Below are 288358 nucleotides of genomic sequence, written 5' to 3'. Positions count from 1 at the left end.
ATATAACAAACTCTATATTTTGAGTGGAAATGTTGGGGGTCGCCTTATACGCCCAGTCGTCTTATACGCCGGCAAATACGGTAATTTCATAGAGAAAATTCCACACGAATCTCAGTTGAGAAACTGGTTCATCTTTAGTTCAGAAATATATAAAGTCTTCCTATAAAGTTCTTCCTATATCTTAATACATGGTGATTTAAGCAGACACTCGCTCTGTGTGAATCCAAAATATTTACATTGTTTCTCCTTCTTGCATGTCTCCCACTTTCTAAGAATCTCCAGAAACCCTAAGGTTAGATAATAATGTAGAACATTAAATATAAAAGGCCTTTGGTTTGATTTATGTTAATGACATTTTATACCATTTTGAATATAGATCCTTACTACTATAAATCAGTGTAACTGTCAACTTTTTGAGTATGAAACATTATAACCACTGGACCATTGCTATAATAATGTAGTAACTATATTAAAAATCAGGGAACCAAACCTGGAAAAAAAATACAAGAAAGATACTTTTAAAAACTAGTTGCTAAATGTACATAAGTTCATATTTTGGTACTTAAACTTTGTCAATAGTTTTTTTCTTTAAAAAAAAAGTAAATAATAAGGAAAAGAGATGATCTACTTTGATTTTAATGCTGGTTGGAAATCCCCACTTGATTTTTTTGTGTGTGAAAAAGAAAATAATAAAAAATACCATATATCAGTTTTATGATTAGATTAAATAGTAAATAATAGAAAAAATGAAAATTACGAGGACAAGATCAATTTAAATTTATATTTAGTCAAAGTCATTTCTTTGCATTTTTATTTCTTTTTTTCTGCACGTTTGGCTTTGCTTTCTCTTTATATTTTCTCTGTTCTAGCTTATTATTTTTGTTAGTTATTATCTTTCTAATTTAAAAAAAATCTACTAAAGTTATCTTTAAAAATGAAAAGAAAAGATCCAGTTTCACAAAGCGTAAGAGCAGTGAGTCCATTCCACCCATAATAAGTTACTGTAAATAGGCTAGTTCTAGACCTCGAGGGTTTTGTGAGCTATTCTCCAAGGTTCAGTAATTCAGTATAATAAATACCTAAGTGGGGCATTCAATTCAGCAGACCAAGATGAAATGTCTGTGAAAAGCCTAAAGGAAAAGCACATGAGTCAAAGAATGGACACGTTAAAATATAATGAAGTACAACAGACAACCCAACTGTTATCTCTTTCTTACTTCAGAAAATGGGAAACATTTTAAAGTGATGCAAGAAAATCTGGGTGTGTCATGAAGTCTTCTGAATCAGAGGCTGAAGCATCAGCAGACAATCAAATTCTTGCTACTACCCCAGATGGCCATATGTCTGAGAAGATGAGACTTGTTCTGAATATGAGAGGCCAGATTCTGACAGAGTGCCTAGCCTAAAAATATAAGTGCACTTATGAAGTAAAGGCAATCATGTTTCCTTGATAGCAGAGGATAGAAAACTCCTAATCAAACCATACTATAAGAGGAAGTTTGGGCCCTTTGTCCCTTTATTGAAAACAACTCTTCAACTCTAAATCTGTGTTCTTGTCAGCATTGCTACTTGCCTGCCTTCAGTCACTCAGCTTGACATTCAGACTCATGTAGTTCCCTGTTACCTAGAGCCTGGACTGTCAAGCACAATGCTTTTATCTCCATCTCTAACTTTCTTCTGCTAGCAAAACATGACAATTTATATTTCAGGATGAATTCAGATTTCAAAGCAAATCCTAGCATTCTAATTACCCTTGGCTACTTCATGAAGCTTGTGACATGGTAATACACAGGGGTGGGATTTTAACAACCAGTTCTGTGGGCATGGCTTAGGTGGTGGGCATGGCTTGGTGGTCATGTGACTGGGTGGACATGGCTTGGTGGTCATGTTATTGGCTGGGTGTGGGCAACTCAATATCACTCACATTGAGGCACACATCTCCTCGCCTGGCCTCTCTTGACTGTGGGGATGCTGCAACAGTTGTAAGTGTGAAAAATGATCATAAGTCACATTTTTCAGTGCCATTTAACTTTAAATGGTCACTCCACACAAGCAAAGTACCAGCAAAGGAGGAGGGAAAAACTCCAGAGACGTTCCTGATACAGGAAGTCTAGTCCTACTAAGAATGTAATAAGGGTTAATGGAGAGGCAGTTTCTGTAAGCAACACCAGAATGTTTCCTTCATGCCTTCCTTACAGGATTAGGCCAGTAATTTCTTCTAACAACTGGTTCTCCGAACTGCTTAGAATGTTAACACCCAGTTCTAGCGAATAGGTGCGAACTGGTAGAATCCCACCCCTGGTAATACAACTTTTCAAACTTGTATTTACCATTTGATTTGCATTGTTTTGATAATAATGTGGCATGCTGTGAATAGAATGTGGAAAATAAATAGGTTTTCAAATAGTGCACTCATGGTCACTATAACTGAGTCTTCCTGCTGATCATCCTCTTCTTTTCTTAGACTTTTCCAGCATTAGAACCTTTTCCAGAAGACCAAAACTCACAGTCTCTGGGTTTCTTGTTCACTACACAAAATTGGTTCAGAGGTACTGATGATGAATTATTCTTCTCAAACTTCTTGATTTGCACTGAAGGATAACGTTATTAAAACTCTTCAGTACATTTGTCTATCCCTCAATTTTAATCTGAAGAAACCCAATTTTAGTTGGGCTTGAATTATAGTTTGTCAAACACTTCAACTGTTTTCTGAAAAAACATCCAAACACTTTTCTCTCCATTTCAATCTATTGATTTATTATTACTGCCATATCATCCATACAGAACACTAAAAACACTGTTATATCTCCTGGACAGAAGAGTGATGAAAAAGCAATTCAATTGTGTTAGTCAATAACACTAAAGCAACCCTACCAGCTTAGGTGTACAGCAATAAACTGTTTTACTGTTCACAATGAATGAAGGCTTAAAAACAACTTTTCTCTTGTTTATAAAGGTAGAGTTTGCCACAAATACTTCACTCAGTCCACATAACAATCTATTGTATCATTGAAGAGGAAATTCTGTCACTGTGGGTTATTTTGTCCGTAATATGTATTCACTGGTGGTATTGCAATCTTTTGATTTACATCCACTGGTCCTAAAATAAATAAGTGAAATATTCCCCAAGGCATCTAATCAATTGCATCTGTTGCAATTCTGGTATTTCCTTTGCCCTGTTTATTCCATAACTTCTCTGTTGGAGCAGGATTTTTATAAATGTTTCCAGGAATATATACTGGAATAAGCTCACAGCATAGGAGCACACACATCAACAGTTGAAATATCTAGGAGGAAAAATGATATTATTATTTCATTCCAATAATATTTTATTGTTTATGACTAATAGCATGACCAAATGGAAAATTCATTTCTTATTCAATGTGTTATTTCTTTATTCTATCATCTTTTATATAGAACATAAAAACAAGAAATGTATACTACTAATGTAACTTTCTGTTCTATTACCCAATCATTTCTCTGTAAATTTATGAAATGTTTTCTAAATGTATGTTCTGAAGTTTTTGTGATGCTGCAGATTGAAATACACCTTTCTCAACTTAAAAGTTATTATTTCAATCTATATCCTGCCTTTTTGACCACAGCCAATTGTTGTGGCCTGACACTGGCCAGCGGAGCTGGCAGCAGATTTGGACAGTGAGGAGGTTGGGGAGGAGCATGGGCCAATCCTAGTGTTCTGAGTTGGAGGTAGAGATGGGGCCAGGGCTATCTGACAGTTATCAGCTGCCTTTGGAGTCAAACATCAGTTAAGCAGAAGAACAGCTAGACCCTGTTCCCAGAGTGCACGTGCGCAGAGTTGCTAGATGAAGGGAATAGCTGAGGAAAAGGGCCGACCCACCACAGGTGGGTGGTGAATGGCCCCTTCCCTAGAGTGTAAAAGAGGAGCAAAAGGGGAGTGGGACTTTGCAGGAAACAATTAGTTCTATTCTGGCATGCTTGCCAAGTATTGCAGAGTCTGAAAGATGTCTGGCTCCTCTCCAAGCCTGATAAAGGTTTGTAATTGGGAACTATCATGAAAGACTGTTGGCCAGGACTTTGTTGCAGAGGAAATTCATTGTAAATCAAATAAAAGGGGTTTATTGGAATAAGGACTCAGCTTCATGCTGTTGGGGGAAGTCTAGGTCAGAACACCAATACAGGCAACACTATCAGACAGCAAAATCAATATAGAAGATATATGTGAATAATAATATATATGTCATGCCCCTGTCAGAATCTGATTCCGAGGGGGAGGCCAAGCAGCTGGCAGGGAGTGGGAGTGTGGCTCCGTTGGCTGTGGAAGAAACTGGGTAAGGGCAAAGTCCAGCTGGGCAGAGCAGGGGAGAGGTAGAGCAAGAGAGAGGGAATTCAGAGGAAGATCCAGGCCTACCCCCTCTTCATCCTAGGGCAAGTAGGGAGGAATGGAGCAACATGAGTTGCATGGTTTATGGAGGAGGAAAAGGCCCTGATTCCCTTCATTAGCTGCAGCTGGGAACACAGTGTTTAAAAAGGGAGATTTCACACAGCAACTTATGGGAAGCAAATTGTGAATTATCTCTTATTGTCAAGGCTTATCTGGGTTCCTGGCATTTTCCCAATTGTGTGTGTTTTGTTGGCCTTTCAAGTCTAGAATTCCTTAGGCTGCCCTGTCAAATTAATTACTGCAGCATGGTTTGTGTGAATTTTTATTTACAGTTTGTATGTACTTTGTTTTTGGACTGAATTTCCTCCACTTAAAGACTGTTCATGGGAGAATTTCTTTCTCCAGCCGAAGTTAACCTGGACATTGTGGGCAAAGTTGGAGGTATTAAAGGGACTCTTCTTACTTATGTGACTGTGTTGTCTTTGTGCTGTGCCATGGGTCATCACAATATATTTTTACTTCTAATAAGCAATTTACCAACTTTATTTATTTATTTAACTAATTAATTAATTAATTGTTTGTTTATTTATTTGTTCATTTATTTAATATAGCTGCCCATTTCAAACCAGTGACTTTGGGCAGTGAATAATCATAAAAACAATTTCATACTATATAAAACAAAAAATGAAATACAAAGACTAGTCAAGAGATATTACAATCCATTGGTGTCAACATAAGCAGGAAATTGACCCCTTCACACACTAGGACCCCAAATTCAGGCACATAGCCAGGTCTGAGGGGTTTTCTGAAAAGCTGGTAGTATTGTAACTTTCTTAACCTCAGGAGAAGCATGTTCCAGAGGGCAGGCACTATGACAAAAAAGGTACATTCCTTGGTTGATGGCACTCAAAGCATGCCCATCCTGCTGGACTGGATAGATAGAAACAACTGTTATATATAAGATGATAGACATCTATGTATACAATGTCTATAAGAGTTGGAGCTACTCTTGCAATTGATTTGTTTTTTTCTGTCTTCTCTTCAGTTTTCTGTACATTTTCTCTACCAAATTCTCTATTCTGAACTAAACCTTCTCTGCAGGGCCTCTCAGAAAATCAAGGTTGGTTCAAATAGAGCTACAATAAAAGCAAGTGTTAGGAGCATAAGTTAGGAGTCTTTACACTCAAACTATTTGGGTGCTGGAAAATTGTATGAACTGCATCTAACTTGTTCAAGTATTGGGAACAATTTAATAACTACCTATTTCTGTGCAGTACTGAAGAAATAAGAAAATATACTACAATCTGGACATATCTCAGCAAATTCATACATCACCATAAGCCATTGGTTTAATATTGTTTATTGATCTAACCATGGCAGCCTAATTCTCTTGCTAAGGCATAAACTATGGCTGACATATCACACTGAGTTATGCTTCATGCCTATCAAGATGAAACAATCTGTTACGGCTTGGTGCAAGTGTAAACTCACTACAGGGTAATGAGTTTACTGATTTTTACTACTGAAGAAAACTTTTGAAAAATAACATCCTTAAAAATATAATTTTGCTTTTTTTTTAAAGTGATAAATTTAAGTCATCCAACTTCAAATATTTGGATAGAAGACTGGATAGCAAACCATCAGAACTCTTTAGATATCATTGAATGCTCCTCTTCAACTAGAAAATTTGACTAGGTTTCATTAACTTTTGTATTTGGGAACACTGTTCTGAAGAAGATTATGATCAGACTAAACACAATTTTCCTGAGCACTCCTTCGACACCAGGAATGGAGTACAGGTAAAAATAGTAACTTTGCTATAAAAGCAGCCCTGTTACTTTTCCCATTCCTTCAAATATTACCAGTTATATGTAAATGCAACATTGATTTAATTGCTGAGCCTATTGATACTTGCTTATTGAGTAGATTTAATATTGAGGAAGGAGGGACTAATTTCTGCCATATAAGTAACTAAGACAGTTAAAGAAGACATAAATAGATGCATAGCAAAACATAAATATGCTATCATCTGTGGAGTTCAATAGCTCCTTGTGATAACATGTTACTTCTTAATTTCAGTTGTATAAAGAAAGTGACTGATCTGAATGATATTTAAGGAAAATGACTGAAACCTGTGAATATGTAGTAAATGAAACAAAAAGGCCAGGATATGAAAAATAAGAATATTATAATGATTTTCACTGCTTAAGATAAATCTTAAGAGTTAATATTCATTGTGAGTAAATCTAAATTAATTCGATGTTCTTACCCTCTGAAAATGGCTGACCACAAGCTAAAATTAATCAAAAATATTTTTAATATATCTTTCCAATTTGTCTATATGGTCTTGATTCCCAAGATCATGTTATAAAATAAATATCCTTTTCTCTGGATTTTTTTAACAACTTTTTTTTTTTTGAAGGGATGTGGTGTGGTTCTAATTATTCCTCATTAGTGAATGTATATATACAATTACTATTAATATTCATTAATACCATATTGCTTTGCACGGAAGCATAAATAAATTTAATTTAATTTTAAATCCTGTCTTTTGACTATTTTCTGATTTTAGTTCTGCTTTGGAATATTTTATGTTTTGTTAATTCTTTAATTAGTTAATGTTCTTTCATTTTACTTAGACCTCAAAATGTTTGTATTAGTAATAGCCTGGTACATAAAGCCCAAACATTCTGTGGTTTATTTGTAATACATACAAGCATATACCTTCCTTGAATATCTGTGTGCAAATATCAGTATATTAAATATCTTTCTTTACCATTACTGATATGAACATCTTTGGCTATTGAAAACAGGAAACCAAACTAGATTGCAGTAATAAGAATTCAGTTTTGATTTTCACAGTTGTGGAAGATGGCAACCACTGAGATTTCAGAAGGTTTTCACATTTTAAAGCAAGGTAGAAATCATGCATTATTGAACTATCACAGAATACTGTTCCAGCAGCTGGGGTTAAGCAGCTCCTTAAATATTAGAAGATCCCAACCTCTATTTACCAGCTCTTATTCTCAAATCTGATTTCATCAACAAATCTCAAATCTAATAATCAACAAAGATGATTAGAGGAGTGCAGGCCAAAACATGTGAATAATGGTTGCAGGAATTGGATATTTCTAGTTTAAAGAAAAGAAGGACTAGGGATGACAAGATAGCAGTATTCCAATATCTAAGGAGCTGCCACAAAGAAGAGAGATCAACCTATTCATCAAGCTCCTGAAGGCAGGACTAGGAATTACACACTGTTGTTTGGTGTTCATTTCTACACGTAAACTTGTGAGCCTGCCCCTTCATATAATTCCTTTAACCTTTCATTGTGCAGTTTGAGGTAGTCATAGATAACCAGAAGGCAAGACAAGAAGCAATGGGTGGAAACTAATCAAGGAGAGAACCAAACTACAACTAAGGAGAAATTTCCTGACAATTAGAACAATTAATCAGGGGAAAAATTTCCCTTTAGGCATGGGTGCTCCGATACTTGAAGTTTTTAAGAAGAGCATGGACAACCATTTGTCAGAAATGTTATAGCATTTTCTACTTGAGTGGGGGATTGGACGAGAAGTTCTCCAAGGTTCCTTCCCATTCTTTTATTCTGAATTATTCTCAAGTGAACTGCCAGGACCAAATCCTTTTCAATGTACCAGCATTGTTCATTATCTATATCAGTGTTTCTCAACCTTGGTAACTTGAAGATGTATGGACTTCAATTCTCAGAGTTCCCCAGCCAGCCTGGAGTTGAAGTCTACATGTCTTCCAGTTGCCAAGATTGAGAAACACTGCTCTGTATCAACGTTCCCATGAAGTTCTCTTGGGAAGAGGGAGAGGGAGAAGGACAGGTGGCTGCCACCACAGCATTTTGCACCACTGGGCACTTTCCTCTCCTCCCCACTGGGCCACTTTCATCAGCTGCCCTATAGGAAGGCTGTTAGTCTCTTGTAACTTTGAGATTTGCCTTTAAATTATATTTATTGTACTTTTATTTATATTTATTCTTCTTCTACATTATTTATCAAGTGTTTCTATTTCTTGCAACATCCTTAGGCAGGCTTTTCCCCCCTTCAAGAGTAGAGATATAAAAAAAAACTGTAATAAATAAATAATTTGTTTGTACAACGCTTCCGTTCAGAAGGGGAAAATGTGCTTCAGAGTATGGGAGTGAACACACACTACAGCTGTGGAAAGCAGCTAGGTACAAATGCCGCTTCAAGGGATTGAAGGCAAGTGGTATGTAAGGGCCTCACAATACCTTTTCCCCTTAGAATCTGAAGTGCCACTTAGGCCTATAAATACTTGCACGATATGTTTAAGCTTCTGCCATAACTTTCTTCTATTAATCATTATTTCATCATGTTCCACATTTTAAAGTTACTATATTAGCAACAAACCTTTAAGCATCCCACATAGAACACTAAAGCATGAAAGCCTTAATAGGAACAACACTCTGTAATTCTTTCATTGTAGACAGGTAAATGTTGTTGTTGCTTAGAAAGTATGGGAAATAAATCACTACTATAAGATGCATGGTCTAATGCATTATTTGCATATTAGATAATCTACTCTTCCCAAAACACATTTATCCTCAAAGATTATCTGAACGAAGATATGCATTTATGACAATTTAAAAATCATATATTTTAATTAGAGAATGAAGAAAAAAATACCAAGACTATATATTTGTCAAACCTGGATAGAAAAATAAAACCTTTTTTTTTTTTTGGGGGGTTGAGTATTATAACTGACTGTGTTGATATCTGAGTGTATGTTATTATCACGATATAACTAATTATCAAAAATAGATATCTAGCAATGCTTTAAACCCTTAGGGATAGCAGACCTTTGGCTGACCTACTCTGTTAGCTAATACTCCCATCATTAAAAAAAAAAATTCTGTAGCATCCATCAACATAGGTAGCTTTATCCCCTCTTTTCCTTTGCCTTGCTGAAGTAGTTTTCACGTCATTTAACATTGCAGTGTTAGATAAATGTCATTTTCCAGTTATACTTTTGGTTATAAATTGAACAGAGGTACAATAAAATACAAGTGTCAGAATAGAAAGATGGTGATTCATACAGCACAATATTATGCGTGTTGACTTGGACTTACGTGTGATGGTATCTAGCAAGGCTTAGCTATTGTAAGGGACAACTTTAGGTGATCATTACCCATGCTAAATTGCAGTGAACAATGATGTATTCTACAGCAAACCAGCACGTGAGAGGATCTTAAATGTTTAAATGTTTTTCACAATATTTAAGTGTTTAAGATCCCCTCAAGTGCCGGATATTACATCATCATCTCCAGTCATGATGGGTGGGTCTTTTGGACATGATGAGGATTGTAGTACAACACATCTGGAACTTCCAAGCAAGGAGAGATTATTTTATAACATAAATCATTTTTATAGAATTCCTCAAAAAGCACAGATATGAATAAAGTCTTTTTAATGGCCTAAACTTTAAAGAATCTTGCACATCAGCTCTCCACATCAGTTACAATTTTTAGCTTTTTATTAACAACATCATCAATAAAATAGGTATAGTTAAGGCTCCCATATATTAAATCTAATATATGCATTTAAACCACTTAATTCCAATCCTGGAAAAATGTTGGACCATGATTTTTAAAAGTTGATTTGTGTGTAATCAAACATGAAATAAACATGAATCATTTGTCATTTTTGTTTTCTACAAAGCTCAGTCCCTGTATATATTTGTTTGTTTTATAAATTTGGAAAATGCATCCAAATAATGCATATATTAATCATACTGATTACAGTTTTTTAGATATTTTCTGGAAGCTGCATTACATATGCAATGTTCTGTCAACTGCTCCTCTTTTCATTTTTATTTTATTATAAAAGAGAAGAAGCTCTTGAAATAGAACAGTATATTTCAGTATGTTATAATTATTGATCAGGGTATAATAGAAATTATTAATTGGAAGTCTGGTAGAACCGATTTTCTTATGAAGCCTATCATTCTTAAATCTTTCTTGATTTCATTCTATCTTGAAGATAACAAAAGAGAGAGTTGAATTTAATTTGAATTAACAGATCTTAGATTTAGCTAAAGTTAGCAAGCCTGGACAGCACACTTGCATACAAAGAGAAAGAAGACTGGGAGAGAGAAGAACATTAGAAGTTGTAGGTGGACACCCACTGTCTGAAATGGTTTAGGGTTTCCTGCTTTGAGGAGGGTGGTTAGACTACAAGACCTCCAAGGTCCCTTCCAACTCTTTTATTTTATTTATTTAAAAAGCAGTGTCATTATGCAGATTTTTTTTCATATATACAAATCAAACCTTTTAAATAAAATCTATTACTTAAAACAAAATAAACAATTCTGAGAAACAGATACACATGTATTGATCAGTTGGCTGATTGCCTTTCTTACATTCAATTTGTCTAAAATTGTTTTCTGGAAGTTATACCATTTGCTTTATTCTTGAAATCACTTATCTGTCTTAACTACACTTTTTCATGAGGACTATTACCTGCAGGCTCAGTGAAAAGGAGAAAATGTTGATGGAAGATCATTAAGATCCTTTTCTTTATTGAAGCTGACTAATTAACTGCATTCCAGTAAATTATACATGCTTGCCAGTTTTCCTATATACATCAGACTTTTATCTGCTGCTGACCAACTGCAATTTGAAGCTCTGCTGAACATATTGACAAAGAATTTAATGGATTTCTGGAAGTTAAGAAAAGACAGAGTGAAGTATTGAGTCCTTTTTATTTGTTACCACCCAATGGGGAGTCTGGCAAGAAATGTCTTAAATATTTATTTTTATAGTTCCAATTTTCTCAACTTTGCCATAGATGCACTGCCACGACAGAAACCATTCAGCTAAAATTTTACTTCAAGGAGAAACTGCAAACTTCTGCTGAGTCATTGTGGATCGCAGAGTTCTTAGTGAATTCACACATAGCTCTTAGCTGCTGCAGTCTGTTGCGCATCAAATGTACCATTTGACATTAATTCATAAAACACATTGCTATAAAACCAACTCACAAATTCTCCACATTGTAATTCCTTCCCTCTGTGTTAATGATATTAGGGGAGAGATGTCTCCATGAGTACAGGGAGCTCTAGAAATGCAAACCAATGAAATCTCCAATAGCAGCTAGAGATCCAAATTCACAAACATGAGTTGAACAGTGAAGGAACTGCACACTGTTGTTTGGTGTTAAGTTATATACATAAACTTGTGGTTCTGCCCCTTCATATAATTCCTTTAACCAATCATTGTGCAGTTTGATATAGCCATAGATAACCAGAAGGCAAAACAAGAAACAATGGATGGAAACCAATCAGGGAAAGAACCAACCTAGAGTTAAGGAGAAATTTCCTAACTGTGAGAACAATTAATAATTGAAATGCCTTGCCTTCAGAAGTTGTGGGTGCCCCATTGCAAGACGTTTTTAAGAAGAGACTGGACAGCTACTTGTCTGAAATGATATAAGATCTCTTTCCCAAGGAGGGAGTTGCAGTAGAACAGGGGTCGCCAACCTTTTGGACCTCAGAGACCACCAAACTCATAATTTTAAGTCCCATGGACCACTAATATGAATTCAGCATGCCACTCGCTGAAGCACCTAGATTCCCACTGATGGGATGGGAATATCTTGGCTGCCTGTTTTTGCAACCTTAAATACTCAAAGAGTCATTTGGATCCGTTTCCCTCAGAAAACAAAATACCGGGATCTCTCATCTCTCTTTCTCTCTCTCATCTCTCTCTCTCTCTTTCCCTCCCTCTCCCTCTCTCTTTCTCCCTTTCTCCCTCTTTCTCTCTCTCTCCCTCTCTCTCTTTCTCCCTTTCTCCCTCTCCCTCTCTCTTTCTGCCTTTCTCCCTCTTTCTCTTTCTGTCTCTCTTTCCCTCCCTCCCTCTCTCTCTTTCTTCCTTTCTCCCTCTTTCTCTTTCTTTCTCTCTTTCCCTCCCACTCTCTTTCTTTCTCCTTTCTCCCTCTCTCTCTCTCTCTCTTTCTCCCCCTCGCTCTGTCCCTGGGGTTGGGGGTGGGGGGAAGGAACCCCTGAACTGGTGCTGGGTGGTGAGAATCTGATGTCCGGAAGCTGATGAGCCACGTGCTGAAGACCAGATGGCTGGCGGGGAGGTGGGGCAACAAGAGTGATACCGGTGGCAGATGGACTGATATGCACAGGAGATCGTGGCATCAGAGTCCTTCCTGGGTGTTCCCAGGCCTGTGAGGGGGTGAGGGTGGAGGGAAAGGAACCTCAGAACTGGTGTTACCTCCTGCCTCCTGCTTCTGTGCATTGGGGAGGTCGAGTGGCTGCCAGTGATGCCCTCAGGTGGAGATGTTGCCAGGGGGAGGCTTGACCCTTCCCCTCAGGAGCTTCTCTTCCTCCTCGCCAGAAGCACTCACATGCAAAGCACTGACCACCCCTCTGGCACCTGCCAAGCTTCCTCCTTCCTGCTGGGCATGTGAGCACTTCTGGTGAAGAGGAAGAGGGGGGTCAAGCCTCCCCTTTGGAACATCTTCACCTGAGGGCATTGCTGGCAGCTGCTTCCTGCACTCAGGAGGTCCACACTCTTCCTGCTGCTGCTTGGCCTCCTCGATGCACAGAGGCAGGAGGCAGCAGCCATGACACGGGTTTGCTAAGGAGACTGCAGGATTACCCCACCTCCCCGCCAGCCATCTGGTCTTCAGAACATGGCTCATTAGACTCTGGACATCAGATTCCCACCACCCAGCACCAGTTCAGAGGTTCCTTTCATCCCACCCCCTCGCAGATCAGGGAACACCCAGAAAGGATGCCTCAATCTTCCATGTGCTACCCTCCCTCCCCACACGCATCAGTCAATCCGTAGTATCACCCTTGTTCCAGACACTAGTGTGCTACAGCCCACCAAACTTTATCATGGACCACCAGTGGGCTGCAGCCCACCGATTGGCGACCTCTGGACTAGAAGACCTCCAAGGCCTCTTCCAACTCTGTTATTCTATGTTCTATTGATGAATTGTTCTCCTTTACTTCTTGATATTATATGAAGACAGGTAGAAAACAATAAAAGAAAATTATTTATGGTGAGGGTAATACTCAAGTTGATGTTAAAAAGAGCTAAGCAAGAAAGGACCTAGTTACTACATATTTGGATGAGAACCCAACAGGAAGTATCGGGGAAAGAACCTTGATGGAAATATGCTAAAAGGATGCAATAGTAAATTATTTCCATATCATTCTCAAGAAGATTGGAAAGAAGCATGTATGCAAGACACAGGGTTGACCTGAAGGAGTACTTTTTTTTACATAGCTGACATAATTTTTTTTGCAAATGTTGGACTGAAATAATCCAAAATCTTAACAATCACACTGGGCCCTAATTGCCCACTATTTTTTAAAAAAACTTTTCCAGTTGCTAGAATAATAGAAGTGGGCAGATAAGTTAGGGACATTTCTGCAAGCTTTGAGAAGAAAAGATCCAAAGATCTTTGTAATAAAAAAGGAAAGTTGATAAATTCTGCAGGCATAGAATTAAAGCCTAAAATAAGAACAGAATATTGCACTGGGATTTTTTTCAAAGGATATATCATAATTAACTCTTTAGATCAATATTCAATAAATCCTTGTCATTTTATTTCTTTACATCATGAGAACCAATCTATACCATCAACAGGAAAGTGTCTGTTGTTTGAACATTAGGAAGTACTTTAATTTTACATGAAAAGTAATCTACAGAGTTAGATAATAGCAAGAGGCGGAATACTGCATCACTCTAATAAATTTTATTTCCTTTATCTAGTATATGTGTTATGTAGAATTATCAAAAAGATTTTTTTTTTCTTTTTACGTTTCCACCTCTTGGAAATACAAAGAAAAGAAGCATTTTAGTTTACCATTTAAAATAAGAACTAAAATATTACATTTGATTACATATTTATTCAGGAACTGTATTGGATACTTATTATGACTGTTTTAAAAAGTGAACAAATATATCTATTTAATGTGTTTAAATCTACATAAAGGATATAAAACTTAAGGCTTTTCAAAAAATGTAATCGCTCATAGAATATCTTAGTCAAAGCATCCTAATATTTATAAAAGTTCTTAGTAAATATTTTAATAAACTTCTATGAATGGGCTTTTTAAAATATTGGCTCAGATTAGTCAACACACTAAACCATAATGTTAGTTTGATTCAGTCTGGTTTAGCAGATTGTATGAATTTAGTAATTATAATTAAAGTAATTTATATGGGAGATGATAAGGATGTATCTGACAATTTTCAGTGCCCTTGATCTAGATTAGGTCATAGTTAGCAGTAGCAATAGTAATAGCAATAGCACTTAGACTTATATACTACTTCACAGTGCTTTACAGCCCTCTCTAAGCGGTTTGCATATTGCCCTCAACAGTCTGAGTCCTCATTTTACCTACCATGGAAGGATGGAATGCTGAGTCAACCTTGAGCCTGATGAGATTTGAACTGCCAAATTGCAGTCAGCCGGCAGTCAGCAGAAGTAGCTTGCAATACTGCACTCTAACCATTGAGCCACCGTGATTCATACAGTTAACAGCAATACAGTTAAACTGGGCACAAGTCCTTCTGGCCATACCCTGTACTTGCTACTCAAGCAGGAGCCATGGGAATTATCAGATTGCAGGCCTGCAAACAATTAACAATGGTAATATACCAGGGGCTTCTGAATGTATAGTCACTCTATCTTCTTTGGGTTGAGTTTGAATTTTTTCTTCCTGACCTGACACTGAATGCCACCAAACACTGGGTCTACCCCATACTTCATTTGATATGAAAAGAGATTAAAACTACATTTCAACTGCATGTTAATAGTATCTCACCCCAATTGCTGGTTGACCTTTCCAAGTAGTTTCATGTAGATCAGGGGTGTCAAACTCGCAGCCCACGGGCCAGATGCATCACACACTGGCCACAGCAAAGGAGAACAAAGTCTCAATACATCACGTGATGATGCCGTGACGACATGAGTTTGACACCCCTGATGTAGATATTAAAAAGGACAGGGCAAACAAAAGGACTATTGACCCTTCTTGATCTCCTGAATTATGCATGGGAATGTACTACATGAAGAAAAAGCCAGAATAGCTTATTATTTTAATATAAAAACATATTTTATCTATTTTGGGTCCTTAGATCAGGATCTCAAAAATTTCCACAGAATATCTCTCAACTTAGTTATTTGAATATTTTATCACAGTGGCATTGATCTGCTTCACTTAGCAGCATTATTAGTCAATCAATTTTGTATCTTTTCCAAGAGTCAGCTGTTTTGTTTGTTTGTGTTCCCCAGAGCAGAGCTGGAATTGCACTCAATGCAGTCATGCCACTGATTTCATCAACAGCATTCTGCTATGTGCCTTATTTTTGATACATTTCTTAACAATTCCTGAATGTTAGCAGAAAACTAAGGTGCAATCAACTATCTAGGGATAGCCAGCAGAGACGGAAGTTTATTTTATTTTATTTGATTATTTTATCTATTTTATTTTTTTTATCAATTGAATTTATATAGCTGGTCATCTTACATAGCACTCTCTCCTTGATGCAAATAAGAATGGAAGAGTATCAGTCATGAACTATTAAAGCAGGGCGATTTACTTTTCTCAGCCATGAACCCTATTCATTACACAACATTTTTTGGACCTCCTAATCACAAGGAACAATTCTAATGAGAAATATTTATTTATTTATTGAAGTTATATTGCTGCCTATTCACCCATGGCGACTCAAGGAGGCTTACAGAATGTAAAACCATATTTAAAACCAAAATACCAATAAAAACTAACAAAAAGAATCAAATAAATTAATAAAGTACAATTGAACAAAATCTGGAGGGGGAAAAAAAAATCACCCCCCAACTCCTTACGCCCTTACAACAGCAGATCACAGGAGCAATTTGATGGGTTCCATCCCACTCTGGGTTCCCCAGTCCCACTGCCAGAACCAGGTCTTCAGTGCCTTCTGGAAGAGTATTAGATAGGGGGCCACTCCAGGGGAATGATGTTTCAGAGAGAGGGAGCCACCACAGAGAAGGCCCTTCTTCTGGGTCCCACCAGGTATATCTCCCTCAGGGATGGGATCTGCAGCATCCCCTGCCTCCCAACTCTGATGGCTCAGGTGGATATGACCAGAAAGAGACAGTCCCTCAGATAACCTGGTCCCAAGCCATGAAGGGCTTTAAAGATGACAACCAGCACCTTGAATTGCACCCGGAAGCAAATCAGCAACCAATGCAGCTCCTGCAGGAGAGGTAAAACATGTGCACACCGGGGTCTGCACAAAACCATACAGGCCACTGCATTTTGCATTAACTGGAGCTACCAGGTGTTCTTCAAAGGCAGCCCCATGTAGAGTGTGATGCAATAATCAAGACAGGAAGTGACTAGGGCATGAGTGACTGTGAGTAGGGACCGTTGGTCCAGGAAAGGGCATAACTGGTACACAACCTGCAGTTGTGAGTCCAGGAAAAGCCCTAGATTACACACAGGGTCAATTTGGGGTAGTGCCACTCCATCTAAGACCAAAAGTGGCAATTCTCCCTGAGCCAACAAATCCCAAACCCAGAGCCACTTGGTCTTGCAAGAGTTTAGTTTCAACCCATTGCTCCTCACCCAGCCCTTAACAGCATCCAGGCATTGCAAGAGGGAGGACACAGCAACTCACAATTGGCCAGACATACAGAGTATGATCAATACATTGGTGATACCTCAGTTCATTGTGATGGATGATCTCACCTAGTGGCTTCATATAAATGTTGAACAGGAGCGAAGAGAGTACCTACTGAGCCCTGCAGAACCCCGTAAAGCAGTGGGTGAGGGCTGGATCTCTCCCCTCCTATTAACACTGACTGAGGGCAAGTGCAGAGAAAGGAAGTGAACCAGGACAGCACAAGGTCTTCCACTCCGATCCCCCGAAGCTGTCCCAGGAGAATCCCATGGTCAATATAGGTTATGTTTCAGTGATTTCCTTCCTTCCTTCTTCCTTCTTTCCTTCCTTCCTCCTTCCTCCCTTCCTCCCTCCCTCCATCCTTCCTTCCTTTTTTGTCCTTAGTTTCTCCATCAAGTTATACAAAATACATTTTGAAAACTCTGTATTATAACAGGGAAATAGACTGCCTGAAGATAGACTAAGTATGGAATCCTGAACACATGCAGATTTTTTTATATTTAATACCAAGTAATTTAGAGCACAGCCAAGAAATTTAGTCCAACTTTGGAATGTGAACTTGAGCTAACAATCTCTGCATTTAAATTTAATTTTATTAGTATGCACTTTTCAACCTGAGAGATGCATGGTATTTCCAAGGAGTCTTAAGCCATAACTTTATTTATATAACTCGTATTTCAATATCTAAAGCTGAATTTGTCCTGAAGTTTGCAACTTTTACTATGATTAATATTGATCCTATTTGCCACACCATTACTCATTGACTACATTTCTAAAACCACAGAAACTATGCAGAACTTTCTGCAATCTACTTTAAATATTATGGAAAGATCTAGCTCTATGGAGAAGTCTACAATGTTGGGCAACCTGGAAGGAAAACGAAACAGAGAATGATCAGCAATAAGGTAGATGGACTCAATGTCCAGATTGGGGACATTGCCTCTGGTCACTGAGAATCAACATTGACTTAATGGCACATAATCATTCACTCAATCACAGATCACAGATCACAGAAAACAGTTGACTATTGTTTTAATCTACAGTATGCTATATGTTCATGAAATACTTGAAGTACCATCTTTTCCTAGTACTTCAACAATGAAATTAAAAGAGTAGCTAGCTACTGTCCTTTCCTACTGGTGGTTCTCTGGAAACTTCATTCTATGTTGCTTAATTTCTGCTTTTGTTTTGAGTCATAATGATTTAATACTTTTGTTGTTGCCTGATATCCAGAGTTACAAGATGGCAACAATAACAAACTATGGCCCCAGTGGGCATTTTGAAATTGCCTAATTGGGTTTGACTCTGTTTCAATACTTTGCTTTCAACTTCAGATGCCACAAATGTTCAGCTTTAAATTCAATTCACTGACAAAACACAGAATCCCTCAAATATGATTTAAAAAATCTGACACCATAAATGCCACAGTATAATTTTCTGTTATTTAAGAATTTGAGGACATCCAATATTATTAATTTTTCTGCATTCTGATATTATTGCTGCCTAATATTAAACTTTCATCTTCCTATATATGCCCATGCTAATTTCATTATCTTTGGACTGCAGATTTGCCTTCTATTAACAATGACTTACTGTGAAGTGAATAAGAAAGGAATTGACACATTATGTATAATAATTCAACATTATGCTAGATAATGTATGCAGAATGCTTCTTCACCCTGAAAACTTCAGTATGTTTTTCATTGCAGCTTAGCGTCAATTCCCATGGTGAGATTAATAAAAGAATATCTTCAGCTATAATAATATAATGTGATTATGTGAAAAATTTGTCACATTCTGTTTATTATGGAAAACCCATCAATGGAAATATTTTTACTGTTCCTGTTTTAGTTGATCTTATAGATTGACTTCCAACTTTGATACAACAGAATGTACAAAAATATGAAATGAAAATTATTTCAAAGATTACCCAGTAATGTATATATACATTTGGCATATATGTAATCAGGAAAACTTTATGTGAATGGCAGTCATGGTTTATAATGCAAACAAATGTAACCCGATCAGTGTAGAACTTCCTTGATGCTCTCTCTTTTTTAAAAGCTCAATTATATTCCAAGATGTAAACAATTCTAAAGCACCAAGGAATGAGAAATACATGGACACCCATGAGGCTGTCACCATATGATAAAATAATAAGAAAAATATTACATCTTTTCTTAATTTGAGGGCCTTCACGTACACACAATGTTTAACACATCTGAACATATCTGAAAAGAAGTAAAGTTGAGAATTAACTAAATCTGAAAAAACAAGGGTAAAATATAAAAAAAATATTTTATTTTTATTTATTTTATTTATTTTGTCAAGCATTTATAAGATAACAAGTATAAGTATGAACATAGTTATGGATACATGAAATGGATACATATAAGAAAAATAAAAAAGAAACAATAGGACAGGGATGGTAGGCACGTTGGTGCGCTTATGCACACCCCCAACAGACCTCTTAGGAAAGGGGTGAGGTCAATAGTAGACAGTCTAAGGTTAAAATTTTTGGGGTTTGGGGAAGAAACCACAGAGTCAGGTAGAGCATTCCAGACATTTACCACCCTGTTGCTGAAGTCGTATTTCCTCCAATCAAGTTTGGTGCGGTTTACCTTGAGTTTGTATCTATTGTGTGCTCTTGTATTGTTATCATTGACAGGTAGGACATTGCAATCCATAATTTTATATACTATTCTTAGATCGGACCAAAGGCGGCATAGTTCTAGATTGTCTAGGTCTAGAATTTCAAGTCTGGTGGCATAAGGTATTCTGCAATGAGTAGAGGAGTGGAGAACTCTTCTTGTGAAATATTTCTGGACTTTCTCAACTCTGTTAATATCAGATACATAATGCGGGTTCCAGACTGATGAGTTGTATTCAAGTATTAGTCTAGCAAATGTTTTGTATGCTCTAGTTAGCAGTGTGATATTACCAGAGAAAAAGCTACATAGGATTAGGTTAACAACTCTTAATGCCTTTTGAGCTATATAGTTACAGTGGGCTCTAGCACTTAGATCATTAGAGATGAGAACTCCAAGGTCCTTGACAGAGTTAACATGTAAAGGAACAAGAAGGATGGTATTGCTTCTTCTTGTTGATTTCAAATTGACTTTGTAATCTGCTGCTTAGTTTGGATGACAGAATGGGTTCCGCTGAGAAATGAGAGTATCTTAGAATTAAAAGGCATGATCTAAGGTTTGAATGACATAGTTTTTAAAGGCACAATAAAGTTAAAATCAATGTAGGTTTTAAGAATCATTATATTATGTGTTGTATTGAGAATATGGAATACAAATAAATCTTTATAAGTCTCTGCTCAAGAAGTATTTTATAGGATCATGTTGGCAATCCTATTTTTATCAACAGCTGCATGAAAAAGTGCTGTTGAGTTTTGTTCAAACCAATCCAGAGGTTCAGCAGGTTCTAACCAGTTCTGGAGAACTGTTAGCGTAAATTTTGAGTAGTTCAGAGAACCAGCAAATACCACCTCTGACTGGAGATTTTACAGTATCCTTTCCCTGCCATGCCCACCAAGCCACACCCACAGAACCGGTAGTAAAAAAAAATGAATCCCACCACTGAACCAGTCTCTTAGATTTTGAAGCCATGATGTTCTTCTTCTGCCTGGACTTCATTTGTCTTCAATCTTTCCTTGGAGGATTAAGTGAATGCCATATTTTTCTGGGTGTCACATCACATGTCCAAAATATTCTAACTTTTGCTTTTTTATGGTTTTGATTATTTCCCTTGGCTTTCACAGGTGGCTTATCACCTCCTCATTTCTGATTTTGTCAACCCAACTTATACATAACAGCCGCCTGTAAATCCACTTTTCAAATGCTTCTAGTCTCTTCAAGTGGCTTTCTGTCAGAGATCAACTCTCCACTCTGTACAGCAGGATAGAGCAGGATAGAAACTGCAGGTAAAGAGAAATGGCTAATTCATCAAGAATTGTTAGAACACAGAGAAAAAAAGATGAAATCAAGAGAGCAGTTGGCAGAAGAATTTAGTTTACAATAGTTTCATAGACACAGTTAAAAGAAAATGTAAGTACAATATAATACAATACTTTATTGATTCGATTTTGTCTATTGAGAGAGATTTAAGATAGATAATAGGACATTTGGAATTGAACAGCAGAAAACCCAACTTGAACCATATGCACAAATGATGAACATGTATTTGTCAAAATGTGTAAACTTCTGAGAGCTCCTTGCTGCTCTCTGGACTTGTTTTCTTGCAGACGTTTCATTGCTCTAACTAGGTAAATATCATCAGATCCACTCATTTCAACTTTGAGCTACAAATATTCTCCATTATGTGTAAACCTCTATTGAAATTTGAAACAGAAGAACAAGTGAAAAAACTTTGGACACAAAATGTTGATGGAACAGTGAAAACATGTGTTTAAAAGGACTGAAATTTATATTATTATATGTTATAACCTGAAAGATTTTTTATAAAATGATGTGCCATCAATATATGAATCAAGAAAAACTGTCTACAATGTATAAAGTTTATATTAAAATTGCAGACAACATGAAAAGTCATTTTATTGTGTTTTGTGGACTTGTATATTAATTTGTGTTATTGTTTACTTTTTTATTTAAAAAGTAAATTAATACTTTAGTAAAAGTTGTATATAAATAATTAAAATTAAAAAGCCAGAATTTTCTTAATTCAAATACATATAACGATACAAATAATTCTTAGATCAACATTCAATTGAAATTAGAGTTTTTCTTGCTGGGATTAATGAACAGTCAATTAGAAAAGATCCATAGATTATTTTTATGTATGATTATTGTTCCAATGGAGGACTGGTTAGTGGTTGTATGGGAGACAGGTTAGTGAAGATGAAAGAACTAGCAAAGATGGCAAAATTAACTAGTTTAATTAGAGAAAGATCAACAATTACATTTATTAATAACTGAAAACCCCTTATGGACCTTTTTGCTCTTTTTTGCTCAAACAAAAAAATAATAATAATGTGATTTGTGAGTCCAAAGATTAGAAAGGGTGGCTTAGGGAAAGAAGGAATTATGATGAACCTTAGAAAGAAAGGGTAAAATATAAATGCATTTATAACCACTTTTAAAAAGTTAGAAATGTTTTCTTTATAATATTTTTCTTTCTGATTTCTTTTTCTATTTTTTTCTTACTTGTTCATCATTCTTCCTTATTTTGTTTGTTTTCTAATATTTGTATTGTTTTATGATTAAAATTTTCTTCAATAAAATTATATTTAAAAAGATTGAAAATTAAGTAATTCTGCCTTTTTTCTCTCTCAGGATTTGAGGAATTGGTCAACTGGACAGGGAGCTGCCTGCCCTCACAGACCAGGGAGAGGATTGGCTGTAGATGGGCAATGGTGTTGAGATGTAGCAGATCCCTTCTGATGAAGAACAGCTACCTCCCATACTTGATCCGAAGGCATGGAGAGTAGAACAGAGGCAAACTCAAAGGAGGTCTGCAAGGCTGTTCAGGAGAAGATCATCCTACCCCTTCTCACAAGGAACACCTGGCTTAGGTTGACTTAAGCAGAATCTGGGGAGGTGTCTTTGTTAGGAACAATTGTTTGCTTTAACATTCATTCTGCCAGCCTTGGGGAAAATTCAGTCTTGATTCATGTTTCTGCCTGTGCCTTGCCTTGTGCCTTTGCCTCATGGACATGTCTTGCCCTGTGGACCTTAATTCTAGACCTTACTCTGTGAGCTTATACCTTGTCTTTGAACTTCCTTTCTGCCTTTGCAAATTGGTTTGTTGCTTACTAGCTTTTGTTTGTGGGTCTGTGAGTGACTGCCTTCAGGAAAGTTTGGGGTGGGGCCTTACCAGCTGTGGTAGAGCCAGTTGTTGTGGAATTTAACAGAACAATAAAGGACTTTACAGAAGCCTGCCTCCACTTAGGCAACCTGAATTCTTGGAGAAGTGAAACATCTAGCAAAAAAAAAAAAAAAAAAACACCCCAAAACCTCCAGTTGTCATTTGAAAAAGCAGTGAAATGTCTTCTAGCAAAAACAAAACCCAGTTACCTTTTGAAAAAGCACCTTTGGGAAAACTGTGACCTGGATGACTAAGAATCTCCATAGACACCCTATACATCTCCTTCCACAATGTGATTTTTAATAAGGTTATACAGCATGCAGTGCTCTAAAAGCTACTGCTGAACAGTTAGGAGAAGGAAGAGGAGGACACCAGTCTCAATTACAATAATAAGGTGGGTTGAAATTTGTGCAGGGGAAAATAATTGGATGAAAGGAAAAGACCATAACTGTCATCAAGAAGATTATCTTTCTTCAGAAAAATGAAGCATTCTGCAGCTTCCGAAAGAGTTGCTAGCCCTCCATTCTTTGTGGTTAACATCATTATTAGTCGAGCAAGGCAGAAAACCAAATAGTGGTACCAGTTCAATGTGGCGGTGTGTATGGAAGAAAAGAAGAACATCATGGGGTACCTAGAAATACTGTATCAATTTATTTGGCAGCAAACAATATCTGTGTTCTTATTCTATCACCTGCATTTTAAAAGCATCCATCTTACTAGAATTTCTTGCAATGAAGTGAACCAACTCCATAATAGAACTTCTCTTCTGGTGATTTGTTTGAACAATATTTGCTATTTTACAGAAAATGTAAATAATAAATTGTATTAAAAATGTTCATATACTGTATCTATGTAATCTTCTGAAATTGATTGTGACTGTTAATGTTTTCTGCACTTATTGAGTGGTAGATTGAATAAATGATGTGACTGAATGTACAAAGGATGCTAATATCATCATAATGCATGTACTAAATGGATTCTGAAACCTCTTGACCTAGTGGAAACAACAACAATGCCTAATGTAGTCATCAGTACTAGCAATCTTATTAGGGAACTGGTGATATTAATGTTGATCAGAAATTAAGTGAAAACCTCAAAATATTTTGCATTCATCGATTAGACTTGGCTCAGGTACATTACAGTAATTCCAGTATAATTAAAATATATCAATTGACATCTAAGGTATTGACTGTCTTCTTTGCTTTGCATTGCTTTATTTATTTGCTTTGCCACTCAGAATATTTTGCAAAAGAAAATGACAGAAAGCCAATAATTACTTCCAGTACATAATTCTAATTTATCAACTGAAAGGCAAATAAAGGCTAAAAGCATTATTGTAAGCAAAAGTGTGTTGATAAACAAGATCTTTTTCTGTGCTATTTGTGGAAAGGTCAGTCATGCACTCATAATGTTCCCCTTTATAGTAACCAATAGGATATTAGGAAGGTGCCAACTCTACTGTATTTCTGTTTCATCTTGAAAAAGGGCTATTTTGTGATTGAAATCAACGATGATGTGTGAAATCAAGCAAGTTGATACAACATGAGATAATCAGTTTGGGAAATGGCTACTATTAGGTTTTTTTTGTGTGTGTGCGTGAATTCACACTGTCTGCTTACTATTTTTTAGTGAATATGTAAGGAACATGATGTATTTTTATATTCTGATTGAACTGTCCTCTTTCAAATCTGCAACTCTACAATAGTATTATATGATTGTGGCTTGATGTTACCATAATTTGCTACTCCCTTTTATTTCCTTGCATTGATTAATGATAGCATTTCTCCAGGACCAAATGTAAGGCAACTGAAGCCCTAAGCAATGATTGCTCTTGGCCCTTCCATTGCTTAACTGGCATGATATTAAGATCCAAAAAGTGCTGAAAACTAGAGCTTAGTGTGGAAATAAATAAGTTATGATCATGATATCTAGGGGGACAAATTACCCTTGGTTCCTCAAGCATGTGTTTATTGTGTTCACTGTTTAATTCAAGACTGCACCTCTCTACTGGAGCATTTTAGCATTAAGAGAGGAAGTTAACAACATCAGCCAAAAGAATAAAATCTGTTGCATACTTTGAAATCATTGGTAAGATTTCAATAATGGTGGCCCATGGGGACAATAATAGATTTAGAAACCCATTACAGAATTTCTTGAGACATTTGAAAATGGTGGTTGATTGGAATCAATTATTTTACTGAAAAATCAATCAAGTAGAGGATGTCTTGTGGAAAAAACATCATTGACCATAGTTTTTTCTCACTACTTTTCTTTACCCCTTTCTTTTGGTTTCTATCTTCTCAGCATTTTGGTTCTTGCAGCCCTTGAAACTGAAATTAATTCTAACTAGCATAATAGAATTTATTAAGATCTCAAGAGAAATACATTTTAAAACCAGATTAACTTTTGAAGCAATTTATCATTCCTTTATGGTATGAGAAACCAAATATAACATAATAGCATAATGCCATCTTCAGCTTTCTCCAACTGCAGCTTTCAAGAAGGAAACAATACCTGATACATAAATTGAAACTGATTTAACAAGGTAAGCCTAGGAAAAATATATAATGATATTGGGATGTCATGTATGGTTCCAGTGTCTGACTACAAATATACTTTGAATGCTGGGATCCTATCAGAATGTGATTAATTATTATTTTTTTGTTATCCATCAGATCCCATTAGTTCTCCATGCCATGTAGGCCTACCCTCATAATTCAGAACCCATATCTTGCTTATTTCATCCTGCTTGCAAGTCTGCATCTGACAAGTTGGCATATGGCCATTCCTAGTTTTAATCCTTTTCCAGAATTCTACTATACATCTGGAATAAAATTTAAGGCATTTTAGAAACCAAATGAGAACATGATTAAGTTGGATGTAAATTGAGTGCACTTACTTGATTGTCTTGTAAAAACATAATGTTAACCATATAGAAGTAAAAACAGATCGCTTTACTTTCTGTGTGCTTTCTATTCTTTTATTTGTGATCTTTCCAGAAACGTTGATATATCAAATAAAACAGAGAAATAAGAATAAGTTATAGTGATGGGCAGAGGCATCAGACATTTTTATGAGAGCACCATTTTGATGTGTTTCTGAAAAGTAGAAAAAAGATTGTGTGAATGTCATCTTTCTTTTTGTCCATAACAAAAACTAATAACTTTAACATCTGCAAATTTATTTTCAGCTATTTTTTTAATAATTGGAGAGTTTGAACTCCATTGTTTAATCAAAAATCTTTCTCTCAATTTCCAACATTCTTTATTCTGATTTCTATAGCTAGCTCAGCTGTTAATTATTCAGTCATATTCAAGCTCTATGCAGAAGCAACACTATTCAGAACAAAAATGATTACTCTTGTGGTTTTGAAAAATGCTAAATACTACCTATTGTAACCTGGTATAAGACTTTCTTACATTTTCTGCCCCCACTTAAAACTCCAGTGAGCATCTGCTCAGGTATTCATCCATTGACTTTCTCAGAAAATATCTGAGAATTCATCACTGCTCCCAACATATTATTCCAATTGGCTGGAAGGAAAAAGATTATAGGGGTAAGGCTAGTGCCCAGCACTCTTTTTTCCTCATGTGCTCAATGATATCCTACACAGAATATTTAGAATGTCTAAAGGCACTTCAGATATATATTGGAAATATGAATACTATGAAGTGAAACATCTCACAGTTGTACATGTAAAAAGACTAACAAAAGTTTGGATCCAAATACACATTTTAATACAGAGGGTTTTAAAAACCAATATTCAATTGACGCCAGTACTTTTCCCTTTAAGAGTAATGTTTTTTTTTAATCTTTTAATGACCCCGTAAAGGGATGTGGTGGCTCAGTGGCTAAGACACTGAGCTTGTCAATCAGAAAGGTCACAAGTTCGGTGGTTTGAATCCCTAGCACTGCATAACGGAATGAGCTCCATTACTTGTCCCAGCTTCTGCCAACCTAGAAAAATGTAAGTAGAAAAATAGGGACCACTTTAGTGGGAAGGTAACAGCGTTCTGTGCACCTTCAGCATTTAGTCATGCCGGCCATGAAGACGTCTTCGAACAGTGCTGGCTCTTCGGCTTTGTAACAGAGATAAGCACCACCCCCTAGAGCTGGAAATGACACGTATATGCAGGGGAACCTTTACCTTTAATGACCCTGTAATCCCTTGCAGAGGGTTGGAGTCAGAGCAACTGAATGGAACTGAGTGTTTACTGGCCGAATGCCCTTCCTGTCACCAATGCAGAGTTCACAACTGATATTTACTCATTGTGCCCAGAGAGAAAAATACCTGCCTCTACCAAGGATCGAATTCACAGTCTCCTGATTGCGTGGCGAGAGCTCTACCTCCACTCTGTAACATTAAGGAAAAACCAGTTAAAAATGCCATGGAAGATTATTTTATTATATGATTACAAAGGGATTACTATATGCACAGATGTAGAAAGATTTAACACTATTGATGTTGGATGAATGGTTGCTGGAGTTGGTTTACAGATTTTGCTGAAAGGGATAGACTTTTTTGACTAGAGAAAAGACTTTATCTACATTTATTGCTGACTGTAAGCCTCTTATGGAGTTTCTACACAAACATGAAAATATGAATTTGGTTTTGATTATTAAACAGGATAGATTATAGTAAGAAAAGTAATACGATATAACTTGATAGACAGACATCAAATACATTTGTACATAATTGCTGTGAAGAGTATCAGAAATTACCTCTTTATACCTTTTTCCTTTCTATCTTTAACTTTTTTCCTTCTCTTGCACTTTTTGCTTTTTCTTAGTTTTTTTTCTTTTTTCTTTCTCACTTTCTGTTAGCTTTTATCTTCTTGTATAAAAGTTTTAATTAAAATCATATATAACAAAATGATATCCTGTACAGAGTGGGAAGTTCAGACTATCACTTCAATTTCATTGTACTTGTAATATGCTATGGGGATATTAGATCTAAGATATCCCCTAATGTAACTTGATTATTCATAGACTTCCCAGAATCGGGTGAGGTGGGCAGTATAGAAATTTGATAATCAAATAAACTGCATTCTAAAAATTAAAGTAAATCTGTTACCTGATTTAATTTTACAGTATAACTGGTAATAATAACATGGGATTTTTAACTACTTTTTTAATGCTTTAAGTCTTCCTTGTTGCTACTTATTATTATGAGTAAAGATGGCAAACCCAATAGTTGATGAAAATTAGAGACTAGCTGAATAATTTCAGTTTGAATTTGTTTATCCTCTTCCCTAACCTTTAATTTAAATTTTAACTTTTATGTTTGGCTATGAAAAGGTGATTGTGTGTAGAGAAATCTAGTCAAATCAAATCATAGACCAATATAAGAGAAACCTAAATTTCAGTGATTAATGAATAGTTACCTAATTTATAGGTAAGTACAAGTAATTTACTGATGTCTTCCAGATTCATCTGCGATTTGTTGCAAGGAGGGTTCAGGGAAAGGACAGAGATGAAAAAGATTGTCACCTATTTACAAAATAAATTACCCTTAAAAGAATACTTTGGGTTTTGTTAGCTAATAGTTTGATAGTTATCCTATGTTAGTTTACTGAAATTTTTTATTATTACAATTCCAAAGCTATTTGAATATTTAAAGTTTTTGTCCCAGTTCCATCATTTTGCATAAACTGTACTACAGGTAATCCTCGAGGTATGACAAATCATTTAGTGACCATTCAAAGTTACAACAGACCTCCCAAAAGCCATGTATGACCATGATTCAAAGATAAGAATTTTACAAAAGTTATCCCGTCATTCACACTTATGAATGACCAGACAGCTTCATAACTTTGCAGAGACGCTGAAGCACACTCACTTATCTCTTCCCCCCCATCCTTGCCCTGCGCGGTGCCCAAGGGCACTGCACCTGCTTTGTCCCCCTGTTTCACCCATCACAATCTTTGCTTACCTTCTGGAGATCTGCAGAACTCAGTATTGTGGGCCATTCTTACTGGGCCACATGGAGCAGCCATTTCAGAGGTGGTATTCAGCAGGTTCTGACCAATTCTGGAGAACCAGTAGTGGAAATTTTGAGTAGTTCGGAGAACCAGCAAATACGACTTCTGACTGGTCCCACCTCCATCTATTCTCTGCCTCCTGAGTTCCATCTGATCAGCTGAGTCTACTTTGGTTGCCTGCACAGGAGAAGGGAAGGGAGATTTTACAGTATCCTTCCCTTGCCAGGCCCACCAAGCCAAGCCACACCCACCAAGCCACCCCCACAGAACCGGTAGTAAAATGTTTTGAATCCCACCACTGAGCCATTTGCAAATTGACCTTGGCAAAGCAGCATTTCCTCTGTCTTCTGCCTTTCTGCGTGGCCACTTTAATTCAAAACAGAATAATGAGCCACAGTTTCTGCTTTGCAGTTTCCATATTTCTTTGTAAAAAAAAGTTTTAAAAGGAAGGGGGAGAAACAGGAGTGCAGTGCAATGAGATGGAAAACAGACAATCATGGGTTAAGGGTTAAAAGGGTGATGCAGAGGGAACTTCTTTGCCTTGTTTGAAACTTGACCTGGAAGGCAAAGCTGCTCTTCTCCTCCCTCTGCAGCCTCTATTGCAGAATATTCAGGTCTTTTTCTTTTATAATGCTAGTTATTATCATTGAAAGAACTAATTATGTCTGCACCTTGAATAAGTCCTGTTTCTGTATTTTTAAGTGTCTAACTGACTAACTTCATTCTTGGTGTAGTCTGTTGGTATGTCAACAGCTGTTAAGTATGATCTAAATAGAAATGGAAATGTAATGTAGGAAATATTTGTATCATTTTTTTTTGTCTGAAAAACATGCTCCATCTGGAGGAACTTTTTCAGATCACTTCGAACAACCGTTACATTGTGGAAAGAATGACTGTGTGTTGATTCTTGAAGGACTCTTAAAAAGTGAGGTGAATATCATATTTGCATTTTGACACATTTTGCCAAGCCAGCTAAAAATAAATGTTTTTTCTTCTTGCATCGTTTCAACATAGGGCACACAGGATCCCAAAGCAATGACCCCTCAATACAACAGAGAAGGTCCTCTCTCCCTCTACTTAGCTGCTCATTCTACAAACAATGGACTGAGCGGAATTTATTCTGATTTCTTTTTTATTTTCACATGGCAACATTGTCTATGACAATTCATTGTACCATTAATCTGCCAAATAAAAAGCTTTAGTAGTTCATAAATCTTAAAGCAGAGCAGTCCAAAAGTAGCAAATTCCTTCTTTGGGTGTGTGTGGCTCTATCTATTCCCAGTAGAATCTTTTCTACTATCTTATCAGGGCAAATAGTGTGTTATTCCATCTGTATAAAATCCATTAGAATTGAAGGTGATTCAAAGTATTGTAATATCCATGGTATTCATAGAAAATGCATGCAGCATTCTGCTTTCTGACTGCTCATTGTCCAAACATTTTACTGACATGCTAAGTGTTTCTACAAGAAGGAAAGGTTTCGTCTATATTAGGGAAGAGAGACGATGGCAAGGAAGTAACAGGCAACAGAGAGAAAGCAGAACTGCTTAACTCATTCTTTGCACTGGTCTTCACGCAAAAAGAAACTATAGCTCAACCCACCAAAAACGTAACTGTAAAAGACAGACCAGAAATAAAAGTTAAAATAAGCAAAAAAATTAGTAAGAGAACACCTGTCTGATCTTGATGAAAACAAATCACCAGGGCCTGATGGATTACATCCCAGAGTTTTAAAGGAGCTGGCAGAGGTCATCTCAGAACCACTGCACCATATCTTTCAAAAATCTTGGAGCACCGGAGAACTACCAGAGGACTGGAAAAGAGCTGATGTGGTTCCCATCTTCAAAAAAGGAAAAAAAACAGACACAGAAAACTATAGACCAATCAGCCTAACATCAATACCCGGGAAGATACTGGAAAAGATAATAAAAAAACAGATCTACCAACATCTAGAAACAAGTAAAGTAATAACTAGCAGTCAGCACGGGTTTGTTAAGAACAGATCATGCCAAACCAATCTTATTTCATTCTTCAACACAGTGACTAAATTAGTAGACCAGCAAAATACTGTGGACATAATATATTTAGATTTCAGCAATGTCCTTCAGATTCTAGCTTTGGTGATATTAAGTAATTGCTAAATTTAAAAATCTTCTCCTTTCCCACAGACAAAAGCCAAGCTCAGTCTTAATGCAGCTTTCCTGATGCATTTTACTTAGAAGCTAGATTCCTCAGATAGGAATCAATTCAATACTTATCAATTTTTTAGAATTTCACTTGTTTTCTAGTGTATTTATTTAGCATGATATGCAAACCCATCAAAGAAAAATCATGCTTTATGTGATAGCATAATGTATGAACCCACTTTTTCATTTCATTCAATAAACAGTGGACTAATATGATATATTTATCCAAAACATGTAATTCTAAGATAATTATGATGGTTTTTATTGGATCGAGTAAAAAAAATAGAAAACTAAAATCTTGTGGGAAGCTCACAACAGGACATGAAAACTGAACTAAGCCCCCAGTCTTGATTATCCCTTAGGCAAAATGTTTAGCAAAGATGTTTCCTGAATATCTTTGGTTGTAGAACAAATAGAAAGAGTTAGGCATGATCATTCACACAACATGAATAAAAAGCACAGCAGGCAATAGTGCCTTGATAGTTAACTGTGACCAGACTAAATAAGGATATATGACCAGTCTTATTTATGAATAAGACAACTATGTTTTAAACTACATAATTTGCCATACCCTCTAAGTGGTTCTTGCAATTTAAAGTGTCATTTATAGTAATATTTGCACGGTGTCAGTTCCAAAAGACATTTTCAGGTTGGAGACCAAAGAGTTTCCTCATCCATAATAATGCACCAGATTGCATGAAGAGAATCATTACTGAGAACTATAGGGGTCAGCTGAGTTAAATGAAGATTATAATGAAAATAGAATGCTGTATGATTACCTAAGCCAATAAAAGGGAAATCATTTTCTATCTTCTTTATTGTTATAAATGAACACAGCTATAATCCTTAACATAAAAATCAAGGTGGTTTTTTTTTTTGGGGGGGACATGAATAGAAAATGGTAATAAAATTAAAATTTAAAGCTTTGCAGAGTATTTCAGCTGAACATTTAAAGATAACAATGCATTATTAGCCAAAATTGGTGTGAAAAATATTCTGTCTATTTTTAATTTTGCCAAGTTTGAATTTCTTACAGTGAGTGATTGCCTCCCTTCCATGCAAATGCACAATATTTTGAAAGTAATGAATTTATTTCCTTGCTAATTTTTTAGAAGCATAAGAGATCTGTTCCATAGCCAGTGAAAAGTATAACTACTTTTTTGTCCTGGAACAAAACTGCTAATGATAATTCAGGTTAAATCCTGTGCCAAAATATACAGAAGTTCAATGAAAGTATCCAGGAAAAATGGCCATTCCTAGCTATTTGTTAGCTGTAAAATCTTCTATGCTTTAAAAAAACCACAATTATTATATATTAGTATGATAGCATCTAAATTAAAATTTCTACCTCCACATTCAATTTCTGGTTAAGTTAGGACACAAGTTAAAACACATTTTAGCAAAATTATATAAACACTACAACCATGGTATTGCAGTGAAAGTAATACAGATCTATAGTAGATGTACAAACTCCTCCTACATTTTCCACAGGCTAGAGAGTGATAAACAGCCAAGTTCCAGGAGCATGTTCTCCATGTCCTCATGGTACCCAGTCATCTACTCTTCCTAGTCTTCATTTCACCAGAAGAAACAAGACCTGGAATTTGCAATTGCAAATCCAGCTCAGTTTCAACCTTCCAGTATTTCCCATTGTGGGAAAGAAGCAGAATAATCAAATCAGAGCTTGAGCCTATGGGTGCATTAAGCTGGATAGTGATGAAATCTTACTTGAAGAAGATCAGTGAGCCAGATGGGCTAGTCTGTAGTATTAGGTCAGTAGAACAGAAATTCCCCATCTGTATATAAAAGCCTATTCTTGGCCAAAGAGATACAGGTCACAACTATATGTGCAGTTTTTTTGAATTATTGGGAAAAACAATGCTACAGATGGGCAACCCAAAAAACTATGTGTCAAATTACATTCTATGTATTGGTTGTCAGATATTACATAGATGTAATGCAGTGGTGAGATTCAATTTTTTTTACTACTGGTTCTGTGGGCGTAGCTTGGTGGGTGTGGCAGGGGAAGGATACTATAAAATCTCCAGTCAGAGCTGGTATTTGCCAATTTTCCGAACTACTCCAGAACTGGTAAGAACCTGCTGAATAACACCTCTGATGTAATGATGGTAATTTTCTAAAGAAGCTAGTAAATAAAAATAACTTCTTAAATGTACATTAAATTAGCCACAAGTATCCATACATAATGAAGTGACTAGTTCTGTACCTATTCAAAAATACTAATCACAGAAAATATGATGTGATAAGAAAGTAGTTAATTTCCCCCCACCCACCTGTGACAATTTCAATTACATCCCTGTTGCTATCATGTTTACTATCTGAATCCAGTGGGAAGCTTTCACTGCAAATAAACAATTCCAAAGTAACAGTCGGTATCACAAATTATAAAGGACATTCCAGTCTTATTTAACTAGATGGGTGGGATAGATAAATACATAGTGTCTATATAATCCTTTATCACCATTCTTGTATCAAATTTATAAAGCAAATTTCTTTTAGAATGCTTCATTTTGATTCATGTGGCCTGTGCTCTCCTCATCCCCCATGGGATGAAAATCCATTCATTGCTTCTTTTCATGTGGCTTGGAGTTTTATTTCCATTACAAATCAAGAGATTCAGCGCAAGAGAATTATTTTCTATCTCCTTTGTCTGCAATTTTCTTCTGTTTAGAAGTAGATTTCCATTATGAGGAAAGCATAGACCCTCTAAGCCCATTTTAGCCCTTTGAGGAACTAGCACTATAGATTATTGTTTTTCCTAGTGGAATCATCCATCACTATATAAAAAAGCAGATACTCCTTCAGAAGCCAATAGGAACTATGTTTAGAGATTTCTTTACATGTTCATCATATTTTATAGACAATTTTTTTTTAAAAAAATAAGCTTTTGAAAAGGATACAAAGCCCAACCACCCCCCACTGCTTATTCAACATGCAGTTAATGTACTAAAGAACAGAAGAGTAGTCTTTGAGTCTTTGCATAAATAATTTAATTCCAGCAACTAGGGAAGCAACCACACTGCATGTAAATGGCTAGTTCCAGATTCTTATGCTCCCTGATTTCAATATTTAGAATATAGAACAAAACTGCAAACAACATTCTTTTCCAACAATAATAAAAACCAACTCAAAGTTTACATTTAGAAAAATATTCTCAATCATTCTTGACTGAGAAACTTTCATATCTTTTATTTTTTTTCCCCAAAATAAAAAAAACATTAATTTTAAGTAGACATTCTGTAGCTTAAAATTCCTTTTGTAGAATTTTGCTAATATACTTTTGAGGTTGTTATACTCAACAGACTGACAATTTTAAATTCCCATGATAAAAAGATGAAATAAGTCACAGTCCTCTTGTCTTCAGACTTTCCTTTCGTACTCTGAAAATAAACAGAAATGTGGTTCAGAACATGACATCCAAACTAGTTGCAGCTGAATCTCTTACATGTTTCAAAAGGCTACCAAATCTGCCCACTCCTTGAAAACATTATTCTTATTGGTTCCTAAGTTGGGGTCTGCACGTGGTTAGGCAAATGCCAAAATTTAATCAGTATGCTTGACATTACCACATATTCTATTTTTTATTTATATTTATTTTTAGTCCTCTATTAAAATATGTGGGATTGGGAGATGTTGTTTTCTGGAAATTGCAATTTGTGCAAAATGTACCAACCGAGTAATTAATTGATACTGAATAATTGTACTGAACAATCTACTTACAAGGCAGAGTTTAAGGTATTGGGATTAATCTTTAAAGTCCAAAATAGCTTAAGCCTATCTGAAGGGCTGATTTCTCATTATGAGCAATTAAGGTCTGAAGATAGGGTCCTTTTGAAGATATTTCTGCTGTCTGAACACCAGTTCTCAAACTTGTATGAAGAAGACATCTCTCATTATAATCCAATGGAAAGAATTAGCTTGGGATGTCTCTGAGACTCTCAGTATTTAGAAATATGTAAATATTAGCTAACATTAAACATCCACTTTATTTTCCTTTTCCTTTTTTATTTTCATTAGCCATTTTGAATGTTCATTTGAGTAGTAAGGTGGACACACTGTTTTTAAAAGGTTGGTGTGTTGTCCTGATCCGAAAGGGACAGTACATTGCTATAGTTATATCTTTTTTCTGCAAAAATATCCTAGCAGTTTCATTTTCCAATGCTATTAGGATTTCTCAGATTAGCTTTCTTCTTATTCATTGATTGTGTACCATCAAGTCAATTTTTACATAGGTTCCTCCATGATTTATTCTTAATAATGAAATAATCAAATCTGTTATTCCTAGCTGCATAATGCAGAAATCCAGTTATCTATTTACCCAGTCAGTTGTCTCATGGTCATGCACTAGCAAGACACAAATCAGGATGGTTGTTATGGATTAATTAATTAATTGTTAATTGGAAGGGAATTGTTTTAAGATCTTTTTCAAAAAATGTTCACTGCCATCCACAATTTGTGCCTTTATTTACTAGAGGAAAAATCACAGTGGCATAACAACAGAGTACAAGATGTCTCTGTATCTATTTGTTTGCCCTTGTTCATCCACCTGTCCCAGGTGAAAACGCCTGGGGAAAACATTAAAGACCACAGATATACCTAACAGCTAGGGCACTTAGTTAGCTAGAAGAATTAAAATTAGTTTAGCTCAAAGCAAAATGAGATATTTTAACCCTCTTTGTGTTGATTATTTAGGTCAGCTTATTTCACCCCCCTGATGACCCAGTTATAAACCTGTAGATGGTATTTATGTTGCTGTAAATAGTTAGGAAGCTTATTTAAAAATCTTCTCAAGTTTCACAAGGTAAAAACCATTGACTTGCAAATATAATACAGTCTATGGGTATATAAATATGACTACTCTTTGTAGAGATTTTCTATTCTCTTATTCTGCATCATTTAAAGCCAGTAGAATGGTCTTATTAAATCAATTGCTTTGAAACATCCTAATGGGAATATTCTTATGTATCATATAAATTAATAAAAAGAATGGTGCAGTGGTTAGAATGCAGTATTGCAAGCTAATTCTGCTGACTGCCAGCTGCCAGGAGTTTGGCAGTTTGTTCCTAACTGGCTCAAGGTTGACTCAGCCTTCCATCCTTCCAAGGTCGGTAAAATGAGAACCCAGATTGCTGGGGGCAATATGCTGACTCAGTAAATCACTTAGAGAGGACTGTAAAGCACTGTGAAGTAGTGTATAAGTCTAAGTGCTATTGCTAATAGTTTTACATATCATGGCAGATTATTATGGAAAAACAGCACAATAGCACTGTGCTCTTTATTTTTCAGAAGAATAACTTAAATCAGGTTTATTATTTCCATTATCTCAGACAAATACAGATTTTTTTCATTGGACAGTTGACTCTTTCCACAAACCATTTTACATCATCGTCCTTAGCTCAGGTGCTTTTTAAGGACCTGCCAAGTCAATGGATTTTTGCTGCTTCTTTTCTGCTTTGCCTCAACCAAGGACTCTGGGTGAGGAACAAAAGAGAACCATCTGGATGAAAATGAAAACATCTGTCTGAGGAGTCTTTATTTCCAGGGGATATATTTCTACCAAGGCCAATACAGACACAGCATAACAACTGAGACAGCTGGGGCTATGAAGAAGCCACTACACTCATTTAAAATACACCTGAATCATGTCCTAAATGCTGTTACACAAAAATCAGTAAAAGGAGATGATAGTACTTGTTCCCTGCAAGAGAATCCATTTCCAGTGACTGACAAAATTTGGATGAAGGTTCATGCATGGAGTATTCCTGCAGTTTCTACTACAGCAGGCCACCAATAATAAATATTCATGTAAGTTTGGGAGCTCTGTGTAATATAGGGGAAAAAATGAGAGACATTTCTGGCACAATAGAAGGATCAATTTATGTACAGTGAAATATACCAACCTGTTCCAAAGGCTTTAGTGATGCTATTAACAATCGGAAGTAAAAATTAACAAGTGCATTCCTAATCATATTTATAATTAAGTCTTAATACAGTTAAGGTTTGAAAGGCATAAAGTGATTAACGTTCAATGAACAGAGCAGAAAATTTTGTCACATGGAGACAGTTTCAATTTTCAAACAGGAAACCACAGAAAAACACACAGGCGTATCAAATCAACCTATCAGATCTAAGTTGCTCCAGCACATGGATAGTTAATATCAGATGGAATCCTTTATATTAGAAGTTCTCTTCCTCTGTGTGATTGTAGTCATGCAAGCTCCTAATTAGGCTATCCAAGTAACAAAAAATCCATTACATTTCTGCATGCAACTTAGCATTTTTCTTCCCTTTTCTCCCTTTGGTTTTTAACCTGGTCACTACAATGTAATGTTGATGTGCTGCATTAGGACCTGAGACTTTGAAACCTAAGGCTGCCCCAGTAATTTCACTGAGGGGCTCTGAGCCAGACCGATCACTCAATCTAACTCAGGAAAATAGAAAAGGGGGGATGCCCTGGGCATGGCTTTGAGGTCTTGATGGTAAAGTGAGATAAAAGGGCACAGATGATCCCACCCTGAACCAAACAAGAAAAACCATCTATTTATTCTATGTTGACTCTGAAACTATGGTTTAGTTCTCAAGAATTAAATTTGTCTAGGATCTTGCTGTTATCCTTTGTCCTTCAGTGAATGCCTATACACTGGTGATATGAAAGAAGGTGTGGTATGCTTGACTGTTTGGTCTATATTCATGACTCTCCCTCCAAGTTTAGTCTTTCAGATTTTTCAGATCCTGATTTGCTTCATACAGTTCTCCACAGCCCAGTTCTAAATAGCTGTATGAAAAGAAAAGTCTGGGTCTCCCCAGTCTAACATCCTACCACTGGCTCTTGTAACAAAAGTTGGCACCTTAATGCAGTTCAAATATTTTGTATCCCAACTACAATAAGTTATCCTTTATCATTGGTCACATTTGTGGGGTTCATGGGACTTGCAGTCTTGATATCTGAAGACCAAATCTCTGTCATCTTTATTATAGTCAATAAATATCTAAAAAACAACAAATATTAAGGAAAAGGAAAAGTGGGCTGTGAAACTCAGACATGGTCAAGTTAGGGTCTAAAAATGGAGGGTGAAACATAAGATATGAATTCAGCAATAACTGCTATAAGCCCACTTTTCATTTATCAGTTTACATGCATCAAGTCCACATTCTGGATGAAGAGGATCACTGGTTTGAAAGAGGGGTCAAAGAGACCATCTACATTAACATTAAGCAGCCCTTCTCAACAGAGGGGAAGGAAGACGACGCCACCAATCTCCTGTCTACAACTTCTGTCCTTTCAGCAGTTCCAAGAAGGTTCCACACCCATTTGCACTATTCAGGTGACCCTGAGGGCACAGATAAACCTCCAAGTGGCCTCAACAATTCTCGGAGTGCTAATGACCAGATGACTGCAAGGAATATAAATCCTTCATCCTCCACCATTCAGTCAGAACTGAAGAAGTTTCTTGGATGAAAAGTGAGATGTCTTCAAGAAAAAAACAAAGTCCAGCTGCCTTTTTAAAAAGCACCTGTGGCTCATCACTTTCCAAAGCTGATCTTTTTTTCATTTAACTGTTGGTTCATATATTTCTTTTTCATTACATTAAAAAATGCTTATACTTTCAAATTATACACCTGCCATTTTCTTTTCTGGGTGCTCACTGCACACTTACATATTTATGTGGATCTCTTTCCAGTTTTTTCCTTCCATATCAAACCCATTCTTTTTCTTCAAGCTGACTGAAATATCAAATCATCTAAGCTGAAAAGATGAAATGGTTCATTGCATGAATATTTAATAAAACAACAAAAAATAATGTATCAGTTCTAAATAACTAAATGCTGCACAAATACATTCTGTAGTCATGTATCCACTGATTTGTTGGTTAACCCAAAAATTCAGTCTGGAATAGAAAAAAATAATAGAAACAAAATAGAGGGATTGCTATCATCTGTTCTTGATAGATTTTTTAGCATGTTTTAACAATTGGAGTTTATATTTCTTCTTGGGTTGCTTTAGGTAATAAAAAACTCAGGAAGATTATCACTACCAAGAATCTTTATACTATAGTGTTTCCTACTGCTTCACCTGCAAGAACTCTATTAAATCTACAGGTGGTTTGGCTCTCATGAAAAACTCTGAGTGGCTTTAAGAATAAATCCATTTCAATTATAATCTTAAAGATCTTAGATAATTTGTTTCAGTTAATCAGCTCTAAATCATGATTTCTTCTATTTCCTCTTAAAATGAGAACAATAGTGGAAAGATATGAAAATAACTGAAAAATGTGAATTAGTTCATAGTTCATGATATCCAGCCATGCATGGTTAAGATCTGCGTCAGACAGTTTAGATTATGTTGTTGAATGGAAAGCAGGATTATTTTGTTAAATTTCACCAGGTTTTCCCCAACTGTGGTGTATATCTCTCTTGATGACATAGTTGGGTCCAGCTGGAGTCAGAGAAGGGGACCCATAATGTGCCACCAACTCCAGAGCCATCTGCAGCCAACAGATGATGAGCAGCTCTAGCAACACCAGACTTCTATCTGAACAGGCAGAGAAGGGGGTCAGGCCATCAACCAACACACAGCTGCCGTTGTTTTTGGAAGATGAGGGCACAAAATTACCTCTCCCTCCCAATGCAGTGGGTTCAACAGACTGCAAAAAGGATAAAGCAAATGAGTTCCTCAAGGCTGCGTGCAGCAGGAATCTAACCCTGCTTAATGAGGTACACTAAATGAACTATACCAGGGTTGCATCTATTAAAATGGAGCAGCAAGTACAAGCTGTCTGTTGATAACAACTACCCTTTAACTCCCATTTTGTGTGCCTTGAATTTGTGAACAGTGCAACTCTGGCTTTGAACCTGGATCAGCTGATGGATCTTCTACAAGCTTTGACCTTCGGAATCTGTCTAATTACTTGCCAGTGTGCCATTTTAATTTGGAATTTTTGTAGGTCAGGGTTGTCAAACTGGTAGCCCACGAGCCAAATATGTTGTGCACAGGCCACATGCACCTCAGGTCTGCAAAGGCTCAATACCTCACAATATGTCATGATACATCACGTGATGCAGTTGAATTTGACACCCGTGTTGTAGGTCAAACTTGGTGAATTTTCTACGCTGTAAGAGCATGTGTTTACAAGCCTTGTTTAGTAAAGACAACTATTGGCAAGTTATAATGCACTGTAAATCAAGAGTGGGTTAAATAGATTTATTAGCAAATAAATTATGTGCTGTATATCTGAAAAGATAAGGAGTCTTTATGCCTGATTCATTGGGGTTGGGATTTTTTTAAAGAATAAAAGGTTGAGCCTCTGCAATGTTTAAGGCATGGGTGTCAAATTCAATTGTGTCACGTGAGATATTGTGATGTATCGTGACATTTTTACCTTTGTGGACCTGGGGTGGGCATGGCCTGCATCTGACGCATCCGGCTCATGGGCCACCAGTTTGACATCCCTGGTATTCATTTGTCTTTTGACATACCACACCAAACTGGTGGTCTCATCCACTCTGGCATGTTCTAGAGTTTGCCCTCAAGTTGTTCATCCCTGCTTGAAAACCATATTCTCACTGGAGTTACACCTATAGGTAGCCCTCAACATGACTGTAATGGAGCCTGCCCTTTACTACTGTACGTTGTGATGGTTGTAAAGCAAGTCACCCACACGACTGACCTGTTTTTACAACCTTTTCTATAGCAGTCATTAAGCAACCTCTGTGGTTATTAAGAAAACCCATTGTCCACTATGGGCCATTTCTGTAAGCACTGGTTTTTGTCAGAACATTGTAAATCAGGGTCATGTAACCATAGGATGCTGCAAACACCTGTAAATGCAGGGTAGTTGCTGACTGCCCAAAATTCAGTCACAAAATTGTGGGAAGGGGGATGGCTGTCAGAACTTTGGAACTGGGTCATAAGTACTTTTTGGGTAATTGTCATAATTTCAAATGGTCACTAAGCTACCAGTCATAAATCAAGGATTATCCCTACACCACATACAGTCTACAGCAGTGGTGGTATGCTACCGGTAGTACCAGACTAGTTCAGCAGAACCGGTAGTAAAAACTGACAATCAGCTGAGAGGAAAAAGAAGAGAAAAGTCCAGGATCAGCCCTCCCACCTGCCCCTGCATTTTTCTCTTCTTTATCCACTCAGCTGATTGGTGCTGCAGGTCTCAGCTGGTATAGGGAAAGCTGCACATCAGTGTTAGGCAAAGCACGCCAACCAAGCCACGCCCACCAAATCAGCGGTAAAACAATTTGAATCTCACCACTGGTCTACAGCACACGTGTACATACACAATTGCCAGTATGAAAAATGATGTCTCATACTGCTATGACTTGTGTTTAATTTGTTTTAAACTAGAAGGGGATAGCTCAGAATTGCTTTAATCAGTGTCTACCGATTATACAGTGTTTCATTTCATAGATTTTTCTCTCTGATATCTTTTTAATGCTGCACTTTTGAACATCAGTGGAGAACAGAAGGTTTCAAATAACAGATTCAGTAAATAAAAGACACACAATCCAGTCTGTCTATGTTGCTAGAAAGCTGCAAGTTGTTTTATTTGTCATTCTCTCCTCTCCACTAAATTGTTCTGACTGAAAGATGATACCTTTCCATCAAGCTAGAATAGAAATAGAAATAGAAATAGAATACTTGGCCAAGTGTGTTTAGACACACAACGAATTTGTTTCCAGTACATAAGCATTTGCTGCTATTTTGTAAAAATCAGAAATCAAAGCTATCTTACTAGTTTAATATTTTCCAAGTGTAACTAGGGAAAAAAATCTTCACATTGTATTTAGGTAAAACATGATAACAAGGGAGCATTTTTTTTATTAAAAATGTTTTCTTATTTTTCTTCCTTTTCCAGAAACTAACTCCTTCTGCAATAAGCTATATTGGGAAGAATGAATACAATTAATATTCCAGACATGAAGAAGGAACAAGGCCAACTCACTGGCCATCGTCTACAGTACAGCATTTTCAATAGAAACAGTGTCCATATAACTGCAAAATGTAACCTCAAAGAGATGTGTGCCTTTTAAAAAATGAATATATTTATGATTGGATAGGTTTTTATGGACAGCAAAACCTCTCCATTAACAGAAATTGTGTAAATGTGTTTGAAGTTACAATGGCACTAAAAAAAGTAATTTATGACCATTTTTCACACTTACAACCATTGCAGCATCCTGTTGAGCAACACAGCTTCCAAAATATCCACTATTATTAATGTTTTTATAGCTCAGCTTATCATTAAAATGTAGGAAGATACAGTATTTTTAGAAGAATGCACCATAAAAGGCCTTATTAGCTTCAGACAAATAATATCAACCTCCTTCCTGTTAACTCCTTCCAGAGAGCTTGATTTGTCTCCTTGGGCATACTTCTCAGATTGCAAATTATTGTTTCTGCAGATCTTTCTATATCACTTGCTTTCCACTAAATCAAAACTGTGTTCCTAATTGGTAAGCCTTATAGACCATGATCTGTTTCCATTGAGTCACTTTTAGTGCTTGTTCATTTATCACAGCGAACATAGAAGCTGAGCATTTCCTGTTGAGCTCTTCCAATTTCTAGCTTTTTGTGGATCTAGTTCACTTTGACAGAAAACTAATGATCTGGCCAGAAAGGAAAAAGAGAGGGACTTTAGAAAGTCAATTTCATTAGGGAGGAAGAAAAGATAGTTATGGGAGCTATGTTATTGAAGCTCCTGATTCTGCCAATCATTTCTGCCTTTTTACCACTCTTGCTGAATTTTGTAAGCTTTCTTTTTTTTACATTTTCTTTAAAGGAGAAATATAATGTTGCTGAGATTAATATTCCCAAGTATATAGTGCATAAACCTGCACAACTATATCTAAGGTGTTTGAAGGGTGTTGGAGTATCTTACTTTTTATTGTAAAATAGTCTAACCGGTGTTTGCTAGCTTTATTGGTTTCCTATGCCATAGACCTTTCTCAGATCAGTGAGACAAGGCGATCACAGCCATCTTGCAAAAATAAAGTTTGCAAACAAATGAACTGAAGAAGAATTCAAAACTATTAAAAATAGGCATAATAGAAGCAAAAAATAAGAAATTCTAAGGAAACTGTCAAAACACTAATTTAATATGATGTCCATTTTCTAAGATAACGTATATGGAATGGTAGGTTCATAAAGTTTGATGTTCTGTTTCTGTAGCAGGTGAGCTATTTTTTGTGGCAAGAGGCTAACCTGTTCCAAAAATTGCAGTCTGCCTGAGGAATTAGAAGTCAAGTACAGATTTCCTTAAAAAGAAGACTGCTTTGAATTAACAAGCTTTACTTAATTGTCCTATTATAGTTTTAGGGAATACTTATTTTTGAAAGTAAATTATATCGACAAAAATAATATTTTATGGTAAATATAGCACGTAATACATTAGATAAGCAAAATTCAGCTATTCCAGTTTCTCTCTTACTTTGTTGGCACAACATCCTGATTAATCATCATCACTGTCAAGATTGAGTCTACCACGTGCAGACTAAGGAGGGTTAACTTATCTCTCCAAGCTACTTTTTCTCCTTCTTCCATGTTATCAGCAGAGATTCTACTTTCTCTTTTCAATTCCATGATGTTTATTTCTTACTCAAACAGCGTGTGGCTAAACTAAACTATAGCTTCTGAAATGAGACTGGAAAAATATAGTTATTTTTGTATATAAAAAGCTTGTTTTTATATAATCCATCTTTCTACTTACATACCACTCAAGTTTGTTAAGACAATCAAAATGAAAATATAGAAGACAAGCTTATTGGTGACTGTTAGTTATAATGGCTATTGATTTCTTCCAGTATGATGTCCCAGAATAAAAATGGGCACAGCTTATTGAGAAACACAACCAGAAGCTGTTATGCCTTCATATACTGCTTAGGACATTCCCAGTAATATCTAGTCTCCTGTGAGAGCAGAAAAAATGTTTTCCTTTCTTGTTCTATTTGCTTGACATGTTCCCCAAACATTTATAAAATCATAGTCACTGAATACCCCCAACTACAGACTATGCTACCTGAAATTCCTGAGATAGCAGCAGAAGACAAGAGGACCACAAGAAGGAATGATGTGAATTAAAGAAGTCTCATAGCATTACATTGAATAACTTTAATGTTTTCTCTCTCTCACTAAAGTAAAAATTCACACTACTGAAATAATATAGGATTGGCCATGCTAGTGCTGCATGTACCTTTCTTTTATAAAGGAATACATGAAATGATTAATCACTTGCCATTTTTCATAAAACTATTCATTCGAGGGTTTGGAAAATTAGCAGTGTTGGATTTGCTAGTAATTGGATGGAAATCATTAGGTATACCATAAATGAAGAACAGAATAGGAATGTGAAAAGCAGAAAGAAGAATAACCACTTCCATACTGTTACCAAGAACGCTGCACCATTGTGTCCATGAAGTCATCAAGAGTTGTGCTCAATTCATGGGTGACTTTAGCTCTCCTAACTGACAGCTGATACAGACATTGGCTGCTCTGTAATATTAACCTGGATTGGGTTTGGTTAATACTTATATAGGATCTACAGGAAATCCAAGAATATAGATTATAATTGGATATTAAACAACAAGCACACAACATATATACACAACAGAGAGAGAAAGAGAGAGAGAAGATATGTGTCCTCTCTTTCTCTAATATGTTCTTCAGTACTCTTCAGTTTCTGCTGATGGTGTTCTACTGTTCATGTGTTATTACACTGCAGTTGAGAATATACCTTGGATGGTTCTTTGGAGAACATGGCATCTTCTTGGATTCTGTATCTCTTGTGTATCTTCTTCACATGGTAGCCAGTGCTGTGAGCCTTTGTTTAGCAATCTGGAGAGCTTCAGATGAAATCAGGACCTTGTATTTTTTTTCAGCAGCCTAGTATTATCCCTAATTGTCACAACTTTCTGCTATTCCACCAGTTGACTAACCAGAAACCATAATTTTATGGTGCCAAACTTCTGCTGAGTCATCACAAATAAGTAGAGTTCTTACCATTTGAATAGATTGTCACATAGGCTGTATACTGTTTGTTTGGTTCCTGAGACATTATGATGACTTAGACATGTTGCCTGATGAAAACATAATGAGACAAATATTAAAATATTTAACTGGGTAGGTATTACCTGTGGATGCTACATCATTTAGAGGGAAATGTGTATTTGTGTGTTTCTTCAAAGAGAATACACTAATATTGTATCCTTCTTAGATACCTATCATTGGCATAATAACATGATTTTTTTAAATGAAAGAGCAGCTGCATTTCATGTAGCTGTGTAAATGTGACAACTAAATATTTTTCATTTACATGGTCTTGTCACATTGAATTAAACCTGCAAATTAGTGAGTACCGATCAAATACAATATTCAGAATTATTAGGTACCAATATCACTTTCAAGTAAACACAAATTCAGTTGTAAGTCAGCACATTTCACAATACAATGTGTACAAAGGAAGCAACCATTACCTTTGAATAAAATGAATTCAGGACTGAAAGTCGTTTAGTTTAGGGTTGTAGCATCCATCAGCCCCACACTTCTGTGATTTCAGTGTAACATTTTCACAGCAGCCTCTTTGCAATTTATGTTTCAATATAAGAGATGGAGAATTACAGCTCTGCTTTTCCAATTGTTTTTTTTTTAACAGAAAATAGGAATCTTTTGCTTTAGAGGACAAAATGTTCTTGGACAGACTTATCTGGACTGATAGCTGAGGGCCAAAGTCTAAATCTTATGGGGAAAAAAAGAAACAAATCCTCTTAAAATGTAGAAGATTGGACCAGAATGTGGTTCAATGCAACCCATGAATTCTTGTGTTGTGAAAGTAGCTACTTTTCTTCAACAGTTGCTGAAATTCAGCAACATTTTTTTTTCTTTCCCCACTGAAAACCAGAAGAAAAAAAGTTTAAAAAGCACATAAATAAATATTGTTGTGAATGGCATGGCCTCATCTATATTGAATGTTGATCCTACACATTATTTCTAAAAAAAATATTATTATTTGGGGTCCTTGTTATTAAATGTTCCTTTAAAGTAAAAATGGACTATGTTTCTAAAATCTATATCCTTCAATGGAGAAATCTAAGTGTAATAATTATTTATTTATTAAATAAATTTATATGGTTGCCCAACTTAAACACTGCATGCTGGGTAGCTTACAATAATAAACAAATCCCATACTATGTATTACTCAACTTTCAACTATTTTTTTAAAGGCCACCAAAAAATCAATTGAAAAAGCAAATGTGTGTCATTTAAGTCTAATTCACTTTCTGGGAACAAAAAATTAAGCAAAACAGGAAGACGGTGCTATAACTGAGTCAGTGAAATAAATAATAATCTGTTGGATTACAGCAAAACATTTGGAGATTAATACTAACAGCATTGCATCTGAAGAGTCTAAGTGTCTGGATTGAGAGAAAGATTATTCAAAATTTCAAAAACGAAAAAAATAATCTTATATTTCCTGCTGATGTAATCTTGCAAATATTACTCCATTGCCACTGGATTCCCAGTGTACAAAATGGAATAGTAATTGGTTTATTGAAACAGATCGAAATTATGTGCAAAAGACTTTTATTTTTCTTTCATGCTTACCTAAAAAGTATTTGCAGCCAATTATTCTTGAAAATATTGGATTAACTTAATTAAATCATTGACTTTTTAAATACTCTTTGTGAATATTTCTAAATGAATTTTAGATAATCTTAAAATGCTAGACTTAATCCTTCTTCTTGATTGCATTATAGTAGCCTAATTAGATACAGCTGTTGATACCTTTCCTACAGCTGGCAAAGCTCTTTATTTGGGTCACCTGTATCTCCTGGGTTTTAAGCTGAATTCCAATGTAAAGAATTCTTGATGCAAAAAATGGGTTTTTAAAAAAATCTTTAAATGAAGCTATGCAGAAAAATTAATCAAATGATTGTCACTTGAAAAAGTCATTTTTATAAAAAGACAAATACAATGAAAAATCAAATGAATATTTACACTGAAATATCTATCTTTTGGAATAACTTTTTTAAAATTGTGTAAAACCTACATAGTTATTTATTAAAAAGTAGAGCAACCTTCATTAAAAATGGGGAGAGTTCTCTTCAGTATCATTGAAGGGTAATATGTTTGAGTCTCTATAAGGTATTTTATTAGCTCTGTAGCTATGGATTGCAATGTGAGAAATGCAAACATCCCTCTGCTGTTCCATTTACAAAGCTAACTGTATGTAAGCAGGCAACAGAAGAGAAGTCTGGAAAGAATTTCTACTAGTGATATTCAGCAAGTCTGCCAGACAGAAAAAAAACAAAAAAAAAAAAAACCTCATGTTTTTAAAGTACTCTGTAGCAGCCAATAATACAGAATGAATTAGGAAGAATTGAACATTTTGGAATTAGGGCAAATAAATGGGGCAGACAACAGTGAACTCAAAGGAAGCATCCCAGATAAGACAATTAGAGAAGGAGGGCATTAAACCTGGTCTCTTCTGAATACAAAACACGAACTCTACAGGCAGGTAGTTTCTACTTTTATTAGACTGGCTCCAAATCAGGGCATGCAACTGAATGCAGATTTCAAAATTTTCTCTTACCCAGTTCCCTATTTTTATTTTTTTTATTTTTTGCTTTCTGAAAAGCTTCCCCCTAAGATTAAAACTCCTGATGAATGTTATGATGTATAACATCAAGAAGAGAAACAGGAGAAACATTTGAAAATATAAGAACTATGAGGGGGAGGTTTTGCTTGCAAAAGGATCTTTTTTCAAGTCATTCATGGTATTAAGAAGAATAACCCAACTCCAGAAAAGTGGTTGGGGAAATCTACAATTTCAAGCCATATTAAGAGTATGTTGATCAGGATCCAAGTTGTTAGCTTTCACACACATGGACCAAATCTAAACCATTGCAGTAAAAACTTATACAAGTTCTTCAAATAGAAGCTTGACTGATTTCCTTCCAAGACATAATTTCAGAATATTATTCCTATGAGTATAAATATTAAATTCACCATTTATTTTTTATTCCACTTTATCTGTAGTAGAAATTTAAAAATATGGTATATTCACTATATTAACAAATGTGTGCACTGTTGCTTAACTACTGATATATTTAAATTAAATTATCAATTTTCAAGAAACTATTAAACTGTTGAGAAAGTTGCCTCTCAGGTGGAGTGGGATGAGTTATGTGACTGGTTTTAATGCAGAGTCCCTCCTTAACAACTTTGCAACTGAGAAAAGAATGAGCTCTTCCTCCTTTTCCTTTATAATCCAGAACATTTTACAGGAGCAGGCATGAACAGGGTTGCTAGGCAAAGGTCCCTTTGAAATATTTGTTAAAAACAGTTCCATTAGTGTGATGCTAGAAGCAAAAACATTTGAAGAATGTGCTGATCTATCTCAAATATAGCCTGAAAAACTAGCCCATAGAGGACACAAAGAGCCTTCCTTTCTGAACTTTGCCAAGAAATCTGTCAGAATGACTTGGGACTTAATGATAATCCTTTCTTGGTTCACCATTCACATGCTGAGAGCTTGTACCTTTCTGCCAACAATAATATGAAAGTTTGTATTTGAGAGGCTCTGGAGAATATCTGTACCAGTTTTTCCATGTCAGAAAAAATCTACAAGGACTATTCAAGCTATGAGCAGCTGATTTCTATCATTCCTTGTCTCTTTAAGGACATCTCCATCAACTGGTTTACTAGAAACACAACTGCTATCAAAAGGTCATTGTGAGGGTTTCTGTTTTATTCTTTTAAAGGAACTTTCTCTTCTCCTAGTAAACTTGTTTGCCACACCTCCTTGATTTAATATATTCACATGTCATTCCCATCTTTGGAATTATTTACAATGAATACTATCTGGAAGCCTAACTTCAAAGTTTAGCCATGCCACATTATTTCATCTGATTATAACCAATTCATCTACTGTAAATAAATCTTGTTATTTAGGCAATCGGGTCATGAATTTATGCTAACATCAACCAAAGTGAATAAACTTGACAACTGACCTATAAATTAAAGATTATACTTTGTAGGCTAAATAGATTCTACTCCAGGTCAGGCAGTCTTTTGGGTCTGGCAAACACAATTGGAAATATGAAATTATATAGTACAGTACACTCAAAATATACAGCAAGTCACAAAACATTTTCAGAAGGAAATGTAGTTGTGCCACTCTTTCTAAGTTCTCCATCTATGTAATTTTATAGGACAGTTTGAACATGAATGAAACAAAGCAACAATGTTGTAACTTTCATAATTTTAATTGCTAATGACCCCCTTCTGGTAGAAATTGTATTAAAGACTGGTGGTTGCTCTTTAGCATGATGATTATTCAAGCTATAATGGAATTAATTTAAGCAGCATTCCTGGACACTAGTTTATTCATTCTTTATTCTGGGTATCTAACACCTATTGTATATTTTAGAAAGCACTTCAGAGAATATTTCACAAAACTAGTTATTTAAGAGAAGTCAGTCCCTTTTTTCAACTAAAGTCCTTCAATAGTGAAGTATCCCAAATTTGAAAAATGCAAGTAGCAAAGACAAATCATAATGGATATAGCATGTGAACATAGTTTATTAGTTCTGTTCTGTAATTATTTCTGTTCTACTCTTGTATAGTTAGTTGATTCAAAAATTGTAAATCAGGTTCTTTCTTGTCATCTGTGGTATATCAGCTTGAAAAGAGACTTGTCTGATTCTGTTAAGAAATGGCATTGGTTAAAACAGACAATCTGGGGCCAATGATCAGTTTAAGACAGTGACAACCAGTCAGATCCATAGGAGTAGATACAAGCCAGGATCTCTAGCACTGGATGCATAATCAACAGAAACTGCTGAATTATTTTATATGTATTTGTTTTGCATGGCATACCTGTATCATTGGGGGGAGGGAATCAAAGAATTTTGCACACTTGGTAAGTAGTAAAAGAGTTATTATAAGAAACATGTTGTATGTATGAGTGCACACAAGAGAAAACTGGGAATTATGAATAGGGATGCTATATAATAAGTTTAAGAAAAACCAAATGCCTAGTTTTTAGAAATGAATTCTTTATTGTGGACTTCTCTGCAGCAGACTCTCCCTATTACTCATTTCACTGATTTTTTTATAGCTGTATTTGAGGGGGGGAAAGGTTTTACCTGAATAATAATTACTCTGTATTTCATTTAATCCCCCTACTTATATAGGCTTTCATTCTTGTTTTCAGTTGTCTACCATTACAAATGCAGCTGCTTACTTCTATCTGAGAGGAACAGTTGGACTTTATTACAATTATCACACATCAATTTATTGTAGTGAAATTTGAATTGTAGCTACTATAGAAGCAATTATATTTAAAACCAGCTACAAAGAAAATTTGAATGAAAGATAGGCTGCTGTTTTCAAGGGAGGACAGCGATGTAATTGGGATATATGGTTTGTGATATTTGAGGTATTGCATACCAGCAAAAGCTAGACAGTTCTCAAACATAATTGACAATGATTCTTCCCTGGAGCATCTGGAAGGAGAGATAGGATAGGGATCTTTTATTTGCGTGGTTTTAAAGCATTCTCACATGACATTCACTGTCCTTGATATATTTCATCCCTTCCATTAGTGATGAATTGCACTATGCATAGCTGTCTCTCCTTGACTGGTTTCAGTAAATATTTTATTCAAAAGACATTTTCTCACTACCAAAACCCTCCCCCTCCTATCAATATGCTTTCATTAAACCTAGGATGGGGAGCCTAAATTCAGATAGGTCATCTTTCTCTTTTGAATTTTGAAATCTAAAGTAAGTATCCTTTTGATGAATTTTCAGAAAAGGAATTTATTTAGTTCATTTTTTTTTTTAACAAGGAGACTTGAGCCAGAAAAAAAATTGGCAACAATGTGTGTATGTGTGTGTGCTTTCCCTGCCTTTCATGTAAGTTGGAATTGCTCTCTTTATATTCTTGAAATTCCAGATCCTAAACTTTTTTTCCATTTGATTTGGCTTGGAAAGAGAAATAAGACTTAGAAAAGCCTTAATTATTAAGTCTTTCCTTAGGAAAGCCTTAATTATGCAACCACTCATCATGAAGTAGATCTGGCATATGAAGAGATGATGTTTGCATCATTGGAGAGGTAATTGTACTCAGAAAAGGACCTCTTTTGTGAGTGCAGTTCTTTGTGAGGGTGGATAAACAACCAGTATTTCAAGGTAGTTTTTTTTTAATCACTATACCTAAATCATTTAAATAAATGTAGCCAGAAAAGAGAAGCCATTTAGATTCTTGTTTCTCTTTCACAATTGCAATGACTTATTTACAACTAAGGGTTTTGAAAATTTAGCCAAGAGCTTAATGTTCCAAATCAGCATTTTAGTGAACTTTAACAGAATAAATGCTGGAAACTGAATTTATAAAAAATAATAATATAATAATCTAATAAATAATTTTTTAATCTAATAAAAAATATTTGCTGTAAAATGATTGTCAGTACTGAGTGATATTATATAAAATACAACCTGTAGAAATTGATAAGAGCAATGAAATATATATTTCCTCCTGACTTGATAATCAATTATTGTAAAAGACAAGTTTTACATAATAGATGGGATTCTCTTTAAAGGTTCCTGGGTGGAAATTTGGAAATGTTACAATAAAATTATATTTAAAATAACACAAAAATACAAGAGTTAAACTTGATCTACTTAGGGGGTCCATGCTAAAAATCATATTAGGGTTATTAAGAATATTTAATGCATATAACAAAATCAAATACTAGCAACATTCAGGCCATTAACACTTGTTGATAGAAGGTTTTTAGCAAGCATTATCAACAATGCTTTAAAATTCAAACCCCCAAATTTAATCCTTGACACTTTTTTCCAAAACCAATCATAATGATCTTAAGCAGCAAGATTTAAAAATAAAATGCATCTCCAGCAAATTCCACTAGAGAAAATAATCATGTGAGCCATGATTATTCTTAGTTGTGTTTGCAGGATGTATTTGCCAAAATTACACAAGACACTAAAAATACTTTAGAAGGATAAGTAAAAATGCAGATGTTGGAGTGCTTAATGAATACTTATTGTTCATGTAAAAACATATATTTGCATTGTTTAGCAAAAAGTCATGTATTGCAATGGTAATTGGAGAAAATATTCAACAAATACTATGGAAAAGTATATACAAAACCCAAAGATAAGAACTATATTTTTTTTTCCTGAATATTTGTTTTTTTTTTTTTGACATTTTGCTGGAAAATTAGAACACAATATCAAATACAGACAGGACTGATACAGGTTAATATTAAACTAATATGAACATTCCTATGAAAGCTTGGACTGAATTCAGAGAAGTTTGAAAACAAGGTAAGGCATAATGTAGAGTAACAACCAGAAGAATTTTACAGCATCTCTACAGACCCGTACACTCATTTTATGATAAAGATATTAATCAAATTTGATGGCTGATATCTCCATGGAAGCTTTCTTGCCCCCAATAATCAAGTTTTTTTGCTTTTGGTTTGATTTTTTAAAAAGCTCTAGTCCATCCTATCAACCTGGAATTCTCAAGTCATCTTCCCTTCAAATACTAATCAGCACTGATTATGCTTATCTTCTGAGCCCAGACCAGTTTGACAAGGTATTGCTCTTAGCAATGAAGTACCCATGCAGTGCCAAATAAATGATCGCACTGTCACTTTTAGTTTGCACACCAGTATTGCTGACCCATACTTGGATGGCCAGATGCAAACTGCCAGACTGATTGATGTCTCATCTTTGTACTCCAATGTAAAAGCAAACTTTCTTAATTTCTAAACAACCATGTTATTTTTTTTTTATATTTACATCAGCTGACTACAGCATTGTTAATGTTGTTTGTAGTGCATTGGAAAAAATACTCTTTTTTTTACTTTATGGAAAATGATTTTCACAAAATAAAAACAAACCAAATTTTGGCTCAGGTTATAGTATAAAAAAGCCTGGATGACAATTGCGATGATAAGCTATGAAGGCAATGGTAAAGAATGGAATATGTGTTGACATCCTTACACTGCATATATAATAATAAGTAAGTATTCCCTTCTCATCCCGTCTTGGTCAATCTCATGTGCTATACCAGAGACTTGGGCGATTGAGGGTTCTACACAGTACCTTAACTGTTCCTAACACAGCCTTTTTCTGGACAGAGAGCTCTGGTGTTGCTCCTGGGATCTTTGCAGCCATTCTCCCAATTTAGGAGTCCCAGCCCCAAATGCTCCCACCACTTTGGCCTTTGACTTACTCACCACCTCCTTCAGGCCCTGGTGCTTCTCTAGTTTCTCTTGCTCCTTCCTGATGCAATTTCATTTGGTACTGCTCCAGCTGTCACCACAACTGTCTTCTGTTCCTTGTCTACTACCACAGTGTCTTGTTGATTGGCCAGTATTTGCCTGTCTGTTTGGATCCCAATGTCCTCAGTCTAGATCCATCTCAGGTGGATCAGTAAGTCAATGTCTTGGTCATTCTTAACATACACATTGATATAATCCATGTAGAGGAGGTGGCTGGTGGTACTTCCACTCTTGAACTTATCCAGAAGGTATCTGTATCAAGTCTTTGTGGCTGAGGGGTTCAAGCCCATGTAGAACAGCAGTAGCGACATGCGACACTTGTATGTGACACTTGGCAGCCTCTTGCCCAAAAGGTACTTTTTCAAGAGGCAACTGGACTTTCAGTGTTTTCTTTGAAGATGTTTTGCTTCTCATCCAAGAAGCTTCTTTAGCTCCACTGCTTCTTCAGCTCAGAGCTGAAAAATCTTCTTGGGTGAGAAGCAGGGGTGGGATTCTACTGGTCAGATCAGTTCTGTAGGACCAGTTGTTGCAATTCTGCCCAGTTTGGAGAACTGGCAAATCGTGCCTCTGGCTGGCCCTGCCCCTCTCCACCCAACCCTCCCCTCTCCACCCAATCAGTCCTTATCACATATGTGCGACATCACATACATTGCTGACTACATTCTCTCCCGCCTACCCTCTCCTGCGCAGTCATTCCTTACAGTATTTCTTTTTTTTCCTCCTAACGATCAGCTGTTCCAACAATCAGCTGTTCCAGGATCCCCCTTGCTGTCTTACTGCTTCACCGAGGAGGCTTTCCTGAGGCCAAAGAGGCAAAAAGAAATGGACATGGAGAGGGGGTGCTGCACAGACCCCTGCACTCTGTTTTTGGCCTCTTGGGCTCAGGGAAGCCTTCTTTAGAGCAAAAATGGCCTCCCAGGAGGCTTCCCTGAGGCCCAGGAGGGAAAAAAACAGAGCATGGGGGGGTACTGCATGGCCCCCCATGCTCCATTTTTTGCCTTCCTGGGCCTCAGGGAAGCCTTCTGGGAGCAAAAATACCCCCCCCCAGGAGGCAAAAAAAATGGAGTGCAGGAGGTGCTGCGCAAAGGGTGTGATCACCGAACTGGTTGTTATACTGGTAGCATCCCACCCCTGCAAAGGAGACATACTTCTACAACACAGAAAAAGCTAAAGTTCACAATTTTAGAGTAAAAATGACGCATGGCTTTCCTATGGATCAGGAATAGCAATTTAATTACTCTTACCTAGTAAGGGAGGATGTGAGGAATATACAGTAAAAGAACCATTTCCACCTGCCTGTTTTTCCAGCTCTTTGTTGCATACTGTCATCTTATCTTCAGAGAAAATGTTAATTCAAGATAGAAAACAGGACTGTTTTCTCCTCTAAATTCAAATAATTTACTATCAAGAAATCTCAGACAAGATACTATTCAGAGGCAACAAAAATCAACTTGAAAGAAAATTATAAATTAGAAAATTATTGTGAGAAAGAATGAGGTGAAAAATCATAAAGCCATTTCACTTGAAAGTTTTTAAAGGCAATGCATGATGCAGACATTTTCAACTCTGCATTTAATACAAATTCTCTTTATGATATAAAGGTAGGATATAAAGGTTACATTCTGTTTAGATGAAAAGACATGAGAGATTCATGGTGCTTTTGAAATATTTGTTCACATACAGTACATATTCAAAATGGATTCATCTCAGGCAAAGCAGATTTTGAAAACAAACTGCAAAGCACTCATCCTGTACTAGCTTGCTAGCGAAGTATCAGTGTGCCCCTTAAAGCTAAAATGCTTCACTGCCTGCTGAATCCCTGAATCAGTTGTACAATTTTGTGTCCTACAGATAGCTAGTAGGTTTCTCTTACAATCCCTATTGAACAAACTCTTCCAAAGCTCAAGGACAAAGTAAAGTAATCATGGACCATCAACATTCATTTCCTTAAATGTTCAATATTCTGTGATGAAATAAAATCAAACTTAGACTTTGGTTTTGCCAATAAATCCAATTTTATTTATTTATTTATTTATTTATTTATTTATTTTTATTTGATTTGCCAATTGTTTACAAGATAATAAGTATAAGTGTATACATAGTTGTGAATACATGAAATGGGTACATATAAGAAAAATAAAAGAAGAATAAGAGAAACAATAGGACAGGGATGGTAGGCACGTTGGTGCGCTTATGCACGCCCCCTACAGACCTCTTAGGAAAGGGGTGAGGTCAATAGTAGACAGTCTAAGGTTAAAGTTTTTGGGGTTTGGGGAAAAAACCACAGAGTCGGGTAGAGTATTCCAGACATTGACTACTCTATTGCTGAAGTTGTATTTCCTGCAATCAAGTTTGGTGCGGTTAACCTTGAGTTTGTATCTATTGTGTGCTCTTGTGTTGTTATGGTTGAAGCTGAAGTATTCATTGACAGGTAGGACATTGCAATGTATGATTTTATATAACATGCTTAAATCAGACTGAAGACGGCGTAATTCAAGGTTTTCTAGTTCTAGAATTTCAAGTCTGGTGGCATAAGGTATTCTACAACGAGTAGAGGAGTGGAGAACTCTTCTTGTGAAATATTTCTGGACTTTCTCAATTGTGCTAATATCAGATACGTCATGTGGGTTCCAGACTGATGAACTGTATTCGAGTATTGGTCTAGCAAATGTTTTGTATGCTCTGGTTAGTAGTGTGATATTACCAGAGAAAAAGCTACGTAGGATTAGGTTAACAACTCTTAATGCCTTTTTGGCTATGTAGTTGCAGTGGGCTCTAGCACTTAGATCATTAGAGGTGAGTATTCCAAGGTCCTTTACAGAGCTTGGGTCATCAACAAGATCTTGACTATTCAGCTTGTATTTTATTTTCTGATATTTTTTTTCAGAGAAAAGGTTAATTTGTTGTTATAGAAATGGCTGGTATGTACTAATATGTAAAAGTAAAATGTTGAGGCTGTAACGTTGTTATCTTCTACTGTGCTAAAAAGAGTCAGAAGTCAACACTTTTTTTCTTTTTTCCCTTGTACCCCATATTTTCTTTCCTCCTCTCTTTTTCCTTTTTCCTTTCCTTCCTTCTAATTTTCTTTCTATTTCTATTTTCCTTTATATTTTATGCTTGGATAAATCAACAAAGTCATAAATATGAGAGAGAAAGAGAGAGGGGGCGGGGGAGAGAGAGAGATGGTTGGCTGTTTAGGAAGGTATCATGATGTAAACAAGTTACTTGTTGGACTTTTTAAATTGTTTGATCCTGGTTATGGCACTAAATAGTTGTTAATAAATAGGTAAAACAGTAATATTTTTTCTTTCCTAGTGTTTTTCCCACAAGTGCAGGTTCCACTTTGTCCAGACTGAGTTGATCTATTAGTTGCAAGAGAAATTGACCAATCAATTTGTTGCTCCAGCCTGATATTGTGGGCTGAGAGAGAATGACTGTCCCCAAATCACTCAAATGACTTGGATGCATAAAGCAGGGCTAAAATTCACAGTTTTCTGCTTTCTGTCTACTGCCTTAATTAGTAGACCAAACTTGCTCTTATTCATAATAAACATGTCTCCACAATATAATAACAAAACATTTCAAAGGATTACTTCAAGCTGCACCAATCATTCAAAACACTTTATTTTTTTGCTGAATCTCTTATATTACCCCCCCCCAACCTTTCAAAAAATTAAACTTACATGCAAAAAGATCCCAAAATATAGATGTTTCATGACACTAGCTACTTGGGGTCAAGAGGACCTTTCTACCTAGAAAAAATATCAGTCATTGCTTTTATGCTGACCAGATGTTTATGCTGATCAGAGAGGGTCATTTCACATACAGCAGAGGACTGGGGTTTACTCAAAGCCATCAAATTTCAGCCTTCATGCAAGGGGAGAATATTGAGTAGTTCTCATTGAAACATTTTCTTTTGTATATTCTTGCAGTGAATAAGTCTAGTAAATCAAAATAAATTAGATCTCAGATTCCTTTCATAAAGCTGAGGTTCACATGCAGGACAGAAAGAATATTGCCTGAATAAATACTGTTGCCTGAATAAACCCATTTCCATTCTCTTCAAATTTAGATGTATTGGAAATAGGAGTTATTTCTTCATTTTCATTGTAGAATGGTTCACAAACAGTGACTTAGAAATCTTTATCCAATTTTGAGAAAGACTGGTTGTAAAGTTTACTTTATTGAGTTTCTTGGAGGCAAAGAAAAGTACTTCAAGTTTCTTAAGAAGAGTGATAATTTCTTAATAGATATCAGCAATTTCCTTTTCATATGTTTTAATATGAAGCTGTAGCAGCAACAACTTCTGAAACATCTCAGTCATCATTTTGCATCCAAAAAGTGCCTTGGATCAGTAAAGATGGTGCTACAACCAGGTATTTGAAGCTGAGCATTTTTACTTATTTAAAGTGCTTATTAAAAGGAGGGAGGTTCAACCTTGGTAACTTTAAAACACGTGGATTTCAAGTCCCAGAATTCCTCAGCCAGCCATGCTGCCCCTAAGACATCCCTGTCTTAAGCTTTTTTAACCTTGGACTCCCTGGCTTGATCAAATCGTGTTTTGGGACAGGGACAATCATATCCCTAAAAAGAAGCTGGCTATCCAAGTTTTCCAAACTGGTGCATTTGTGAAATGCAAATTTTTCACTCAAGTTTATTCAAACAACACTTGCATCTTTATTCTCCCTCTTTTCATTTAACAGATGATACAAATATCTGAAAGCCAAAGAGAAGATCTTTTAAACAAAAAATAATCTGTTTTTTTGTTTTAGAAAAATAAAGCAAAAGAGAAAAGATGCTGGTGGAAACCAAGCATATGAAATACTTCCATAAGCTTTACAACTAGTAGGAGTTAATGAGGTGACAATGGACAGGTGAGAGATGTGCTCTTCTGTAGGAGTAGGAACATTGTGGAAATGAGGCTAGCTTCCTCTTCGTTGGTTTTATGGAAATGTTTAAACACCAAGCAATTTCATAGTTCCTTCCCCAGATCTGATGCCATCTATATATTTTATGGTTTGTATTATTGTATGGTTATTTATTGCTCCTCATATTTTTCTCTTTTACTAAGGTGAATTTTAAATTGTATTTTTCAATGTAATATGCCAAGAGTCTTTTCGATGACAGCAGCATGGAAATGATTCAAATAAATGAATAATATTTAAAATACTGACCCATGGTATCTTCCTTAAAAATAAACAATGTTTAAAAAGTCTGAAGCACCAAAACACTTCATATTTATTATATCATACAGCTAAACATAATTCAATATTCACTGTCAACATATTGTCTTATAATTGGACTGATAACTTGACAAGTCTCACAACTGTGATTTATGTCCCTGAAGGCATTACAGGAGAAGTGTGATTATTTTCACTTCTAAGAGGTTGAAATTATATTTTATTCCCAGCTGCAATTTCTCTTCTTGTAATAATTTTATTTTAACTTTTAATAACAATAGTAAGATGATGCAAACTAAACTCAAAAAGAAAAAGAATAAAGAGAGAGTAAAAAGGTACAAAGGAAGAAAAGAAGAAAAAGGAAGAAAAAAGAAAGAGAAAAAAGAAATACTTAAAGAAGTGGCTTCTGATCTTCATCACAACAAGTACAAACTTGGTAATTTTTCACCTACTATAATGTTGCATGCAAGTATCTCTTCTTCCCATATCCATCCTTTTATTCATGTATAAATCCATAAATCATTAAATTTTTAGTCCTGGTATCAGCAAAAAAAAAATTAAATCATTAAAGGTTCACAGAACTTGTTTTGGCTTTGGTCAAACTAACCAACTTTGTATTCCTATAATTCATTGTAAAAGAAGGAAAGAGGAAAGGTATATAGCATGTACCCTCCTCAGAAGCCAGTAAGCAGAGCAACCAGTAGAATAAAATTGGATTGAGAAAGCCTTCTTTCCTTCATTAACAATGATGAAAGGATTCATCATTTGTTTTTGTTTTTTAAAGCTTAAAAGTGAATAGGACAAAGTTGTTCAACATATTTTGGATCATGAACTGATTCCCAATCTATTTTTACAATGCACACATCCAATAAAGTTTTACAAATTACATTTGATTTTAGAAACCCTTTCCCTAGATTATGGGATAGTTTTGGGAACAAATGTTTTCCTTGATCTTTGTCCAATTTTAATAATTATGATTTTTAATCAGTTTTTAAAATCATTATTTATTTCACTGTCAAAATTAGTTTGAGTATGAGGTTATGCTGACAATGACTCAACAACATGCTTTTTGCAGATGTGTTTGCTGAAATAAGTACAATGTCCTTATCAGATTGAATACCTTTTTATTGGAATTTATAATATTTTCAGAGAATAACACTAAAATAATTATGACTGTTACTCAAGAAACAAATTAATTTTTACTGGAGAATTTTAATATAACTGTTTTTTCACTTTCGGAAGAGAAATATCTCCCATTAAATGGGATCTCCATCTCAATCATAGGAGGTCATATTTTTAGGTTATATGATGTTACATTGTAAAAACAATACATTAGCCACAAATCAATGTGAAACACTAAAGTGACTTAGACACAGATTCATTGAAATCATATTTTGTCTTGATTCTTTCCTTGAGTGCATTTAGCAAATTTGGAAGCCTACCCAAGAATCTTTCCATGTGTGTTTTACCACATCACAAAATGCTTAACTTGCTCAAAATGTATTGGTTTGACAATTGCTGCCCTTATTATTAGATCTCAGTAGCTGGTGGAATAGACTGTCTAATAAACACACAATAAAAGAAAGATTTCCAGAAGTTAGAATATTTTTTTTAATTTTGATTTGTTTCTACTCCCCAATTCCATTTTTTTGAGTTTTCTTTAGAGAAGCATTCTATTTAAGTTTTTTTAAAAAAATTTTTTTTACTGAACAGCAGTACTATCATGATGTCAGGTCAAATTATATGATTCTTTCAGACTCTGAAAGAAGTTCTTTCCTGATTCTCAAACTTTTTTCATTGTTCTGCAAATTGGCAGCATTGTTTGCTATCCTTCATAGATTTAATTCTCCCTCTTCCCTGTTTTTTTTTTTTCCATATTGGTTATTTGGATTCTAAATATGGGCTTTCTCAGAAAGAGGACAAGAAAATCAAGTGACCAAATGTATGGTCAAATAAATAAACCTGTATTATCTTACCCTTTGTGGTCTTGTGTCCTGATTTGAAAGCAAGATCTGCTGCAACAACATTATGGCACAAGCTATGCAGAGGTGGGATTCAAATTTCCTAAAAACCTGTTATGTGGGTGTGGCCTAATTTGTGGGTGTGGATTGGTGTTTATGTGACTGGCTGGGCATGGCTTGTATGTAAATATTGATGTAAATATTGATTTTTTTTTATTAAAAAGGAGTAACTTTTACCCAAAATCAGGCAAAGCAAGCAGGCAGACTGAGTTGCATGCAGAATCACAGTTTCACTTACAGATCTACCTTTCTGCAATCTGCTGCCGGAATCTGCATTGAAAAATAGAAGCTTCAGTCCTAAGGAAGGTTCAGCTCTGCTCTCAGACCACTTCTCTCCCCCCCCACAACACCCTTAATACCCTTAATATGACTGGGCCTCAGGGAAGCCTCCTGGGCAAAGGCAAAGCAGTACAACAGCCATTTAGATTAGCTAGAAATCAAGAAATCCAACGATCTCCTGACACACCTGATAGTTGGAACCGCTGATCGTCAGGGAAAAGAAAAGGAAAAATAGCAACTTACCAAAAATTAGGCGAAGGCACAATGCAAGCAAGTTGGATGGCATGCATGTGAGATAAGGAATGATGGGGTGGGGTGGGGAGGGGAGGGGTGGGGCCATCCAGTGGCATGATTTTCCGGTTCTCTGAACTGCGCAAAATCTATAGAACCGGTCCGACCAGGTAGAATCCCACCTCTGAAGCTATGCTTTTTGGTAGTTGCATTACATGTATGGTTGTCAGTTACATATGTCTATATTGCTGTGTGGAAAACAGAAGAAGAGAGTATTGACTTGGACAAATAAAAGTGGGACATCGATCTAAATTAATCTAATGTCTAATCTATATCATTTTTTCCTTCTTTTTAAACCAACCAACTTGTTCTGATGGGTGCTAGTCACAGGTTGTTGTTGTTTGCATTTATAGCAGGTAAATATATTGATCATGAATGTTCAAGTCCTAAGTGTTCAGAGGAAATGGAGGAAGGAATTAGTCAGCAGAGAAATAGACAACAGAGAAAATCATTAATTAGTCAGGTCAGAGAGCAGCAAGGGCAGGAATTTACAGGATAGTATAATCAATAAACATATCCGCATTTTGTGCTGACAGAAGCTAAATAAGTTTAGTACTATGGTACAGTTTCATCTAAATTTAGTCCTGGCATAAGCATTGCAAACTGAATTCAAATGTGTTTTGTACTATGAGATCTAGTTGTACATGATGGCAGGTGCTGTCTCTTTGGAAAGATACAACATAGAAATATGGAAACACTGAATTAGACTTCCTGCAAGTGTTGTGGATGGAAAACATTAGCTCTTCTCATTCTTCTGTAACTTGAAGTTGCCAGAAGAGAAATCTGTCAAATAGTATCATAAACTGCTGATGATATCCAGCAACATATCCCTAATTCAGCCCTATATGTAGGCACTATGGATGTAAAGATGAGATGAGATTTAAAAAAAAAAGATAAAAGCATGACAGACTGGATCATACCAATAAGAAGTTGTTGTTGTTTGGAAATTATTTGGCTTATTGCCCGCTCAGATTTCATTCTGATTGCTCCCCCCAAAATGCATTGTGTTCCTGTTTCTCAGAAGGTTAGAAGAATTGCTGGGAAGAACAGAGTTTATACAAGATCTGTAGTTCTTGCCTTTAGAAAGGCAGTAAGCATACTAGTTCAACAAGTCTTGGCACCCTAACTATTGAAATTGATTTTTTTATTCTTTTCTCTTGTGTATAATGTATTCACTAATTTAATGATATTGTATTGTAAACTGCCTTGAGTCATTTTTTTCAAGGGACCAAAAATAAATAAATATTTTTGTTGTATTATTGTATTGATATACAGTTTTGTACAATATACTGCCAATACACATAACAAAACAAGTACCTCTGTTTCCCCAAAATAAGACCTAGCATATTTTATGCATGTGCCTAATATAAGCCCTACCCTCCAAATAAGCCCTACTTAAGCACCTGTGCAGCTGGCAGACTGCCCATTCTGTCTGGTTGTTTGCAGTGTTGCCATCTTGAAGCAGGGGGTGGTGGAGCTGCTCTACGCACCTTACACCAGCTTACCTCAGGGCCCCCGCAGTCAGGACTTCCATTCCCTTATGCCTGCCTCACGGCAGCAGCACCAGCAATCATGTGCAGCAGGAGCCTATGTGGTGAATGGCTCACTTCTGCTTGTTTGCAGCCACAATGGAACAGGAGACCGAGCGGTGTGCTGGTGCTGCAGCCATGAGTCAGGTGTTGGGATATGGATGGCCTGGCTGTACGGGTCCTGAGATAAGCCAGTGCAGGGTGTGTGGAGCAGCTCCACCACCCATTGTCTCACGGTGGCAGCGCTGGTGCACTGCACATCGTCCTGCCCTACCCAGCAGAAGAAGTGGGCCTGAAAAAAAAATAGACACCCCCCCCCCAAATAAGTCCTAGTCCTTATTTTGGGCCCCAAAAGAAAATAAGACCCGGTTTTATTTTCAGAGAAACATGGGTATGTCTTTAATTTTTTATTAGGTAAAATAGATGGCAAAGTAATAAACTGCAGAAACATGAACCCAAAATGGGCATAACAGTCCCAATGTATTTTCATTGATGAACTGGAGGATGGCACCAATTCAGAAGAAATTATGACCCATTTGCATTTCCTCAATGTAATGGAAACAGGATTGAAAGGGGAAAATCCAACTGGCAGATGATTGCAGTGGATGCAATCAAGCCAGTTGCATTAGCCTGCAGGGGTGGGATTCTACCGGTTCTATTCACTTCTGTAGAACCGGTTGTTCTGAAAAGCAGCAAATAGAGAGCATACACAGAACTGGTTCTATGTCTGCTGCTGTTTTGGCCCACCCACCCGCCCGGGTTCTTACCTGGCCTTTATTTCCTGTGTTTTCAACCCAGCTGCTTTGTGCGATACATCTGCGGTTGAAAAAACAGAAAAAAAGTGCTTTTTCAACCGCTGTCACCCGTGCGCAGCGCTGCTCAGCTGTCCAGGCAGCTAGATGACGATGATATACACATGCGCAGCGCAAAATGTAAAATCACCGAACCGGTAGTTTTACTGGTCGGATCCCACCCGTTAGTCTGTTTCCATTGTGAAAATAAAGCATTTTCTAATCTATACAGTATTTCATTTAATCTTGGGCACTACAGCCTTTTCATATATCTTTTGAAAAGGTAATCATCATGGTAAGCCATTTTTCTGGCTACAAAAACTGCAAAATTAGAATTGTGTGTAATACAATGCCATGATTCTAGCAGATGGGCAGAGCATATGCTGCTACTGAATGTGTGCATAGTGCAACAGTTGGTTGAACATCTTTAATGAAAGTGATTGAAATATAAATCAAATATTCAGATCTCTAATCTATAGTCTACTGTTTAATAAGAGGGTTTTGGAATATTGTAAAGTTGAAGTTGATTTTTCTGTAATCATTTGTTTATTTTAAATCTGCCTAATGAGTTTAACACAATATGTTGGATCTTCTGATTGTTGCAGTTTAATTAATCTTTTTATGATGAAGCAACTTTGTTCTGTTTCTGCTTGTATTTCTGGTAGAAATGTACTTGTATTTTTCTCATTGTTATAAATAAAAAAAATATTTTTGATAAAATATCTGCTTCAAATGGAACTCATCTCTTGGTGTACATCACCTACATTTCCAGAGCTTTCTGGGTTACCCTGCAGAAGTATGCCAGTCTTTCTTCTGAAATAATTTGCAATTTCACTATTTAACCTATAAACCTGGAATTTCCTGGTTATCTCCCATATACTAACTACAACCAACCCCACTAAGATTCTTGACTCTCAATTATTTCTTGTTTCATTGAGAACACCAAGCAAACTAAATATCCAGGCTATTTAAAATATATATCAAATTCGAGTAATGATTTCAGACAAGTCAATCAGCAGAATAATTTGATGACAGCACCAAAAAAATGCGAGCTTCCAAACAGATTAATAATATTTGATATTCAAATATTATTAAATAATGAATTAAATAATGAGAAAATTGAAATGTTGCATTTATTTCCTACCCACCTCAGATATTTGCAAGCTTTGTTGCGAATCTCAGACCCTAGACTGTAGTCTTTCTGGCATCATAAGTTCCTTTTCACTTAATACAGAATATACAGTAACAGCACTAAAAGGAAACTTGAATTCCTTCATTTGTTAACGTTGGGCGGGGGGGAAGCATTGCTATTTGCTGGAGTGATGTCTTCACAAAGAGGACAAAAACCAGAAAAATGAAAGAATGGTTTTCCATTAAAGAAAGAGACAATAGATTGCCTTTTATTAATTTCCTTGTATACTTCTGGAAATTTCATACTTCAACTAGAACCATACCAAAGTAATAAAATGCACTACATTTTAAAATTGTCATCATCATCAAAGTTTGGAAAAAGAACTTATTTAGTCCGAAGATTATTATACACAATGCTACAAATCCACATTTAATTGAATTGCCCTTGAAACAAAATGTTTCTTTCCTGAGAAACTATGCAAAATCATTTTGAATACATTTGAGTGTCTGCATATGAAACAATAGCTATTCCCATAAAATTATATAGAGACAAGAATAACCCACTGAGTTTTGGAGAGGTAGAACCATATTACAAATGGGTAGGACAATCTGTGGAGTTGGAACACAAACTAAACCTTGCTAGGCTGATAGGATAGGAGGAGCACATTTTTCCCTTTTCTACTTATTTTTCATTAGATTTCTTCCCTCTTTGAATAGTTGCAAGCATGTTATAATTTTCCAAGAAACTGAAGCTTTGACTCAGCAGTTTCAAAACAATTTGTTTTGTCCTTGCTTGTCCTATTTTTCACATTAATGTGGTCGGAGTAGCAAAAATGAAACTTCATTGTTACTATACTAACAGTTGGGATGCTTCTGAGATAGACTCTCCTCTTTCATCTTCAGAGGTTGTCCATGAGCAGAAAAAAAATCTACCCTATGTACCTTATAATTTCAAATTGTCTTTTAATATAGAATAAGACTGTGTATTCTAAATTCTTAAAGAGGAAGATTCAGCAAAGACAAAATACATAATATAAAATATTTGTATTAACTGATGATCACACACACACACACACACACACACACAGAGAGAGAGAGAGAGAGAGAGAGAGAGACGGAGGATGGAGGGGAGGTATTACTTTTTTCCTAGTTGGTTCTTGATTATTGCTTTCTTTTTGATTGTCTGTTTGACGGTATGTCTCTTTGGTAGTTCCTTGATAAAGGAATTGCTTTCAGCTTGACTGTTTGTCTGGTATTGATCCCAAGTTGTTTATGTTGGCTGTTGGAGAAGATGTGTTCTGGTTTTCATTTTCTTGTTGCTTTTTTAAGGAGGAAACCCCACATTCACAAGCATTGTAATGAAACAACCAAGTTCAGGGAATTCTAAGGACTCTGTAGTCACCTTTCATTTGAAGTTCTTCAAATGCACTGGATTGCAATCTCCAAAAATTTCTCTCAGTAAGCAACTTGGTATTATGGAAGTTGTAACTGAACACATCCGGAAGATGAAAGAGGTTTTGGACTTTATGAATCCTAAACTACTAAAGGAACCCTAGAAGCTATCACATAGAACTTGCTAATTTGTTTTTCCTAGTCTCCTTTTTCTCCTCCCACTCCCCTTCCTTCTTCCTTTTCTTCTTCTTCCAGCAAGTGCAACGTAATATAATTATGCCCAGCATAACCATAATTATTAGGGAATTGGTCAATAATATCTGAACCATCATTATCCTAAGGCAAGAATCACTTCTGATAGAAAGGAGTAGTAATTACTCAGTCAATGGATTTGTTATGACAAACTACAGTATATTTTATACTCTTAAATAATTTTCTTCTGCTGCTACAAATATGAGAATATTTTTTATTTATATACAAGTGGCCCTTAATGATTTTGGGGTGTGTAGGTATACATTTTAAGCATGGTTCACAATTTGGGACTTTTTTGTGGAGGTCTATAAGCTGAACAGGAAATTTATTATCTGCATAAAATTTATTATGAATTTGGTTTATCTTTATTTAAAAAAAGATGTTTGCATTCTCTGGGGACTTTCTTGGATGTTCCCATTATGGCAAAATATAGTATTACATTTTTTAAATGTCCTGATAGAATATCTGACCTAGTATTGTATTGTTTCCTGCAAAGTTGCATATAGTTTCTTTTTAGACAACCATCACAATATCCTGGCTGGCTGGCTAATGATGAGATGCTTGATTGATTATGACAGTTGCCTGGGAAAAGAAAAGATACCCATTTACAACATCACAAAAAAAATCTGATTGCTATGCCTGCCATGTAGTACCCAGTCATGAGATGAATATTTTGAAGGGCAGACTTGATTGATTAGCATCTCAAGAATGCTGATGAGCACTTTCCATTTTTTTCCTTCAAAATAATTGGCTTTATTGGCCTGGCATGAATGATTCTGATTCATTACCGGCTCAGTTCTACTAGCAATTTAACATGATCAAATATTATTAGGGTCAGGCATAATCTTCCCAAAGAAAGCTCCCCCCAAAACATGCTAGAATTAGCACTTGTATTAAGAATAGCCTTCCTTTGCATGATGGAGCTTTACCAGGACTTATTGCTTCAAAATGTTTATGATTTTTGGCTTTGTATTAGAACAAAATACAGCCCCAAGATAGTACAATGGGGGTGGGGAGGTAGTCAACTCATTTTGTACATGAAACTAAAATGAGAAATCTTACTATCAGATGGGTGACTAACACTGGATAATATGCTGCAACAGCAAAACTGACAGTATATATATCCACAATAGACGTTTAACAATTCAAGCAGAAATGGCTCCCTTGTATACAATATGTCACAAAGTAAGGCAGGTTTAGACATTTGAAATTTGATTTTTAAGACTCATAAGGAAGCTAACAATTACTGATGTCTGATGTAATGTTTAACTATCTAAACTGTGGCTCAGTGTCAGAAATGTAAACGGAAGGAAAGGGGGACATATTACTTAAAAAGGTGTTTTTCTTTTTTGTGTTTTGTAATTCAAATGTAAAAGGCTCCCTTTTTTGTATCACCTTGCTTTTTTCTCTACTTTCTTTGTATTTTAGTATTTTAACAGTAAACATAAGGGATAGTGTGAAGCAAATTTTTTAAAAAATCTATTTTTGATTACAAAAAACAAAACTATTTTTGTTATCAGATTTAGCTATCCTGGCATGTAATTATACTAAGTGACTCATTCTCTGATCACTTTGAATGAGTATCGGAGTTGCTCCGCCTCCCCGGCCTCAGCTACTCCAAGTTGCGCGGGCGCTTCCGCCGGGGTGAGGCCCGGCGGCCCTGCTGGGGGGCGCCTGCGCTCGGTCTCGCGGCCCGGGCCGCCCGCGGGGGCGGCGGGGCTCGGTGCGGCGGCTTTTAATCCGCCCGCGGTGCGCCCGCCGCCGGAAGCAAAGGCAGGCGGCCCCACCCCTAGCGGTGGCCAAAGCCGCGCACCCCCGCCCGGGGCCCCGCTCTGGCGGGCCCCAGCCTCCTTGAGTGCAAGCCCTGAGGGACGGATGGGGATAGGGATACCACCGGGCCTTTGCGTCTTTTCTTTCACCCGAGCCCCGCACTTTGCCTTTGGGGCCCCCGGCAGCCGGGGGCGGGACCCCGGCGGATGCCGGGCGTGGTCGATCTATTTAGTAACACTTTTATTTTTATTTTTGTTTGTGTTGTATATTTATTTCAGATATATTGCCATAATGACATTCTAACAGGTATGTTGCAAATCTCTTTAAATACTATTGCACTCATTTTTATCAATTATATTCCGAAAGATCATGAACAAAAAACACACTAATCCAGAGACAAGTTTGTCATTTCACACCTACATGGAAAAACAAAACAAAACAAACAAAAATCTTTGTTTGGAAATCTCATAGAGCAAAAGTAAACACTGAAACTGATCATCATGTACTTTAGCTCCAGGTATTATGTTAAATAATAGTCTTCATTTTTCCTTTTAAAATTCTAAATAAAAGATATGGGCTATATCTGGGGGAGGGTCTCCCAAACTAAATAAGGATCTCCATGTCACAATTAGAGTGATACCAAGACGTCTTTGCCTCATTAGTGATAACCAGGATCTTCTCAATTAAAAAAATAATTAAATCCACTGGATTTTCTTATCCTAATTAATGGAAAAATATTTCTTTTACAATTTTGACATTGAATTAAATCATAATTAAAGCTGTCTATTTTCTGAAACACTGAATTAAGAAGCCTGCCCAGAATCTTGTGAACGAGTACATCCCTAATATTCAGGGTTTCCTCCCCCGAAGTATAATAAGGGGCAAATCTTTGATCTGTTTCAGGAAATAGTGAAGAATATGTAAAAGACAGCACTAAAGACTATCTTGAGATTCTGGAATATGCAGAGAAATAACATTGTCTAGCACAATTGCTAGCGTCTAACAGAGTTTATAAATAGTGTTTTGTTTGAACCATGACTTATCATATGCCTTAGTTCACTCATAATTCCAAATTACAGAAAATAGTTTATGAGGGTTATAAATTAAAATCAAAGAAACTATGTTATGATGTAATAAAATACAGCCATTTTCAATAAAAATAAACATGCTATTACTTTCTTATTATGATAGTTAATATACAGTATATTCAATAAAAATTAATCAAGTGTTGATAATAACAGATGAGAGTGATTTCGGTATATTTGTTATCAATCATTTATTACTGAAAACAAAGTGGGTTTTCTTATCTGGCACATAAACAATTATTTCTACAAAAAGGAAACCCTACAAATCTTGATAATTTATACAAATATGCTTTCTCCAAAAATAAAAATTTAATTTAGTAAATTTGTGCTCTTATTTTTAAGCACTGTCTGCAATATCCACCACAAATCCCTGAGCAGAGACAACAATTTTAAACTTATTTGAAAAGTGAGAGATATAAAGCCTAACCCTATACTAAAAATGCATGGAAAAACAAGATTTTATTTTAACAATTTGTCATTGTTTGATTTGAGACAAGTAAAACTCCTGTATGACTTCATGGAAATCTAGTGTATAAGAAATGTAGTTAAGAATAAAAAATATAACAAGGGAGATGGTATAATGAAAAGTGAAATGTCACAACTAGGAAGTTGACCTTGCATCTGATGCTGAAATTTAACACTTCAGAATGTCATACTAATACAGTTAAATTGCTACCCTATACATAATTCCATGGGGTTCGACCCACTGAATTTAATTGGATTTACTCTTGAGTATACATGCATAGGATGATACTAAAAAAATCAATCTTCATCATTAATACAGCATTTGGTTTTACAGTTTTGAGAAAATGATGCAACAGTACATTGTTCAGTTAAATAGACAGTAGCCAACATTGCATTTTATCCATATCTGAATGCATAACAGTGAAAATGTTGAATTTCACTGGTTAATATTTTAGTTTTTTCTATCCCATTAAAACAGTTTCTGGAACTGCACATGGAAGGAAAAATTTGAAAGGTCACTCATCTACACAAAGCTCTAAAATAAAATAGGCTAATGTAAGAAAACAGAAATTAGGAGGTGGTGCCTAATAATAAAATGTTTTTAACAATGGTACTCCTAATGGAAAATCAAACAAGCTCAGAGTATCACAAAGGATGACATAAATTGTGGTTATGCTGAGAAAATAGCCTATTATTTCTTAATACGTCTACATAGAAAACTGGGGTGACTAAAATGCACAGAATAAATGTGTTCCTGTTTCCTTCTAAACATCAATACATTCTTTAAACATTTAAAAACACACCATGAAAAGCAACCAGAAGACTAGCAACAGTTGTGGAATCCTATCTAATGACTACTTGCTACAGTTGGCAAATAAAAACCTTCAACAATGCATCACTTCCAAAGTAATATCAATGGAATGATATTCAATACACTTTTTTTAACATAGGGAGGATTCTTAGGGACACCTTACCTTCAATCTATGGATGTTGCAGGATATAGTGCTAGGAGGCAAAGGATCACATAACTAGCTCTTTATTTCTAAAACAACCACCCATTTTAATTCAAAGTGGCTTTAAGTGTGAATTTAAAATTGGCTATGTATTTCACAGATGAAAAATTAAGCCAGCCATAGCAAGCCCTTGGATATGTCTACAGGAGCTCTTTGGTGCCAGTCAAACTGATATAAAAATGACTGATGGGTATATATGCCATTCTGAAATTATAGTGTAATTTGTCTAGTTAATAATAAAGGGAATTGGTAAATGATCTTGTTTTTAAATGATGCTTTTATGCAAATCATAAACATTAGGCTAAATAAGTTGAAATATTAAACCAAAGAAAAGAATGCAGAATTGGGTTAGAATATGCACACAATTTCTCTTCATCTATAGTTAAATAAATGCAAAAATAATTGGCAGCTATTGTCAATCACATAATTCCTTTTAGTCTAACACCTTATGGATTCATTAAATATTTATTTAAAATATTAAACTCTTTTAGTTTCTTGCAGATAGCATAATAGTTTATTTTTCACGAACAGCTGGTAAATCCTGCTGCTAACATTTCAAAAATGCATTCACCAAATGCATGCCTACAAATTTGTTGTTAATCCAAAGACAACATACTTTGGAAGTATATTTAAACAAACTGGCAACCTGGGTATCAGTTTAATGGAGATAGTAGTTTGCTTTGTGTGTGCTTGATGCACAATGCACCACATAGTCAAGCCATAGACACAATCATGCTACCAGTGTTGCATATTTTCAAAAACAATGTTAGTAACATGTTCACCGACACTGTTCTATCCTTTGCTTTCAATGTACTAAAAGGCAGAAAATTCATATTTTTCTTTATATGTCTAAACAGTTCATATTTAAAATGTCTGTATACAAATGGATTTCTTTTTTCAATAAAATAGCTACTGTTGATAAGAACAAACCTAAATCCATACTTTTCATTTAATTATTATGGACATGGCTCTCCAGCTTAACTCTGATCTGATCTTGGAAGTAAGGCAAGCTGGTTAAAGCAACAAAGCGTAACAACGTTGAAGTCGTGAGCAAGGTTCAGTTTTCCTATCCAATGGATAGCTGCTGTCTTAAAGCATGGATCATTCCCATTTTTGACCAGGGCAAAGCAAAGATAGAAGCATTTACTGTACAGTATAGGTTCAGCAACCTGCTGTACTTTTAAAAGTAATTGACTATTGAGGCTCTGAAGCATAGTAGATTACAAGAAGATGACAGAGAGTTTGCCTTAATTCTTCATTTACTTAATTCAGTACTATTGTATATGGTTAATTCTACATTCCAAGTTGTCTTTATTGTTGCTTGTTTCTACACTTTCAGAGGATAATTCACAGCCAGCCAGTCAACCAAACAGGTTAACAATATGCATTTGCCAGTGAAGATTAGACATGAAACCACATCTTTCAAAAAAAAAAAAAAATTCAAATAGTTGAGCTAGTATGTGAATTAACTCAATAGGCAGGTCTGTGGAGTTATACAATATCAAGACAAAGAGCAAACACATTTAGTTTCAGTATACATTTAATGAATTACAGCCTAAGAAAATAAATTTAAGCCAGTTTTTATCCTCTTCTAAATTCTTAATTTGACTGGAAGGATGCTCAGTAGGCCAACATGACTTTTCTACCAGAAACCACATAAAAATGACCAAAGTGAGAATGACTAATATGCCCTGGTGAATATGCTAAGGTGGGTCCCTTTCAGATACTCCAGTTTTAGATTGTTTTTAATTTTCTGGATTTTGGCAACAATTATTAAATCCTTCATGAAACTTATCAAAAAGATTCTACCCCTTTCTCATTTTCAATTTGAAACATCAAAATGCAGCCCTGTAGGGTTCTTCTAGCAGCAATTACAACCTTTGACTATTACAGCTTAGTTAGCAAGAGCACTCAACAAAAACAGTGCTCCAAAAGTTATTTTGGATTTTAATTTTTTTTCTAAACTCTTTGCAAAAACAACAACACTTTTTTAAAACCCTGCATTATGTTTTGGTTGTTCTTAAGCCTTGCTTTTCCATAATATTCCAGAGTTTGCGAAGATTTGATTGTGTGATGACATCATCAGGTTTAAACTGAAGGGCATGAAGATAGTTTGATTCAGCCTCCAAAAGTTTGCCGTTGAGATGAAGAATAGCTCCCAAATTCATTAAGGCAGCTGGGTACTGGACAAAAAGAAAAAGAATGGAGAAAACATGAGTTTATCTTTCTTCGTCCAAGAGCTTTCATCTAAGTAGCAAAATTATTCCCGTATGTTTTTGTAGGCTACTTTTATGGAAACAGTTAAGAAACTAGAAGAAGCATGAGTGTTAAATAAGGAATGGGTTCATCAGATGCACAGCACATTTTGCAGTGAAGTGTTCAGATGGAGAACATTAATTCCTTTAATGTGCAAACCACAGGTAATAGGACTTATCAGCAAAAGCTGTGTTCCCCACCCACAGTCTTTTTTATTTTCTTCTTATTAGATAAGGAAAATTGGAAAATAAGACTAGATGAAGCAAATCAATTTCATTAGATGCTCATTTAAAATTTCCTATTTTAGGTTTTGGTTCTATAGCAAGTTCAATCATGAGAAGGAATTAGAATTTAATATGATGAAATAAACAACTGTGTAACTTCTTTTATTCTGATGCCATATACAATATCTTGATTATCATTGCTCTAAATATTATTATCAAGAAAGCATACTATGTTCGATTCAAGAAAACAGGTTAAATGTAAATAAAAGGTTGCCTGATTGTACCACTGTAGCTACTTTGGCAATGTGTCAAGTGATTATGTTGAAGTTTAAATGCTTTCAAAATGGCTGCATGGTTTTTCCCCAGCAGTCTATAATAACTTTGAGAGTTTGTAAAAATAATTCTTCAGTTTCAATTATGGCACTAATTAGTAATGCTGAATATTGCTGCTATTGCAACATCAAAACTTTTAGAAATACTTAGTAAAGGATCCTAGGAAGTCTCCAGTACCTTCCTCTCACAACTGGAAATAAGCTTTCTGCTTCTCATCATTTCAGTATCTGGTAACTTTATATTGCTTCAGCCTCCTAAGTGAATGATACTAGAGCATACTATGTGCTGGAGCTGTTCTGGAAGCAATATTATCTATTATTCAAAGATGGATTTAACCTGAGACAATGAAAGATAGACAATTTCAAATGAATATGAGATGACGTAATGTTCTAGGACAGGGGTGTCAAACTCAAGGCCCACAGGCCAGATACATCACGCGCTGGTCAAGACCACACCTGGTTTAGCGAAGGGGGGAAAATCATGATATATCATGTAACAACGCCATGACAATGGGAGTTTGACACCCCTGTTCCAGGAAAACAGTAGAAATTAGTCAGGAAGTTATACATTACAATGAGAGAAGCAGTCAGTGACAAATTCATTTATTGGCATATAACATTTCAATACTTCCTAACAAAAGGGCATGGAGTTAATTATGGGAATGATAATCACTACATCATTTAGCCTAGGTCATTATTATTGTAAATTAAAAATAACTAGTATTTCCTGGTAATTTTAAATATTTTTTCTCATCCTTCTTGTGGGCTTCACTCACAATTACATCATAGGTCTGCTTAATACCACCACTGGCTATTAAATACATTAAATGAGCACCAAGCAGCTGCCTGCTTCTGCTGTAAAGTAATTACTGCCTATCATCTTTCAGATTTTCTTTTTTATGTTTTACAGAATGTTGTAAGACTTACACTTGTTTGGTTTTATAAAATCAACCCAAGTGCCTCCTGAACAGATTATTCTGCAGTGCACAAAATGATTTTTGCTGTTCTATACTAACAGCAATTCTTGATATTCAGCATCACTAAGGAAAGCCTTTATTGAATGAGAAGAACCCTCAGATCTACTAAAGAATACTGGAGATGTGGTATCAGATGAAAGGAGATATTATGATATCCTTCAAAAAATACACTGATGCTTACTGCTAATCTTTCTGCTCAATGCTTAAATGCTCCCATTAGTAATGCAATTGTCTAGATCTACCTTTATTACAAACAAAGGGGTATGAGAAAAAGAGATATCTTTCAACTTGTCCAACCCAACAGAATGCACACTATCTGCCTGTTTATTCCAAATACTATTTATAAAGATTTAACTTTGCTTTTCCTGCATCACACCTGCAATGAAAATGCTGCCCTTCCTCACTTATGCTATGCCCATCTGAAACTGGCACCTTGTCCAGAGGGTGCTCCTCAGCCAATTGTGCTAGATGTCATTCATGGCAAGCCAATCATTGTTTGAGGCCTACAAAGGATAAAGGACTGTTTTAAAAAAAAAACCTGCCTCTTATCTTAGTAGCAATTACGTGCTGCCGCCTGAAAATGAATTCAGCTATTTTCTTTATACATATCGTATTTTATAAAAGACAGATAAAGATGAATTTCTGTACATTAGCTTATGGCCCGGTAATGTGGGATTTCTCCAGGCACAGAACAAATTACACCCTGGCCACATGAAACAAAAAAAAACATCCTCTTCATTCATTTCCTTTTGGAGACAGAGACTTTTACATCAAAAAGAGCCAGCTGGCAGTTTTATTAAGCTTTTAATATAATTCTTTTATGGTTTTAGGGGAAATTATAGTTATTAGGAAGGTTCCTGGGTACTCATTTGCCCAGCCTGTTTTTTATGATCTTTCTCCAAAGATTGCAATGCTAGCAAAGAAGAGTGTAGTGATAGCAGGTTCATCATGATGACCTAGTAACTACACTTGCAATTAAATTAGACTTGGGTCAAAAGTTAGTTCTGTACGTCACTATGGAAACCTACTTACATGATTGGATGCCTAATTTATATATCAGTATTATCAAGTAAGAATAGTACAGAGAGAATAAAAAACGTAAAAGATAACGATAGAAAAGGAAGGTAATTAGAAGATTAGAAATACTTTTTTCCCCCTAAATTCAGCTTGACAAGGAATAAAAGGGACAATTTTTCAGGAATGTTTGAAGTCAGAGTTTTTATTTCTCTTCTTGCTCTTTTCTGTGTGCCTCATATTTTTGTCATTTCCCCTTTTCCTTTTTTATTGATATTTTTATATAGTTATAGTTGCATTAATAACATATACACTAACAGAATGCATTCTCTATCTAATAAAATGATGCATGACCACAAGACCCATTTCATGGTAGGCAACCTATGGACTGTGGCTGGAGATACATTTTAATTTTCCCCAAGTTTCTTGCTCAATCTGATTTAGTTTCAGATGAGAATGATTTTAAATGAGAACTGGGCATGCTGGTGGCAACTTACACTTTAACACTTTTATTTCTCCAAGTTCCTCAATGCTCTAATGACATCCTTAAAAATAAAATGATGCATGACCACAAGACCCATTTTGTTTAACAGCATGTCCATCTGCCCTTGAATTGTGCCATTGGGTACTGGCACAATTTAAGGATTAATCTCATCTGTTAAATCAATTTTGTGAAGACATAGTCCTACTCATGGGAATCATTTTATGTAAACTCTTACCAGAAAAGTGCCCTATTCTCCTCTCCTGGAACTTGCTATTTCTTATTTCTGTCTTGATTATGCTTTCCCTCTCTTCCATTGCTGAAAAATACTCCTTAACTATGGCTACCTCTACTAATTTTCATATGATATTATTTTTTCTTTAAACAAAATTTATCAATAAGCACTAAAATCACCCTAAAGAAATCCTAACAAGATCAGATAAATACCTGCCTTCTCCATGTGCCATTATTAAAACAGAACTTGGAAGTGTATAGAATATACTTCTAGTCTGAAGGATCAACATGAAATTTTAAATAGCTATATTTAGTGCATTTCCTCTTGTCAAATTTTGTGTACATCTATTTGCATGGATATTGATATGCACTCTTTGACAAATAGATTATAAATGAATGGCCGTATATCTTACTGAAAGTTAGGTCTTGAATGCTTATATTTAGTAAATGAATACACCTATTTTGTTAAAAATAGAATACGCAGAGAATCATTTTATTATTATACTTCAGAAACTGGGACTATATTTAATAATAATAATAATAATAATAATAATAATAATAATAATAATAATAATAATAATAAATAATTATTGAAGGATTTTTCAAGATTAATTATTGTTTCCTTAATTTTTCAGATTATCACAGTTTTAATAACATTGATTCTAAAAATAGTATCCACTGTTCTGCTATATTAAATCTATGCACCTCATAAAGATGAAACATTGCTGAGCAATTTTTCCAATTCCTCCAAAAACATTTTGACCAAAATGATTAACATTGCCAATATTGATGGTAATATGTAACAATCTCTCTAATTTCAGTTAATCTAATGCAATTTAAAGTCAATGTAGCATCTATGTGACTTATTTTTATCTTGACTTGGTAGCAATATCCAAACACAAATGTAAAGGGCTTTTATGTTATAAATGTTATATTTCATCTGCCTGCCATTTCTATATGCCAGTTCATACTACCTTTGGGGTTTTAGAAATGGCAAATAATTATAACAGCCATTCCACAAAAGAAAAAAAAACATTAGCATATTATTGTTCTAAGGTTTTCTGGTGAACAAGTTTAAAACTGTTCTTTAGTAACTTCTTTGCATTGGGACAGGAGCTAACAAGGAATTTCAACAGGTTATCATGAAGCCAAATGACAACTGTCCCTTTGTTGTTTTCTCATAGTGAAACCAGAGTGCAAGACTAAGGACTGAAAATGAATTGGCTGATGTTGCTATGTCAAGTTAACTTTGGTGATTACAATATAAGTAAAAAGAGTATCTTCATAACATCTACAAATGGTCTTTCTAGTGCAATGGCCAGAAAGATATCTTTCAGGGTATTCTGCATTCATTGCTGGTGAAGGCAGACAGAAGAATCAGAATTGAAGCCAACATACAGTATATTTGATGAAAATATATCATGGAAACAATCTAAATATAGCAACCATGGATACAACATATTATTTTATTAGGTAATCATTTTCGAATCTCCTTAAAAGAAATTTAAGAATTAATTTGGAGTAAATTGTCCTACCACAAAAAATGTTAAGCTACAATAGCCATTCTATATTTGAAAAAGAATGATGACTTCATGAAAATCTGTAGGTTTTGAATACCAATGAAATTATCAAATTATGTGCATCTGTATATTCATACAATCATTTAAGCTACTTCAGATAGATTGGAAGGACAATGAATGTATAACCTTATAGCTCTTGGTTAGCAATAATAATTAAAATATATGACTTTATGTATGACTTTCCTTATCTCATTTATTTACTATGGTAGCAGTTTTTTTCTCCAATATACAAAAACCTATCCAACTATTGGTTTTTAAACAGCTGCATTAATTTGTTAGGTGATACAACATGGCAATGTGCATATAAATACACATTTACAGAGGTAATTTCAATGAGGTTAAATTCCTGTTTCCTCAAGCCAGTTCAAAGTGTTGTTTTTTGCATTCAGTGTGCCTATTTTTTTTTTAAAAGAACAGCCATGAGGCTTTTGTTGCTGAAAAAGATTTAATGCTCTGAAAAATATGGCATCCAGATATTTAATATTATGGTAGCTCTCTCTCCTTAAACCAGCTTTCTGTCTCCTGAAGCCAGCTGTATTCTGAAGGCTTGATTTTGCTAATTGAAAACACATACAGTAGCTTGATAAAGAAGAATGAAATAATAAAAAAGAAAATGAAAAAGATTTATCTCTGGGGTGCATCACCAGACTCAGGGTGGTTCTGCTTCATCTTGCCAATGACCATGCTATAATATGCTGTCAGGCCTTTTCATCCTCATGTGGTGATAGTAAGCATTTCACTTGAACTTTTATTTCTGCTGTTACTGCCAGGCTGCAATGTGTGATTCTCGAAAGCAGTCAAAATGTCAACAGTATTTTTTTATTGTTAAAAAGAACCATGTACTACTGAATCACTTTGGAGTTGTCATTTTCTTTTTGACAGACCTCAATGTGCTATTTCACAACAGATATCGAACTGTTCTTCAGGTTCTTGGTGATGCTGCTTAAGAAACTTGAATATATTAATTTTACATTCTAGTAAAGAGAAGTTCCCTGAGGATGGGCTCCAGCACGAGTCTGAAAGCTCAGAAGATTAAACTTCTGATTCCGGTGACCGACTCAGATTGGATCCTGCAACATTATCTTGGGATACGTATATTCATATGAACTTTTTCTGCAGGAGAAAGCTCCAACTTTAAATAATAGAAAGTCATGCAAAAGAAATGCCCTCTTCATGGTAGTTTCTCTTCTTTCAAATAATTATTTTAAATATTTACTTGGCATGATTTAAAAAATGTGTAATGTTAACACATTTTGAACACTACTATGTCTTGTATCCCTGATTCAGTTCCAACAATGTTAGAAATTGTTGCAAGGGGCTTCTGGACAATGGGCATCTGAAGATGGCTCTATGAAAGGGGAGCCAATATTTGCAGCAAAGACCAAGGAACAAGTAAGTAGACCAGTTCTTTAAAACCTCTCTGCATAAGGAGTGAACAGGGGTATAGTCCACATGTGCTATGGATGCCTCTCCTGGCAAGATGATGACAGGATGGTAATTTTCTGTGGGTTTGAATACTTGGAGATGATGGGATCAGCCATCTGGCTCACAAACACAGCAGAGACTTTTAAAGGACATGAAGCTCATAAACCTCACTTTCTAATTACTTTTGCCTATTAGATTTACTTTGGTTATCCAGAAGTTGCAAGTCATAACAAAAGATAAATTATAATATTAGAAACTGGACACTAGAGAAAATTAAAGATTTTAAGCAGAAAAAAATATATTTGATGTCAATTCATATTGAACTTACAAAATGACACAAAACATTATAACATCTGAAATATTAAGATTTTTTAAAAATGGAATCAGAATTAGGTAATTATAATATCAGCACTTTCAGGAATCATATGATAGACTTTATTTATGACGTAAAGACAGAGGTGGAACAAATTTTATCTGACAAGACAGAGAACATACAGAATGTGGACCTATAAATGACAGGCCAAGAGAATGATTTTGAAAAGGACCCTTTACTTGATATACAAAAGAAACTGACTGAAGTTTTAAAAATCAAAAAGAAAATACAAATGATAAACCAACAGAATGCCTTGGAAAACGTTTTCCAATTAATCTACAAAAGAGAAGAAAGCCTTGAAGAAATCTGTCGGATGGGATATAGAAGAATTGAAGAAAAATCAAGTTCTATGACAATATTTGATTGGATTAAAGACTAGGACACTCAGAAGTAAAAGGAATATAAAAGTGGTTCATTTGTTCTAGGTGAGACTTTTTATTTTTGTTTTGCAGTGCAAAATATTTGTGGAGTTTTAGCTGAATTTAAATATTCATGTTTTATTTATTTATAGATAACATCTGGGATATGGGATGAAGAGATGTATTTAATCTTACAGGGGCTGAGGAGTCATTAAATTTGTTTACATTTAAAAATTTTTATATGAAGGTTGGAAGTCACTTCTTTATATATTTCTTTTTCTTTATTATATATTTTTTCTTTTTTCCCACCACATTTTTTTTCTTTCCATCCATTCTTTTTCTCTAAGTTTAGTTTGTATTAGTGCTTAGTATAATTAAAATTCTTAATAACATTATATTAAAAAATTATTTATGCCAACCACAATTATTAAATGAGTTTTACCTGAAGCAAAAGGAACAATCAATGGCTGTTTGAAAACAACATTCTACATTCTTTGTGCAGCCTGCAAAGAACAGTGCCAAAAAATTTCCATTGGTGCTGTCGAGGCTGCTAAGTGGTGCACAGAATTGCAATCATATCATTCTAACACTGAAAGATCTACAGTGATTGTCAGTTTGGCTTAATTTAAAGTGTTAGTTTTATCCTCTAATGATTTAAACAGCTTAGCTATACAGGTAGTTAGCTGAAGGATTATCTACCTCGTTATGTACCTGTCTACTGAATGTCTAATTAACAATTGCAGGATAAGTTGCTATAGAATGCTACAGCGTGCAGATAGGGAAGATGGTTAGAAAAGCCAGTTCTTCTTTATTCATATTTTTAAAAGTCATTTTTTCTTCTTTTGCAAAATGTGACAAAGGGAAAAAAGTCCACACACAAACATATAGATAGCCCTTGTCTTACCACCATTTGTTTAATGACTGTTTAAAGTTGTGAGGGTGCTGAAAAAAGTGAATCATGATTGGTCCTCAGTTATGACTGCTGCAGTGATGTGATCCAAATTTGGGCACTTGGCAACTAGCATATATGTATGATGGTTCCAATGTACTAGGGTCATATGATCATTACCTTGCAGCTGGTTTCCAAAAAGCAAAGTGAATGGGATGCTGGATTTGCTTAATAAAACAGCAAAATCTAGCACAACCCAGTTAATGACTATATTACTTAGCTATTCCAATCCCAATTGTAGTCATATGTTGAGGACAATATATATCAGAGTTGTTTCAAGAATTAATCATCCAACAATATTAAGTATAAGAAAGAGAGCAACTGGCTCAACCTAAAAACAAATTGGGATCTGTACAGTATAAACTTCTTTTCAAATATCACTTTCTGAACTTGCTTTAAAGCAGGCTGTCAAACTCACGGCCCACGGGCCAGATGCATCATGTACCGGCCACATAGCAAAGGAGAAAAAAGTTGTGATACATCATGTGACAACATGTCATCGTGAGTTTGACACCCTTGCTTTAAAGTATGTGAATGGTATCTCACATTATTTACTTTTCAATATAATTGTATTTTGTTGTTTAAAATGCAGCTGAAATATAAATTCCCAGCTTTGGACAATCAAATATCATGTGGTAACATGGAGTCTCCCAAAGAACTAAGGATGAGTTTTACATTTTTTTTCAATAGCTATATATCAAGAACTTGATACTCAATGGGAAAAAACCCTAAAGAATTATTATTTCATTCCATAGGGTAACAAAATGAACATTTAAAATATTATTTAATTAACATCTCACTTCCTAAAGAATTATAATCCTTTAAATGTTGTAGTTATATAGTTTTGGAAAAAATAAAGCACATATGTGTTCCAGACATCACAAATTGCTTACAATTAAACTTCCCTGGTTCTTTAGTCCAAATATTTTCAGAATTATTCTGCATATAATTATATACCATATGGAAAATATAAGCATGCTCAAATCATTGAATTTTTATTTATAGGAGTCAAGCTGTGTCTTTTTATGCTCAAGACACAGTTTAATCATTGCAACATATAGACCTTTGTTGCATGTATTAGATAGTAAATCTCTCTTTACATATGGTTATACTTTGTATTGTATCAGAATTATAATCAAAGTCATAGGCTGTGTTGTATCTTTTTGTACATTTTATATTTGATGCCAGGAGGCATTGGTAAAGTATATATGTGACAGATGATTACATATAATTACAGCCAATGTATACTGATCTTTCTAAGAACTGTGATGGCACAGTGGTTAAAAGGCAGTACTGCAGGCTACTTCTGCTAACTGCCGGCTGCCAGCAATTCTGAGCAGCTCAAGGTTGACTCAGCCTTCAATCCTTCCGAGGTCGGTAAAATGAGGACCCAGATTGTTGGGGGGCAATATGCTGACTCTGTAAAATCATTTAGAAAGGGCTGTGAAGCACTGTGAAGATCTAAGTTGAAGTGCTATTGCTACTACACAACCAATTTTGCAATATCTGCATTATGAGCTATTTTAAAAAAAATAGATTAAAATGTTTCTGATATTTCAATCTTTGCATTGTATCAGAAGTTTGATTCATCCAATAAAATATAACCTCTCAGTAATAGGCTCAGTTATACTACACAAGTGAGTTCAAGTTAGTCTGGTCAATAATACCAGGTATTAATTACCTGGCAATTTATCTCTTATCAGTTGTTCTGTGAGCTAGTTCCATCATTAGCTTCTCCTGTTCATTTATTGTTAAGTTCATGAGGAAACTGCATTGCCTATAGTGAAAACTGTCTGAGAAATAGTCTAGACAGGGGACTGTCATTCTTACGCTCCAGATTCATACCTTTCTCTAAATTCCACCGATAAATATCTGGAGTAATTCTCTCCTCATTCATTTTTTTCAATCTGCAGCATGAGCTTTTCTAAATCTGACACTGACTCTATCCCTTTGACAAAGATTGGGTTTGCCCGAAGACTTTTTACACTATCTAGGCAATACAGCATGATAACAAAGCTGCTTATACAAAAGCTTACTAGACTAAGGTTACTTCATCATTAATTACTATACAATATCTTATACCTAAAAGAAAGTGATGGGTTTAGACAACAAGTGACCAAGGAAAATGGCTAGGGGGAGATGTTTCTAAATTCCTGGCCTCAGAGACCTAATGATCCACTGTAATGAATATGTCTACAGATATTTTTTTGTCTGAATTTGGGGCTCTTTTTTATAAATAATGCATTCTTCAGATAATTTTGATATATCTTTTTATTTGACTTGATATGCTTTGGTATGATATTCCATACAGTATGTCAGGCACCAGAGAAATCGGGAGATCCTGGCACAAATGGATATAAAAAATTATTGCATACTTAAGTTTTCTTCAAGAATCTGAACTACTAAAGATCAAAGGAACTTGGCAATAGATAAGGAATTCAAGATGGACTTAGATCTCTCTTGAAGGGTCTCATGTGTGATTATGACCTCTCCCTCAGGCTCAGCCTGGTCATCTCCTACACCATACATGCATATACCAAAAAAAGAATGTCAAAGAATGCAAGGGAGGGAGGGAGGGAGGGAGGGAGGGGGAGGGAGGAGAGAGAGGAGAGAGAGAGAGAGAGAGAGAGAGAGAGAGGGAGAGGAGGGAGGGAGGGAGGGAGGGAGGGAGGGAGAGACTTTTATTTTTCCTGGGGTGTCTTAGTTCCTCCTTTATCCAAAGCCATCTCTTTTTTCCCCTTAGAGAAGATGAAGGTATCTGCTGGAGTAACAGTTAAGTTGTTGGTTAAGCGTGGTTTATATATTTTTTAAATTTACTTTATATCCTGTCATTATTTTTACAAATAACTCAAGGCAGCAAGCATATCCAACACAACTTCTTCTTCCTATTCCCCCACCCCACCCCGCAACAACCCTGTGATGTGAATTGGGATGAGAGACAGTGACTGGTCCAAGGCCACCCAGCTGGCTTTCCTGGCTAAGCAGGCAGTGGAACTCATGGTCTCTTGCTTTCTAGCCTGGTGTCTTAGACTACCAGTAGACTAAACTGGCTCTACTGAATCCTTTGGGGCCATCTCCCTTCAACCTGCCTGAAAAGGCTGTTTTATGAGTAAACATTGGCAAAGGGCATACTATGATTGTCATCTTGAACTCCTATAGGAGAGGCAAAATATAAATATAAAAAAAATTGAACTATCAAATAATAATCTTTGTGGTTTGGCTAATGTCCACTTCTGTACCTTGTGGGCTATTTTAATTTAGATTTATAAATCTATGAAATTTGTTTTACCTCTTGTGGTTTGCAGTCCACATAGCAGAAAATTAAAGTACACAGGTCTGGTGATCAATGTCTACATGTTCTTGTGGTGAAGGTTCAAAGGTTGGAAGTCAACCTTTACATACATTTATTCCAATGTCATTCCAATACTTAACTAGCAGTTAAGTATGGCCATTTAGCTCTATTTGGATTTTATCAAATATGTCTGCTAGATTCTATTTTATTCTACTACAGGTAATTTTTATTCCAGTGACTTGGAGTCAGCATATTGTGTTCATCAAAAAGAGAAATCCTTACCCTAAATTGATCATGAACATTATCACATCATATTCTGAATGGTGAGGCTACAAATTAGATATGTCTGATCAGCATATGTTCCGTGGCACTGCTGAGGAAAGTATTTTGGAAAGATTATTGTTTAAAAGTCAGTCACGATATATCCCTTAATCAGTTAGAGAATGAGACTCTGTAAGGATTAATCATATTGGGTTTGGCAGTCCTAATTGGAAGAATCAACCCACTACACAGTATTGTATACCTTTCATCTACAACTATCTGTCATAAGAGAATATAAACATTCTCTTGGGTATAGAACGAAAGACCTTGTTTTCATGTACATACTGTTAGTATGGTCTTAGCAGACTGAACTGTACTGTTTGCATTTGTGTATGATGCTAATATCTGTCTGTCTGACTGTCTGTCTGTCTGTCATCTACCTACCTAGCTGCTGCCTGCCTGCCTATTTACCCATCTATTATCAATATTCCGCAAGCATATATAACATTACACCTATCTCCTAGAGTTTTTGGCCCTAACTACAGTTGATGGGCAGCTAGTAGGCTAAACGCTTCAATTAATTCTTGCAGAGAACTCCAGAGGAATGTTGGGCGTCAACTGCTGCTCCTGCTGCCTAAGGCAACAACCTCATTCTACCCAATGGTAGGGTCAGTCCTTGGCAAAAATTGTTAATGAAAGCTGACAAGATGTCAGATATACCAGTTATCTACTGGGAAAATATATGCCAAAAAGTATAGCATGGTGGTAAAGGAAGAAGTTCAGAAGGAGGAGTCAATAAATACCATGTTTTGTCTTGTACTTTGTTGCATTAAATCCAATAGTGTCCATTTCCTTAGCTGTACCAAATATCTATATGGATGATATAGATTATACATATAGGTATTCGGTACAGTTAAAGAAATATTAGATTTAATGCAACAAAGGACAAGACAAAACATGGTATCTATTTAAAGAATATGACTCAATGTGAGCCCTACATTTACAGCAATCAAAAGCTTGAGTTCCTCAAAGTTCTATTAATTCACTTTCTTGCTTTCTCTGACAAACGGTCTTAAAATGTTGCAGCCTCAAGCTGACCTGATCTAGCTCTTGGCTGGGGTTAGGTGGGAGACTTGAGGGAACATGTGAGGTGGGTAGAGTTGATTGGGAATCAAAATGCTTCCTGGAAGAATGTCTTTTTAAACTTCCGTAGGTTTGCATTCTGCAAGAAAGATGTACAAATCCATTCTAAATCATGGAAATAAAAAAAGAAAGGGAATATGAATTTTAAAATGTAAATAAACACAAGTCAGAGAGTGATATGCCAATTATAAAGGATATGAATTTTATGTACTGTGTGAAAACAGGAGTTTTTACTCTTGTGATTTAACAAAAAATGGTTTAAAGCAACAGCTGCTTTTCTTTCCTTGCCTAAAAAGAGGAAAGATGTTCAATTGTGCTGCCAAAACCCATTCTTTGAACCAAAATGAACCTATCTCTGTTTTTCTTTCCCTTCACTAATTTCTAAGCCATAACTTACATGAGATGCAGTAATTTGCCATGTTTAGTTACTAAATTAGAAATGGCAGAACTAATCCTAAGGACATAGGGGAGAAGGATGAAGGTGTGCTCATAATTTGTCAGTGCCAAAACATGCTTGATATTGTGAAAAAAACTTCCCCAATGAGGGAGAGAGAACTCTCAGCTGTGCCCCAAGATTTGAGATCTTAGAATACCAATATAATATTGCTGCGCATATACTTTAAATTCTCTGGTTTGCATTCCTTTGTCAAGGTTTCACTAGACATTGTGACATCAAATTATGTGCATATGTCAAAAGTTTAGCAATATTGCTTTCAAAATTTAAATAGAGCAGTAAAATGTTATATTATCAGTTAGCAAAGACACATATACACGCACACGTAAACTTAAAGCTAGATTGGGTTTCTTGGCACAGGCACCATTTAATTAACTATCGTAAGGAGAATACTGTGCCAATTGTAAATAGCCCTTAAGAGATATGCTACATGTGCTTGCCAAGAACCAAGCTTGCAAACAGAAAGGCGAGAAAGATTGGAAAGCTACTGAATAGGACAATCTCCAAACATAACATTGGAACATTTCAATGCTATTTAAGGGATGTATATTTTGTATGCAATTACAGTATATATAGGTACAGTTGAGCTCCTGGTCATCACTTTTTGAACTACCAAGTAATCTTTTCCATGTATATAGACTTGTAATATACCTGCACGTGGCTTTCCAGTTATATTTTCGATAAGGGCCAGTTTTTCATGTGCTCTTCTTCTGTTTAATATGGATTTCATTTCAAATTTGGCCTGTTGCCTAATGCCAAAGCATAGGGACCCATTTTGAAAAATTGCAACATGCAGCCAAACATACAAACAAACAAAAATTTAACTGTTTCAGATGTGAAGTTGAATTGGGGGAAAGATGCTTTTTTATTACTATAAAGTAATAATATTCTAAAGAAAAAATAATATTGGGGATAATCCAACACGGACATTAAATCACATGATAGGAATGCACTTACATTTCTTGGGATCAAATTGCAATGAAAAGGCACACGAAAAATAGGGATGAGTAAAAATAAGAACTCCTCAAATTATTCAATGAAAAATGACTTTTTAAAAATAAAAAATCAAGTGTAAGAAAATAAATTATGCATAGCTAATCCTCCCTGTTCTAAAACAGCAGCCTAGAAAATGCTTACTTCTAAAACATGCAAAATAGGATTTAAAAATAAGTAGATTAAATTAGAACATTAGTTGCTTTTACTCTGCATCAGATAGCAACAATAGCTTAATATTTATATAATGCTTTCAAATGATCAATGCACTTAATTAATCCAAAACAAATTAATTAATCTAAAACTAATTGCATCAATAATTTTACTAAGGCAGGGATGGTAAACATGCAGGCATATTGCTGAACTCTGATAATAGGATTCTATGCTAGCTAGGGCTGTCAGTAATTGTATAACCACAAGTTCTTTACTCTGCTGTTAGGTACAGAAAGTAGTATTACTTCCATATTGTAGATAATATGCGACTATTGTAGATAAGTGAGAAAGTGACATATATAAGCAGGGGTGGGATTCAATTTTTTTAACAACCAGTTCCGTGGGTGTGGCTTAATTGGTGGGAGTGGGTTGGTGGTCATGTGACCAGGTGGACGTGGCTTGGTGGTCAATATCACTCACATCGAGGCACACATCTCTTCGCCTGGCCTCTCATGACTGTGGGGATGCTGCAACAATCGTAAGTGTGAAAAATGGCCATAAGTCACTTTTTTCAGTGCCACTGTAACTTTGAGTGGTCACTCCACACAAGCAAAGTACCAGCAAAGGAGGGGAAAAAAACTCCAGAGAAGTTTCTGAGACAGGAAATCTAGTCCTGCCAAGAATGTAATAAGGGTTAACGGAGAGGCAGTTTCTGTAAGCAATACCAGAATGTTTCCTTCCTGCCTTCCTTACAGGATTAGGCCAATAATTTCTTCTAACAACCAGTTCTCCGAACTGCTTAGAATGTTAACAACCGGTTCTAGCGAATAGGTGCGAACTGGTAGAAACCCACCCCTGTATATAAGGTAAGGGAACAACACCTGATACTTACTCTGTGTGTGTGTGTGTGTGTGTGTGTGTGTGTGTGTGGTGTGCATTTTCATTAGTGCCTTCTGAATTAAAATTAATTTATAATTAAAAATAAATTAATTAATATAAATTAATTAATTTAGAATAAAATTAATTTCAGTAGAATTGTAGCCAGTAATAATAAAATAAGGTCAATCCAGAAATACAGGAGTTACAATAATTTTAACAAAAATGTGGTCACCAATAATAAAAATACCTGAATGAAATGCTTAATACAGCACTGAATTTTCTTGTGGTGAGTTGTCCTATGGCAACTTGGCCACAGCGAGTTGGCTGTGGTGAGTTGTCCTGGACCCGCCCCCCCGTTAACATACTGTTATTGTAATTAACTTGTAGAAAATTTACTGCAGCATCTTAACCCAAATTGTCCCAAAATATAATTGATTCATCCTGGATTAAATATCAAATATAAATCTGCATTTCTGATCAGGAGTAGCTGAAACAGTTCGACACTATCCATACAAAATTACAGCAATTATCATGAAACTCATGAGAGTTTTTGTTTAGATATATATATATATATTATCAAATATATATATCATATATATTTCCAGACTGATACAATTTGAACATGATTTTTCAGGTCCTTAGAGACTATGAATTTTCAAGTTAATCTAAACTTTAACATGCTAATTCTTAAAGGTGGTTCCCAAAGTTTAAATATACTCCATATGCAGAAAAGATCTATTTATAGTTATTCTCAAAATATACTATAAATAAGCAGAAAGGTTACACACTGCATAAAAAAATTACGGATGGTATCTTAAGAGCCACTTGCTGAAAATCAAGTGAGAATGGTGTTTTTAATTTTTTTCAATATACATTGTGCTTATAATTCTATTTTAATCCCTCTGAGCTGCCCAGAGTCACATTGATTAGATGGGAGGCCATATGTCAATATAAATTAATAAAATTTATCCTCTTTTCTAACTAACTAATACACTATAGGAATAAGATTATTTGCTGAATAAGGGCCAGATACAATATTTTACAAGAATAAAAATCTTGTAAATTTTTTTTTAACTGAGTTCAAGCACAAAGTTTAAATCTCAGATGCTACTACACTGCTATATATCTAACATTTCATGGACTTATATCAAAGAAGTACAGTTAAAAGTCACAGATAAAATGACACAGACAGCTTAGGACCCACTATGTTGTTTCTAAGGTACTAAGACTCAACATTATGAAATAGGAAGCTGAATTCCAATTAAGGATGTGACACTTATTCAACCGTTCTTGCAGAGTTATACTGTGTTTAAAAACTACTGTCTTTCCTAATCCCCTTATAGGCCCTTACAGAAGTTTAGAAGAGCAGGAGCCGATATCACCTCAGTGGGGTAAGGTGTTCCAAAGAGCAACAGCCACAATAGAGAACAACCTTATTATGGTCCCTGCCAATTCAGGAATGTCTGGAAAGCCCAAGAGCTGAAATCAATGCAATCCAGGCCTGTCCAGCATTGGGAGAAACAATAATCACCGGAGAGCTGCCCTAACAAAAGCAGGGGAGAATCAGCTGATGATGATCAGTAGTGGTGAAGGACAACAGATACCTGTCACAGTATACTGATGAACTTGAATAGAGCTTAGTAACAAGGTCAGCCAATGAGAGCTGAATTGAGGGATGAAACTTAAAGAGAGAATTTGGGTGTGGTTTATCTCTGTTCTGTGCTCAGCTCAAAAGTGAAAGTGAAACTAACTTGCTTGCCTGCCTGCTGAACTAAAGTGAAACTGAAGTCTGTTTCTAAGCTCTTGAGTTGCTCTTCTGCTCTGAACCTGTAACATGTCTGCTTCTGTTTGAGTTTGCTCCATGTTGAAGAAATCTACAACTGGTATTGTAAAATTTACTTCATGTATTTATAAAGAAGTTAAATGAAGCCTCAGCCATCTGTGTTTACTTTTCTGGCGCTGAATTTACTCTGAACAATCCCCTGCATCAAGAAACAGCTGCCTCTCCTGCCTGATCTATGGACATAGAGAGCAAAGCAGAGCAAAATATAGAGGAGGTTTGCAATGCTGTTTGTGAGAAAGCACTCCTGCTCCTCTTCACAAGGAACAGGGGATGATTTAGTCAGATTCACGAGGAAGGTACGTTTGTCGGGAGAAACTGCTTGGCTTGGCGTGCAGTTCCATAGCTCTCATAAACTTGCTTCATGGACTTCAGATTGAGTTTCAGCCTTTGTAGATTTTGGACCTTGCTTTGTGGACTCTCAACCTTGTTTGTGGACTATGGATCTTGCTTTGTGAACACTGATCTTGTTTGTGGACTTCACACTTCCTCTTTACCTTGTGGGTTGGTTCTGCACCTATTTTGTGGGACTGGGTTGCATGGAATGTAGGTGGCTGTCTTCGGAGAAAATTGGGTGGAGCTTTACTGGCAGCATTGGAGGGTTGTCTGCTGTGGTATAGCTGTGCAATAAACACTTGGCATATGGAAGAGTAAATTTGGAATTTAAGTGAAATAAATGGTAGGCCTTGAGTTAATAAACAAAAGTATTAGAACCAAAATAAATACGTTGATTGTATATAAAAATAAGGGGTGGGAAAAATGTAATTGACTGGAATGAAAATAGTCTGACTTTCTGGAGTTAAATACATGCAGAAAAGTGAAAGAGTAAGTTTGACAATGAATGAAAAGGCATATTTATATGACTTTCTATCATCTAGATTTTTGTTTGTTAATGTAGAAAACTATATATGTAGGTGACATAGGCAGCTGTTGTGCTCCCTTGAACATGACTATGAAAGATCCAGAGACCTTGGGGAAATCATGAAACATACTGTATGATTATAATCAGTTAACAAGAGGCAAAGAGATACTGTTGTATGTCATGAACGGTGGGAAGGAAAGAGAAAAATCACTGGGTGTCAGCTTTCCCAGGTAAACTGGAGAAAAACAGAACTAAATGATCTAATTCTATGTTATTTTACTGCTATATTAAGAGAATCTTGAAAATCTGAAAGCACCAACTTCCCACCACCCCTTTTAACTATTAGACCAGCTCTTTCCTTAATTTCTTTCTCTGACCATTAAGCCATTGGGGGTTCCTGGGTCTCTTGTCTGATTGTTTCCTAGGCAGTAACTCTTCTCCTCATTCTCCAAGGTCATCCACACATTCCATTCCACACATTCCATTCCATCAAGCCATTCTCAGAGTAAAGAATTAATGAGAATAATACATTGCTAAGTAAGGTGACTGTTTCAAATAGAAATCTTCTCATATGTATACATGGCAAGTGAATGAACCTATAAGCATGACTTATTTAATTATGAAAGACTCAGATAATTAGTGAAAGATACAAGGTAATGAAATATTTGAATCTTTGTGAGGGTGCAAAAATGGATGAGAAGAAAAGTGGATATAAAAAAATAAAGAGTAGAAAACTAGGGAGCAAATAGAATTAATTCATAAAGAGAAGGTTCAGTTCTCAAAACAAGGATTACTCTCACAGCAGACTGAGTGGAAAGAGAACATATAGAACAGAATGAATGTAAAGAGAACATACAGAACCACAATGAAAGGAATGATGAAAGGAAATATTACATGCTATGCAGTGGTGGGATTCAATTTTTTTTACTACTGGTTCTGTGGGTGTGGCTTGGTGGGCATGGCAGGGGAAGGATACTGTAAAATCTCCAGTCAGAGGTGGTATTTTAGTTTCTCTGAACTACTCAAAATTTCCACTACCGGTTCTCCAGAACTGGTCAGAACCTGCTGAATACCACTTCTGATGCTATGAGAATGTTGCAAAACACTGAGAGCCAATCTGAATGTTGCAAAATATTGAGATCCATTTTAGTGTAATGGTTGAGGTGCTGGTCTAGAAACCAGAAAACTGTGAGTTCTAGTTGCACTTTAGGAATCAAAGCTGGCTGGGTTGTTGTTGTGGGACAATAGAGGAGTTAGGAATATTATACATGTTCACCATCTTTTAAAAAAATTAAGAGGCAGGATAAAAAAATCCTATCTAAATAACCCAGGGCTGCAAGTGTAGATGGGGCATATGGATAAATATTAAAATATAGGTATAGTTTGTAGTTTTATGGGATGTGATACAACTTAATGTGTGTATGAAGTTGTACCTATGTTTGATATTTGGAAGTATACTATTAATACTCTCTTATAAAAAGAAAACATGACATAATGCAAAAATTAAAGAAGGATTAGTTTTTCAATGTGCCTGGAAAAATCTTTGGATGAATTTTTATTGGAATAGTACAGGAATAGATAATGATCAAAATAAAATAAAGAATATACCAATAAGGCCATGTTGTTGATTGGGGATCTGAATGATTTGCAATAAAGCATAAAGTCTATGAGACAACAAGGAATATGGACCTATAAATTAATATATCAAAGACCAAGTATATGTGGGAAAATGGAGTGAAAATTGCAAGTATACTTAAGCAGCAAAAAAATTAAAACAAGTAGATTAATTTGTGCATCTTAGCAGACTGTGTCTTAAATATGGGAAATGTTGGTTAGGTATTATTTAAGTGTGTGTGGTTCAACAAGAATGAATGGTGTTTAATGCAAAAATTAATAACTAATATCTCAGTCATTAATACAAGAATGATTGTGGTGTGAATAACAAAATGGGAAAAGACAGACCATAGTAATGTGGTTGGATAGAACTGATGAAAGCCTCAAAACAAGGGAAGTTGTACAAAGAATCTTAAATTTAAATTCTTCCTTTTCTTTAGGAAGAAATAGGTTGGGCAGAAAGAGACTGATTGCCTTGAAGTTACTAATAAACTTTCACAGTTGCCAGTGCATTGGAACCTGAGTTTCTCCAAGTATCAACCAACAGTTAATGCAGACAAAAGAAGCAGCTTATTTATTAACAATCACATATCCACCGAGATTCGGGATAAATAGCTTGGTGTGTTTTTTCCCCGAGCATAATGACTGAATCGTGGCTATACATGATCTTAATGATGGGGTTGATTTGAACCTTGATTCTCCTGATCTTAATCTGGTATTTTAACCTGGGTGCAAATGGAATCCAAATTGTTTAAGCCAGTTCTGCATGGTTACATTATTTCATTGCACCATCATATACCATAGCAAAAACTAAAGTATTTTTAGTTAGAAAGAAGCACAACAGGCTTTTAATTACTTAGGTTGGTAACAAACTACATTATGCTATAATCCATTAAAACAACACATGATTGCTATTAGAAGGACCAGAATGTGTTTCTAATTAAATAGTTATTAAAATAATATAGTTTCTTGGTAATATGCTCCAGAAAGTTGGGGCATAAGGAAAGATTCCTTGTTGAGCTAAATACCATGTATGGCAGAGAAGTTTTGCTTTTACCAGCAGTATGCTTTATTTGGTGGACTTCTGAACAAAATATTTTGCATAAAAGATAGGGAAACCATTTACATACTCAGAAACCACAATCTATAAATACTTGCCATCCCTCGTAAAATTATCCCATGGAACTGTGCTTGTTTTGCCTAAAGGCATATCCAGACCTTTTATTATGGGTGTTTGCACGCATGTGTTATTATGCTAATATACATGTAATAGTTAATCAAAACTTTTTGAATAAGTAGAGCAGAAACAGCTGCATTTGACAAGCTGATGAAGATATAGGGCTTAAAACTGTCACAGGTTTGACAGTCCTGATATGAGACTAGTCAGATTGTGTGATGTAGGTCATGACACTCACAGTGGTTGGGACTGAAAATGTATGATCTGCTCAGCTTTTATTTAACACTTCAGAGTTATACTTCAAAGTGTTTATACTTTTTAAGAACATGTGTGTGATTAATTTCACCAGCTTTCTTTCAAGATAATAGCTTTTTAAAAAGTTCAGACATCAAACACAATTCCTGAATGTTCTATCTTTATAGAAATATTGTTCCTTCCAACACAGGATTTCATATGAAAGCATAGTCTCTGGTTTTGCAAAATGAAACTCTGAATACTTACAGTAAAAAGTTATTCTAATTAGCATGTTTAAAGCACCTAATATTTTGATCGATCATACAACACCATGTACCAATATATTCAAATATACTATCCACTGTGAAGACTATAATAAGGAATGAAGTATAATCTCTAAGGAGAGTGGTTTTGTTCATATGTAGGAATTTTAAAAAAATCTGGGTATCTTTAGGCCTAAAGAAGCAAAGGCTTAGGAGAAACATGGCAGCAGTTTTTAAATACTTAAAGAGCTGCCAAAGGAAGAAGTTGTGTAGTCATTCCTAGTAACACTTAAGGTAAGGCAAATTTCAGTGGGTGGGCTGAAAGGAAAGTGATCAAGATTGAAATAATACTATGAAAGCCATTAAGCAATGGAACTTCCTGCCTCTTGAAGTCATGGCTGCTTGATCAGCCCTTTGTCTGGGCTAGTCTGAGAATTCTGCACAGGCATGGAATTACATTAGAAGACTTCCAAAGTCCTTTCTAGATCCATGATAATTTTACAATCCTTGTCTATTATCATTTTGATTGCTTTTAATATGTACCGTATTTTTCGGAGTATAGGACACTTCGAAGTATAAGACGCACCTAGCTTTTGGGGAGGAAAAAAAAATCTGCCTCTGCCTCCCAGCAATTTGCCTCCTTGCAGCAAACAGCCTGGTCAGCTTCAGCACAGCCTGATTAGCACAAGCAGTTGATTGTCAGTTGGATCGGCCTCCTGACGATCAGCTGTTTCAGGCTGCAGGGATTGTCATCACCTATTGGCCCCTCTGCACACCCCATTTTTGGCCTCTGCATCCTGTTTTTGACCATGCGCCCCATTTTTTGCCTCTGTGCACCCCATTTTCCACCCGTTTTGATCCCTACCGCCTGGATCAGGCTGAAAACAGGGTGTGCAGAGGCTGAAAATGGGATTTGGAGGCCAAAAATGAGGTGCGTGGAGGCTGCAATAGGCACTGGCGATTCCTGCAGCCTGAAACAGCTGAGCATCGTGAGGCTGATCCAACCGATAATCAGCTGCTTGTGCTAATCAGTCTGTGCTGAAGCTGACCAGGCTGTTTGCTGTTTGTAGCAAGGAGGCAAATTGCTGGGAGGCAGAGGCTGAAAGGTGTGTGCCAGTGGGTGGGTGGGGCTTCAGCAACATTTGCTGTATAAGATGCACAGACATTCCCACCCACTTTTGTCTTATGCAACAAAAATGTGGTAAATAAAATGAAAATAGTTTTAAAATTTAAGACAGCAATTTTTGTTTTCTTACCCTTCTATGAATCTACAATAATTAGTTGACAAATGTTAAGGTTTATTAGAGTGCTGCTGTGGGTTGCTTTTAAAAGATGCTTACAGACCAAACCATTATTATAATAATTCTTCAAAATGTATTGGTTTTCTTTCTGTTATAATTCAAGGTCTCTGTAATGTATTTTTTAAAGAAAGTACTTACATTAGGTCTTAGCTCAGCGGCCATTTTGTAATATTTTTCAGCTGCTTCATTGAGACTAGCTTGTCTATTGAGAGAAGAAAAAAGGGCAAGTTCAGTGAAAGTCAATCTGGTAATGGAAAGTGAAAAATTAATTGAATCATTGACATTAATAGTTAAAATACATTTTCAGCTACTGATTATGATATGAATGTTTCTATCTATATCTATATCTATATCTATATATGTATGTATGTATGTATCTATGTATGTATCTATGTATGTAGGTCTAGGTGTGTTCGGGTCTTTTCCTGTGTAAGATTAAGAGTTTCTTGGCGACGTTTCGGCGAGGTCCCACTCGCCATCCTCAGGCTGGTGCTTTTGGCTTCGTGCCACTGCACCAGCCTGAGGATGGCGAGTGGACCTGCCGAAACGTCGCCAAGAAACTCTTAATCTACATGGAAAAGACCCGAACACACCTAGACCTACATACCTGTTCCCGTGCAAATCTACGAAAACAAATATATATATATATGTGTGTGTGTGTGTGTGTGTGTGTGTGTCTGTGTCTGTGTGTGTGTCTGTGTCTGTGTGTGTGTATTTATATATTTTTTCTTAAGTTTTTGCGGGTATTTATATGTATGGTATTCAGCTTTGTTCGGGTATTTTCCCACGTCACTATAGTTGTGCTTTTAAAGTTGTAGCAACTTTTGGCAGAATCTCATCTGCCATCATCAGGCTTCTGTATTGTGTTCGTCTGTGAGTCAGACTTTCAGAGCCATTTCTGTTAGCACCAAATTATTATTATTATTAATTATTATTATTATTATTATTATTATTATTATTATTATTATTATTATTATTATTATATTAAAAATCAACTTGTAAACAATTTTAATTCATGTCTTAGCTTTTAAAATTGGAACTTAAACCCCAATATAATGCTAATCATTAAAGTTACATGAAAACATAGTTCCCAATTTCAGATATAGCAAACTACAGTAGTTTAATATATCTAAACCACTAGAATGAAGCAAAAAGATAGAAATGGTCCCAGAAGTTGTGTTCCTTTAGGAACATTATCATTTATTTGTAAAGAGCCATTCAATTGGATGACACCATAATTCTATATAGCTGAATAGATTAGCCTATGTGTCTATGGCAACTGTGGGAAAGCAAGTCAATGCAGAAAGCACTGCATTCGCTTTAAAAAGAAAAAAACCACTCACAAAAAATGAGCCTGAGGAAGGAATGATTGTTGATACTCTTGAATAGATACATAAACTATCTATTTTGGGTTACCTTTTAACTTTCAAACATTAAGAAAGCAAGCTCAAAAGATTGAGTTGAATAAATAATTCAGAGATGATATGATCACCCACAAAAAAATGGCTGCCTATTCTTACTGATGGCTAACATTCATTCTGCTTGGTTGGATCATCTACTTCAGGGCTGTCAACTTGTGGCCGGATGTGTCACATGCTAGCCATGCCCACACCTGGTTTAGCGAAGGGGGAAAAAGTCACGATATCACATGACAACGCAAGTTTGACACTCCTGATCTACTTGTTTTGCACTGCATTCACTTAATTCAACCCAGTGAAACAATCAATGCATGATGCGATTAGAGGCTGGTTGCAGAGCCTGATGCTGATATAACATAAAGGGTGCAACTGGTACAAAATCTCCAACTGGCTTCTGTGCATAAGGGAGGACTAAAACTTAGTTCAGCACCTGAACCACTGTACCACCCAATGTTATGGATAGCAATTGTTTGTTCTAAAATTGAGAGTTGTCATCAAATCTCTCCTGTACTTGTTATCTTCATGTGCTATATTCATTTATCAGGAAAAAAACTCTGATTTTAAATATAAAGTGAATGGAATGTAGTAGTAAATGTGCTATGTAAGCATTAGTCTCTGTTACAGCCTCAATAAAAATGACAAACGAAATAATAGCAAAATTGGCACAGGATTCCAGTGTGAGTTGTCTTCATTAAAGTAATCAGATCTAGCCATGATTTTAAAAAGCAGGATGTATACAATGTATACAAGCATGAAGCTAAGAAATGCCATGTAATCTTCTGTTTTCATTCTGGAAAAAGTGTATGCATATTAAACTTGTTAATTTTATGTAGTAAAATATTGATGGTGATACTGAAGACAATGAAATAAAAAGACCTAAGCATATGAGCCGCATTGAACACAACATCAAACTCTGTATTATCCAACTCAGCTGCTTTCTTGGCCATCTCTGCTGCTTCCATCAACCGAGATTCTTCTAACAGAAACTGGCCTGAAAAACAGATATTAACAATTACAGCATACATTACACTTTAATACTGACAGGGCTATATCACTCTATGAACGATAGTTTCCATAAATAGAAAAAAGATCATTTTTTGTTGGTTCTTCCTTCCCCCTTTCCAATTGTCAAATATGCTCCAAAAAGGAACAGCATGGGATACTGCAAAATCAAGAGTAAATCTGGGTAAAAAAATACATCCTTATTCTGAATTCTATTTGGGGAAGCCTCTGCTGAAGCAAAGAACCTTCTATGAACAGAAGGAAAAAATGCAGTACAATTATTTAATTTTCAAGTGGCTGTAACTTAAATATAAGTTTTAGAACAACTGAACAAAACATTATGCTTGTTGACAAGTTGAAGGACAGCAATTAATTACTGATTAATTTTAATTTGGTCTAGTTTCTTTTCAAAGCATTACAAAACATGCCAAAATACTCTCAGCATTCTAAGATCATTCTGATCCAGTTAAACTTACAATAAGAGAACAATTTGCATTGTGAATTATTAACTGCATGCTATGTTAACCAAAATGAACTAAGAAGAAAATTAAAAACATTAACAAAGAAAAACTCTGCAGGTTCAGCTAGAGAACACGCTACATGATCAGTTGTAAATTATATCAAGTGAGTGCATAATTACAGTCATTTATTGCAAATAATAAATTTTATTATAACACAGAAATATTACATGCTTTGCAATTATTAGGAAAATGTATTATTCAAAGGAAATTAACTCGAAATCTCAGCGGTTATTATTATAAAGAGTGTTATTTGGCAGAACTTTTCTGTCATTGTTTTGTGTCTGTTGCAGTATACTAAAAAGAATAAAATCTACCGGTAGTTCTCAATTTATGACCATAATTGGGAACAGAATTTCCACTGCTATGCAAGGCAATTGTTTAGTGGGTTGCACTTGATTTTTTGCCAACTGAAGTTATTAAGTGAATCTGGTTCCCCAATGACTATGCTTATAGGAAGCCAGCTGGAAGGTCATAAATGGTGATCACATGAGCCCAGGATGCTGCAACCATTGTAAACATGCGGGTTGCCTAGCAGCTGAATGTTGATCGCATGATTGCGGGAATGCTATGACAGTCATGAGTGCAAGGACCAGTCATGTCAGTTTTCTCAGTAGTAGTGTAACTTTAAACAGTCATGAAACAAATGGCTGTAAGTCAAGGACTATCTTATAAAGTTCTATGAACATACTGAATCATACTAAACAATCTGGGCATATACTGTTAACAGTAGCAGTGCTAAATGTTTCAAAACTGTTATCAAGCTATGGAATCAGATAAAATCAGCAGCAGAAACATGGAATTAGTGCTCCTTTATCAAAGTAACAACCTGTCATAAGAAGATCTCTGTAAGAATGTGATTCAGATAAGCACAAATACACTGCAGTAACTTGGAACACTAGAAAAAGGAAACAGGCTACCTGTACAATATCTTCCAACAAAATGAAAAGACACACAACTTTAGCAAAAAGTGCCTGAGCACACAACCTAATGTAGCACAACCAACAGAAGTTATGAAAAGGATAATACTGCCATATGTCAAAAACCTATCAGAAATAACCAACAGACTATTACACTCACACATTCACACTCACACAGAGTAACATATACATGCTGATTAGAATTTAGTGGCCTAAATTCTAATTGTCTACTTCTGTGCATCCTTCCATAATAGTTATGCCAGGGCAAGACCCCAAATGTACATCTATTTGTCTTTGCAAGGTAATTGATTTTAAAGAGCTTTCAATCATAAATGAAGCCTGATAGTTCTTTACAAAATATTTTATTTGAAATGTTTTGAACTTGAAATTCCTTATTTCAAGCTTGAAATAAACTGAAGATTTTATTTTAACTTAACTGAAGAGTTAAGTTAATACTATTATGATACTGATACTATTATGTCCTTACTGTAAATATTTTTAGTTTAAAGTGGTTCCACTTTGAGATTAAGACTTCCAGCATTCACAGAATAGTATAAAGAGTATGTGGAGTAAAGCTGAAACTACCAATAAATTATATATTTTAGCTTGAAAATACGTTTAAAGCTCAAAACATATATCAAAATGTTCTACCCAGCTTTACAGCTATTCACTAAACTTTCAAAAAGATTTCTGGAGGATTTCATCCTGCAGCATAATGGAAAAGTATAAGAGTCCTACAAAACACTTTTCTATACATAATAAAAATTAATTAGTAAAAGTAACCCACTTAAATATCGTGCACTTCACAAAGAACATTCTAATTTACAATTAATATTGATCACGAATAATTTTTTTTAGATGTCAACAGTCCCATTTACCAGTGTTCATCATTTATGTGGTTATATAGATTACTGATGAAAAATGGCAACTGGCCATATAAGCCTCAGTGGATTATTCAGATAATACTCTGCCAGTACTTTAAAATAAAATTTAAAAAAACACATTCATTCATAAAGAATTTTGTACAATAAAATAGAATCCAAAGGAACGAATTTATTGGCAAACTTACTTACCATAATGCATATAACAGTTTCCTTTCAAAGGATCCAACTGAATTGCCTTTAAGAAATATCTTTCTGCCTCTCTCTTGCGACCCTTAAGAAAGAAAAAGCAAAAACAGATTTTTGATACCAGTTTACAACTACTTATAAGCAAAGACCTACAACTGAGAAACTGAAACATTAATTTTACAGAATTAATGAATTAGCATAGTCCTACTAGAACATAAATCTCACTCTATTTTCTTCTGTTTAAATAATATATTTTCTATTACTACAAATAATGCTGATTATTTTTAGGTGAGTGTGATATGGAAAGACAAAAATGGACTTAGTTTGTTTAAGGACCGAGAACATTTCCTATACTTGAAATACAATTTGTAACTAGAGCAAGACCAAACAGAACTAGATGAAGAACTATATTTCACACCATATCAATGTATAACAGAAATAGGATTGATGTGGTTTTCCCCCCATGAGCATTACATATCCTGAGATTAAAGAAAGATGAGAAATCGGTGTGTTCTTTCTCATCAGGAACTGTTTGACTCTTACACAATTAGTGTGTGAGCATTTCCTGGCAATGTGTAGAGCAAAGTAACATTTCCATATAGCTTAGCCTTAGCTCAAATCATTTTTATTTACTGTTGGATCAGAAGACTATGGTTCTAGTAGAATGTTCCCCTCACTGTGCTCCCAATTGTGTACATGGAGCAAACAGAATTTCTAATATGAAGTACATAATCACTTCTATAGAATTTTCTATTGATAGGATTTCTCAGCAACAAATGCACAAAGTGAAAACTAGAAGCTAACTATGGATATTGTATAAGTGTGCTTGGAGATAGTAGTAATCATCTATCAATACACAAGCTTAAAACAAGATCCTATTCACATTGACAGAAGATAAATCTTGAATTGAGTAATGATTTCAATCAAACAGAGAGGATCAGTCTCCCCCAAAGCAGTCTATAAGCAAACTTCTGCATGGCATAGTTTTCTGCCAATTGATGCCTTTTCACAGATGATATGTCTAGTTTTAATATTTTATTGAGTACAACCAATATTTATATATTTTAATTGGAAGTGAAATATAACAAACATTCATACGACACTTAAAGGAATGAAAACAGCAATCAACAAGCTGGAAAAAAACTAGGTCTCTTGGCAAAACTACAATACTAATTTGGATTAGAGGATAAACAGGGCACATTAAAAATCAGAGTAGAGCATTCAAGTTATCATCCTCTTCTGGCAAGTTTCATGTCACAAAAAACATTCATCTGCAGGTCATCAAAACTGCAGTCTGAGACTGGAACACATTGCTAATCCTGACTGAATTACCATTTACATCTATTATGTCATGGTCTGAAACAGAGGAACACTATTAGTTTTAGACAGTTAATTATCATGCCTCATTGCACATTCAGTTTTTCTTCCTATTTCAAGAGAGGAGAGAATTCACTGGACTTCTTCTTTGCCCATTATGCTTCAGCCTTCAGAATTATCTCCATGAAATGAATAGCAATCCCAAACATTTTTCCATTCAGCTAGAACAGTGATAGTCTACCTGGTCCCTACCGCCCACTAGTGGGCGTTCCAGCTTTCATGGTGGGCGGTAGGGGTTTTGTCCCCTATATAAATCACCATTACTGTGGAACCAGTGGGCTGTTAGAGAAAATTTTACTACTAACAGAGATACAAAAGTGGGCGGTAGGTATAAAAAGGTTGACTACCCCTGAGCTAGAATGTTATAATTGGTTTCTCAAAATACTCTGCTTAAAACTGTTTTCAATCTCTTGTTAAGGTTTTATTCCCAGTGAAAGCAAGCTTTCCTTTTTCTGCTTCTTGTCATAGTGTTTAAGATTATATTTCTAATTTCATTTTGGGTTATTATTGTGATAGAACTGAAGATGCAATGAGTGCTTTTTCCCCTGACATGCATCATTTTATGCTTTGAAAAGGTAAGGGAAAATATATGTTACTTACTTGAACATTTTTGATCTGTATCATTAGCCCAAATAGCTCTGCGTAACCTTTATAGCCCAAGTAAAATGACAGTCCCTGATCTTAAGATGGCATTTTAAGGAACACAGTATTCAAAGAAAAAAAGGAATGAAGAGAAGACAGAAAAAAGGCTTGGATACTAATTGTTATATTTAAGAGTTTTAATTTTACATTTTGACAAGAAAGTCAAAAGTAGGCTCTTCTACTCTCTATCTGTAAAGGAATAAGGAATGGTTTTGAAGAACAGCAGGAAGGACTGCCAGTAGTACAATGATCAGATAAGCGAGGCTCCAGCCAAGAGCAAGAAACTAATTTGAAAGAACATCTCAGACAAGCGCTTCTCTAGCTTTCATGAAAGTGCAGCAAAGAGAAAGCACATTCAGACTTACAAGATTCTATTTTTAATTTGATTTATTTATTTGTATCCCACCTTTATTATTTTTACAAATAACTCAAGACAGCAAACATCTTCCCACAACAGCAACCCTTGTTGTTGTGGGAATATGTTCACTGTCTTCAGTTATTTGTAACTTAAATAATGTGGTGAGGTGATTTGGGCTGAGGGAGAGTAACCCAGCTGGCTTTCATGGCTCAGGTGGGAATTCACTATAGCTATAATGGAAGTGGCCCTGACCTATATGGCATTGGTTTCTTAACCTGGACCACCTTGTAAGGTTGATGCTACTTGTAATGTTATATGGAACTGAGGAGACCAAGCAAAGAGCTGCTGCCTAGGAAATGGTCAGATAAGAGGGAAAGTGGGTAGAGCAAAAGGCTCAGGAGGGACCCTTCCTAAGTTATTGGGCTCTAGAGGTGAAAGTGGGAGAACTGTACTTTCCAAACTTGCAAGATTCTACGTATGTAGTTTTACAATAAAATAGAAAGATTATCTGGATGTATTTCCTTCTGACCTACCTGGTAAGGAAGACCCTATCTCACTTTCAAGGTAGTTGAAAATAATTTGGCAGTGTTTCTAAACTTGTTTTAATGCTGCTGCTGAAGACTGTTTCGTAGCTACAGTTGATCTAGAATACAGTGCCTTATGAAGTGCCTGGTATGTTGAGATATGCTAATACGATATTGTAGCTGTATGAGCTGTACTGCCTGCTAATGAGCTTCTGGATACAATTCAGGTTGCTGGTTATCACTTATAAAGCCGGTCATAGCACAGGACCTTGTCATTTGAGAGAGTGCCAATTTTTTTAAATGTTTTTGCCTGTCTGGTAAGATTGAAAAGAATAGGTGTGGCCTAAATTCCCTTGATTAAACAATGTCATCTATAGAGACTTAGGAAGCATAAATTCTCTGTCATAGTACCTGCCTTCTGCAAATAGTAATCCATAAGGCTTACATTTATTGAAATTCTGAAAATCCCTGAAGATTTGTCTATTCTTGCAAGCCTTAGTGTAAGGGGGAACCCAAGTGCCTTTAGATTTTTCTTTTATTTTTGGGTTATTGTACATTATCCCACACATTATCTTAGCACATTATCTTCTGAATGTGCACGATCAGTTTCTTTGGGTTTTTTTATTTGTTTTGTTTTTATTTTAAATATGTTTTGCCCAGGTAGTTTGAACCTATAAGTTGTATACATACATGCATACAAGCAATAGGTATCCACCATTCTGAAATCTCCTTAGCTATACTTGGTTTTTTTGCCTAAATAATTCCCTTGAAATGTAATACTGATGGAGGTGTTCAAGAAGACTGCAGATTGCTAGAGAAATTACACCAAAACACAAAAAACACAAATATGCAGATATATTTTTTTAATATTTTTATAATTAACATAAACAAAGGAATTTAATATTCCAAATTTGAGAATTTCACTAAATACCCTTTTCTTCTGAGAAAAAAGTGTGTATGTGTGTATGTATGTGTGCGTGCATATGAATGTATACACAGCATAAATACATGTGTATGTGTATATGTATATGTGTGTATATATGTGTGTGTGTGTGTGTGTGTGTGTATGTATATGTATGTATGTATATGTGTGTGTATATGTATGTTTATACACACACACACACACCAGATTTATTTAGAATGTTTGAAATGTTTTAAACTTTTAATAAGGAAGCTGGAATAGCTGTTCCTTTACTCGACTCCATAACCTTATAAAACAGTCATTTCATCAGCTTGAATGCTGTTTGATATTTAAAAATATCATATTTTAAATATTTTAAAGGTAATTTATTATATGATTACTATTACATGATTTAAAAATAATAAAACAACAATGTAAGTATGTTACAGGCATGTTTTTTAATATCATTTTTGTACTACAGGAAATATAGATTTCATGGATTCAGAGTTAAATTTTGTTCCCTTTTAAACAAGTTTCAAACAGACTTAAATATAGTTATATTGTTAATTACCACTGCACATTTTTGATGATTGCTTGACCACTGTTATTTTTATGCTTTTCAAGTTCTAATGTTATTTCTGAATACGAAGAGATAGAAAATATTTTCACTAGTTATTACACATTAACAGAAATAGATTTTAACACTTACAGGATAGTCAGAAGTAGTTTCTGCATAGAGTTACACAGTGTGGGATTTTATGGCTTCATAAATATGCATAATTCATTACCATGTATTTATTCAACATTAGTACAAGAGTCCCCTTTTGATTTTAAATTAATATATCTAGTTTAGGTATCTGCCTTATTAATTATCTTTCATTTATGAGAAAGCTAACAATAGCAACATCTATTCACAAAATGCATTTAATGTAACATGAGAAGGTTCCTGTGATTAAATACAAATTAGTTCACACATTTATTTTCCTCTTGAATACATCCTGCAATTCTATCTTAATAATGATAATGAAGGTACCATCCATCCTTTTATCTATCTTCTTATCTTTACTACCCACTTTTTTACTCCACTCAAGCTCAGATTCAGTTATCTGAGCACAAGTAAGGAAATAGATTGGGGTGTCCAACTCACGGCAACACGGTGGAGTCACGTGACATATAGGATTTCCATTTGCTAAACCAGGCGGAGGCGGGGCCAGCACATGACACGCGCCACAAGTGTGACACCCCTGAAATAGATACTTCTTTTTGTTTACTTCCAAGCAAGCATTGGGAAGTGTTAATATGATTCTAGTATAAAAAGATGATAGATTCCAATAGAAGAGGAATATAAAGTTTAACTCTACATCCCCTGTTGTGGTCTTGATTAAAACCATATGTTCTTTATCTGAATGTTGCATTAATGGGTGGGAGAAATTGATATTTCAAATACAAGCAATTGGGAATTCAGGAGGAAGGGCCAGGATATATTTGTACTATTTCCTGATTGGATCCCTACAAGTGTGTATGTGTGTGCATTTTGATCATAATTGGCATGGTTAATATAGTAAAATTAGTTTTGAATAATCTTATAAAAATCCACATATGCTTTCAGGTAATTACTTGTACCTTTTTAAAAAATCTAACTCAGTTTACAACGTTTTTCACTTTAAAAAAAAAATCTTTTCAGGCAAGCAAGACACATATATAGACAAGGTTAAGCTTAGGTGTGACAGTTGCATTTAAAAATGTGTGTTCTGCCAAAATAGCCTTGAGGCAAGCAGGCAGGCAGGCATGTGGGGGAGGGAGGGGGGGAGGGAGGGAGAGAGAGAGAGAGAGAGAGAGAGAGAGAGAGAGACCTATTGCTCCAAATACTGTATCTACTAAATTAAGAAAATTCTTACTCTGGATATTGTTTTGTTTGTGGTTTCCTCTGAAAATATATATGCTTAAACAGCTGTTTATGTGTATCTGAGCCATTTAAATAAATGAAGTACTACTCATATTTAACAGGAAACCAACATCAGATTGGTATCTTATACCTGGGAAACTTTGGTTCTTTGAAACATGTCTGAACTATAATCTTCTTCAAATATTCATCAGGAAAAAAAATGATGGGAATATTTTTTTCTGATCCCATGTCAAAATTTCTCCTTTGGCAGAAATACGTAGTTTATAATGAGGATGTAATTAGCTGGATCTAATCCTGTGGAAAATTGTAATTAGGTTCAGATAACAAAGAGGAGCGGAAAGGGAGAAGAATGAGGGGGAAGATGCTGCTACCTTATAGAAAAAGGCTTAGTTTCAGCTATTGAACCAATGAGTTCAAAAGGAATGTTTTTAAATAAACAAAAAGCAACATGGATATAATTATTGCAATGGATTCTTTATGACCAAAATATACCTTTTTAAGTAATGGAAAAGTCACAAGAGCCCAGGAGGCATCTAAATGTCCTTATTATTGAGATTAAAATCTTTTGTCAAAAATTGGTGTTAGCACTAGTTACAGGCATCCAAAACCACTTCCAAAAATAGATTTGTTTTTCAAGACTCAAGCAGGGAAGAAAAGAGTTTTTCCTTCCAATCATGCTCTAATCCCATAATTATAACTTCCCTGGAAGCTTCAATTTGGTTTTTTTTAAAGGATAATGAGGTCAAATGCAAAGATGCATTAAGTGTCGGGTATAGTTATCCCCAAACATACAATTCGAGCACAGGTATTTATAACGGTCTTCTTCAATTACACATTGACAATATATGAAGTCATGACTTAAATGGTGTAAAAAGAAAAAAAAATCACCATCATAGGAAACTTGTCACTCCTCTGGCATCTAACAGGGTAGACATAAAATAGGTAATAATGTGTCAGTCTCTTCAGAAGACCAAGTCTTGCGGCATCTTCTTGATGCATTTATTATTTACATTTGTGAATTGTATAAATCATTCTACAGTTTTTTTCAATCTGCAACAGATATGCCATAACAAATTTGTCATCCCCCGTAATTTTTAGCTGTAAGCAATTCATTCATATTAGATTCATATTAGGAATTCAGGACTGATAATTATTCTAGCATCTACACTGAAATTGCCGGATACAATTCTGTAGATGAACAGCTCAGGATTGTCTACAACAATGGTTCTCAACCTTTTCTTTACCATGGACCTCCTTTAAATATCTTTTGTGACCACAGACTATGGCTATGGATCCCCAAGACTCAAGATTTAAATCATACCATTTTTTTAAGGCCTCACAGTCCATGGACCACAGGTTGAAAACCACTAGTCTACAATATCTTCTAATTATTCATCTGGCTAAGCGTACAGCACCTTTGTATGCTTTCAAATCAATATTCCTTCCTTTTTTTGAAATTTTCTTGAAAACATTTTTTTTAGGTCAAATTGCCCTTGCCTTTTTTTTTTTTTTTTTTTTGCAGCTGAGAGAGAATCCTGTCCCAAAGTCACCCAGCTGGTTTCTGCCTAAGGCAAGACTAGAATTCATGACCTCCCATTTTCTAGTCCTGTATTTTTAACCACTATACCACTATATTGGCTCTCATTCATACAGCTTAACCACTAATTTTTCATTCACTTACCCTTGCAGCAAAAATACATTTTTACAAATAAATTTATAATACCTGGCTTACAAAGTATTTTTTGCAGCTGACTACATACAGTGTAAATTATAGTTTCACCTACCATTCTGCTACAGTATAGATTTAATCAAATTTAGTATTTTAAAACACATTATTCTATCTTCCTTTTCTACATATTAGCCTAAAATATATACTGTAGATTTTAATCAAACTTAAATCTTTATAAATCCAAGGAAATGACAAATGCAATATAGAACCAGATAAAATTTATATTCTAAAAAAAAGAAAATAAGCAACACTAGCAAAACAACCCTACTGTGTAAGACAAACTTATGGTTCTACATATGCAGACGGGGACTTGTCCCATAAGCTTCAGATAAATGATGAAAGTAGCATTATTTGCAATTGTAAGAAACAGTGAACAAAAAATATAATATTTTGAAGTGCAACAAATCGATAAACAACATTTTTCAAAAGAAGTAGGCAAAAATTTTAAGTAGCAATATAATATATATCATACTGAAAATGAAACACAGGTCTTTTACATTTAAATGAATTAAAAGGAGTGGAACATTTTGTTCAGAGTATTAGGGCAAAAAAACCAACCCAAAACCATTGAAATTACTATTTAATTATCAAAGAACAAAATAGGCTAATTCACATATAAAGAAAAACTAGAAAGACAGCAAATTACCCAGATAATACCCAGATAACCTCAACATACGTTTTGTCTACTGTTCCAGTTGGAAAAGCCATTCCTAATTTAGTGTATTATAGATGCATCATCACCATCCTGAATTAATTCACTGAAGGATGAAAGTCTCTTTACTGACTACATTAGTTCAGTGCAACTTGGTAGATCTTTTAAAAAAAATTTATTCTTTAAAAACAAAAAATACAAAGATCTCATTTCCATTAACAGTTATTGTGTCATTGTAAATACATGTTTCTTATTTTGTGACTATACATTATTTGTATCCTTATCCTTCACCCATTCGTACCACCTCTCCCATGTCGCATAGTATTCTCGATCCTCTTTGCCTTTCAGTTCCATAGTGAATTTATCTAGTTCAGCACAGTCCATTATTTTTTGAATCAAAACTTCATCTGGTGGTATTTTATCACTCTTCCAATTTTGTGCTAACGTGAATCTTGCTGCAGTTAAGATGTATACAATAAGGTATCTTTTATCTTTACTCAAATTCCCTTTGATCATACCTAATAAAAATGTTTCGGGTTCCAAATTCAATTTATATTTTGTAATCTCAAAAAGCCATCTCTGTATTTTCTTCCAGTATTTTTTGACCTATATACATTGCTACCACATATGGAAAAAACAACTTGGTAGATTTTGGGGGCTTCCGTGTCTAAGGCTGAGAAAGACTGTCCCAAATCACCCAGTTGGCTTCCATGGCTATGGGTGGATTACAATCTGAGTATACCTGCACTTACTGCAGCACCCTAACCACAACAATACAGTGGCTCTCACCCTAAAGAGGTAAGGAGTGAGAATTTCCTAATATGGCCTAAATCTTCTGGTAGTCTAATGCATGTGGAAGGACAGAAATTTGGAGAAAGATATAGGAAAATACTGACAAATAGTATACATTTTAAATCTGTCAATATCGTTTATTTTATATATCTCCCTAGTAGATGGATTGTGAACAACAATTGAATGGTTTCCAAAGGTGATCTCAAGATAGAGATCCTAGCTTGAATAGAATAGGAAAAAAGAGATTTACTGATGTTAGTGTAATATTTTATGCAAAGAAATAGTGAGATGAGTATGTATGTGACAAATATGTGACAGATAGGATTGTTTTTCTCTTGTTAAAAAATTGCTATTTTCCAGGTAGTTTTCTTACCGTTAAAGCAAGAAGTTTCCCATATGTGAGATGAGCTGGAATGTGATCAGTTTTAGAGTGCAGTGATTCCACATACCAATGTTCTGCTTCAGAGAATCTGCTAAGTCTCATATAGGCCTCTCCTACAAAGCAGAATAGGAAACCATAAAATATATTAATAGAACATACAAACTGATAAAAGCAATTTATGTATTTTACATATAAATATGTAAATACATGTATGTGTGTTTATAAAATAAAATACAAATTAATTTATATTTATAATTTATATGGCATATGTAATATTACATAGTAGTATATTATTATTTTATTATTATGTGTAGTGGAATGTTACCAACAGAATATGTATGATATTACTATAATATATAAACATCTCACATAAATATCTCTTAAAAACCTTGAGTCAACTTGCAGTAAAACAAATATAGATTAAGAATTTTTAAGACTAAGGTTTTATCATTGACTTCTTTAAATATGAATTTTATGTCTGGAGAAAATTCCCAATAGATGTTTGTGGATGCTTATCTTTGAAACATAAGACTGGATAACAACAATAAGACTGGATTTTCCAAGAAGCTTAATATGGATGGAAATTGCATTAGTGATAACATGAGTCAAGAGAGTCTTATAATTTCTCGGAGACTGAATCAGCTTGGCTTGCTCTAACTGTCAGGAGCAAAACTACCACAAAACAGCTGTGTTAAGTTAGATGAACATTCACATGTTTAAAATTTCACACTTCATCCTATAAAAATGCCTACAATATCCAGAAGGATCAATATGAAAGAATTCCTACTGTTTTCAAATATGATTAATAGTTGAAATGTTTCCAATTAGTAACGGATAAAACCTTATACTTTAAAAGATTTATTTATTTACTGTACTTAATTCAGATATACTGTCATTATTCTATTACTTTGTGCTTAATTACTTTTCTCATAAGTAAAGACAAAAACGAAGTCTAAACCAGATGATCTCTGTGTGAAGAACATTTCTTGCATAAGCTTCTTTGAATAAAGTTTTCCAGGAAAATCAAGACTTGGGAAAATCATCATGAATCAAGGAAACAAAATAGATGGTAACTTCCTAATCAGCAATTGCTGTACTAAAAAAAAGTTAAGTTTACACAATTCTTTATGGTATTTCAGTCTACTCAGTTCTATCATGCTTTGACTCGAGAAAAACTCACAAAGTTTAATTTATATTAGCAATATAATACAGAGAAATATTATGTTTATTGATAACTAATTTTGGCATTTTCTATAACCATGTTGGCGAATCACTTCTGGCACGCAGAGCCATTTCCCTCGGCACGTGAGACGTCACCTGGAAGAGATCCACTGTGCATGCGCGTGCCTCTGTCTGAAAGCTTATTGTCGGGTATCTGGCATGCATGTGCAGGGGGCGGAGGGATGTGTGTGGCAGACATGCACACATGTGCAGGGATGCGCTGCGCATGAGGGGGAATCACGTGCGCATATGTGCGAGGGGGAATCACACGTGCATGTGCAGAGAGACGTGGCGCACAATGGGGAAACATGCGCAGATGTGCAGAGCATGAGGGGGGTCACGCACACATGTGCAGGACACGTGGGGAGGCCAGCACACATTGCCTTCTGGGTGCTGGCACACGAACGCATGCAATTATTGACACAGGAACTGAAAAAGGTTAGCCACCACTGTTCTATAAGAAAGAAGTTTCCAATTCTCTAAAAAAAACAAAAGCAAGATGACTAGTAGCCAGAATTTCTTTTTCCCTTTTGTACCATAGGATTTTTATTCATCTGTTCAATAGTTTCAACCTCTGTTAGTGAGAAATTATTTCAATTGTTGGATATATTAATTAAAAAAGAATGACAGCATATCACATTATTTTTGAGGAGTTGTGATTAAGAAGATGAGTTGGAAATCTGAACTGTTATAAAGTGAACTCCGTATTTTAAAAGTAACCAAGGATGACATGAAATAGATTTCATTCAGTGTTATCAAACTTCTAAATTATTAAGATTAAATTTAATTAATTAAATTTAAGCCATACAATTATTTCAGCTAGGACATCTAGGTATAATTTGATGACTACTTTACTATACTTTACATCAGATCATACTTTACATATATCAGACCAATATAGGTTTAGGGATGGGGTTTTTTGTAACAATTATTTTATTTGGTATGCTCTAATATCTAACCATGGTACACAACCTTTTTAATCACTAAATTTACAGGAGTCAGATTTCAGACAGGTACTGTGGTATTATGCATGGGTTTTAGGGAAGTGGAGAAAAGTTGCCCATCAGATGATAATGAAGAAATTATGATGATGGGTCTTAACATTCAGTCGATGGGAACTGATATGGATCTCTACATCGATACCCATCAAAGCTTACACCTTTGAAAAAAATGGCATCAAGGCAACCATTTTTAATTTAAACTCATAGAACAATTTCAACAGGTATTGGACAAGAAATATTGCCTTTAAGTTGCAGGTAGGTGAATTCAATTTAAATGTAAAAAAAAAAAATCCTTAACAATAAGAGCAGTATGAACGTGAAACCAGTTGCTAATAGGCATGGTCTTTCCTTTATTGGATATATTTAAGGAGAAACTAAAGTATCCAGGAAGGGATATGGTGGCTCAGTGGCTAAGACGCTGAGCTTGTCGATCAGAAAAGTTGGCAGTTTGAATCCCTAGTACCGCATAACGGAGTGAGCTCCCGTTACTTTTCCCAGCTTCTGCCAACCTAGCAGTTTGAAACCATGCAAAAATGCAAGTAGAAAAATAGGGACCACTTTGGTGGGAAAGTAACATTGTTCTGTGTGCCATTCGCGTTTAGTTGTACCAGCCACATGACCACGGAGACGTCTTCAGACAGCGCTGGCTCTTCAGCTTTGTAACAGAAATGAGCACCATCCCCTAAAGCCGGATACATCTAGCACATTTGTGCAAGGGGAACTTTCACCTTTTATAAGATTTTTGGGAGCTTGTTCTTTTTTTTTGTCCTTTGCTCACGAAGCGTGAGACAGCCAAAATATGTGGACATAATCAATTGGTACATGAAACTTACTGACGAGCAAAAAAAAATTGGCTAGCCAAAACAAGAATAAAGTTTTATTTTCACATTAAACAGGAAGTTGGGCTTGGTGTCTAAATGGCTGTCCAATAAAATTTGCATATGTTTATATGTCACAAAATCTTCATTAATGTGTGATTCTTATAGCCATTATGATAAATCAAAGAGAAAGCTTTGTTTAAAAGGAACTATTAACCCATTTAAAATTTAAATGAAGATTTTCAACATGCTGGATTATTTGTACAATTATTTGGATAAAGTGAACTGGGAGGGAGGGGAAGGGTAGGGGTTAGGCTGAGGGAGGGAAGGAGAGAGAGAGAGTGGGAGAGAGGAAGGGAGAGAGGGAGGGAGAGAAAGAGAGAAGATGCCACAATTGAGTCTGGGTTACTGCAATTCTCTTTGGCCATGTGAATTTGGAATTATTGTAGTCATAGCACCAAGGTGTAAAAGACATGTTTTAGCCTATGTGAATTAGTAAGTCTTTAATCAGCTATAAATCAGTTTTAAAAACCCATTCTTAGTGCCCATATTGTGGCTATGAAACAATTGTTTGAAAATATTTGGCAAACCTTATCTGTTTTTAGAATCTGGATTATATTTGGATAATAATGTATTATTTTAAATTTGTTTTTCTTTGTTCACAGCACTTTATGAATATATAGGGAAAAGCTACACAGACTTTTTTATTCATTAATTGTTCTCATTTATACATTTGAAGCTGTCTATGGTGATATGGGGTAAGCTACAAATGTAAAGCTTGAAGATTTAATCAGAGCCAAAAACATAATAAATGAAATTCTTTGGTAAATGCCCAATATTGGCAGAAATACAAAATTATGTGCAAGAAAATTAACACAAATATTTTTAGATGTTTGCTTAGACTCACCCATCATATTATATAAACTCTGTGGTGCAAACTGTCTTGGCATTTTCTGTATCGCCTCTTTGTAAACTATAAGGGCATCCTATGACAAAGTGTTGAGAAACATGTCATTACAACATCAAATTCAGAAGCATAAATGTAATATAAAATAATGAAAAAGCCTTTGTTAATTGTAACAGGAAATAGGCATTTAATAGTTAATATTACATATTTAATAATGTATAATGATGAATCTCATGACATCTTGATTTCTGTATAAGCATATGCATAAAAATGTATTAGTCTCTAAGGTGGTACCAAACTGCAGTTTGTGCTGCAAAACATTAACATGGAAAACTTCAATCTACATAAAAATTATACAGTTGAGACAGTAAAACAGAACAATTTTCAATATTCAGACTTGCCCAGTTAAGAATGGGAAAAGAAAAGAAAATTTCCTAAAACACATTCTGTAATAATCACAATGATACTTTTCCACCTGCCAATAATAATACTGTTACTACTTTGGATAAAGTTACACTGGTCATATTCTAGGTTTAAGATTTAAAAGCCTTCTAGATTTAAGAGAAAACACATATATGTCAGGTCAAACTACTGTCGTTTTTTTATCATTACCTATTCTTAAAATGAAGCTATACATTACTTGAAGCTGTCAAATTGTACACTTTGTTGTATGTTTCTACTGTATGAATGATGGACTGAACAATTTGATTTATACAGCTGCCCATCTCACACAGATGACTCTGGTGGCTTCATGATGTTGGTATTATACCCTAAATACGTAAGAACTTTTTTTTTGTTTTACTAGAGGAAAAAAGTACATTAAACCATATCAGAAAATGCCATTATTTTCATGTCCATACAGTATATCATTTCCAAAAGGATAACTGCTAATGAATAAATTACTATTGCACCATATACTATAATAAATGTTTTCCTAGTAAACTAGTTCATAAAGTATAGCTGCTACCATCTCACTAGTACTCGACTCTATCAGTCATCATACTGAGTAATAACCTAGAAAAAGACATAAATTGTTAGATTCTAAATGTATTAAGAAAAACTTGTCAGAACTCATGCTTTCTTTACTGTCTAAAATATAAGATGTAGATACTATGTTTGACACTATGATGCAATCTTTAATACCAATAATTCTAGGTACCTTGGTTGAAATCCCAAAATATCTGGAGCACTACTTGAACAGTATTGGCATTGACAAAATCACCATGAATCAATTGCAAAAGGCAGCTTTAATTGGAGCAGTTTACATCCTGAGATGATACCTTTAACACTATCTAACAATAACACCTGCCTACTGCAGATCCTTGGGAAGGAATTGATAAGTGGATTTTTAATTCAGTCTAAACATCTGGCTGACTATATGAAGGAACCATGATAATAATTTATTCAATTTATATACTACCCAACTCCCAGACAGCCAATAGCTAATTCTAATATAGAAGTAGAGGCTTCTAAAAAACAACACAATTATATTAAGGTTATAAGATGGCTGCTATGTTGTTGTAAAATCTTACCTCATATTGTCCTTGTTCATGGTAAAGTTTCCCTAGGTTATAAAGGCAGCTGGTAACAGAACTCTTATGAGCATGAGGATCTTTTAGGTTTTCATCAGGAATCTCTGAACACTTCAAAAATGTCTTCTTGGCATCCTCAGCCTTGCCTTGATTCATTAAGATGATGCCAGTATTTAAATAAGCAGCTGAAAAAAAGAAAGGGAAATGTAGCTATTGTACATTCATACACACTCTTATTATATTTGAAGTTATTTAAAACCAGAAAAGATAGATAATTATAGGTTGACAGTTTCTTCAAATCTAGATTGGTCCAGATTCATTTTTTAAGCTTGCTATGATTGAATTATCTTTCATTAAAGTCATCGATTATCCATACTAATTCTACAGCAATTCAAGACTTTCTTTATAAGATATTGATGTCTTTAATAACTGCCATAGGAAACAGATTGCTAATTAAAGAAAAAAATGAGTTCCATCACAACAAAACATTAAAACTGGAATTTCATTAGAATTAATTGAATTGTCAGCCAAGGTGATTTCTTCTTTAATGGTTCTTCAGAACAGTTTTGTCATAATCATAAAAAGAGGTCAAATACCCCAATTCATTAGATTTGAGAGTTGGTAGTTTCAGTAGAAACAATGACTGCGGAACAAGGTAATCTTATGTAAATTAAAGCCTTTTGGATCTAGGAAGATGGCAGAGTAACTAAAATTGCTTTATTGCTTGAATGTAACATCTTCAGCTTTCTCTAGAGAAGGAAATGTTAGACACTCTCATCAATTTACATTTAAACTTGAACAAGTACCAATTAAAGTTGGTTAAGTACTATATTGATGTTTCAGAAGTCACAGGCTTTAATTTTTCAAAGAGAATTTTGAGAGATTCCTCATTCACTCACAGGACTTTCACACATTAGAAGATTCCACATGCAAGCATATATACAAGGGATTAACATGATATGTAGCATGAATGTTCTATTTCTCTACACCAGGGCTGTCAAACTCACGGCTCATAGGCTGGATGCATCATGTGCTGGCCACATCCATACCCGGTTTAACGAAGGGGAAAAAAGTCATTATACATCACGTGACAAGGCTGTGACAAAATAAGTTTGACACCTCTGCTCTACACCTATAATCTAATATCCTGATTTAGCTACTGATCTTCTTACTAAAAGGTTGGTAATCACATAAAGTAAATAACAGAAGTCTTTTACCAAACTTACTGGAAGTGGCCCAGAACCCCAAATTGCTTCTTAAATATGTGACCTCTCTATCAAACAGCTCACTTTCCTTACTGCCATAAATTTGAGCATATTTCAGCTTCTTTCATCTCAAACCCAAATTAAACATGTTACTCTGGAAACATATGTTTGCCTAACAATAAAATAAACAGTACCAAGCCTTTGGATTTACATTCAAGATCAACTATTTTACTATAGTACAGCATCTTTCCATTACAGTAAGGATGGCCCAGGTGTTATTAAATATATTGGAACCATGCAGAAACATCTGCTCACATTTAACAGAATTAAAACTTATAGATTTTCTTTGTAATAGTTTTATTTATAATACAACACAAATGAGAAGGAACAGTGTATTTAAATATAACAAGCATGCAGCTTTACTCACAGGCTAAAGTAGGTCTGCTTCCAATTGCCAATTTATAATAATGCAGTGCTTCTGAAAACCTGTTGTTCTCCTGCAACAATAATCCCCTGCGTTTAGCAAAGAAAAGGAGAAGACAAGAAGATAGTTGCTGAGAATAAAATTATGAAAAATGAAATATCAAGAATCATATTTACAGACAATGTACTTGAGAAAGAAAGAAACATTTCTAAGATTTTGCCATTATATTTTTAAAATAACAAGGATCATTTTGAAAGAAAGAAAAATGAAAAAGAATCATTTTTGTCCTCCAAAAATAGTCAAGTTATGCTATTGTAGAGTTCTCCTTCCTTGAAAAGGGTTGAGAAAGTGTTTGTCAAGTGAAAAAAAGGAATTATACAAATTTCACTATATTTTATTAAAACGGCTGCCTTGTCACTTAAAAAAGAGAAACTGACACAATATGCATATGATATAGAATGGAATAGATCAGAGTTATTATTACCCTTTATGAGCTTGGTAAAAGAGGCCAATATTCTGATAAACAACTAATTTTCCAAAATTATTATTCAGCTAGAGCTTTGAAATCTCTTTAAAGGGTTATAATTTGAAATGTGAAAATCTATTTGCATTCCAAGAGGAGTAATTAAAATACATCCAATAAAGCAGATTACAATATATATTTATTTTAAAAAGAAAAGTGTAAGATCAGGCTGAAGCAATCAATAATAGGAAGAGGGTATCAAATGGCTTCCATAAATTGTAGCTATAGTATTGCTCAAATATTGCGATGTTCTTCAAAGAAGACTGGTCATCCCGTAGTCAGAGAAGGAACCAGGTTTTCTAACAGTAAGTAGTATAAAATCTGTTCACCATTGTGTATAAAGTATAGAGATCATTCTCAACTTACAACCAATCATTTAGTGCTCATTCAAAGTTACATAAGTGCTAAAAAAGTTGCTTATGACAAGTTCTTGCAAATACAACATCTGCAGCATCTCTTCAGTCAAAATTCAGGAGCTTGACAACTGGCATGTATTTATATCAATTACAGTACCCCTGGGTCACAGGATTGCCATTTGCAATCTCCCAAGCCAGCTTCCCACAAGCAAAATCAAGAACAGAAGTTGGATTTACTAAATTATGCAATTCACTTAATAACTGTAGTGATTGTGATAAAAAGGTCATAGAAGGAGGCATGACTTATTTAGCAACCACTTCATTTAGCAATGGAAGTTCTAGTTCCAATTGTAGTTGCAAATTGAGGACTACCTGTAATGTATTTTATTATTCAGATGTGATTTTCATGAGGGAGAACAATTGAATGGGTAAGATATCAATCCCAGCCAGGCTGAAAAATATACTGTGTGGGGCATGTGAAATGTTAAAAAAACCCCACTAGGAATAAATCCAAAGGGCAGGGAGATTGCACTGATTGGTTCTATCAGATTAGAAGTTGTGGTTCCAAATATTATGCTTTATTTTGGCTAGCCCTCTTCTCCTATATGCTGATGTTGTGTCTATTATGTCTGTAACTCATATGGGTATGTACCATATCATTCTATTGCTCCAGGGAACTCCTTGAAAATAATTATATTTATAACTCTTTGTCTTTCTATTGCACCAGAGAACTCCTTGAAAATAATTATTCTAAAACAATGTTTTAGTACTTTCAAGAAAGTGCTTTAAGTTTGCAGCAATCCGGTAGATCAACAGACAACTTATTAAGCAACTTAAACTTTCAAATATCTATGTGTTTATTTTCAATCTTCCAGTTACTGGACCGATCAAATGAGTGAACTTAATGTAAGAGCTCAAAGAGTATCCCTTACAATTATCAAATATGCAAGTCAACATGGCAACAACTACATCTCAGCAGCAATTAAGTTATTTAAAGCCACAGTTTTGGATCTGATGCCATATAGTACCCAGCTGGGTATCTACAAGGACACCTCTCGAATCAATCAAATCAATCCAATAAAAATTTCTAAAATTTATTATGTTTGCTCTCCATTTGAGTCTTAATGTTCAAACAGATTTAACAGATTAGCAGATAATCAGAGTTGGAAGGGACCTTGTAGGTCATCTAGTCCAACCCCCCCCCACCCAAGCGGGAGACCCTACACCATTTCTGATAGATGTCAGTCCAATCTCTTCTTGAAAGTCTCAAGTGATGGCGCTCCCACAACTTCCGAGGGCAAGCTGTTCCACTGGTTGATTGTTCTCACTGTCAGAAAGTTTCTCCTTATTTGCAGGTTAAATCTCTCCTTGTTCAGTTTCCATCCATTATTCCTTGTCTGGCCTACAGGCGCTTTAGAAAATAGCTTGACCCCTTCCTCCCTGTGGCAGCCCCTCAAATATTGGAAGACTGCTATCATGTCTCCCCTGGTCCTTCTCTTTACTAGGCTAGCCATGCAACCATTCTTCATATGTTTTAGTCTCCAGTCCCCTAATCATCCTGGTTGCTCTTCTCTGTACTTTTTCTAGAGTCTCAACATCTTCTTGATAATGTGATGAACAAAACTGGATGCAGTACTCTAGGTGTGGTCTTACTAAGGCTTCATAGAGTGGTATTAGTACCTCACTTGATCTTGATTGTATCCCTCTGTTAATACAATTTAGGATTGCATTAGCTTTTTTGGAGGCTGCTGCACACTGCTGGCTCATATTTAGCTGGTTGTCCACTAAGACTCCAAGATCCCTCTCACAGTTATTGCTATTGAGCCTGGTTTCACCCAGTTTATATGTGTCCTTTTTATTTTTCTTGCCTAAGTGTAGGACTTTTCTCTACATTGAATTTCATTTTGTTAGATACGGCCCAGTGTTCTAGTCTGTCAAGATCCATCTGGATCTTGAGCCTATCTTCTTGGGTGTTAGCTATTCCTGCCAGCTTAGTATCATCTGCAAATTTGGTAAGTTCTTCTTCTATTCTCTCATCTAAGTTGTTAATGAAGATATTGAAGAGTACTGGGCCAAAGATGGAACCTTGTGGCACCCCACTGCTTACTTCACTCCATAAAGACTTAGACCCATTAAGGACTACTCGTTGAGTACTGTTTGTCACCCAGTTGCGAGTCCATCTAGTGGTGGTGCTATCTATTCCATTTTTTTCTAGCTTACCAAGAAGTAGGTTGTGGTCTACTTTGTCAGATTGATAAATTGAAGATCAATGATCATCTGATCATTGTGCATACAGTAGAACTTCGGGTCACGAATGCTTCTGTTCATGGCCAAATCTGGTGATGACCAAAAATTTGAGAAAATTGTTGCTACTGGTCGTGAACAGATCTTTGGATGCCGATCAGTACAGCCACGGTGATTTTCCTTCCCGTGGCAATTTCCCCTTCCATGCATGCGGAGAGGCGCATGGGCAGTCAGTCTTGCTTCTGTTTGCTACCAAATTGGATTGTGACCGAAGTCCTGTAACGGATTACGGTTGTGACCCAAGGTCCCACTGTATGTATAATAATTTGTACACCAATTCACAAAGCAGTACCTATATACAGAGATAGGCATATATTACACAAACTTTCTTAAATACTTAAGTCTCTTCAAGGTATAGTCTTAAATTCTAATCTCATTCTAAAATGCACAAATTTCAGCAGGCAAAAATGTAGATTAAACTCTGCTCTAGAAATATCCCAAATATTCAGGTATGAATGAGACCCATTTTGTTCCTTGGGGCAGATGCGTGGTCCATCAGCAGTATGATGCATTTTACTTTGCTTTCTCCTCCAGAAAAATCTACCCAAGACTGTGATACTTCCACTAAACCTAGATCCAAATCTCATTAATTTAACAAAACTAGGTTGGCTGAACCTTGGGTAGAGTTATACAAAGTCCTTTTACCATATGTGACTTAGACTTCTACTGTATGTGATAAGCTGCTGTTTATATAAGCTACTGTCCTAATTGAATGTTGTGCAGCCCAGTAAATCTTTACACTGCGGATTGTTCTTGTACTTTACAGTGATGATAATCTGAGCTATCAATCAGATTTCCTAGCTCAACTGACAATGTGCTAGTGCCAAAAGCTATAAGAAATGTATGGCAGAGGTACTGCAATTTTAGCACTACAATTAAGTTCTGGGGCATCTAGAGATCCAGTTGTTTTTTGGCAGGAGCTTGAGGTTTTCAACAACAGGTTGTGGACTTTTTATTAATATGATTGATGTGGGGCAAATAGATTCTGGCAATAGTGCAGGGTGTTCCACTGAAATGTTCAATTTGCCAGCTGTGACAGGTAGCTTGAATGATTCATAATAGGACCAAGTCCATTGATGAAATTGTGCAAAAAAATCTGAATTCTATTGTGCAAAGGCTGTTACATTACTACTGGAAAAGATTGGCATGTTCTCCCTTGTAAGGCTGTGACAGGTCAGGAGTGGGTTGCTCTTGTCCTAGCTGCTTCTACCGAGTCTGTCTAAAAGGCTGATTAGCCTAGCTCCGCCCACTCTGGGTGGCTCCTCCCAGTTTTCGACTCAGTCCTCAGCCAGGATGGACACAATTCACTGCCTCTCCTGCCTTTATATTCAAAAGGCAGCCTCTATTGCAAAATTTTCTTCAATCTCTAAAAAAATCAGGAAAAAAAGCCTCAAACTTCAAAAAAATGCGGCTCCAACTCTCAACTGTTTATCAGAGCCGCACAACAGCTGAGAGATGCTCCAGCACTCCAGAGTAGCTGGCAAGGGCCACAGAGCCATTTTCGGGCCTCCACGGCGAAGAGGAAGCCGCAGGGACCAAGCAGCCATTTTGGAGTATGGGCAGCAGCAGCCCACACTATCTGGAACCGCGGGGCTATTTCCAAGCCTCCATGGTGAAGAGGAGAGCTGCGATTCAAGTGGCCAGCCCAGCAGCTGCCCTTGCGATCCAGGGAGCAGTCAAAGGCTGGGAAATCTCCTTTGGGGTTCCTCAGTGAAGCAGAAAGCCTCATGGCCAGAGGCGGCTATTTTGGTTCTCCTTGTGCGAGCGGTGGCTATTTTGAAGGTCTTCTAGGCCTGAAGCAGCCATTTTGAAGAAGCTACGCCTGCTTCTCTACTACTCCAATGCCTGGCCAGCACTAGGCCATCAGCCTCTTGTTGTTGCTAGGCCTGAAAACAATGAAGAGTAGGCGCTATTTAATCTATTTCATTCCAGTGGGAGAACCTGTCCCTATCTCCGAAGTAGACCAGGGCCCCCAGGCTTCAGGCCAGGCCTAGTCTATATTTAATAGCCCTATTAGGCCCTAATGGGTATGAGTCCCAGTAGGAGGTGTTAAAGCCTCCTACTGAAGTTGCATAGGACTGAAGAAGAGTGGTTCATGGAGGTTGGGGATAAAAAAAGAAGATATCCCTTGGCTTTTATAACTGAAGAATCCTTCGTGTGTTGTCCTCCTTGCACAGGACTGTTAGTCCAGAAGGCCTTCTGCAGTCAAGATGGTGGATGCCCCTGGAAGCAGCAGGGACTCCAGAGAAGCAAGATCCCACAGGGCAGCTCCATCTGCTTCAAGCAGCAAACAGGGAAAGCAGCCAGATAAGGCCTCTAAGGTGGACAAGGAAGGCTTCCAGGCACCAGAAGATCATAGAGAAGCATATTGCCAAAGTGCAAAAGGCCTCTAGGACAAGATCTCCAGAAAAAGAAACTTCTGCTTCGCATCAGTGAAGTTGACATTCAGGATCAGGAACCTGGACCTTCCTCCAGGACCATAGCCCAACTTGGTCACCTGATGCAGCTGGAAGGTGTTGACTTGTGGAAAATTGGAGTCCTTAGCACATCATCCTACAGTCCATAGATTCCTCAGAAGGGAGGCTAATCTTTGCCCTCCTGTAGTACACAGGTATGCTATGTGGGATTTGTCTAAGGTGTTGCAGCCCCTGACTAAGGCTGGCTAGCATGCATCTACTTACTCTGAAGGTAGCCTTCTTGGTGGCAATCACTTCAGCCAGAAGAGTATCGGAGTTGGTCGCTCTCTCAGTTTGCTCAAATCTCTGTATCTTTCATCCTCACTGGATTGTTTTGAGGTTGGATCCAGCATTTATCCCCAAGGTAAACTCCTTGTTCCACAGGTCCCAAGAACTGGTTCTTTCAGATTTCTGCCCCAAGCCAGTTCATGATTTAGAAAAAGCTTGGCACATCTTAGATGTGCGTTGGGCACTGAAGGTCTATGTCAAAAGGACACCTGACTTCCGCAGAATGGAATCCCATTTTTGTTCCTTCCAACCTGTTACATTGGGGAAAAAGTGTCTCCATCCACAGTCAGCAGGTGGATTAAGTCTTGTATATTCAGAGTGTACTCGAGTCGTTCTCTACCGGTACCCAGAGGTATTACGGCTCATTCCACTTGCAGTGCAGCGACAACTGCGGCCTGGGCAATGCAGGCATCAATTGAAGAGGTCTGCAAGGCAGCCACGTGGACATCCCTATCTCCTTTCATTCGCCACTACCATCTGGATGCCTTTGCTTCAGTGGATGCTGCATTTGGCAGAAGGGTATCTGCAGAGAGCTGTCACGGAGCATGGGGACCAGAACCAGTCTTAAACCCTCCTGAGGACAATCCAGGTTTGGTATGTCCCACTGACCTGTTGCAGCCTTACAAGGGAGAATGGGAGTTGTTTTACCTGAACGCCATTTCCCCTTGTAGGCGAGACAGGTCAGCCCCACCCTAATGGAACTGGTCCGTACTGTGGGCTGATGGGAGGGGGGACCCAATAACGGTCTCTATTTGTCTTTTTCAGAGGCAGTCCTGTCTGTCGTGATGGTTTTGCCAAAAGCTGGGAGGAGCCACCCAGAGTGGGTGGAGCTAGGTTAATCAGCCTTTTAGACAGACTCAGTCCAAGCAGCTCGGACAAGAGCAACCCACTCCTGTCCTGTCTCGGCTACAAGGAGAAATGGTGTTCAGGTAAAACAACATGCATTTTATGTTGTTAAAAGGCTATTATTTGTTAATTCTGGCAGACAGAATTAATATGCTATTAAGGGATGAAAATATAAAACTTGAAGTTTACTTTTTTATCCATAATAATTGCACATGGTTGATATAAAGTAGTGGTAGTTTATTTCAGATTCAAAATCATATCAGAATTAGGATACTGAAGTAAGCACAAATTATTTTTCATTTGTTGTATAATATGTATTTAGAATTATTCTTTGATAACATATTCTCTTTAAAAATTTGCTTTCCATTGAAAGGCTGTATTGCTAAGAATGTTAGATAAATTGCTTTTCCATATTGAAAAAGCTAAGTTTTGCTTTTGAAATATTCAGTATAATGCACTGTATTATATCATGTTTATTTTACAAGTTTTTAATCTATTTCTTTTATTAGCAGACCTCAGAATGAACATTTTGCTTTTATTAGCAATTTTAATATTGGCAGCCAGTGTAGCAATTCAATTTTATGTTTCCCTTCTTTTCCACAATGCAAGTATTTTTAGAGCTCTTTCACTGGCTATTTAAAATCTGTATAGATGCAAAATGAAAAGCAGATGCAAGAATGACTATTGAATTCTAGTAAATAATTAAATATTTATTTAATATTGTTTAGTAAACTTTTATTAGAACAATGTAATGCCCATAACCTACATGTTTTCAATCAGCAAAACGGGGAGGGGATGGAAGAGTAATATCTTTAGAAAGTAAAAATCCCTATTTATCTTCCATATCCTATTTTTTTTCTGATGCATCCAAAGCAAAAACAGTAGATAACTTCTGTTTTATTTATATACTTCAAAAGGAAAATGTTTAAAAGAATGTGTATGTGTATGTCTCTGTGTGTCTGTGTGTGTGTATTTCCTTCCTTCCTTCCTTCCTCCCTCCCTCCCTCCCTCCCTCCCTCCCTCCTTTCCTTCCATGGATACAAATACATAGGTATGTGTATGTGTTCTCAAGGATATAAACATATATTTACATGCTCAGTCTAAGCACCCCTATATGCACAACAGATTGGGTGTTGGTTCTTACCTGATACGCCCCTTCTCGGCGAGCCGCGAGGAGCATCCAGAGACTGGGATGTGCTTCTGAGTCCTCTTCTTGCAGGCTGAGCTTTAGATGAGGAAACGCTCCGCCCCCTCACGTGGTATCGCGCAGCGTCTCCCCAGTTTTTTGCGATAACGAGAAGAGAGGTTATTAATTCTTTCTAATCTACTATTGGCTCCTTGGCTGAAGCAAGAGTCCCCACCAGACGGAGAAATTAGGGTGGGGCTGGATGCTCCTCGCGGCTCGCCGAGAAGGGGCGTATCAGATAAGAACCAACGCCCATTCTCCCTCGAGCCGCTCGGAGCATCCAGAGACTGGGACATACCAAAGCTGGGCTGTCCTACGGGTGGGACTCCGTCTGGCCCGAAGGCCCCTCCGGATCACTGATGACCCTCTGTAAAACCCGTCGGCCAAAAGAGGCCTCCGCTGAGGCGTACGTATCTATTTTATAATGTCTGATAAACGGGGACGGAGAGGACCATGTGGCTGCCCGACAAATGTCAGCGATGGGGGCTTGTGTGGCCCAGGCCGCCGAGGTGGCTGCACTTCTGGTGGAATGGGCGGTTATTCCACCCGGAGCGGGCAGAGAATGGGAAAGGTAGCACCTCGCAATAGTAGCCCTGATCCAGCGACTGATGGTGGAAGGAGAAACCTTAAGCCCCAGTGACCTGGGTTGAAAGGATAGGAAGAGGGATTCCGACCTTCGCATGGATTGAGTGCGCTTAATATATATACGCAAGGCCCTTCTAACATCTAGGGTGTGCCAGAGGACCTCCCTGCCCCTGGAGGGCCTAGGGCAAAAATTTGGTAGAACCAGTTCCTGTGACCTATGGAAGGGAGAGTTAACTTTGGGTAGGAATGTGGGGTCAGGACGAAGGACCACCCGATCAGCGTGGAACACACATAGATCGCTCCTAACTGACAAAGCTGCTATTTCCGAAACTCGACGAGCAGAAGTAATAGCTACTAGAAAAACTACCTTAAAGGTGAGAAACTGAAGGGATGAATCCCTCAAAGGTTCGAACGGGAACGTGTGAGAGAAACGAGGACCTTGTTGAGGTCCCATGTGGGGAACCTGTGAACAGTGGGAGGGCACAGGTTGGTGGCACCCCTAAGGAAAGATCTAATTCGGGGGTGATGAGAGAGGGAACCGTAGTTATCACAGGAGACCACGGTTGAGAGGGCAGAAACTTGTCGTCTCAGGGTGTTAGGTGCGAGCCCCTTACGAAGGCCTTCCTGAAGAAATTCTAGGATCTGAGCCACAGAGGGAGAGAGGGGATCAACCTGAGACCCGCTACACCACTTGCAGAACCCCTTCCAAGTGGCATCATAAATTCGTGTAGTGGAAGGTCGCCTGGCGGCCAAAATAGTGTCGATGACTTGACTCGAGAGATTCTCACTAGTCAGACGGATCCGCTCAACCTCCAGACGGCTAACTGGAGCCATTGAGGCTCCGGATGCAGAAGGGGCCCCTGAGAGAGGGAGACCCTGTCTGGGGGGATCCTCCATGGGGGCGCTACCGATAAATTGCGGAGATCCGCAAACCACGGTCGCCTGGGCCAATAGGGAGCCACCAGGAGAAGGTCTGCCCTCTCCTGAAGAAGTTTCTGTATTACTCTGGGAACTAACGGGAGTGGAGGGAAGGCATATAGGAGCCCTGGGGGCCATGGGCAGCGCAGAGCGTTGTGATTCTCCGACCGGTGAGATGGATACCGGGAGAAGAACCGTGGAAGCTGAGTGTTGGACGGGAGGCGAAGAGATCCACCACCGGAAGGCCGAATATTCTGGACGCTTCCTCGAATAGGGATGGATGGAGACGCCATTCTGCCTGGTCCACCGTGGCCCTGCTCAGCCAGTCCGCCTGAGTATTGTCTACTCCGGAGATGTGTTCGGCTTTTAGTGATAGGAGGTTGGATTCTGCCCAGCGGCAAAGGCGCTCGGCTTCCCTCATTAGCTGGATGGACTGGGTGCCGCCTTGCCTGTTGATATGGGCCTTGGCCGTGACGTTGTCCGTGAGAACGAGGACGTGATGTTTGCGGATCTGAGGAAAACTGCGCAGGGCCAGATGGACAGCGTGAAGCTCTAGCCAATTGATGCTGCACCTCTGCTCGGATGGCGACCATCTGCCCTGTGCCGAGAGCGAGTCGAGATGAGCGCCCAACCGGACAGGCTTGCGTCCGTAGTGACGGTGAGTCGTTGAGGTTCCGCGAAGAGGTGGCCTCTGTTGATGGCGGGATTGGTCCACCATAGAAGAGACGTGAGGACCTTGGAGGGACCCTGACTCTGGCCTTCGAGTTGCTTCTTCCGGATCGTTGGAACGGGAGCAGGAACCACTGGAGGGATCTGCTGTGTAGACGGGCCCAGGGAATAATAGAGATGCATGACACCATTTTGCCCAACAATTTAGAGAGGTCCAGTAAGGCCACCCTCCTTGAACGCCTGATCTGTTTGACCAGGGCTTGAATGCTAAGGAACCTCTCCTGGGAGAGGAAAACTCTTTGAGAAACCGAATCAATTATGGCACCCAAGTGGTTGATTCGGGTGGAAGGGGTAAGGTGGCTCTTTTGCCAATTGACTAGGAACCCGTGTGCCTGTAAGGTGGAGAGGGTGACCCTGGTATCCCTGACTGCCTGGGATTTGGACGGGGATAGAATAAGGATATCGTCCAAGTAGCAGTGGAGGCGGATGGGAACGCTCCTGAGATGAGCCGCCAGGGCCGCCAGGACCTTGGTGAAGGTCCGGGGGGCCGAGGCCAGTCCAAAGGGAAGGGCCACGTATTGATAATGAAGGCTATTATGACAGAACCTGAGGAATTTGAAATGGGAAGGCCTGATTGGAATATGGAGGTATGCCTCCGAAAGATCTATGGAAGATAACCAGTCTCCCCGCCTGGTGCCTAAAAGAATAGATTGCAAAGTGTGCATTTTGAATCTACGCTGGATAAGGTGACGGTTGAGCCGTTTCAAGTCCAGGATGGCTCTCCAACCCCCAGAGTGTTTGGGCACCACAAAGAGATGGGAGTAAAACCCCTTTCCTCTCTGATCCGGAGGGACAGGTTGAATGGCCTGGATGTCAAGAAGATGATGGATGGCAGCATCCATTAGTGCACGTTTGGAGGGATCCCTTGAGGAGGGGGATGGGAAGAAACGATCAGGGGGAGCGGACCTGAACTCCAGGGCGAGGCCAAACCTGATTGTGTCCCTAACCCATGCATCGGAAGTGGATATGTCCCATTGGGCGGCGAAGTGGCTGAGGCGGCCGCCAATGGGGGGAGGAAGAGGCTCTACCTTCTGCGGTAGGGCCTTCTTCCCGATCCCGAAAGGGTCTCTTGTAGCCGCCACCGCGCCTGGATCTGTCGCCCGGGTCCGTGCGGTCCTGGGATCGGAAGGAAGGGGGTCTAGGGTATCTGGGTGGGAAGGGGGTTGGTAGAAGGGGCGTGGAAAGCTCCTCCGAAAGGGCTGAGAGCCCCTGGCCTCCGATCTTCGAAAAAGGGAGGGCAGATACTTTCTCTTACTGCGGCCCTCGACCAGCAGTGGTTCCAAAGCTGGGCCAAACAGTTTATCTCCCGTAATGGGAGCAGTGGCCAGCTTGACCTTATTCTTTACGTCCGCCTGCCAGTGTTTGAGCCATAGCATGCGTCTAGCCGTGACGTGCGACGTGATGGCCCTGGAAGAAAATTTTACCGACTGGTAAGTGGCGTCAGCCGAGAACTCGGCTGCAGCCACTAACTTCGCTATATCCTGGTGAGCTCTGAGATTGGAAGCAGGGATGTGGTCCTTGAGCTGACGTAGCCAGCGGATAGAGGACCTCGTGAAAAATGAGGCGGCCGTAGCTGATTTAATGGCCCAGGCATCAGATAGGTGAGCCCTGCGTAGCGCCTGCTCCGCCCGCCTGTCCTCAGGTTTCAAGGCCTCTAGGGCCTCACTAGGGGTAGAGGAGGAGGCTAGACCCACAATGGGGTCATCAACCTCCGGGATATTCAGAAGGTTAGACAGAGCCGAATCGAGATTAAAGAATCTCTTGTCTTGGCTAGAGGGAGTGGGAGGGGTCCCTGAGGAGGTAAGTTGCTTCGCTACCAGATCTACGAAGATGGGAGGGGATGGGATGACCTCAGCTTCCAACACTGGTTGGGTGAAAATGGAGTCTTCCGGGCCCTCTGGGACAGGGGGTTTCCGCAGTGGACTGGGGAAGAAGGCCAGAGACATTCTTGGCCTTAAGGAGGAGGGACTTGAACATATGCGGTTTGAACAGCCCCCAAAGGAGGGTTGGTCGGGGAAGGGTCCTCGTCCTCCGACATCTCCCCTCCATGATGTCAGCCTCTAAGAGGGGTTCACTGTAGCGGGAGGATCCCATCCGGGAATCCTCTTCCTCTTCCCTGAAATCCCCAAAGTCCCTTTCCTCCTCCACCTGGGCCCCAATCGGAGGAGGGCTGTCCCTCTGAGAGAGTACCTGATCAACTGGGGGGACCGGTTGTGGAAGGGATCTGATTGATATCGAGTCGTGCTCGGAGGCTCGCGGAGAGAAGCCTGATCTGGTCATGTGTTGTAGTCCCTCTGCTATGCCCTGGCGGATGGCTGATTCCATCCAAGCCCTGATGTGAGGTGGAACCTCGGAGGTAGAGGGTTCATCGTGGTGCAGACCAGCGGCTGTGGGTGTAAAGGTGGCTTCGGGGGTCCGTCTGGTCAGAGGTCCGGGGGTCGGAAGACCCTGAAGCGAACTGCGCCTAGGTAGGGAAGAGGGGTCTGAGGGGAGAGATTGAGCAGAGGTAGAAGGGTTTGGAGGAGGAGGTATTGACGGCTCCGAGCGGGACTCCCTTGAACGCCGGTCAAACTCTTTTTCCAACGCTTTGTGGCGCCTTAAGGCGTCACGTTGGGCGGCCTTGGAAGGTTCCTTGTCCTGTCTAGAGCCCTTAGGTTCCTTGTCCTGCCTGCGCAAGTAGTGGGACTTTGCCTTAGCCTTCAAAGAAGGACGTTTAGAGGGATTGTCGTCTGCCATGTTAGATACAAATACTATCAAAGGCGGTTGGCTCGCCCAGATCAGGCCTGGATGAGGCCGGGTGAAGGTGAAGCTGGCCCTCTCCCCCTTTTGGAATTTGTTGTGTACAGAGATAACAGTAAGGTATCTAAGAAATATAGTATGTACAGAAAAATAGATACTCTAATTTGTAATTCTTCCTTTTCCTTTTGATTGATTTTTTATCTTTATTATGCTTTTGTACCAAATGTATATACAGGTTATCCGTATATATTTATATATCTACGAAAAAATATTATTGTACAAAACAAAAATTATTATTATTATTATTATTATTATTATTATTATTATTATTATTATTATTATTATTATTATTATTATTATTATTATTATTATTATTATTTTTAATATATTCCTTTTGTATTTGTATTAAGTATATATATATATATATATAGATTTCTTTTTTTTTTTTTTTTTAAACAGTAACCGTAACAGTGAGAACTTCGTATATCTCAGTACAGGCCAATCAGTCAAATAAACACCTGAGGCCTATGGTAGAAGAAAGAGCCTCTGGCAGCAGGCCTCCAGACAAGAAAAATAAAACCGGAGGGGGGGGGCTGCAACTTCGCCCCGAAAACGGGCTGCGGGAGGCCAACAAGTAATAAAAGAGCGAGCCAGGTGGAAGAAATGGGCAGCTAAGCTTTGACCCAAGGCCTGGGGCTCCAATTCACCGCAGCTAAGAATTTCAAAATGGCGCCCGACCACGATGCGGAGCCAAAATGGCGGCCGCAAGCTGAACCGTCGGGACGCCTTCGGGACGGAAAGGGAGGGCTTTGCTGGTCAGCTCAGCGCCTAGGGCCCTAGGGGCGATGACCCTCCCGATCGGCGTTTAAGGTGGGGGGGAATCCAGCAGTAAAAGAAAACGCGTGCCACGAGGCAACGCGAAGGCAGCGAAGCGATCTGATAAGGGTGGGGGGGGGTCGCGCTATCGCGCTGCGAGCCCGCAGCTTTGCCCCAAGGACGGGGAAAATTTTCCCTTAAGTCCAGACCCTTTGCGCAGGAGGAGGAAGGAAAGGCAAACCTTATCAAGACGAGAGGGTTGTAATAGGAAAGAAATGTGCGATCAGCCAAGGAGCTCTCTGAAACACAGCCTGACTCTTCGAGGCTGAGCAAAAGACTGGGGAGACGCTGCGCGATACCACGTGAGGGGGCGGAGCGTTTCCTCATCTAAAGCTCAGCCTGCAAGAAGAGGACTCAGAAGCACATCCCAGTCTCTGGATGCTCCGAGCGGCTCGAGGGAGAAACTCATTGTAGCTAACTTTGATGCTGTTACTAATTAGTTTGCAAGAAGATACTGTCAATCTCTTTAATTATCTTCTCTCATGTACATGAATGCAACTATAGTGCCTGAAATTGCTGTTGGGATAGCTGCAAATATGATATCTCCTGCAGAAGTCATGCTTGGATGATTATATCTTGTCTTATTAGCACAACCCTTTTGTATCTGCAGAAAGACAATTTTTATGACCTACAATGCAGACAATTTAATTAAATATAGTTTCTGATTTCATCTGAACCATAAACTGATGTTTGCTATATGACTACCATATAACACTGAATTACAACTTCCTTGTTGTGAATCTGACTATCACAGATTTCAGGTTGCGTGAAATTTAAAACAAAGATTATTTAAGTATGAATACAGCAGTCTCTATGTATAGACATAAAGTTCACACAACAGCTTAAAATCTCTGGACATAATAAATAATACATAAAATACTATTCTTTTGGTGTGTGTGCATGTAGAGTTTTACATAAGCATTTTAATAAAGCGACGACCAAGTCTAATAATAATGACTACAAAGTCTACATCCATAAGCATCTTCAGAGACTTCAAGCAACATCAGGTCTTCAGTCCATTAAGTAATTGGAATTGTAAATTTATCTTTCCAGTGTGGAATAATAAGTCTCTTTGCAGTAAGAATGAAACAGAGAATTTCTGCTGTCCAGCTGTGGAATCACAAGTAGCTGGTGTATAAATCAAAAGAAGTTGGCTAAAAATATTAAAAATATCCCAATTAATATATGTATGAATTCCTAGACAATCATATGACATTGTAAAAATATGCAATTCTCACTTTCTGAATCACCAACAGCATTATTAATTATTCATTTCTTTTCTAAACCAATGTGATGGATTATAACTAGTATATTTATAGAATAAGCTATAGTATAAGATCTATTTAAATTTTTGATGCAGACATAAAAGCAGTCTCTTGTTCTTTAAAAAAAATGGGACTCTCCAGTCCTGTATTTCATTCGGTCTTCACAATTGAGGTTTTTTGCCAACAACCATAATAAAAACTGATTGGTAATACTAAAATCTGGTATTTAGGTGTACTGAATCTGAAATTGTTGCTGCTCCAAATTGAAATGTCAGTAGATATTGCTATTATTGCTACAGGGTGGCAAAAGAAAATTATATTTCTTCTTTAACATAGGAAATGATAAAAAAATATCAATATTACTCAATAATTGATCTAAAGTAGAAACATAAGATTAAATCCAAGATTCCATATAAAAGTTTGTTTAAAAAAACAAATTTAAAATATGGTTTGCCTGACAACATTGATTTAGGATAGGGCAAAAAGAATCAAAATGCAATTTTTGAGAAATAGTATGGCACAATGTTCAAATCAACATACTGCAGTATTGACAGAAGTTGTATTACAAACAATCCAATTAATTAAAATCCTTATGCATGCATATTCCAAAAAAGGCTTGGGAAGGATAATTTATACTGGATGAAGCCATTCAAAATTAGCATGAGACAGAAGATATGCAGTGATATAATTCAAAAAAAACCAAAACTAATTATTAACTGCAACTGCATTTTGAATGTCCATCTCCACCTAGAAAAATAAAGATGAATATATATTGCCTAAAGTACATATTTGGCAAATCTGAGATTGAAATGGGTGAAGATTTATATCTTTTTAACTTGATCTTTTGAACTGCTTCCAGATCCTTGAATTTAAGCCAACATTATTGTGGAAGACAAGATAAAATATAAATCAATTTTAGTAAGATTTCCAATAAACGTGTACTCCTCTACTGATCCCTTATCAATATCCCATGTTTTAATATTTAACAATAGTTCTCTTTCTGAAGCTTAACAATGATTCAAGAAACAATCTCTTCCCTGTTACTGCTCCTCTAAATTAAGAAAGAACAGGAATGAGGCTATTTACAAATGACATTTAAAATGAAGTTTTAAATTACATCATTCAGTACCTAAATATTCAATCGGAGGGTAAAAGGAAATAGCAATAGCACTTAGATTTATATACCGCTCCACTGTGTTTTACAGTCCTCTTTAAGCAGTTTACAAAGCCAGCAAATTGCCCTCAACAATCTTGGTCCTATTTTTAGTGATCATGGAGGGATGAAAGGCTGAGTCAACCTGGAGCCCCATCAGGATCAAACTCCAGGCTGTGGACAGTTTGCCTGCAATACTGCATTCTGACTATTGTGTCACCGTAGTTGTTCAAAATCCATTTAGTCTATATGTCTGCAATATTGTGTAAGCATGATTACCAATGAAAATGCAGGACAGAAGGAACCAAGGCCTGAACAAATAGGAAGGAAGAAAAATGGTATGTTCCTCTATCTTTCTTTAGCCATTTAACTGTAGCTAAAGATGAACTGGGTTTTATTTACAACGGTCCCTGCTTTTTCACATACATACATTCTTTTTCATCCGTTCTATGCAAATGCCTTGATTGTTGGAATAAACAAAAAGTTGGGATCTATATTCAATAGCAAGTAAATATTAAATAAAACATTAAAATGCAGAAGCATCTGAAAAAAACTTACACCAATTATCACAGTTTGAAAATAATACTGTACATCACTGATAATGCTCAACAGAAAAGTTCTACCTTTCTGACTTTGCAGAACAGCTTGGGGGGAGGGGAGGTTCCACATGAGTGGTGGGCAAGTGCACACAGCTCCATTTGCGCAAGTGGAAGACACAAGTGCCCACCCTCTGCACAAACGGAACATTCTTCCCTGCTGCATGTGCCCACTTGCCAAGGTTACCTCTTTACATCTTTCCCCGTCTTTGCCGTTTCAGTTGAGACTTTGTTGACTCTTTCAGCAAAAATGAAACAATTGTTCAAAGCATGCCATTGAATATTTAATCTCTTTCTCTCTACAATAGCTTTTTCTGGGCGGACAAAATGAGGTGGGCAAGTAATCATTCTGGCTGCTCCTAATCAATTGCCAAGTATGTCACAAAGAGTAACCAAGAATAAATATTATTGTGGAAGAAGAAATATTTCTCAAGCCATGTTTTAAGTTGTGCTTGCAATTATTTTCGTGTGTGCCAAAAAGAATTTCTTCATTTTGTATACAGAAAATCAGCATTAACTGTAACTTTCAAGCAAGCTTCTAAGTACACCACAATACAGCGATCTAAATAGACTGCCACAGTGTGGAAATTGGTTTCCAAATCCTTGTTATAAAGAAAAGCTGCCATTAATTTACCAATTGAAGTTGATAAAATAGCAATCTCAACTGCTGTAGTGCCTTGGGCCCTGCTGGTAAGTTCTAGACAGCTGGATCTGTGGCAAGGTGCTGGGTTGAATCTAAAGGGCTATTCATAAATACAACACCCCACTAGATCTTCTGGGAAATTAGCTGCTATTTCACTGCAAAGCAGAGTCAAAATATCTGATGATCTGCTAGATGTGGAGAACAGAAGGAAATCTGTCTATGTTGGAGTTTGAAATAAGATTAATGAAAGGTAACCAAAGGCAAGAGGAGAGATGAAAGATAGAGGGAAAAAATAGCTAAATATAATTTGCATTTCCTGAATCTTAATAAATGATTTAATTCACAGACACATATAAAAAGGAAGCCATATATACTTACAAATTATAAAGCATATCAGCCATGTTGCTGCGGTAATACAAGGCATTTCTATAGGCGCTTTCAGCTTCAGAAATCTTACTCTGGCTCTTCAAAACATTTCCAAGGTTACCCCATGCTGCCAAGAGAAGAACATAGTATTGAGATGGAATTGCAGTCCAATTATACACAATTTAATATCTGAATAAGGAGTTCTTATGACAAGACCTAACAATCTTTTCTCTGATTCAGTTTCAAGACCTCAGCCCACCCCATTTTCATTAGATATGCTATTTCATATACTAGTAATAACAATACACATTTTGAACCACAGCCACTGTTTTAATTCCCAAACCCATATACTCTCAATATATTTTCAGCATCACAAATTTCTTGCAATTTCTACACTGAAATATAGGAGCAATTTTTTTCATACATGAACTATTGGGCGCTGAGTATGCAAGAACAAGAAATGCTGTGTTATACATACTATTAGGGCCAGTTTCATGGCTTAGGTTCATTGCTTTTTTATTTGTATAGGTAATGGTTATTACAGGTACACTTGAATTGGTTACATGAATGGTTACAGGTTATAGTTAGTTCTCAGCTTACAACCACAATGGAGCCTGAAATTTCTGATGCTAAATAAGACAGTTGTTAAAGTGACTTATGGCTCATATTTTCTTGCCACTGGCAAGTGAATTATTGCAGTTGTTAAGTTAGTAACTCAGTTGTTAAGTGAATTTAGCTTCACCCATTGACTTTGCTTGTCAGAAGCCAGTTGGGGAGGTTGCAAATTGTGATCATATGACCTCAGGCAGTGCAACTCTCATAAATACATGCCAGTTGCCAAGCCCCTGAATTGTAATCACATGACCAAGGGGATGCTGCAACAGTCTAAGTGTGAAAAACAATCGTAAGTCTTTTTTTTCAGTGCCATTGTAACTTCCAATGGTCACTAAACAAATGTTGAAAGTCAAGGCCTATCTGTACTTGACAGTCTCTTCTAGGGGGAGAAGCTAATTTCTACAGGCAGTGAAATTGCTAACAAAATATGCAATTAACTATATACCCTGTGTACAGTCTGTTGCTTGATTGCTATTTTATGGATTGGAAGAAATGCCATCTACCACATTTGCAGATTTTGCAAATGATACCCCTGATTTTGGCAATAGAACAAAAATATTTTTGTTTTATACTCTATGGGCTTTTTTTCTGGACATACATCTGTTATTTTATTGTTCTATTTTTGTGTACTAATATAAAGTACACAGAGTTATTGGGAATTGGCTCTTCCTAAAATCCATGTAAATAAAGGTCCTAATCATAATGGGAGGGAAAAATGAAAACAATAAAAAACCTTAACATGATCAAAATAAATCCCTGGGAGGGCGGAGCTGGCGTCGCAACGATACAGCATGCGATCTTGGAGGTCTGAGATCGCTGCCGATATCTTTGCTCCTGGACGGTCCAACCGGATCTAAACCGTCCCGAAGAGACTGTGAATGTAAAGAGCGCATCCTGTCAATCCCAGGGACACTGAAAAGTCCCTGGTAGATCCAGGAGAAGCTCTTTTTGCCAGTGGCAAAGAGGCAGGCGTTAAAGCTGCTGAAGTTGGGACAGCTCCGAAACGAAAGAGAATGGAAAGAGAAAGTGTGCTGGTTTTCTTTACTTTAAGACACCCTAAAAACACCCTTAGGACACCCTAAGGAAAAGAAAGAATCTGTAAAAGTTTTGACAGAAGTGATTAAGCGGTGATTTTAAACAGGAAGTGAAGTAATCGTTTTATTTTTTTTTCTCATTGCTGGATTTTCTATACATGATTTTATATTTTGAAACTGGACTGGTTTTTTTTTTCTTCTTCCACCTATTCTTTCCCTCCTTTTTGACTTTATAATATTCTAGGCTAGAGACTCCCTTTTAGTCATCTTTTTAAATATCTTTTTCCCTTTTTAATTAATTTTTATTATATCTTGTTTGGAAAAGGAGGGGGAAAGTGAAAGCAGAAGAAACTTTGTAACACTGCCAACTAGAGGCTTGGAAATATTCTATCTCTTTTTTTCTTGACCAGACAAAGCTGAGAAAGAACTTGGGATTACAATTGGTTATTTCACAAGGGGATTAAGATCTAGAAGAACCTGAAGATTTTGAATTGTCCAAAATGAGTAGGACCCTAACAGCCGCTGGTTCCTCAACTTCTACTTCTTCCTCTTCACCATTTGGAGGAAAACGTTCAATACAGACAAAGTTACAGCAAGAAAAAGAACAGGAAAAAGTTACCCTGCAGATGATTATGCAAGGAATTCAAAATATTCAAATAAGAACAGAGAATATTGAAAAGAGAACAGAGAACATTGAACAAAGAAAAGAAAAAACTGATGAAAAGGTGGAGAACATTCAACAAATGATGATGAAGTATGATGAGAGATTCCAAAAAATTGAAGAAGAAGATAAACAAAGAGATATGAAGATTGGAGATATTGATAGCAGATTAACTGTGGTTGAACAAGATAAAAGTGGGATGTTGAGATGGGAGATGGACAGATCAGAATTTTATCTCAGATTCCAAAACATAGAGGAAGAAAAGGGACAAAACCTAGCTGAGATAATGATAGAAATATTGGCTGAAGCTCTGGAAATAACTGAAGAGAAGATGATGGATGGAATAGATGAGGTTTATCGAGTCTTCACAAGATATGCGATGAGAAATAGCTTACCAAGAGAAGTTCACATCAGATTTACAAAGAAAGCCATTAAAACGCAAATATTGCAAGTGGCAAGAAAGAAAACATTGAAATATAAAGACAAGGAGATTGTGGTCCTGAAACAAGTACTCAGAAGAGTGAGAGAGATGAGAAGAGAATACCGATTTCTGACCAAAACGCTACTTAAAAAAGAGGTGAATTATAGATGGCTGATTCCAGAAGGTTTAATGTTCACATGGCAAGAACAGAGACATAGAATTGACTCAATTGAGAAAGCTGAATTATTTTACACAGAATATTTTGGAGGGAAAGAGGAGGAGGCAGAAAAAGAAATGTCATTAATTGAATTCCAAGAGGACTGCCAAATGGCGACTGAAAAAGAAGAAGGTGCAGTAGGTGGAAAGGTGGAAGTCAAAGAACAACGTGAACCAAGATCTACGAGAGCTGCTAAACCTAACTACAAAATATAACCATGGAAGAGAAAAAACTGATTACAATTAACATAAATGGACTCAACTCAGCTGTTAAAAGAAGGAAAACTTTCCATAAATTAGAGAAATTAAAATTTGATATAATCTGCCTACAAGAAGTACATATCAAAAAGAAATATGAAAAAATTGCTGATACAGCCAAAACTAGGGAAAATATTTACTTCTTTGACACAATGTAAGAAAAGAGGAGTGGTTTTATACATTAAAGATATTATCCCAGCAAAATTGATCTGTACCGATGACGATGGAAGAATACTAATGGTGGAAATAATGGACAATAATATGAAAACACTCCTGATTGCAATCTATGTCCCGAATGACAATCAAGAAGAATTTTATAAAAAAATTACATATGAAAATAATTGAACTGGACTATGCTAATATAGTTATGATGGGAGATTTTAATGGAATTGTAGATAATAAACTGGACTACACAGCACAGAAAACAACAAAGCAAAACAGAAAAACTCTCCCTAAATCTTTTTTTAAAATGATAGATGAAATAAATTTAAAAGATACATGGAGAGAAAGAAATGCTAAGACTAAACAATACACCTTCTATTCAAATAGACATTTATCATGGTCCAGAGTAGATATGATATGGATGTCAACAGAATTGTTAGCTAATATTCAAGAAATAAATATTGAAACAAGTACTTGGGCAGATCACAATCCAATGACAATTAAATAGAAAGGACAAAGAAGAAGATCTAGATGGACGTTAAATAATACTATATTAAAGGAAAAAGACTTCACACAGTAGATGGAGAAAGAACTGGCTTTCTTCTTTAGAGAAAACAAAAAAGAAGATACATCAATGCAGAACGTATGGGATACAATGAAGGCAAATGCCAGAGGTTTGATAATAGACTATACAAGGAAAAGAAATACCATGAAAAGACTAGCCTCTAAGGCATTAGAGGATGAGTATAAAGGACTTGAAAAAGAGCTACAGAAAATGCCACAGAAAAAGGACATTAAGTTAAAAATGGATATAATTAAATATAAAATGGGTCTAATAAAAAAAGAAGAACGAGCACAGAAAATCAGAGGTACGAAACAGAACTACTTTGAAGATGCAAATAAACCAGGTAGGTGGTTAGCATATAAATTGAGAAAGGAGAAAGAATCAAGGAAAATACTGCAATTAATAGATGACCAAGTTTGCTATGATAGTAAAGAGAAGAAGGAAATCACACGAGACTATTATGGGAAACTATACACACAAGAGAATATTGATGAGGAAAGAGTTAAACAGTACTTACAGAGTGCTAATCTACCCCAGATACCTAAAGAGATTGAAACAATGTTAGAAAGCAATATAACAATGATGGAGTTAACTGAAGTACTCGAAAAGCAAAACAATGGAAAGGCACCAGACCCAGATGGACTTCCGGCAGAATTTTATAAAACATTACAAGAATCGTTGAATCTTCCATTGCTAGAAGTTATGAATGAAGTTATGTTAAAGAAGAAGATACCCAAGTCAGGTCAGAAGCTTATATTACACTTGTTCCAAAAGAGGAGGCCGATCCATTACAAATTAAGAACTATAGACCTATTTCCTTACTAAATGCAGATTATAAATTTTTTTCCATGGGTGGATTTGCAGCTGTATTTACAAGGTTAGTGTACACAGTTTAGTCAGCCAAGCACTTGCTATCAGTTTTGTGGCTCTGATAAAGTTCATAACATTGTTCTCCAGCTCTAATTATTTTGTATCTGCAAGAAATTCATCTTTCATCCGAATAGGGAGATACAAAGACCAAAGTCTCTTTCTGCACTCAAAGGTGCCTCAGATACCTAAGTCATAAAGCAACAGTGCCAAACATTAAAGATATGGCAGTAGATATAAATATGTAAGTACATCTATTTAATATTAGATGTGATTGAGGTAATTCCCCGTTAGGAGAATGAGTGCACACAGGGAAACATAGTGAGAGTAGTGAAGAATAACACACAACTAGCACACAGATACACTGTATAGTAAAATGTAGGCTTTTACTTCCAATAAAATGGTTAAGCAAAGTTCAACAAAACAGTCCAAGTCATTCATAGTTAAAGCACTCAGTTTTCAGTCCAGGGATAATCCAATATCAAAGTCCAGTATCAAAAACAGTTCAGTAACAGACTCACATCAACGATCAGCAACAGTCAATACAGGAACAGCAACACTCTCCAGAAAAGGACAACAGAATAGAACAACCTAGGTTTCTGGCTCCATCTTATGGCCGTTTGAGGAACCACACCCAATTACAATTTTAGCATTCCCTTAAAGAGACAGTATTAAAATGTCTATCCTGGTTTATATATTTCCAACTCAAATGTTAGGTGACTTACATTCCTAACAGATACCAAGAACAATTTAAAATGATCAAATTACATATTTTGATCTGAAGATCACACATCAAAACTTTCACACACTAGATAGAAAATATATAATAACTATATTTGAATTACATTCAGCATAGTTTATCAAGTATAGTTTATACTTCTTTAGCTAGAAATAACTTAAAAAATCAAACGAGACATCAATTAATCTACTTTACAAGAATTATGAGTACTCAAGAAGTCATAATTTGGCTGATGTGGGCATCAATAACAATGTGTATATCAGCAATAGTTTAATCTCATTAGAAAGACAGGAAGGGGCATAATTTAGAGCTCACAAGAATATGACAAAATATATACCCATGAAGGCCATTGAAAAAGACCAAAGTCCACAATTTCTTCATTAATGAACAGGCCAGCATTTTTACTTCTCTGTGAAGCATTTTATAGAAACCATCTTTATTAGAATATAGTATTACAATTTATAGTCACATGACTGCACCATATGAAATCCAAGATCTTTTTAAATGAGAATTATTGAAGAGCATAGTATAATATGAATAAAATTAGTAATAATTTGCATTTAGTTATTCTTGCAACCGTTTCCTTATTGTTTATAGAACAGAAATAAAATTCTTAGGAGAGAATATGGAATATTAAGCCAATAAAACTGTAATCAGTTAGAAAATAAATATAATGGATGCAACTTCCAATTAAGCTACAATCTTAAGTAATGTTAATTTTATTTGAATTATCTAGTTGATTTAATTTAGTTTTCTAAAGGGTCTTTAAATTGAGAACTTAATATTTAGAAGTCAGAATTCTGAGGAGAATAAAGGTAAGCTACATGGACATAAACATTAATTACTTTCTGTGTCTCTCCACATTCACACAGCATGTTGTTAAGTGCCAGCAAATCCCACTTGAGCACGTATTAGGCACTCCCACCTTCAACCTATTCAATGTCTTCCAAGTAATGTAGGAAGATCAGATCCCTCAGCCATGTTCTCTTCTGAGATTATTCCTTATTCCATAAATTCTCTCTTTCATCTTCTAATTGCTCTTGCATGCCTTCAAGAATATTTGTTGTTGGTGTGGGTTTGAGGCATCCTGTTACTATGCATATTGCATACTGCTTCAGTGACAGCAATGTCAACTGGTTTTGCGTATGATAATTCTATCAAATTAAATGTTATCTCCTACATGGTGAATTTCTTTCTCTGATATTTTGCTAATATTATTTGATAAACATTGTTACACTGTTTCAAAGACTGGTTCTATGTGGATATTTCTATGTTTTTTAAAATTTCTTTAATATTCTTTTTAATTTCTCAAAATATATCATTATTTAAAATGGGTTCATCAAAGTAAAATAGATAAGAAATACATTTTAGTTTCATTATTGTTAGTCATAGCGATTTCCCACACTGCTACCCAATTTCCTGGTTATTGACTGCTAGTAAATTATGCTATACCATTATTTTTCTGCCTTCATACCCTATTAATTGAATAAGATTATTTGATCCTTTGCGACTAAACTACAAGCCAACCATAAAATATTAAATATTGTCTATGTTTAGCTCAAAGCAACAATATACTATAACTGAATTTAAATATGATTTGCTTATATAAATTTATGATATAATACAGCTGATATAAATCAACTTATCAAAACAAATGCTCTAAAAATTAATAAATGGTTTCCACATGTTCAGTTCCTAAATTTAATAACAGATATGCACGCATATATAAATACATATCAGAAAATATCACAAATGTTCATTTTAACTTAATTCTGACAACCAATAATTCTTCCAATGTCCATAAAATGCTTTCATGAATGATAGCATGCTTATGGTTTGATCAACCTGTCGGTGGTCAGTTTCTTCAAAGAATTATGACCAATTGGAACTTCTGTATACAAGTCAATTGCTTCATAAGTCTGAAAACCATTTTACTTACACGACTGTCATTTTACTAGGCTTTCAGCAAGCTGGCAATAAATACTTGACACTATCAGTCTTTCAGCCGACACTGAACTTTCTTAAGTAGCCATATTTACTATTTTCCCAAATTCAAAAAGTAACTAACAATACACAAACCTTACAGAGTTGCATAGTGGCGAAACAGGCGGCTAATAAATTTAATAAAGTAAATAATAATAAATAATACATGTCACTCCTTTGAAAGCAAACAATATATCAAATGGGAAAAGAATAGGCATGAAACTGGTATAGAGTTAGGCATCTGAATCCTCACTGTCATTTGTCCTCAGCTGGTGATCAAAGTCTTTGTCCATAACCCTTTAAGACAGCAGTTGTTTCAGTATGTTCTTCTCTGTATATCTGTGGTGATTTTCAGTGACAATAAGCAAACCTGTGAGTCATGCTTTTGAATAGTTCATTAGTATCAGTTCACTAAACTCATAAATAAACATCCTACTATTAAATTAGGTACTGCAGTACAGGTTAAAACAGCCTTATCATTATTTTACATGCTATTATTAATTTTTGTCAGCTATTTGTGTACCCAAGCATCTTGATTAAAACTTGTTCTTCAGATTATTTGATTCTTTTTTTTAATCTATTAATGGAGAGCTCTTCTGGGTGAACATTGTTTATCTATCTGATAAGAATATATAACTGGGACAATATGTGTTGGTGGAATTGGCAGAGTTAAAGAGCAACTTGTTGAAAGGTATGTATTTATTTTTTGGGGTGGGTTAACAGTTAATACTTTTTTACTGTTAAAAAATACTGTGAACAGGTATTGGGTTGATTTGATTGATAGATAATAGATTTGTATATTTGAGATATATGTTAAAAGAATGTGATGTAATTACCACAGATAACAACAATGATCTAATACATATCGATTTTACAGAAGACAATGTTGAAAAAGCTCTACGCAATCTAAAACCATCTCTATCTATTGGACCGGATGGAATATGTGCCTACTTCTTAAAAAAGCTATCCACTGCCATAGCCAAACCTCTAAGCATAATCTTTGAAAAATCTTTCAGGACCAGCTCCTTGCCTAACCTATGGTCACAAGCCACAGTCATCCCCATCTTCAAAAAGGGAGACCCAAGCCTAGTTGAAAATTACAGACCAATCTCCTTATGCTGCGTCACCTGTAAAGTCATGGAATCAATTATTAACCAATCCATCATCCTCCACTTAGAGACAAACAACCTACTCTCCAATAAACAATTTGGTTTCAGAAAAAAACTATCCTGTAATCTGCAACTCTTACACTGCAAAAACATATGGACGACACAACTCGACCAGGGCAAAGCAATAGACGCAATCTACATAGACTTCTGTAAAGCCTTTGATTCAGTGGTACACGACAAACTACTCCTAAAAATAAAATCCTATGGTATCTCTGGACAACTGAATAACTGGATAGAAGCATTCCTGGCAAACAGACAACAAATGGTCAAAATTGGGAGCGTCCTATCAAATTCTGTACCTGTCAATAGTGGTGTCCCCCAAGGCAGTGTTCTAGGACCAACTCTCTTCATACTCTACATAAATGACCTCTGTGATCATATTAAGAGCAATTGCGTTCTTTTCGCTGATGATGTAAAGCTGTTCAATACCACAGACAATACTGCTACCCTACAAAAAGATCTTGACTATGTATCAGAATGGTCAAACAAATGGCAACTTCAAATCTCAACAAATAAATGCTCTGTCTTACATATTGGCAAAAAAAAACAACCAGAAATTAAATACAAGCTGAATAGTCAAGATCTTGTTGATGACCCAAGCTCTGTAAAGGACCTTGGAATACTCACCTCTAATGATCTAAGTGCTAGAGCCCACTGCAACTACATAGCCAAAAAGGCATTAAGAGTTGTTAACCTAATCCTACGTAGCTTTTTCTCTGGTAATATCACACTACTAACCAGAGCATACAAAACATTTGCTAGACCAATACTCGAATACAGTTCATCAGTCTGGAACCCACATTACGTATCTGATATTAGCACAATTGAGAAAGTCCAGAAATATTTCACAAGAAGAGTTCTCCACTCCTCTACTCGTTGTAGAATACCTTATGCCACCAGACTTGAAATTCTAGAACTAGAAAACCTTGAATTACGCCGTCTTCGGTCTGATTTAAGCATGGTATATAAAATCATACATTGCAATGTCCTACCTGTCAATGAATACTTCAGCTTCAACCATAACAACACAAGAGCACACAATAGATACAAACTCAAAGTTAACCGCACCAAACTTGATTGCAGGAAATATGACTTCAGCAATAGAGTGGTCAATGTCTGGAATACTCTACCCGACTCTGTAGTTTCTTCCCCAAACCCCAAAAACTTTAACCTTAGACTGTCTACTATTGACCTCACCCCTTTCCTAAGAGGTCTGTAGGGGCGTGCATAAGCGCACCAACGTGCCTACCGTCCCTGTCCTATTGTTTCTCTTATTCTTCTTTTATTTTTCTTATATGTACCCATTTCATGTATTCACAACTATGTATACACTTATACTTATTATCTTGTAAACAATTGGCAAATCAAATAAATAAATAAATAAATAAATAATTTAGCAAGTATAAATGAAAATGTATAGTCATTTGTAGACCAACAATACAAGGGAGGGAACCTATTAGATTTGTATGAGACACAGGTATCAACATTCAACTAGGGTGGAGGCCATATGTTTATTGTTAATTTTATATTTGTTATATATGCCTTTTTTTCCTTTTCCCTTTTCTGTATCTTGCTTGCAACAGTTGTTTTGTTATTTTCTTTATTCTGTATTTGCAAAATTTATTAAAATATGGGAGGGGGGGGGGTTGGACATATCCAAACTGGGTGAAAGTTATCTAGCGACTTCCAGATATTTTGGCTGACATTTTCCACAATCCTCTGCTTCTGGCTTCAGTGAATGGAAAGCAGACATTCAGATATTTGGTTACCCTTCAACTAGGAATATTTTAAGGGAAAAAAGAATGTAGGTATCAAAATATATATCACTGAATGAAGTAGTTAAAATACAAACACAATAGTAACAATCGGTATTAGGATTCAAAACATTAAATGGAAAGAAGACAATGTCATTCAATTCTGTCTTCATTCCTGAGCCTTGGAAGCATTCATGCATGCATGCATTCATTCATTCAAGAAAATCTTCTGTAATTCAAAGACAGAACTTATTTCCTAGGCCTTTCCTCCTCAGATTCCGAACTGATTGCATGGAATGGAATGGTTGAACAAACTGAATGGAATGAGCTGTGCCATGGCATATTATAGGAAAATATACAAATTGGATAAAGATGATTCATGTAAATGGGCACTCTTCTCTTCCTACATTTCCCTTTTTGCATCTATACACAATTTTAAAAAAATCTTAGAAAACTGAACAAATGTAATAAATCATTTTGCTGTAGCACTGTAGGAAACAATCTTTAATCTCATAAATGTTCTTGTCATGCCCCTGGTGGAGACTGACTCTGAGCAGTCAGAGAAGGACCCAGGCCCATCCCTTATCCATCCTAGGGCACGCAGGGAGGAGAGGATCAGGGCAAAATGTGGTCTACTCGGGAGGAGAGGGCCATGATCCTCTTCATGGGTTGCAGGTGTGAGATCTGCATAAGAGTTTGGACCTGCGTGCTAACAGACGCCGGAGACAAATTAGTGTTTTATTTCTAAAGAAGTTTTATCTTGCTTGGCATTCTTCCAATGGACTGTACCTGGTTATATTCCTGAAATTGGCAATTATCTATCCTGGTCTGTCAAGGAACTTTATTCAGTGTGGTTTGTTTTTGGTTTTTGCTTCGTTATCAGCTCTTTGAATGTGAACTGTGTTTCTTGCCTTTGAAATGTTATAGTTTACTCCTCCACTGTGAACAATTAAACAGTGAAGCTAAGTTGAAGGCATTAAAGGATTTTTATTTACATTTTGGTTTTTGTTATATTTCTGAGATACTCTGGGTCATCACAGTTCTCTTAAAAAAATAGAGAGTGCATTAATTGCATCCAATCTACAGTATAAGATCTTTTGATGGAGGAAGAGGGATTTTATGCATCTTACAAGTTATTTCTTACTGTACATTATTTTCAACAGAAACAGTAACTTGAACACCCATTTTTCTGTTTGTTTTTGTTTGCATTAAACTTAAATTTATTAAATTCAATTAAATTCATTAAACTTCTGAAAATTTAGCAATGTGCCAATTAAATTTATCAGAATTTACTCTTAGTTCTCCAGTCTCAAAGTCTCTTGCCTCATACCAATGAAACCATATTTTGTATTTTCCTTATGGTTTAATTATTAGGCCCTATTTTCCCAAATATTTTAACAATACAAAACATACAGACATTTCTTCATGGAAACTGAGGAATATGTGAATGTTGTTTCACCTATATTAAGACAAATAGGAGTAACATCTTACCACTGGGAAAAATGATGCTATTCCAAAAAGAAGGGGAGAAAATTCAGTTCATGAATAGAAAGTGATTCATAAATTTAAAAACCTAACCAGTAAATAATTCAAACTACGCATTTTTTTCAAAGATGTTTCTGTAAGAAGTGTTCTTACATGAGATGTTGTAATACCAAGATTCAGAAACATAAAACATATTAGCAAAACATTTCTGTAGTTTTCAACTTGTTTTCACCCTACATTCAATGAATCCTCAGAATAAGCAAGTAATATGAAATTATATCTCAGTATAGTACATTGTTTATTTCTGTACTTTACTTATGATTGTAAATATAGGATCTATGCATTTTCCAAAAATAACTGTTATAGCTAAATTAAAAAATACACAATAAACTGATCCATTTGTTGCAAACAATCCCAATGGAAAATGTTACCTTTAGCTGGATTTACTTTAATCCCTGATTTATACAGCATCTCTTCATTCTGCCAGTCCCCATTCCTGATAAATGTCTTCAGCCCGTAAAAAAAAATTAATGCAGCACTAGCCAAAAAAATCAAGTTCTTCAGAAAGCGCTTTTGGACTTTGACATAAAGGGCTCTTGTGCCCACAGTGATCAAGAGGCAGAAGCCCATACTGGGTATATACAACACACGCTCTGCTATCACAAAGCCTACATAAAAAAATAAGTTTGTTGCAGGAATAAAAGGAACAATTAATAAAGATAGCGACAGAACCACAATATTCTCTGTTGAGGGGATGTGTGGTTTTTGTGATAAGCTTTTGTTAATGCCATTCTCTTCTTTAGATGCAAAACTGGATCTCAACTCTTTATATTCCAGTTCAGATAGGTAGTTGTGACCATTGCCATTAAGTCTGCCATTTGTTATATTTTTCCCATTGCCTTCTCTTTCTATGCTGGAATTTCTCAAACTGGTATAAGTAAGGAGGAGGAATCCAGCATAAAAGGCCACTGTGTGAAGGTTCCTCCAGTCACTGATTGTTTTGAGAAGAGGCACAGCATCCATGGACCAATCAAAGCTAAGAGTGTCTGGGCACAACAACAGCCAAAGGTTTTTGGTTGGCAAATAAAAAAAGGTCAGAGCTCGTGTTAAAAAACTATCTGAGTCAGCTGCTGGGTTGTCAGAGTTGGAAAAGCTGGGAGGTTTGTTCCCCATCCAATAGAAGCGAAGACCCAGTAATAAAGCTCCCCAGAAGATCAATAAACCAATGCTCAAAAGAAGAGGCCAATTCTTCCTCTGCAAAAGAGAAAAAGAGAAAAAAGAATTATACTTGCTAATTCTTTGCTAAAACTGTGAGGCTTTTTTTAAAAAAGATAATTAATCCTAACCTAAGGAAACTTTATAGATTTGGAAATAACATATTCTTGGTTCAGACCTCTGAACTAATATTTTATATTTAATTTTCATTTCTGCATGCTTTTATTCTATTTATAGGATTTTTTTCTGCTGCTAAAATTTCATTGTAAAACCAGATAACATTTTAATGTCTCCCAAGCTTCCTCATTTATTGATTTATTGCAACAGGTCACTATCTCATTGTGAATTAAATTATTTATTAAATTACTTATTATAAAATAGGTCTCATTTGTTCCAGCCTGTTTTGCAATGTTGGGATAGGCTTTATCTGGAGGAAATGAACTTTGAAATATTGTTTCTGGGCTTACTATTTACTATTTTTTATGCAAAACTAATTTAAATTGGCGTTTCCAGTAATACAATTGCAACCTGCAACATGTTGACAATTATTTTCTTTAGCATAGATTGAAGAGAGACGTTACTTTCACCTTAATTAGTGCTTTTTTAACTTTTAAGTTAAGTCTGGAGCATCATTAAAATATCAATTTTAGCTACACTAAACTATTGAGTACAATGCAAAATTCAAGAACAAGATCACATTAGTGATTAAAAGTACATTTTAATGCATACTTTTAATTTATTTTTGGCAACCTATAATTTGTTTGGATTACTCTATAACAGTTGTGGTAGATACAATTAGTGTGTCTTGTTATTGTTGTTAAAATTTGACTCGGAGCACATACTGGATTTTTAAATTGAAACATTTTGTGATACCCACCAAGGTACTGGCCATAATATAAGATTATATTATATTATATTATATAATATAAGAGAGCCAGAAAAAATATCCAACAGTGGTTCACAATATAAAAACGTTTAAATTGCATGATTCCTAGTCTCTTAATTAACAAACTTTGACAAATTATTTTAATAAATGGCTGCAGGAAATATTTGGTACAATATATATTAAGGTAGAAGTCTACTTTACCACTATATTTCTCTACTGTCACGCTGCTAGACTACTCAGGACAATTTACAACCTAAAGCAGCAATAAACTATTCGGTAAACAAAATAACAGAAGTTTAATTAAAATGTTTATTCTCATTGACATTACATTTATTAAGTAATCTGCATTCTAAATACAAAAGTTCTCCTGGCTTTTCTACTTTCACATTTTTTTCTAAAAATGATATAAATGCCATGTAAGATTTGACACATTTTATGCCACAATGTAAAAACTCTCTTTTCTAGATTTCCCCCAAATGTTGTTTTTATTGGGGGGGAGGGGGGGGGGTGTTTCCAGATAGGATGTAAGGACCAGATGGAGTAAGTGGCACGTTGGGATGTTGCACAATCTGTGTCCTAGGTCTCTGAATAGACACCAAAATCTTCTACTGAATTGTATTTTTTAATATGCTATTAAATTAGAATAAATTAGAATACCTCATTGAATACTCATTAATTTAATATGATTATAATTTAGGTTTTAATTATTTACAATGATTCTATCCAATTTACTTTTTGCATTAGAGACCCCAGCACACCATTTACAGACCAAATTTGAGACTTTATCCAAATAAATTTAGGCCCACATATTTTACGGACTCAACTTTTTTAGTAAAATGACCAAACAAAGTTTAACCAAGATACAAATCCCATTTATGCAATGGTATTTTATGGTCAAGCTTGAAAATATCACAGAATTACAGCAAAGCTAATAGAACCTACCCCATAAAGGGGAATCAAACAGTGTAAGTATGTAAGTCACAGACCATCATCTGTGAACTGTCCTTAAATATCACATTTCAATTCTTACTATATTACAGAGCACCTGATTATGACATCGAACATATAAACAAGCTAAATTCACTACTAACATGGGCAACATCCTGCCCACACACTTTTATCTTTCTTGGTGACTTCAATCTACCTCATATTAACTGGACCCTAAACAAATGTAAAACTGAACCCATACATGCAACCTTCTACAATGCTGTAACAAACCCGGGACTGGAACAACTAGTAACCAACAATACTAGACTTAACAACTGCCTCAATCTCATCTTCTGCAATAGTTTGAATTCAATTTACAGAATACAAATTAAACACTTTTCCAACAGTGACCACAATATGATTGACTTTTGTCTCAACGTACGTCCACACAAAAATCAACACAATGATGTGATCCTCAGTTATAACTTCAAAAAAAGCGACTATGATCTTATAGACCAGTGGTTCCCAAAGTGGGCGGTACCACCCCCTGGAGGGTGGTGGGATGCCTTAGGGGGCGCTAAGAGGCAAGGGAGCTGGCAGGGGGCACTAAGAGGTGGCAGGGGGCATTTGAGGCCCTGCAGAGTCACCCCATTGACTGTTGCACTGCTCCAGAGCCGGCGCCTCAAAGGCGGCAGCTCCGATGCACCACATTGTAATGGGCTCCAGGAGGAGGAGGAGGAGGAGGAGGAGGAGGGGATGGAGTAAAGTGCACTAAATTTGAGTGTGCTGCACAGGTGCTGCAAGAGCAGCGAACAGCCATGGAGCCGGCTGTGGTGGGGCCTGGAGGGTGCACATGAGAAGGAGGGGAGAGGGAGGAAGGAAGCCTCTGCCACGGCTTGCGCTCATTCCTCAGCCAACCTGGATTTCCAAAAACTTGCCAAGAAGAAAGAAAAGAAGCTTCTCACACCCTCGGAATGTCCTGTGTGCTCCACTTGGGGCTCTTCGCTATCCTTTTTTCCTCCTTCCTTTTGGAAATCCGGGTTAGCTGAGGAACGAGCAGAAGCCGCGGTGGAGGTTTCCCTCCTCCCCCTCCTCTCGTTCTTCAGCCAGCCCAGATTTCCAAAAGGAAGAAAGAAAAGGAGACAGCGAAGAGCCCCAAGGAGAGCATGCAGGGCTATTCCGAGAGAGTGAGAAGAGACACAGACAGGGGGAGAGAGAGAGGGGAGAGAGAGAGAGAGAGAGAGACAGAGAGAGAGACAGAGACAGAGACAGAGACAGAGACAGAGACAAAGGGAGGGAGGGAGATTTGTAAAGCTATTCAACACCACAGACAATACTGCTACCCTTCAAAAAACCTTGACTATGTATCAGAATGGTCAAACAAATGGCAACTTCAAATCTCAACAAATAAATGCTCTGTCTTACATATTGGCAAAAAAATAATAATCAGAAAATAAAATACAGGCTGAATAGTCAAGACCTTGTTGATGATCCAAACTCTGTCAAGGATCTTGGAGTACTCTTCTCTAATGATCTAAGTGCTAGAGCCCACTGTAACTACATAGACAAAAAGGCATTAAGAGTTGTTAACCTAATCTTACGTAGCTTTTTCTCTGGTAATATTACAATACTAACTAGAGCATACAAAACATTTGCTAGACCAATACTCGAATACAGCTCATCAGTCTGGAACCCACATTATGTATCTTTTATTAACACAGTTGAGAAAGTCCAGAAATATCTCACAAGAAGAGTTCTCCACTCCTCTACTCCTTGCAGAATACCTTATGCCACCAGACTCGAAATTTTAGACCTAGAAAACCTAGAACTACACTGCTTTCTGTCCAATCTAAGTATAGTATATAAAATCATACATTGCAATGTCCTACCTGTCAATGAATACTTCAGCTTCAACCATAACAATACAAGAGCAAACAATAGATACAAACTCAAGGTTAATCGCACCAAACTTGTTTGCAGGAAATACGACTTCAGCAACAGAATGGTCAATGTCTGGAATACTCTACCTGACTCTGTGATTTCTTCCCCAAACCCCAAAAACTGTAATCTTCGACTTTCTACTATTGACCTCACCCCTTTCCTAAGAGGTCTGTAGGGGGCGTAAGGGGCATAAGCGCACCAACGTGCCTACCATCCCTGTCCTATTGTTTCTTTTATTTTTCTTATATGTATCCATGTATTCATAACTATGTTTTTACTTATACCTATTATCTTGTAAGCAATTGACAAACCAAATAAAATAAATAAAATAAAATAAATAAAAAGTGGTAGTAAACAAATCAGTCCAAAGATGACTCAACAAAATACAAACAAATCAATTCTTTATTTGCTTACACCTAATGAACAAAATCTTGCCAAACTAAAACTAAAACTCGCTATAATGGTTTGCTGGACACCAGCTCAGATGATGATTTTAGAGTGGAGTGTAGAGGAGAATTGGGAGGATGCAGAAGATTCCATGCCAGGAGTGGGTGGGCAAGAGGAGGCAAGGCTAGGAACATTGGAGGGACTGGCAGAGGAGTTACTGGACAAGTGCCTGGCTGAAGAGGAGAGAGGCACAGCTGCTGCCTGGAAGTCTGGATCCCCATCCAGAGGCACAGGCTGAAGAAGGGATGCAGCTGCAGTGGGTCGGCAGAGACAAAAAGGAACTGTTTCTCCCTTTGGATCTCAGAGCATGTAGAGCCAAATGGAGGGAGGCAAAACAGAAGTCGGTGAGGCTACTCATGAGGAGCCTTGTCTTTCCCAATCAGCTGCACCAGCTAGCACAACACGTGTAATAAAGCAGCATTGAAGATAACTATTCACTTCCCTGCTTTGTATGTGCACTGACTTCTTGTTTTCTTTCTTTCTTTCTTTTTTTTGAACAAATTTTATTAATTTTTAAAGACATACAAAACATAAATACACAGAAACACAAAACATAAAAGCATAAAAAATCTCTTTTCTGAAAGTTGCTTAGTCCCGGGTTAAAACTCTTGATACAGACAAAAATTCAAATTCATATTCATTTTACATACCATTCCATATCTTGTTAGCATTTTCAATTTTCTATATAACTTCTCCTCTCTTTTAAATTTTCTCAATTTTATTTTATTTATCTCCTCTCAATTTGAATCATAATATTTATTATTCTTTGTCTGTTCTATTTCCAGCTATCCATTTATCTTTCTTCTTTGAAAAAAAAACTTCTCCTGTACACTAAATGGAGTATGATGCCTTTATCTCTTTCCCCTATATTTATAATACTTAATATAAAACACATAACTTACATTGGGATTCTGTCTGGTACATTCTAAAATTATACAGTATTATCAAAACCAATACAAATCTATTCATTAATATTGATATTCATTTATATCTTAAACATTTAGCACATTACTTTTCAGTTAAATCACATACTTTTATGGGAGCACCTATTTTCCATAGTTATTCCCCCCCCCCCACATCACATATTATATATAGATCATTATTTCATTATGATGTTCCCCCTTTTCCTACTTCAAATCTCTCATTTCACAAAAAGTTTCACTAGGATAACATAGTCTAATCATTAATATTAACAATCATTTATATCTTAAACATTTTACCCATTTCAGTTAAATATCATGCCTTTGTGGGAACACTTATGCTTTCCAAAATTATTTCCCCCCACATCACATATCTTAAATCATTGTTTCATTACAGTACTCCCCTTTTCTTAACAAAAATTTCACTAGATTATACTAAATATATTATATTATTTCCAATTTTCTATGGTTATTTCTAAATACAAATATAGAAATGCAATCTTATGTACCTTTCTAGAATCCCTTTTTCAATAAAATTTATCCATTATCTCTAAAAAACGTTTGCTTCTTTACATCTTGCTCCCCACCATTAAGGCTTCTCATCCCTTCCTTTCTCCCTTGCTTCTTCTTCTCCTTGTCCTCTTTACCCCCTTGTCTCTCCACCTCCCTTTTATTCTGCTTTCCCCCTTTCTGTTGTTTCCTAACATAATATCCCCTTTTCACCTTATTCTTCTCTTTTTGGATTGTTTTTCCAAGTCTTAAAGTCTTCTTTCCCTTTTTCTCTTTCTTTTTTCCTTCTCCGACCAAACTTATTTGTTCATCAAAGATGGCTTCTTCTTTGTCCCAGTCATCCTGTTGCTCATTCAGCTTTACATAAGTACAAACCGCCATTTCTAAAAATTGAAAAAGAGTGCCAAGGACATCTTTCCCTTCTTGCTTTTCTTTTTCATATTTTTGGTATACAAGTTTCAGTCCATCCACAAGTGATGCCATTGTACAGAGAAAAATTTTCCAAACAACCACCCAAGTGCTTTTAATCAGAAATAATTCTCAGAAGTTCCAGAATCACCAAACAATCCAAACAAGCTGTTTCTTTTAAACACTTTCTCCTTCTTCACTTTCTCTTTCTGGGGTTAAAGTTTAGTCACAAAGTTCCCTTTAAAATATATCTTTTAGAAGTCTTATTGATGTTAAGTAACTCTTTAGAATTCTAGGCAATCTTCTCCTTATTTTCAAATTTTGCTCCAATTTTTTTTTCCTCTCCCTTCCCACTCACAGCCAAAAAGATTTTTTCCCCCCTTTAAATGTTCAGAAATCCTTATCCCTTCAGCATTCAATTACCTCCAACGCAGGTTTTTGGATTTCTCTTATGATTCCATCCGCTATCACGTTAGGAAGGAGAGTGAAACGAAAAAGAAAAAAAACTTTCCCTTTTAGGATATTCGCAGCTTGTAACTCTCACTGGAAACAATGTATCCTTAGCAGCCTTCAAAATTCCAGGGCACTTTCTCTTGCCTTGTCCCGGTTGAAAGCAACTTTCATAATTCTTCCAGCTTTCTCCCTCCTGCACCTGCTTGTCCGGCTGCAGATTTCTTCGTGGCGGCCATTGCTGACCGCCGCTCCTCCGCCTTGGGAAAAGGGGGTTCTGCTGGCTGGGGAGGGGGTCTGCGACACCCCCAAGCCCCTGTCCGGATCCCCCGTCTTCAGCTGCCTCTACGGGGCAGCTATATCCCCCAGATCCAAACGGATCGGGGGAACCTTGGCGGCGAACGCAGCAGGGATCGCGCAGTATCGCAAATCCCTGCCGCTGCCGAAACCTTGCAAACCGGAAGTCTTGTTTTCTTGATTCTGAATCTGCAACTTATTTTCTGATCTCATGATTGGACCCTGGATTTTGCACTTGATTTTGGACTTGGATCTTGATTTTGGTAACAGTGCTTGGACTTTAGACTCATGCCTCAACTTTGGACTTTGTATGTGGATTTGCAGACTTGTGCTTTGCCCTTGGGTGGGTTGTTGCTTATGACTTTGTGCGTTAGCAGACTCAGACTCAGTGGGACTTTGTGTCAGTGAGACCTGGGGAATAATATTAGGAGCTTGCAGTGGCTCAATAAAGTAGTCAAACTTGATGTGTGCCGCATGGGCTAGGACAGGACATCTTCTAACCTCTTAATAGATTTTAGATTTTGGACTACTCTGCACCTCTTCCCCACTCCCCCATCAGCTAATCTGGCCTCTTTCTGGACAGTGCTGTGTTGCCTGAGCTCTTCTTCTCCAGATTAGCAATATTTTTTTCATATATCTGAAGACAGTAAGAAAGAGGGAAGGGATCAGAAGCCTTCCATAAGATTCTAATGGACCTATGAACCAAGAAACCATATGACCAAAATATGAATTTTTAAAATGTTCTTCAGATACAGTCATTTTTAGGTAACAATTTCAGAGCTAGCATATCAACAGCACTTTATTCTTGCAGTTTTCTTTCTGGATAAAACCCAGCCAAGAGGGGGAGCTTTTTATAATGTTTGGAAGCAATGATTAGATTACTGTACTGGTAAGAGTCCTAATCCATCCCATCTGTCATATGCTTTCATATCCTTATTAAAACGTCTAACCCTTTAATCAGTTATGGTTTTCCTCCAAGAGAAACTTTTTTAAAAGAAAAAAGATGACTGAAGTGCCATTTATGATTGCTATGGCTTCCATCAATAAAATGTCCTACAGGTGTTCCTTACTACAAAATCTGCAGAACATTATCAACAACTCTGCTGAATTAAACTCCATAGTAGATTACCCTATTATTTAATACTTTTTGTTAATGCAAAGTTCCTATTTATCCTATTTAGCGCATGATGTTTCCAGTTGGCAAGCATGATTTCCTCTGTTCTCTCCCATTCCTCAGGTAAGAAAAAGAAAAGAAAAGAAAAATGTAGTAAACGCAGCACAAAACAAAGCTTAGAAACTCAAAAAAACTATCTTTATCTTTATGGTGCTTAGTCCAGCTTTACATTTTATATTTTACTCCTTCTTCCCCTACTTACAGGGGTGGGCTGTTACGGGTTCACCTGGGTTCGAGTGAACCCCTAACTAATGTTATGGTCAGTTCAATGAACTGCCAAATTCTACCCCTGGCTGGGCCCAGGGATATAAAGCAGTTTATGTACAGGTAGTCCACAACTTACAAAGGTTTGTTTTGTAACCATTCAAAATTACAATGACATTAAAAAGCTGACTATGTTTTTCACATGTATGACCATCATTGCATCCCCATGATCACATGATCAAAACTGAAACGCATGGAAATTGACTCATTTTTATGATGGTTGTATTATGACATTGTATTATGTATCCCGGGATCATGTAATCAATCTTTTGCAACTTTCTGACAAACAAAGTCAATGGGGAAGCCAAATTCACTTCACAACTATGTAATAAACTTAACAACTGCAGTGATTCATGCAAGAAAGGTAGTAAAATGAGGCTTAACCACTGTCTTGCTTAGAAACGGAAATGCTGGGCTCAATTGCTGGTCCTAAATTGAAGATTATGTGTAATTAGAAAAGCAATAAAAATGTTCAAATGATTATGCCAAACCTTATATTTGTTCTTTCTCTTGCTAAAGCAAAACGAAACCAAGAAGCAGTTTGGTTTCCAACAGAAAGAAAAAAAGTATATTAAAACTGCAATAAAGATCTATTTTGCATTGCAATAACTAAAAAGATTTCATGTTAAAAATATCAGTTAATTCCAAATTAAGCCCTGGAAGGCTTAAGCAGCTTTAACAATCCAGCAATGGAATATCTTCTAAATGAAATTGTGTTTGTAGTATAAATAGGAAGTCAGCTATGAAACTATGAGAGAAAATGATCCAAAGTAACTGAACTTCTACCAAATGAGTTAACTTACAGTTATCATGTGAATCATCTATATAGGTAGCCCTCAATTAACAACTATACACTGTTCTGCAAAAAATGAAAATGAAAACTACTAGGAGTAGATTAACAAAAGCAGTCTATCAGTTTTCTTCATGCATGCCACAACTTTGAAAATATATTTCATTTGAGCATCTGTAGGGACATATATATGCATGAATGTCAGCTTATACATGATAGTGAAAGGATAATTCCTACTTGTTTAGGTTGTTTCAAAGCATTGAGCCCTGAATCCGATCTTGGGATTCTGGAATGACATCTTATTCTGGAATCTCCCATTCATCTGCCAGGCAGTCACTATAGGGCAGCACAGGACTTCGCAGTTTCCCATGGAAACAAAAGGTCAATGCTTCAAAATATACTATGCTTTAGTTTTTGCAGCACTGAAGTTTTTTCTCAAAGTAAACTTAGATCTATTTTTGTCTGTATAATTTTCCAGCCAGAGATGCTGAAATTAGCAACCAGAAAAAAGGATATATGTAGGATTTTTTCCAATGCATATTTCATTTGAATGCTAAAACAGAGTTTGATATAAAAAAGGATCTGATGATACCCTCACAGTACTTTAAGGGATTTACCAAAGTTATGCCTTCATTCCATAACTGTAATTCCTGTTGTGTAATAGATTGAGATAGCTACCAATAGTTTTACAAGCTGCATTCTAAAACTTTAACTAATGATTTGGTTAATTATATTATTCTTATTAATAAAACAATCCACCTTATACTGTAGCCTTGAGCAGTGAAACCAGACATTTTATTTTTTAAAGTGTGTAACTTATATATTATTCAGTTTGCGCCCATTTTTTATTCTACAGAGTATCAAGGCAACTAATAACAGTTATAAGAAAATAAAAAATAAAAATAAACAATTTAAATATAAAATCAATACATAAAATTCTGCAAGTGTAACTAATTGGGTCTTAACTGTTTTTAGAGTTTCATATTACAGGAAAGTAGCCAATGAGCTAAATCAAGGTCAGGATTAAATAATGTGTAAATCCACAAAATTATATTCTATCAAAAAGCTTTTGAAGTCAATGCTTCAAAAAGGCTACGATTAGCCGTCTAAAAACTTTGACATTATTTCCATTACAAAGTATTACCGTCTCAATAACAGCAATAGCATTTAGACTTATATACCGCTTCATAGTGCTTTACAGATCTCCCTAAGTGGTTTACAGAGACAGCCTATTGCCCCCAACAATCTGGGTCCTCATTTTACCGAGCTTGGAAGGATGGAAGGCTGAATTAACCTTGAGCCTGGTGAGAGATTCAAACTACCAAATTGCAGGCAGCCGGCAGGCAGCAGAAGCAGCCTGCAGTATTGCATTCTAACCACTGCGTCACCATGGCTCATAATTATGATCTACTCACTAACCGTACCAAATATTGTTTGTTAGATTAATCACAAATATAAGGATGGATCAAGCAGGTGTAAATGTCCATTATATCTCTAATGTTGATGTTTGAACTGGCCTAACCCTAACCCTAACCCTAACCCTTGCATTCCTGTGGACGTTCTGGACTAATTACCTGGATCTTTTGTTACTTGAACCTCTTGATTTACCCTTGATTTGCCAAATACCTTTGGATTTATTGCTGAGCAGCCTTTGTGCAGATAGCGCTGGGCTGGATTAATTGCAGCCATAAGCTGTTTGAGGTTTGCATGGGGTTTTGTTATCATTCTGCTCAAGACTTGCCAGAAACATGGGAGCATTTGGGGAACTTTGGAGTAATAAAGAGGCGATTTGAAGTGCCAGCTGTTTGTGTGATTCTTTGTACCATGCCCTGGATTATCACAAAAAAGTCCTGTCACTGTATACTAAGGCTACCAGATGTGGAATGCAAAAATCCGTATGTTCACTATATGGGGGCAAAGAGTGTTCTGTATCTGTTTGCAAATGATGGTCATCTAGATTTCTCCAGCCTTACCTTAATCCAACAGATATTAATTTCTAGAGATGTATATATACTGACAAAATTTGTAGCAGTTCTGATTGCAGATTAAGATTGTTTGAAATTATAGTCAATTTAAATGTGTAATCTATACATTTATGATTCCACATATACAAATTCACACATTGGTTGTATCCACAAAGATGGCCATTTTCTAGTCATTTTAGAGCAGGGGTCTCCAACCTTGGCCACTTTAAACCTGGAGGACTTCAATTCTCAGAATTCAGCTTTGCTGGCTGGAGAATTCTGGGAGTTGAAGTCCTCCAAGGCTTAAAATGGCCAGGTTCAGAAGACCTGTTTTAGACTATTTAAATATCTTTATGGGGACTAAAAGTGTTTATAACATTATCAATATGAGAGCAGTAGAAGGCCATTTTTGTTGAGAAAACTAAAGTTTAGTTTTGCAAAACTCTACAATTTATTATTAGTATTCCTGATATAGAAATTATTGCATTGTGCACTATGTTTGTATTTTACACATTGAGTTTAATTTGATTATCCATTGGAGCATGCAGACAGTATGTATATATATGTATGCAGATGCATACATGTGTGTGTGTATATATACACGTATCTTGAGTTTATTTAGTAAGTTTAATAATTCACATGTATGGTGATTGAGCACTAATCTTATGAATTATTATACCTATGTTGGTATTTTTGCTGTATTAGCATGTTTCAGAAGTTTGTAATATCTGTTGGAAATTATTAGCGTGAGAACATAAAACCAAATGAACTGAACCATTATATCAGAAGTTACAGTTGATTAATTTTTTTTTATAATATCCAGAAATATACTGAATATGTGTTATGTCTATAGTTTATAAAACCAGAATAGTAATTGAAGTATTCTTTTAGTATTTTTTTTTAAATATGTTTTGCTGAAACTTTTAACAGCAGTAATAAGAACTAGTAGACTCAAGTAGAACAGGGAGAAATAAAAGAAAAAGCTACAAGTACAGCAAGAAAAAAAAGTAGAAAAAGTAGAAAGCTATAAAAGAAAGATATAAAGAAATGACTTCTCTTATTCTTTACAGTTTTAAGTACAATTATATTTTAACCTCTCTCTGAAGTTACATCAAGATGCTCTTCTTTCTATAATGTATCTTGTCTAATCATCAAAACCTTGAATCACAAGCTCATTTTTTAAATGGAAAAAATTCACAAGGAAACTTTGCCTCTGGGCAAAAGTATCTATTAATAATGCTCTGTTTTTCCTCGCTTTTAATTTTGTCCTGAGTGGAAAATGGAATGGAATTTCTCATAAGAAAAATAACAGCTTTAAAGTTGGTGCAGAAAATAGGATGATAAAGCTTCGAAGAGATTTGACTCAAGAAAGTTTCAAGCATTCCCTTTTAAATTACTAAATCTACCCCAATGCAGTCTAGAAATTCAAAGAACCTTTTCCATGTAACTGAAATGGATAGCTTATACAGTTTACAGATACAGATAATCAGAGTTAGAAGGGACCTTGTAGGTCATCTAGTCCAACCCCCCGCCCAAATGGGAGACCCTACACCATTACTGACAAATGGCAGTCCAATCTCTTCTTGAAAGTCTCAACTGATGGCGCTCCCACAATTTCCGAGGGCAAGCTATTCCATTGGTTGATTGTTCTCACTGTCAGAAAGTTTCTCCTTGTTTCCAGGTTAAATCTCTCCTTGTTCAGTTTCCATCCATTATTCCTTGTCTGGCCTACAGGCGCTTTAGAAAATAGCTTGACCCCTTCCTCCCTGTGGCAGCCCCTCAAATATTGGAAGACTGCTATCATGTCTCCCATGGTCCTTCTCTTTACTAGGCTAGCCATGCAACCATTCTTCATATGTTTTAGTTTCCAGTCCCCTAATCATCCTGGTTGCTCTTCTCTGTACTTTTTCTAGAGTCTCAACATATTTTTTATAATGTGGTGACCAAAACTGGATGCAGTACTCTAGGTGTGATCTTACTAAGGCTTTATAGAGTGGTATTAGTACTTCCCTTGATCTTGACTGTATACCTCTGTTAATACAACTTAGGATTGCATTAGCTTTTTTGGCAGCTGCTGCACACTGCTGGCTCATATTTAGCTGGTTGTCTACTAAGACTCCAAGAGACCTCTCACAGTTACTGCTATTGAGCCTGGTTTCACCCAGTCTATATGTGTACTTTTGGTTTTTCTTGCCTAAGTGTAGGACTTTACTTTTCTCTATATTGAATTTCATTTTATTAGATATGGCCCAGTGTTCTAGTCTGTCAAGATCCATCTGGATCTTGAGCCTATCTTCTTGGGTGTTAGCTATTCCTGCCAGCTTAGTATCATCTGCAAATTTGGTAAGTTCCCCTTCTATTCCCTCATCTAAGTTGTTAATGAAGATATTGAAGAGTACTGGGCCTAAGACGGAACCTTGTGGCACCCCACTACTTACTTCCCTCCATGTAGACTTAGACCCATTAAGGACTACTCGTTGAGTACGGTTTGCCAGCCAGTTGCAAATCCATCTAGTGGTGGTGCTATCTATTCCACTTTTTTCTAGCTTACTAAGAAGTAGGTTGTGGTCTACTTTGTCAAATGGCTTGTTGAAATCTAAATATATTATGTCCACAGTATTTTGCTGGTCTACTAATTTAGTCACTGTGTTGAAGAATGAAATAAGATTGGTTTGGCATGATCTGTTTTTAACAAACCCGTGCTGACTGCTAGTTATTACTTTACTTGTTTTTAGATGTTGGCAAATCTGTTTTGTTATTATCTTTTCCAGTATCTTCCCAGATATTGATATTAGGCTGATTGGTCTATAGTTTCCTGGGTCTGTTTTTTTTTTCTTCCTTTTTTGAGGATGGGAACCACATCAGCTCTTTTCCAGTCCTCTGGTAGTTCCCCAGTGCTCCAGGATTTTGAAAGAAATGGTGCAGTGGTTCTGAGATGACTCTGCCAGATCCTTTAAAACTCTGGGATGTAATCTATCAGGCCCCGGTGATTTGTTGTCATCAAGATCAGACAGGTGTTCTCTTACTATTTTTTTGCATATTTTAACTTTTATTTCTGGTCTGTCTTTTACAGTTATGTAAACAGTTATGTTTAACCATGGTCATATATAATTCGGTTTTCAAATCAAATCTTTAAGACAGTCCACATCAAGGTGGAGCTCCCAATGCATTAAAGTGGAGTTGTACAATTTATTTATATATTTATTTTGCATTATAGGTGATAAATGTTGGAATATATACTAATCAGATTGATAGCAATTAAGTACTAAAAGGTCAATAATTAATCTGATTGAATATGGAACCGTTTGGTTAGAAGAATGGAGGAAACTAAGATCAGGCTGTATACCTAGTTGAAAGGTTAAGGTTTCTGGACCTGATTATTTTTCTTGATGTTTCATGTGCAGACATGAAAAGGTTAATGAATAGGTTTGTTTTTTAACTGGATGAAGTATAGTGTATTTTTTAAACTTTTGTAGTTAAAAAACTTCTGTTTGGTCTATGATTCTATATTTTAATAAAGTTAAATGAAGAGACACAAACTATTTTTTAATGCAAAGGTTTCCTAATTCAGGTGTTAATACTTAAAATATGAAAATAAATGTCCATTAAAGAGATCTAAACAATATGGATCGATGACATCAGAACGTATTGTGGGACCAATTGGCAAAAGAAAGCTCAGGGTTGTATTGTTTGCGAAGGAGGCCTTTATCCTGCAGTGGATAGATGATGGCTAAATGATGATGATGATGATGACTCCCAATTAAAATTCAAGGTTCTTTTAGAATTCTTCATATTACTATTAGACCATGTCTCCCATTTTATATGATCAGGGGCAAACCACCTTATAAACCATAGCTAAAAAACTTAGTACAAATGGAAAAGCAATCTCAATCTCATTCTATTTCATGGCACTGAAGTTGATGTAATGGGTTTTATTTTTTATTTTTTTGCTAAAGCAAAAAAATCAATTATCAGTCTCTAACTTTCTAACATGGCATTTTTCAACAAGTTTAAAATGGGTGAACTTCAGCTCTGGGAATTACCCAGCTAATTCATGCATACACTTAAAAGTTGTTGAGGTTAAGGAACACTGTTTTAACCAGAAGCTATTTTAAATCTATTTTTTTTTATATCATGAAGCACCTAACGATTATATTGTGGAATCTTCATTGGCAGACAGATGCAACTCCCAATCTATTATGCTCTTAAGCAAAAAACAAGCCAATCTTGGGATAATCTTGCTTTTAACTTATTAAGTAATAAAGAGATTTAACACTTCTTCCAAGGGAATAAATAGCTAATTCAGTTTAGCTGTGAAAAACTTCAGTAAAAGACTTTTTTAAAGGGAGTGGAGGCGGGAGTAACATGCTTCACTAAACTAAAGCTCAATTTTTTAACTTAAAAATGTAATTTTTATATAATTTCTCAAAAGAAAACAAGCTTTTAAAAGGAAGAGAATGGATGAAATAGAGAAACAAAAGTAATTGAATTCAGGGGAAAATTGGAATCAATCTTTATTGCATTCTCTTTAGCAGGCTTGGTCAAGTGTAAATTTATAAATGTGTTTCCAGCACCAATGAATTAAATTGCAACATTCTTTTTATTCGGTGTGGTTCTGGTGTAACAAACCAGCTATTATAAAATGCATTCCTGTCTCATTAATGAGCTAAGCTTGGGAACCCAGCATTTTAGAAACATAAAGAGACAATTTATAATGAGACTTGAACTCAATGGTGAAAGCTGAGGATGGCAGATTACTTGCAAAGTTATCACAATAGAAAACTCTTGAATGAGTGAAATACCTTCAAGCGCTCCCAAAGCAGCCATCTTATGAGACTATTTCATGTGCTTCTATGCCAACCTTGTTGGGGATTGGCCTCCTGCAGATTTTTATAACCCAAAAGAATTGCAGAATTCCTGAATATGATAATAGCTCAAAAGTGCCAAAGATGCAATTAACTGACAATTTTCCAATTGCAGAAAAGCCACAAACCTCTATTCTTCAAGAACATATATTGAACACCAAGATTTTTGTACCTTATAAGAGTTTATACTTCATTAAAAATAGTCAAGGCATTTTATTTTAAATGGTCTGAATTTCAGTTCATACCAGGTAGCAATTACAACCTCTGGAATTTACAACCATGCCTACTGGTCTTTGTAGTTAAGTGTAGTTAAGGTACCAAGTTGGAGAAAACTAATATACAGTCATAGGTACATCATAAAACTGATATTTTGTGATAACCACATCTAAAATACAAGATTTTTCAATTCCCCAAACAGCTAATTCTTGAGGTTTGAGACCATGATTAAAAAGAATTAATAGTTGAAATATCTGAAAGATACCAGATTAGGAAAATCTGCTAAATATCTTTCTGCCTACCTGTCTATCTATCTGATTTATATGGCTGCCCACTCAGTCTCAGCGATTCTGGACAGCTTATAAACAATAAAATAAAATATAAAATAATAAAAACAATAATGTACATTAATCATGTGCTTACAACTTTTATATTCAAAATTATAAACCCTGCTGTGAAATTCAGCTACATAATCTAATACAAAAGTAATGAAGATAGAACTTCTGATTTCAATAATTATAATGGCTATGTAATTATCTTTGTCCCATTTCATTTATATATTCTCAAAATACTGCAGATGATGAATTCATTCCTAGGATTCCAGAACCTTTTGAAAGTTCCATAAAATATAATGCAAGGTCTCTTAACAGTCATATACATTCTTTGCTTATAAAGTATTCCAAGATGAATATTTCAAATACACAATAAGATTTGGAATGCAAAGATGGCCTGCAAATTATGAGAATAATGTGTACCTTAATGCAAAGGCATGGTTTTAAATGAGATCTTAGATTATTTGAAAAAAACATAATGGACAAATAAAGATCTTTTGCCTAATCTTTCCTCTTGGAAAGGTAGAACATTTTAAACTGAGAAGCATACTCCTTTTTAGTAGGAGCCAACTTGGTCAAGTTGTTAAGCATCAGATTAGAAACTGGAAGACTGTGAGTTCTAGTTTCACCTTAGCAATGAAAACCAGGTGGCTGATCTTGTGCCAGTTACTCTCTTTCAGCCCAGCTTACCTCACAGGGTTGTTGTTGTAGGGAAAATAGGAGAAGGAAGGTATGTTGGATATATTCACTGCCTTGAGTTATTTGAAAAATAATAATAAAAAAGCAGGGTAAAAATAAATAAAATAAAAAATAAATACAATGTATACAGAATTCTTCTACACTCATCTCCAAAAGCAATAGAGAAAACCATCAGAAATATAAAAGTGAAATTAAATAGTTTGTATATTATTATTTTTATTTCAGTGAATCCATGATACAGATTGAATTAAAAGACTCCTAGTCATGACAGAAGAAACTATTTGTAGCTCAGAGTTAAATTGTAGAGTCTTTGGTGTTCTCTGAGCTTGTTTTCCCCCCCAGATGTTTCAGTTCCAAACTAATACTGATTATGTTACCTAGTTTGGTAATGAAACATCCACAAGTAAACAACTTAGCTCAGACAACACCAAGGACCCCAGAGACTTATTTATGATGAATAGCTTCAAAGCAAATGAAATAACGAAGCAATACCTGTGTGTGTTTTCAACAGAATTAAAATTATCCTCATGGGAAGACTATATTTTCAGTATAAATCAGTATTCATAACTTGATTCCTACACAAGTTGAGAAAGGGAGTTGGTACTTACCGGACACACCCGTTCTCTTTGAGCTGTGAAGAACATCCAGTAGTGGGAGGTGCTCCAGTCTCTTCTTGTCTAGGCTGGGCTTAATTTCTGGAACGCTCCTCCTCTTCCATGGGACTCCTCCCCAGCATTCCCCAGTTTTGGCAAAGATGAGAGAATTAACAACCTCGCCCTCAATGCCTTAACGATTCGTTGGCCGAAATGGGACCCCACCAGATGGAAAAAAAGGGTGGGGCTGGATGCTCTTCACAACTCAAAGAGAAGGGGCGTATCAGGTAAGTACCAACGCCCTTTCTCCCATGAGCTGTTCAGAGCATCCAATAGTGGGACATACCAAAGCTTACTCTGTCCTACGGGAGGGACTCCGTCTGGCTTGGAATACCCTCCTGGTCCCTGTGGACCGTTGCAGAACTCTTCTGCCAAAGGAGGCCTCAGTGGATGCAAACACATCTATTTTATAATGCCTAATGAAGGGCGATGGAGAGGCCCAGGTTGCGGGTCGACAAATTTCAGTTATTGGTGCCTGGGTGGTCCACACTGCCGATGTTGCGGCGCTCCTTGTTGAATGAGCTGTTATGCCCCTGGGCACCTGTAGTGATTGAGTCTGATACGTTTTTGCTATCACGGCCCACAGCCAACGGCCTATTGTAGAAGATGAGACCTTGCATCCTTGAGTGTTGGGCTGAAACGACACAAATAAGGCTTCCGTTTTTCTGAAAGTCGCTGTGCAGTTAATATATATTCACAATGCTCGCCTCACATCAAGCTAATGCCATTGTAGTTCCAACCCTTGGGACAAAAATTAGGAAGTATCAGCTCTTGTGTCCTGTGAAAAGCCAAGTTAATTTTGGGTATAAACGTAGGATCAGGACGAAGGACCACATGGTCAGAATGGAAGACACAAAGATCTTGTCTGATAGACAAAGCTGCAAGTTCTGAAATACGACGAGCGGAAGTGATCACTACAAGGAAAACTACTTTATACGTCAGAATTTGGACACTTGACGATTTCCAGGGTTCGAAAGGGTGCTTAGTGAGTGCAACGAGGACCTTCTTAAGGTCCCAGGTAGAATAATGGTGTACCACTGGTGGGCGTAAATGTGTGGCTCCTCGAAGGAAACTCCATATGCATGGGTGATGGGAAAGAGATAGTAGATTTCACAAGTGAGAACTGACACCAAGGCCGCCACCTGTCTTTTCAACGTATTAGGTGATACTCCCTTGTCAAGTCCCTCTTGCAAGAACTCTAGGATTTGAGCCACAGATGGAGAGATGGGATCAATTTGAGACTTGGTACACCATTTGCAGAAACTGGACCATGTGGCATTGTAAATGCGAGTTGTTGAGGGGCGTCTGGAAGCTTGGATGGTGATGATAACTCTGTTGGAAAACTTTTTGCTCTTCAGACGACTCCGCTCAACCTCCAGACGGTCAGGTGCAACCATTGAGGGTCTGGATGTTGAAGGGGTCCCTGGGTTAGCAAGATCCTGTCTGGCAGAATTCTCCATGGTGTTGATACGGATAGACTATGGAGGTCTGCAAACTACGGTATGCAAACTGCTACTAGAAGCAGCTCCGCCCTCTCATCTAGCAGCTTCTGGATGACCTTGGGAAGCAGTGGAAGTGGCGGGAATATGTACAGAAGTCCCGGGGCCAATGACAGCGGAGTGCATTGAAGTTCTCCGCTCCTTGCGAGGGGTACCTGGAAATGAATCTAGGGAGCTGAGCATTGAGGGGGGAAGTGAACAGGTCCACCACCGGCTGTCCAAATGTCCTGACCGCATCTTGAAACAGGGTCGGATGAAGGCGCCACTCCAATTGATCGATCGTGGCCCTGCTTAGCCAGTCTGCCTGTGTATTTGACAGTCCCGAAATGTGCTCTGCTCCGATGGAAAGTAGGTTGCACTCCGCCCAACGACACAAGCGCTCTGCTTCCCGCATGAGGTGTTTCGACTGTGTGCCCCCCTGTTTGTTTATGTGAGCTTTTGCTGTTACGTTGTCGGTCAATATTAGTCTGTGTTGATTGCGTACCTGTGGAAGGAAGCTGCAGAGAGCCAGGTGTACTGCTTGAAGCTCCAGCCAGTTTATGCTGCACGACTGTTCTGTGGAGGACCAGCGGCCTTGGGCTGTGAGCGATTGAAAGTGAGCTCCCCATCCAAACAGGCTGGTAGTTGTAGGGATTGTAATGTGGTCTGAGTATCTCTGAGTGCTTGATGAACGGAAGATGACAAAATTAATATATCATCAAGGTAACACTGGAGTCGTACAGGTACACCTCGGAGATGAGCAGCAAGAGCTGCAAGAACTTTTGTGAAGGTCCTGGGGGCAGATGCTAGTATGAAAGGAAGAGCCACATACTTGAAATGGTGGTTATCATAACAGAATCTCAACAATTTATAGTGGGAAGGCTGAATAGAAATATGTAGGTACTCCTCCATCAGATCTATAGATGTAAGGATGTCACCTTTTCTGATGCCGAGTAAGATAGATTGCAGGGTGTGCATTTTAAACTTGTGATATACTAAGAAACAGTTAAGATGCTTCAGATCTAATATTGCTCTCCACCCCCCCAAAACTTTTGGGAACAACAAAAAGATGTGAATAGAAACCTCACCCTTGTTGATTGGTAGCTACTGGTTGGATGACTCATATGTCCAGTAGATGTTGGATAGCTGTTTCCATAAGATTACGTCTAACCGGGTCTCTGGAAAGAGGGTATGACATGAAAAAGTCTGGGGAGTGGGTTGAAACTCCAGTGCAAGGTCAATTTTGATCATGTCTCTGACCCAGGAATCAGACATTGAGGAGTTCCATTGGTCCATGAATAATTTAAGGCATCCGCCAATGGGAGCTGGGTCCAGGGAGTTATCTTGGACGCCACAAAGACCTATTTCCTGCTCCTCGAAAGGATCTCTTGGTTTGGCCACCCTTTCTGTTCCTATCCCTGTCTGGCTGCTGCCCTGGTCTGAATGATGGGGGTCTCTGGTATCTGGGTGAGAAGGGTCCCTGATAAAAAGGCGGAAAGGACTGAGGGTTTCTAGAATCTGACTTCCAAAAAAGGGAAGGTAGAAGTTTCTTTTGGTTTCGGGTTTCGATTAGCAGCGGGTCAAGTGCAGGGCCAAACAGTCTGTCTCCCGCAATAGGAGATGAAGCCAGCTTGCATTTGTGCTTAATGCCCACTTGCCAATGTTTTAACCATAGTTAGCGTCACGCTGTGACATGTGAAATAATGGCCCTGGCTGAAAACTTGACCACATGATAAGTTGCATCAGCTGAGAATTCAGCAGCTGCTATAAGTTTTACAACATCTTGGTGCGCTCTAATGTTGGAATTAGGGACATGCTCCCGTAAGAGATGGAGCCACCTGAGAGAAGAACGGGTAAAGAAGGAAGTGGCCGTATGCCTCCCTAGCACATCTATCTGTTTGCTTTTCTAATGTTTTATGGCGCCTGTTGGCATCCTTTTCTGAAACTTTAGAATGACCTTTTTTCTGCTTAGATTTGTGCTGAGATTTAGCTTTGAGCCTTGATGTTGAGGTCTGAGAGCTACTACCACCTGCAATTTTGATTGAAAGAGATGCAGTATGCTCATTATTCAATTCGATACTGTGGAGGCAGTTGGCACACCCAGGGGCCTGATCCAAGAAGGGACCAGTTGCCCTGATAATATCTTATCCCCTTCTTTTTCTTTTTTTTAAAGATATATGTATATATAATATGAGTTGTATCACAGTAATAATATCTGTTGCTATTAAGATATTAATACTGAATATTTTATTATTATTATTATTATTATTATTATTATTATTATTATTATTATTATTATTATTATTATTATTACTATTACTACCGTGTTTCTCATATAATAAGGCTGGGTCTTATTTTTTTTTTGAGCCCCGAAAAAATGGCTAGGCCGTCTTTTCGGGGGTGACTTAATTCCCCCCCCCCTTGCATCTTCGGGCGGGCAGCAACGGCTTGGATGTTGACCTTGGCATTGGTGGGGCACTTCATATTGGGGTCAACGCAGGCAGCACCATATCCGGGTGTGCAACAAAAGTACTTCCTAACGGCAAGCCCCCCCACCATTCCCCCCCATTTCGCATGTTTTAATAAAGGCCTTAATTTGGGGGGAGGGGCTTAATTTCATTTCATGCCTATAAAACATGCTGGGACTTCCTATTGGGGGAGGCCGTATTGTTGGAGAAACAGGGTATTACTATTATTGGAGTGAATGATAATCACCAATATATATATATAGATAGATATAAATATACATATCTAAATTAATAGAAAACAGCTTGATATAGTGAATATCCAAACAGCCAAATTAAGAACACCTGAAAAGGCCAAGATAATAAAGAGAGGCCTTCAACAGCTTCCCTGCACAGGCAGACATGGGCCTGGGTGCTCGCTGTTGTGCCGCTGGGTGGGTAAGGCTGTGAGGGTTAAGCCAACAATAATGCACGGATGGCCTCGAATCTAATAAGAAAATGAGGTGTAATAATTCCTTAGGTTATCTGAAGAAAAACCTCTGTTCGGGAAGGAAAACTACCTCACACAGTTCAAGTTATGAACAGCGCGGTCACATGGTTTTTAAAACAAAGGCAAAACAATGGCCATTTCTTTTCATGTGCGCACGCTTCCCAGCAACAAACTCCCGCCGCATGGGGAAATGCCTCCGACAGCTTCTCCTTGTGGCTAAAAAACAGCTGGGAAAGGGGTGGAAAGAATTAAGGTTTATGCTTTCCACACCAAGACGGCGTTCTGAGGGGAAAAATCAAACAATACAACTCAGATGAGAGTGAAAACGCCCACGCCGTTATTGCCGATGTAGAGAAAGGCAATACAGAATCACAATGGCAGGGGGTAGAACAAGCAGATGGGGGGGGGGCTCGGAGCAATGCCAAAGTTGCCTGCCGCTTCGGGATGCGAAACAGCGCTGCCCGAAAATGCAAATGATCTCTGATGGCCAGATGGAGAGAGCTAACGTCAGGACATCGTAATATGATTTGGAGTCTAAAAGCCTGAAAAAACAAACTGGACTATATCCAAACGTGCTGAGTAATACTCCTGTTTCGGCCAAGGAAGAACAAAAAGCACTGCCTATCCTCAACGAGGCTGAGCCAAAACTGGGGAACGCTGGGGAGGAGTCCCTTGGAGGAGGAGGATCGTTCCACAAAGACTAGAGCACCTCCCACTACTGGATGCTCTGAACAGCTCATGGGAGAAGTAGATATCTTAATCCTCAAGTTGTTCATACCCTGGCTTTTCGATTGTTCTTGCTGCGACCATTTGACCTCCAGGAAACACCTCATTTTTTCCTCTAAACTTGGTATATGAGAGAAATAGCAGTCTTATAACTTCTGTGTTGTTTTCTGCTATTTAAAAGACAAATATGAAAAAAAAAGTCCTGGGTTTGTAGCAATGAGGCATGTGACCAGAACCCTTCCTTTCCTTTTATGGAAGATAATTAAATCCACAAGAGATGAACAAAATCAAAAGACGACATGTAAATATCCCCTTTGAACTTCAAATATTAAACCGTATACATTCAGAGTTAAGAAATAATAATTACAGAACTGATCAAATTATGGGAAAACAGGAGGTTCATTTTTAAAAAGAAAAAACATTCAATAATATAATAATCCAAATACCCCATTCGTGCATTATATACTACTGGTGATACAGAGGGCAGGCAGAACCGTAGAGACATCTGGTAAAAAAAGGGATGGGAGGGTCCGTGATTTTATATCAACAACTGATGATGTAAAAATATAACTACACTAAAGAAATTCTGTGATGTGGACTTAGAGATTGCAAACTCTTATTCTCCACAAGAGTTTTCCACATTTGTTCTATTTGCACATTCCTCCACAAACTTGCATAAATAATGCTTATAAACTCTAGCTGATCAGATTATGTGGGCTGAAGAGAGATACCCATATTCACTCCACATTGTGTTAGGAGATTTCAACAGTGCTAACTTAAGCCAAGAGCTACCAAGATACTTTCAGCATGTCAACTGTCTTACTAAAGAATACTTTAGATCACTGCTACACAACATTACAAGATTCTTATCGGTCTTTACCATGAGTAGCTGTGATGTACCTGTTTATAGACAAAGTCTTAAAACCATAAAACCAACAATTAAATCCATGAAGTCTTGGACTGAGGAGGCAAAGAAAGCTACAACCTTGCCTTGATTTCAGAGATTGGAACATTTTCAAAGACACCTCTGCAAAATAGAGATATGATATGTTCCTTCTTGTTTCAAATGCTCTACTGTCATCCCAGTGCTGAAGAAACCTTTCCTCAAAGAGCTGAATGACTACAGACTGGTTGCTCTGACATCCATAGTTAGGAAAAACTTTGAAAGGTTAGTGCTGGCCCACCTGAAAACTATCACAGATCTGCTGTTAGACCCCCTGCAATTTGCCTACTGAGTAAATAGATAAGCAGATGGCTCTGCACTACATCTTGAATCTCCAAGGACCTATGCAAGGGTCCTTTTTGAAGACTTCAGCTTGGCATTCAATATCATCATTCTAGGTACTCTTCTAACTGAACTAATTCAGCTAGCTGTGCCTGACCACACTTATAAGTGGATCATAGCTTTCTAACAGACAGGAAGCAGCAGATGAAGCTAGGCAAAATCATATCAGATACCTGTACAAATAGCACAGGGCCCTCCTAGGGCTGTGTGCTCTCTCTGCTTCTCTTCTCTCTCTACACCAACCACTGCATCTCAAACGATCCCTCTGTTAAAGTACTGAAATTTGCAGATGGTACAACAGCGATTGGTCTCATTCGAGACAATGACGAATCTACATACAGATGGGAAGTTAAACAACTAGCCTTGAGGTATGGCCGGAAAAATCTTGAACTGAACACTCTCAAAACTGTAGAAATGCTAATAGATTTTAGGAGAAGCCCTCCTATTCCATCACCTCTTACAAAACTAGACAACACAGTATCAACAGGAGAGAGATTCAAGTTTCTAGGTTCTATACTATCTACAGACTTAAAATGGATACCTAACATCAAAAATGTCATCAAAAAAGAACAACAAAGAATGCTCTTCCTGCGCCAACTCAGAAAGCTCAGACTACCCAAAGAGCTGCTGATACAGTTCTACGGAGGAATTATTGAGTCTGTCATCTGCACCTCTGTAACTGTCTGGTTCAACACTGCAATCAAATAAGACAGACACAGATTTCAATGGATAGTTAGAATTGCAGAAAAAGCAATTGCAACCAGACTGCCTTCCACTGAGGATCTCTATACTGCACGAGCCAGAAAGAAAGAGGGCTGTGAAAATACATACAGACCCCTCACATCCTGGACATAAACTACTTCAACTTCTTCTCAAGATAATGCAATAAGAAATTGCATGCCAAAACAACTAGACACAAGGGCAGTTTCCCCCCCATGCCATCACTCTGCTAAACAACTAATTCCCAAAACATTCTTCAACATAGTGACTAAATTAGTAGACCAGCAAAATACTGTGGGAATAATATATTTAGATTTCAGCAAGCCATTTGACAAAGTAGACCACAACCTACTTCTTATAAACTAGAAAAAAGTGGAATAGATAGCACCACCACTAGATGGACTTGCAAATGGCTGACAAACCATACTCAATGAGTAGTCCTTAATGGGTCTAAATCTACATGGAGGAAAGTAAGCAGTGGGATACCACAAGGCTCTGTCTTAGGCCCAGTAATCTTCGATATCTCCATTAATGACTTAGATGAGGGAATAAGAAGAGGAACTTACTAAATTTGCAGACAATACTAAGCTGGCAGGAATAGCTAACACCCAAGAAGATAGGCTCAAAATCCAGATGGATCTTGACAAACTAGAACACTGGGCCATATCTAACAAAATGAAATGCAATGTAGAGAAAAGTAAAGTCCTACACTTAGGCAAGAAAAACCAAAACTACACATATAAACTGGGTGAAACCAGGCTCAATAACAGTCACTGTGAGAGGGATCTTGGCATCTTAGTGGACAACCAGCTAAATATGAGCAAGCAGTGTGCAGCAGCTGCCAAAAAAGCTAATGCGATCCTAAATTGCATTAACAGAGGGATACAATCGAGATCAAGTGAGGTACTAATACCACTCTATAAAGCCTTAGTGAGACCACACCTAGAGTACTGCATCCAGTTTTGTTCACCATATTATAAAAAAGATGTTGAGACTCTAGAAAAAGTACAGAGAAGAGCAACCAGGATGATTAGGGGACTGAAGACTAAAACATATGAACAATTACAGGAACTGGGCATGGCTAGTCTAGTAAAGAGAAGGACCAGGGGAGACATGATAGCGGTCTTCCAATATTTGAGGGGCTGCCCCATGGAGGAAGGGGTCAAGCTATTTTCTAAAGCGCCTGTAGGCTAGACAAGGACTAATGGATGGAAACTGAACAAGGAGAGATTTAACCTGGAAATAAGGCAAAACTTTCTGACAGTGAGAACAATCAACCAATGGAACAGCTTGCCCTCGGAAGTTGTGGGAGCACCATCACTTGAGACTTTCAAGAAGAGATTGGACTGCCATTTGTCAGAAATGGTGTAGGGTCTCCTGCTTGGGCGGGGGGTTGGACTAGATGACCTACAAGGTCCCTTCCAACTCCGATTATCTGTTTGATCTGTTTGATCTATTTGATCTGGAAATGGTGCAGTGGTCAGAACTTTGAAGATGAGTCATACTGTCAGTCATTTTTCCAATGCTGGTGGAACATCAAACCCTCGTTCAATGAATGGTCTTAAGTTGAGGTATGTAGAGACATGATAGCGGTCTTCCAATATTTGAGGGGCTGCCACAGGGAGGAAGGGGTCAAGCTATTTTCTAAAGTGCCTGTAGGCCAGACAAGGAATAATGGATGGAAACTGAACAAGGAGAGATTTAACATGGAAATAAGGCAAAACTTTCTGACAGTGAGAACAATCAACCAATGGAATAGCTTGCCCTCGGAAGTTGTGGGAGCACCATCACTTGAGACTTTCAAGAAGAGATTGGACTGCCATTTGTCAGAAATGGCGTAGGGTCTCCCGCTTGGGCAGGGGTTGGACTAGATGACCTATAAGGTCCCTTAAAACTCTGATTATCTGTTAACTGTCAAACTACCTAGTAGGGAGGTATTACTATTATCGTTCTCATCTTTCCTATTATCTATTTTCTTATCACTATAACTTTGTTGCTTTTATCTTATGATTTTTATTGTTTTATTTAGAATCCCAAGTTTATTGCTTATTTAGTATCCTATGACTGAGTGTTGTATCTTATTATTTATGATGAATGTATTTTATAATTATGATCATGATTTATCACTTGTTGCTTGCATGTACATGAGAGCTTATGCACCAGAGACAAATTCCTTGTGTGTCAGTCACACTTGGCCAATAAAGAATTCTAATTTCTAAATCTATCAAAAGATGGGACAGAGAATTTAACTTAATATTCAGATTCCAGAAAGATTCTAACTAAAAATTTAGATCTTTATGTTTAGCTTACAATATGAAGAATGTCAGACTTGTACTTATATTGAAGGTAACAGGACAGCAAAAGACAATAGAACTGAAACAGTAGAATAGAATTCTTTATTCTTTATTGGCCAAGCGTGATTGGACACACAAGGAATTTGTCTTGGTGCAAATGCTCTCAGTGTACATAAAAGAAAAGATACATTCATCAAGTACCTAAGAAAATAAACCAATATTCTAATACAGTTTTCTGGCTAGATATATTTACCTATTCTAAATGGATTACTAGATAAAAGTCCTTCTTATGGTTTCCTTGAGTTTTTCAGCTTCTTGCACATTTCCAGCTTTAATCAGAGATTAAATCTTAGTTCTTTCCTTTTCCAACCCAGCTTCTGTGGCTGTTCTTAAAAGGATCAATCTTGTGCTGGATGGAAAAGTTGGGGAAAATCCAATTCTGTATGGCAGTGATCCCCAACCTTTTCCCCCCCCCCCCGACCACCGGGCCCCCCCCCCCCCGCCCCCACCCCCCGCCCCCCCCCCCCCCTCCAAAAAAAAACCCCCCCACCCCCCCCCCCCCCCCAAAACCCAAAAAAAACACCCCCCCCCACCCCCCCCCCCCCCCCCCCCCCCACACCCCCCCCCCCCCCCCCCCCCCCCCCCCCCCCCCCCCCACCCCCCCCCCCCCCCCCCCCCCCCCCAACCCCCCCCCCCCCCCCCCCCCCCCCCCCCCCCCCCCCCCCCACCCCCCCCCCCCCCCCCCCCCCCCCCCCCCCCCCCCCCCCCCCACCCCAACAAAAACCCCCCCCCCCCCCCCCCCCCCCCCCCCCGGAACATATATATTTTGCCTTGTGAAGACATACTTTTAATATTCCTTCAGATACATAAACATGAATTATGTACTTGGCATAAAGGCACATATATGTGTGCATGCATGCCTTTGAATCAGCATCAACACACAGGCCACTCATAATGTACTAAACACTATTCAAGTGGAAATATATATGTGAAAATTGATTCCAACAGATGAGGAGATTGGGGGAAAAAACTCTCCCAGAGAGTTTACATTATTATACAGTATATGGATTGCAGGAATAATCAAAATATATCAACAACACTGCTCTTATATAGAAAAAACACTCTGTGGCTTGTGATAAGAAGGTATCTGCTAGGAATGCTTTGAAAAAGAGTTTTCTACATTCGGCTGCATTGCTCCCTTTTTCTACATCAAAACTATTTTGCTGAATCCTTTAGGAAAGATTTCAGGGAGGTGCAGCAGCAGAAAAATTAGGCAGACAAATATTCTCACAGTGTACACAAATATTCTTTTTACTCAATTTGTATCCTAAACCTTATTTTCTGTTTCTTTCATATAACAGTTTACATAACTTAGCTCTTCCTTCCTCTCATCTATCACTCTTGAAGTTAACAAATAGTTCATGCCATTATCTTATCATTTTTCAATACAGGACAGCTACATACAAAATGCTTTTTTGAAGCTATAAAATGTTCCAATAAGCATGGAATTCCCAAAAAGGAAACAGAGACAGAAAAATTCAGCTGAGAACAGGAGAAAAACATTACAAAATGTAAATGCTAATTAGTAGCCTCTTTATAGGATTAATTCTCCAAATAGAAGTTATGTAGGCTGCAGCATAATTAGATTTCAGTCTGCACAGGTGGCTTTATGTTCTGCTCAAATAAACACAGTTTTCTTAACATATAATGTATTAGTAGAAACACAGTTAACTGAATCGCACAAAAAATAATAATACTAGTTGTCCATATCCAAACTAGATAGAAGAGAGATAACAGCATCATCTTGCAGCTGTGACTTGATGCTATGTAGATTTATGTTACTGAAGATGCTAAAATCTAACTTCCAGCTGTATGATGAGGAAAAATGATTAACGTAATTGAACAGCTTCTGAAGCACAAGTAAGAATATCCAAGACTCAAAGGACCATAGCAACAAGAGAAAATTTAGATTACCCGGGAGATGCAGAAAAGCTTGATATAGAAACTTTCTATTATTATCCATATCAATATTAATAGTTATTAGGAATAATATAATAATCTTATTCATCACAGGCACAGACTTCATTCTAGTCCAGTATTTGGTAACATGCATATATACATATTTTTTGTTTGTTATTATTTTATAAGCAAAACTTTGAAACACCTATTCAAATACTGTGCCTCTTTAAAACTTAAATATAGATATAGTGATTATTACAATTCTTCCACTACATAAACTGATCACATTTGCCTATATTTTAAATAAACAATTTATAACATACATCACTATCCAAATAAAATTGGTGTTATTAATCCAGATTAATATGTCAAAGGATCATATACTAGATTCCTTGTAAACAATAAAATCCAACTCATGGACCCTGTTATTATTTTACCAATTTGCACTACTAATTCAAAACTAGTTAGATAATTTAAAGTCCGTTTTTTGGGAGAGAGGAGAATAAAACACTCTTTTATTGTAGCTCATCTTATTATGAATATGGATGGAAGAGGGCTTAAGATTGTTTGATTCTGGTAATTCACCAATTAAATATTTTAATTAATTCAGAAATACTAAATCTGCCTGCACTTCAGCTTTTGGCAATAATTGCATGCTGTACATGGTTAAGGGACAGCTAGTATAACAGCAACTCACTTTAATGATCTAAAGCTGTCCTCTGACCCTACATGGTCTTTTGCAATTGCTGAAGCTCAACAGTATATGCTAAATTATACTGACAATGCTGCCACTCTTACAACATCTTACAAACATCCCTCTTTGCTAATAACTAAACTCACGGGATTAGACAATTTACACAGTAGACTTCAGTAATGGTTTTATCTCCTAAAGGTATGCATCTAATGAGAATTCTGTCTAATTTAACCATTGTGCCCCAGCTGAAGTATTTTCATCAATATGTCAACTGTTGCCCGAAATACTTTTCAACTTTTATGAGCCTTAACAAATGCTTCAATTTCTACAGGTCAGCCTTAGGAGAATAGTGAATCAAGAAAAGCTAAACTGTTTGCTAGATGTATATTTATATTTATCCATACAACATCTAGTTACATACTGTTGTAAAATATCTTGATATATTTTATAAATTTATTAGGTTTCATTCTGATGTTCAGCAGAATCCCCAAGTAGAACATATATCTAAGATAATGGAAAAAGACATTGTTTTTAGACTCAAGTGAGCATATAGCTAGCTGGAAGATAGTTCATAACACTCAATTACATTCTTGGTGCTTATTACTAAGAAACCAATATGCCACAAGTATAGGAGAATTGTTGGATACCATTATCTATAGCAAGGAAGATAAAATAGTGGCCCTAATTATGGTAACAGATCTAACATAATTAAATGTATAGTTAAAATTGGTATTGATGCGACTATGTTTTATTTATGGACAACCACATCTCCGAAGCATGAAATTAAGATATAAACCAAGCAATAAAGAAAATGAAGCCTCAAAGGCACTGAGGCACTGAAAATACGGAAAATTGTTAAGAAATGTTATACAATTCGCAGTTATTTAAAAAGCTTAAAACACCTTCAAATAATTACTATGCCATGATTCTATGAAGATAGCTAAACATTAACTTATACTGCGTTACCTCTTTTTTGAACCATAAAGAAATGAATATTAACAATAAGCGATAATAAACTAACTAGATTTTAAGATACATGATTCTTTATAATCTAAAAAGCATTTCTGAAAAAGGTACCATTTCTCTCTAGATTTCTTAATCCTTAATATAAAGTATATCTGGATCTATAAACCTTTGTATCTGATACACGATTCAGCAGGATAGTCAATATGTTCACTGGTGGAAAGGCTGGGAATGGCAAAGAAAAATAACATATTGGTAGCAGTTTGATAGAAGTGATAAATAGGCTAAATCAGGAACAGGAGTAGGGATTAGGAACTCATCATGGAAGCACAAATAAATCCAACAGAACACAGAGGAACCATTTGGCACACTGCCCTGCTGTGAATCTTCTTTTTCTACACTGCTAGAAATTGCTGATACAAAATGTTCTGACAAGCCAAGTGGACATCAATAAAAAGTAAACATGACAGGTTACTTCTGAATCATTAAAGAATTTAGAAGAAACAGGAGGGCGGAGATGGCGTCGTGACGATACGGCATGCGATCTTGGAGGTCTGAGATCGCTGCCGATATCTTTTCTCCTGGACAGTCCAATCAGATCTAAACCGTCCCGAAGAGACGGTGAAAGTAAAGAGTGCATCCTGACGATCCCAGGGATACCACAAAGTCCCTGGTAGATCCAGGAGAAGCTCTTTTTGCCAGCGGCAAAGAGGCAACCATTAAAGCTGCTGAAGTTGGGACAACTCCGAAACGAAAGAGAACGGAAAGAGAGAGTGTGCCGGTTTGGTGAGAACTTTTTCTTTATTTTAAGATTTGAAAGGACACCCTAAGGAAAAGAAAGAATCTGTAAAAGTTTTGACAGAAGTGATTAAGCGGCAATTTTAAACAGGAATGTCAAAGTAATATTTTTTTTTCTCATTGCTGGATTTTCTACACATGATCTTACATTTTGAAACTGGACTGGTTTTTTCTCTTTTTTCGTCTACTCTTTCTCTCCTTTTTGACTTTATAATATTCTAGGCTAGACTCCCTTTTAGTTATTTTTTTAAAAATATCTTTTTCTTTAATTAATTCTTATTATATTTTGTTTGGAAAAGGAGGGGGAAAGTGAAAGCAAAAGAAACTTTGTAACGCTGCCAACTAGAGGCTTGGAACTATTCTATTTCTTTTTCTTGACCAGACAAAGCTGAGAAAGAACTGAGATTTCTTTTCAAGGACATTGCTATTTGATAAGATAGAGGGAAGAGCATGGGAGAGTATTATTGCAGGTGCTCTTCTGGGTTTCTATCAACAACTGTAGTCTGGTGTTGAAGCTTATAGGAAAAGAAAAGGTGATAAGTCTCTGCAGAAGAGAGTTATAACAAGAGCCTTGATAATTAAACAAAGTGCAGTGTGCTCTTCTTATTTTTTCTAAGCTGCGCTACCCCTCCTCATCAGTTTACTTTTTGTAATAGCTATTTGGATTTTTGGCCCTTTGGAACTTGTCTTTGTTTTTTGTTTTTTCTTGTCTTTGGAAGTTAAATTTCTACGTTTGCTTTTTATTTTAAAGGAAAAGCTTTAGTATTATTTCCTTCCTTTTCTTTTTAAGGGAGTAGTCTTTTTTCTTTTTTCTCTCTCCCTCCCTGGTATTTTTTTTTTCTTTCCATATACCTTACATATTGTTTTTTTTTTTCTGGCCTTCTTTTTTTTCTTATGCATCCTTTCATATCTGAGACTTCTTAATTGGATTAAGATGTTGAAGAACCTGAAGAATTTTTCTTTTCTCTTTTTTATTTTTTTATTTTTCACTTTTCCGCCTTTTTTAAAAAAAAATTTTTTATTAATTTTAAAGACAAACAAATCATCATTAACCATTACATACTTGAACCTTTTTCCATTATAAATTTTACAAGTCAATAAAACCTTATTTTATACAATATAATTCTATTTTAAACCATTTCCATATGAGCATACAAATACCTCTTATCCAGTTTCTCTTTACTTCTCTTTACTCTTATTCAATTTCACTATTATTATATCATCTATTTCTTTCTGACTTGGTTACCATTATTCTCATTCTATATTTCTGCAAGGTTTTATTAATTCTCCCAAAAACATAAACACACAACACACAAACATATAAAAAATCTTTTAGGAAAGTAACTTGGCCCCAGGTACCTCTCTCTACATGGACTTCAATTATATTCATGCTCATCTTACATGTCATTACCTATTTTATTTACCATTCTATGTCTTCTATATTAGCTTCTCCACACATTTCACTCTTCTTAATTCTATCTTATTTAATCCATCTTAATTTGAGTCATTATATTTGTCGGCTTGTTGGCTTCGCGAGCGGCAGGGATTCGCGATACTGTGTGATCCCTGCTGCGCTAGCCGTTTTTGGTGCTCCGATCCAGACGGGTTTGGAGCTAAGGCTGCCCTGCAGGGGCGGCTGAAGATAGGGGGGATCCGGAGAGGGGTTTGGGGGTGTTGCAGACCCCCTCCCCGGCCGGCAGAACCCCCTTTTCCCAAGACGGTGCAGCGGCGGTCCGTAATGGCCGCCACAAAGAAGCCAGCAACTGGGCAAGAATGCGCAGGAGGAAGAGGAGAAAGCCTTTGAAAGTGAAAGTTTTTCTTGGTTGACCCAGGACTCTAAGACATATTTAACATAATTCCTGGAAATTATGGCTTTTTGAATGATACTTTCCAGAAGAGAAAACAAGCGGCAATTTTGAGGTGCTGAAAGGAAAGTTTACTCTCTTTCCCTACGGAATCAACAAGTGGATACTGAGAAATCTGTCTTTTTCAGGTAAAAACTGGCTTTATGTGATAAGTGGGAAGGGAGAGGACAAAAAATATATTTATATGTTAAGATTTTGTTGGAGGAGATGCCTTAAGGATCTGAAGACTGAAATGTATTGCAATAAGGCTTTAAGATACAGATTTGGACTTTCTTTTTTTGATTGATACTACCCCAGGAAGAGAAAGTGAGAAATTTGTCTTGGCTTGGATTGATTGATGACTTTGGGATTGTTCTACTTTTTGAAATATCTTGGTTGTTGCAAGAAGAAAGAGGGGGAAAAAAAGAAAAGAAAAGATTTATAATGGCTTTTTCTGTTGAGGAACTGAGAAAAGAATATGAGCAAACAAAAAAAGATGGCAAAGATGGTGTAAAAGAAGCCTTCCTTTTTTTAGAAATGGCACTTGCTACCTATCAACAAACACTACAACAGATGGAGGAGGAGGAGGAGGAGGAGGGAGGAGGAGGAGAAGAAGAAGAAGAAGAAGAAGAAGAAGAAGAAGAAGAAGAAGAAGAAGAAGAAGAAGAAGAAGAAGCAGCAGAAGAAGAAGCCATCTTTAATGAATTTCAAAATTTAACTAAGAAAGAAGGAAGAAAGAAAGGAAGGAAAATGAAGGACTTAAGATTTAAAAAAACACTCAAGAAAGAGAAAAATAAGGTGCAAAATCAATATAATGATAGTAAACAAAAGAAAAAAGGAACACAACAGAGAAGGGAAGCCAGTAAGGCAGAGGCTAGGAGAAGGGGGGTAGAAAGGTCTGGTGGGAGAAGAAAGAAAGGGAAAAGGTGGAGAAAAGCCACAAAGTTTTGAAATCAGATGGGAAAAGAGGAATCTTTTTTAGGGACAAAGGGTAAAGTATAATTTCTTTAAAAAAGATTTTGCAAGGTACATAAGATGGTATTGTAGCATTTGTATTAGAAATAGAAAATTAGAATGGTTTAAGAGTTAATAAGAGATTAAAATGTTGAAATGTTTAGTAATGATTGATTTTAAAATTTAATAAAATATTAAAGGGAATGTTTAGAATATTGAGTTTTAATTAAAGAGTTTAATATGACTATGGTATTGATGTTATTATAAAATTATTATTGTAGAATTATTATTGTCTTTGGAAAAGGCAATGGGAATGTTATAAGATTCAATATTTAGATCTATTATTTAACTATGTATTTAATCATTTTGGATTTATTATTTTTCTTTTATTAAAAAAAAAATTAGTAGACAGAATGTACCAAGCAGAATCAGATTGGGTATTAGGTGTTATTTTAAATGTTAATCTAATTAATTTAGGGGGAAGATAGAAAGGCATCATACTCTGATTAGTGATTTCAGGAGAAACTCTTTTTTTTTATTATAAGGAATGAGACAAAGGGATAATAAAAAATGGACAAAAGACTTTTCCGACTTTTTTTAGGATTTAACAACTTTCTCTTTTTTGTATGTGTTTATGGTCTTTTCCTTCATTTTTGAGTTTTTATTGTTATTCAACCAATCGATTGGATTAAGGTATACAAGAACCTGAAAAAAAAGTTCTTTTTTTTTCTTTTTTTATTATTATTATTATTGTTACTATTTGGCTTTTTTTCCTCTGCTATTTTTATTTGGAATTGCAATTGGTTACTTCACAATTGGATTAAGGTCTAGAAAAACCTGAAGATGTTGAATTGCTTGAAATGAGTAGGAAACTAACAGCCCATGGTTCCTCAACCTCTACTTCTTCCTCTCCACCATCTGGAGGACAACGTTCAATACAGACAATGTTATGGCAAGAAAAGGAACAAGAAAAAGTGACCCTGCAGTTGATTATGCAAGGAATTCAAAATATTCAAACAAGAACAGAGAATATTCTATTTATATAAGAAAAGGAACAAGACAAGGGTGTCCACTGTCACCTCTGTTGTTTGGAAGTGCTAAACAGAAATATTAGAGATGAAAAGAATATAAAAGGGATGAAAATTAAAAAGGAAGAATTTAAGTTGCAAGCATTTGCAGATGATCTGGTTTTCATTCTAGAAGGCCCACTAGAAACAACATTAAAATTGATAGAAAAGATAGAGACATATGGAAAGGTGGCTGGTTTGAAAATAAATAAATATAAGACAAAGATCTTGACAAAGAATATGCTATCAAGACAAAAGGAAGAACTGGCAGACCTACTGAAAATCCAGGTCACGAATAAGATCAAGTATTTGGGGATACACTTGACAGCAAGATGCAGTACACTAAAAGAGAATAATAATATCAAACTTAAGCAGCAGATAGCGCTAGATTTGGTGAAATGGGAAAATTTACAACTGTCATTAATAGGAAGAATATCAACAATCAAGATGAATATATTACCCAGAATTTTATATTTGTTCCAAACAATTCCAATTAGGCTTGGAAAAGAATACTTTGAAGATTTAAATAAAATTTTGTTGAAATATATCTGGCAAGGTAAGAAAGCGAGAATAAAGTTAAAACTCTTGCAAGATGCTAGAATAAGAGGAGGATTTGGTTTGCCTAATTGGGAGTTGTATTACCAAGCTACAAATTTTATGTGGGTTAAGGAATGGATAACATTAAGAAATACTAGATTGTTGACATTAGAAGGACATGATCTGTTGTTGGGGTGGCATGCTTTTCTATGGTATAAAGGAACTAAAACACAGGGGTATTTTAGAAGACATTATATATGGGAGTCTCTGTGGTTAAACTGGGAGAAGACTAAAAGGCAATGTTATTTGAAAATTCCAGTCTGGCTATCGACTATTGAAGCATTTTCTTATCCTATAATATATAAAAAGGAACAAACAGATAGATATGGTGAAATATTGAATGAAAAGGGTGAACTTAAATCTATACAAAAATTAGAGGAACAAGGTATAAAGATGAATTGGTTTTCATATGCACAAATACATTCAAGGTATGATAAAGACTCTAAAACAGAAGGTTTTTATAATAAACTGACTGACTTAGATAAGATTTTGACAGGTACTGATGAAAAGGTGATTAAAAATTGTATGGATATTTGTTAGAAATTAAACTAGAAGAAGAATAAGTTAAAGAAATTATGATTGCTTGGGGGAAGAATTTTGGGATTGATCTATAGAAATGGCAAAAATTGTGGTCTCAAAATTATAAAATGACAATGTCAACAGCATATAAAGAAAATTTGTATAAGATGTTTTACAGGTGGCATTTCCCCCCGACAAGAATAGCAAGAATGACCTGTCTATCCTCAACCCTAGAGGATCTCTTAGGGGCTAGAGCCCTGGCTCTAATCCTAGCTGCTGCCTCCAGACCAGCAGACCTGGGCTTGGGGAATTCCTTTACAGCCTTCTCTCTACCCTGCTGAAGAACTGACAATTCTAGATCAGCTCCCTTGGTGGCCATCTTTGAGCCCGCCAAAAATAACTGTCACTTGACAGGGATAGAGAAAGGGGAAAAGAAGTAAAACAACAAAAACAAAAAATAAAAAATATTCAGCCTAAACTGTCAGCTACAGCCACAGTAGCTGTCCAGCACTTCAGGAGGCTAGAGCAACCCAAAGTGGTGAGCTCAGCCCAGCTCCGCAATTCAAAAGCCGAGTCAAGGAAAAAAAGTTGAAAAACAAAAAACGGCTGCCTCTTTGAATTGCAGCAAGCCCTGACAGGTCAGAGGCTTGCGAGCCTGGCGCTGGCTGCACCGCAATTATCAGGCAGACTCAAGCGTCTCGCAGCTGCTACGGTGCTCTGGGGACTGGATGGGGGGGGTCAGGATTTAATCCCGATGGCCAGAAACCCCCCCCCCCCGGGACAATCCTGGAGACGAACTGCAAGATTGTCCCCAAACGAAATAAATAGCCGCTGCCACTGAAAATGGACCAGGCAAGGGAAAGTGGATCAGGAGGAGGCGAGTTAAATAAGACGCTGACTCCCACCCCAGCCTGGGCCACACGGGGTCTCAGGGTCACCACTCAAGTTTTGACAGAAAACAAACAAAAACCAGTCCACCAGCAAGAAAAGTCAAAAATTAAATTAACAAGCAAAAAAACGCGAACCGGAAAAAAGGCGTGAAAAAATGAAAGTGCTAAACCAGCAAGCTGGCTAACTGTCAAACCTGATCTAAGCCTCTGTGAAAAAAAGCTTAATCCAGGGGTGAATATTCTTCTACAATCCTAACTATTCAGAGCTCTTAAAGGGTGGTCTGAACACGCTGAGACCGAGTGAAGAACTGGGGACCGTTACCAGGGGTGTGTCCTCAGTTTTTCAACTCGGTCTGCAGAGCTAGAAGACTAGAGACAACCCAGCCTGGATTCTCCCTTCGGCTCAGTGGAGAAGATGATGATTAATGCCCAACAATTTCATGTTGTTTTTAAATAACCCCCAAGGCTTTAATTTTGCTTCTGCATAATGCATAGTATTGGAATAGATATTGCCTAAATGCCCCCCTGAAACTCTATGATGTCATAATTGTAAAAGACATAAAAGTGAATGCAAAGGCTGACTTTTTTATGCTTTTTCTATTTGTCATTTTCAAATGCATATAGATGGATTGAACCATAGAATTTTGCAAAGGCTGAAAGTGAAAGAAACCTTTACATTTTTAAAAGTTCATTTTAGCACTAATTATTTGAATTCTTATACTTTAGGGGGGAAATCATTAAAATTATATAAGACTGCTACTCAAAATAATGACCTTGTGGATGGAACAACAGACAGCAAAACCAAGTTGGTGGTGGTGGGGGAATTAATATAACATTGTAACAAATCCAAAGGCTATATTCAAGAAAACTATGGCTTGTCATTTACTTCTGTCTCCTGTGAAACCTTGCAGAGAATAAAATTTTTCATTTCCACTTTCAACTTACTGTACTGCTCTTTGATATTTTGTCTAAACCTAGATACAAAGGTTTGTACTATGATTTATTTAAACAAACAGATTTCAAAATGTAGCTTATGGCTTACTTTAAGTACAACTAAGAGCACAGATTTTACCCTTAAGTCATAATAATATAACGGACTTAATAAAACTGGAAATGCTACTTTCTGGTTTTCAGTTCTCAGCTGCTACAGAAGAGGAAATGTTAGGAGACTCAAAGGTGAAAACACTCAGGATTTTTTTTACAATTCATGGTAGTTTACTGTTATACTAGCATGAAGTCACTAAGTGTTGGTGACATTTATTGCAGAGAAGAATAAAAATAAAAGAAAATTATGACAATTTTTAGATCTTTCCATAGTGACACTTTTTACAATAAAGTTTTTTAAAACTAATTTTAACTATTTTCATTACTTTAAAAGTATTTTTTTCAGCACTTTTTAATGCTGCATTTGTATTGTGTGGGTGGTGGTTTACTCTGTAATACAATAAAATAAAAAGCAATTACCAAAATAACAATGTATTTCATTGAAGAATTTTTTTGAACATTTAGCAGCATAGATAATACATAATGATGCCTTTTCATATATTGCAAGCATAAAAAGCTCCAAGCACAAATTTAATCAAATAACAATGCAGTGTAGTTAAATTTGTGTTGATTACTACTGATTACCATTCTCATACCTACATAATGCTCACTGATTCAATCAAAAGCCATTTCTATGCAACTATCTGTGAAACATATTGATATCTCCAGCATCACTTTTGTCATTTGTGCTCTGGAACCTTGCATCTCCTGGCTTCTTCAGAAAACGGATGGGGATGACTATATCCAGGAGATTGAATGCCTCTTAATAATAAAGGATGATGTCTCCAGGCTTGAAAGATGATATAATCTATCCCTTCCTGAAGAGGCACTTCCTAGAATTGGCTGTATTTGAAAACTATAGTCCAGTCTCCAATCTTTCCTTTTAAGGAAATCTGTTAAGATTGTGGTGAGAACTCAGCTGCTAAGAGCTATATGAGAAATGGATTATTTGGATTCCTTTCAGTCAAGATTAAGTCATGGGCATGGAATGGGATTGATCTTGCTGGTAGGGACTAAAGGAGCAGTTTCTGAGACCATATTACATCCTTCTGAATTGTCTGCAAAAATTTGGAGAGGCACTGTCTTCCCTATTTAGTGGATGTTCCAAACCTACCTATCAAACCAACATATCACTGAGGAAGAAAGGTTGGCTCTCTGGTTCCAGGAGGCAAGCACTTCCCTTGGAAAACAGCCTGGATCTTAAAACTCTTCATAGCTGTTTCCAAATGAAATGTAGGGGTTTTTTTATGCCTTCTGCTGGTGCACACCTCATCTCTTATCAATTTAATTGCTGCAATGCACTCAGTACGGAAACGCTTTTGCATCTGAAAATTGCAGCCAATGAAAACTGCAATGGCCCATTTATGAATGGGTGTGATCACCATGAATACATTCGTACTTCAGGCCCTACATTCATCTAGTAGGATGAATTTTAAAGTATTGTTTTTGATCCATAAAGTGGACACAGCTTTGCACCGAAGTACCTATAGGAGTATATTTTCATATATGAATCTGTCCATTTGGTAGCAATAGTACTTAGTCTTATATACAGCTTCATAATGCTTTACAGCCGTTCTTTCTCTAAGCAGTTTACAGTCAGCATATTGCCTCCCACCCCGCCACAACAATCTGTGTCCTCATTTTATCGGCCTCGGAAGGATGGAAAACTGAGTCAACCTTGAGCCGGTCAGAATGGAACTCCTGGCAGTGAGCAGTGAGTTAGTTTGCAATACTGTATTCTAACCACTGTGTCACCACAGCTCATGGTAATTCTTCACATGAAAAAAATTTGGAAAGAATGTACACTAGGAAGTACTGCTTCTCATTAGCTGCTTTGGCCTTGTAACATACTTTCTCACAATAAAAACATTCATGCTGTCTTGTGGACGCCTAGAATTTTTGAAGGAGCACTGATGTAGATACACTCATCATGCTTCCATCTTATCTCTTGATAAAAGGGTGAACAAACACGGTACATGGTGAGACAGACCATTATATAAGTAATATATTTCCACAAGCATATTCTATAATCAGCTTTCCCCCATTTTATCAGTCTTCTCCAGTACAACATTGCAATTTTATTTTACATTCTTTATAGTATTTACTTCCTAGCATACAAAACAAAAACTCAGAACTAAGGACATTTTCATATTTAATGTTGGATAAAGTAACTTTATTTTTTCCTGAATCTAGGAATCATAGTTTTAATAGAGCATCGTAGTAAACAGTACTGCAACACTGAAGCATAAACAAATGTCTATGGCCCAACTATTTTAAATTATATCTTTAAATGTCACAACATTAAAATTTGTTTCTTGTATTCCTGAAGTATCCTAATATAACATTTTTCCTAAAACAGTATCTAACATGTTAAGAAATAGCCTTCTGAGAAAAGGAAAACATCTAACAATCAATCCCCTGAAGTTTAAATGTCCCTGAGAAAAAGGTATCCTATTCTTGAATTCAGCAATAGGCAAGAACCATCTGTACAATTTCCTGAGAAAAACCTATAATCTCACCTTTAGCTTCAAAGAGAAATGAAAATAATAAAAAAAGAAATCTGGAAGACATTCAATGTGTTCACATTTTTTTCCTGTTGCTTGGGTCTTTTATAGCAGTAAACCTGTACTATACTATTTTAAAGCTGGAACTCTTTTAAATAATTTCCTTTTAATGAAATTATTTAAATTAGAGTTACATCAGGTTATGATGCTTATAACTTAATTTATAGGAGAGTATATTCTGAAATGTTTTTAAAATAATGAGGCACAGATTTATAAGTCGTAAGAAATTTTGTTCATTTTATTTTCTTAAAATCATTTATTCTTTCTTCATTGTACTACTCTTTTCATCAAAGATGACTTGTTTACATATAACTGAAATAAAGCATAGATCAAAATATGATCATTAAAAGCAAAAAGACAAAAAGCTAATCCAAAAATGAAGCAGCAACTTTAAAAAGTCACAAATACCAGATAACAAGAATATCAATTCACTTAAAGTTTAAACTTATGACATTTCCTTTCATAAAAAGTATATTAAAACTTCCAAAGGAAAGAAAAAGTCTGAGATAAAAATAAATGATGCACTTCTCACAAAAAAATCTGTAAATGAATCCTTCACCAAGCAATCTTTCTCACAATCTCAAAATCTGCTTCAGAGGTACACCATATCCCCAGATAGATTATAAGGGTGTATGGAAGATCTTTAAGTCTACCAGACTTTTTAAATAATGCAGTAATAGAAGACAAAGCAGACAGAGAAAGCATATTTATTCATTGAAAATCATTAAACTATCACAAAACCATTGCCTGAGATTTTATTATTCTCCTTTGTTTCTTTTGTTGCTAATTTTTTTATAAGTTTTGGCTTAATGATGCTATTCAAATTATAGTGCAATATGGCATTTAAAAAATGAGTAATCTCAAAATTATATTTTGCAGTTATTGGGCTTGTTTACTAGGAACTGCAGTTAGCATGTTTTTGTTGTTGTTTTAATAGCACCTGTTGTTTTCTAGGACACAGGAAACTGCAGGACAGAAACAAACACAAATATTTGTTCAGACTTTCACACGTTTATAATGAGATATAAATGCTAGAGAAATTAAATCTCGGTTGAACAATCTTGAATGCATCTATTCTATAAGCGAATAATCAGTTGTGCTTCTAACCTTTTATTCCGCTCTTCAAAGTATAAAAATCCACAGCATACACAAAGGCCATGTTTAACAGTTTAGTGCACTTTTAAAGGCACATTTGTCTCAGAACATTTATGTGGAAATAAAAGAACTGGCAAGGGGTCAGACAACATTCTAAATCTAACAATTATTTACTACATACCAGGTTGTTAAGATTTTTCTCCCCTTTTTTGCTTGGGACCAATTGTTTTCAAATTATAAATAGACAATATGGTCCTAAGTGCTGTAAAAGGATCCTTACACGCTCACCAGTGTATTGTAACACTTGTGAGTCCAAATAAGTCCAAATATTCCTGGCACTATTATTAAAAAGATAATTTACGGAAATGTACTATCCTATTCAACGAAGGGCTTTTAGGATGTCTTCATTCTTATTATAATGCTCATGTTTTGAAAAAAACAGTTTACACAGATAACCTTAGAAAGGACATAAAAGAGTGAAGATTTTCCCAATAAGATACTGCAATTAATATGGATTTCAAATTCTGAATTTATCTAAAATTTATCTAAAAAAAACCTGCCAGTGCAACAAATCTTAGACATGAATTTTAAGATTTAAACTGATAATTAAGATATACCAGATTTCTTGATAATTGAATTTTATGTCATTACTTAAGGGTGACTCTATTGGCTTAACTCTCAGATCTTCAAGAAATACACGTTTTTGATCAAACAGCAAAAAAGAGAACTCCGTGCAGTACAAATATTATTTTGGTTCATATGCCTTTCTTGAAGCATGAGCTCTATAGTTTCCCTAAAATAAAAGTAACTTTTCTTAACTTTTAATAAAAATATCCATAGTATACAACCCTAAATGATTGATAAAGCTGTCCGTCCATATTGCAATACATTGAATGCTACAGATAATTAGATATTTGGTAATGATTAATTATGTACAATCAAGTATGTATCTGCCTTGCTATTGCTTGTCTTCTTCTTCTGTTTCTTACCATTTCTCCAAGCATATAGCTCTCCCACTAGAACTAGGTATTCCCATGAGGTGTCCAAAAAACCTTACTGTTTGTGCCTTGAGGAAGAATTCTGGATTAACTTGTTCTATGATCCAATCGTTTGTTATCTCGACTAACCCTGATATTCTTAGGAATCTTCTTCAAACCTAACATTCAAAAGCGTCAACACTCATTCTATTCTGGCTCCTTGAAAGCCCAACTTTCAGTTCTCCTGAGTGTTAAAGATAAAACCATTACCTGGTGAATTCCACAGGTACACAGATACATGATATTTGAATACATTTCCAAAGTCTTCTTTGGTACCTTACTAAGTGCTAATCTGTTGCACATTTGATTGCTGGTTACTTCTTATGGTTGATCAAAAAGAAGCTATCTACCATTTAAATATATTCCTGCCTTACAACTCTGTCAGCTCTAAGGTTGGTTAATGGACCTATTATGATGACTGTGGTTTACTTTGCATTGAATCTTATGTTTCCTGTTTTCATTCTGCTGATTGATTTTTGCTGCTTGATCATTTGTATTTTCATCTGGTAGAGTAATATTATCAACATAGTATAGGTAGTTGCCGACTTACGACTAATTTGTTAAAGAGTGGTTTGGGTGACACTATAGCAAAATGTATCAGACAACTAAGTACAAAGAGTCTGAATTAATTCTCTAACGTAGAGTTAGAAAACTGTAATTTAGTGGGGGGTTTGCTAGCTTTGGGTTTTAGTTTTGGCTCTGGGGCCAGTATTCTTCAACAATTTTATTAATGACCTGGATGATGGTAAGGATGAGCAACATATTAAATTTAAGTTTAACAGAAAGTTGAGAGATCTAGCCAACATACAGTACGACAGCAGATTTCAGACTGATCTGGAGGAATTGGTAGACTGGGCTGAGAGGAACAGGATGTCTTTTACTAGGGAGATAAATAAAATATTACATTTAAGTAGGAAAAAAATGTAGGATACATGTGTACAAAATGGGAAATTCATGATTTGGAAACACTGAAAAGGATTTGGATGTGGTCACTGATAACAATCTGAACATAAAAGACTAACACAATACTGAGCTGCATTAGAAACCATGTATGAAGGAAGCATGAAGTTATCAGTTTTCACTACCTGGCATTGGTGAGACCACACTTTGAGTAGTGTACATGATTCTAGGCATCACATTTACAAAAAGATATTGACAGCTTGGAGATGGTTCAGAAAATGACAACAAACACCATTCAGAGACCTTAGGATATCCCCTACAAGATAATAGATTAAAGGAGTTTACAATGTTTAGTTTGGAAATAGCCATGCTCAGGTATATAAAGGGAAAACACAGGGAACTTGATCAAAAACTACTTCCCACAGAAGCAGAAATAGATAATGTAAGTTATTCCCTAAATTTCAGTTAAATATAATTCTTTTTTAAAATCTTCCTGATAGATTTATACAACTGTGTAAGAGACTATCTGTGGGTTCTCCACCTATGGAACAGATAGACAGCCCTTATGGAAAACTGCTTTTCACAATTTAGAGCAGGGGTGTCAAACTGAAGGCCCGGGGGGCGGATCTGGCCCACGAGGTGCTTTCATCTGGCCCATGCAGCTACCCTGGAAACAGAGAAGGATCGGCCCGCAGAGCCTCTGCCAGTGAAAATGGAGCTCGGGAGGGCCATCCATAGCCCTCCCAAGCTCCATTTTCTTTGGCAGAAGGTTGCAGGAGACTGTTGCAGCCAAAAATGAAGTTCGGGAGCCCGTTTTCACTGGCAGAGCGCTCAGGCCACCACAGGCATCCCCAACATGAGTGACATCAAGTTGGACACACCCACCTTGGCCACGTCTCCCACCCCCCACCCCCCTGAGGTCAAACACAACCCTGATGTGGCCCTCAATGAAATCAAGTTTGATACCCCTGCTTTAGAGGGTTGATCTTGTGGCCTCTCCCAACCCTACAGTTGTATGATTCTTTAGAAAAAGTTTATATCTTTTAAATAAAACTTTCATTATTTTAAAAAATGCCATTCTTTAAAGCAGCGATTCTCAACCTTTTCTTCACCACAGACCTCCTTTAAATACATTTTATGACCATAGACCATGGTCATGAACCCCCAAGACTCAAGATTTAAATCATAACATTTCTTCAAGCCTTTGTGAACCTCCTGTGACATCGCAGCCCCCCCCCACCCGGGGTCCACAGACCGAAAACCACAGCTTTAAAGCATTGGAAGGTATTTAACAGTCATTTTGTGTATGTATTGTGCATTGATTTCTAAACAGTGGCTGGTACTCAGAAAAAGTAAAAGCTAAGCATTTAACAGCGCTGTTAATAACACAGCCAATGAGAAAGTAATTTCAATGCATGTTAAATCAAAATATTGTCACACCCTTTGCCTCATATGCAAAAGCCAGGACAATATGGAGGCAAACATAATGCAGAGAGACATAAATAAGCTCTGTAGTACTAATTGGACACAATACTGCAATCTGCAAAGTTGATTAACACCCCCGTTCTCAGGCTGGGAAATGCAGTGGCAGAATTAAGCATCTGAATATGCATGGCTTCTATAATTACAACTCTCTTTAAAATCTGTTCACTTGATAAAATTGTGTTTCACATTATTGTGATAGCTCTGCATGCCTTGGAAAATAGATAAATAAAATGACTATGTACAGAGAAAGCATCCTACAAATCAGTCCATGTATACATAACAGTAAGTTCACTTTTTTAAAAAAATAGCAATCTGGAAAACTATTAGGTTTATTTGAGAATTTGATTTGATGTCTGTGGGAAAAGAGCTTGATTTACTTTGGACTAGATTAGTAGATCATCAACCCACAATCTCAAATAACCCTTCAGGGCGGGATGGTGATAAAATGAAAGTCCAGGGCCATAAATTGCATAAAGTTTGCTGGGGCTGTGCAAGACAATTGAAAGAGGTGCCTCATAAAACTGTAACAATATGTTCAAAATATTTTGTTTAATCATTACAACAGTCACTTTGTTTGCGAAGCTCACTTGGCTATTTCACATGCAAATATAGTCAGGGACAGCTATTAAAGCAGTCACAAAAATCTTGCAAACTGTCTTATTTGCTTTAAGGATTTAAAGACAGCTGTTTCCAAATCAAAGTCCCATGCTCGCAGAGCAAAGCATTGGTTTCAAATGCTTTGTACAATCACGTTATTTACTAAAGTCATACCTATCTGTATAACCAAATACAAACTTGCTTGTATTATGTATTATTGTAAGCTGTCATAAGTCAGTTATGATTTTTCTGAATGTAAACCTGAAGGATGGATGGATGGATGGATGGATGGATGGATGGATGGATGGATGGATGGATGGGAGAGAGAGGGGGGGGATAAAGAATAGTCCCTCTTTTCCAAACACATAGAATTCTTAATAGAAGCAACAATAACATTTGCCCAAGGCAATTACAAATAAAACCACATGGTTATTAATGAGAGTATGGTTTGTAGTGAAAGTAACTGAATCCTTTCAGAGTATAAAGTACAATACTTGCTGTTGTTGAAAAAAAAAAAACCAAGGACAGATTGAATCATTAGATAATTCATTTCTGTTTTTTTATAAAATCCATGTATTTGTTACAATCAATAACTGCAAAACACAACCCCACTCACCTTATATACAGCAGGAACAATTTGGTGCATTTTTAGCCTATGAAATACAAACACGTCATAAACTGCTGACACTGCCAGCACGGTCACTCCTTGCTCCTTCCATAACATGCTGCAAGTGGCACACAGACCAGCACCCAAGATCCAGCCCCAGGTTCCTTCTGAGTAGCTTCTTGTACAGCAGTGTTTAATGTAACAGACTAGGGAGAGCAGAAAGAAAAGGCAAGCTCCAATATCAGCTCTTCCCACAATCCCTGCCACTGCTTCAGTGTGAATGGGATGAGAAGCAAACAGCAAACCAGCTAATAAGGTCCAGTGTCCATCACCAAACAGGACTCGAGAAAAATTAGTGAAAAGACCCGTGACTGCTGCATGTAGAAGGACATTTACAAGGTGGTAACTCCAAGGATCCATTCCTCCAATAGCATAGTTAATGCGAAAAGAGAGTGTGCAGAGAGGTCTGTAGGATTTATGGCTCCCACTGTGGGTCAGAAGAGTGCCCCAAAAGTCATTATAGAATAACTGTGTCCATGGTGTTTCAGGAAGAAGATCTTGGTTTGTCTTGATTGCTCGGCTACAAAAAACAAAACAAATACAAAAATAATCAAACTACATGACAACAATAAATGGAATTGCTAAATAATATAACTGAAATTAACAAATTTGTTTTCAATTTTGATATGAAATTAGCATAAAAAGGTACATTATCAAGCATAGTACTTCTTCCTCCATTTTAAACTCAGTCCTCCATTTTAAACTCCACACAAGTAGTGATAGAAGTGCTGCTTCTACTAACTTTTCAATTCAATAAATTTCCTCATCAATTGGCTTTTCAGACCTTGGAAACATAGGATACATTAACTTAAAACAATTCATTTATCTGAGCCTAATCCAGAAGCAATCATTGATAAATTATAATTATGATGTAAAAGAAATATAATCAACTAAAAAACTGTGACTGAAATTTGCAGATAAATGTCTCAAAAAAAGAGATAGCTACTTAATATGAGTAGGAAAGGTAGCCAAAAGTTTATAGATTTGAAGGTCTATACTTTGGTTCCACACGAAGTACAAACGTATATAATTTGCCTTTGATATCCACATATTTTAGGCAACAGATTGCCTCCTATTCTTCTCTTTGCAACTTTTTATACACTGAAAATGATTGCTCCAGAGAAACAGAAACCTTCAAGTTGCTGATGGAATGATTTTCATTACTGGAAACATCCCATTGGATTTTCCTCTCAATTCATAGAAAAGCATACAGAATCATTTCAAATTAAATTGAAGTTCTACTTTTTAAAAGTTTTGACCATCTGATTGAGAATGAAAGAAACAGGTTCTTACTGTTAATTGATAAGGATTAAACACATACACACTATACTATTTAAAGCAGAATTAGGAATCTTGCGACCTCCAAATTTATTTATAAGTGTATTATATTTCTTCATTTTATTTGAGTCTTAAGAGGTACATGTTTAGTCAAAATGTGATAAAATGCTATATACAAATGAATGACACAATAATGCATCATAATATTTCATAATACAATATTGGTGACATGGATAGTTCACTCAATAAAAGAAATCATTAAAAGCCTTCTGTACAGAGAGGTCTTGATGTATTCCAAAAGGTCATGACAGCCATAATAGGAAGGACTGTTCTCTACAAATATTGCCTATTTCCAAGCCCCTCTGACCAAATGTCCTGGTGTGGGAGGGATTTATAGCAGCACTTTTGATTTATATTTGTTGGACACATTGATTTTACTTGGGATACGTACTCTCACACTTTCTCAGATCCCAATCCCATTAGAATTTTTTAAGTAACAACCAATACCTTGAATTTCATGTAACACCTGAAAATATAGTACTTGGCCTATAAGCACACATACATTTGGCATCAGTTGAAGTGTTCAAGTCATTGAGTTCACGTACCATCCTGTTTTAGGAAAAACCAAGTTTCTAGTCTGCTTCTTCTAGAGTTCTTAAAGAGGAGGTGAACCAGATTTCCTTTGAGATTATCTACAGCAAGAATCCTACCCCTATCTTGCAGATGGCCAGATGCAGCAGGTGTCAAGTGGTGGTATCACAAGATGTCAGCTCTATCAAAAGACTGCACTATGGCAATTTCCAATCTCTCTTTCTCTACCATCACTTACTTTTCCATTTCCACCATATTTTCCTTTCCTGGTTTACCCATATGCCTCCATCTGAGAGAGTGTCACTGGCCCAAAGTCACGCAGCTGGCTTCATGCCTACAGTGGGACTAAAATGCATGATCCAGGTTTCCAGTGTGGTACTATAACTACTGCATCAAATTGTCCCTCACAGTAACTAATTGAAATAAAAAACCGAGTGTGGGTTTGGTTGCTTGTAACCGGCAGTTTCTTACTGGAATATGTTAGTAATACAGATAGTTCTCAATTTACGACCACAACCGAGCCCAAAATTTGTTAAGTTAACTTTGCCCCAATTTACAACCTTTCTTGCCAAGGGTTGTTAGGTGAATCATTGCCTTTGTTAAGTTGGCAACATGGTTATGGCTGGCTTCCCCATTCACTTTGCTTGTCAGAAGGTCACAAAAGGGGATCACATGATCTTGGGACATCGCAATTGTCATAAATACATGCCAGCTGCTAAGTGTCCGAATTTTGATTATGTGATCACAGGGATCTGCAATGGACATAAGTGTGAAATATGGTCAAAAGTCACTTTTTAATGCCACCGTAACTTCAAATGGTCTCTAAACAAACTGTTGTAAATTGAGGACTACCCATATTAAGCTAAACCTACAAAGGGAGCAAGTCACTGATGTATTAATTTTTTTCCTTGTAAATGTTATTTTCTTCAACAAAAGTGTTTAAAGAAAACAATATCTGAAATTATTTGCAAATATGATAAATGAAGAAAGCTGAAGAAATATTTTTTTCTTATTAAATGCTCATTTGGGATTTAAATAAATTAAGCATAAAAGAGAAAATAAGGACGTTCCAATTCTAAACATATTCCAATTTCATATCCAAAATATTGACATTTATCTTTTGGAGTTTCTGAAGGTTAGACAATCAGTTTTTCAGAGTAGTTATTACTGAACAAGTGTAAAATCAAACTTCAATACTGCTATCTCAGTGATGTTGTTACTAAGTACATTTGCACCTTATTACTTTCAGGCATAATTAATATTCTCACTTTTCTGAAATAAAAATGCATTAACAAATTAAACAATGATGGGTTTTTTAGCAGTTGACAGTATTTTTTTTGTCCAGATTGAAAAAAATGAGTACATTTATTAACATCTTGACAAAGACTAGAAGCATTTCTGCATAACATTCCAGGTAATTAATGTTTTCTGAAAGACATTTTTGACTGAAGGGACAAACTAGCATCGGGTTAGTGTTATCAATAGGTTCTCTAACAAAAACATTATCTTCCATAGACATTCTTCTTATTAATCCAATGTCACTATAATAAAAGAAATTATCCATGGCTGTTCAATAAAAGATTCTAATCTCTGCTCTCTCTGAAAGGCGAAGTGTCATAAAGAAAGTCATTTGTCAAAGTTCCAAGCAAGTCTTGCATTTTTTAATTTTTTGTTTGGCAAAGACAGTATTTGCTGGCTCTGAAGTAAAGTCTACCTTTCAAGTTTTAATCACTCTTCATTTTACATAACCCAGGAGGAAACTGTGCCTTACTCAAGAAATCACTAATGGATTATATAGGGTTGTGGAAAGTCAGTTATCACTGTTTTAAATAACTAAACTGTTCTGGTTGGTTTTTTTTTTTTTTAAAGGAAAATAAAATGATGGCAAATCCTCTGCACAAACAAAACAATTTATTCAATGATCAGTCAACATTACACAAAATTACAAGACGCTAAACAATAGAAAAACAACTCTACAAGGAAGAATTGTTCCAGCAGGCATGATTAAACTCCATCCTCATGAAGCTTCTCTTGCACAGGTTACCTCAACTCACCTTAATAGTAGGAAGATAAAATCCACCAAGGCTTAAACAATATCATGGGTATTACAAAACAGGATCACATCAAAGGGAATCATACCATTTATTCAGATTGACATTTGCCCTTTGCCTAGGTTGCATCGCTTTCATTTCTAAAAATATTGCCAGAAAAAACAGAAATACAAATGATTTCACAAAGTCTATCTACCTATAGAGCTGGATGTCTAGATGACAATAATCACTTCAACTAGAAATCAAAATATATTGTAAGAAAGGATTTTTAAAAGATCAATACATTGTCTATTGATGACTAGAAGCTTCTAATGGACTTTTGCATAAAAATGGGGAAAAAATAAATTGTGATTTATGATGTTGATTAGACAGTACAGATTAGAGAAAGAAAGGGTCATGATGTAACGTTACACTGAGAATTAAAATATACCGTATTTCTATTTATAATTGCTATGAATAATATTGGAAGCCATTTCTTTACATCTTAGTGTGTTCAGGTACTGCTAGTTGGTTTAATTTACTTAGAAGAGTGTCTGGAATAATGGTATTGAATGCTGAACTGAAGTCTACAAAGAGGACCCTTGCATTGGTATTTGGAGATTCAAGGTGTTGTAGGATGTAATGCAGAGCCATGTTAACAGCATCATCTGTCGATCTATTTGCTCAGTATGCAAACTGCATGGGATCTAACAGTGGATCCATTATGGTTTTCAGGTGGGACAGCACAAGCCTTTCAAAGATTTTCATAACTACAGATGTTAGAGCAACTGGTCTGTAGTCATTCAGTTCCTTGATGGAAGGCTTCTTTGGCACTGGGATGATGGTAGAATGTTTGAAGCAGGAAGGAACATAGCACATCTCTAGTGATCTACTGAAGATTCGGGTGAAGATGGGGGCCAATTGGTCAGCACATACTTTTAAGCAAGAAGGAGTTATCTTGTCTGGCCCTGGTGCTTTTCCTGGCTTCTGTCTTTGCAATAGATCTTGCACTTCTTTTTCTGTGATCACCAAAGGTTGTGAGCTCAATAGATTGGGGCCAGTTGTAGGAGGCTTGACTGTTGTTGGTGTGTTGAGATGTGGGTTGTGGAGATAGGTGGCTGTACTTTCTTTTCAAACCTGCAGTAAAACACATTCAGGTCATCTGCTAGTTGTTGATTTCCTTCTGTCTGGGAAGGAGGTTTGCTGAAGCCAGTGATGTTTTTAACTTCATGAAAACATATACATACACATGTGTTTACACAAAACTATATACATTATAATTTAGCTTTCTCCATATATATTATTTCATTCTTTCACTGAAGATAGATCATAAGAAAGTCATGTAGATCATAGGTGTCAAACTTGATTGCATCATGTGATCATGGGTGTCAAACTCGATTGCATCATGATGTGATGTTTTTTGCCTTTGAGGAACTGGGGTGGGCGTGGCCTGCGTGTGATGCATCCAGCCTGCAGATTGCCAATTTGACACCCCTGATGTAGATGATGATAAAATCAAACAGCATTCCTATTCTCAGAACTCTCCAAGTTGCTTCAGGTATAATTCAGCATTCAAACTTTATTATGAAGAAGAAACAGTATCACTTTTAATGTTCCATTAATCAGTGGAACAACTTGCCTCAAGAAGTTGTGGGTGCTCCAATACTGGAGGTTTGGACAATAATTTGTCTAAAATGGTATAGGGTTTCCTGCTTGAGCAAGGGGTTAGACTAGAACAGGGGTCCCCAACCCGCAGTCCATGGCCTCGTGCAGGCAACCAGGCTGAACAAGTGGCAGCCAAGCACATGAAGCTGTATTTGTGCAAGTGGCACATACACATGCAAAACCGTCCACTCTTCCATCCACTTTCCCCCACCACCACCATCATTACTGCCAGTCTGCAGAGCTAGGAGGGTGGGAGACTGCTGGATTAGAAGACCTCCAAGGTCCCTTCCAAATCTGTTATTCTGTTTTCCTGTCAACTCTGTTAATATTTTGTCTTAATGAAGTAACACAGTATAAAAAATATCAGGCCTGAGGCATTAAACTCTCCTTGTTCTTATTATTCCAGTTAACTCTTCATTCATATGGATATATATAATGGGATGCTGTTGAGATAACAAACAGGTTTGTAATCTATGTCAAAAAGAAATATGCAACGAGCCACATAGTTGTTGCTCAACAGACACAATTAGTAATAATTTCTTAAATTTGCATGCTGCTTGACTCCCAATGACTTGAGCAGCTCACAACAATCAAATAAGTAATAAGTAATTGCAATAAAATCAGTAAAAGATGGCAACTGTCGCAGATCAGATAGAATGAAGGGAGGGATCTCAATCTTTCTTGCCGAAGACCTTGGTGAAGAACCAGATCTTCATGGCTCTTCTGAATAACCAGAGAGTGGAGAACATCTGAATCTTGTACAGAATCTCATTCCAGATGGTAGATGCTGACCTACAAAAGGTACACTTCTGGGGTCCTGATAGATGACAATGATTAATCAAGGGAACCTGGAGTGTGCCAACCCTGCATGCTGAAATTGGCTGGGCATTTATCATGGGACACAGGCAGTCCCTCAAATAACCAGATCCTATGCCATCATATACTACATCGATTTTCGAATCTGCTATCCTATAAATTTATATACTATAAATTATGGAAAAGGAAAAACTCCTACACATGAAAAAATGATTATACAGTTTGAATTTTAAGTTCCTAGAAATACAATAAAGATAATCCTCCATTTGTGACCATTCATTTACTATAGACTGAATTAAAAATAGCCTCAAAAAGGGTGCTTTATAGCCTATAAAGCACATCTGACCATTGGAAAATGTTGAATTACCCCTATAAATGTTGAACTAACCAGTTTGCAGTTACAACTGGTTGCCAAGCATCCTACAATAATGTGATTACCATTTGCATACTTTTTCTGCCAACTTCTCTAGAAAATCAGTAAGGAAGCATCGGTCGGAACCCTGACACAGGGGAGTTTACAAGCTACTGCTGCCATCTGCCAGGAGGATTGTGGGTGCAGAAATCCTTTGTCAGGTAGCTGTTTCACTCTGAAACAACTGCTTGCTGAAGGATTTGAAACTCAAGGAGGCAGAAGCTGAAATCCTTTGGCAGGAAGCTTTTTCAGCCAGCCCCTGGAGATGAGAGGAAGCGGAAATCCAAACACAATTTTCAGCTGTGAGCAGAGATGCAATGCAGTAAGGACTGCCTGTAATACTATTCATAATTCAGCAAACTTAATCTATTTAGAAGAAAAATGTTAATACTGATATTAGAACTTGCACTAGCCTTCTCCAAAATTAAAAGTGGTATTTAACAGCCTGTTATCATGTGCATTTTCTTATATATTATTTTGATATCCATATAATCAAATGATACAGGTAGTCCTCACTTAGTGATCGCTACTTCAGCAATCATTCTAACTTAAGATGGTACTGAACAAGTTGTACTTAGGATTGATCCTCAAAATTCCAGCTGTCACAGCATCCCAGAGTCATGTGATCGGCTTTGGGACTTTCCTTGATGGCTTCCTACAAGCAAAGTTAATGGAGAAACTGGCAGGAGATTGCAAATGGTGGCATGACAAATCATGGTGATTCATTTAATGAAAGCAACCAGAAATGCCAGAATTTCTATTGATAAGCCACTAAATCATATAATTTTGCACTTTATAACTGCATTGCTTAGTGGTAGGAATGCCAGTCTCAACTGCCATCATTAAGCTGTGTAGCAAGCTATTACTGAGGCCTAAGCATTGAAAGAACATGACAAACAGCCCAAAACACAACATTAGTGATGATATGTTACAAAAGAAAATATATATAGGAAATGGTAAAGTATGCGTGCATGTATATGTCTGTCAATAACAAGCATAATACAATTAACAATGATACAAATAAAGTTATTAAATTAAATTGATCACATGAAAGTATTCTTTGAAAGAATAGAAAGCTAAGAGAACAGAATGAGAAAATGTTTATGAGTACAGATTGCTCTCAATTGGGATTGGAATTTCCATTACAAATCAGCACAGTCATAAAGCAAGCTATCATGTGACCAGATCCAATTTTATAACCATTTTTATCATGGTTGTTAAGTAATTTAAGTAAATCAGAAGCTAACTGGGAAGGTCATAAAGCACAATCGCATGACAATAAGATGTGAGTTGGTTGCCAAATACCTAAACTGAAATCACATGATCGTGGAAGTCAAAGATAATAACAAAAATTTCTTCCAACATATAAATAACAAGAAAAAAATCAAGGAAATAGTCGGTCCACTAAAGAGAGAAGATGGCAAGGAAGTAACAGGCAACAGAGAGAAAGCAGAACTGCTTAACTCATTCTTTGCATCCGTCTTCACGCAAAAAACAGAACAGAAATAAAAGTCAAAATAAGCAAAAAAAAATAGTAAGAGAACACCTGTCTGATCTTGATGAAAACAAATCACCGGGGCCTGATGGATTACATCCCAGAGTTTTAAAGGAGTGGCAGAGGTCATCTCAGAACCACTGCACCATATCTTTCAAAAATCCCGAAGCACCGGGGAACTACCAGAGGACTGGAAAAGAGCTGATGTGGTTCCCATCTTCAAAAAAGGGGGAAAAACAGACCCAGGAAACTATAGATCAATCAGCCTAACATCAATACCTGGGAAGATACTGGAAAAGATAATAAAAAAAACATCTGCCAACATCTAGAAACAAGTAAAGTAATAACTAGCAGTCAGCACGGGTTTGTTAAAAACAGATCATGCCAAACCAATCTTATTTCATTCTTCAACACAGTGACTAAATTAGTAGACCAGCAAAATACTGTGGACATAATTTATTTAGATTTCAACAAGGCATTTGACAAAGTAGACCACAACCTACTTCTTAGTAAGCTAGAAAAAAGTGGAATAGATAGCACCACCACTAGATGGACTCATAACTGGCTGGCAAACAGTACTCAATGAGTAATCCTTAATGGGTCTAAGTCTAAATGGAGGGAAGTAAGCAGTGGGGTGCCACAAGGTTCCGTCTTAGGCCCAGTACTCTTCAATATCTTCATTAACGACTTAGATGAGGGAATAGAAGAGGAACTTACCAAATTTGCAGATGATACTAAGCTGGCAGGAATAGCTAACACCCAAGAAGATAGGCTCAAGATCAAGATGGATCTTGACAGACTAGAACACTGGGCCGTATCTAACAAAATGAAATGCAATGTAGAGAAAAGTAAAGTCCTACACTTAGGCAAGAAAAACCAAAAGTACACATATAAACTGGGTGAAACCAGGCTCAATAGCTCAGTAACTGTGAGAGGGATCTTGGAATCTTAGTGGACAACCAGCTAAATATGAGCCAGCAGTGTGCAGCAGCAGCAGCAGCCAAAAAAGCTAAAGCAATCCTAAATTGTATTAACAGAGGGATACAATCAAGATCAAGGGAAGTACTAATACCACTCTATAAAGCCTTAGTAAGATCACACTTAGAGTACTGCATCCAGTTTTGTTCATCACATTATAAAAAAAGATGTTGAGACTCTAGAAAAAGTACAGAGAAGAGCACACAGGATGATTAGGGGACTGGAGGCTAAAGCATACAACGAACGGTTGCAGGAACTGGTCTTGACTAGTCTAGTAAAGAGAAGGACCAGGGGAGACATGATAGCAGTCTTCCAATATTTGAGGGGCTGCCACAGGGAGGAAGGGGTCAAGCTATTTTCTAAAGCGCCTGTAGGCCAGACAAGGAATAATGGATGGAAACTGAACAAAGTAGAGATTTAACCTGGAAATAAGGCAAAACTTTCTGACAGTGAGAACAATCAACCAATGGAACAGCTTGCCCTCGGAAGTTGTGGGAGCACCATCACTTGAGACTTTCAAGAAGAGATTGGACTGCCATTTGTCAGAAATGGTGTAGGGTCTCCCGCTTGGGTGGGAGGTTGGACTAGATGGCCTACAAGGTCCCTTCCAACTCTGATTATCTGTTTGATCTGTTTGATCTGGAAATGGTGCAGTGGTCAGAACTTTGAGTCATACTGTCAGTCATTATTTCCAATGCTGGTGGAACATCAAACCCTCGTTCAACGAACGGTCTTAAGTTGAGTTATATAGCAAAAATCTCAAAGATTTTTCATCACACAGTTCCAAAATTACGTTAATAAAATATGTTGAATTAATGAAATGACAATAATTCTCATAACTGATACATCATCACACTTAAAATATATTTCATTAAATAGAAAAGGCTACATTAATAGTAATCAATTAAATAAACTCTCCAAATAAATATAAAATAGCTTTAATTTTCTATCTTCGTATGTATTATCATGAGGTCAACTGCAATTCTGTTTAAACAAATGGAGAAATTTGGTCTCTGTCTCATCAACCTTTAAGATGATTTGTCTTTTACTCAGTCAAGCTAATTAAAATATAAATTAGTAGGCATGAAAAATATAGTTCAAGCCTATCCAGTCTGCTACTGTAAAGTGTATAGAACATTTTAAATTGTTCAGAATGAAATCAACTGCAAAAATAGGTATAGTCCCCTGATCTGCAATATCACAAATCTAGAGACTTATGGGAAGCCTTTTTTATTTCCAAACGTATGAGTTTAGAGAAAAATATAAAGAATAAATATTAAAGTATGCTAAGGACACACATTATTTTCAATATTATCAATGCTTTATATTCTCATCTGTAAAATGAGAAAAACAATCATGTTCTCAGAGTATAATAAAAGGTGCATCCAACTGCACTTTTTCCCATTTATGTCTGGAATATGACAAAATCAATGTTGTAGTTTTCCCATGAATATTATAACTGAAGAAGTAATATCTGTTACACTTCAAGACTATTATAATTAGCATAAAATGTGCCTTTAAGGAATTGTTCAAAAATCTATTTTTCTTCAGAACTGCAGTATTTTCTAAGACTCAGGTATGCAACAGCTGCTTTCCCCTATTCTGTTCCTGCATATAAATTGGGATTACAACTACTGTCACTTGATTGAAATAGCATTCTCAATGTACTTTGGAGATGTGGAAATCTGCTAGATTGCTAGAATGATCAAGAGCATATGCAGTACGGTTGATTAACTGTTTATAGCCCAGAAAATGCTGCACAATGACCATACAAGGTTGTATTTACAGCTGTGTCATATTAAATCTATATTCAAATGTCTTATTCAATGGTATTAAATCTTTTTATGTTTTTTAAGTCCTCAACTGTTTAGTAAAATTAGTCTTTCAAATTTGCAACAATCATTGTTGTAATGCAACACAGCAAGAAAACAAATTATAATATAATAAAGATAATAGTTTTAAGGGTAAAATGAATTATTTAAATCTTATGTAATCCAAGGATGACCATTATTTTTGTTGACTCATATTCTATTGCAAAAATGCATAAAAGAAAATCAGACTATTCTGTACAATTTTATTACAATTTTAATGTTAATAACAGAATATATCAAGTTCCTAAAACTATTCTTCTCCAATTTCTAAATTTCACAAGTTTCCTCTAAAAACATACCCTATGGTATTATAGAACTTTAGCAAAGCACTTTTTAAATAAACTGAGACAGGTTGTGTTTAAGTGTTTTTTCTTGTTAATATTGAAAGTTAAATCATTGCAAAAAATCTTTGCAGACAATGGAAATATTTATGAAATGGAGTTGCAGGCTTTTGATCAACATTAGAAAGTAATAAAAAATAACACAACTTTTTACTTTGCAGAGTTTGCCATAGAAAAGGATTTATTTATTTACAAAATGCCATACTTAGCATGCAAAACTAATACCATTTATCTGAAAATAAACTGATGAAATTACTTTTCCCATTAAGGATTTTTCACTGGATATTAGGTAAGCACATTTTCAAATAACAAACCTTACTATTGTCATACAGTGTTTATATTATCTAAAAATGAGATTAGAATTTATGTATGAACAGAAGATCCTAAAGATGATTACTTGATTGATTTTTGTGCCTGTAAATAATAATAATAGTATACATGATTGTTACAAACCTTTTTGTTCCTATGGCCAATTCTCGTCACGATCACCAAATGCAAACAAATTTTATGGCCATCAAGAGTATACAATAACTTGAAGAATTGCCATTTTAATCCTGGTGTTATATTTTATATTTTGTAATTTTATGCTACTAATCTTCTATTTTAGTCTACTGATATTTTATTTCTCCTATTTCTATTATTGGAGTGGTTATAATGTTATTTGTGTTACTCTATGTTTGGTCTGTGTTTAATCTACAATCAAAATAAAACTAAACTAATAACTTGAAGAGAACCAGAAAACTATGCCCTTTATGTATTTCAAGTTTTGTTCTGATCCCATCTCTAGTATTTAGATGAGAAAAACTGTAAATCACCAAATTAAAAAGTACATTGAAATGAAATAATCATATTTCATCTATAATTTAATGTCATGCCAAGGAGGAGAAGGAAGAAGGACAAGCAGCTTAAAAATCTGTCATAAGAAATATGCAACTAAAGTTCCACAGGTATATTTTACTGCTCAATAATTCATGCTGAAATTTCTGTCTCAAGAGTTGTTCGTATGTATGTGTTTTTCCAAAATACCTAGTCAAAATTAAAAAAACAACTAACTGATAGTTAAAAGTATGAATTTCTGGTGAAATCCAGAAAATCAATGATACTGTAAGCCAATTTCAATTTGACATTATTCTAAAAAGCTATACAGTAACTACATTTTACAGGCCTGATAATGAGCAAAATATAATTTGCTACAAACTTTGTGAAATATTCACCAGTGTACATACTCTTATGATACAGACACAAAGTATCTGTAGATCCCTGCGTATACCTTAATGCAGGAATCCTCAGGTTAAGTAAGTTCTATTTATATTATGCAAATTATATTCATTTTCCCACTTTGTTCTTTCTTTCACTGGCAGTGTTACTTTAAAAAAAACTTCATTTACAAATATTTTTGTACGATACTTCTGGAATATGAAGCTACAGTTCTACTAGAAAACCTGTATATTGTTTCTTTATCAATTAGACATTACATGAAAGCAATGACAAAAATCACAAAATTAATACAGAAATTTAAGAAAGTGTGGGCAAAAATTATCACTACACATAGTGCACAAATGCACTAGTCAGCTATCAAAAGCACCAGCTGAGAATTTTATTACATGGGAATATTCTACTCAGCTGTATATCATAAAACTTACATATTTTAACATTAGATGGAAATAATGCTACAACAAGTTGTCAACAAGTTGGGAAATTCTGACACCATGAGATATGGTCACAAAGTGAAATATCATGTGGTCACACTAACTTATTAGTATCAATTCCAGGTGTGATCATTAAGCAAATTGCACATGGCTGTTAAGTACTGTGTCAACATGACCATGACTTGTGTCTTCCTGCAGGCTTCCCCACTGATTTTCCTTTTCAGAAGCCAGATGTGAAGGTAACAATGACAATCACATGATCATGGGATGCTACAACCATCATAATTGCATGTGGGTTGCCAAGCAGCCAAATTACAATCATGGGATCATAGAGATGCTGCAATGGCCAAAAGGACTGGCCACATTCAGCACTGTTGTAACTTCAGACGGCCACTGAACGATTGGTTACTACAAGAAGACAATCTGTAATAAAAAAATTTTTATAAATAAACATTATTTTGGATTGAAACATTTTAACACCAGGTACAGCTTTACTCAATAGATTTATCGCCTCTTCTTTTTTCTTATATACTACCACAAGGTACAATAGTACAGAAGGTCCTACACAATGTATGTGTTCTACACACACACACACACACACACACACACACACACACACACACACACTTGCCTCTTCAATCTGGAAGTAACTGTTGATCATTTTGATAAATTCTTAGCTAGTATATGCATTTTGAGTTTATTAATTCTGCATTCATTAGCTTTAAATTTATTAACAGCTATTAATATATATTTAAAATAAAAACCTGTGCATTTCAGTAAATATGATACAAGCTTTATGCTCTTATTTCCCATGTAAACAAGAAGGTAGAAAGAATACTGAAAACTTACATACACAAAGTGAATCTTAAATCCCAAAGATATATAATTGAGTGTAAATTAGGTATGAAAACTTTCAATCTTATATTTAACAGTAAAAACTTTCTTGGGTTGGGGTCAAATCCTCATTCCTGCATAAACATGTCTGGATAGAAATAACTGCTGATCTCAGAGTGGCTTGCTTCCAAGTTAAATGAAGTACAATGAATGATCTAAGGAGAAGATACATTGAAACCGATCACCTATCTAACAGCTTTTATTACGTTATCCATGGACCATTTTCCAACAATCATAATGTAAACACTATGGAAAATTTGTTTTCATTTGTGACAGTTTGCTGTGCCAATTGTTGTTCTTTCCCAATATTAATAACAGTATTAATATCTTTCTCAAACCATCTCATTAAATCAGTAATTTTAAAATAATCAAATTTTGCTTTCAAGATTTTACCTACTGAAAAGTCCTATCAGCATAATGGTTGACAGAGTTAGAAGTTAGCACCTTATCTTTGGTATTAATTGGAAGCTAAGCAGGAATGAAAAGCTATTTTCCAACAGGTTTAGCTTTTCTAAGGATCATGTGGATGAAATGTGAAGCCCTATTATAATTCTAGTAAAACTCAAAGCTACTGGTAAACTACTTACCTCTATTCCCTAGTGCAATATTAAAAACCTATATATTCCACACACAGTAGCAGATACTGTCTTTGTTTCAAGTTGTAAAGCCATCCAAATATCATAAAAAGCATGCAAGATTAAGATACTGACTGGTTCTTTCAACACTTAGTTATAGATTTTCATCTTAAAGTTGCAAAGAGAGATGACAAGAAGCAAAAACTTGTAAAATTAATAGGGCTGATTTAGACAAGAGGAAACAAAGAAAGGGCATCTTCCTGGAAGCTTCTGCTTGACATATGTATTCCAGTGTTGACTCTATATTGCTACTGAAACTGAAGGAACAAGTACACATATCAAATATTAAGGCAGCTTTAAGAAGCTTATATCTTTTCCTACCAAAGATAATATTGACTTAAATGTGAGTACTTAAATTGAAAAACAGGCAAACCAATTACATTTTTCAATGGATTGCTGTCTCAGAGTTCTTCTCTCTGACAACAGTGAATTCAGGTTCTAGTATAGCATTAAATTTGACTATACTGCTGATCTACACTTTCATACTCACAACAAAAAACAATTATACTGAATTTATTCATGCTATATTAACACCAATGGTAAGATTTGGCAGTAAAATCTATATGTCTAAGAGATTAATTCACATCATGAATTTCTATGGTTGCTGCAGCATTAAAGTAGGTAAGCAAAACCTATTTGCTCTCCAATTTCAATTAAGAAACTAGATGTATGTAGTGTGAATTATCACACATAAGGTATTTAATTCTTTTCCATATGGTGTAACATACAGTATACTTTTCATAAATGGAAAAAGAAAGAAGGAATAATTCTGTGTCAACTAGTGACTACTAAAGTATTTCAAAAATATATTCATGCAATTATAAATTAAGTATAAAATATTTAGATGTTTTGGATATTTATATAAAATATAAATGGTATATAAGTACTATAAACATTATTTGACCAGATGATTTATTACTGTACACACTAAAAATGTATTGATATGAAAAAATTCCTTTTATTTGGTGAAGTATATAGTTGTACTCATATACATTAAAAATTATTACATAGAAGGCCATCTCATGCCCAAGATGCTTTTCATCAATCACTGCACCAAGACAAAATATAATTAATCCTACCCAGTACTTCATAACCTAACATTTACCCTACTCTTCATACTTACAAATTGTAACTGAAAGAGTAAGCTCTAAGCACCAGCTTTTTTGTATCAAGCAACAACATGGAATGTTTAACAAAAACATTTGAATAAAGAGAGAAATTGCTTAAAACAGAAATATTTAGTGAGCAATAAAGTGGAGATAGTTTCTGTGACAGAAGTCATTAAAAAAATCTTCACAAAATAAGAGGGACAGAACAGTTCCATTCAGCCTATAATTATGGAATGGTATGGTTTCCATATGACATTAAAAGAGGCAACTGAAAATAGAACAGCATGGAATTACAGAATCTTTGAAGCAATTCTTAGCACTCAGTTCCTGGCACTGAAAAAAAAAGAACTATATCCAAAGCTAAAATTATCTGAATTACTTCTATCTGGACAGAATCATAAAGGGACTTTTATTGCACTAGTTGATATATCGAATGTCCTATCACATACATTTGAAAAAAGAGATACCAGTTGCATATGAAGTGCAGAGGTCCTTGCCTTTTAAAAGAGATTCATTTGTCATATTTACATTTCATTTTAAGTCTGATCTGTATGAATTGCAGTGAGATTAAATTCTTATCCTTTAATATTTCTCTCTTGCCTGGATAGAATCACAATTTAATACTTTTCATCTTATATATAGCTTGCTCTTTGTCTCAATAAGGCAAATAGTTAATATGGTCAAATTAAAAAAGATTGGGGACTTCAAATTGGCCTTTATACATATTAACATTTGGTTAAATATAAATCAAAAGTAAAAAGTATTCATTTTAGTTCTCAACATGCAAATTGCAGGTTTGCTCCTATTCATGTTAAATCACTACTTACTACAGGGATAGGTTGCTTTCCCTCAAAACCCCATATTCTGAGGGACAATCTGTTATAGGCTTCCTACAAAATGATCGGTGAAATTGTCCATCACTAAAAAAAGCTATGACCATCTCTAAATACACCACAATATCCATCCATCTGTTCATGCCGTATATATATAGTTGTCCTTTTTTTGTATAGTTGCATTTGACAAAATTGCTTTTCTCAGATCATATAGCTTCAACATTATTTATTTAATTATTTAATCTAATTTACATGGCTGTTTGTCTCATCCAAGGTGACTCTAGGTGGCATACAACAAAACCAAATATTAAAACTGAGTGTAAAAATCAATTAAAACGATTACATAATCAACATAAGTAAAACCAAAATTGTGAGAGGGTAACTTAAGACCTTATAAATGGTGCAACCAATGCACAGGGTCTCTACTGTCAGACAGCCCCAGGCCCGATTAAAAAAAAAATTGAGGGCTTTCTGAAAGGCCATAAAGGTTGGAGCTAATTTGACCTTAGAGGGGATGATGTTCTAAAAGGTGGGCACTAGAGCAGAAAAGGCTTGTCTCCTGGTTCCTGTCAGGTGGAACTCCTTAGTTGATGGGATCCACAATATGCCTCTCCTACTTGATCTGATAGGATGGGCTGAAGTAATCAGAAAGGTGGCCCCTCCTATTACTTGCTCCCATGTCATGTAGAGCTTTAAATGTTCGACCCAACACCTTGAATTGCATCCAGAAGCAAATTGGAAACCAATGCAGCTCATAGAGTAGAAGTGTAACATGTATCCTTCTAGGAACATCAATAACTGCCAATGCTAGTTACTTTATCATTCATATTAACAACCTGTCCAGAAATATTTTCAAATCATTTTCCCACTACTCCAAAATCATCATATCTCACAACATGCAAATGTTGACCCAGGAGATTCTCTCCTTAAGAAGCTCTTTTCGGAACTTTTTGTTCCCTTTATTATCTATTGAGAACCCAAGTGGAATAGTGGTTAAAGTTGGTATTAGGATTTAGCTTCAAGTCCTCTTTCACTATGGAAACTCATTAGGTAATTTTGAACTTTTGTCTCTCAGATGGGTATGTCATGGGTTGGTTGCTATGAGGGAAATCGAATTTCAAGCTCCTGGAAAAATGGAAAAATGCATATGATTTATTTGGGGGAACTGAAGAAAACAACATTGGAGAAACAACATGTTGAACAGGATTGACACATAAGACTCTTACCAGTCTGGTTCAGTCAGGGGCTGGTTATTTCCCACACCAATGTAAACTGATTTGCTATTAAATCTATGAATTATGCACGCACATAGAGTAAAGGGACAAGGCAGAGGAAGAAAAGTAAAATACAATCTAAATTATTAAAATGTACTGAGCAATAGCAAGCATGGACCCAGTGTAAGCACACACCAGAATAAGACTGGCCTGAAAAGGCTGATTCTATTCCAATCCTGCTTGTTAAGGCTGGACAATATTGGATAATGTGATTGAGACCCTTCTCCAGATGCTATGCACTGAAATCTAGTAATTCTGGGAGTCTTGACCTGAACTGGTAGAAACAAGGGAAGAGAAAAATTCTGGTAAAGTACCAGGAAATCCCATCCCTGCCTTAATCTTACAACATTAACTTGGAAAAAGCATTTTGTGATTAAAAAAAAAACATCAGCACAACTTTTTGGGGCAAGAAGCTTTACAAATTGGGATTATTATTTTTTTTTTTGCATGCAAGAATATAAATTCTATATCAGTCTCAGGGATTTAAATTTTAGGCCTTGTCCTCTTTTAGTGCCAATTGACTTTTGGTTATTTTTTCCCAGAACTATACATAGAATTGCAAAAATATGTTTCCATGTTTGCACAATATTTTGGTCTGACCAAAGATTGCTTGTTTCTCACCTTACCAAGATTTGAATCTAAAAGGAGAATCTTGAAATAAGAAAGTTACTAATGTATCTTTTAGAACCATATCAGAAACAGTCACTGCATTTAACTGCATAAAATTAATCGTCCACAATTTTGAAACCATTGCTTTGTCTCATACGACTACTTCATGGCCAGAACCAATGTTAATCTATGTTTGCCCCAAACTACAATTATGCCGTTTGATGCCATTACAATGCCACAAAAACAATAAAATCCAATTACTATAATTTCTTTCAAGTTTATATTTAGCAGTAATGCTTAATAAATCACATCTTGGCAAAGTAGCACACAGAAATAGACTAGTACAATGTGTTATTTAATGAGGGGGGGTGTCATTTAATGGGGTGAAAATTAAGTTTTGCCATTTTTTTCAGAGAGAGGTTTTTAAAATATGTGTTTTTACATCAAGAATTCAAATCTGCTGTTATAAACTAAACTATCTTTGTAATCCCCAAGACATGTGTATGCACCCTTTTATATGCCAGATTTACCCATGAGCTCAGGATCAACACAACTAGAACAATTACCCTCTATCATATAGAGGTATTCGTCTATACAGTATTCTTCTTTGAAAGAAACCGATGTCTCTTGTGAATTTTTCTCCCCAAATTATATTTTAGGTTATTACCTGACAACTAACAGTTCATGATATTTTTCAAGCTAAGCTATCTCAAGATTGTCTAATGTATTACCTGCCTTAAATATGTTACCTGCCTTAATGAAAATTTATGTAAATTGCCAATAGGAGCAAGATAGGAGTAAGTGATTTCAGTGATTTCAATAGGAGTAAGATACAGTTACCATTAATTATTATTAGCGTTTTATTTCCTAATTGTCCCTATTTAAATATGTTTTCCTTTCTGTTTTAAAGTTATACAATTGGTTAAAGTTATACAAAGTCATTCTTCCAATAAGATAATCCTATTATGAAACTTACTCTTGCAGATAATGTAATGCAGCAGTCAGAATAAAATGAAATAATTGTTACCAGTATGTGCAATGTTGTACTATTTAGTTGAAAAATATTCTGGCCCTACCAATGCAGCTTCTGTTGATTTAAGAGCACCCTTTGATTCAGTTCTTCATGAGAGGGAATTAGCCACAATATCCATTGATCATTGCCTTCTGAAGTTGATAATTCTGCTACAGCAAAATACAACAATGCAGATGAGAGGCAACTAGCATCCTTCTGTTCTATGAAATTTCTTGAATCATTCATTTAAAAATCAAGGTTCTAATTTTCTTGAGAAAGTGCTTTAGGTCCTCTGTTAAATAGGAAACTAACGAAAGACCAATTGATCAGGTTAAGGACTTCAAGTATCAAGGCACACACTTCTAATCCTTCTACCTGCTGGAATAGCTAATTGAGTGAGCTCTCTCTTAGAGCTCAAAATGTTCTTAATGCAATCTTAAAATATTTATTAAGGCAATTTATTGCATATTTGTTGCAATAAAACTGTGTAAAAAAGTTCTGGGATTGCTTTGATATGGTGCATAACTTTGTGTTATAAGACTGCCCCCTATTTTAGAAGCTGTTCAATCTAAGTTTCTGTAAGCCTTACTTTGTGCCATATGCTTAACTTCAAGTGTCCTTGTTGGGCTAGAGCAGGGGTGTCAAACTCAAGTCATCACGGTGGTGTCACGTGATGTATCGGGACTATTTTCTCCTTTGCTAAACCGGCATGGGCATAGTCAGTGCATGACGCATCTGGCCTGTGGGCTGGGAGTTTGACAGCCCTGGGCTAGAGCTTTGCTGTATTTGGGGTGGGGAGGCAACCTTAGACCACCATCTAAGATTTTGGCTGAAACAAATCCTTTGGGGTGAATCTCTGTTTAATCTCACCTTGCTACATAGTTTTCCTTCACCCTGAGGTGGCAAAATGATTTTAATTTTACATATTGTGGAGTATTACTTAGTTTAGATAGACTTAATTGATCTTAAACCAAGGATTTTGGGATTCAGAGCCCAAAGAAAACAGAGCTGAAATAATTTACTTTATTATAGCATAATTGCAGGTTCTCCAGGGATGATTCACAGCTCTTAGATATAGAGGTTGATGTATTGTTATTTTAGTCATTCTATTCCTGGCATTCATAAACTCATCAGAATTTTTTTCTCTGATCAAGAAATTATCATCTTCCATCTATAATACAAAAGTTTATAGCAACAATTATGGTGCAAAGCCTAGTGATGATTTAGTGTATTAGATACGTTGTTTTTTTCTCTATTTTACAGTTTGCATTTCTTTTTTGATCTGGAACCATATTTTGTATTTTAATTTTTTTTAAAGGGAGAACACAACCTGAATATGCAGTATTACCTGCAAAATTGGAGTACTATTTGTGTTACCTAGCAAGTCACTCAAAAGTCAAATAGAATATTCTGATTGCAACTGTTATGTATCTTTGATATAAAATAGAAGATATTTTTTTAAAAAAATCAATTGAAAGCAAGAAACAAACCAGTTTGCTTTAATAAGGTGAAAACAAGTAGATAACTGTGCTCTGTGTTTCTTCTATTCAGTTGTTACCTTTTAAGTAAGCTTGTAGCTCAGGAGCCACATCCTTAAGTATTTGTTTGGAAAGGTAAAGTTACACGTTCCACTTCAACTTTGCATTAAGACTTGTTTGTCATTTATCCTCTGCAGAGCAGTAAGTGAGAAAATTGTAAATTGCATTGCCTCTTCCCACTGGCTCCTATCTTCAGAATCTGAAAATCAGTAGAAGTCTTGATATGGTCAGGGATCCTAACTCTAATCAAAGCTAAGCTAAGCAAAAGCAGATCTAGTTCACATCTGAGTGAGAGATCACCAAGAAATCCTTAATATAACTATATGCTAAACTAGAAAGAATTTTTTTAAAAAAGCTTTGTAAGAACACAGTGAAAAACTTTCTTTTGTACTGCTGCAAATATTAGCTGGGAATATTAGCTGGGAAGCTGTGATGTGATGTGGTCAGCTCAGGGATTATATCTTATTTCACATGATTTGTTGTATGGCAAGAGCAAATATGAGATCCCTTCTTCTTACAAGCATTCCAAAGAAAGAGAGTGAGGCAGTGAGGCTTCTCTTTACTATTTCATGTAAGTATAGAGTATTTGCTTAAATTACAGTGGTTGGGATTCTGTCAAAACTTTCCCCTTTATTGCTTCAAAAATGGAGCTCTTAAGCATACAGACAAGGATTACAGACCAATATAAATATTATGGTGGCACTTTCACTATAACTCAGATCTGTTTTTTTTAACTTGTCCTTTTTACCAATATTATTTATAGACTAGCCATAAGGGTTAAAAAGAAAAATAATGATAAAACGATGTACTCTTTTCTATTAATTTGCATGAACATTGAGAAATCTTGCATGTGCAAGATTAATATTAATTAACATTAATTAATTAAATATTTGAGCAGCATACTATAAAAAAAAGAAGTGTCTCTAGATGCAGATTATGGGAAACATAGTTGCAATTGTTTTTTCTCCAGAAAATATCTAAATTCTAGAAAAGCAAAAATGATTGCACTGCATTTTAGTACTCTTAACAATATAGAAACTTCCGGTTTGTCGGCTTCGCGAGCAGCAGGGATTCGCGATACAGCGCGATCCCTGCTGCGCTAGCCGTTTTTGGTGCTCCAACCCGGACGGGTCTGGAGCTAAGGCTGCCCTGCAGGGGTGGCTGAAGACAAGGGGGATCCGGAGTGAGGTTTGGGGGTGTTGCAGACCCCCTTCCCAGCCGGCAGAACCTCCTTTTCCCAAGACGGTGCAGCGGCGGTCCGTAATGGCCGCCACAAAGAAGCTGGCAGCCGGGTAAGAATGCGCAGGAGGAAGTGGAGAAAGCTTTTGAAAAGAGAAAGTTTTTTTGGTTCCTGGGACTCTGAGATATATTTAACAAAATTCCTGGAAATTATGGCTTTCTGAATGATACCTTCTAGAAGAGAAAATAAGCGGCAATTTGGTGGTGCTGAAAGGAAAGTTTACTCTCCTTCTCTACGGAATTAATAAGTGGATATTAAGAAACTTATTTTTTTTAGGCAAAACTGGCTTTAAGTGATAAGTGAGAGGGGAGAGGACTAAAAAAAATATTTGTATGCTAAGATTTTGTTGGAGGAGATGCCTTAAGGATTTGAAGACTGAAATATATTGCAATAAGACTTTAAGAAACAGATTTGGACTTCTTTTTTTTCTGATTGGTACTACCCCAGGAAGAGAAAGTGAGAACTTTGCCTTGGCTTGGACTGATTGATAACTTTGGGACTGTTTTATTTTATTTTTTAAATATCTTGGTTGCTGCAAGAAGAAAGAAGGGGAAGAGAAAAGAAAAGATTTATAATGGCTTTTTCTGTTGAGGAACTGAGAAAAGAATATGAGCAAACAAAAAAAGATGGTAAAGATGGTTTGAAAGAAGCCTTCCTTTTCTTAGAAATGGCGCTTGCTAACTATCAACAAACATTACAACAGATGAAGACAGCAGAAGAAGAAGAAGGAGAGGAAGAAGCCATTTTTAATGAATTTCAGAATTTAACCAAGAAAGAAGGAAGAGGGAAAGGAAGAGAAATGAAGGACTTAAGATTTAAAAAACACTTAAGAAGGGGAAAATAAGGTTCAAAATCAATATAATGATAGTAAACAAAAGGAAAAAGGAACACAACAGAGAAGGGAAGCCAGTAAGGCAGAGGCTAGAAGAAGGGTGGGTAGAAAGGTTTGGTGGGGGAAGAAAGGAAGGAAAAAGGTGGAGAAAAGCCACAAAGTTTTGAAACTAGATGGGAAAAAAGGAATCTTTTTTAGGGATAAAGGGTAAAGTATAAATTCTTCAAAAAAGATTTTGCAAGGTACATAAGATGATATCGTAGCATTGTATTAGAAATAGAAAACTAAAATGGTTTAAGAGTTGATAAGAGATCAAAATGTTGAAATGTTTAGTAATGATTGATTTTAAAATTTAATAATATTAAAGGGAAGGTTTAGAATATTGAGTTTTAATTAAAGAGTTTAATAAGATTATGGTATTGATGTTATTATAAAATTTTTATTATAGCATTTGTTTTTGGAAAAGGCAATGGGAATGTTATAAGATTCAATATTTAGATCTACTGCTTAACTATGTATCTAATTATTTTGGATTTACTATTTAGATAGAATGTACCAAGCAGAATCGGATTGGGTATTTGGTGTTATTTTAAATGTTAATTTGATTAATTTAGGGGGGAGATAGAAAGGCATCATACTCTGATTAGTGATTTCAGGAGAAATTTTTTTTTTGTATTATAAGGAACGAGACAAAGGGACAATAAAGAATGGACAAAAGATACAAATATAATGACTCAAATTAAGATGGATTAATTAAGATAGAATTAAGCAAGAGTGAAATGTGTGGAGAAGCTAATATAGAAGACTTAGAATGGTAAATAAAATAAGTAATGACATGTAAGATGAGCATGAATATAATTGAAGTCCATGAAGAGAGAGATATCAGGGGCCAAGTTACTTTCCTAAAAGATCTTTTTTTTTTTATGTCTTGTGTGTTGTGTGTTTATGTTTCTGGGAGAATTAATAAAACCTTGCAGAAATATAGAATGAGAATAATGGTAACCAAGTCAGAAAGAAATAGATGAAATAATAATAATGAAATTGAATAAGAGTAAAGAGAAGTGAAGAGAAACTGGATAAGAGGTTTTTGTATGCTTATATGGAAATGGTTTAAAATAGAATTATAGGTTTTATCTGACTTGTTAAATTTATAATGGAAAAAGGTTCAAGTATGTAATGGTTAATGATGATTTGTTTGTTTCTGAAAAATTAATAAAACTTGTTTTAAAAAAACAATATAGAAAAGCAGGATTAAAAAAATATGGATTTTGAAGAAATTATAGACAACCTTTAAAATATATTCTTGAAGTAGATTGCTTAATGTGATTCATGTCCTATCAACTGACTATCAGGACCCTTTAACTGCACTTAGCTAAAACAAAATGATGAACAATTACATCCTTGGAAGGATTTTAATATTAAATAGTATTTTTATCATTATAAACACTTTTTGTATACACAACAATCAGTATAATAGTAGCATGTTCTGGCTTTCAATACTATAATTCATCAAATTATAGTTTCTTATACCTAAAAGTACATATGGCTGCAGTTAAAGTAACTCTTATTTAGATGTATCCACTTTCATACTGAAAATACCAGCTTTTACAGAGATTTTCCTCCTTACTTTTCTATTTTAAACTTAAAATTCTATAGTAATTATGTCAATGTTTTATTATTTAACAGCAATTCTTGGAATTCACAAACATATAAAGTTAGTCTACAAAAACATTTGAGTTTCTAAAAAGAAAAGACAGAGACAGAGACAGAGACATATCATAATCCAATGTATATTTATTTGAAAGTAAATAAAGTTTGTTATAAATATATATTTCCATGAAGGTATATTCCTTATTATGGCCTCCACAACAATCTATATGTATTACATAATTTTGAATAAGGAAATATAACAATGCAAAAGAAATCACTCTTCAGAAATTTTCACTATTACATTTTTCTAACTTTTTTTTTGAGGGGAGAATCCCAAATAAACATGTACTGCCATTAGTTTGCAACATCAGAAGTGTTATTGCAGATCAGACCAAAATCTTATCTTCTTCAACATGGGCAAATCCTACGCCTATGGGAAACCTATCAACTGCTCCTCTGTACAGGTTTTGGAAAACAAGAGAATAGTCATCTTACACAAACTGCTGTTGGCATCTTTTAAAGGATTCTAATGAGGGGTCCAGTGGTGGGATTCAAAAATGTTGACTACTTGTTCTGTGGGCGTGGCTTGGTGGGTGTGGCAGGGGAAAGGATATAAAATCTCCAGTCAGAGGTGGTATTTGCCAGTTCTCCAAACTACTCAAAATTTCTGCTACCAGGTCTCCAGAACTGGTCAGAACCTGCTGAATACCACCTCTGGAGGGTCCTTGGTGCTGTCTGAGTTTGATGGTTTTCTTGCAGATATTTCATTATCCAAACTAGGAAATATCATCAGTGTTCTTGTGATGATATTACCGAGTTTGGATAATGAAATGTCTACAAGAAAACAACCAAGCTCAGAGAGCTCTCAACCAAGCTCTCAAAACTTTCTATTTACCAGTCATAATTAGATTCTGATTTCCTACTCATATTATTAGTGAGTAATATGTGCCATTCAGTAGAGATTAAAAGAAAATCAATTACAATAGCAAAGGGGAAATGATTTGCGTACATGCTAGCAGATCATTGTTGACTCTTAGCAATCACATAGATAGATCTTCTAAGTGATAATGAAGAAAGGTAAATAGACAAAGTAAAGAAAAATGACAAAAGGCTATCAAAATAGATGTATATCTGCCACAAGGAAAACTGAACTATACAGTACATCTGCTGCCTTCCCGGTAACTGCAAAATAAACTATCTATTAAAAAGGATGACACTGTTTTCTCTTTCTCATTCCATCAAATGATATACAATTCTGCACTCAGAATCATGACTCAAAATGCTCCATGCCACCTCTGCATGCTTTTAAATAATGTAAATACTTAATATATTCAACAAAATGAATGACAATGATTAATCAATCTCAGAGCTGGGCTGAAACATTCTGCAACTAAGAAAAAGTCTTCACACAACTCATCAGTTTTTGCAGCATAGATGTACCCATATAATAAAGCCCACAGCTCCCAATTAAAAGAAAAGCAAGAGAATCTTGGAGTATTCCTTGTCTGCTGTTCTGTTCACTCTCAAATTTTATCTGTAAAAGCACCTGGGCTTCATTGGGAATACCATGATATCCAAAGTCATGCATGATTTACTTCTTTAGATAAAGCACTTTCAGTCCAACAAATAATTGGCATATAAAATTGACGTGGGTATAAGTAATTTGAAACCCTGTTCATGAATACAAATGTGCAAACTACAATTGTTTAGTTCTATTTTTTCCTTCTTCTGCAGAAAAAGGAAAATGTAATTCCCATAGAAACGCTCTTCTCCCTTGCTCAAAATAAAATTCAACTGTTTCTTTTTAGATATGCAATGAAAGGATACAGAGAAAGAACAACTTTTAAGACTGCAATAAAAAACGAAATCCATTGTTAACTTCACTTGGTCACACATAATGAGAAAATGGCCAGTGTTCAGATTACTATGCATTTCCTATACTGAAATGCATAGGCAATGTATTATTACAGGTAGTCCTCAAATTACAACAGTAATTGGGGATGGAATGTTCATCGCTAAGCAAAGCAAAGTATTATGACTGCATTGCTTAATGATGATAATCCCAGCACTATCCATTACTGTCATTAATCAAATTCCACTGTCAGCTTTGGAAGCCATATTCCACGCTGCCACATAGCCTGAGAAAGGGGGAGTGGGTGATTTCAACTGAGTAGTTCTAAGTAGACAAAAGAAAATTCTTTTCTTAGTTCAAGGTTATTAAGTGTGGCGCAGCAGGAAAAAAGGGTCTTACACTGGGATGGATTGTGATTGGTCCATGTGATATGATGATGGGAAAAAAGGGGATGGATTATAATTCGGGACATTGTGGAAAGTCCAGGAAACTTTTAGTTTCGAGATTCCACAGATGTGCCAGGTGCTATTCTAATAAAGGTACTTTTGAGAGTATGCTTGTCTCAGAGTTATTGATTGGAATGGAGGTTTGCTGGAACGCTGACATCCATTGGGTGTTGGCCAACGACCCACCCCAAGCCAAGACTTCTGAGTTTGGTCCCTCCCAGTTCCAAGCGTTGCTTTTTCCAAGGCAAAGGACTGCCTCCACTTCACTTTCCCCCAACTGCCTATTCCCTCCCCTCCTCTGCCCTTTTGGCTGCCCTACAACCTCTTGTGGGACAAGCATCCCAGAACTGCTAGTTACCCTGAAGCTCTACAGCTGCAGAGCTGGAGCTGCAAGAAGCTCCTGAACAACATGAAACCAAATCTGCCCTTGGAAGTCTCAGTTGTCCCAGCCCAGCCATTTTTTGAATGAGAACATCCTAGCATGCCATTTATTAGAGCTCAAAGTATGTTCTCAATATTCAAAATTGTTCAGCAGCCCAAAACTATTGAGAATCCCATCATAGTTCTTATTGCCAAATAAACCAAGACTCAATAAATAACAAGTACAGATTTCAGCATTGTCAGAGGACTGTTTAATCATTTCCACTGACAATAATAGTAAATTAGAGCAACTGAATAGTATAATGATGGCTCATTGTACATGTAATGGAACCAATGCTTGTATAATTGAGAGAAAGGGGAAAGGGAAAAGGAAAGGAAATTTCCCAAATATAAAATTATTCAGCCAAAACAGCAATTATACTGGCCTGATGTGTGAAGACTAACTAATTAAAACTAAAGTAAGCTTTAAATATTCAAATCATTTACCAGTTTGAAAAAAGTAAAATATATTATTTTTTTCTTCATCGAAAAGAATCTGACATTCACAACTTACTAGTCATTAAGCCATCAATTAATACCTGATACAAAGCAAAGTTACTATACTGGCATGCTTTTAGCCATTCTAACCACCAAGATTCAATCTCAGGGGCAGCTGGCTTGGATCAGTGTTTACTTGAAGTTTAAATTTGTTGGACTGTACTCAGACTCCATAAAGTGTTCCACACCACAAAACCACAAAACAATTCTGGAAAGGACTCACAAGTTTAAGTCAAATGAACAATAAATGCTCAGGCACACAAAGTAGAAGGGATTTCAGCATCTATAGTGCTTTTTTTTGGGGGGGAATCTGACTTCTTAAAAACGATCACTAATTTTAGAAATTAACCCTATTCTGCTTTTCACAAAATATTGATCCCAAAACATCTTTCAAAACTTTTCTATGAAAGAGCAATAATCAAATGGCCCCAAACATTTACTGTACTATATCATTTAACTAGAATTTAAAAAATAACATCTCCAACAATTGCACTGATATTGTTGTAAATCACACATAGAAACCCAAAATTATGTTACCATGCCTGCTTTCCTGGTAGTATAGTACACTGTGTACAATTTACAGTGACAACCGATGCCAAGGCTGCCACCTGTCTTTTCAACGTATTAGGTGATAATCCCTTGTTAAGCCCCTCTTGTAGAAACTCTAGATTTGAGCCACTGATGGAGAGATGGGATCAGTTTGAGACTTGGTACACCATTTGCAGAAACTGGACCATGTTGCATTGTAAATGTGGATTGTTGAGGGGCGTCTGGCAGCTTGGATGGTGGCGATAAATCTGTTGGAAAAATTTTCACTCTTCAGATGTCTCCGCTCAACCTCCAGATGGTCAGGTGCAACCAGCGGAATTCTCCATGGTGTTGATAAGGATAGACTGCGGTGGTTTGCAAACCACAGCCGTCTGGGTTAGTAAGGAGCTATTAGCAGTAGCTCTGCCCTCTCATCCAGCAGCTTCTGGATGACCTTGGGGATCAGTGGAAGTGGGGGGAATGTGTACAGAAGACCCTGGGGCCAACAGCAGCAAAGCGCGTTCTCCGCTCCTTGCGAGGGGTACCTGGAAATGAATCTGGGGAGCTGAGAGTTGAGGGGGGAAGTGAACAAGTCTAACACCGGCTGCCCGAATCTCCTGACCGCCTCTTGAAACAGGGTCAGATGGAGGCGCCACTCCAATTGATCGATCGTGGCCCTGCTTAGCCAGTCTGCCTGTGTATTCGACAGGCCCAAAATGTGTTCTGCTCTGATGGAAAGTAGGTTGCTCTCCGCCCAATGACACAAGTGCTCCGCTTCCCGTATGAGGTGTTTCGACTGTGTGCCCCCCTGTTTGTTTATGTGAGCTTTGGCTGTTACGTTGTCAGTCAATATTAGTATGTGTTGATTCCATACCTGTGGAAGGAAGCTGCGGAGAGCTCCAGCCAGTTTATGCTGCACAACTGTTCTATGGTAGACCAGCGGCCTTGGGCTGTGAGCGATTGAAAGTGAGCTCCCCATCCAAACAGGTTGGCATCAGTGGTGATGGTAAGTCTGGGGGGCTCTTTGAAGAGGCAACCTCTGTTGATGACTGGTCTGGTCCACCAGTGGATATGAGGACCTTTGATGGTACCTTGACCTTGTATTTGGAGTTGCTTTGGCCGGAGCGCTGGTACGGGAGCAGGAATCACTGGAGGGATCTAGTGTGGAGCCGGGCCCAAGGAATGATAGATATACATAAGATCATCTTGCCTAACAATTTTGATAGTTCAGCTCAGGACATCCTCTTATGAACTCTGAACTCTTAACTAATTGCTGAATGCTGTTTTGTCTATCTGGTGACAGGATAACTTTGCCTTCCACCGTATCTATGACTGCCCCCAGATGGATTAATGGAGTTGATGGTGTTAAATGACTCTTTTTCCAATTGATTGAGAATCCGTGTCGCGTCGAGCGACCGGTCCGTTGATTTGATTTTCCAGTCTGTTGCTGAATTCCCTTCAAGAATTAATTTAGCGGAGCCCTCGCAAGGGTGAGTGCCAAAGCACAAAGAAAAAGACACAAAACAAATAGTTTCTTTAGGTGAGGAAACACATCGCGCCTGGGGCAGATGGAATTGTCCCGGCGGCCCCTATTGCTTTGCGCTGTCCTCTTTTATTGTGCTGATTCAAAGACGGGGGTGCGGGGTGAATGCAGGAAACAATGAAGTTACAGAGTTAATCATTGAAACCAAGATACGTGACACAAGGAGCAAACTTCATGACTGATACTTTTCAGGTAAACATGTCTTAATACCAAATACACAGTTTTTAGCTGACACAGACTTTTGGAGTTAATCCTGTCAGTTTCAGTCCTGTCAGTGGAATTTGCCCTGAGAGGTGTACGTGCTAGGCAAGATTTGTTCTATGGCAAAATAGCTAAAGCAGGATAGCCACAAATCCGTGTTGTTGTAATGTAGTCTGAATGTCTCTGACTGCTTGATGATTGGAAGATGACAAAATTAAGATGTCATCAAGGTAACACTGGAGTTGTACAGGTACACCTCGGAGATGAGCAGCAAGAGCTGCAAGAACCTTTTTGAAGGTCCTGGGGGCAGAAACTAGTCCGAAAGGAAGGGCCACATATTTGAAATGGTGGTTATCATAACAGAAACTCAAAAATTTATAGTGGGAAGGCCAAGTAGAAATATGTAGGTACACCTCAATCAGATCTATAGATGTAAGGACGTCATCTTTTCTGATGCCGAGTAAGATAGATGGCAGGGTGTGGATTTTAAACTTGCGATATACTAAGAAACAGTTAAGACGTTTCAGATCTAATATTGCTCTCAACCCCACCCCACCCCTGAACTTTTGGGAACAAGAAAAAGATGTGAATAGAAATCTCGCCCTCATTGGTTGGTAGCTACTGGTTGGATGGCTCGTACGTCCAGTACATGTTGGATAGCTGTTTCCATAAGATTGTGTTTAACCGGATCTCTGGAAAAAGGCATGACATGAAAAAGTCTCGGGGAGTGGATTGAAACTCCAGCGCAAGGCCAAATCTGACAGTGTCTCTGGCCCAGGAATCAGACGTTGAGGAGTCCCATTGGTCCATGAATAATTAAAGGCATCCGCCAATGGGAGCCAGGTCCAGGAAGTTATCTTGGATGCCAGAAAGACCTATTTCCTGCTCCTCGAAAGGATCTTTTGGATTGGCCACCCTTTCTCTGTTCCTATCCCTGAAGTCGGACCTCTCTGGCTGCTGCCCTGGTCTGAATGATGGCAGTCTCTGGTATCTGGGTGAGAAGGGTCCCTGATAAAAGGGCCGAAAGGAACCCCACCGAGAGGACTGAGAGTTTCTAGAATCTGACTTCCAAAAAAGGGAAGGTAGAATTTTCTTTTTGTTTTGGGCTTTGATTAGCAGCGGGTCGAGGGAAGGGCCAAACAGTCTGTCTCCCGCAATAGGAGATGAAGCCAGCTTGCATTTGTGCTTAATGTCCGCTTGCCAATGTTTTAACCATAGTTAGCGTCGCGCTGTGACATGTGAAGTAATGGCCCTGGCTGAAAACTTGACCACATGATAAGTTGCGTCAGCTGAGAATTCAGCGGCTGCTATAAGTTTTGCAATATCTTGGTGCGCTCTAATGTTGAAATTAGGGACATGCTCCCGTAAGAGGCGGAGCCAATCTGAGAGAAGAACGGGTAAAGAAGCAGGCGGCCGTGGCCACTCTGATGGCCCATGCATCAGACTGATGGGCCCTGTGTAGGGCTAGCTCAGCCCGTTTTTCCTCCGGCTTTAATGCCTCCAGCACTTCACTGGGAATGGAGGACGCTAATCCCACTATAGGTTTGTCTACCTCGGGAGCATTCAACAATTTTGAGAAATCAGGGGCCAAATTAAAATATTTCCTGTCATATCCCATGGGGGCACAGTACACCACTGCAGATGCCCACTGTTTCTGTACCAGGTCCAAAAACATGTGAGGAACTGGGATCACACCTGCCTCGACTACTGGTTGGTTGAAAATTAGATCTTCTGGTCCCTCTTCTGAAGGAGTTGGAGTGGTAGAAGGGGTCGACTTGTTCAGGCACGCTATGATTTTTGCCTTAAACAAGAGTGATCTGAAAAGTTGTGGGCAGAATAAGCCTGTAAATACAGGTTGATCGGGAACAAAGACCTCATCCTCAGACATCCCCCTTTCTAAGGGGTCCGCCTCCGACAGGGGCTCACTGTCATGTATTGATCCTGATTCAATCTGTTCCATTTGATCAATTTGATTCACTTCCTCCTCCTCCTCCATCGGCCCTTGGAGGGACACTTCCCCTTGTAACTGTACCTGGGTATAGTGTTGCTCCAACCTGGTCAACGACCTTAGCGATTGGGAATCTTAATCAGCAGTTACAGGATGTTCCCTGGTCAGAACTACATATTGAAGACCTGCTGCGATTCCCTGACAGATTGCCAGCTCCATCCAGGCCTTCATCCTCTCTGGAACTTCCTCTGGAAGAATGTCATCCTGTCAAAGACCGGCAGCCGTTGGAGTGAATGTATCTTCGGGAGCCCTTCGCGTGGTCGGTGTTCCAGATAACTGGGCCTGTTGGCTCTAGGGAGCCAAGCTGCGCCTGGATGAGAGGGAGTGATCTAGGGGAGGAGGAGGGTGGGAAGTGGTAGACGGACCTGGACTGGGGGTGGAAAGTTCTGTGAGGCCCTGTGCACCTCCCGTATCTGCTTTTCTAAGGCTTTATGGCGCCTGTTGGCATCCTTTTCTGAAGCTTTAGAATTCCCTTTAGTCTGCTTAGGTTTATGCTGAGATTTAGCTTTGACCTTCAAGGTTGAGGTCTGAGAGCTACTACTGCCTGCCATTTCGATTGAAGAAATTACAGTATGCTCGTTATTCAATGCAATACTGTGAAGGCGGCTGGCACACCCAGGGACCTGATCTAAGAACAGACCGGTTGCCCTGATGATGTTTTATTCCCCCCCTTTTTTTAATATCTACCTATAATGAGTCGTATCTCAGTAATAATATTTTATTGATATTAAAATATTATACCGAATTATTATTATTATTATTATTATTATTATTATTATTATTATTATTATTATTATTATTAGATAATCACTAATATATATATATGGGTATCAAATAAATAGCACACAGCTAAAAATTATTGAAAATCCAAATGGCCAAATTGAGAACGCCTAAAGGCCCAAGTTGATGAAGGCCTTCAACAGCTTCCCTGCACAGGCGGACACAGGCCTAGGTGCGCGCTGTTGTGCCACTGGGCTGATTGGGCTGTGAGGGTTAAGCCAACAATTTAAATGTACAGATAGCCTCGAATGTAGTAAAAACAAGATGAGGGTGTAATGATCCCAAGGGTTCCTAAAGAGAAACCTCTGCTCAGGAAAGAAACTACCTCACACAGCACAAAATGAAATACAGTCAGTGGGGCCACAAGGTCTTAGTAAAAAAAAATGGCCTCCGGCTGTTAAACTTTTGGCGCGCTCCCTAGCAGCAAACTCCCACCGCATGGAGGAGTAGCCTCGAGGGCTTCTCCTATAAGGCTAAAAGGTGGGGAAGGGTGGAAGGAAATAAGTGTTTAAATCTTCCACCCCCAGACAGCGTTCAGAGGGGGGAAGGAGACGGATACGACTCTGTTGTGAGCAAAAAAGCTCACGCCACTGTTCAGATGTAATAAACTTTGCAGCTATCTATCGGAATGGCAGGGGTAGAAAGAGCGGTTGTGGGGAGGGGGCGCGGAACAATGCCGAAGCCTCCCTCTGCTTCGGGGGTGCGAATCAGCGCTTCCCTATAATGTGAGCGATCTCCAACTGCTAGATGTTAAAGAGTCAATGTCGGGAGATCGTAATGCGATTAGGAGGCTAAAGAGTCCTAAAGACAAACTGGTCAATATTCAAACCTGCTAATAAAAAATGAATTTTCCTGTTTCGGCCAAGGAAGAATCACAAGCACTGCCTATCCCTCACGAAGCTGAGCCAAAACTGGGGAATGCTGGGGAGGAGTCCCGTGGAGGAGGAGGAGCATTCCAGAAATTAAGCCCAGCCTAGACATGCAGAGACTGAAGCACCTCCCACTACTGGATGCTCTGAACAGTTCATGGATTTAGAAAGAGTCATTCAATTCAAATAAGATTCCATGAATCACCTCTCCAAATTTTCAATCAGTTTCAGTTTCCTATTTCATTTCCCTTATTTAAAAAAAAAAATCTGGGTTCCTTTTGTCACATATTCTCTATTTTATTCTATGGGTGTTCTTCATCGGCTGCTTCATATATGAAACTTTATATATGAAACATTATAGTAAATTAGCTTCTATACTTAATTTTTACATGTGAGGCTAACTTTGCTAATAATCTATTCCATCTAATTTGTCAAGCAGAAAAAAGATCAAAATAAGGTAAATGTTACAATATTGTAATCTTTAAAACAGTTTAATTTTTAAAAACTTTTTAAATGATTTTTTAAGTTGCAGGAAATTAGCTGACCTGGTTAAGTAGAACTCTCTAAAAATTGCTTGCTGGATAATCTTGAAGCTATTATGCTTTCCTTTTTTATTTCCACTAAATTTGTCTTAAAATAGTTGAATACAAACATTTTCAAATATTACTAAGGTTAACTCTTCTATCTCAAATTCAACTTATATCCCTTAAAGCCAACTTTCTCAAAGACCAGAGTTATGACTCCAAGAACATCTTCAAGCCACATGGAAGATCGCAAATTAATCAAAAATGTTAATTGGGTGTGCACAGGCACAGTTGGTAAGAGTGAATTTGACAGGTAACTTAACATGTGATTCTAATCATCTGTAAAAATCATGCACCAATAACAGGAATATTTAATTGTCATATTCAAGAATTGCCCATTTCCCTCACAAAGGGACTCTGGATTGTATACAATATTAAAAGCATACGAAAGGGTAAATAAAATTTAAAATATTTTATTTTTATTTTATTTGAATTGAATTTTTAAATTTAAGACCTTTATTTATTTTTTTAATGTTTACATTGCATTTTATTCAATATCTATAAGACATTTAGAGTTGCCTTTAGCAAGATGGACGGCGTACAAATTTGATAAATAAATAAAATTTAAAAGAGGCCAGGGATCTTAAGAATCAATTAAAAGATGGGAGGGGGTATTCTTAATTGTGCATCTCAAGCAAGGGTGCAGAACCGTGTGTTTACATTTTTACAGAAGGTCAAGAGAATGGGGGCCTGCCTCACCTCCAGAGGGAATCATGTTCCACAGAACGGGAGGAATAGCAGAGAAGGGAGAAGGAACTGTTAAAATATGCACCTTCATTTTGGCATGGATATCAACCTATCACACTTCTAAGTGAACTAGTCATGAAAATTCAAAATATATGGGAGCCATTACTTTATATTGCTTACTAACCAAAAAAATTAAGTAACAAAATAAATTTTCCACTTAGATTCCTTTAAAGAAAATTTATTTTCTCCCACCTTGCTTAGCAACAACATTTGCAGGGCTGTCAAACTCCCAGCCTGCGGGCCGGATGTGTTACATACTGGCCACACCCATGCCCAGTTTAGCAAAGAGGAAAAAAAGTCCAGATATGTCACGTGACACCAACGTGACTCCGTAAGTTTGATACCCCTGCTTATAGGGTAAAGCTTGATATGGTACCACTTGATGCCAGTTGCTTTTCCTTAATAGCAAATCAGAGAGTCTAAACAAGCAAGTTTAGCAAACGGTTCAATGGCAGCATTTTATTATTGTTGGTCCAATAGGTCTCCCAGATGTTGATGAAAGCACTATGTAGTCACTTACAAATATGAATAAGTACATTCTAGGCATGACCCATCATTTATTACATTCAAAATGCATACCCAAAATTTTCACCTTTTTTTCTCATAAGAAGTCTCAACTAGCAAAGGAATGCAGTAAATCAGGAAAATGATAATTGCTTGGGTTCACTCTTAAGTAAAATAATCTGTATTGTTTTTTAAAAAAGGAAAGAAAACTATTGCCCTTATTCGTTTACAGTCTTTTGTTCCAAAAATCTTTAAAAATGCATTTCATTATTGTTTGTAAAATTATCTCCTTGAAGTCTAAGTGCTATTGCTATAAGAGATACCAAACTTATAAACTCAAGCTCTTCTAAATAATTTATACAGGAAAAGAATTAAAATATTCCAACAAAGAGACCAGCATTAAACTACAAATATAACCATCAAAAATATTTTCTGCTATGCATGAAACCAAGACCATATGTCATCTCGCTATGAGACATTCTAAGGAGACAGTTTTATTTATCAGGCATTAGCAAATGAAGTAAAATTAACGTCAACACATTTCCTTTTAAAGCTTATTAACATAAGAAGCGGAAAATATTTTGATGGTGGAGCTGCGTTCATGTTTTGCAAGGAAGTTAAGAGCTCATCAGCTGAATCAGGGTTTTTCGTGGTATCTTTTTTGAAGGAGAAATTTCACTGATTTAAAAAAATTAACTCATCTTATTTTAGAACTCATCATACAGTGCGAAACAACTATGAAAAATGCAGAGATGTGATGAATGTATATTAATGTAGGTAAATTATTCCATAACTTAGGAAACAGAAGTTACAGAACTTGTTTTTTGCTTTGTTTCATTTTGCTTACTTGGCAAGAATGGACATTAGATTTGCACATTACTGTATTGTTAACAGTAGAGATGCTAGGACACTTGCAGAAAATACCAAGCAAAGAACATGTGTCCTCTTGCAAATTTGACTCCTGACTTTCTATAATGTTATTAAAATGACAATGTGACTACTCTTATAGTTGACCTAAAAGCTGAACTCTAAAGTTGCTGAAAATTTCTATGTGTCTTATCTACTGTATTAAGAAATCTATTAAGGAGCAACTTTGTAAAGTATGATGTTCATTTCTACATTTTGTTCTACAATTTCTAATATGTGAAAGTTAATTATTATTCAGTGCTCAATGAAGTCTCTGGATTGTCATGGTTCATAATCCTTTACATTTAAACTACTTTTATTTTTTATTATTATTATTTTTTGCAATTCTTTTTTTAAAGGAGTTTTCAATTTCATTGTACACATGTTGTGCATTGACAATAAACGTTTGAGTGATTGAGTGAATATATGCACTTGTGGTGTGCTGGTCTTGTGACCATAACAAAATCTATCACACCTAGTGAAGAAAACATTTATAATATCATTTTCCCTGTTCTCATAACTATGTATTCATAACTATGTTTTTTTTTACTTATACCTAAGTAAGCAATTGACAAACCAAATGAATAAATAAAATAAAGTAATCTGCAGGTCAACATTTTAGAATGTCACAAAAACAAATTCATCAGTCAATCTTCACTTTTCCTCTGGGAATCTTTGAACATGCGTAACTTTTTTAAGCTGAAACTCTGCTATTTTGCCTCTGGAAATTTTGACAACGAAGGTAATTTTTTGTTGAAAGAGTCCATTTTAGCTTTAGCCCTTTTTGGCACATGTCCCTCATCAGCCCCTTGAAAGTCTTCTCAGAGCAGCAACTGCAACTTCTGGGTTCTTAATGGGCAAAGAGAAGTACACAAATGTCTGTTTTCACTACTCAACTCTTTTTATTTTAATAATATACCAAATAATTTTCTTTTGTAAGACATTTAAGCACTGAAAAAATCAAATATGCTAGCGAGGAGAAATATCCCCCCAGGAGACACAAAATATATAATTGTCAATACAACTGTCAAACAAATGCAATATGGAAAATGTAAAACATCAATAATTTTGTCTCCTTTCTGTAAATGCTATACACTATACAAACTTAATCTCTGCTACCATTAATACCATGGAAAAGTAAAGCAAGCTGACAATTTAACTGGCCAGCAATAGATAAATAAGTCATTGCCATACTTCATAGAAAGTAACTGAACATTTACTCTTCAATATACAAGTTTGCAGTTGTCATGGGAGAAAAACTATACACACATTCACATATATACATAATAAAACAAATTATACTTACATAGACATTTTTATACTTACATAGACATAGCCTATGTGTTATCACATAAAATGACAATTTTGTTGGAAATTCTCTCACAAGCAGGGTTTTGTTTATAATGATTGTTATACTTTAAGCACAAGAAAGGAAGATTGTAATTTATTTTCTTTCTGATACTTACTCTGAAAATATAAAAACCTTGATGCTAAAAAAAATATTTTCCAACTAGTAATTTGCAGACAGTCTATAGCAAGGGCAATGTTAAGGTACTAGGTAAAAATACCAAAAATATTTAACAGAAGAGGAAAAAATAGAATTAGGAAATCAAAATGACCTTACGCTATTGTTATATCTAACTTTTCATAGTCTTAGGAAAGGATCTAAAGGATCCAACTCATCATCTCCAGGGAACAAAGTATGTTAGACAAGCAAATCAATAATTTCCTTTTTGAATGTTAAAAATATTTCAAACATGATGTTTTGCTTACTCTCAAAGTATCTGGTTTGCAGTATCCCTATAGTCCAGACTTAGCTTAGGTTCCAATCACCATTTACTATACTTCTCTTTATTGCTGCCAACAGGAATGAAATTCTAGTATGTTCTTGTTCTGTAAACTTTCATAAACTTTAATTCCAAACTCCTCTATGTCAAACACGTTTCCAGACTTTTCCTTCATTAAAGGAGGATATCCTTTGCTATATCTGCTCCAACATAACTTTGTCAAAGGATTTCCTCCTAAAGTATATCTTATCAGATTATCTTTTATATGGCCAAGGACTTTTAAGAATTTGAAGGTATTTGTTCTTTTATATGTAAGTGCATATCTGTAATTATATGTAGGCATTTATACCTGCCAAAAGAGATAAAGTCAAAAAAAACCAGGGCCACAACCACAACAAATAAAACATCAATTGAATTAATTGATACTAATTACTAATTAAAAGGCTATCCCATTTATAGATAGTGGTATCCACATACTCCATATTCACAGGACCATATAAGTGTAGAAATATATGCCCATACTTTTTCTCTCTTTCTAAAATGATAGAAGAAAAAAAGAAAGCAAAAAACAAAATGGTGAAGAAGTGAAAATGGAACAGGAAATGAAACAAAAGGGTGGAACCAGTGGTGGGATTCAATTTTTTTTACTACCGGTTCTGTGGGTGTGGCTTATTTGGTGGGCATGGCTTGGTGGTCATGTGACTGAGTGGGTGTGGCCAACTTAATGTCACTCACATCAAAGGCTGCCTTGCCTGGCCCCTCCCTTCCCAGCCATTCCTTGTCACACCCAGCCTCAACTTATCTATAGTTCTGTAAAAATGTTGTTCACCTTTTTTTGACTTTATTATCTACATACTATAGATGTACTTTCATGGACCACTGAAAGGAGGAAATGGCTCACATGCTTTGCCCAAGAGTGTGATAGGCAACGGGCTTTTAAGGGGCTGCCACAAAGGGGCAGGGGCAATGTATTTCCAAAGCCCCTGAAGGGAAACAAGAAGCAATGGATGGAAACTAAACAGAGAGAGAAGCAAACTAAGAATAAGGAGAAACTTCCAGACAGTGAGAACAATTAACCAGTGGACCTGCTTGTCTCCCTTCTAAGTGTTATTCTGTTATTCTCACACCTTTCCCAGGGCCTCTACTTAGAGTTTGGCATCCTCAGTTTTCCTGCCTGAGCAGTGGATTGGACTAGAAGACCTCCAAAGTCCCTTTCAACTCTGTTAAACACACATGTATTTATGCTCTGGACTATAGACATTGAATACATGTAAACCCTGAAAAATATGTGGTAGCCCTGGGCAAAAGAAAGGCAGTAAAATCATTCTAGGTGTAGGGACATGTAAAATATTAACACATGATAAATAACAGAACAATTAAAAATAATAGCACAGAGGTTTTTTGTCTCTCTCTCTCTCTCTCTCTCTCCCCCTTCCTTCCTATTTATTTTCCTTTCTTTCTCTTTCTTTGTCTCTTTCTGTCTTTCTCTCCCTTCCTTTCTTTCTCTCTCTCTCTCTCACACACACACACACAAAAACCACACACACACACACACACACACACTCCCTATTTTCTTTCTTTCTTTCTTTCTTTCTTCTTTTTTCTTTCTTTCTTTCTTTCTTTCTTTCTTTCTTTCTCTCTCTCTCTCTCTTCCTCTCTTTCTCTCCCTTCCTTTCTTTCTTGTTCTTTCTTTCTTCTCTCTCTCTCACACACACACTCTGCACACACACACACTCTCTCTCCCTATTTCTTTCTTTCTTTCTTTCTTTCTTTCTTTCTTTCTTTCTTTCTTTCTTTCTTTCTTTCTTTCTTTCTTTCTTTCTTTCTCTCCCTTCCTCTTTCTTTCTTGTTCTTTCTTTCTTTCTTTCTTTCTTTCTTTCTTTCTTCTCTCTCTCTTTCACACACACCCGTCAGCCTTCATTCCCTCTCACTCCAGGCACTTTACTCATAAGGGGAAATGAATCCAACATTGGAGAAGTTAACGGGCATTAATTTGCAGCTCCTATGAACTTCTCTATGGGTGGATTTCCCCCCTCCCAGCCTTCATTCCCACTCACTCCAGGCACTTTACACACAAGGGGAAACGAATCCAGCATTGGAGAAGTTTTGTAGGTTAATGGACATGCATTTGCAGCTCCTACAAACTTATCCATGGGTGGATTTCCCCCCCAGCCTTCATTCCCTCTCACTCCAGGCACTTTACTCACAAGGGGAAACGAATCCAGCATTGGAGAATTTTTGTAGGTTAATGGACATGCATTTGTAGCTCCTGCAAACTTCTCCATGGGTGGATTTCCCCCCCCCCTTCCCCAGCCTTCATTCCTCTCACTCCAAGCACTTTACTCACAAGGGGAATCAATACTTCTAGTGTCCATGAAGAATCCAGCCTTGGAGCAGTTTTGCAGGTTAACGGACTGTTGCTCCGCCCACAGTCATGTGTTTTCAAGTGGCTGCTTGAAAATGCATGGCTAGGCAGAGGAGCAGTCCTCCTTTAAACTGGGGCGAGCCAGCATCAGGTGGTGGGACAAGCGAGTGAGCGGAAACCGGGCGACCAGGTTGGGGGCATGGCCAGACAGATGTTGCTACCGGTTCGGTGACCCACATCAAATTCTTGCTACTGGTTCGCCCGATTAGGTGCAAATCTACTGAATACCACCTCTGGGTGGAACAAAAGTGAAAGGAGATGAGGAAAAAGGAGGTAGTAATGGGAGAAGAAAGAAAGGAAAGAGAAAGGAACCCAGCTTTAATATTAAACACACATACAAAAAGATGAAGTCATCAGGTAAAGAGCTCTTCACAAGCAGTAGACTAATCCTCAAGCATATTAAAGCTTTACAGCAGTGAATGTTGCCACTATTTATAGAGCCACTTGTCTGCCATTATCTCTGCAAGACCTAACAAGATCTAACAGGGAGGGCATGCTTAGGTCCATACCATTATTAACCAACGTCATCTTGTTAGACCCAGCAGGTGTGCCTTTTCTGTGGCAATACTTAGCCCGTGGAATTCCCTCTGGATGGCCCTGGACTTGCTAGTTTTTGAGAAGGCACCAAAGATCTGGCTGATTCCCCAAGTGATTGAATCAGAAGGTTGTGTGAACTTTGCTCACTAGGTTTGCTCTGTTATAAGTTGGAACTGTTATTTGAAACCCTAGATGTTAAATATGGATTGTTGAACATTTGGTTTTTTTTACTTTGTACAGATTTGCCTGGTATGGTTGGCCATATAAATACTGTAACTCAAATAAATAAATAGCATCTTGTACAGACACTTTGTTTTGAAGTTTCTTCCATTCTTACTTCCAAAAATGATACTCTGCATCTCTGTCCCATTCAGAGGTAACTAATACATTTCTTCTTCTCAGCTCAGCACAATAAAGTATACTTTGGTGTGATAAATTTTAAACAAACAAGCATATCAAGTAACAAGCTGTATGTACTTCCACAGAAGAAAATTCCAAATAAATAGAATAATTTTAAGTGCCAATCTAATTTGAACTGGTGAGTAAAAAATCATCAAAAGAAGCATCTAAGACTATTTCAAAGCCTAGGAAGATTTCATAACCATGCAGACAGTCCAGTAAATAATGTGATCTCAAACCATTCAAGGTTTGAAAAACTCAAGACAAGCATTTTAATATGCATAACTATGGAGATTCTATGGAGATTCTCAGTCATCCAGGTCATGGTTGTCCCAAAGGTGCTTTTTCAAGTTTTGCTTCTCATCCAAGAAGCTTCTTCAGCTCTGATTTTTCTTTGAAGAAAAAGTATCTTTGGGACAAGCATTTTAATGTCTTCATCCCAACATTTGAAATAAAGATTCTTCACAAGGAGGAAAAAAATACTGAGGATTGTCTTCTTATACTTTACAAAGCCTGACAATTGGTTTGCTGCCAGTTTTAGTTCCCAAATGCCTGGAAAGAAAAATCCACCTCTTTCCCCTATGGAAGAAACAAACATGAAGGCTAAAATGCTCATGCTGTGAGGCCAAATTGGAAATTTATCATTCCGTCCAATAAATTTTCCGGATTATCTTGATGTAATTTATAACAAGAAACACCACAATGTCTTCTTGCCTCCTGGCATCTGACTTCAGTTTATGCACCAATCCTCCAAAAACCTGAATAGTTCTGATCAATTGCTACACTTCATTAACAATTTAATTATAGAAACTGAAAATCACAGTTCATTGAAATACTGCAAAGGAATGTACACTAAAAGGTGGCAGGAATCTACAGAACTGGAAAATGATAAAAAGTTATTATGAAACGTTTTTAGAAATCTTACAGAGTTCAGAATTTTTGCAAAGTGCACATATTGATAATCAATAGAAGAAACCAGAAACTGTAAGGCCTCAAAATATATATGAAATAAAATACAGAAAAAGTGAAAAATTGTTATCGGCACTGAAACTCTGATTTAAATATATTCTCAGAGTTCTACAAATTTAACTGTAGATGCATTATATTGCAGACCTCTAAATGTTTCCTATTCTAATTAATGCATATTTTGTTTTATTGCTTTCATCACAGTGACAACACAGGAGAATTCCTGTCTTGAAGATTTTTAAGATAAGCAAACCCCATTCCTTATTTTTGCACTGCATTCATGATACTATGAACTTAGAACTAGCAGACTGCAGACACAATTTTCTACCATTCTAGAAGCTTTTTAAAGTCAGATCTGATACAGTGGTGGGATTCAAAAAAATTTACTACCTGTTCTGTAGGCATGGCTTGGTGGGAGTGGCGAGCGTGGCAGGGGAAGGATGCTGCAAAATCCCCATTCCCTCTCCACCCACTAACCTGTTTTCCAGCTCCATTCTCCTGTACAGGGCAACAAAAGAAGACTCAGCCAATCAGTTGGGACTCGGGAGGCAGAGAATATATGGGGGTGGGGCCAGTCAGAGGTGGTATTTGCTGGTTCTCTGAACTACTCAAAATTTCCACTACCAGTTCTCCAGAACTAGTCAGAACCTGCTGAATATCACCTCTAATCTGATGGTTGTATTGTATTGCTCACATTCATCAGTAGTATTAATGTTTATCTCTCTAGAAATTTATAGTTTACCCAACTATGTTTTCTCCATCCATTCTCCCTTCCTCCTCTCCAAAAAGCCAAGTAAAACACTTCACTGTCCTCAGCACACACATGTCATAATACAACTTCTTTTTCAGTTCTCTAACTTGAATTATTTTGGGGATTAGTAAAGCAATCAGGGGGTCGTGGTGGCTCAGTGGCTAAGACACTGAGCTTGTCGATCAGAAAGGTCAGCAGTTCAACGGTTCGAATCCCTAGTGTCACGTAATGCAGGGATCCCCAACCTTTTCGACGCCGCGGCCCGGTTCCGACATCAGCTGGGCGCCGCGGCCCGGTACCGGTGTCAACTGGGTGCCGCCATCTTTTTATGACGAAAAGGCGCTTCGGTGACGTCACGGGCGCTGTTTCGTCATAAAAGATGGCGGCGCCAGCGCTTCTGGTGAGCTTTTTCGGGTAGAAATGGCTTTCTACCCGGAAAAGCTCACCGAGCGCTTGCGCGCCATCTTTTATGACGAAACAGCGCTTCGATGAGCTTTCTACCGGAAAAGCTCACCAGAAGCGCTTTTTACCAAAAAAAAGATGGCGGCGCCCAGCAACCAGCGGCCCGGTAAGGCTTGTTCCGCGGCCCGGTACCGGTCCGCGGACCGGCGGTTGGGGACCCCTGACGTAATGGACTGAGCTCCCATTACTTGTCCCAGCTTCTGCCAACCTAGCAGTTTGAAAGCATGTAAAAATGCAAGTAGAAAAATAGGGACCACTTTAGTGGGAAGGTAACAGCGTTCCATGACCTTCAGTGTTTAGTCATGCCGGCCACATGACTACAGAGACGTCTTCAGACAGTGCTGACTCTTCGGCTTTGTAATGAGCATCACCCCCTAGAGCCGGAAACAGCTAGCAGATATGTGCAAGGGTAACATTTACCTTTCTCTTTTAAAGCAATCAGATTTTCCTAAAGGAACTCCTTATATCAACTGAAGATTGTATATAAAACATGAAGTTGATAGTTGAACTTGCTTCATGTAAATTTCAAAATAATATTTCCAGTGAAACTTTATTATTTATTACAATAAATTAATTACTCCACTTAGTGCAATAAAGGCGAATATAAGCTATCTTAAGTATTTGTCTCAACATCATTTTAAAGTTTTATTTATCTAGTATACTCATGAAACATAACATTTTGATATAAAAAAGGAAGTGCAACAAATATTTCTTATCAGAAAATAAACTGAACACCAGTACTATAAGTTATCAGAATTACAAGTAATTGTTCATCACACAATATTTTATGCTAAAGTCATATCAGGGCAGAGCGGTGTAAAAACACCACGTTTCAAGAATATTTTAAACTGTTCCACCAATGATCGTGCAAGTCAATGTACAATACCATATTATACTCAAACCAGGTGTTTAGTACATAAACATTAAAAAACAGTATAAAATATACTCTAAAAGAACATCAGCAACATGTTACAAAAACACAAAGTCCCATGGCATTGCCAAAACACCTCTCCATTTTTAATTGCTGTGGAAAGCCAGTAACATTCAGACAAAGCTAATTCCCCTGGAAAGCTTTTCTTTGATGCAAACAGATTCACAAGAAAGCAGTTTCTATGAGGTTTAATACCAGCCTCCCATTACCTCACAATAAACAACCCATATTTTTTTTAGGAATCACACATCAGATAAATTATGATTAGGAGAAGTTTACAGGTACCTTGATGCCAAATCATAGACAGCATTACAGATTAATGCCAGCACTTTGGATTCTATGCGAAAACCCACAGGAAGACAGCACAGGGCCAAATACCAATGTTATATGTTCATGGGTAATAGCTGCCAACCAACACTTAGGCCATTGCTTTCTGGACCAAATGTTAAGTAGTCTTCAGAGGTAGCCCTTTATATAGAAAGCTGCAATAATGATGAGGTCATGAGTGACCTCATAAAGTATTTCCCTCCCAGGTAGGACCACAGCTATTTCATCAGCTGAAGCAAGGCAAAGGCTACAGTTTTCACCCTGTTCATTTAACGATATCCATCATCCCAGTTTAGGAAGCCCCTCTCCCCAGGTTTCTGATCTGGTTTTTCAGAAATAATGTTATCCTGTTAAGAACACTGAAGTTTTCAGAGCCACTCAAATGAACAGCAACCTTTCATCCTTGGAAGTAACTTTAGCATGTTCCATCCCATTCAAGAGATATGCCTTTTTGCAACATACATCCTCATTTCCCTATTCAGGTATCTTGTACATAGTTGATGATGAACATTTGTTCTACATTTGAGAAACTGGCATAATATCTACAAATCGTGTGAGGACTCTAGTTGGTGCATACCTTTATCCTCAATTTATATTTGGATATGCTATTTCTGTCTTCCTTTCACTTATTATCCATTAAGCCACAACTGTGTTCATATTTGCATCAAAATTATGCTTTAAATATTTTCCATTCATCATTCCCCAAGATTTTTAGATTAAATACGGATGAGAAATCTATAAGAAAAAATCCATTTTAGCCAAATTATATTTCTCAAAGCAAAGAGACTTTGAGCCAGACCTCCACTGTTCATCTTTATCTGCATTAAATATTTTATCAACCCAGATGAACTCTCCTGAACATTGGAAATCTCAATATTTTCTCCCTGCTAGAAGCCTAGTGTTGTGAAGCAGCTGTTGCCTCCAGAAACTATTAATGAGCATCATCATCGAGTGTACTGCAATAATAAATTTTGAGGACATAAAATGAATTATCCTTATTGCAAAAAATTTATTTTTAAAAAATCTGCATAAAATATAGTTGGCAAAATACAATTCAGAACATAAATTACAATACCAGTTTTCTACTGTAATCAGGTTCATGTATGCTCTAATTTAGCACACTTAATTGTATTACACTATTGTCCCATATCTCTTTTTTTCCTTCTGTAAGAGGATTTTAGGTTGTACATTTATAAACTGGATATTTCTTCACCTCCAGAATCACCACCCCTATCTGAATTGTCAAATCAAACATATAGGTACCAGTTTTCCTACAACCACAAACCATTCTGTGATTTTTAAACACAGTTAACGTGAACTTCAACTGTCTGACGATTGTGGCATGAACTTTTTATTGTATAATTTTAAACAGTTGGCAAGGAACTATTTTGCAGAGGCTTTTTCTATACAAAAGAAGGATATATTAAATTGTCCTAGTACTGGCTGGTTAAATTACTTCATTTAAATCATAGACCATAAAATGTTTTCAATCACAACTGCGACACAGACTGTTGTGTGTTTCCATAGCAAGCACTATTTTCTGTGCAGCTTATAAACTTTAATAAGAAATTCTATATTTTCTTACAAAAAAAATAGCTTGGAAGAAACCACTGAAGTTAGTCAGAAGAGATATAAGAATTATAATGCAAATAACCCAGCCAAAATTAATGTTCTTTCCTCAAACTAGGAGGACTGATAACATTATTTGATATAAAAATTACAATGCACAGGTTGCATTTTGGGGGAAATAGTCTATGAGATTTTTGAAGGAGATGTGCTACCAGATGTGGGCTATAAAAATCAAGGTAACATCAAAACAGCAGCTGTGTTCTATCATTCTGCTGCCATAAAATGGTTATTCAAACTTTTAGAGCTCAGATGTGGTAGCTGTATTCTAGTCCAATATATATACCATAGAAGCATATTTTAACACAATAGCCTTATGTTATCAAAATTTCATGGTATGTGTGTTCACTAAGAAAAACGTGTAAAAAAGAATCTGAGGACTTCTAGTTCCATATTTTAGAACTCTTGTCATGAAAATAATTCTGAAACAAGCACATGGCACATGATTCTAGAAAAGTTACAATTTAAATTTGTAGACCTATGTAACAGGAAGTAGTATCAATGAGCGCTTCACAACAGCTGCAAACTATTTCTTTAGATTGAGGCCTTTTTCTTAGCTCACTAAAATATAACTTATCTTTAAATAGTCTAAGAGAAAGCTTGGTTCATTGCATTTTTAGGCCACTTTCACTGTTTCATCTAAATTATAACCACATGCAATTTTTTTTACTTGATAATTTTAAAAGTTGCTTTGCTCTTAGTGACAGTGGCTTACATCCAAGAACTATCAATTTCAAAGACTTAAGACAGTTAGCAGGAGAACTAACATGGGCGCTTTTAAAATAGAAAGCCAACCTATTGTGTTCAAAAGAGCGAATACTACCATCAATTTTGACTGAAATGAATGTATATGGGCTCTCTGGAGGGAAAAAGACATTACATTGCCAGACCACTCAAGATAACAAACATAACAACACAAGAACCAGGAGAGGATCAGGGAGAGAAAATAACCAAAGCTAAGTAATTCTCTAACCCATTAGTTGTATCTCAGCTACTGATCATGATTCAAAATATTTTCATTGTAAGAAAAAGAGTACATAAGCAAGAAAAAAAAAAAAAAGGGTTCCCTACAAGAAAGGTTGTAGTGAGTTTTTTCCGCAGATGACATGAAATCATACTAATAAAAACATTAGTTCTGCCTTCTCAATTGCCTGCATCTGCACCTGTTTCCCGCATCCCCCTTTACCTATGTTTCCTGGGGGCCTCCCAAGATCCTCTCAGGGGTCTGTGAAATCAAAATTATTTGTCAGCCTATGTTGAAAAATAATACATATTAAAATCCCATCAAACATTTGTGAAAAGCAGCAATGACAGCAAATACATCAATTTTAATTTTTAAAGTATTAAATATCTAGGAATATAACTCATACAAACAAAAGCTTTTTGGGGGTTCCCCATATTTTTTAAAAATGGGAAGAGGTACTCATAGAGAAAAGTTGAAGAAACACTTTCAAATAATCAGAGCAGAAGGACAAAGATCTTGCCAACTGCTTTGCCAACTGACTAGGTTCTTGAATTTTCCTAGTGGCTGCTGTTAAGAGCAAGAAGAAGCAGACAAGAATAGACACTGTGCTGTTTTTTTTTTAAGTAATACTTTTATTTCTTTATTTTAATGCAAATTGCTTTGAAAAATGTATGCAGTAGAAACAGGGGTTTTAAAAATATAAAACTAGTGTGCTCTACCTGTTGATGTGTTGGACTGGAACCAAGAAGACCCAACTTCTAGCATACTTTTTACTAAACAGGTTACTGGACTTGATAAATTGTAAATTTATCAAAAACCTGTAAATTCTTTTTCCCTAGAAATTTAAAGCAAAGGCGAGTGGAAACTGCTCCTAACTCCCTCCAAGCCCTGGCAAACAATTTCTTCCTCCATGCTGTTTTGCATCCTGTTTCTATTTTAAAAGCACTTAAGGTTACTGTTTTCTAATTCTAAGGCTAAAGAACTAATGTCAAACTCTTAGCTTGGGCCACCCATCTATGAATAATGGCTGAGAGTCAGGGAAAGTGTAGTAACTGCTGGTTCAGACAACAGGGAACTAGATCATGACTTTGAGAAAAAGCAAAGCTTTAAAACAGGCTACAAAAGGGTTGAACAGAAGAGATCTGTTTGATTCTTGAGAATGAGAACTCCACTATCAGGCAAACCTAACTCCGGTTATAGAGTATACGACCATCCTCTAGGCTTTCTCTTGTTAAAAGTCTTGTCTCCTGTTTCCTGTAACCAAATTCCTGTTTCCAAATTCATCCTGTTTCTTGCCCTGAGAAAAGAACTGACTTTGACTTGGATTGTGTCATGGATTTATATGGTGATGAGCCCTCAGGTTGTTTCTTAGATGATTCAGTATTCTTGTCTCCAGTTGGCCACATTCATTGTTATAAACTATAGGCAAGAAGTCTGTTTCTGTGTAATTATATCTCTGTTTAATTCTTGAGTTTTAGTTTGGAGTTACAGGTCTGTGGAGATTCTCAGTCTTCCAGGTCATGGTTGTCCCAATGTTTCACTTCTCATTCAAGAAACTGAAGAAGCTTGGATGAGAAGCAAATGTCTTCAAAGAAAAAACAGAAAGTCCAGTTGCCTCTTGAAAAAAAAAAGCATATATGTGACAATTTGGAATTATTTTTTACTCTGCTACTGTGTGCAGTTAGGAACAGGCATTTGGAAGCAGACTTGCAGTCAGTCTGCTTTTCTGTCTTTACCTATGCTATAAGTTGAAGATATCTTTCCACATCTATATGACAGAGAAGGCATCTCTTAATTCTATGCAGGGTGGATGTGATTTAAATCAAGTTGATTTAAATCATGACTTTTAAAGAGCAACTGTCAACTCTGTTCCACAGTGGCTCCTCCTTTGACCCGCTGTTGACTCACCGACAGTCACTTTAATGGGATGGCTGGTGATGCAGTAGTGACACAACAGGGTGAGGGACATGGTAGGCAGCAGGTGAGTAGATGCCCGCAAACAGGTGTTGCCAAGGTAGATCTAAAATGACAGGTGCTCTTTAAATATAAGGACTCATTCTTGCTGATAGTTAGAATCTTTAATATTATTATTTGCAAAAAAAACTAAAGGTTTCTTATTTAGCTTGCAGATCTGGATTCATTGAATGAGTTTACCAAAAATGTAAATATTGCAGAATATACAGCCTCATACTACATAACTAAGCTCAATTTTATGATGAATAAGCTAAATTATTAATGTATCTTAAATTGAAAACTAGATAGATTTTTACTCCAAAACCATTTTATTAAAATAAATTTGATAAAAATTTTAAAAAATCCCATTTAAATTTTAAAAATCCATTTTTAAAAAATATCATCAATTTTATCCACCCTGATTCTATGCTTGGAAAGCAACCTGTGGATGCCTGAGTCTGCTTGGGATGCTGACCCATATTCACAGCACAGAACTCCTATATTCCACTTGGGAATTCTATAATGGTGTAGGCTTATTTTGGCTTTTAACTATTTGCTGAAACATCATTCTGTAAGCAGCTATTATTGCATAGCACATTCTAGAATTCCAATCCAACATACCATTCTTTCCTTGCAAAAATATTATTTATCACAAGTAAGCAATAGCATGTAAGGCATATGAAACATGTAAGAAGATTATTTGAATTAGGATGTCACTAACCCTGCTCCTCCAGCAAGTGAAAACCTAAAAAATAAAAGAAAATCAAGGTATAGGTGTCATACCAATAACAGCAGTCAATCCTAGTAGTCCTAGTTATACTTATTTAATTGCCAAAGTTGAACATCAGTTCAAAACATTTGTACATATTCTTTGCAAAAAAAGTTTCAAGAATGCCAAACCATTAAAAAATGAATATCATAAATCCATGTATATAAAAACATCCTACACTTAAATATTATAAAATATTATTAGTTGGTTGATATTTAATATTTTAGTATTAGCTGATTTTTACTATTACTATTAGCCGATTGTGAGGTCATATATTAAAAATTTAATAAATGTAATTCACCAATCCTAGTTATAATACAGCTATTGTATTATAGCTAAATGAGATTATTATTATTATTATTATTATTATTATTATTATTATTATTATTATTATTATTATTATTATTATTCTACACAAAAATGACAGTATACACAGCAAACAAGATAACCATGCTGGGTTTTGTATCACAAATCACTAGTCAAACACTTCCCAAGTGTTTAGGACTGCATGATGTATCAGCGGATTATGCAAGCAGATCCCAGTAATGTGGCCTTCTGCAGTTGACCAATGGTGATTTTGTAAGCACCAATTGTTTTTAAGTGCTTGCCTAGGTCTTTAGGTACAGCACCCAGTGTTCCGATTACCACTGGAACCACCTGCACTGGTTTATGCCAGAGTCTCTGCAGTTCAATTTTCAAGTCCTGATATCTGGTGACTTTTTCAAGTTGTTTCTCGTCAATTCTGCTATCACCAGGTATGGCAATGACGACGATCCACACTTTTTTCTTCTCCACAATCATGATATCTGAGGTATTGTGTTCCAAAACTTTGTCAGTCTGTATTCGGAAGTCCCACAGTAGTTTGGCATGCTCATTTTCAACCACTTTTTCAGGCTTATGATCCCACCAGTTCTTTGCTACAGGCAGATGGTAGTTGTGACACAAGTTCCAGTGGACCATCTGAGTGACTATGTTGTGATGTTGTTTGTAGTCAGTCTGAGTTACTGTCTTGCAACAGCTCAGTATGTGATCAATGGTTTCATCCGCTTCTTTGCAGAGTCTGTATTTGGGGTCATCAGCAGATTTTTCTATTCTGGCTTTGATTACATTAGTTCTGATGGCTTGTTCTTGGGCTGCAAGAATCAGGCCTTCTGTCTCTTTCTTCAGTGTTCTGTTGGTCAGCCATAACCAGGTCTTTTCCTTATCTACTTTTCCTTGGATCTTTTCAAGGAACTGTCCATGCAGTGCATTGTTACACCAGCTGTCAGCCCGAGTTTGCATCGCTGTTTTTCTATATTGATTCTTGGTTTGCTGCACTTTGAGCAGCTTCCTCTTGTTGACCTCCATCAAAGCTGGTTCAACACTGTCTTTCACATAATCTGCCAGAGCATGCTTCTCTTCTTCGACTGTCTGCTTCACTTGCAAAAGTCCCCTGCCGCCTGCTTTTCTGGGCAAATATAGCCTGTCAACGTCACTACGCGGGTGCAGCGCATAGTGTATGGTCATCAGTTTTCTTATTTTTCTATCCAAGCTGTCCAGCTCTGCCTGTGTCCAGTTTATGATCCCAGCAGTATATCTGATGACAGGTATGGCCCAAGTATTTATAGCCTTGATGGTGTTACCGCCATTCAGTTTGCTTTTTAGAAGTTTTTTGACCCTTTGTGTGTATTCTTTGCTGACCACATTTTTCACTTGCCCATGCTTGATATTATCCAGCTGCAATATGCCCAGGTATTTGTAGGCTTCGGGTTGGTGGCACTTGATGGTTTGGGCATTTCAATTCCATCACTTTCTATGATCTTCCCTTTCTTCAGTGCCACTGTGGCGCATTTGTCCAGGCCAAACACCATGTTGATGTCAGTGCTGAAAATTCAAACTGTATTGGTCAGTGACTGGATTTCAATTTCTGATTTTCCGTATAACTTCAGATCATCCATGTACAGCAGATGAGAGATTTTCTGTCAATTTTTAGCAGTTTCATAGCCCAGGTTAGTTTTCTGTAAAATTGTTGACAGGGGGGGTCATGGTGATGATGAACAGCAGAGGTGGCAAAGAATCACCCTGGAAAATCCCTTTTTTGGTGTTGACCAGTCTGTAGATTTCATTTCCAATAAACAGTTCTGTTTTCCAGTGCTTCATCGCATTTGCAGTGAAAGTACCAATGCACTTGTATATTCCAATGACATCCAGGCACTTGATGATCCAGCTGTGCAGTAGTGAAACAAATGCTTTCTTATAGTCAATCCAAGTTGTATGTAGATTTGTTTTTCGGCTTTTGCAGTTCTCTAAAATCATTTTGTCGATCAGGAGCTAATCTTTTGTGCCCCTGCTTCCTCGTTTGTTTCCTTTCTGCTCTACTGGCAAGATGTTATTTGCTTCTAGGTAGTCCTAGATCCTGTCAGCTATGATGCCGGTCAGCAGCTTGAACATGGTTGGCAGACACATTATTGGCCTGTAATTTGCAGGTGTTGCCCCTTTTGCTGGATCCTTCTGTATCAAGTAGGTTTTCCCAGCTGTTAACCATTCACTGATGTTTCCTGTCTGCAGCACCTCAATGAATTGTTCGGCCATTTTTCCATGCAGGCTGGTCAGGTATTTGAGCCAAAAGCCATGCAGTTGATCATTGCCAGGCGATGTCCTGTAACCAAATTCCTGTTTCCAAATTCATTATTATTATTATTATTATTATTATTATTATTATTATTATTATTATTATTATTATTATTAAACAGCAGATATGAATACAAGAATTTTGTGAAAGAAACGGGAATCGAAAATAGATATGTCAATATATACGCGAGATCACTTTGCCACTGCTATCTCCATGTCATTTGGCATTGAGAAGTGTTTTTTTTTTTTTCATTCTGACAAGAAAATAGTGTTAAGTTCTACAGACAGTAACAAAACCAGCAGTAATTTGGTCATAACTGCATTCTATTTTTTACAAATTCCACATATACATTATAACTAGAAATTAATCAGGATTCTGTAAGGAAACATTTACATTTAACTGATTTCCCCTCTTCCCAGATAATTAAGGACATGAAGTAAGCATAGAAGGCTGAAAACTTCAAACAAGTGTTGTACTTAGTTATACACGCATGCATAACCTTGATAAATTCAAATTAAAACAGAATAAAAATGAAACATTTTAATGAACTATCATTTATGAAATATAGTCACTAATACAGAGGAGCCAGAGAAATGAGAGCATTCTCATGTATTCCAATATTTGCAGAGCTAGTTTAATAAAGGTTCTAGAATATCAGGCTTAGCTGACAAGTCACTGATTTAAAGAACTGTCACATTTTCTAAGTTTAGATGACATTTCATTTCTATTTCATAATAGGACAAAGACTTTTTAAAGAAAAAGAGAAAAACAAATCCAAGCTATTTAGACTAAGAATGAAGATATATATCCATTTTTCCTGCAAAATTTAATCATAGTTTAGAAGACCTTCCATCATATCATTACACTTTTGAATTTTACCAGTAATATATGACATAGCACATAACACTACATAATGAAGTATATATTTAAATGTTGCATGAGAAAACTACTTAACATTAAGTTGTTAAGTTATTCACAACTTAACATTTTTTGTTCCCAAATAATAAAATGACTTGATGCTTAAAAAAATGTAATTTCTCCAAAATTTCTGGATGAAAAATTTTGGTTATTTTCCCTGTGGTTTCAGCATTTCTGTATTTCTATATATGCAAAACAGTAATACAGCAACAAATGCAGTAAAATTTTCTTCTTATACTATCTAAGAATTTAACTGAAAGGAATGTCTTAATTTTTTATTAATTTACTTAAATTGCTTAAATGAAGCAACTCTTTTAGTTGCTCCTTATACAATACTATATGTATACAGTATTTGAGACTTCAGAGAAACTTAGATATTGTAAAATTCTATCCACACATATATAGGCATAGGTGTTACATGGTAGGAATGAATCACAGATAATGTTTTTTCTATGTAAAGTCTGCCCATTAATCTCTATACATCAAGTATTTAGGTGAACAAGTGTGCAGGGGAATTAAATTTGGCCTTTATTTTTCCAAATCAACTGTGATCCATTACCAGGCATGACTTCTTCCTTGTTCAAGTACCTGTGGAATCTGGGTAATATTAGAATCACACACTTCCCCTAGAAATTCTGCTTGGCAATGGAGCAGGATATCTAGGGATCTTTATGATGCCTGTGTTAATACTGGCAGCCATCCCAGGATGTAGGAAGGCTTTCTTGTATCAACATAGGTCAGCCTTCTTGTACTGGCTTAAGACTTCCTGTGCTGGCTCTGGGAAATCATATAAATTACTCAGCATTTATTATGCACTGTCAAAAAATTAGACTAGGACAAAACATGCTTAACCATAGCTGCTGTCTGAAGTGTTACTCTTTAAAAATGAAGGGAGTTGTTTGCATCCAAAGTCTTTTTAGCACTTTTCTTTTAGGCAGGGATGAATGCCAATTCTCCTCCATGCTGCATCGAGAGACCAGGATGGGACGGGGTTGACTCCTTCCTATGATGTCATAGCTGAGTCTGTACTAAGATATAAAAGCCAGCCCCCAGGAGAGACCCCAGCTTTTGACTCAGCTCCTTTCAGTCAGTAGCTGTGTCTCTGAAAGTGTTCTGTTAGATAGCAATCACCAGCGATCTTCAGTACTTTTTTCCTCTCTTCAAGCAGCTCCCAGGGATCTGGGCAGCTGCTCTCTCAGGAGAGCCCTGCAACGTTGGGAGCAGCATCACAGAGCTCTGTGCAGGCAAGCTGGGCAGCGTTTGCAGACCTCCCCCACGCCTGCAGTTTGGAGCGATCGTAAACACGATCGGCAAACTAATAAGAGCTCAAGCCAGCTGATCGTGTAGCTGGTTGCTGTGTTTTTCCCTTGCTGACTTCGCTCGGGGCTCTGTATAGCCTAAGGAGTGATTCTTCAATCTTGGAGCCTGTTTTCCTGTAGTCAGCGGCTATCTTGGATTCAAGCCTTCCACCACGAGGTGAGTGGCCATTTTGTAAGCCTGGGGGCCATTTATATCCTAAGGGGCTTAATAGAAAAATTTCTAAACAGCTTCTTCCCAACGCAAGAGCCTTTATTTTACAAATGGAGCAAGATAAGGCTCTGGCAGAGCTCCCCCCAGTGGAACAGTCTCTTAAGCCCAATAGGAGAAAAAGACATAGGCAACGCACCCAATCAGTCCAGAGGGAGGTGGCTGCTAAAATCAAAGCTAAGGCTCTAGCCCCTAAGAAGGCAACTCAGGCTGAATTGAGGGCAGAAAAGCGCAGACATGCAGCTCTAGAGAGGCAGTTCAACAGAACTATTCAACAGAAGGGAGTGCAACTACAGCATGTTTCAGGTGATACTCGTGGGCCCCAACCAAGCCCTCCCAGGGGAGGAGAAGTTATCTATGAGCCTTTCCATCCTCCATCCTGGTCTCCTGAGGCTCTTGCTGTACAGTCAGATCCTCAGGATTTAAGCAGATCTGGGCCTTATTTCCAACAGGCTTCTGTGCCCTATGCTCCTCCCCCTCCCTCCAGGCCTTGAACCTCTCCTCAATCTAGGCCTGAAGCCACCTTCACTCCCACAGCAGCGGGCCTTCTGCCTTCTGCCTCTACCTTTGAGCATAGACCAAGGGATATACAAGATGTAGTCTCATCAGCCATTAGGCAGGGATTGGATGAAAGCTTCAAGCAAATTCTTCAACCTCTGGAAAGGGTTCAGGCCCTTCTCCCTTCTCAATCTATAAGTTCCTTGCCTCATCATCCTGATTTACACAGGCCTCAGGACCTCAGGGTCCATTCTTCTCTACTAGAATGGGAGGAGGTTGATGAGGAAGGAAGGCCTTCACCATCTGAACACAATTACTCCTCTTATTCAGAGTGTGAAGAGGGTGAGATTTTTGACCAAAATCTTTCAGAGGAAGAGGCTTCTCACCCAGAGCAGACATCCTCTGCATTGGTCTTCAAACCTACGCTCTTCAGACCATTACTCAGCAAGGCCTTGGTCACTGCCAAGCTGTCGCCAGAGGAAGTGGCTCCCGAGCCACAAGGAAATCCCTCTTCTCCAAGCCTGTAGTGCATGCAGAGGTTTTGCCTTCTCCCATTTTGTTCCTGGACATGGTCAAGGAACAGTGCGCTTCTCCTTCGGCAGGTCCTCGCCCATCTTCTCTAGATAAGCATTTCTACAATGTCAGCGCAGCTCTGGACAATGCCCTGGCAGTGCCTTCTGTTGACATTCTGGTTCTGGACTCATTCTCATCTTCTGGCACTTTCATGGAGCCAGAAGATATCCTGAAACCGGATGATAAACATTCCGAACAGACCCTCAAGCGCAATCACCAGGCTGCTGCTTGGGCTGTTCGGGCTTCAACAGCAGCATCCTTCTTCACCAGGGCATCCATACGGTGGCTGCGCCAACTCCAGAATAGATTGCCTGATTCTGACCTTCGGTCTCACCAAGACTTTAATAAGATTATTGCAGCAGCGGAATTCACTGCAGATGCCACTCTCAATTCCGCCAAATTTGCATCCAAGGCCATGGCATCTTCTGTAGCAGCAAGAAGACTTTTATGGCTCCGAAATTGGCACGCGGAGTCACGCCGAAAATGGAAGCTGGCTTCAGTTCCTTTCGCAGACAATAAGATTTTTGGCAATGCTCTGGAACCTTATCTCATCGAAACCAGAGATAAACGTAAAATTCTCTCTTCCTCTGGGAAGAAAGCCCACTATCGCCCTGCTCCTTATCGCCCTCCTGCCTTCTGAGCGGAGACCTCATCTTGCTTCCCCCGCTCTCACAGGCCATACTCCCAACACCAAGACCAACGGGCGGAAACATCTGGCAGGCAACAACCTTCTGCTGGTAAACGGCCCTTTCGGGGGGAAGGGGGTCATTCCTTCCATCGCTCTAAGTAATCCCTCGTTCTCCCCACCCACCGGAGGTCACCTAGCTTTCTTTGCCTCCAAATGGGAGGAGTCAACGATGAACACCTGGGTGCTCAGCACTATTAGGTCAGGGTTACAATTGGACTTCCTAACCCGACCCCTCCAAAAAAATTTGATCTGTCCTGTGTCTCGGGACATTTCCAGGCAAGCCCTCATGAATCAGGCCATTCAGCACCTTCTTGAAATCAGGGCTATTCAACCTGTTCCCCCGTTTCAACGGGGACGTGGGCTTTACTCTCGCCTTTTCATCGTTCCCAAAGCCTCAGGGGGGTGGCGAGCCATCCTTGATTTAAATTTCTCAACCAATTTGTAAAATACAGGCAATTTAAAATGCAGTCTCTGCATTCTATTTTAGAGAGCGTTCAGGAGGGCGACCTCCTCTCTTCCATTGATCTCACTGAAGCTTACCTTCACATCCCAATTTGGCCTCATCATCACCAGTTTCTCCGTTTCTGTTATCAGAATACCCATTACCAGTATCTAGCACTTCTCTTCGGCCTCTCATCGGCTCCAAGGGTCTTCACAAAGGTTCTGGCAGCATTGGTGGCATCTCTGCGTTCTATTCCAGTGAGGATCCAATGCTACTTGGATGACATTTTGATTCTTTCCTCTTCCATCCTTGTGGCCCATCGGGATCTGCAAATTACCCTGTCATGTCTCCAGAGCCACGGATTTTCCATCAACACCAAAAAGAGCCAGCTCTCTCCTACAACCAAATTGCAACACTTGGGAGCAGTCATCGATACCATGTCGTGCCAGGTTTTCCTGTCCCCAGCTCGTGGAAAGAGCCTTGCAGAGATCATCAGCCAGATCCAGCAACATCAAATTTTCCCCCTGTCGCTGCTGTCCAAACTTCTGGGGAAGATGGTTTCCTGTATTGGCATCGTCCCGTGGGCTCGGCTCCACTCCCGAGCCCTCCAATGGTTCCTGCTTCCCTACCAATGAGCAGGAACCAGCCACTCATCCATCAAGGTCCCACTCCCACCACAAATCCGGAGATCTCTCAATTGGTGGCATTCCCCATCTATCTGGAGGGGACTCCTGTTCAGGGACCCAGACAGGCTAGTGATAACCACTGATGCCAGCCTCCTGGGTTGGGGTTCCCATATGTAGGGCCAGATAGCTCAGGGTGTTTGGTCCAGATCGGAACAGACCCTTCCCATAAATTGGCTAGAGCTCAGAGCTATTTTTCTGGCTCTCAAGCATTTCAGGCAATCAGTGACTGGCTCTCATGTTCTAGTCCTTACGGACAACATGGCCGCAAAGGCTCATGTCAACCGGCAAGGGGGAACGAGGTCCAAAGCCCTCATGAGAGAGGCTCTACGGCTGGGGTTATGGGCAGAGAAACACCTGTTATCGATCTTGACGGACCACATCTCCGGGGTCGACAACTCCCAGACCAGGCAGAATGGTCCATTCCTCTGTCTCTATTCAGGGATCTTTCCCTCAGATTCGGAACACTGGAGGTGGATCTTTTCTCCATTCCTCAAAACGCCCAAGTCACCAGATTCTTCACCAGGTTTCCTTGCCAGGGAGCGGAGGGGACCAATGCTCTTTGGTGCAGATGGCCCAAGGGTCTCCTCTACGCCTTTCCCCCGCTTCCCATCATTCCGGCAGTATTTCGGAAGATGTGGGAGGAACGTGCGAAGCTCCTCCTCCTGGCACCCTATTGGCCAAGGAGGCCCTGGTTTGCAGACCTGGTCAACCTATCGGTGGCTTCTCCTTGGAGGATCCCTGCCCATCTAATCTCCCTTCACCAGGGGGCCCTGCTCCACCCAGAGCCCCAGTGGTTCAAGCTGACCATGTGGCACTTGAGCGGCAGCAGCTAGAGGAGGCTGATCTTCCAGTAGGGGTCATCCTCACTATCCTGGCTTCTCACAAACCTTCTACAAGGCACATCTATTATGCCACCTGGAAGGCTTTTTCCCGATGGTGCCTCAGGGAGGGTCTTTCTCCTGCTTCAGCCCAGTTGGCAGAAGTTCTTAAATTCCTTCAGCATGGTCTGGAGAAAGGTTTGGCCCCCAACACCTTACGCAGGCTGGTTGCAGCCCTCTCCTCAGTCTTTTCATAGGATTCACTTCCTTCCTTATCCCATCACACTTCAGTCAGGAGGTTTTTGAAAGGGGCTTCCAACCTGCACCCTCCGGTGGTTCACAGGTATCCTTCCTGGGACCTTCATTTGGTCCTTAATGCCCTTACAAAGCCCCCCTTTGAACCCCTTAGAACAGTGTCTCTCCGTTTCCTGACTCTGAAGGTAGTGTTCCTTGTTGCCATCACTTCTGCCAGGAGGGTTTCCGAGCTTGCTGCTCTTTCCATCAGACAGGACCTTTGTTCCTTTCACGATGATAGGGTTGTTCTTCGTCTGGACCCCTCATTTATTCCGAAGGTTAACACCTGGTTTCACAGGTCCCAGGACATTGTTTTGCCTGACTTCTGTCCTTTCCCGCAGCATGACTTAGAGCAGCAGTGACACACCCTAGACGTAAGAAAGGCTCTTAGAATATACATTAAGCGCACTTCCTCCTTCAGGAAGTCGGAAGCCATGTTTGTTTCCTTTTTCCCTTCTCACTTGGGGCACAAGGCCTCTTCTCCTACTATTAGCAGGTGGGTCAGGTCTTGCATTGAGCAGGCGTACAAAGCTGCAGCCCTTCCGGTTCCCCGAGGTCTGACGGCACACTCTACCAGAAGCGCGGCCACTTCTGCTGCCTGGGCGACCCAAGCATTCTTGGAGGAGATTTGTTGTGCGGCCACGTGGACATCCCCGTCTCCTTTCATCAGACACTACTGTCTGGATGCTTTTGCCTCGGCAACTGCAGCCTTCGGCAGACGGGTGCTTCAACGAATGGTTCCACAGTCGGTGTGATGAGCCAGACGAGGACCCGCCCGTGGACATGCAAGCTTTGGTATGTCCCATCCTGGGCTCTCGATGCAGCATGGAGGAGAATGGGCGTTGGTAGAAGTTACCGTGAACGCCCTTTCTATCTATGCTGCGAGAGAGCCCAGCCCCTCCCTTGATTCGTCCGGAGAGGGTAAAACATATTTTTGTATTTATTTTGGGCTTTCAGAGACACCTTTCAGTCTGTCAAGTATCTTTGCCAAAGCTGGGGTCTCTCCCGGGGGCTGGCTTTGATATCTTAGTACAGACTCAGCTATGACGTCATAGGAAGGAGTCAACCCTGTCCCATCCTGGGCTCTGTCGCAGCATAGATAGAAAGGGCGTTCACGGTAACTTCTACCAACGCCCATTTTCAGTCTAGTAAAATAAACCCTAGCAACTGGTATTTTAAGAATCACCAAGGAAAAAATGGGCCAACATTTAAAAAGTGAAGTTTGAAAAAAAAAAATCTCTGACATTTTATTTGCTTTATTTTCTTCCAAACCATTATTTCATGTAACAATTTGCCATGTCACCCAAATATTGTAAAACAGCAAACTTCCACAAATAAGGTATTTAAATTTTGTATCAGTTATTATATCAGTTATGGTAATTTATGTTTACCTTAATCTCCAGGGACTGAGCCAGCTGTAATGATAATTGTCTCTAGCCAATGTATACAAAGCCAAACTATTAAATGATTTTTGTACCTTTACATCTCAGCCGACTGCAATATCTGGCTGACATGTTTGTTTTCTGTTATATATTTATTCATATACTATATGGTATTTCTATACCAATTTAATCACAAGGGTGTTCACAGTGCAAACTAAGAAATAAGAATAAAAAAATGCAAACAACCATTCCAGATCAAATAAAACAGCAGGCAACATAAAACTGATGGTCACACATAGTTATTCTAATGAGTAAAAGCATGTATATGGCTGGCTGCCCACCAGAGAAATCCTGGGTAGTTAACAATAAAAACAATTAGTAACAACAAAACAAATACAATCCCCATCAAAACACATCATAACACCTCCCCAGATTGGCAATCATTTCATATCGCAGACCAAATCCTTAGATGACCAGAGCCAGGTTTTAATAGCTTACTGGGGGCAAGGAGGGCTGGGGCCAGTCAAACATTGGGTGCATGTAGAGGGAAATTATTCCACAGAGCAGTTTCCTAGAATATGCCCAACTTATAAGCATATGGGATAGGATGATATAACCAAAGATAGACACCAATAATCTGGTCCTGTGCCATACAGAATTTCATGGGTGAGTGGCACCTGTAAACCCACTGGGATCCAGTACAGTTTACAAAGTAATGTCTTACACGAGCTACCTTCATGCCCCCATAACTAATAATACTGCTGCATTCTGAACTGGTTAAGATACCAGATGGTAAGGTGCATTGCCGTAATCCAACTGGGAGGTACATGTTCTCTATTTATTTATACATTCATACACACAAACACACATACCATAGCTATAACAGAATCAAGAAGTTTATAAATTTAGTAGCATATATTAAAATAAACAAATTCTTATTATTTCTCATGTCCAAATCCAAAGTAATGCAAACACACATTGAAAGATGTGAGTATTCTGTTTCTCGGATTAGATAAGGATATATTTGTTTGTTTGTTTGTTTTTATATTCCATATTTGTAATTGCCCATCTCCCTTAAATACCTCTGAGATGATGACTCAAAGGGCATAGATTGTCTAGTAAGTTCTTCTGAGTGATTACCTACCACCATCCCATTTACAAATATAAATATAAACATGTGTACATATAGTTGTAAAATAGTTCATCAGACCACTAAATAATTAAATAAACAGGTTGTTTTTCTGTTTTTAGTAGACATTGACTATATTGAAGGAGTATAAAGGAATACATTATTTATTCCCATCTTGACATTTAGATCACCTTCAAAAATTATATAAATCTGAAAAGTAGCAGCTTGTAAGCTCTACAGTATATTTGCCAATTTCAGCCCATAACTGTTTTATCTTTTTATATTAGTGTTGGGATCGTAAGTATATATTAATCATAAGAATACTTCATCACTTAAATTGAATACATTCACTTCCTTTTTGTTACTTGTGTGGATGAGTTCTGCCGTTTAAAAGCATGCTGCCAATATATTTTAGAAGCACATAAATGATATCAGGATACTGTAAACATATCTAATTTTTTTCTACTGTAAGGTCTGAATGACATAAGACAGACAAAGCACATCAGAAAATAAAAAAGACTAGGTTTTTAACCATCTTCAGTAGTGCAACTGAAACCATTTTATTCTCTTGGGCTCCGTGCCACATTCCTACCTATGAAGCCATACAGAGACTGTGTTTTTATTTTTAGCCTGAGCAAAAAAAAAAAAAAAAGAGGCCATTTTCCTTCTGATTACATTATACATCCTTATTTTATTATTAAATACCAAAGAATTTGGTTAAATTTAAAAACACTACTATGACTTGGTACTATGTAATTCTAAAGACTGAAATCCTAAATAAGCTTATTTTTGTTGGTAAGTATGTTACCATCTTATGCCTAACAAATTTATTATTGCACAGATTTTCATGGATTACCCTCTACTTCCTCAGAATATGGAATAATATAATCTTATAACAGGATTATTGCTTTAGTTTCTCTTTTTTATCACTAAAAAGAATCCCCAAAGAAAATACTAAAAGCAGGCACCAAGACAAGATTGTTCTTGGGTGGAGAGAGTATAAAAATGGAGGAAAAGGAAAGGGAAAAGGAAAAGGAAAAGGAAAAGGAAAAGGAAAGGGAAAGGGAAAGGGAAAGGGAAAGGGAAAGGAAAGGAAAGGAAAGGAAGGAAGGAAGGAAGGAAAGAAAGAAAGAAAGAAAGAAAGAAAGAAAGAAAGAAAGAAAGAAAGAAAGAAAGAAAGAAAGAAAGAAAGAAAGAAAGAAAGAAAGAAAGAAAGAAAGAAAGAAAGAAGAGAGAATAGTACAGAAGGGTCAAGCAGCAATTAGGTATGACACACACTTTGGAGGACTATATAGTACGTTTGCTAAGGGAATGTTCATAACCTGGGCATTACCTGTACATACATGCAAGTGAGTGATCAGAAATGCCTAAATTTTTAGTAACCATCAAAAAGTAAAAGAAATTAATAAAGCAAATAATTATTCAAAGAATAAAAAATCTGGTGATCATCCAATTTATAATAGCACAATTATCTTGGTTAGAGTTGAAGCAATAGAGGCTACAATTACATCTATGTTACTGAAACTTGATCACCAATTTCCTCTGATAGGGCTCTTATGGTGTGGTTGTGATGAGACAATACCTGACCACAGCTGAGTTTGGGCTTTGTAAACTTCCTAGAGTGCTGAGTGCTATTTTTTCCAAAGACCTATACAGAAGTAATGGTCTTTGTTTGAGAATTAAATCTGTGTCTCTAGTTACAATCAATCTCTGTATTTTAAATAAATACAGATATTATAAAATTCCAATCATTCTCTGTAAAGGAGATTACATCGAGAGATTAAATTTTTGGCAACACTGGATCTTTCCAAGATTCATTATATGTTATGAAATAAACACACTGCCTTGTAATTGTATACATATACTCAGATTAATAACATGAATTTATTATATTTTATATGTATGTATATATTTGGTATCAGATTAATAACCTAGGAATTTATGATGTGAGACATGCTCAATTTTTAATGAAATATCTGGGTGCTGACTGTCTTGAAAACAAAAGCTCTGAGACCGTATCTTGAAATCTAAGCAGCTAGATCAGACAATCTGGGATTTATGAGCATCCTTCAGTTGTTTCCTCTCCCCTTTTCTCCTCTCCTTTTTCCTAAGTTGCAATCCTCTGGTTAGAGTATAAAAAAAGAAGGGCAATATATGAATTGCAGTAAAATTGACAATGTATTTCATTGCTTTTATTTTTGATTATTATAGTTAATTACAGGTAGTCTAATGAGAAAGAGAGACTGGAGACAATCATGCTGATAACCTTTTACTGCCTGGCATATATCTCAAGCTTCCTGTGTTTCAGAGAATGAAAATTATACAAAACAACACACCTCACCATTAGAATTTATGTAAATCATGAAATTATATGTAATCAAATATGCACATTTACTTAATAGCAAGGGTAAAGGCAAAGTCTTCCTCATATCAGCTTTGGTACTTCATTGACACATCCATTTATTCTCAGCGATTTGTCATTGCCTTCCAGGATTTTCCAACCTTCCAGTCCACTCTTCTATTCCAAGTATTCCCTGATGTTCTCCCATCCAATATGATCCTGCTTAGCATGCTAATATCAGCTAAAACTTGCTATCTACTGTGAACATGAGTAAATATACCAATTGTTACATGAACCAAGGATCTTCTATTGAATTGATACAAATATGCTATAATTTCTATACTGGCTTGGGTCACACATGGCAAAGCCATAATATGCTCTGTTTATTACCAACTAAGCCATCATGGCTTAGTATTGTGTTTTATTGATTGACTAAACTTGCAATTCATCCTCAATTAAATATCACTTTAATGGCCTAGTAGTCATATTTGATTAAAGAGATTAAAATAGTGTATTCTTATTTAGCAAATTGCCTTCCTGAGACATTACACACAAAAATCTAGCTCAATACTGGTTTCCAAGCTCTCAATAGTGTCATATGTGCATTTTGTTCATGGGGGGGAGAATCCAAGATAGTACTAAACATGAAAGCAGCAAATGTAATAGCTTGGTCCAGATAACATGCTAATCCGAAATGTGCACTTAGCATAAGATACAAATGCAGAATAAAAGTTAAAATGTGGTTAAATAAAAGTGCATTAGTACAATTTGAATCTGTAGGTGGTTTTTCCCCCCAAGATTATTAACCTTTGTATTATGTGTCTTTCAAAATAGATGGGTTGGTCAGCCAGTGATTAATACTTTTCTATTTTCCGTACACAATATGAGGAGACAAGAGGCATTGCAAAATCAGATATTCCACCACCGCATTTGTGTTATTTTTAGTACTAATATTCCTATAGTTGAAATATGAAATGGAAATGTTCCAAGAGGTGAAAGGAGACTCAGTTTCCCTCACTGATTAAACTATTTTTAAAAAGGAAAATGAAATACATTGCCATATCATATAGTCTAGTCTAGCTACATATATGGATAAATTTATTTCCTATATGCAGGCCCCCAGCCTTTTGGGCACTAGGGACCGGTTCCATGAAGAGACATTTTTCCATGGACCAGAGGAGGCATGGTTTCATGTGCTGCCTGCATCCCACAGATAAGACTTTGCTTGTTTGCATGGCCCAGTTATTGCCATGCCACGGAGCAGTGCTGGTCCATAGACCGGACATAGGGGACCCCTGCGTGGAGGAGAATATCTGCTTCCTCTAAATTTGTAGAAATAAATAAATAATATAAAGAAATAAAATCATATGTTTAAATGTTATTCCTTAGTGACATGCTAGATTATCTGCATTTTTTATTTTAAATCTAGTACAGTTATATCTTACATCCATTGTAGAGAAAAATGTTACCTTATATCATAATATTATATCATGGATGCTTTGGAAAAACCATATAGGTATAGTGTTAAAATATGTACACCTCTCTCAGGCACCCAAGCCTATATTTTTTAATTGCTTCACCTACATCAAATATTTTTACCTATAAAGTCTTCCTATGTATGAATGTGAAAAACTGAATAAATGGAAGTGATTTGAGAAGCCTTTGCCTTTATCACATCTTCCCCACCTATAAGAATCCATGTATAGACATAAAATATTTAATCAGACACTACACTAAATATTGTGATTGTGATATTTTAGCCAATGACATTCATTTATGCTTTGCTAATTAAGATCAAAGAACAAGCAAGATCTTTTTGGGGGACTGAACAATAACTGGCTCTTTGTAGGTCTAAAATATGAATCTAGCTTATCAAAGAGTCAAAGTTCAATTTTCCTCAGTTTAGCAAGAGCTAAAGACAATAATAATAATCCTGTAAATACCCCAATTGTGTACTAGCTATGCTTTGTACACTCATATGGAAAATCCTGATTCAATTATCTGTAAGTATTCATTTCTAGGACCAGAAGAATTACTGATTCGACTGTTATTGCTCCTGGGAGGGGAAAAGATTTCATGTAATTCAACAATTTCTTTACAGTAGACTTAAGCACTTAACCGTTGATTCCTTCTGTTATCTCTTAGAAAAAAGCATAAACTCTAACCTTCCAAATATATGGTAAGCAATTCATTAAAATTATTTTAAATAATCTAAAATATAATGCTGACTGTCAAGTCATGAAATCCTGTCATTATTTTGATGAATATTTAACACACTGACACAAAGCTTTGCCAAAATGAATTATTCCCTGCTTCAAATTAACACATTTCCAGCAAGCACTACTGCTGGGTTTGAAAAACAAAACTGTGCCGTATTTTCCAAAGACTACAATCCAAAGTCAATTGTCTCATTGTTTGAAATTCCACAACAAAAATCCAAAGAAAATACTTCCAGTACTTTTTCTGGAAAACTATTACATTAAACCTAGAAATAAAAGTATCCATCAATCTGTCAGAGTGATATTCTTAAAGAATGACATTCATATTTTGTGTCATTCTGACCAACCTCTGATAATCAAAACAAAATTCTATGCGAAGTATCAATATAGTACAAAAAGTACATTTTAACCAAAATGAATCAAACAGTTTAGTTTAGTTTAGTTTAGTTTAGTTTACTTTATTGTCATTGCGCCTCGTACAATGAAATCAAACACCATCTTCAGGGCACATCATGACCATGACCATGAAAATAAACACAAACACACATCCTTCACCCTTCACACATTGAACCGGAAACCCCCGACACCACACCAACACTGCACTATACAGCAGAATTCAAAAGAGCTACTTTTTTTTTAATATTCTGTACTGTCTGCCAGATGGTAATAGTTCAAAAAAAGGGTTCCCAGGATGAGATGGATTTTTGAGAATGTTTTGAACTTTCTTAAGGCAGCGGGAGCTATAAAGCTCTTCCAAAGAGGGAAGAGGGCAACCAATGATCCTCTGGGCAATGACGTTAACTCTCTGGAGTGCTGTCCTATCTGCCACTGTGCAATTGGCAAACCATAGAGAGGTGCAGTATGTTAAAATGCTCTCTGTGGTGCAGTAGTAGAAGCTCACCAGCAGTTTTTCATTCAGTTGTTGTTTTCTGAGAAGCCTCAGGTAGTATAATCTCTGCTGGGCCCTTTTGACCAGGGCTGCAAATCTCCATATGATTTTGTCTGTATGTGTTATTTTGTCAATATTTGTAACCTTTATTTATAATCAGTTCAGCTATTTAGAAAAGAGATAAAAAGAATCCACAAAACCAAAATGGAAAGAAAAGTCAGATTTCAAAGGGCAAAAAAAGTAGAATTTAACTCAAGAATCATTCAAAAATAGTTTAAAGGTTCAGAAGATTAAAACATAAAATTTAGTTTTTAATAGATAGAGCAACAGTGAACTATGTCTGTCTATCTATCTCATTTATCACATTTATATAACTGCCCATGTTAAATATGTAACTCTGTGTGGAGAACACTGTATGCAAAAACAGTATTAAAAGTGGTATTAAAAATCTACAACCAATTAAAATGATATAATAAATAATGATAATAAGTAAGTAAGGTCCTCAAACTTAGGGAAAAGCCAATTTTTAACAGTCCTCAGAAAAGCCAAAGCAGTTGGAGCCATCCAAATCACATTGTAGCTATCCAAATCTATCTTTTAAAAATGTTCAGCAAGTACTGGATTACAAGAGAAAGAGGGTCTGACATAGGAAGGTCCTGTGCAACAATATCATGTGCTATTAATTATATCAATATAATATAAATTATAATATAAACCCTCCAAACAAATGAGAAACTTGGAATCAGCCATAATTATTGTGTTGGTAAAAATTATAAATAACTACTTGCAAATGCCTATAAGAACCAATAATAAATCTCAACAAACTGTGATTACAGGAATTAGGAACAGGAGAGAGAGTGATGTTTGTTTCCTTTGATCTTCTTATAGAAAATACTCAATTTTATGAAGATACAAGCTACCTCAACATGTTATCTTTGAAAATTCAAGCAGTCAAATAATTGACACTCAATATTATTATATAAATTCTCTATTTATATAGAAAGTTCAGCAAATGATTTTGTAAAGTGCATTTCTTCTTATTACAGAGACCATTCCAAAATTTTAGTGATGGATCTTAAGACAGAAATAGAACATTCCCAAGACAGAATATACAGCAGTAGTTCCATCAGCAGAAGAACTGGGGCTGGCTATACAATTACAACAAATATCCATTGTATATAATTACCAGTGCTAATGTTTGGCATTGTCCAGATAATGGAAATTCTAGAACACAAGAAAAAGCCACCAATTTTACTGGTTTAAGTAAACCAAGAAGGTCCTTCCAGTGATGGAATGTTTACCATGAAACTTCCACATCCACCATTTAAAAATGCTTTCGCCGTGTGTAAACCAAAATACTAAGCCTCACTACACTAGCCTATTTCTGAACTCACGTGGGAGTGTGCTGACAATATTCCTAAACTAAGACTTCTATGAATCACATCTCAGCCACTCACACAAGAAGCTATGAATAGACTTGAAACTAAATAGAAAGCTAAACTAAAATCTAAGTCAAAGGAAAAATAATAATGTTAAGTTTCCTATTCCAGTCATCATATATTAGCTGCAATTACAAACTATCCCCGGCCAAAACCGATGGTTAGTTTGGCTTTTAATGTGTTGTATGAATTCAGTATTACGGTTCACCAGTATCAGCTACTAAAAAAGTGAAAGCAATGTATTCCTAGCTATGTTTCTCATATCCATCTGGTTGGCCTCAGTGACATACAAAATGCTCAACTAACTACATGAGCTACTGGACTTTAGCAATAGCTATCCCATGCAACATATTTGAATGAACCCATTTTAAATTCTATAATCCCACTAACTCTGACTTCAGAGATGGACTGGAAAACTACAATTAAATATATTTGCATTACCACCAAATTATGAACATACTACAAATATAAATTTTAATAAAACATCATTGTATTGCTAAAAAGTATGTCTTACACAATTCTGTTTTCTTCTAATGGTGCCTCCTGATTAAAACTCAACCCATACTGATTAAAAACTTAGCTGATTTCTAGGTTGAATATATTAACTAATTTAGTTAGCAAGACTGTTAGCTACTAAGTTTGGTGTAGTGGTTAAGGCCTTAGGCCAGGGGTCTTCAAACTTGACAGCTTTAAGATTTGTGGACTTCAATTCCCAGAATTCCTCCTCCAGTCATGTTATCTCAGGAATTCTGGGAGTTAAAGTCCACAAGTCTTAAACTTGCCAAGTTTGAAGACCCTTGCCTTAGGCTATAAACTGGGAGACTCTGGGTTCTAGTCCCATCTTAGGCACAAAGCATGCTGGATGACCTTGGGCCAATCATTCTCTCTCCACCCTTGAAAGAAACCAGTGGTAAATTCTGGCCAAAAAACCTGCAGGGACATATCCAGGCAATCTCCAAGAATCAGACACAATTTAATGAAAGGAAAAAAAAATCTCCCCATAGTGATGAGGCAGACTTGTCTTCCTGAGACTTTAAAGACACCCTTAAGTTATCAATATGTGCACTGAGGATTGCTGGAAAAACAAGAACAAATGTTCAGTGATGATCTGGGAAGCTCTTAAAGTAACCAGCTTTTCAGGACATGCAGTTATTTTAATGCTTTAAGGAGTGTTATTCAAAAATTTCACTTCAAATACTGTAAACAGACCAACTGATCAATTCACTAATCCAATACAGAAATGTATCTTAAAATGTATTTATGAAATAACCCATAATTAAGAAATAATCTAAATACTTTCACACTAGACATTCCAAGAAACAGATGACTTCTTCACAAATTACACTTCATCATAGATTGATCTTGTTATCATTTAATGTATTGAATACTTGTGGGGTATTCAATAATCTATGGGAAATCCACATATCCATGTTGTTCAATTCAAATATTAAAGCTGCCTCTTTTAGAATTGTGAAAACAATCATAATACTGTAAATTAAGTTACAAAATGAAAACGTTAAATATAAAATAGCTCTGTTTGTATTCAGTTCCTTCAAAATGATCAACTCCAGCAGAAATAAATTATCAGTCAATATTATAGGGCAACATAACAATACTATCCAGAAAGTGTACTGCTTTGCTTTGCTTTGGGGTTTGTAACAAAATAGTGAATACATGTGGGTAGCTTTCACTGTAGCTGTAAATGATCTTACACATTCTAGTTATAACTAACAGACACTTGAATATGCCAGATAGACAGACTAAACAGCCCAATTTCAAGTGAAAAACTGTTCTTTATAGTAATCCAATTATAGTAGTAGGCGTCTTTAGCAGCTATAACATGCATTCACATCCATTTAAAAAGAACAAAAATTGGATGTGCTGAATGGAGACAAAGAAGCTAATTTTGCAAAACAGTTTTCTATTCTGAAGCAAGTTAGCAAGATAAAATTTCAACCTAGTGGTCCTGTTTACATGACATACAACTGCATCAAAAGAAAGGGAGTAGAGTATCATGTGAATGGGAAAACTGGATCAACTAATTTTAGCCCCACCCACCTCCATCTCCCCAAAAACACCAAACAAAATCCTGGTCAGCTGAAATCAAATACAGGTTGAGTCTTAGAGTTTTGAAGGCCTCTGGTCCCTACAGAATAAGGATATCAGGCATACAAAAAGGAGAAAAAAATCTGTAACTCTTTATATGAAACTGCAATGACAGCATGGATAAATACATCATAACATATTGATTGTAGAAGCTGGGACTAAAAATAGTAGATTTATATTAAATTGTATCATTTTAATACAAGCCACAGAAAGAAAGAAATACGCTGATACCTCCACACATGAGATTCTTAAACAGATGCTAAGAAAACATATTTTTATAAACAATATTATAGAATATCATGGTAGGCCATATGGAGAAATAGTGACAGCCAGTTCATTAATAAATATGATTAATCATAAAAGTCAGTGGGATGTCTTCTAAATCTCACATAACATTTTTAAAGCAGCACATTATTAGCTAATGTAGCAATTCGTTTTTACCCAGAGGATTCGTTTGCATGTTTATTGGTCATTGGAGGATATTTTGTATACCAGGATCACTATATATATATATATATATATATATATATATATATATATATATATATATATATATATATATATATATATATATATATATATATACACATACATATATGGTGTTCGGCTTGGTTCGGGTATTTTCCCACGTCATTGTAGTTCTTTTAAAGTTGTAGCAACGTTTCAGCAGAATCTCATCTGCCATCATCAGGCTTCTGTATTGTGTCCGTCTGTGGGTCAGACTTTTACAGTGGTTTCAGATTTAAATTTGGGGCAGCCTATTGCTGTGCCAGAATGGTTTTTCTTCATCCTGATTGGTTGGGAGTCTTGGTCTGTGTTTATTGGTCTCGGAGTTTGCTGTGTTCTGCTTGATGGGTGTTTCTGATATCTTCTGTCTGTTTTTTGGCTCTTTTTGTATCTTGATTGGCTGGCAGCATTGTGTTACTTTAATGGAGGTCTTTAGTGCAGCTTGGCTTCGGGTAAATGGACGGCTATCATTAGTTAGGAAGCTGGGTTTCATCTGGGTGCCTGGTTGGGGTGTGTTTGAGCTGGAGGTATCAGGGGGGATCTGTTTGTGCCCAGGTGTTTGCCTGGCTTGTGGTGTGGAGATTTTTTGTTTGTGAGTGCAGGCTTCCAAATGATTGACAGCCTGGTGGAATCATCTCTTCTGTTCATGCTTTCTGGTCTTTTTCAATCTCTATGGCTTCTCTGATGACTCTGTGGCTAGGGTTTTCCATAGTGGCCAGGGTTTTGGTGCCATTGAAGTTGATGCTATGACCTGTAGCTTCCATGTGTTGGACTAGTGAGGAAGTGTGTTCCAGCTTTTTGACTGCATTTTTGTGTTCATCCAGGCGGGTACTTATTCTTCTATTGGTCTGTCCAATGTATGTGGCCAGGCATGATGCACAGGGGACTTCGTATACGCCTTGGTTTTCCAGGTCAATTTTATCTTTGGGGTTGCTAAGGATGGCTGCTATTTTTCTGTCTGTTTTGAAGGCAGTCCTGATGTGATGTCTGTGTAGTACCTTACTAATTTTGTCTGTAGTACCTCTTATGTAGGGCAGGACAGCTGTTCCATAGGTCTGTTCATCTTCTGGGTCTCTATTATGTTTCAGTGTGTTTTTGTGGATCAAGCTGGTGATTTTGCTTTTGTGGAAGCCGTTGGCTGTCAGTACTTTAGTCAGGGTGCATAGTTCAGCCTTAATGTGTGTCTTGTCTGCCAGGCGTTTGGTTCTGGTAATTAGTGTTTTAGCCACGGAGTTTATCTGTGCTGGGTGGTGGTGGGATTGGGCGTTGAGGTAGCGGTTGGTGTGGGTTTTCTTCTGGTATATGGTGTGTCCTAGTGTGCCATCTGTTTTTTGTAGATTAGTACATCTAGGAATGGTAGTTGTTTGTTTGTTTCTGTTTCCATGGTGAACTTGATTTTGGGGTGTGCGCTGTTTAGGTGTGTTAGGAAATTGTTTAGGTTTTCTTGTCCATGGGGCCAAATCACGAATGTGTCATCGATGTATCTTAACCATAGTTTGGGTTTGAGGATGGCATTGGCCAGGGCTCTGGATTCGAATTCTTCCATGAACAGGTTAGCAATGACAGGTGACAGTGGTGATCCCATGGGGGCTCCTTCTATTTGTTTGTATCTTTGTCCTTTGTATATGAAATATGTGTTGGTTAAGCAGTGTTCTGTTAGTTCCATGAGGTGTTTGGCTGGTTGGTATTTATTTTTGATGATTTCAAGGGTCTCTTTTATCGGGACTTGAGTGAATAGGGAAACCACGTCAAAACTTACAAGCAGATCTTCTTGCTCCACGTGTAGATCTTTGATCATTTCCAAGAAGTGGTATGAGTTTTGTACATGTGAAGCTAATTACCAGAACCAAACGCCTGGCAGACAAGACACACATTAAGGCTGAACTATGCACCCTGACTAAAGTACTGACAGCCAACGGCTTCCACAAAAGCAAAATCACCAGCTTGATCCACAAAAACACACTGAAACATAATAGAGACCCAGAAGATGAACAGACCTATGGAACAGCTGTCCTGCCCTACATAAGAGGTACTACAGACAAAATTAGTAAGGTACTACACAGACATCACATCAGGACTGCCTTCAAAACAGACAGAAAAATAGCAGCCATCCTTAGCAACCCCAAAGATAAAATTGACCTGGAAAACCAAGGCGTATATGAAGTCCCCTGTGCATCATGCCCGGCCACATACATTGGACAGACCAATAGAAGAATAAGTACCCGCCTGGATGAACACAAAAATGCAGTCAAAAAGCTGGAACACACTTCCTCACTAGTCCAACACATGGAAGCTACAGGTCATAGCATCAACTTCAATGGCACCAAAACCCTGGCCACTATGGAAAACCCTAGCCACAGAGTCATCAGAGAAGCCATAGAGATTGAAAAAGACCAGAAAGCATGAACAGAAGAGATGATTCCACCAGGCTGTCAATCATTTGGAAGCCTGCACTCACAAACAAAAAATCTCCACACCACAAGCCAGGCAAACACCTGGGCACAAACAGATCCCCCTGATACCTCCAGCTCAAACACACCCCAACCAGGCACCCAGATGAAACCCAGCTTCCTAACTAATGATAGCCGTCCATTTACCCGAAGCCAAGCTGCACTAAAGACCTCCATTAAAGTAACACAATGCTGCCAGCCAATCAAGATACAAAAAGAGCCAAAAACAGACAGAAGATATCAGAAACACCCATCAAGCAGAACACAGCAAACTCCGAGACCAATAAACACAGACCAAGACTCCCAACCAATCAGGATGAAGAAAAACCATTCTGGCACAGCAATAGGCTGCCCCAAATTTAAATCTGAAACCACTGTAAAAGTCTGACCCACAGACGGACACAATACAGAAGCCTGATGATGGCAGATGAGATTCTGCTGAAACGTTGCTACAACTTTAAAAGAACTACAATGACGTGAGAAAATACCCGAACCAAGCCGAACACCATACATGTAAGTACCATGAAAACTTAAGAAAACATATATATATATATATATATATATATATATATATATATATATATATATATATATATATATATATATATATATATATAATGTTGTTAATTCTAAAATTTTGTTCATTTATATCATTGCCATGAATAGTACACTAACCAACCATGAAAATACATCATTATGGGTCGTAAAAAGGGAGTTATATAAATGGCATGGCATCTACGGTTAAGAACTATTGTGATTTGGGATACAATTGCGATTCTTAGTGACATATATTCTTCTAGGATGTGACTTGCTGTGAGAGGTCATGTTTGTTTAATTTATCAGAATGCAATATAGTCAAAGCTCACCCTAAGCAACAAATCTGCAGAATTATTAGCATTTGCACTTCTTAGCAGCTAGAGACACAGGAAAAAGTGACTATCATCAAAATAAATGAAGAAATTGCTCAAGATCATGTTGCTGTTTTGATATTTCAACATCAAAAGCAATATGCAACAATCATCTGTGTCAATAAATATAGGGTTTGGTGTCCCCTTTTCTTCCAGAATGACAGAGACTAACAGCAAAGATCAAAAAATGGAAAAATATATATTTTCGTGGTCTTGTAACTAAGCTTTGGCTGAAACAAGAGACGCCATAAAGGATATCATATGGGGATTTAAGAACAAAAGAAGATTTCTGCTTTATCAGGTCAGTTTGTTTAGTCCTAAATCCTGTTTTGCATAGTGACATACCTTTTTGTTGTTGCTTCCCTGTTTTTTACAGGAATCACCCCTTTGACAGTGAAGATAACCTATAGTCATCCAAAGTGGTTGCGACTGATTCACCTATGTTCCATGAAATTAAATCACCAAAACTATTGAATTGTACAAAATAAATATAGGATATAAATCAAATCAAACAATAATGGGATAATGGAATACAGAGGCAAAATAGACCCAGCTGAATTATTTTCACATTATATTTAAGAACATTTGGGATTAATATGATCTGTCCATAAACACCAGAAGAATTTATGTTCTGTCTGAATTCCTATCTACTACTTTTTTGCTTGTCAAGACAACTTTATCAAGTCTGAAGAAACAGGATATTTACTCTACAAGAGTCAATAAGATCTTATTGTTATTTTTTTTTTTAACAAACACATCTCCAGTAAAGTTTCAAGGCTACTTGTAGTACATGTATATAAGCCTAGGTGCATGTATATATAAAATGAGTGAGTTTCCAAACCTTTTTTAAAATTAGTCCAGATAATCCCTGACTTATTACCACAATTGGGATCAGAATTTCTATCATGAGTTGTTGCAGTCATGAGTCAAGTCATTATGTGACTGGACCCAATTTTATGAGTAAGTGGGGATCCCAGAGTTGTAATTTGACTCACATGGTTGTAAATCCAAATCCAGTTTTCCCAAAGTTGTTGGTTTTTTGTCACAAATCATGATCATGCAGTGGGATGCTGCAACTGGTTATTAATGCAGACTGGATGCTAAGCATCAGAATTTTGATCATGTAAATGTGTGACAGTTGTAAGTTACGTTTAGATTATAAGTTATTTTTTCAAAGGCTATTATTAATTTGAACCACTGTTAAGTGAGCAGTCATAAGTCGATTACCTATATTAACATTTAATTACACTTAAAGGGAAATTTTACATCACAATACAATGAGGAACTATAGGTAACCTCATTCTATGTCATATCTGCATGTTGGTTTCAATTTTTTATCATTAAGGAAATGATCTTATCATATGAAAATTAGGATATTAATTAACCTTACAAAACTCCTAAAATATTTTACAGGCACATGTCTACGGAGGTTCTCAATCATCCAAGTCATAGTTGTCCCAATGGTGCTTTTTCAAAAGACAACTGGACTTTATTTTTTCCTTGGACATATTTTACTTTCCATGCAAGAAGCTGAAGAACTGAAAAAGAGAATTGAAGAAGCTTCTTGTATGAGAAGCAAAACATCTTCAATGAAAAAAAACAAAGTCCAGTTGCCTTTTGAAAAAGCACATTTGGGACACTTTATAGGCACCTATTTTCATTAAAACTATAATCTATATTAATTCTTACAGGTGATTTGCTTTGTTCTGCTGCCTTAAAACATATATATTTTTGTAAAGGGAACTTGACAAACTTAACTCTGTGACTAGTGCAATATTTCAGCTTAAGGATTTAACTCTCAAAATCGTTTTATGGTACGGAGTAGTGGTATGGAGGAAGCCACTTGCAATTTCTCCTTCCGCCCCAGAATAATATAAAATTTGACCTAATGCACAGAATAATCAATAAAGTCCACACCTGGCAGTGTGTTTCAGAATCCAGTGAGTGTTTAAGATCTCCAGTTTTTAGAGAAATTTAATATGCCTACAGGTTAAAATAAAGTGTAATTGATGAGGGCTTAATACCAAGCAGCCATCCCCATTATTATATGAATGGACAAAAATATAAATAGCCTACTATTTAAGTGCTGCTAATTTTGTCTAATGACATTAAGGTACAATTATGGCTAGAATAACAATGATCTTTAGACAAAGGATCAACAAATGACAAAAAATAAATGGCAGCAAATGAACTTATTCATGTTCTTGAATAATGTTCTGAATTACCATCTATCTTCAACCAACAAACTGAGGGTACAGTATGTTTCATCAATCTGTCTTTCAGACAATTACAGCCTTTCTTAGAAAACTAAATACAATAGTTGTATCTGTAAGCCTGTCAAGAACCAGGTGCACACTGTTGACTAACAGAGAAGGCACCCCATCTCTCTCCTCCAAACTCTTGTTTTTCAGCTTCTTTTAATTTGTAATTTTAATCCATTTTTATATTTATAATTGCTAAATGTTTGTTTTATCTTGATGTAAGCTGCTCAGAGACACCTGAACCACAACAAGATGGGCAGAATATTAATTTGATAAATCAATTCAACAAATTTTATCAGCCACTGTGAAGCGCATTCAACAGTTTAATATCCTGACATTAGCAACATAGTATTAACAGGGTGACTCAGATTTTGTTTGGGTTTTGCATTATTTTGTTTTCTACCTTTAAAAACCATTACCAGACGACAATAAGCTTAAAAGTTTTATTAAATATCTTAAAGAATTAGTAAGCTCTTTATTGCTAAATGATTGGATTTTTAATATAACTAAAAGGATACAGAAATTGGCATTCAATGTTGTAAAACCAAAAAGAATATATGAGTTAATAACATTATAACATTATAATTATAACATTATAACATTATATAACATTAACTCCCTAATAATAACAGGTGCAACACATCTGAAATGAAATAAACTTCTCAAATGCACTATTCACTGTTTAAACATGGACAGATTGTGTTGCAGGGCAAATGATTTGTAGAGCAAAAAATGCCTCTTTTCCTTTCTGTGTATTTCTCTCTAAAGACTTCACAGAAAGCTTTTCTACACTCAGCTTTGTTTTCCTCCCTCAGTTTGCCTTTATAAACAATCCTCTCCAAATATTCTTTCTGAAGCCACTGAATAATTCTGTTTAGAATACTTATGAAACTAATGGAGCTATAAAATAAGAACTTCAAATTAAAAGAAGAACTTCAAATTTTCCATCTGTAAGTTTTACAAACAGCTTAGTTTGGATATTTTAGATACCGTGGTATCAAATTACAGTCATGTAAGAAAAATTGTATCAATGCAAACACTTTACTGAAGGGCAGGTTCACTCTTACCCAAGGGATCTATTCACTTCCCATACAGAAAGGGGCTGACGAAATGCTGTCAGAGTAAACTTCTGCTCGCTTTTTGGATGATTTAACGTCAATGGACCATACAAACACCCCAGAATGGCTTATAAGCTCAGCCAAGCATGTTCTTCCCCCCAATATATTTTAATTATGCATCTGCTCTAATTGCAATCAGATTACATCACTGAAAAAGGAACAAATTGGAAGTTTCTCTAATTACTAAGAGCTTTTCATCAATTTCCTAAAACAGGGTTTTTATTTAAGGAAAGGTAGAAACACCAGCAAAACTGTGACATTTCTAGACATCAGTGTCATTTTATTCAGCAATTCTGTATGGCTTTCATTAGCAGTCCAAACTCAAAAAAGGCAAATTTAAGTCCTAGGTCCTTTATTTTGCTCCATTAGCAATGTTTTATACACAGACGAAAGCCCAACATAATTTTTTTTAAAAAAAAAAAAAACCTGCCAAGCAAATCTTTAAAGACAATGTATGCACAGGCGCCCACTTGCAGACACTTAAAAACAGCTACTCTTTGATTTCTCAAGCAAGTACTGCCCCTATGAGTAAAGTAAAAGCAAAAGTTTCTATTTCAGAACTTAATTTCTCACAGAGTTCAGTGTACTTGGAAAAATAAGTTTTTTCAGTATCAGCACTCCTAGGAAACTTCTAAACAAGAGCATGTGGCTTTCTCTTGATACACTCATGGCATTTAAAAGGTAGAGGTTGAAAGTTACAAAGCCACTAGATCACTACTTTTGAAATTTGAAGGTTATTTTCATTTTCTTTATTTACCATGTGTATGAGAATCTAAGAGAATGTCAGAAGTATGTTATGCTCTGGAAACAAAAATGTCAAGAGAAACAAATGGGAGCAATTCAAAATGTGGTGTCTTTTTTTTTTCTCCTTCCTTTTTGTCCAGATGTAACATCGTTTAAACGGCCTATTAAGGTGTTGCTTTGAAGGGAATAACACTTCTTCGGCACAAAATACCATAGCACGCACACATGGTCATGTAATTAAGCCTCAAGCAAAACAGATTGTTCCTTCCATGAAATGCAGGTATATTTGCAAGGAACAGAAAAGGCGATCCGGGAAGAAAAGGGATTAGAGGTTTATTACAATCAGACTGGCTGGTGCTGCCAGCCTCCCGGCTCTTTTGTTTATTCCCGGCAGGGCTAGTTCGACCGAAGTAACTTGACAGTCGAGGAAATCTATGATTGCGAGTTGTTTCTCGACAGGCAGAGCACTTGCAACAGCAACTCCATTGACTAGGTGGCGGGGAAAGGGGCGAAAAACTACCCAATAGAAGAAAAAGAGGAATAATCAGACTAATCCCGCTTCAACAGGTGAAAGAGAACCTCGGGGACTAAAGGTTAAGAATTCCAGCCACCGGACCAGTTAAGGGGAGTCACCGCTTCTTCCATCGGAGGACCCCGCACGGAGAGTGCTCTCACGACCCGCAACTTACATTCCTCCCGAAGAGCACACAACCGCAAGCCCCATCACAAACACGCAACACACACAAACGGGCATCTCCTGGGGAAGGGCACGTCGGCCGGAGTAGCCGCCAACTCTCCAGCTCCAACTCCCCCGTTTACCTGTCGTCGTAGCAGAAATCCGCGCCCAGGGTATTGAGGTACAGGACGAGCCCCAGGGCGCTGCTCACCAACTCCGCGATCATTTCTCCGCTCCTGCCGACCTCCGCCTCTCCCTTTGCTGCTGCTGCTGCCGCCGCCGCCGCCGCCGCTCCAAACCCCGAAACGCATCCACCGCGCGCTTTCTCAACCGCCTTGCTTCACTTCGGCTTCCTTCTCCTGCTAGCGGGTCGGCTCGGTCAACGCCTGCCGGCCCCCGGCATCTTCGCTCCTTTTCCCCGCGCTCGGCCAGGCGCTGTCAGCGGCGGGAGGAGCCCGGTAGCACCAGCCGCTTTATTGTTTCGGTGTCCGCTCGCTCCCTTTTACCCCATGGCTGGCCGGGCGCCTTTCAAACCAACCCTGGTCTGGAATTTGCCCGCCTTGCTCCGCTCTCCCAATAGCGGGTGGCTCACTCCGCCGCCGACTCCCGACCGCCCCGAGGCCCCTTCGCAGCTGAACCACCGCCGAGGCTCCGCGAGCGCCCGCGTGGGGCTCTCCGAGCTTCCTTCGCGCTTGCGTGCCATCCCCTCTGGCCCGCCCCTTTCTCTCGCTCCAGTCCGCCTTCCGCCCCTTGGTGTCGGCGGCGCTTGCTGCCTCTTCCTGCTGCTGCTGCTTTATTTTAATTTTATTTTATTTTTCTCGCTCTTCGCTAAGGAACAGATAGCTTAGTACTTCTAAAGGCGCCCCCAGTTCTGGAGGAGAGGGGAAGGGGAGGCGAGAGAGAAGCTAAAAAGGAGGGAAGAAAGAGACCGGCCGGCTCTGCGACTGGCACAGGCTTTCCACCCTTGCCCGCTATTCAAAAGCAAGTCATCTGGCAACTCCCCCTCCCTGCGGGGGAAGAATATTGTTGAGCCAAGTGGGGGTTGAAATCTAGCATTCTAGGACAAAGAGGTGGGTGGGTGGCTGAGTGAGTGTATCTAGCAACCTATTTAGGGGAGACCCGCCCTGCTTAATGTACAAGTTCCTCCGAAATACCTCCCAGATTGCAAGAAAGGAGAGCAGAATGGAAGAAAACAAGCCCTCGCCCTCTGTGTGTGGTTTCAGGACACACCTGGGAGATTTCCATCTGCCGGAGTAGTACAAACAGGCACAACCAATGGCTGTAGCCCTGCTATGAGGTCAAGGAGAGCAACACCACTATTTTTATCCAATCATCAATGCAAACCTCAACTCATGGGCAGTGTTCCTGCCAGCCACCTGCAATGAGAGCTTCCTAAAGTGACACACCACAAGACACACCGCGTGCCCAGGCACATGGATGAAATCCTGATGCTTTTTTTTTTAAAAAAAAAAAAAAGACTCTACCTGTTCTCATTATTCAACACTACCTTCTGAAGACTTCCTAAGGCTAAACCATGCCAGTCTTTCCCTGGCAATATTTTACATGCTCTTTTGAAGCCCATCTTAGAATGACACCAGTTCTCCCAGCTGTGTTCAGCTAGTTTCAAAGTGTCATCACCAATCAGGGTAATTTTAAAACTGTGATGCATTACGCGTGAAATATTAACATGCTGAGAGCCCTGTTCAAACCTCAGCAGATAGCACTATTTTTCAGGGGCCTGTTGAGTGTTGAATATACTGGGCCTTCTACCCAAAGGATTTTAATGTTGGTTCGACATAATCTGTCCCTAGGTTTTTCCTCTTTGATAACCGCAGCTAAAGAGAAGAACAGATTCTTTCCTTCCTGCACTAATCAAGTGTGAATAATGTTTTTTTCTTAATTGAAAGATTTAAAACATGTGCTAGTCGTCTTTTTTCAGTATGCTTGAGGCAGTGCCCAACACAAATAAAATTTAGAAATAATTTGTGACAAATGATTAAATGATTCAAACCGAAGCCTTTTCTGTCTAATCCAAGTGTGGGCATCCTGTACGCCCAAGCTCTTATTTTTTTTTCCAGAAAACTTTCAGCTGAATTGATGGATATTGCTATAGCTTTCAGGCAAAATAAATTAAGGGAAGCCCCTGGCCACAAAATTTTTACCCAGTCTGGTCTAAATAATCTAGATATCTATTATTTAGTACAAATTTGCACTAAGGTCGTTTTCAAATAGTAATTTTTCTTTCATGTCTGGCTCCACTCTTCTTACTACATCCATACTGTTTCTTAAGCAGAGTTATAAAAATGCCTTGCCTTTGTCTTCTTGGATGTTTCTACAACCTCCACCCTCATTCACAATGCTAAGAATCCCCAGATAGGCCCCATCCAAATATTAACCTAAGCTGACCCTTCTTAGCATTCAAAATCAAGGTCAGTTAGGTGCTGCCACCTGCTGAGGTGTAAGACAGATGCACTTTTCCTTTGTCTAATGAATATTTCAGCATTTGGAAATAAGCATGCTTTCTCTTAAAAAAAATTATTCACCTTGCTATGATTTCTTGTTTTTTCTGTGTTTCTATGTTTGATGTGTGTTATCTGATGATGTTTGCTCTGTCCCACCTATTACTCCAAAATCTCTGTTGGATTTGTTGAAACATTGGCAGGTAACATTGTTACTTTTCTAGAATTGGACATTCCACTAATGAGTTGTATTCTTTATTCATATACTTACACTCCATTTGAAAAAATACGCAATACCTTCTCAAGCCAAGCAACCAAAGAAAGTATCCTAGTAACTAAAGCTATAGATTAGTTTTTGGCACCATATAGAAGAGGTTAAATCTTATTTCTATTCCTTCATATAAGACAATCAACTAAAGATAAATTAGTTGGATTTATAAATGGCATTTCACACAAATATTAGGCACGAGACCAGTGGTGGGATTCAAATTTTTTTACTACTGGTTTTGTGGGCGTGGCTTGGTGGGCGTGGCAAGGGAAGGATACTGTAAAATCTCCAGTCAGAGGTGGTATTTGCCAGTTCTCCAAACTAATCAAAATTTCCTCTACCGGTTCTCCAGAACTGGTCAGAACCTGCTGAATACCACCTCTGCACGAGACTGATAATAACATTATTATTAAAAATTTTCATGAAATTTGGAGATAGGAGCAACAAAATGTAAATTGTAAATGTACTACAAAAAAGTAGTCCACAACGCCCAACATAGAGTAGCACAAAAAGTACTTAATACCAATTTAAAATAAAAATAACCGAGCCAGTTATACTTTCTTCAGGATGGCATTCCATCATGAGAGCACTAATTTTAAAAAGACCCTAGTCAGTTTTGCCAGGTTATTATTGTAAATTGTTATAAAGTTGCTATGGAGGATTGCAATCTTTAGATAGCATGTAAGCATATTGACATGTTTCACCTGTCCAGGCAGAATTTAGGGGATGGAATGGAATGACTATGTACATGTATGGATGGTAGACTATACATTTCTGGAATCCTTGAATAATTGCTATTTCCAGAAGACAGCTGGGGAAAATTATTAAAATCTTTGTATTAATTATTTTGGTAACAGGGAATAGCAAGTTGGTTGCCTCTATGAACAGCATCTAGTTCAAATGCACCATCATATTTTTAGCTTGCCCCTACATTAGAGTTTTCACCTCCTTCAAAAGAAGTGGGATGGTTGTCCAATTTACCACTTCGTTTACATACAGTATGAGGCTGACAATGAAAACATCAGACTTTTAGCAGGAGGACAAAATGCATATTTTGGCTGGCTTAATCTTATGGAAAATATTTATCCACCCCATACAAGTAGAAGTATTTGTCATTGTATCTACAATCCTTTATCTGCCTGCATGGAGTAGAACTGCAGAAATAGTCCATGTTCTATAATTTCTTAAATCAGCATAAATAGGACTTAAGTAATTTCTGATAATAGCAAGTTATAAAATCATAATGCAAAACTCTACACATAGTTCCTGTTTTAAGTCTTTGACTTCAGGCGAAATAGACCTCTTTCATTTGCTTTCTTTGAACTTTCTCTGACCAGCATGGGAGAAAGAAATAACAACATATATAAAAGAGAAAAGTCTTGGCATTTTATTTTATTTTATTTTTGCTTAAGTGTTGAAAATATATTACCATGCTTGGAAATAACATGAGATATGGTTTAGCACTTCATCAAAAATGTCTATTCATTGGATTGAGTGTTTGACGTGTGTGATAATTACAAGGTATAAAGATAAGTAATTTAAAGAGTTCACACATATCACCAAATAGTCATTATCAAAACAACTTTCATTCTGTGAAATGAATGTTGTCACAGGCTATCAAAGGAAAGTAAGAGTAGGAGGGTTGCACTAATAATAGTAATTGTGGAGATGAGATGAACAGCATAACCTAAAAGCTATTCAAGACGAGTTGAAAAGGTGTTAGATTTGTTGTTTTAGAGGCATATCAGTATGTGATGTGGGAATCCTTGTTCACATTGGACAAACAGAAACAAGATATCCATTTTCCAAATAAAGCCGTGTTTGGGATTTGGAGAATCAAATTAGAAACAATACATATTTATTACAGTGTCAAGTTTTCTAAATTTACAAAGCACTTTGGAATCCAAAAAATATATGACACAACTTAATTGTAAATGTATGTATCAGACTTATTTTACCTGCAGCTGAATTATTTTTAAATGTCTTCTGGACTAGGCATTAACTCCATACGTGACCACAGTTAGCATCCAAGGGAAGAAAATAGAGATGATCCAAGTTGTATTATTTATTGTTTATCCCCCCTTTATTATTTATTTTTATAAATAACTCAAGGTGCTGAATATGCCTAATACTTCTTCACCCACCTATTTTTCCCACAACAATCCTGTGAAGTGGGTTGGGCTGAGAGCAAGTGACTGGGATCTTATTACCCACCCAGTGCCAGCCTGATAACTGCTGAATGATTAAAAACCCCAAGACTTATATGCTGTAGTGGCATATAACAGGTGTGGTGGTTTGAATGCCATTAATTCCTATGGTATATCTCAAAGCCTCCCAACTAAAAGGGTGCTCAGATTTTTCCATGTGACACATTCATTGTTTCCTATCTTCCATCTGTAAGCAACTGCACATGAATTAAAAATGTGTATCCATGTTTGCCAGATTCACTAATAACCATGTTACTAACTTATCAACTGAGGTGATTCACTTAACAACCATGTCAAGCGGGACAAACTCACTTAACAAATCTCTTACTTAAACAACAGAAATGTTAGGCTCAATTGTAGTCATGTAAAAATTGTCCTATGTAAAAATTGCAGCAACTTCATTCCATGTAGAACTCATTAAAACAGATTGACCAGGAATGCCTAAAATGCTCATGTCTATTGATAAATGAAATGTTTACATGAAGGTGAAGAACAACATGCTGTTGTTGTTCTATGTACTGTAATGTTTCAGGTAACTGCAGTGAACTGGAATGTCATCATGACTTAATGTTGTTGACTTCGTTATTGCCACTATACAAAGTTGGGCAAATTCTGAATATAGCAACAAAGATCATTAGGGACTAGAAAGTAAAGCATATGAATAGATATTGAAGAATAAAGGAAATATGTTTAAGAAGGGATAAAATAGCAATCTTCTGATGTGCCTGAAAGGCTATCAAACAAGTCAAGATCTTTTTTCTTTTTTTCTAGGGCATTGAATATGGTATTGGAACAAGATTTGTCTGGGATACGTTAATTTAGATTCTTGTACAGGTAATCCTCGACTTACAACAATTCATTTAGTGACCATTCAATGTTACAAAGGCATTGAAAAAAGTGATTTATGACCATTTTTCACACTTATGACCATTTCAGCATCCCCATGGTCACGTGATTTACATTCGGATGCTTGACAACTGGTTCATATTTATGATGGTTGCACTGTCCTGGGGTCATGTGATCATCTTTTGCAACCTTCTGACAAGCAAAGCCAATAGGGAAGCCAGATCCATTTAACAACAGTGTTCCTAATTTAACAGCTGCAGTTAACAAAAGTGGCATGAAAAGTTGCAAAATGGGGCAAAATTCACTTAACAAATTTCTCATTTAGCTACATAACTTCTGGGCTCAATTGTGGTCGTAAGTCAAGGACTACCTGTATTGAGCAGGAGGTTGGTTAGCATAAGAAGCTCCTTCCAATTGTATGATTCTGCCTTGTAATATATTTTCTGTTATAAAGTTCAAGTAAAACAAAAGAAAAAATAATTTCAAAATAAAATGTATGTTTGCCAATCAAAATAGCTTCCAAGCTAAGATAACCAAGATAGCCAAGTTCCAAGTTAATGTCAATAAATTAGGAGCATTAGTGTTGAATCCAAACTTCATCAGCCCAGAATTGTGGCATTTGAATTATAGATTGACGCCTTTGTTGTTTATCAGTGTGTTGAATGTTATTTATATCTTCCTCAGCCTTGCACAATTTGCACCAATATTTTGGCTGAAGTTTAGATATATATTTTAACCTGGCTCCTCCCTTGCTCAGTGCTTCCATTACCTTTCGGGCTTTTTTTTCCTCAGGCTTTCTTGCTGGACTATTGCAGATCTGTGTGCCTGTGGTTGTTTGAGTCATTGGCAGTGCTTTGAACATGAGAAAAGCAGGTTTCAACCAGCAAAAAAATGTTTTGTGACTCATCCTAATAATTTCCATCCAATAGATTTATTTAGTACAGTTTTTTACGATATTTTGATTTGTGCAGTTTTAATATTTTAATTATTTCTACTTGCTTTATAACTTGTAAGCTGTCCAGAGTCATCTTGTAGGGTAAATGGGCAGCATAAAAATTTGATAAATAAAAATAGATTTTCTTTTATTTAATTAATAAATGAAAATAAGATTCAAAATTGCAAATTGATTGACTGCATGTTTCATTAAACACATAAAGTTGCCATTTTCAGTATTTCTCAAGCTTAACTGCATTCGTGGACCACATTTAGAATTCCAATTAAGCAAATGCACCTTCCTGTATTTTTGACTGTAACAGCATGGGAGTTTATATTTTTACAAGTAACATAATGATTATGGTTGCATTTGTGTTACCTTCCCATCCCATTTAAAAGTATCTTGCAATTACATTTTTTTTTAAAAAAAAATTAAGCTCAAACTAAATATTTATTGCCCAATTGGTTTTTCACGTACCCCAAGAAAACCTCTTTACACAAACAAGCTGATTAAAAATGGTCATCAAAAAAAAAGATCTCAAAACTAAAGAGGTAAGAGCAAGGTGGATCCTCAAGTCAATAAAATCCCATTTTAGAGATTTATCATCATTATCACATACTGTACATAATATTGTACTGACAGTTTTCTTAAATCTAATATTCAGATTGTTACTTGTATTATAACTGGTATGCTTCAAGGAAAGAATCCTGAGCCATGGATTTCTTCTCATGTGTTAAGAATGCAGGGAAACATGGACCAAGCCAACAAACAGCCCCTTTGTAGCTGTTAATGCATGTTGAAAAATGGGGTTGAGTGGGGCAGTGGATTCTTCCTACTAACTGTTGGTAGACATAGGGAATTATAATTGAGCCAGCAAACAAGCTTTGTCCATGGGAAGGTTTTGGCAAATTCTCTCATGAACCTCAGCAGACCACTGTAGGTCCACAGGCCACATTTTGAGAATCATTGTGATAAGTTCTAATCAAAAATATTTATTGCTAGGTTCATTATTCCCTGATAAAATAGCTTGGTTTTGAAAATGTGTTTCTCTTGTGGACCATTCATTTATATGGCTCAAATTAAATCAAATATTTATGGGCTGTATTTGAATTTTAAAACAATAATTTATGCTTTTCCTATTTGGAAATTTCATCAAACAATTTAAGAGGTGCCAGTGATTTGCTTCAGAGATTTTATGCATGCATAAATGTGCTCCAATTTGCTGTAATAACTGTTCCAATGATGAGTTATAATCTATAAGCCATTCATTTTTGTCTAAGGAAAAATATCAGGTGAAGGGCAAAAATCCATGTTTCACTTGGTGTCTTCTTTAAATCTCAGAGGGACCCATACAAGCAAAGACTGCTCAAAAGCAGTGATTTGTTGACATCTTCAGAGAACTAGGAACTGGCTTCCAGCCACCATGTCATATATGTAAATTTCTTCATGCTTACATGATATGATTTACTTTGAAACAGGAAACCATTGTCTCCAAGGCAAATTCATTTCAACATAATAAAATCTGGGCTGTGTTATTTGACTTCTTTGTTTCCAGGGCTCCAAATAAAAAAATGTGCAAGCTGCTATTTCCAGAAGGAAAATTCTTACACTGAAAAGCATTCAGAAAAAAAAAAGCTGCAAGGCAAGTCATGTAAAGGCTTTCGGATGTATCAGTTCCTTATTTTGATCAGGCAGTGGAGCTAAAGTACAGCAGCAACACTGAAAATGTACAAGAGAGGGACAGAAGCCATGCTAAGTCAAGATTTGTTACCTCAGTGTGATATTGGAGGCCAAATTGCCTAACTTTTGCCTAATATGCACACACCATCATTTAGTGATAAAGCACATTCTCTACACCTGGAAAATCTCGGTGATAAGAGATCATATGTCACCCCAAACATTTTATTTTTTTTGCTAAAGACTTTGAATAAGTGTCTAGCTTGGTTCACATATTATGCTCAATCATAAACTGTAATTTCTGATTGACCCATGTTAAATTCCCAGATTATATAAATTACAGCCAAATGTAGCACATAGTGATTTTGTATAGTATAGTAGCTCAGGTATAACACATTTATTTGATTGTACTAAATACTAAGAATCAGACCATGAAGTAGGACATAACTTTAGATTACAGATGAAATCCTAAGTATTTTATTTTTAAAAAAACTGCTAAGAAATACTTGTTGCATGTGGTTTACTTTCCTGCTGTTTCTCCTTCTCCTCCTCCAGTCCTAAAAGAACCATAAGGAAATAAATATTCCATCTGGAAAACTTGTATTACTCTTTTGTGGAACTCACACCCAACAATTATATACAAAGCAGAGGCAACTCTAACTCCATACTGTATGTTGCATTTATACTATCTATATGTGCTAGTATAGATAGTTCAACAGCTCACAAAAGTAAGGAAAGTTAAAATATATGCAAATACTTGTGGATGCCAAAAGGCACACATGTACAAGTCAAAAGGCTAAATACCATTCCGTAGTAGAAAATGGTTTTAGGAGTTAGCAATTCTCTTTTAAGTATTTATGCACTAAAGCAAAGCTAAACTCTTACCAAAAGCATACTTGTTTCCTTTTCGTATAGTATTTTAATTGAGATCATTCAAGTCTAGTGCTACATCACTTTTATTATATTTAATCTACAAAGCTGAAACTCACTGTTGATAATTCAAAAGAAAAATTAATCAGAAATCCAAATACAACTAGTTAACAAAGGGAAGATTGAAATTTGGATCCTGTTTCAATATTCAGTTTCAATTTCTGTTTTCACTGGATAAACTCATTATTGCATAGTACTCTCCAAGAATTAAGGAAAAGCTCTAGATTAAATAGCTGTTCCTGGGTGATTCTAAAGTTTAGGTCATGTTTGCTAAACTTCACTTTACAGCTGGAGATGAATAATTAGTGTGTCTGGTATTTTTCTGCATTCCTCTATCGCAGCCTTTTCCCATCTGGTGCTTTGGACTGCATCTCCAAAACTCCCACATTGGATATCCAATAGATGGGGATTCTGGGAATTAAAATGCAACACATCTGGAAGATATTCAAAAAGGATACAGGAAAGGCTTTAGGGTATAGCAAATCAAATATTAAAATAGTATGATGTCTTTATCTATATATAATGTGCTTAACTCTCATATTTCAAATTACACTTAATGCTTGTGTAATTCCAAGTTCATAGATTTATTTCTGGCACAGGTACCTCTGGCATACACCTTTTCACTATATCTACTATGTTTACCTCTCTAATCTGCTTATTTCAGAATAATCAAGTTCTGGAAAAAATGTGGATCCCATATAGAAAAAAAAAAATTCCCTGTTCATGAATGAAATAAGGTTAAGAAATTCCTTGTTGTCAACTTCATTGCATAGAATTTTCCCACAAAGAAACAAAATAAGATGTAAGTTCTTGCAAATGATCTAACTTGGAAAGGAAAAATCATGAATGGTATAAGGTATCAACCATTCACAGGACAAATATTGACCTCTGCATTTGGTTAATGGAATATATTTCTGTATGCCCAAAGCTCAAAGTTTAATATTCAATTCTCCAAGAACTGGAAAGAACCTCCATTGTCATCAAAATATGCATCACTAAGCCATATCACTCAAGGCACAAAAGATGAGGCTCAGATTATACTACTCTGGATATATTATGCAAAAGCCCAACTGTCTGGAGAAGCTTTACTGGGGAAAATAGAAGGAAAGAAAAGAAGAAGATAACTTTCTAAGAAGATAGCTGATCTAACTTGGAAGATGGATCACTTCACAGCAAGATGGATCACTTCACAGTGGCAATGAATGCACTATTGGGGAGACTTGAAAGCATTGTCATCACCAAACCCGTAGTAACACCGGTTGAATCCCACCCCTGCACATAATCAATCATTGCTTTAAAAAGAAACATTGCATGAAAAAGTTATACATTTACTGTGGCATCAAGATCTAGTTTACTTATGCAAAACTTGATCAAAGATTTTTGGGCTATTGTCCTGATATGATATCAGAGATTGCAGGAGTTTGATTTTTGCTCACATCCTCTTCCTTTGAAGATGGGAGTATATCTCTCTGGTACAAGGAACATAAATCATTTCTTTTGGTAGTGGCCAGGATGAAAATTCTGAAAAATTGGAAGTGGGAAGCTGAATTCTCTAATCAGAATTGGATATATAGAGTACAGGCAACTGAGAATTTTTATATTTAATTAAAACTGATTGAAGGGATTGAAAAACTGCACAATATCATTAATTAAAACTATGGAAGTCAACTTTCTGAATTATTAATAAACTTTAAAAAAAAATTTATTTCCACATGTCAAATTTAAACTGAAGTACAAAGGAAATTGCAGCAAACAGTCTGGATTTTGTGCAGGTACAGAAAAAAGGAGGCTATATCAGTGGTTTCTGCAGCATATCCTGTGTTCCATCATTTTTTGGCAGAAGTATTGTCCAGTAAATGAATAGGATTTAGCAAACCTGAAATCTGTTTCTTGTCATCACAATTCCCACTGAAAGCGGTGCAATATCACATTGTCCATCAATCATATGTTTTCATTGGGTTTCGACTGGTAACATTTCCCCAGTGTTAAATGATGGCTTCATTCCATTTTGCAGTTATATCTGGATTTATGCATTTTACTCCTTCTGTCTCTTAAATGTTAGCCCAAAGGAGAGGATATTGTGGGGGTGGAATAAGGGATAAGGTTATGATAAAATAATTAGGTTTAATAGATACATTTGTCTCTTTCCATATAACAATCTATATTCCAACTGCAATGCACTTATTTTCCTCTCCCACTTGCCATGATTTTAAAAGTGTTTACAGGAATAAAATCTACATCTCTTTATTCAATGTAGAAATGTGATATTCCCTTATTAAACACAGCAGTAGTATTTCATACCCTTGTGTTGTTGACTTGATCATCAATATTCAATGTTTAAATTAAAGTTTAAAATAAAAGTTTAAAATTAGCATAAAATAAACTTTAATGTGAATAAACTCATATTCACAAACAAATTATTGCATTTTATTTGTTGTTATCATGCAACTGACCTGCATGAGAAACAGCTATTAGTTCTGTTCTTTCAATGATTCAAACTCAATGTGTCACACAGTTTCTCTCTTATAAGAAAAACAACATCTGGTATTTCCCCTGCCATGGAAATGAGTGACCAGTTACTGTTCACAAAAAAACAGTTACACAGTTTGGAGGTACCACTAGATCAGGCCTGTCAAACTGGCAGCCCATGGGCCAAATACATCATATGCAGGCCACACCCATCCCAGCTTCACAAAGGCAAAAACCATCGTGATACATCATGATCCAGTCCATGACACGATCAAATTTGACATCCGCGTACTAGATAATCTTTTGTTGTGGCCCACAAGCTATCAGCCAAGCTGGCAGCAGAATCAGATGAGGAGGAGGTTGCGGAGGAACTTGGACCAGTTCTGAAGTTTGGGGAAGGTTCTGATGGATGCTCTGTATTGGATGCAGAGATAGGGCCAGGGCCATCCAACATTTCCTAGCCACCTGAGAGGCAGCTGCCTTTGGAGGCTGATATGAGTGAGGAAGGAAGAACAGCTGGGGCCTGTTCCATATGCACATATGCATAGCTGTTAGGAGAGGGGAACAACTGCGGTCAAGGAGTCGACTTGGGAAGCAAAGCACATGTGGATGCTGAATGGCCCTTCCCTGGCTGGGGAATAAATAGAAGGAAAGGGGAGTGGTTGTCTTAGGAGATAACAGTTCATCTTTCTGAAGATTTTGCTCATTGTGTTTCGTGCCATAGAGACTGCTTGCCAGAACTTAATTTGCAGCCTTTCAGCTGGGAGCTCACGGCAATTATCGCAGGGAACTGATAAGGTTTGTTGCTGCTGTTAACTCATTGAAGGACTATTGCCTGGAATTTTTGGTGGTTGAATGCAATTAATTCACAAGAGGTAAATAAAGACGGGTTTTTAGTGACAAGGAGTCTGTTTCTTGTTTCTGCTAAGGCTGGGTCAGAACATCTTTATTATCAAAAGTAGCTTTCATAAGATAGATCTTCAACTGCTTTTGCAACTGTGACTACTTCTAACAAAGATATTTTAGCCATGATGATCCATGTTTACATTCTGACCTGTGGTGGTCTCTCATGAATGAATCCTCCACCCATACTCACGAGGGATCGCCTGCAACCGGATCAGGGATGAGGTACCAAGGCAAGGCCAGCCGATGAGTATGGATGGTCCAAAGACGGATCACCTCGCAGATGATCACGTCGGGGTCACCAGTTATGGTGGTCTCTCATGAATGAAGACACTGAGGCAGTCGTCTTGAAGCCAAATCGGGATGAGAGCCCAGGGCAAGCTCTGACACCCTCTTTTATTAGAAGCAATCTTTGTTAACGTTTGCAATTTTTTGTTAGTGTGTTGTTACAAACTCATTACATCACACAAAATACCATATGAGAATACAAAGCTGTAAAGTTTAAGTTTGCTACAATTCTGGGTAAGAAGTGGCAACATTTCGACCTTGTCCCTCGCCTCGTGTTACAAACAACTACCAGAAGGCCCGTTGTCCTTGCACGCGCGCGAGGAAACAGATAGCAATTCCCACACTGACCAAACTTTGTTTTATTTCTGGGTACATCTGCCACATGGCCCTACCAATGTATACCTATACATAAAGATTCCTAAGGCTTCCAAGACAATAAAAGACTCTATGTTTGGCTAATTATAGATACTCAATGAATGGAAATTATTTCTGCTGTATCAGTGAAAAATAAAAATAATGAGATAACCATCTTTCTATTTTGATTCTATTAATTAGCAACTGCATACGGGCATCACATGATAAATTCTTGGCAGGTCAATTAGTGTTTCTGTTTTATCTTGGGTACTTCTACAGAGTTCTGATCAAGAGTACATATTCAGGTGAATATTTTTCACATGAATGCATTCAATTCTAAATAAAAGCTGAGTTTTCTGTTCAGCTTTTCAAACACTCATCCAAACAAGATTCATGCATACTAATATTTGATATATCTTAACAAGAAAGAAGACACCAGACCTATAGCTATCACGCACAGCAATTTCTGCTGTGATTTAAATGCAGAATTTCTGACGTTTCTGCCAATAAACCAATGGGCCTGTCATATCTGCAAATAAGAGTTTCTAAATGTGTGCCCAGTTTTTAGCATCAGTATTTCTTTTTAACTATTATTTCAAGGCAAGAATGTACCTTTATAACAGAATTCAGTTTGTAGGCATGTTATCTCAGAGCCTAAAATAATATTCTTATGCTTTTATGGAAATCAGTTTCAGCGCAAACATTTGGAACAAAGAAAATGCAAAAAAAAGTTTTTCAGACAAGAAATAAACTGTAATTCATTTCAAAGGTTTTTTTTTTCCCCAAAGAGGCTTCCTGTCTGGCTCACAGTCATTTTCATGTAATAGTTTTTGTGTAATCACAATGTGTCAAAAA

At 36.8% G+C, this 288358-nt stretch overlaps 1 protein-coding gene across 2 annotated transcripts; it reads right to left on the bottom strand.

The window, feature by feature from the left end:
• Window positions 1-69290: 69290 nt before the first annotated feature.
• Window positions 69291-274845, bottom strand: TMTC2 (transmembrane O-mannosyltransferase targeting cadherins 2). Of its 2 annotated transcripts, XM_026667680.2 has the most exons (12): window positions 274312-274845; window positions 194359-194929; window positions 146751-147573; window positions 134403-134517; window positions 116565-116650; window positions 114933-115117; window positions 113401-113479; window positions 109445-109566; window positions 100194-100275; window positions 97557-97671; window positions 95401-95464; window positions 69291-72775 (listed from the first exon to the last, which is right to left on the bottom strand). In XM_026667680.2, the coding sequence occupies exons 1-12, from the start codon at window positions 274392-274394 to the stop codon at window positions 72596-72598; spliced, it is 2505 nt and encodes an 834-aa protein (XP_026523465.1). In that variant the 5' UTR covers window positions 274395-274845; the 3' UTR covers window positions 69291-72595. The 2 variants fall into 2 exon arrangements, with proteins under 2 accessions (XP_026523465.1, XP_087824167.1); XM_087968041.1 differs by lacking the exon at window positions 194359-194929 and having other exon boundaries at window positions 274312-274613.
• Window positions 274846-288358: the final 13513 nt, after the last annotated feature.

Source organism: Notechis scutatus, chromosome 6 (assembly GCF_049901735.1).
Source record: "Notechis scutatus isolate UNSWTSFEM ecotype Mainland chromosome 6, rNotScu1.2, whole genome shotgun sequence".
In the NCBI taxonomy this organism is placed as follows: Eukaryota; Metazoa; Chordata; class Lepidosauria; order Squamata; family Elapidae; genus Notechis; species Notechis scutatus.
Note: the sequence above shows the minus strand (reverse complement) of the source record. Positions and strands in the feature narration are given on the sequence as shown.

What these genes read in the sequence shown, in the direction of transcription:
- TMTC2 (XM_026667680.2), bottom strand. Translation starts at nt 274,394, where the DNA reads ATGATCGCGGAGTTGGTGAGCAGCGCCCTGGGGCTCGTCCTGTACCTC. An exon ending in GCTGATATGCTTTATAATTT is followed by an intron (nt 116,651 to 134,402) that starts GTAAGTATATAT and finishes TGCTAAACGCAG; the next exon opens with GGGATTATTGTTGCAGGAGA. An exon ending in CCGCTGAGCTAAGACCTAAT is followed by an intron (nt 72,776 to 95,400) that starts GTAAGTACTTTC and finishes CTTTTTGTCCAG; the next exon opens with TACCCAGCTGCCTTAATGAA.